The 251,461-nt window shown below is 41.3% G+C and overlaps 15 protein-coding genes across 22 annotated transcripts; 7 read left to right on the forward strand and 8 right to left on the reverse strand.

Annotated features, from left to right (window-relative positions):
- Window positions 1-2,657: 2,657 nt before the first annotated feature.
- taok2b (TAO kinase 2b) lies at window positions 2,658-35,791 on the reverse strand (the record flags this gene model as incomplete). 2 transcript variants are annotated; one of them, XM_080048613.1, is made up of 21 exons in its annotated part: window positions 35,276-35,791; window positions 34,829-34,860; window positions 32,470-32,610; window positions 30,494-30,565; window positions 30,290-30,391; window positions 25,683-25,728; window positions 25,468-25,564; window positions 25,080-25,193; window positions 20,527-20,618; window positions 20,282-20,375; window positions 19,868-19,949; window positions 17,437-17,604; window positions 15,495-15,701; window positions 14,766-14,977; window positions 13,306-13,483; window positions 13,044-13,172; window positions 12,542-12,745; window positions 11,791-12,030; window positions 6,010-6,222; window positions 4,304-4,486; window positions 2,658-3,614 (listed from the first exon to the last, which is right to left on the reverse strand). In XM_080048613.1, exons 2-21 carry the CDS (start codon window positions 34,847-34,849, stop codon window positions 2,658-2,660), a joined length of 3,552 nt encoding a protein of 1,183 aa, XP_079904739.1. In that variant the 5' UTR covers window positions 34,850-34,860; window positions 35,276-35,791. The 2 variants fall into 2 exon arrangements, with proteins under 2 accessions (XP_079904739.1, XP_079904738.1); XM_080048612.1 differs by lacking the exons at window positions 2,658-3,614; window positions 4,304-4,486; window positions 6,010-6,222 and having other exon boundaries at window positions 7,169-12,030.
- A 3,192-nt stretch (window positions 35,792-38,983) lies between these two features.
- cabp5a (calcium binding protein 5a) lies at window positions 38,984-40,441 on the forward strand (the record flags this gene model as incomplete). The annotated part of the gene is made up of 6 exons (XM_080048693.1): window positions 38,984-39,031; window positions 39,393-39,423; window positions 39,580-39,723; window positions 39,894-40,003; window positions 40,168-40,315; window positions 40,413-40,441. 6 exons carry the CDS (start codon window positions 38,984-38,986, stop codon window positions 40,439-40,441), a joined length of 510 nt encoding a protein of 169 aa, XP_079904819.1.
- A 3,650-nt stretch (window positions 40,442-44,091) lies between these two features.
- On the forward strand, window positions 44,092-48,695 carry nif3l1 (NIF3 NGG1 interacting factor 3-like 1). Of its 3 annotated transcripts, none has more exons than XM_080048763.1 (7): window positions 44,092-44,200; window positions 44,834-45,411; window positions 45,624-45,780; window positions 46,534-46,657; window positions 46,845-46,983; window positions 47,139-47,219; window positions 47,345-48,695. In XM_080048763.1, exons 2-7 carry the CDS (start codon window positions 44,844-44,846, stop codon window positions 47,527-47,529), a joined length of 1,254 nt encoding a protein of 417 aa, XP_079904889.1. In that variant the 5' UTR covers window positions 44,092-44,200; window positions 44,834-44,843; the 3' UTR covers window positions 47,530-48,695. The 3 variants fall into 3 exon arrangements, with proteins under 3 accessions (XP_079904889.1, XP_079904891.1, XP_079904890.1); XM_080048765.1 differs by having other exon boundaries at window positions 44,095-44,121; XM_080048764.1 differs by having other exon boundaries at window positions 44,103-44,127.
- Window positions 48,696-51,780: 3,085 nt separating this feature from the next.
- On the forward strand, window positions 51,781-56,808 carry tbx6 (T-box transcription factor 6; the record flags this gene model as incomplete). Its single annotated transcript, XM_080048489.1, has 8 exons — window positions 51,781-51,850; window positions 53,257-53,470; window positions 53,644-53,911; window positions 54,025-54,168; window positions 54,287-54,357; window positions 54,459-54,508; window positions 54,642-54,921; window positions 55,569-56,808. 8 exons carry the CDS (start codon window positions 51,781-51,783, stop codon window positions 56,806-56,808), a joined length of 2,337 nt encoding a protein of 778 aa, XP_079904615.1.
- Window positions 56,809-63,296: 6,488 nt separating this feature from the next.
- prodh2 (proline dehydrogenase 2) lies at window positions 63,297-69,111 on the forward strand (the record flags this gene model as incomplete). The annotated part of the gene is made up of 10 exons (XM_080049399.1): window positions 63,297-63,524; window positions 63,770-63,960; window positions 64,114-64,240; window positions 64,994-65,065; window positions 65,202-65,282; window positions 65,437-65,580; window positions 66,758-66,924; window positions 67,123-67,233; window positions 68,510-68,598; window positions 68,936-69,111. The coding sequence occupies 10 exons, from the start codon at window positions 63,297-63,299 to the stop codon at window positions 69,109-69,111; spliced, it is 1,386 nt and encodes a 461-aa protein (XP_079905525.1).
- Window positions 69,112-71,015: 1,904 nt separating this feature from the next.
- eif3c (eukaryotic translation initiation factor 3, subunit C) lies at window positions 71,016-81,657 on the reverse strand. Of its 3 annotated transcripts, XM_080049527.1 has the most exons (25): window positions 81,518-81,657; window positions 80,509-80,626; window positions 80,357-80,422; window positions 80,069-80,258; window positions 79,811-79,936; window positions 79,438-79,489; window positions 79,029-79,153; window positions 78,803-78,930; window positions 77,267-77,405; window positions 77,064-77,167; window positions 76,446-76,587; window positions 76,205-76,330; window positions 75,847-75,940; window positions 75,511-75,698; window positions 75,038-75,262; window positions 74,760-74,951; window positions 74,281-74,452; window positions 74,035-74,194; window positions 73,683-73,748; window positions 73,348-73,435; window positions 73,061-73,226; window positions 72,765-72,809; window positions 72,317-72,352; window positions 71,609-71,731; window positions 71,016-71,533 (listed from the first exon to the last, which is right to left on the reverse strand). In XM_080049527.1, exons 2-25 carry the CDS (start codon window positions 80,604-80,606, stop codon window positions 71,322-71,324), a joined length of 3,063 nt encoding a protein of 1,020 aa, XP_079905653.1. In that variant the 5' UTR covers window positions 80,607-80,626; window positions 81,518-81,657; the 3' UTR covers window positions 71,016-71,321. The 3 variants fall into 3 exon arrangements, with proteins under 3 accessions (XP_079905653.1, XP_079905652.1, XP_079905651.1); XM_080049526.1 differs by having other exon boundaries at window positions 71,016-71,731; window positions 72,323-72,352; XM_080049525.1 differs by having other exon boundaries at window positions 71,016-71,731.
- Window positions 81,658-85,801: 4,144 nt separating this feature from the next.
- On the reverse strand, window positions 85,802-94,484 carry LOC307266640 (uncharacterized protein). Its single transcript, XM_080048709.1, has 9 exons — window positions 94,347-94,484; window positions 91,107-93,489; window positions 90,849-90,891; window positions 90,579-90,725; window positions 88,804-88,896; window positions 88,480-88,599; window positions 88,212-88,328; window positions 87,770-87,841; window positions 85,802-85,893 (listed from the first exon to the last, which is right to left on the reverse strand). Exons 2-9 carry the CDS (start codon window positions 93,366-93,368, stop codon window positions 85,856-85,858), a joined length of 2,892 nt encoding a protein of 963 aa, XP_079904835.1. The 5' UTR covers window positions 93,369-93,489; window positions 94,347-94,484; the 3' UTR covers window positions 85,802-85,855.
- Window positions 94,485-110,601: 16,117 nt separating this feature from the next.
- LOC307266466 (uncharacterized protein) lies at window positions 110,602-116,472 on the reverse strand. Its single transcript, XM_080048496.1, has 6 exons — window positions 116,217-116,472; window positions 111,508-115,044; window positions 111,215-111,410; window positions 111,041-111,120; window positions 110,862-110,959; window positions 110,602-110,763 (listed from the first exon to the last, which is right to left on the reverse strand). The coding sequence occupies exons 1-6, from the start codon at window positions 116,268-116,270 to the stop codon at window positions 110,703-110,705; spliced, it is 4,026 nt and encodes a 1,341-aa protein (XP_079904622.1). The 5' UTR covers window positions 116,271-116,472; the 3' UTR covers window positions 110,602-110,702.
- A 20,161-nt stretch (window positions 116,473-136,633) lies between these two features.
- aldoab (aldolase a, fructose-bisphosphate, b) lies at window positions 136,634-140,470 on the reverse strand. The gene is made up of 7 exons (XM_080048651.1): window positions 140,405-140,470; window positions 139,007-139,123; window positions 138,485-138,751; window positions 138,237-138,397; window positions 137,635-137,893; window positions 137,232-137,431; window positions 136,634-137,061 (listed from the first exon to the last, which is right to left on the reverse strand). The coding sequence occupies exons 2-7, from the start codon at window positions 139,116-139,118 to the stop codon at window positions 136,969-136,971; spliced, it is 1,092 nt and encodes a 363-aa protein (XP_079904777.1). The 5' UTR covers window positions 139,119-139,123; window positions 140,405-140,470; the 3' UTR covers window positions 136,634-136,968.
- Window positions 140,471-143,053: 2,583 nt separating this feature from the next.
- Window positions 143,054-156,879, forward strand: LOC307267215 (integrin alpha-M-like). The gene is made up of 30 exons (XM_080049474.1): window positions 143,054-143,211; window positions 144,249-144,351; window positions 144,469-144,566; window positions 145,168-145,238; window positions 145,418-145,532; window positions 147,016-147,143; window positions 147,391-147,533; window positions 148,415-148,565; window positions 148,792-148,942; window positions 149,069-149,142; window positions 149,285-149,402; window positions 150,106-150,242; window positions 150,338-150,484; window positions 150,578-150,793; window positions 150,893-151,026; window positions 151,298-151,440; window positions 151,528-151,682; window positions 151,897-152,022; window positions 152,278-152,351; window positions 152,755-152,896; window positions 152,995-153,093; window positions 153,175-153,254; window positions 153,356-153,442; window positions 153,541-153,610; window positions 153,716-153,814; window positions 153,963-154,043; window positions 155,428-155,538; window positions 155,672-155,785; window positions 155,866-155,976; window positions 156,091-156,879. Exons 1-30 carry the CDS (start codon window positions 143,178-143,180, stop codon window positions 156,187-156,189), a joined length of 3,411 nt encoding a protein of 1,136 aa, XP_079905600.1. The 5' UTR covers window positions 143,054-143,177; the 3' UTR covers window positions 156,190-156,879.
- A 2,333-nt stretch (window positions 156,880-159,212) lies between these two features.
- On the reverse strand, window positions 159,213-203,893 carry LOC307266469 (uncharacterized protein; the record flags this gene model as incomplete). The annotated part of the gene is made up of 117 exons (XM_080048500.1): window positions 159,213-159,220; window positions 159,592-159,857; window positions 159,948-160,119; window positions 163,708-163,972; window positions 164,061-164,206; window positions 164,315-164,583; window positions 164,689-164,851; window positions 164,992-165,331; window positions 165,420-165,565; window positions 165,674-165,942; window positions 166,048-166,210; window positions 166,351-166,690; window positions 166,779-166,924; window positions 167,033-167,301; window positions 167,407-167,569; window positions 167,710-168,049; window positions 168,138-168,283; window positions 168,392-168,660; window positions 168,766-168,928; window positions 169,069-169,408; window positions 169,497-169,642; window positions 169,751-170,019; window positions 170,125-170,287; window positions 170,428-170,767; window positions 170,856-171,001; window positions 171,110-171,378; window positions 171,484-171,646; window positions 171,787-172,126; window positions 172,215-172,360; window positions 172,469-172,737; window positions 172,843-173,005; window positions 173,146-173,485; window positions 173,574-173,719; window positions 173,828-174,096; window positions 174,202-174,364; window positions 174,505-174,844; window positions 174,933-175,078; window positions 175,187-175,455; window positions 175,561-175,723; window positions 175,864-176,203; window positions 176,292-176,437; window positions 176,546-176,814; window positions 176,920-177,082; window positions 177,223-177,562; window positions 177,651-177,796; window positions 177,905-178,173; window positions 178,279-178,441; window positions 178,582-178,921; window positions 179,010-179,155; window positions 179,264-179,532; window positions 179,638-179,800; window positions 179,941-180,280; window positions 180,369-180,514; window positions 180,623-180,891; window positions 180,997-181,159; window positions 181,300-181,639; window positions 181,728-181,873; window positions 181,982-182,250; window positions 182,356-182,518; window positions 182,659-182,998; window positions 183,087-183,232; window positions 183,341-183,609; window positions 183,715-183,877; window positions 184,018-184,357; window positions 184,446-184,591; window positions 184,700-184,968; window positions 185,074-185,236; window positions 185,377-185,716; window positions 185,805-185,950; window positions 186,059-186,327; window positions 186,433-186,595; window positions 186,736-187,075; window positions 187,164-187,309; window positions 187,418-187,686; window positions 187,792-187,954; window positions 188,095-188,434; window positions 188,523-188,668; window positions 188,777-189,045; window positions 189,152-189,314; window positions 189,455-189,794; window positions 189,883-190,028; window positions 190,137-190,405; window positions 190,512-190,674; window positions 190,815-191,154; window positions 191,243-191,388; window positions 191,497-191,765; window positions 191,871-192,033; window positions 192,174-192,513; window positions 192,602-192,747; window positions 192,856-193,124; window positions 193,231-193,393; window positions 193,534-193,873; window positions 193,962-194,107; window positions 194,216-194,484; window positions 194,590-194,752; window positions 194,893-195,232; window positions 195,321-195,466; window positions 195,575-195,843; window positions 195,949-196,111; window positions 196,252-196,591; window positions 196,680-196,825; window positions 196,934-197,202; window positions 197,309-197,471; window positions 197,612-197,951; window positions 198,040-198,185; window positions 198,294-198,562; window positions 198,668-198,830; window positions 198,971-199,310; window positions 199,399-199,544; window positions 199,653-199,921; window positions 200,502-200,664; window positions 200,806-201,145; window positions 201,234-201,379; window positions 201,488-201,750; window positions 201,856-202,018; window positions 202,192-202,212; window positions 203,839-203,893. The coding sequence occupies 117 exons, from the start codon at window positions 203,891-203,893 to the stop codon at window positions 159,213-159,215; spliced, it is 26,145 nt and encodes an 8,714-aa protein (XP_079904626.1).
- An 11,178-nt stretch (window positions 203,894-215,071) lies between these two features.
- vkorc1 (vitamin K epoxide reductase complex, subunit 1) lies at window positions 215,072-216,699 on the reverse strand. Its single transcript, XM_080049117.1, has 3 exons — window positions 216,464-216,699; window positions 216,032-216,141; window positions 215,072-215,773 (listed from the first exon to the last, which is right to left on the reverse strand). The coding sequence occupies exons 1-3, from the start codon at window positions 216,631-216,633 to the stop codon at window positions 215,562-215,564; spliced, it is 492 nt and encodes a 163-aa protein (XP_079905243.1). The 5' UTR covers window positions 216,634-216,699; the 3' UTR covers window positions 215,072-215,561.
- Window positions 216,700-218,044: 1,345 nt separating this feature from the next.
- mapk7 (mitogen-activated protein kinase 7) lies at window positions 218,045-229,071 on the forward strand. Of its 2 annotated transcripts, none has more exons than XM_080049113.1 (7): window positions 218,045-218,145; window positions 219,551-219,831; window positions 219,994-220,159; window positions 221,110-222,671; window positions 225,733-226,805; window positions 227,028-227,158; window positions 228,920-229,071. In XM_080049113.1, the coding sequence occupies exons 2-7, from the start codon at window positions 219,555-219,557 to the stop codon at window positions 229,065-229,067; spliced, it is 3,357 nt and encodes a 1,118-aa protein (XP_079905239.1). In that variant the 5' UTR covers window positions 218,045-218,145; window positions 219,551-219,554; the 3' UTR covers window positions 229,068-229,071. The 2 variants fall into 2 exon arrangements, with proteins under 2 accessions (XP_079905239.1, XP_079905240.1); XM_080049114.1 differs by lacking the exon at window positions 218,045-218,145 and adding an exon at window positions 218,225-218,293.
- Window positions 229,072-229,672: 601 nt separating this feature from the next.
- Window positions 229,673-234,468, reverse strand: LOC307266970 (serine protease 33). Of its 2 annotated transcripts, XM_080049116.1 has the most exons (7): window positions 234,341-234,468; window positions 234,147-234,194; window positions 233,836-233,957; window positions 233,534-233,610; window positions 232,869-233,140; window positions 232,019-232,179; window positions 229,673-229,928 (listed from the first exon to the last, which is right to left on the reverse strand). In XM_080049116.1, exons 2-7 carry the CDS (start codon window positions 234,190-234,192, stop codon window positions 229,674-229,676), a joined length of 933 nt encoding a protein of 310 aa, XP_079905242.1. In that variant the 5' UTR covers window positions 234,193-234,194; window positions 234,341-234,468; the 3' UTR covers window position 229,673. The 2 variants fall into 2 exon arrangements, with proteins under 2 accessions (XP_079905242.1, XP_079905241.1); XM_080049115.1 differs by having other exon boundaries at window positions 234,147-234,466.
- A 5,680-nt stretch (window positions 234,469-240,148) lies between these two features.
- Window positions 240,149-244,851, forward strand: pax10 (paired box 10; the record flags this gene model as incomplete). The annotated part of the gene is made up of 7 exons (XM_080049296.1): window positions 240,149-240,254; window positions 240,481-240,678; window positions 242,566-242,648; window positions 242,736-242,892; window positions 243,359-243,432; window positions 244,520-244,652; window positions 244,751-244,851. 7 exons carry the CDS (start codon window positions 240,149-240,151, stop codon window positions 244,849-244,851), a joined length of 852 nt encoding a protein of 283 aa, XP_079905422.1.
- Window positions 244,852-251,461: the final 6,610 nt, after the last annotated feature.

A 251,461-nucleotide genomic window follows, 5' to 3' on the forward strand; every position in this document is an offset into this window, starting at 1 on the left:
GACAATGGACCAAACAAATAGCTTACTTACTGGTTTCAGCTTTTAATAATAAAGTCTTCTGAGTAAAATACATCAAATCAAGACAAGTTTGTGTTAATATCAATTTATTATCTTTTTTAAATGACAATTTTTTTTCAAAGCACCCCATTTATTTTCCAATACATGTGTCAAGAAGATACCCTTCTTCCCTCTCCTCCCCGAGCTTGGAGTTGCTTGACTTGAATATTTAATAAGGATTTTGACTGCATCCCTTCCCATCCCAACCCCAAACCCAGCCATTCGAAAACTCTGCAAAACACAGGTGAGCCTGCGTTGCTTCTTCGTCTTCATCTTTCATTCGGGGCGTGACACTGAGAAAACGAGATTCCTCCCTGCCCCTAGCCACCACCTCCCACACTGACAACTAACCCGTCTAAAAGCACTACCACATTGATCCCCACCCCACCCAACCCCTTCCCAACACAAAGGCCATCCCGGAAACCCCGCCAGTCTTCACTTTATATAAGGAGTTTTATGCATGCACTGAGATTTCCAACCAAGCATAAAGTAGTAGGTTATACAGGGGAATTGTCTTGAGCTGGTGTTTCTTGAGTCATACAAACAGCAGGGTGATTATCTTTGTTTTTCTCCAATAATAATAATCAAAAAACATACAACAAATAACAGTCCAGTTATTACTGATGCCAGCCCACAAAAGGGGAGATGGAGCCTTCAGAGGCATCAGAAAACACTGATTGGTGTCTTTAAATGTGAGGGACGGGCTTCTGCGGTCACTGCTACCGTGAGGGTGCACCTTCACAGCAGCTCAGTCGACGCCTGTCCGCTCACTATCACTACCTCTTCTTCTCCACACAATTCCAGCTTGTTTTGCCGTTTCTTCCCCGCTCTTCCTTTGAGAGGCTAAATGTGTTAAAACATATTCCCTAAACCGTAAACAAATAAATAAAATGTAAAAAATACAACAACCAGCATTTACATTCCAGTGCCCAATTGTAAAATCTTTTTTTTTTCTCTTATGAGAGTCCAGAGGAGGTCAGAGTTCATGTGAATTGTACGAGGTGCTTTTCAAATATTACCTCTGTTTTTGTCTTTAAAAAAAAGAAAGAAATGTAACAATATAATCAAGACTTTTACCGCTCGACACACACACACACACACACACACACAATTAACAATTATTAATAACAATCCCTTATTAATAATCATTAATACCTTGAACACAAACCATACCTGACAATGCAATGTTTTTTATCATCTATTTTTACACAGTCAAAAGTGGGGGGGCCTTTTTCCTCCTCGCAAGAAAAACCGTGAACATGATTACAACAATTACATCAGAATGAGTTATTATGGTAATATCGACACCTATAGAAAATGCGGTTGGAGTCGTCGCTCTAAATCTTGAATTTAATACTCATTTGAATATATCAAAATTACTATCATGATCTGTGTTACTCTATAAAACCAATGAGCTGTGTTTTGCCTTTTAATATTCCCATAAATATGTACAGAAGAGATCAAAATGTGGGACAAGTGATCTGAAATGCCAGTGACACTCGGACTGGTACGGTACATTTCAAATGTGTTTGGTCATGTTTACAAATGTTCTTCTTGTACATCTATCTCATGCATTGGAGTGACTCCCGAAGACACCTATGTCGTTAAGATACTCTTTATGTCATGGATGCTGGAAAGCCTTTTTGCTGTTGTTGTTTTTCTTCTTTTGGATTTGTACATGTCCACAAAAATGTTTCCTCCTCATCCCAGCTGCACTTTTAGATGTCTCAGGCCTTTACAAACATTCTGTGTATTCGTGTTTTGAAATCATCTTGCAGTCATCAAATAAAAACTTTGATGGCACGACATCCCTTAAAGAACCCCTTAAAGGCATTGGTGACGTTCCAAGCAACTTTTTTTGTGTTTTGTTTGTTAAATACACTTAATACAAAAAAATCAACAAAAGATCAACTGTTGTAAATTAATAACAAGTGTTTTTAAACCCCCTAGTTCTCGGCAGGAAACCGGAGACCAAATTATCTCATATTTTGTGATTCTTCCCCCTTTTACCCTTTCCGGAGCAGAAGTTTACGAGTGCTTGCTAGATATATCCGGACACTACTGACTACGTACAAGTACATACACAATGCAAAAAGGAACCGCATAATTTTTTCTTATTTCTTCCCTCTCGTCCTCTCACTTTCTCCATTCCGGCGTAGAACATCATAGAAGAAGACATGGCTGCCGCCCGAGGAGGGAAAAAAAGGCAAAATATCCCTTCTTTCACACTTACTATCTCACGTTTATACAGGCGATAACTAAGATAAAAATATTCAACACAAACATCCACTATTTTTTTTGTATCTACTATCACCTGAACCCAGTGGTATTATAGGTGCTTACATTCCTCCCTCCCTCTTTTGTACCTGTGAGAATGGGAGAAAGCCTCTCTTCCCACCCTGAGTCTAAAGAAGCAGGGATCAGCTCAATAAAAGCAGTTTGTCCTCCCTTTGCCTCCGGCCTTGACGGAAAAGGGTGATATCCCATAATCCTCAGTCCAAGAACAAGGCAAAGGTGGCAAGCTGAGAGTATTGAGATGCAACCCTGTGATAGCTACCTTCCTAAATCAACCCCCAGCTCTTCATAGTGTCAACCCCCGTCTAAGAGTAGGAGATGTGGGAGCCATTAGAGATGTGCGAAGTGACCGAGGTGCTTCGGCTCAGGACGCCGTCGCTGCCCGCGGCTCCTCCGGGCCCCCCGCCGGACGCCGTCCTCCTGAGAGGCTGGGGGCTGTTCCTCAGGGCCATGAGGCCAGGGGCGCCGCGTACCGCCAGCCCCCCACCTCCATAGATCCCCCCCTGGGAGGAGGAGGAGGTGGAGGAGGAAGAGGAGGACGGGCCGGAGATGGAGGGAGGTGCGGGCGGCGGGGGAGGCAACATGGCCAGAGACTGGGAGGAGGAGCGCGAGGGCAGGTGGTGGGAGAAGGGCATGGGGTGAGGGTGGGCCAGGTCTCCGCCGGAGCCCCGCACCCCGGCCCACTCACGCTCCTTCTCGCGCTCCCTGTCACGGTCTCGGTCGCGCTCCCTCTCGCGATAGAGCTGTGGCGTGCTCTGGTGGTGGTAGTGCTGCGGCAGGTGGTGGCGCTGGTGGTGCGAGGAGGAGGACGAGGAGGAGGAGGAAGAGGAGGCCGAGGAGCGGGAGGAGTGGTGCGCCTCCCTGCTGTCGCGGCCCAGGCCCAGGAGCATGCCCAGGCCGTGGGAGGAGGAGGACGACGACTCGCTCCTACGCTCACTCTGACCGCTGCTGCTCCCGATGCCGCTGCTAGCGCTGCTGCTGCTGTTGTGGCTGCGGCGGGAGTGATGCTGCTGCTGTGGGGGCGGGGCCTGCGGGTGCATGCCGTGGATCCAGTGGCCGGCGGAGCGGGAGGCGGGGGGCGGCGCGTTGGGGTAGCCCTGCATGGGGTAGGCCTCGCTGGGGATGCCCGACAGCGCCATGTTGCTGAAGCCCAGACGCAAACTCTCTGAGTCAAAGGACTCGATCTCGCTGGCCTGTCGCTCCAGGAGGGTGCGGATGCGGTCAGAGCGCTCGTTCTGCAGGGACAGCATCTCTTCCTCGATCTGAAGAGGAAAACATGAAGACACGTTTTCCTTCATTTCCTAGCATCATTGAAAGGTGTTCAAATGTTAACCTAATGCAAAAGGTCAAGGTTTTGGTTTTGCAAATGTTAAAGACTGTGGAAACTTAATTCTCACCACACGTTAGAGGCTTTTCTTTTGCAGATGGAGTTGAACAAGTGTATAAAATGTGAAACAAATGTGATATGATCGAAAGCCCTGGGGCACATACCTTGTGCTCAAGTTTTTTTCAGTTTTTTTTACGAGAAGTAATGGAAAGGAGCTTGTGGACAAAAATGCCAGTGACACTCTGACGGGTACGGTACATTTCAAATGTGTTAGGTCATGTTTACAAATGTTCTTCTTGTACATCCTATCTCATGCATTGGAGTGACTCCCAAAGACACCTATGTCGTTAAGATACTCTTTATGTCATGGATGCTGGAAAGCCTTTTTGGATCCTTTTTAAAATCATCTTTAATGGTACTACTACTTTTCAAAAAGTCATATCTGAGCTAACGCTGCTATAGCTAACATCAGCACTCCACTGTTATCTTACCTTGGAAATGAATTACACCCAGTTTGCAAACATCTCTGCTGCTCTTAACTGGATTACTTAAAACTTACTGGGGGATTTTACTACATTTTAAGGAGCTTTGCTTTGATAGAAGTGATTGCCAAAGGCGTCTAACCCTCTGCTCCAGCAAGGCGCGGCGGATGGAGACCCTCTGCTCCAGGTCCTTGACCTCCCTGTCGTGCTGTGTGTCCGTGTGGATCTTGATCTTGCTCTGGTAGGCGTTGAGCAGCTCCAGCTCCTGCTGCAGTTGCATCCGCAGCACCTTGTACTCCGCCTCCTGGGTCTCATCCAATCGCAGCTAAGAGATTGAAAAATAGATGGAGTGTTGTGAAATACGGATTTGGCTTGATTGTACGGCTAACAAATTAGTGTTGAGGGTAGAAGAGGAAAGCTTGACAGACATGAAGAAAAGAGGAGAGGATCAGGGGTGTGAGCTGCAGATTGGGTGGTGTTTGATTGTTTGTTTGCCTCCATGTGCTGTATTCTGTAGGGACAACATATTTTCTATGATATTGACTTTTCAGATATCATTTCAAAAAGTTTTAATGTAAAAAAAAAAAATGTTGCCTAAATAAATCAGTATAATATGACGAAATGTAGCTCAACAGATTTGACCTATTTGATGATGCCTATTTCACAGTGCCCATCCAGACAGCAGATCAAATCAAAAGTGTTTCTATATTTAAACATATCATTTTTTTCTGACCTCAAGATTGACATTAATCAGTAAGTGGGAAACCTTCCCAAAGAGACTTTAACCAAAGCATGAGGAGATGTGCGGACCAACAAGGGCAGCAGGGATTTGGCTTACCGGGCTTACGTGGCATGCTGCCATGTGAGGTAATTAAAGCAACACAGAGTTATGTCACCGACAGTTCTGTCATATCCTAGCCTCTTCCTGTTATGTTTTATGAATTTTAAAAGCCTGGGATTTGTGTGTTTAAGAGGCCTACGCTTAGATGAGTTTAAAAGATTAGCCATAAGGGACTCTACAAAAATTACTGACCTATTTAAAAAACTGAATCTCCCAAGCAGTGGTGGATACTGAAATACATTTACTAGTACTATGCTTATGTACACATTTTAAATACTTTACTTTGGTATTCTTTCAGTACATTTTCATGAAAAAAGGAAAATATTTCATCGACCCAGCATCTCAAATGTGGAGATTCACTGGCTTTTAATTTTTTGGGGGGATAATTTAATTTGTGAATGGAGGAAAAAATATACTTATCTCAGGCTGCTGCAATCTTCATGTTAAAGTGTGATGTCCATCTTTATCATAGGTTATGTAAGGTGAAGTGAATGATTGGAAAGATAACGTAGGTGCTTAAAGGGGAACTCCACATGAAATCTGATAAACTGCCCCATATGACATCACTTGAGGCACTTTATAGTGGTTTGAGTTTGAAGACTACTGTTTGAAAATAAAAAACATCTGTCCCCTAAATAGTTTTTGACTAGGAAATGTGTTGAAAAATAAAAAATAAAACTTTGATTATTTTTCTTTTGAACTGTCCATCGGGAGTAATCTTTTTAGGATAAAACAGTGTGTGTGTGTGTCTTATTATATGACCGAATATGAGGTTAATCTCCTAGACATTCAGAGGATAGGATATTTTGGAGGACGACTTGGGACAGGGTTTGTAATAGCAGGTGAAACAGGAAGATAGACAACGTTTGGTACTACACTGGGTGTAGGTGGACTTAAACACTGAGGGCCTGGTAGGAGTCTTGTTGGGACACAGGCAGGGAGTCCTCTCGGGCTCGGCTAGTGGTGGTGCGAGTGTGAAGTGAACAACGTCTTCTTGCCTTACTCACAGCCTGTGTGGACAGCATATCATTGATGGAGTGGTCATACTGCTCGGCCAGGATGGCAAGCTTACGAGTCTGCTCGTCCTTCAACCGCTTCAGCACGGCCTTGTGGTCCGACTTGGGCGTGTTCTCCAGCAGGTGGTTGCGCAGCGCTTTGTACTGGCGGGTTTGGATCTTACAGGTGTCCTGGAACTGCCGCTTAATCTGTAGCTCTTTGGACTGGAGGAGAGAGAAGAGAGATAGAGGCAGCTGGGCTAAAGTGCTCCTGTGCTTTTGTAAATGGACTTCGTAGAACACAGAAAAATAAAAAATTGATGACAGAATTGATGGCTGATGACAAAAAAACATGTACATTATAAGCAATCACAGATTTTAAAAATATAAATACCTGTCAGGTGTTGAATCTTTGCCAGCGACACCATCACGGCCAAGCTGACAAGGCTTTATAACTCACACACTCTCAATCAGCCTTTTTTGTTTGTACATGCGTTCTAATAATATATGTGCTTTATGAAAGGCCTGAAAAGTGAAATGCATTCAAGCATAAATGCTTCTTCAAGGTCTGCTTTGTATTTACACCAGCTGCTTAATTATTATTATTATTATTATATAGTATAGTATTTTCAGTGTAAATGCACAATCTAAAGAAATGATAAAGCATGCTTGATTTCTGTGTCTATTTAATGCTCACAATCATGAAAACAATGTTAATTTGACTGAAGCAATGAATTCATATTTTGTTTTTTCTTTAAACTGGTCACTTGTGGACATTATAAAGGTTCTGAAAGGTTGATATGTAAGAGTATTTGGGGGCTCATTGGAGCCTCAAATGAGTAACAGGATCGTTTAAATTAAATAAAAAATTGTGATTTAGCATATACGACATGGATTCAATTAATACCCCACTTTGGAGCCCTATGAATGACTATATATACACATCAGTTAACGGTTTTAACTGTATTTGATCAGAAATAGCAGGACCTTAGGTGGGTGCTTGACAAAGGAAAACATGAGAACAGATCAAATGTGTGATGATACAGGAGGAATGATGAAGAACAAAATGGTGGAAGGATCTTTCTGTACAGGGGATCAAACAAAAGAACAAACATGCTAATAATGGAAATGGAAATCATAAAAACAAACAAGACAATGATTTTCACACAAAATAATTTATTTTTTTTGTGTAAAGAAAAATCTGGAAGTATGACAAAATATTTCTCTATGCTTGCGAGCCACACAGCCATACAGTACGCCGACACTCATGCAGCTAAAATGAGAATAAAAAGGACAACAGAATGACTGCTGAACACAATGCAGTACTAGTCTTAAAAATACTGCAAACATTTAAAAAAGAACTTAAATAAAATAAAAAACTCAGGGTGATATAACTCAAGACGGTGTCACAACAAAACAGAGTACAAACATGTAAACATACACAGAGGAACAGGAAATAACTGATACTGGAACACAAATGCAAAAACAATGGCCAATAAGTTACATTCAAATAAAAACAATATGGTGAAATGTATTTTTTTTTAACCTAGTCCTCCCAAATGCAGATCACTCAAAAGATTGTCCTATATTTTTGATCCGTCTGGTTTAAATACAGTTAAGATTTGAGCTTTTCTACTTGGTAATTTTCCTCCATGCGAATGGCTCAAATGTTTAAGTCACATGGGTGCATTTTACTCATCTTAACCACATTTTCTTTGCAAATATGCAAACATTTGAAAAAATCCTTATGAATATTACAGCTGCACATTTTCACCTACATTTGGTTCATTTGGACTTCCTTCAATTAAATGTACACATCAGAGCATTTTTGGTATTTACGTTTGCAAGAGCATGAGATAATAGCTGTCGACTTTCTTTTTGGTCCGACTGAAACGATCAACTGATTGGCTGATTGAAAAATTCATCGTTTCAGTTACTATTCAAGTAAAAAATAATGAAATGACAAATCCAGCTTTTCACATCAGAGGATCAGGTGCCATATTTTTAATGTAACCTAAATATCTTATAATGAATAAGTTATTGCAAGACCACATTAGGCTTTAAGGCATTTTTTCACTGTTTTTTGACATTTCCTCTAAATGTTTAATCTACAATATCATAAGCAAATTAATTAGGGCTGTCAAGCGATTAAAAAAATTAATCTAATTAATTACAGGCTCCGTGATTAATTAATCTAAATTAATTGCACACTTATATGGCACTTTTATGCCTGTTTATAAACAACTGTAGGCCTATAGGCTACCGTTCGTCTCTCTCTCTCTCTCTCTCTCTCTCTCTCTCTCTCCGTCTCTCGTAACTTCTGTCTCCTCCCCTCAGCCAGGCTTCTACATTAAATATATTAAGGAACTACTAGCGCCGAAAGAAAAAAAACACAAAAAAACAAGCAGGCTAAATGACGCACAAACACACAAAGGAGGAAAAAAGACAGGCATATGCTAGGAAGAGTGAGAGGGGGCGGGTGTTCCGTTGAGACGATCGCAACTAGCAAACAAAAGTGAGACACGAGGAAGATTGAGAGATAGGCCTACTGTTTTGAACCTACATTGTTAATTAGGCACCCACTAAATCAATAATGCACAGACACTGCGAGAATAACATAAAACGTATTCCTACCTTCATGCTTATTTGCCCTCGGCCCCTTTCCCCTGCTTCTTTCTTTACTCTTTAATCCCGTGCGGGCCGTGTCCGCAAGATACAGGTGCAGCTCCGCTATCATCTCACCTCTTTTGCACCGGGTCAAAGGGCAATATAGAAGTGCGATTAATCTGCGTTAATTTTTTTAATCGCGTTAATTTTTCTGTGATTAATTAATCGAAATTAACGCGTTAATTTGACAGCCCTAAAATTAATCATTAATGACAATAATCATGAGTTGCAGCCCTAAACTGACGTTATCTTAACCCTACATTTGGTATATTTCTTAAATGTTCTTTCTGGATTATCTTCTCTTCATATGATTGTGAACTTCTTATTCTTCACGTTCAGTAGTTGCATCAATCTTTGGACTTATTTAATGATTGCATGTCTCAAAAGATTGTCTATATGGCTTCAGATAAATTAAGCTACATTGAAGTATCAAATAGGCTTTTATTATACCATAATATCCTGCTTTCTTAGGTTTCCACTATAAATCTAGGATATGCCACTTCACAAGAGACTTAACATCTGTGCAAAACAGTAACTAGGCACTCAACTGGTGTAAATGTATGATTATAAAAGGGCAAATTATTTATATATAATTAAATGTTTACATGGTAAATCATAAAAAGATTATTGCATAAAGCGCAATAAAAACAGCATATATACCTATAGTAATATAATATAATATCCAATGATGTCTTGGCATGGAATAATTAACTGGATAGGCTTAATCTTCCAGCTAAAAGGCCTCAAACCTTATTGTTTGAAGTCCTACAAAGTGAGACGTCCGGCCAACGGTTTTCCACTTTGACTTCTAAACATAGAAACTACATTTCAGAGTGATATCAGATATCCTACAGTGGTCCCTGGTATTTCTGCTCAGCCGTTTATTGCACTTTTATACTGACTGAGAGCTAGTGTTCAGGGTGACGTTAGTGATATTATTTTTTGTATTTTTCACAGTATTCAGCTTTTGGAAGTGAAATTATAGCCACAAAGCTACTCAACACTGTAATGTTTGTTCTAAGCACTGAGGTAACAGTGCACTCTATAGAATAAGACCACTATAGAGGGAAAACAAAAGATTGCACAAAAACGGTCTTAAAAATAACCATAAGAATATTTGTCTTACAAATTAAGAGCAAAATAATAAAATTAAAGAAACTTAAAAGGAACTTTTACAAAAAGCACAATAATGTAATGTTCAAACTTCACTGGGTTTGGTACAGTAATGGTTTGGTTCTATGCCTAAGTTCGCAGAGCCAACTGTTTCAACAGTACGTGTGTGCCCCCATGTTTGGACGTGCTTCAACAGCCAAAATCATTTTCAGCCTATGCACCTTGATGTGCTGATGTACGCAGGGTAAAATAAGTCTCCTCTTTCAGAAAATGTGACCAAAAACCAGTTTGGGAATTAAGTAATGAGAGACAAACGTGTGGGCACAAAAAAAACAAAAAAAAACACAAACAATGGCTGATCAATGGAACGCATAATCAACCAGCACACGTATTCCTTCAAATTGTCTTTCACTCTTCTCATCTCCAAGGCCGAATTTTCCCCCTGAGTAACCTTCCGGATGCAGTGCGTCTTAACCTACACTCCCACCTCGCATCCTCACGAAACATCCTCTCCCTCTCTTCCCTCCTCTTCCTTTCCCTCTCTCTCTCCCTCCTCTCCCTCTGTTTCCTCTCTCTCACCTCTCTGGGCAGCAGTATAGGCAACCTGCTCGGGCTCTCCCTTTTCAAGATGCCCACAATTTGCAATTTGGTACGGACATTGAGCGGCAGCTTTTTAAGAAGAGGTCTGGCTAGGTGTAACACTATGGAGTTAGCCAAGTCCGCCAGGACCCCCAGGGGTCGTCTACTGAAACGCTTCACCCAGAGAAGACCCTTGGCCAGGGGAGAGATACTACGGCGGCGAGCTTGATACTCTAAAGGCAAGCTCTTAAGGGGGACCGGGATTTTAGACTGGCGCCCACCCCAATTGCGCCCTGCTTTAGGAAACATCTCATAGAGGTTTCGCTCAGCCATACCACCAAGGACCGACTGGCACATGGCAAACAGAGGTCTAGGCAAGCGGAAAAGGACACGCATGTAGAGGCGGTTGACTTTGCGGGGTGCGTGCTGGAGGAAGTCGCGGGCCGGCCTGACAACCAGCACCACCACCAGGTAGAGAGAGAGGAAAAGAGAGGGAGAGCTGAGGAAGGAGGCTGAGATCAGAATCATGGGGATATAATAAATCCCCAAACTGAAGGAGAGTCCCAAACTGAAGAGGCCGCTGGCCCAGAGGCTGAGTGACAGATAGGAGGAGAGAGACAGGGAGCAGCAGGAACGAAGGAAGAGGTACGAGAAGAAGAGCGCTAAGAAGGCCAGCTCGGCAGAGAGAAGTACCGAGGCCACAGAGGGCAGAGGGGGGGATCGACGGAGGGAGAGGAGAAAGATGGAGAGAAGCATCAGAGTGAGGTTGGAGGGCTGGGCAGCAGCAGAGAGGGAGAGGAGGAGGCAGATGGCGTGAGAGAACAGAGAAGGGAAAGATGTCTGGGCGGGGGCAGGGGGTGAGGTGGGTAAAGGGTCCAGCTCCTCTGCAGCATCGGGGAAGTAAAACTCAGACAGCTCATCGATGTCTCGCTCGCGGAGCCGCCTCTTTTCTGAGGACAGCGATAACATGAGCTCTGACGGACAACCATCTGCCACGCCCCTGCCCTCTTCCTCCTCATCTTCATCAGTGTCTACATGCGCAGCTCTACCGTGGTCGTCCTCAAACTCCCACTGCACCCCCTCTACTTCCCTCAGCTCTGTCCCTTCCTCAACGTTTTCCCACTTCTCCTTCTCATCTTCTCTGACATCATCTCCCTTCACCCTATTGTCGTCTTCCCCCTCCTCTTTCCTTTCAGCCACAGGGACAGTCTCACTCTCGCCCTCCACCTCCTCATCTCTTGGCTCCAGTGGCGCTCCATCAAGCTCATCCTGACCCTCACACGCCTCCTTAGCTACCACCACCTTGCCCTCCTGTTCTAACTGGCCATCCGTCTTGTCCTCCACCTCTACGCCTACATCTACCCCCCCCGGCCGCTCTGTAGGCTGGCCCTCGCCCTGCTCTGGGGACCCCTGGCTCTGGCCGCTCTCACTCACTTTGAGGCTCTTGGGCTGCTGGCGGACCTCCACGGCGTGTTTCTGACGCAGCTCCTGCTCGCGCCTCTTGTTGTACTCCATCTGGTTGGTGAGCTCCGTCTGGTGCTGCGTGCGGATCAGCTCGGCCCGCGTGTGCTGCACCAAGCCCAGCTGGCGGAACTCCAGCTCCTGGGTGGACTCGTGGTGACGGAGGAGCATGGCGCACTCCAGGTCCTTCAGAGTCTGCTTCTTGTTCAGATCCTCCAAAGTAAAAAATAAATAAATATGATAATGAGACAGGAAGGATATTCTACATTTTTGGATAGATTTTTCTACAAACCTATGTTTCAGTTAAGTGACGAGCTGAGTTGATTATGTTTGTTAAAGTATAGTGTAACATAGCGAAATGCTTATTCCTATTAGCGAGTAAATGGGGTTTTCGATTATATGTTAGCATTGCCAAATGGTTGTAGCAGTTATTCTCAATATGCAGAAAGATATTCTGTCTTTAATGACTAAATGCAATCATCGCAATGACGTCAATGCAGCCTGATTGGAGGTGGTGCGCAGCTAGACGCAGTAAAATAGGTGATGGAAATGCAAATGAGCACCGCACGGTTTGACTCGGCACAGCCAAAAGTGCAAGTGGAAAAGACCCATTATAATGACTGAAAGTAAATCCTACTGGACAACTGGCTACTTAAAATATGTAATTGGCAGTATTTAACTGTAGATCCATCTTTGACGTGCCACTCAAATTTTAAAAGTGTACCTCTCTTAGCAGATCCTGCTCCAGGTTGTGCCGTGCCAGCAGCATCTTCCTCTTGTACTGGCGACACTGCAGCTCATAGTACTGCCTCTGCCGTCGCAGCAGGCCAGCCTCTTCCTCTGCCTGCAGCTGCTGCAGACATTCCTTCTGATGCACCAACCACTCTTGTTTCTCCCGCTTTGGTGTTGACTGGTTCTCATTCAGTTCCTTGAGGGGAGACATATCCAGTGTTCAGTAGTGTATAGTTCAGTGCTTAGGTACAGTAGTGTTAGCTGAAAAGGCATTATAACCAAGCTGAAAGATCAATGCTGTTTATGTAGTGTAAATGTGATGCAGGTTTCATTTATGTTGCAGGGTAGAACTGAAAAGAACATGAAAGTTAAATTTTTATTGAATTGAACTGGATCACAAAACAGGAACTGTGTTTTATAATGGTATATCTTACACAAATACTTTAGTGGGATTAAGCGGTCCGGTGACATAATGTGACTAAAGCTAAAAGCACCTCTTTGAGCTGCTCCTTGCGTTGGCGATACTGCCGTTTCTGGGACTCCAACAGGCTTGTCAACTCCTTCTTCTGCTGGGCCAGTATGTGCTGCTGGAACTTCTTTTCCTCAGCCAGGACTCCCTTAGTCTGTGGGAAAAAGAACTGCCGACCTCACACCTCGGTTTAAACCATGCGCTTCCTGACTTCCTAGTCTAGTTTCACTCCCCCCCCCCCCCTTACTCGTACTCATGTGTCCCTCACTCCTCCTCCATTAGCTCACCTCCTTGTCCAGTATAACCATGTGCTTCTTGGAGAGTTTTTCTCCCTCCATGGAGAAGCTGTTCCTCTGGTTCTCCAGCTCTTTGTCCAGTCTCAGCTGGTGTTCATCCATCTCTGACTTCAGCTTGTTCTCCAGGCCCATCAGCTGCTTCTGGTGCTGCCGCCGCATTCGCTTGTACCTGTGGGGAGACACGGGCGGGAGGTTAGCTGGAAGGAAGTCAGTCCCAGGAACACTGAGGGCGCACTCACACTAGGCAAGTTTGCCTGTACAGTGCTCCAGCACCATTGCCCCCCCTCCCCACTCCCCCACTGGCATGTGCTCACACTGCTCCTGGCCTGGGCACGATTGCCCTTCCCTACGTCACCGTGTGCGTTTGGGATTTGGAGCATAGTCTACTTGTAGGCTATACGACTATTTGTGAATATTTTCATCCGGACAAATTTGCATCAAATATTCCACTTCCACATTAGACCAAAGAGAATCCTTACGCAATATATATTTCTTAAAATGTAGCCTTGACGTAATGGGTCGCGGTGGACAGTCTCATATAAATGTACAGCGCGCTGTTTATTATTAATATAATGGCCCGTCATCAGACCATACGTACTGGATGGTTTTATACACATCGATTGCTCCATCAAGTAATCCAAGTCAGAACTTTTTGTATGGGCAGAGAGCGATATTTTAAGTGTATCTTTATAAAGTTTCTGATTAAACGTAAGTGTAGGCTACTGTTTCCTTATCACCGGACCGCCGAGTTCCGCTGTGTGTTGTTTTGGGTTCGTCTCCACAGCCGTGCGTAAAGACAGCATTATAACAGCTGACGGGAGGAAAAAGAAAAAAATCATCTGACGAACGTGAGTAAACACTGCGGGCCTTAAGGCAGCGGTCAAGAAAAACCTTTTTGCTTTGCTTTCTGCTGCTCTCACCTTTTTAGCTCTCCCTCTTTTGTTAGCCCACACCTAGGCCTACACACACATTTTATGTTCAAGTCCAAGTGGTGGGCAATTCTGGTGCCGACTAGTAAGGCCGTGGACGTTTAACCGACTATGCATCCTTACTAAATTCGCCTGTGCGCTTGCTTGTGCGCGTGTCATCTCATTAGCATCTGTACCGTGCCCGCGCACACCTCTCCCAATCGTGCCGTGGCCGAGGAAGTGTTCCGTGCTGGAGTATGGATGCCGTGCTCACACTAGCCAGAAAATCTAGACTTTAGGGGCAAACGTGCTAGGGCACGAACAGATGGCCTAGTGTGAGTGCGCCCTGACACTACTTGCCTGGCTTTTTTTTCCTACCCATGACAATTTTCTTTGCTCTCTTTGAAGTTCAAATGTTACAGCTGTCTGTTTTATTTAAAGTTTTATATGTTAGGCAGCGGGATTAGGAGTTTTACAAATTTTTACAAATAGTTGATTGATCTTCCTTTTATAGCCATATTTGCATGTATATCAATAGTTTACCCAGACATCTGCTCTCTCAGGGCTGAGCCCTGCTCATGTTCCTGGATCTGACGGGTGACGAGCGAGGCCGTCCTGATGGTGGCAAAATGGTCTCTGCCTCTGCGACGCCTCCCTCCTCCTCTTTCTCTTTCTCCGCCTCCACCAGCGGAAGAAGCTTCCCGGACTAAGTCAACCTCTGGCTGATACGGGTCATCGTAGATGTTGTCATGGCTCTACATAGTGCAGACACAGGATAGGGATTTTCAATTGACTTGTCTTCTAACTCTGTCATCTTAGTACTTAAGAGTCCGCCAAAACTTGATCTCTGGCAGTTGGTCTGGTGAGCTTGCTGCAATGCTTCCTGGTCATGTTAATGACACGTCTACTGTGCATTTGCGGCCCTAAACTGGGGCTGCTATTACCTTCCATTTCCTACAGGTGGAGTTTGCATGTGATAAACTGCTGTGGTCCATCTGCAGCCAATACATAGTTTAACAGTTTATCCCAGTCTAGTATTTAAGTAAGAGAACATGCTTAAAACGACTTAACCTTTATGTCTATTTATTTTTAAAGTAAAAGTTGACTTAATCATAGGAAACATTTTTATAGAAAGGGATACTTTTCTTTATCTTAACGTAAGATTATTTCAATTACGATATATAAGTCTGTCAAATGTGTCAAAGTGCGGGTTGGGAGGGTCAACATACACACACACCCCCCACCCACAGACAGTTAGGCATAAAGACTGACCAGGGGCTTGTGCAGAACAGAGCTGTTGGAGGTGACCGTGTGCTCTCCCTCCTGCATCATGGCCATCTCTCCGCTGTCATCAGAGCCGTCTGCCAGGCTGTTGACCGAGCTGCTCTGGGAGCTAGCGCTGATTGACATGGATGGCAGAGAGTGGGAGCTCTCCATGCTGTTGACTGTGCCGGTGCGCAACATATACTGCTCCACATCCTGGTGGAGAGGAAAGCAGTAGGATGTGTAGTTCAGTTCTAAAAACATTTATTAAAACGCGTGTGGGGAAAGACAACACTTCAAGAGTGGTGATAGGGGTTTCTTTACTTCATAGGGGGATGGTAGCTGTGGTAAAAGTGGTTTGTTTATCAGTTTATAGTGAACATAAAAAGGCTTATTCTATGAAAACCTTTCTGAGCAGACAGAGTAAAATATGAAACATGTTAACAGCGAGACATACTCTAGAAAAGAAAAGCACCGCATTCTCTGGATTCCTTCATTTCCTTTTTGGAGGGGGAACAACCAACTGGAATTAAATGTTGATGGAAACAAAGGCTTTTGTATGGAGAGGAAGGGGTCATAAGTTCACAATGTATATTGAGAAGAACATTACAAAGGCAGGATGGATGCTAAAACCAGCTGGCTGTGATATATACTTCTTCCACTGCAGTTTGAGAGTTTGTCTTTAAGGCAGCTACTGCTAGTACTTTATTATTTTGTTTAAATAGAAACCTTCTTTATTTGGAGTTACTCCAGGGGCTTGGTTTTGAAGAGTGAGTGATATTTTCCAATGTTATATTTACAATAATCGATGTAATCAACAAATGATGACTACACACAGTCTTTTCAAATGTGTTTTTAAATAAAATTTTCCATATCATAACCAAATATTCATTTAATCAACTTACAGTTGTGAAAAAGAGGTGAGTCAAAGTGAGTAGTTTATGGCTGTAATTTGAATGCGTCAGAGATTTAATCTACACTTGCGTTAATATATCGAATTGGACCCTTAATACTTCCCTGCTTAAAGGGTAACTGCACCCCCTGTTTGAGCTACTGCACGATTTTGAAAAATGCTTTCAGACCATGGATTCTGAATTCCGTTTGAGAACCATTGTTTTTAAACATTCCGACATCAGCCGGCCGACTTTCGGGAGGGAGGGGGCGCGCGGTGTCTGTGAAGGAGGGGGCTAGCTGCTAGTAGCTGTCACTCAGGAAGATCTGAATGACATGACTTCATGGAAATATCGAGTGACACAAAGTCTAACGGCACTATCGCTACACAGTGAGCTCATATATGCCACACAGATAGGTCGTCTGAGGTGGAGGACTTTCTTATTCTAAATTGTTGGCGGGTGTTTCTATCGTAGTGTTAGGAGACCGAGTAGCGCAAGTGAACGAGCGGCAGTGTGTGTGTGTGTGTGTGTGTGTGTGTGTGTGTGTGTGTGTGAGCGAGGAGAGCGAGCGGTAGCGTGTGTCAATAAAGTGAAACAATGAACGAGTCCGGGTCTGTGTGTGTGTGAGCGCAAGCGAGATATTGCAGACACACTGTCGGTAGAAGTGAAGGGTGTTAACCCCCGAAATAACATCCTTGGAGGGACAGTATAACAGTAGACGCTTATGGACCAGCCATGGACCTGTGAAGAGCGTGCCTGGCTTTGCGGCGACGTGATGACGTACATGGGGTCAAAAAAGTCCCATGTACGTCATTTTTCGAATCCGAAGAAAAAAGTTTTTTTCAAATCTTAGTAAAGTTCTAAAATGATTTACAATACAAAACATTTCTTAAATTGCCGATATTTAACATATTGCAATTTTTTTCAGTATTAACACCAGCATATATGTGTTCCTTAACAACATAGTGATTTAATTCAGCTTATATCTCAAAAAACAAGTAAAAGGGTGCAGTTACACTTTAATGACCCTCATGTCTCCTGCGACAGCCCATTCTTACCTCTTCCTCATCACCTCCTTCTGGTGCAGGGCCATTGTGTGCCTCATGGAAGAGGATTTTCTTCATTTTCCGGTACTGAAGGTTGTCCAGCTCGCGGACAGCATCCTTGGTGCGTGAGATCAGGTCCATCACTGCTGTCACGGGACGCTCTCTGCATAGGAAATGGTGCTGGGTGGATGAAAGGGAGAGAGAAATAGATAAGAGATGGGGAGAACAACTCAATAGACACAGGAGTCTGAAAGCAATGCAACATGTATAACGCCAACAACATTTTGATGGAAGGTTTTTATTTAAATAGATAAGCTGGGGCCACTATGGATTTTTTTGTGCGTTTACACTTATTTGGGTTGACCAAATCAGAATATACTGGGACAATTAGTCCTTATTAAGCATATGGCCATCATTGTTGGCACATACAGTCATATGAAAAAGTTTGGGAACCCCTCTCAGCCGGCATTATAATTGACTCTGCTTTCACAAAAAAAATATAAAAGTGGTATGTCTTTAATTTACCAGGAACAGTTAAGTACTGGGATGTTTTCCAAACAAAGATTTTTTGAAAAGCAGTATTTGGTTGTATGAAATAAAATAAAATGTGAAAAACTGGCTGTGCAAAAATATGGGTACCTTGTGGTTTTGTTGATTTTAATGCCTGTAACAGCATGTAAAACGGATGACTTTAAACACAAAGTTGGTTGGATTATGTTGTTAAGCCTTGAACCTCATATAATTGTCTGTTTAATCATGAGAAAATGTATTTTAGGTGCCTAAACGCAAGTTGCACTTCTCTTTGACTCTCTGCTGAAGTGAGACAGAATGGGATCATCAAAGCAGCTCCCAAAAGATCTGAAAAACAAAGATTGTTCATTGTCATGGTTTAGGGGAAGGCTACAAGAAGCTTTCCCAAAGGTTTCAATTGTCAATTTCGACTGTAGGGAACGTTGTCAGGAAATGGAAGGACACAGGCATAGTGGCAGTTAAACCCAGGCATGGCAGACCAAGAAAAAAACAGGAGCGGCATAGGTGGAGGATTGTGAGAATGCTTGCACACAACCCACAGATCACCTCCAAAGACCTGCAAGAACATCTGGCTGCATATGGTGCATCTGTACATCGTTCAACAATTCAGCACAATTTGCACCAAAACATCTGCTTTTTATAAAGACCAAATAACTTAATTTTTGTCTCATCAGTCCAAAGCATTTTCTTCCAATATGAAGCTGGCTTGTCTAAATGAGCTTTTGCATACTCCATGCAACTGTATCTGTGGCGTGGGCGCAGAAAGGGCTTCCTTCTCATCACCCGGCCATACAGATGTTTTGGTGCAAATTGCACTGAATTGTAGAACCATGTACAGATACACCATCTGCAGCCAGATGTTCTTGCAGGTCTTTGGAGGTGATCTGTGGGTTGTGTGCAACCATTCTCACAATCCGCCGCATATGCCGCTCTTGTACTTTTCTTGGTCTGCTAGACCTGGGTTTAACTGCAACTGTGCCTGTGTCCTTCCATTCCCTGACAACGTTCCTTACAGTAGAAATTGACAATTGAAACCTTTGGGATAGCTTCTTGTAGCCTTCCCCTAAACCATGACAATGAATAATCTTTGTTTTTAAGATCTTTTGGGAGCTGTTTTGATGATCCCATTCTGTCTCACTTCAGCAGAGAGTCAAAGAGAAGTGCAACTTGCATTTAGGCACCTAAAATAAATTTTCTCATGATTAAACAGACAATTATATGAGGTTCAAGGCTTAACAACATAATCCAACCAACTTTGTGTTTAAAATCATCAGTTTTACATGCTGTTAAAGGCATTAAAATCAACAAAACCACAAGGGTACCCATATTTTTGCACAGCCAGTTTTTCACATTTTATTTTATTTCATACAACCAAATACTGCTTTTCAAAAAATCTTTGTTTGGAAAACATCCCAGTACTTAGCTGTTCCTGGTAAATTAAAGACATAACACTTTTATATTTTTTTTGTGAAAGCAGAGTCAATTATAATGCCGGCTGAGAGGGGTTCCCAAACTTTTTCATATGATTGTAAGTGGCATATTAACTTAACTACTCTGCATATACTTTCCGAGGATGGTCGTCTATCACACCAATGCTTCCCAATGACATCCCCCCTCATCGTTTCCTTTTGATATTTCCCTTTGATGTTCAAGTGCAAACCACATCATTTGTTTACCAAACAGCAAAAGGCTGACCTGCTTGTTATGCCAGCGAACACTTGAGCCAACAGTAAGAGCAAATGTGGCAACTACCTTAGTATTTATTCAAAACTTAACAGCTGGTTGCAGCTGGTTTCAAAGGAGCACTTCATGTCGCTTTAAATGTTCTCTTGCTTGATCATAAAGACAATCTCTAACAGTTCCCTGCCTGCCTTCAAATACAACATCAAACTATTCTTTGGACGCTGTGTACCTTCAGCAGCACATCAGAGGTAGGTCTGTCCTGGGCGATCTTCTGCAAACAGGAGTCCACAAAATTGCGGAAGTAATCCGACCTGAGAATGATAAAAACGTCATTATGGAAACAATTGCGATGAATTGTGATGTATAAAAGCAGTTTGATAGTGTTCCAACAGTAACATAAATCCATTCATTCAGGTGGACTACTTTTTTCAAAATAAACTTTTAACTTTTTTATTTATTTTCTTATTGTTGTTGTAGTTAATGAACGGATTTCACACAGAATTTGGCTTAAGACCCTTTTAAATGGGCCTATTCTGACAGCACACTGGGGCATGACACAAGCTTCACACAGGAGGTTGTGTGGGTTCTGTCAATATTGAACAGGAATGATAAAACTGCGTCTTTATATTACACCATCTCTTACCAGTGATTCGACTGCAACACGGGGCTCTCATTCTGGGCGATGTGGTATAAGGCACTCATAGCATTCATGTTGAACAGAGGAGGCTTCCTTTCCGCTAGAGAATGGCGAAGAACGACATAAGAGTGACGGAGACAGTGAAAGAACAAGAAAAACATGAAAAAAAAGGGAAAATGTTGGATGCTTTCAGCTTCATGCACACACAATAACCACACACACTTTTGGACTATTTTAAGACGGTCTCTTACCCAGCTCTATGGCGGTAATGCCAAGTGACCACACATCCACCTTCCCATCGTACTGACCCTCGTCCATGGCCAGGATTACCTCGGGTGCCATCCTGCATGGGAGATACAAAAAAGCAATCCATTTCAGGCTCTTCTCCTTTGATCCTGGGCCAACAGCTAACACTCGCTCATGTCCTTTGAATGAATTTGAATCCGACTTTTCCAAGAGTACCTATTTGCAGACCCATGGAGAAACGGACCTCCACCGGAAACACGATGGGGCCACACCCCGAACTCATTTCATTGGTCAGAATTGTAACCTACTCTGAGTTTGTTTTCACTTTACGCTGCAGCTCCGACTGAAGAAAGAGTGTCACTGCCACAACGCGATCCTGTACAGTTTAAAGCAAAATCACTCCATCGGGAGGTTTTTATCATTTCCTGATGATTTTACGTTTGATCGATCATTTATCTGATCAGTAGCATAGTTCTCAGCCCTCGTGCCCTTCATATGCGGCCACCTTACACATTGTGAACATGCTCTACATTCAGATTAATGAACCTATTGTAGCGTACGCAACGTGCGGATATGGCACAGGCTCCATGAAGAATAAAAAAATAATATATATATGTATATATATCAGGGTTTTTCCTGCATTCAAAAAATGTTGGCGCCCGCCAAAGGAATTTTAGCGCCCGCCAAAGGAAAATCCTCAGCGCCAAAGTGTTTTTTTTTTTTATATATATAGATAAATAAATAAAAATCTACTTTAAACGGCTCCAAATGTGTTTCCATTTCCGCGCCATTCCAGTCATATTACTTGCAATCTCAGTTGTAAAAAAATAAATCAGGTCGGGGATAATCGTTATTAAACTATCATTGTTCCGCTCGCCGGGGCATGCAGGCTTATAAATGCAGCAAACCCTTTCAGCCGTGAGCTCCGCTCGGCCCCTCCCTCACCTGAGTTTAGCTATCGGCTCGTCCAGAGTGAGGGAGATGTTGCGCATTGCCGGGTGTTTTGAAAAACTTCTAGATGACGAGAATAAAGGTAAAACTAATTGTGTTGTCTGAAAACACTTCAGACTCACAACAGACTAAACTAATGTGCAAGATTTGTCACACGCGAGTAACGTGACATACGCGACCGAGAGAGAGAGACAGAGAGAGAGAAAGAAAAGTGATATAGCCTACGACCTGATCTGCACCTCTAAACATCCCGACCAATTTGTTTATTCACTTTAAGTCGAGTCATAGTGGTCTATGACCAAGCAATCAATGAATAAAAACACAGGAAGTTTAAAGCTCATTGACTCCTGCCACCACAACTGTCAACACTACAATGCAACTGCCTATCCAGCCAGCTCCATGACATAAATAAATCATGCCCTTACATTCAATGCTAGCAAAAGACGTGCCCTATCAACACCATTTACAACTGGTTATTTTTATTTTGACATATTTTTTTTAAATTATTAAAAATATGTTTCACTTATTTAGCCTATTTCTATTCTCCCTGTTTTCAGTTCAATTAGGCCTTTGTTTAAAGTCCAAAGTCATGGTGTTATTAGAAAAAAACCTTGTTAAAAGTAAAATAAATGCATAATGTTCTTAAATCAATGATTAACTGTCTTTAATAATCGTGATAACACAATGTGATTACTCAAAATAATCATGATTATGATTTTTTCATAATCGAGCAGCCCTACCTTCTTCCATGGTTTAGATCAATTAGAAACAATTAAAGTATTAGGCCTAAATAGGTAGGCCTAGTCATTATTAGTATTTTGACTTCATATATAGGTTGTTTATTGTGATTTCATAAGCGTCAGTGAGCTCCATGGTAACACAGTGATTGACAGGCTGACTGAAATGCTCTTGAGCTGGACAGAAACTCCCCTCTCCCAACCCAACACCCCTCTTAAAATACACAAACCGTTTGCCTTTACTGTCGCGACCCCAAAAAAAGTCGGTCGCGTACTGACCCCCCAAAGGCCCATTCTGAGCCAGGAAAAACCCTGTATATATGATTTTTTTATTTTTTTCAGAATTGATTCAAATCGGCCGAATTGATTCGCGGGCCAGATCAAAACGTGTCGCGGGCCATGTGGTGTAGAGTGTGTCAGGGAGGGACCAAAGAGAACAAGTAGAGCGGTTGAGGTATTTGGATTCTAATTTTTATCCCAACTGCCATTTTCTCCCCAAATCCTCCACCCCAGCTTTAAGCCATGAATTGATGAACTAGCATTAAAGAAACAATGTCAGTTTTCCAAAGGGCTTTAAATAGGCCAATCTATGTGGCTAAATAGCATGCTAATATTGATGTTTGATTGTGTTAAGTGTGTAAGGATGAATGCTAACATTATCTGGTTATGTGTTATGTAGCTAACGTTAGCTAGCTACTGATAGCCCATCTCTTTTCTTTCCAGTGGTGGCTTTGCATTTCATTACCGATGTAAACAGTCATAAATAGTTTACACCGGTGCTGGGTCATGATTCCTAAAAAAAATTATATTCCATATAGGGCTGGCCCGAATTATTCGAATATCCGAGGAGTATTCGGAGCTCAATTCAGTATTCGGGATATTAGTTTTTTTTTTTTTTTTTGCAAAGGTAGCTCAAACTGCAGTATATTTTGTCAGCAAATACTATTTGGATATACAAGTTATAAAACAATTGTAAAATACAAATTAGACGTTCATTTAAAATATATTATCAAATTATTTGAACTTTGACCTAGTTGGCCGGTGCCCTTTCAAAGCACAACCGTTGATATCAGCTGTAGTAGGCTACGTGATGTTACAAGAGCGAGGTAAACTAAAAGCGGTACCAAGCGCAGGAGGGAGAGAGAGATGGAGGAAGAATAGATTGTGTTCTTGATAACTCTATAGGCTACCACAACATTAGCGCAATTTCGGAAGGAAATGTAATGCTTGACGTAATGCTAACGTTAGCTTAGTTCAGCTGTTTGTTTACATTCAGCCATGCTATTCAGCCATTATCAACCGTGACTTGCTTGCATCATGGGAATAGGCAGTCAATAATGGATATAATATGGACACAAAAGACTATCAATATTGGATCTTTGTATGGATTTATAAATCGCCGAAAGGATGCACGTTCCTGGATGAATTGATAAGCTCCTGTATGGGTTACGATGGCGCGGAGGACAGCTGATTTGGAATGGAAAAACAGCTGTTTGCCTCCACGGGGAAAAAGTAAGGAACTCCGACTTTACTACTGTTCGAAAGTTATTAAAGCATCAACAAACTACGCAGCTTGCTGTCTCGGCTCACACACTCGGTTTCAGTGAGTACATGCATTATTAATGTTGGTTTGATGGTGTGTTTTTCTGGAACGAATATCCGAATATTCGCTCGGAAAAACCAACGAATACTCGAAGCCTGAAAAATGGCATTGGGGCCAGCCCTAATTCCATAATAGCTCTATCTCAGTGAACCTGAATGTGTTATTCTCCTTCACAGAAAAAAAAATACATTTCCACTAAATCGATTCTAGAAAAGGCACAGATCGGTGGATTTTTATCCACCAGAATACAGCAAATTAAGTGTTAAGTTCAAAATGTTTCTGGGGTACATTTTACCTATAAAATGTACCCCCAAACAAAACAAAACCTAGCCTGTATGCCCTGTACGCAGGTTGTTTTACAATATATTCATATTTTTCATAGGTATGTTGTTTTCACTTTTTGGATTAAAAAGAAAGCATGTCGGTAACGTACATGTCTGGCCCTTAGTGTGATTAACATATCGTAGAGTGGCCCTTTGTGAAAATGTTGACACCCTTCGTCTAATTGATATTTCCTACATTCAAACGGCATCAGTGCAGCACATATTCTTATATTCCAAGCATGGCCCAAATAAATCATGTTCACAGCTTGACTGCTGTGCATTATAGCGGTGATGAATGCAATCTTAATAATGAGAGAATAAACCAAGGTGAACCAAAACATCTCAAAAATAGCTTAGGGGCTACTAGGGTTAAACTTGTTTAAGAGTCAGCATCAATTATCCTATCTATAGTAATACACAAGACTCCTTGACTCCTTGAATGGGATTTAAGTGCATATTCTCCTCCCAAAGTGCACCAGATTCATGCATTCAAATTTAAAGAGTACAAAAAACTTTCGGCGGGACCACACAACCGCTCCTGAAGAAAATTCTGCGGGAAACACTGAAGTGCAGCTAGCACGATGAGTGTTTCTTTCTGGGCGCAATGGTATTAAACCACACTAGCTGTTACCACAGTAACCATAACTGTCTACGAATCAGCCAGGAGTGAACTCCTGAGGGTTACAACTTTATAAACAGCTTACAAGTGGATTAGTATGATACTTGAACCTAGTTAGTGTAGCTTGAGAATATCAGGAGGGTGAATGACATTTAAATATAAGAGGGGTCTTTTTTTTCAATAAGGTCTGTTTGGCAATGCTGATAAGTACTGACATGGGCAAGGTGCAAGCTTTGCTGGATCATAATTTGGTGTAGAAGTAAGTGTTCTCAAGCCATCTTCTAATGACGAGGGTGACACTGTAATACCATGTGTGATGTCTTACCAGTAAGGTGTTCCCACGAAGGAGTTGGCAGGGGCGACGATGGAGGCAGAGCCAAAGTCTCCCAGTTTGACTGTGCCTGGCTCCGTCAGCAATATGTTTCCTGCCTTCACGTCCCTGAGAAAGAGAGAAATGATCAGATAAGAGAAAAGCACTGGTCAGGGAAATCGTGAGAAAGACAAAGAGAGAGAAAAAGTATATAGTTAGGGGCCGGGGGAGCAGCAAGTTGAATCAAAACGTGTGGCTGCACGGAGCATGAGCACAGCCACCGTTGCATAAGCCGATCTGAGGCGGCACAGTTTGTGCTTTCTCCCCTGTATTTGTTTTGCCTCTTGTGCGAAGTGTGGGCGAGGAGAACAGAATAGATGGTGAGAAAAAGAACGGGGGCTACCTGTGAATCATGTTGTGAGAGTGAAGATACGCCAATCCCTGCAATGCACCATGGGTTATGGCAGCGATTTCCACTTCCTGGAGGGGTTTCTTGTGAACTGGGAGAAGAGAGATAATAGGGGATATCAGACATTGTTTAGGTAAACAACTGACATATATCATTTACTCGTTAGGGCGTCATAATTACTCATCCGTCTTTTTTTCTTTCCTACTCACCTTCTAAGAGGTCTGAGGCTGAGCCCAAGCAGTACTCCATCACAAGCTAGGAGAGACAGAGGGAGTGTTAGGCTGCACGCTATTTTAGGGAGACGAATGCAGGATCACACATGACATTAAGGACTTATTCTACATGACCCAATAAAGAGAGATTTTTTTGGACAGGAGGTATTTTTTCCCTGAGAGTTCAGCATAGTGTGTAAGTGAGAGAGCTGATTGATTCATGGGATGATGCAAAGCCAGCAATAGGTCAAACACAGTATCTGTGGCAACTGCAACTTATGTACCAATCATAGACAAAATAAGGAAGTCAACCATTTTTTTTTTTTTTTTTTTTTAAACCTTTTATTTATACAGGTAAATCCCATTGAGACCGAAGACTCTTTTTCAAGGGAGACCTGTTCCCATTCCCACGTTACCATTCACACACACATTCATACACCGATAGCAGGCTAACTATCGAACATTCACACGAGGCAAGGTGGGTGAAGTGTCTTGCCCAAGGACACAACAACCATGACACAAGTGGCAGGGCGGGGATCGAACCTCCAACCCTTTGATCATCAGCCGACTAGGGGTGTAACGATCCATCGATATAGATCGATCCATCGATTGATTGGCGAATGATACAACTGAATCGATACAACGCCCAAAAATCGATACAAATCGATGTATTAGGCCTATATGCTTTTATTTTGACAATCTCCTTGCGCGGGTGCTTCTGACACTATTTCCGCCCGCGCGAAGCCGCTCCCAGCGCTTATTCGTTCAACTGTTAAATGGTTAAAGCAGCCACAGCAAGCAGTAGTGTCGGCGGGATGATGGCTGGTTTAAGTTTAGCTAGTAGCATTTCCGCGAATTCGAGCAACCGAGATTCCGAGGATATTTTCTCCCCTCTCGGGAAAAAATCTGCTGTGTGGAAATTCTTCGGATTTCGAAGAAAAGATGGGGCAACGGACAAGTCACATGCTGTGTGTAAAAAGTGCCAGTCTGAAATTAAATATTCAGGAAACACCACCAACTTGTCCTTCCACCTCCTGAGGAAACACGGTATCGAAGGAAGCAAGGAAGAAAGCAGCTCGGCGTCGTCAACGTCAACAACCCTGACCAGTATTTTTCCACAGAAGCTGAACCACAAGTCCAACCGAGCGATGAGCATCACAGGTGCCATTTCATATTTCATATGTAAAGACATGAGACCGTACAGCGTCGTCGAGAACGCCGGCTTTCGTGAGCTAGTTAATACTCTGGAACCGAAATACACCATCCCATCCCGGCAGTTTTTCAGTGAAACTTGCATTCCAGAGCTGTACGCGCAAGTCAAAGAGGCCGTTAAAAGTGAGCTGATGACAGCGAACCGAGTCGCGCTGACTACAGACGGCTGGACCTCATGTACTACCGAAGCCTATGTCACTGTGACCAGCCACCACATCGACACCGACTGGCAGCTGAAGAATTTTGTCCTTCAGACTCGGGTTCTAAATGACTCACACACGGGGGCAAATCTTGCTGCAGTGTTGAGAGAGGCATGTGTAGAGTGGAATATCTGTGACCTAAAAACTGCACTTGTCACGGATAACGCCAGTAACATGACGGTAGCCGGAGCAGAGGCAAACATGTCATCACACATCAAGTGTTTCGGCCACACGATTAATTTGGCCACACAAAGAGGCCTGAAATGTGTCGGCGCATCTCGTCTTTTGGGCCGAGTGAGGCGAGTCGTCACTTTTTTTCACCGGAGCACGGTAGCAACGGCACTGCTAAAGGAAAAGCAAGGGTTGCTTGGACTACCACAACACAAGCTAAAACAAGACGTAAGCACACGCTGGAATAGCTCATTTGATATGCTAGAGCGATTTTTGGAGCAGCAGGCTGCTGTGTGTGCTTCACTCCTGGACAGGAAACTCAGGAAAGGGGCAAATGACATCCACACACTCAGTGAAAATGACATCACTGCCGCAGAAGACATCGTGAAGCTCCTTGGACCTGTCAAAACCGCCACCACAATAATGTGTGACGAGAAGCAACCCACTCTGTCGGTCATTGCTCCACTCAGAGCAAAGTTGCTGCTCCACTACAGTATCACAGAAGAAGACTCTGCTTTACTTAGAGAGATGAAGGAAACAATGGCCAGGGAGCTAGCACAGCGCTACGAGGATGTGCTGCGGGTGCTCCACACTGCATCTGCTTTGGATGCAAGGTTCAAGACTCTGCCCTTTATCAGTGAGGAGGAGAGAGAAGCGGCCTTCCAGAGCATCACATATGAGGCTTCAGAGCTGTGGAACCAGAAGGTAAGCTAATATTTTTTCTCTATTATGCTTATGTTTGGATGATGCACTTAAATGAAACATGTATTCATAAATCTAGACTGTTTCTTATTGTTGAAATGCTTTGTGTGTGTGTGTGTGTGTGTCTGTCTGTCTGTCTGTCTCTGTGTATGTGTCTGTCTGCCTCTATGTGTGCATGTTTGTTTGTGTGTGTGTGTGTGTGTGTGTCTCTCTGTGTATGTGTGTGTGTGTATGTCTGTGTGTCTGTCTCTGTGTCTCTCTGTGTGTGTGTGTGTGTGTGTGTGTGTGTGTGTGTGTGTGTGTGTGTGTGTGTGTGTGTGTGTGTGTATGTGTGTGTGTGTGTGTGTGTGTGACTGTAAGCGACAAAGGGGTTCATGCTGGGGCCATTTGTTATATTATAGTCATATTTAATCATAATTAAAGGGTCACTATGCAGTTTCAGAGGAGGGTGATTTGTTTGATAATCAATGTGTGTGTGTGTGTGTGTGTCATCTACAGAATGACAGTGTGACAAATATGGAGGAGAACATACTTCCTCCTGCTGAGCAAACTGATGATGATGACTCTGAGCCTGATTTGGAGCCTGACTTGGAGCCAACCCCTGGGACATCCCAGGCTCAAGAAAAAGGTGTGTGTGTGTGACGTGTGTTTTTCCTTCTGGTGAAAAGTGTGATTGACTTAGTGTTACATATGAATGAGTTTATCCATAATCAGCTAGCTGATAAGTGTTAGGAGTGCATGAAAGATAGATTTTTTTCTTCTGAATTAATTTAGTCTTCTGTCCTGTTCTGTGTCATTTTAGAATATGTTCCAGCTCCCAAAAAGTCCAAGGCATTTCAAGACCTCTTTGGCGATACGTTCAGCACTGCAGAACCAACGCAGAAGACCTCCAGAGACCTAGCCCGTGCAGAAGTTGCTAAGTACAAAGAGACTGCCCCTTTGCCCCTGCAAGGTAATGTTTTGGAGTGGTGGAAAACACACCAGACCGAGTTCCCTCTCCTGGCAAACCTTGCCAAAACCTACCTCTGCATTCCTGGTACTAGTGTACCTTCAGAGCGTGTTTTCAGCACTGCTGGAGACATTGTCCGTTCTGAACGCAGTGTTTTGTCTCCTGAGCATGTCGACCAGTTGGTTTTTTTAAAGAAAAACCTCCCAAAGGACACTGGAGGACATATTTGACTCTTGTAGAGAAGAGAAATCCACTTTTACTGACAATGTGAAATGGTTACAAATACATTTGCTTTGTTCTGAAAGGGAATTGTCTGTATTAAAAATTCAAGATCATCACAGGCTCTTTAAGTTCAGCCATAAAAATGTTTTTGCACTTAAATGCAAAGTGGAACTTTATTCTTTGTATTAAAATAGATGTGTTTGTTTTAAAATATCTGGAAGAGCACAGAAATAAAATGATGAAATTATAATGAAGTTGTTTTCTGTGAGTTGATGGGAATGTAACAGGTTGTACTTGTGTTAAATGGGCATATCGTCTTATATCGATCGCAGGCCCCTGAATCGTATCGAAATCGTATCGCAGCAGATTTTAAATATCGGAGAATATCGTATCGTTGTCCAATGAATCGATGTAATATCGTATCGTGATGAAAGCAGCGATTTACACTCCTACAGCCGACCCGCTCTACCAACTGAGCCACAGTCGCTCCAAACCATTAGTATCGATATTAAGACAAGGGGTCGACATTTCTTGTTGTTTGTTATTAGGGCAGTGTATTGGCAAGGGCATCATGATACGATGACATATCGCCATACATTGAGATATGATGTATATTGTGATATATTGCAGTCTTCGCCTTGTATTTGGAAGGGACCGCTCTAAATGTTGTCATCTGTGTCACCCATGCTGCCTACAGCTTTCACTCTGCCAAAACACCGGGAATGACACCCAGCAATTCGAGGCAACAAGCCATACTGCGACAACTATGAGTTGAGTTGAGTTGTAATTCAAAACAGGTAAAAACTCACTCTTCAAAATATATATATATAAATATACATGGAGTTGGAAAACGATACAGATATCAGGAAAATAAATATCAAGATATATTGTCGTATGGATTTTTTTTAGCACAGCCCTATTTGCTATCATGCAGCTACAAATACAAAAAACCCTTTAATCTACCCTTGGACTACTTTTTAAAATCACTGATTTGTCTCATTGGGACCACCAAGTAACAGCATTGACATACTGAGAATCACCTCCCGTACAGACAACATAATGCCTTTCATGTGGTGTACGGAACTGCCGTAGATTTGTGTCCAATTCACAGTTGGGATTTCATCCACGTCTAAACAGTACACACTCACCCATGCTGTGTGCTCTCTCAGGTAGCAGCCGCGGTACTCAACAGTGTTGGGGTGGCGCAGCTTCTGGAGGAACTTCACTTCCTTGACGATATCTTGCCATTTCTGGATCATTAAACAGAGCCACAGACAATTGATGAGAAAACTTGACTTATAAACTGATGTCACATTAATGAATGATGAAGGATCAGAGTTACCAGACCTTACCTCATTGGACTGTTTGCCACTATAGGACATCTTCTTGATGGCCACCACCTCATTTGTGCGAATGTCATGGGCCTAATGTAAAATAGAAATATTATGAATGACAGAAATTACATTTATTTATTTAAATCACATTTGTAAACTTCATTTGTGTGGCAGCTTTCATACAACACAATGCAGTTCGAGGTGCTTTAGGTTAAAAACATAAAGACAAGAAAAGCAGTCTGCTCCCATTCTCTTTAAACAGTAGTAGTTGCTTTATACTGTATATCTGAGAGCAGACACGTGAGAACTCTATGATTAATTGCACCCAACAAAGAAATCCCTATTTTATAAAACAAGGATTTCTGATGAGCCTCCTTTGCGTCCTCTCTCCTCCCGTCGATGCCTTCATCCATGACTAGCTCCTTTTCACCCTTCATTAAACAGGCCTTTCCATCCACCACTTGTCCTTTGTCCTCGACACATACCGTGCCTTTACCCTGTTTTTCCTCTCCCGATGCCTTTCATCTCCAGCTGATTTTGTTTGTTGACAACACAATACTCAGCGTCACCACCTCCCCTCCTGTAACATACACACCAATTCTAACCCACAACACCACTATTATATTCAGATATCTCAATGATGGGAACTCAAATCATAATGATGCGGAAAAACCTACCGTGTGGCAAAAACCTGAAATAGCTTGAGCTAATGCAACTGACCAAACCAATAGATTTTTAAAGTATAACGATTTGCAATATTACTTTCGTAAAAAAAAATACTTGTATTAGTTTCTATTTGTCTAAAGAGCAACTGAGCAGGATGACAGTCAAAGCCATAATTGAAAGTTTGGCCGTAGAGTTTGTGAGCTTTTGTGACAAAAAATAATAATTAAAAAAATCGTATCAGCAAGGTGTTGCTGCTAAATAACTGATGAGACCTTAAAATACATGTTTGTTCAACATTTCTCAGTCACTAAATCCACTCTCCTTGTGAATTAGGGATGGCCATTTAGAATTTTTTCTTTAACCGGTTAACCACAAGAATTAACGGTTATTAACCGGTTAACCATAAAGATTTAATGTAGCCTATTTATAGTGAAATACATGAAACATTATAGCAGGGCTCCCAACCTTTTTTTGTTCCAAAGACCTGCATATTAATTTAACATACATGTTGACATTCACACGGCACATTGTCTGATGTGAGAAGAGGTCTAGTATGTGAATGTAGGAGCAGAAAGTGAAATAAGTGACTGAAAAGGGACATTTACACAGGCTTAGGGGATGAGTAGCCTACCGAAACCTGGTGCTAAGTAGTGCTGAGCACGGGGCAACATTTTGAAAGGCCGTAGTATTGATAAGCTCCGACGTTATCAGTACTGCATAACGGTACTTTACGCTTTTGTTTATGACGGATTTTCGCTATTGGTCCTCGCACACAAACATGGCAGACCTGTCTGTGCAGGGGCACTCACAGCCTGTCTGTCACTCTCTCACACTCACTGAGACGGTGATAGATGCAGGACAGCATCCACCTCAAGAAGGCTAATGCTAGCGCTATGTTAAGCTAGCGGGAGCCCACGCTGTTAATTAAATTATACAAACACATGGCAGGGGAGTGTTGTGACCATAAGTTGTGACTAGCTATCTTTCTGGGAGCGTACCATGGACCTATTATAAAGTTGAGAGTAGCCTACACGACTCTTTTCATTCTTTACCGACAGTTGGCATTCTTACATCCGGTTTAGCGATATCAAAATAAGAGTCTGGATTTGAGAGAAATTAAGATTATTTCATTTTGTTTAACCTTTAGTATTAACCGGTTAAAGATCTTCTTAACAGTTAACGGTTAACCATTTAACCATGGACATCCCTATTATGAATGAATACTTTATTGTCATTGCACATGTCACAAGTACAGAGCAACAAATTATCATTTAATTACCATATAATGAAGTTGAATGTAATTCTGAATCAAAATTTCAGTAACTCACAAAGTACACTGCTCCGAAGCTCCCATGGCCGATCTCCCTAAGGTCGGTGAAGAGCTTCTCAGGATCTTCCCTGAAGAACAGCTCCGCCACATCCGGGTCCTTCAGGTTCCCGGCCCGCACACTCGACGGCATGGCCAGCGCCTGGTGAGCATGGGCGAGACACACACACACGGTGAGCTTCTGTTTTTTTTAGGGATAACAAACACTTGTGTTGAAAACGTTAACCACTGAGAACAACATGGACCCAGACTTCCATCAAAAGTGTGTGTCGCTCTTTATCTGCATTCAAACTGTCCGCAAGAATGCAAATCTGTGATGGCTGATATGAATGGAAAATATCATAGCGCTTATAAGATTCAAATTACCATTCTTCCACCCGTCGGGAATACAAGGCTGAACAATAGTGGCAAAACTTACATTGCTGTATTGTTTATTTTTTTTTACAATTAATATTGCAATATTCTAAATGTGTTAATTACCACCATTTCACCAGATACAAAGAGATATGAGACATAAATCTGTCTTACTTTATTATCTTTGAGCCTTTTTGTCCACCAGCAATCTTTATTAAAGGCCTACTTCACCGGTTTGAATATGAAGGTGTATTGAATTCTGAGATCCTATGTAGTATAAATGTGCGAAAAAAATTGAAATCGGTTCATCCTAGCCTGAGAAAAGGCAGAAAGAGTTTATATTTCTATATTTCCTATATTTCTCTTTCTGTGATGTCACGAGAAAGAGAAATATAGGGTTAAAAAAAAACTTACTTTGTAAATATTACTGTGATGTCACAGTAAAAGACATCACAGTAATATTTACAAAGTACGTTTTTTTTAACCCTATATTTCTCTTTCTGTGATGTCACGAGAAAGAGAAATATAGGGTTAAAAAAAACACTCTGTCTTTTCTCAGGCTAGGATGAACCGATTTTAATTTTTTTTGCACATTTATACTACATAGGATCTCAGAATTCAATACACCTTCATATTCAAACCGGTGAAGTAGGCCTTTAATGGTTTCCTTCATCTTCCCCATTCATGAGAAATTGGGATAACACAAAATGCTTTACATTTCGAGATTGTATTCTTAACAATTATCTGATCCTTCATTGGCCGACACTATTGACTGTATGGCCAGCACAGTTAGGTGTGTGCTCTATGCAAGTATAAGTGTGTGTGTGTATGTGTGTGTGTGTCTAGGAAACAGATGAAGAAAATACAATAAATGTGGTTTATTAAACTTTTATCGAGCAGTTAAATCTTTAGTTTAGACAGTATACCATGGCTGGTCTGATTGGAATTATTTGCAATGTGAAAACTGTACATGCATAAACAGCAATGTTGATGCTTAAATACAACTTTGTGAAAATCATGGTTGCGAATCCATCAGGAAATTGATAATCCAGTACAGAAAATAGCCCGACAGATACTGGATTTCTGAGGCTCATACTGATACTACTCTTTAGTCTAGTTATGGAAATACAGCCAACGCAGTGGAGTTCACGAGAGGATAAAGCACTGAGGGCCAATTCTGTCATACATATGTGTCTTGAAACTCAGACCAGCCAATGATATGATGACTGAATTGTTCAGTATTACCAGTAAAACACTTCCTATAGGATCATGTGATGTCACTGAGAATATAAACTCAGAGAAAAGAACATGGGATATCGACATAAATAAATGCAGACATATCTCCAATTGGTAGTTTTTTTCCATTTACTTTGCATTTGAAAACATTTACAGAATCTAAAATATTAAGGGGTTATTAATTATATACTGCAATTATCATTACAGATACTACACACCACATACATAAAATCAGATCAATTCACTCGTAGCCACAGCCTTTTTCTAAACCCATTTTAGAGGGTAATCAGATAAAAAGATTTGTTGTTGAAAACAAATAACAAGCAGTACACTTATTATTCTGTTTCACTGTCTGTGACACCGGATCAGATTGTATGTGAAATGTCTGTTAAGATAACAGCCAAGCATATCATGGAATATATCATGGGACTTTTGGGGAGTTTTCTTTAAAAGGGCTAATGTGGAAAATGAACACATGCTCTATATATAAAAGTTTCAGTAATTTAAAAACTGTGCCTTTGTGTCAGTATTTTTTCTTAACAATTCAAAATGAGTGTGCATCAGGTCAAACGTTAATTTCATGTATTTTATTTATTTTTTGCTACTGTGAAAGAGGAAGCCAGTAGTTCCCTTTGAGAAATGGTAAGTTCTTTAAATCATGCAGCCAAGCCTAAAGCCAGCTCTCAGTTTGTATTATGAGAAGCCATACATGTCAATCATGTGGTTCCATCCTAGATTGCATATTTATATCCATGGATTGCAACTCATACCTTTGTTGCAAAATGTTCCATCCTGGAGAACCCTGGGCATATTTTGAAGAAAAAACATAACAAAATCAAATTCATATTGTCTTTGGCTGGTGAGACAGAGCAGTGATTATGTAGATAGGCGTTTGCCACAAGCATCATGCAGCTGCAGCATCTCAGCTGAGCCAAGCTAGATGAGGGTGTTTTGCACTTGGCTGGTCAATTAGGCTATCTTTGCTCATGCTCGCCAAACAAATGCATGACATATATTCAACAGTAGACAACAACAACTCCAAAAGACAGGCTGGGTGTTCAGTCCACAGGCCAATAACAATCCTTCATGTCAAAACGTCTCTTATATGTAAATATTAAAGCTGGTTAATTGCACTGGCTGTTCTTTTCCAGTGCGAGCACAGACACAGAGATCCACTCTGCTGCTTTAGTGCGCTGAATGATTTATAACAGTCTTACCGTGGCTTTTGGCATCCACTGTAGCTAGCCCTAGAGCTAGCTAACCGGCCTGGATGGAAAATATTGGTCTCGCTCCCCCTTTATCCCTCGACACTGTTGTCTATTCAACACGAACACATCGCATTCTGTCTGCCGATGCTTTCGCTCAAACTCCTCTCCATCCCGGTGCTCCCGGACAATCGGACAGCCAGCACGTCCGCGCGACTGGACATCGGTAAAGCACCAGTAAATTGTGACAGCTGTAGCGTAGTGACGGCTACCAGCTGAACAAGCCAGTCAGCTAGCAGCTGAGAAAAACCAAAAGGGGCTAGCTCTACAGCGGGTGTTAGCAACCCCGCTAACTAAATAACGTGACGCCAGGAGCCGCTTTCAACGGGAGGCCGGTAGGTTAATTCCCGCGGGTCCGCTCCGTGCACCGCCTCGCGCTGTCATTACGTTAGTGTTGTCGGGCGGATTTCACCTCCTAGTCGTGTTATCCCCATTTTGCTTGACTCCCATCCGTTTTTTTTTGTTCAGGACTTCATGATGGCGGAGCGGGGCGGGAGCCGAAAGGAAACCGGAAGTGTTCTTCTTCGACGCTTCGGTGGCATGCGCGCTGCAACGACGCCCCCTTGTGGCCGAGGATGTCCGGCAAAACCATAGACCTACTGTATAAAGAAACACCTATCCATGTAAAACACCAACATGGTAAAGTAAAATCAACAATTAGTTTTCTTTGTAAACAGACATTATGAGTATGAAAGACATTTACACAAAAACTGTTTCTCATTATCAAAGACAGATGTAACAATTGTTATTTAATTCGGGGTTTCTCATTTGCATAGGCCTATGTCACAATGTGATGTTCAGTAGGAGGAGTCCTGGTAAAAAACAATAAACAGTTAGGCTATGGAAGAATAATTTGGATTATTTACTGAGGTAAAATAGGTTATTTAATTATTTGAAATACTCATAGTCCTGCATTTATAAAGTCACGTTATCAGCTAGATGTACCAAAAATAAAATGCCTCTAAGAAAAGCAAAATAGTGCTCAGTGTATCATTGTATTAGCCTATGTATTATTTTAATGGCTTATTATTACTGACACGATAACGTGTAGTTAGTTTTTTTAATGTTGTGGCTGGTCAGTGGTCAAGATGGATGTAAATTAAACTGATTTATATTGTTATAATAAAGCAGAATGTTAATAAGATGATCATATGTAAACTATGCACCAAAAAAATAGAAACGTGCCATTGTAAAACATTTTTTTTAAAGCAAAAAAGGGTTATATTTTAAATCTTCACCACGACTATGTGAAATACCTTGCAAATGCAATTTTCTATCAAATGTCTCGGCCACCCATCCATTTTAATAACCAATTTTTATGTTGTAATGTATAGAATCACATACACACACACCCACACACATATGGTTTGTTTGGCCCATGTTTTGGCCCTCATAATCCACTCATCATAATCTCTGGGTTGTGCACTTTTGTCTGAAACACCGCATACACAAAACACACAGAGTACAACCGGACGTCTTTCCTCTATATATGTTACTATCTAAATATCTTTCTCTGTTGCTATTGAAGTCTGTAGGAGTTTTTTTAATCCACAGTTAATCATAGAAAATCACAATCGCAATAGGATATTTATGGGTCAAACCAGTTCAAAGTCATGACTGCTTGTATCTGTGCTTCGATGCTGCAATGGCATTTAATCCTTTAACTAATCCCCCTAAAGATTGTGTTTTTCATTCTCCCTAAAGCTCTAAACTCCCTGTAATTTATTTTATTACCAAAAATCAAACCTGTGTATCTTTAACCTTGTAGCCCTCCCATCTCATCTGGGCTTTCATTTATTTGTTCCTCTCCCTCCTTACATATGCCCTCCACGCCACAGGTATTTCTACACAGCTGCGGGTGCCACCTTGCATAACCCCCTCACTCAGCCGGTCCACTGCCACCAGGAAGGGAGGAAACAAAAGAAAATAAAAAAGTTTCTAGTTTCTGCTGCAGGGCCCGTCGGATTATGCCTTTAATGCCAACCGATTTAGGATGAATTTACATAACAGGGAAGCAGGCAGAGGGGATAGGGTCAGCCGAGAGGACGCAAAGTCTGTCACGCTATAAACTTGGTCAGTTAATTCAGATTTGTGAAGTGAAGATTGCCCCCGGGGCTCTAATCCGGACATTGTCATTGGGGTATTGCATAGAAGAAATAATCCTTATTTTCCAATTTAACCAACACTAATTCAGATTATCACACGTTGGGATTCTATCTGTAATTGCCCTGGGACTCTTTAATAAATCCAAAAAATCTGTTTTCCTGTAAAGTCTCTGAAAACAATAGGTCGAAACCACAGACTGGTGATACAAATAAGCCTCTTTTGTCACTGTAAGATTTTTTACAGGAAAAAGAAAGCTTAGTATTCTGGGTTTTCACTAACATGTTAAACCTATCTAATGTCCAGCTATATTTGTCCAAAAAACTCACTGGAAGAAACGTTACATTAACAAGAGACAAAATAAGGACTTTGGTAACTAATGTTCAACTAACTGTGCTGAGAATACTCCCGTGATGCAGGAGAGGTAGAAGATATACATTCTGTAGGTAAGCAATATAGGAAATATCGAAAAATGTATTTAACATAATGCGTCAAGAAAATCAAGTGGACTAAAAACCACTGAGTGATAATACAAAATTCGAGGAACACATGGATTAATTTGGATTCTTTTTTATATGTTGTGAATAATCATCTGTGAGGTTTCACTAAAATAAATTATGCTTCTTGAACTTTTACTTTGATATCAATAAGTTGATCAATAGAAAATGAATATATGAAGTATCAGACTAAAAATTAATTACAGAAATGCGACTGACTCTAATCGTTGATCAAAAATAATTATTGATTACAGCCCTAGTTCTTTTATTGAGTAATGTACTCTGTACCCTTTGTACAGTGTTGCTGTACAGAGCTGCAGCAAACTGGACAACAACTACTGCAATTAATTCACAGCAAACAAAACAGGAATTGTAACATGCAACCCTGTGAACTAAAAGTATCCTATTTCCTCTGTCAGCTGCAGATGGTTCAGATGGCAGTATAATTTACAATATGATGTCAACACCTCCAGCTGGAAGCCGGGCGGCATCTCTCTGTGGCTTGCACTGCTGACTCCTCCCCGCAGGAGCACAACCCTGGATGCAGCCCCGCCCCCCCCCCAACCCACCTCATACAACCTCCCAGCATCCCTGCAGGCTGGGCATACAGGGACCTGGCTGAGGAGATACAGAGACAGACACTGCGAAGACCATCAGGACACAGAGGGCAGACAGAGGGCTCCTTGCACTGCGCAGCACAGCAGCTGAAGCGCCAGGGTACCGTAATATGTGAATTGCTGATGAGAAGAAATCACCACAAGACGGTGAGTACAAATACCCACAGTGTGATACTTTCATTTTTAGTATTCATCTCATGATTCAATGGTCCATTACCCTTTAAAGTAAATCATGCAAATGTTTCGATGAAGTGATCGGTTTAAATTATTGCAGAATATTGCAGTTTTTAATGTAGCAGTACCATCAAAATGTAGTTTTCAGAATGCTTACTTGTGCAAAATGTTCTCATAATGTCAGAAAAATGAGGACACACAATTTAGACTTCATTTGTCAATGAATTCATAACTCTCCCTGATCACACGCTGTTTTTCCTTTTGCAGAAATGAGTTTTGGGGCAGCGTGCATTTTCCTGCGCGGCGGAAAAAATATTGTGAGTACAGCAGTCATCGCCTTTGCTTGTTCGTGATTTGATTTGTGCTGGAATTTGCAAACTGTTATGAACGCTGGATTGGATTATAACCCAAAAGATAAAGGGATAATGTGAAAGGATGAAGACTTTTCTTGATTGAGTTATTAAGCTGGCCCATATTTAGCCCACCTGCCAGAACAGGCAAATACTACACATTAAAGGACAGTTTAATCTCTATGCTTTGGGTGCCATTTAATTAAACATTCAACACCGAATTATGTTCTTCATGTCATTGCATATAGCTTTGTATTACAGGGTTCAGGGTTTGTTATGAATGTTGGTTCTACACAGGACCTAATACTTGATTGTATTTCTCTTGCAGGCAAGGGAACTGGCTGACGATGAGATTGAAGGTAAGTTAAATTCCCACCATGGAAACCTTTGCCTCACGTTTGGAGATTAAAAGATCAAACTGATTGTTTTGACCTGCACAATTCACAATATATCATTTATCTATCTTACACCTTAACTACCTGACTGACTGAGCATTTTGCTGCAAACCCCTGCAGAGCTGCGTGAAGCCTTCAATGAGTTTGACAAAGACAAGGATGGGCTGATCAGCTGTAAGGACCTAGGGAATCTGATGAGGACGATGGGCTACATGCCCACGGAGATGGAGCTGATCGAGCTGGGCCAAAACATCAACATGAACCGTGAGTTGAAAGTAAAAATACAGACAGAAAATGCAGAATGTTTACAGTCACAACGGGATTCTGTGACGCAGAGCTCTCGGATATGCAAATGGAGCTGTGTCAGTACCAGAACGAGTACTGGATGTTTTTCAATTTCTGCATCTCGTCCTTTAATTTCTCCCTCCAACCAGTTGGCGGAAAAGTCGACTTTGAGGACTTTGTGGAACTGATGGCTCCCAAGCTTCTGGCAGAAACGTCTGGGATGATTGGTGTGAAGGAGCTGAAAGATGCCTTTAAAGAGGTTAGAGTCACCCGTTTTCCTCAAACTCTGCAGGCAATGAGAACTTAATGTTTTATAAAAATGCAGCAGCTATGCAACGTACCCAACTCAATTTCTTTGATGTTGAACAGCTTAACAGTGCACTGAACTAATTTTTTTAAATGTTATGTTATTTCTCCCGTTAGTTCGACATGGACGGAGATGGATCGATCACGACAGAGGAGCTGCGGGCAGCTATGACCAAGCTGATGGGAGAGCACATGAAGCAGAGGGAAATCGATGCTATAGTGAAAGAAGCAGATGACAATGGAGACGGCACAGTAGACTTTGAAGGTATAGGCCTACTTAAAGAACTGTCTTTCCGCTGCAATGACTTAAACACACATAAAAACAACATGAAACTGATTGAACACTTCTTCTCCCGTTGCAGAGTTCGTCAGAATGATGTCCAATCAATGACAGCTGATGATAGCGTCAAAAAACTACGGACCTTCTTCAGTATCAATACTGTCTTTCTATTGAGCTTTTTGACTTATCGACTTGTTCACAACAAGAACAAATCATTTTAACATTCAAATAAAAGTGTTGTGAGAACAGTTGAGCAATATCAAGTCCCTCTCAGATAGACTTTTACATCTATGCAAAGACCCTCGATCATGTCCTGAGACTTTTTTTATATAAATGTGTGACTATTGAAGAGTATGTTAACAAATGGCACTTTATTGATGTTGATGATTGTTGGATGTTGGTTTATTGTGTGCACAGGAAGTTGTCTTGGATTGTGTTTGTTGAACTGACTGGAATTTGCTAATGGACTATATTTATTCTTGATTGAATTATTCTGACAGTATTTCATATTTCATATCACTGAAACAATGTCGTAAGGCAAAGACACCAAGTTATCGAGCTAAGCTACTCCTATGTATACAGTAGTCTGGTTACCTGTACAGCATTTATCCCGAGCTTGTTTTACTCTGTGCTGTAACATGTTCAACTACATCATCCATTTATTAAAGTTAGATCCTGGTACCAGGTGTTTTCCAGATGCAAAATAAAACACATCTAATTACATGTAAACTTTGCACAAGATTTTTGATTCAAATGAACGCAACATGATTCCTGTGTGACGCCTGAAAAGAAGCCAGGGATACCGGGTGGGAATTATTCAGCAATTAGTCCGCATGAATTTGACTTTTGGCTTCGTCACATGTGTGACGAAAGACTAAAGCTGCTCTGACAAAAAATATCTGTTATGGCACTTTGTAACTTAATCCAACTCAGCAGGACTGCAATAGTAATACACAACTATACTAATAAATCAACGTTATATTTTGTGGACCAAAGGACGGATTTAGAGGATGGATCAAAAACATTATCGATGCTGCTGTGCTGTTGGTAGAAATGTTGACCCGATGTTGGAAGGATGTCAGGATCAAGAAACTGTGTTTCCAAAAGATGAACAGGCCACTGATTTTATAAGATTGCAGCACATGAATCATAATCTTGAAAATTCTGACATCATTATTATGACATACATGACAAATTAAGTCCAAAAAATACAGGGAGTGGAGCAATTAAATTATCTGTACAAGTTGATAATATTCTTTGGAAATTTTGGACACTGATGTAAAATAGAGGGAAAGGTTTATGGATATTGACCTTAACTGAATATGAAAAAACATCAGAATCATCAGAGCATTGTTACCGTCAGGATGTGACCTAGAAAAGCCGCTTGTGCAAATTTCAACAAACAACACAGCATAAAAAGTATTACCGTATACCTGAATTGTCCCCAGAATTTCCACTGATTTGACACAAAGGGCCCTGTAACGCAGGTGGTCTCCTCTTGTGGTTTATCTAAAGTGCTGTGTCAAACTGACATAAAGCCAGCACAGTGGAGGTCAAACCTGTGGTTTTTTTTTGTTTTTTTTTGGGCATTTTTATACTTTATTTGATAGTGCTGAGAGACAGAGGTGAAATGGGGCAGAGAGGGGAATGACATGCAGAGGACAACCGCGGGCTGGAATTGAACCTGGGTCTGCTGCTGGGCCCGGCCCGGGGGGAGGGGGGACGCCCTACCAACTGAGCTAAGGGCGCCCCTCAAACACCTGTGTTAACGGATTTCAGCGATGTGGATGAGGATGCACTGTGGTCACAGAAGCCAGACAGATGTTATTGCGTGACGAACCGGAAAGATCTTCGAATGGACGGACAGATGGGGCCCAAGGGCTTATAGGACCAATTAACAAAAGTGAAAAACACAGGCCTAATAAGTAAACACACATCTGTTAACGGACAACAGATTGAATGCAAGAGTTATCTGTACAAAAGTACGTAACAGAAATGATATGTGTGATTTTGTTTTTGTTTGTTCTACCTGTAACTGTTTTAATTAGGCTATATTGTACTTTGACCCATTTTAATTGCTGCCACTTCTCACCACTGTGTAAATGTTTCAATTGTGTTTTTTTTCTTCTCTTCACCTGTTGTTGTGTATTTGATGTATTTGCATTGAATATTGTGTATGTATTGTTGTTTTTCCTTTGAATTTGTTTGAACTCGACGTCATTGTAAATGAGGGTCACCCCTCAATTGGTCTCTCGAGGATAAAAAAAAGTTAAATGAAATGAAAATGTTTTTGGGGGGTGTTGTAAATAACGTAATATTTGGGCAGCCAGTCAGAGTGAAGGTAAAAGAGATTATTAATATGCCAATGTGTGTGTTTTAAGGATGAATGATGGGTGGCAGAGCGGGTGAGATTGAGGGGTGATGGATGAGTCTAAGGGAAGAATCATATGATGTAATGCTTGCTGGCTGGCCTCTGCCCTGATCCGTCCCTGATCCCACAAACATCCAGCATAGGCCTTTATTTTGTTAATCCACAGTAATCTCCATCTCGGCCTCCCTATTCCGAGGGAGCCACTCTGCCCTGCAGCTCCACGTAATGCACTTTTCTTTTTTTGCCCTCATCTTCCCAACGCGATAACCCTTGTGCTCTGTTTTTGTTTTGTGGATTTCATTTGTTTTTTTCCTAAATTCCCAGTAATCCTTCTGAGAAATGGCGCATGCACCCTGGGTATCTACAGATCAGACAACATGGGTCTCTGAGATTTATTACAGTTTATCAAAATCACCCAGTCCTCTCCTGTTTATATATATCTGTGAATTTGTTTGATAACTTATAGCACATATTATTAACAATAAGGTTGTGTAATACCAACAGCAGTCTAAAGTTTGCTTCTGGTTCAACCTGTTTTTCAATACATGAGCTGAAACCTTCTTTTAGAATATGATAATATAATGAAAATGTTTCTCAGTACTGACTCTGGGGGCAGGACACATCAGTTGAGGGAATGATGACATTTTGTGTGTTTGTGCATCACTGATATACTAAACAAAAAGCTAAGTAAGTTGCTACAGCTTCATTTGATTAAAATTCATCATCTCAAGTTTTATTATCAAAATTTGAATGTTACTGTAAAAGTAATGCATTATTATAATGTATACTGTAAAGTATTTTTTTTCAGGTTTTGAATCATTCCACTTTTACTCTGTAATTCTGGGTTTCAACAGTCTAAGGACTAAAGCAGAAAATAAATATATAGATATTGATATTGTTCCTGCCAAACATGATAATCAGTTCCGCCATAGACATTCACTTTCTGCATTTCTGGCAACGTGACCAAAATCAGAATTCAGGTTTAGTTTGTATATCAGTTTAAATTGGGTTGTAAAGTTTTAAATGTAGACTTTAAATGCTGTTTTCCAAGCTACTATGATAATGGAATCAAATATCGTAGGGTAAGAGTAGCCTACTTTCTCCCTATCGTAGGCATACAGTAGCCTATAATAAAATAGACTACAGTATGCCTACTAAATTACCTATATGGCTAATAGATTGTGCTATTTTTTTAGTGTAACCTTGACTAATTAATCCTCCATTAGGTCAACAACTGCTGATATCTAACTAGAACAAAAACATTTCATTTGGCTTTCCGCCAGCGTTTTTGCAATACAACCTAAAACCACATAATTTCCGCGTTGCTAATAATATAATAAAGTTCACTTACGCATACATTTCAGCAGACCAATCAAAACAGAAACGGAAGGCGGAGAGGGACATTCGGCAGGGCTCTCCAGTAAGGGTAGGCTTTCTCTCACTTCTGGAGAAATGTCTGCAGCAACAGAGCGACACTATCTTCTGGAGTGAAAGGCATAGTATGTTGAACTCACTCGTCGTGCGTGCACAGTCGAATATGTTGGTGCAGTGTTTTTGATTATAGCGGCGTTTCTTCCGTATGAATAAGCAACTAATGTTGGCTAACCAGCTAGCTGTCCGGTTAGCTGCATGCTGCCAGTTGCTGTCACAGGTCTCAACTCATAGTTGCTGCCAGGTCATGTTAATTCCATAATATCCATTGAGGATACAGCATATTATTCACAAGGAACAACAATTCACTATTTTTAAGTCTTCAAAAAAGTGTCTATCGTTAGATTACATACTGGGATAATAACATACATTAGAAAGTTGTTTGTAGCAACACATAGCCTATCCTACAACCTGAACATTATAATATTAACTGCTCAACAAAAAATAGCTTTGTCATTAAATATTATTCAATTTAAGGTTATATGAAATAGAAGAAAAACATGTAGGCCTACCTCGTAGTTTAAAAGCCAAAATCTGTGAATATTACATTGCATTTCCTAATAATTAATAAATCAATTAATCGTTTCATGGGGATATGAATTTGATTTGGGGTGTCTTCAGTATAAAAAGGCAACTTAAAGGTGTTTGGTGCAATTCACACGTCCTTCTTCTTTAGCTATTCTGTTTTTGTGTCCACACAGGTCTCCACTGATGTTGAATGGATGTAGAAACCTCTCTTGGTCAGTTTTTTCACTCGCCCGTAGCAGACTTTGCTTGACCTCACAGGCTACTCTCTACTCCTCCACCTGTACACCTCCATCCATCCCTCCATCTCTCCCTTCCCTGACCTCAGTCCCTCTAAACTCATCCGTTCGCTTCCCCTCCACCCGCTGCCCCTCTCAACCCGCTCAGCATTCAGTCAAGATGGAGCTGAAGGAATTCCTGCAGGTGTTGGAGCAACTTGCTCCTCTGTCTCTGGCTGAGTCGTGGGACAACGTAGGCCTGCTGGTGGAGCCAAGCAAACCTCGGCCCGTCAAAAGTGTCCTGCTAACCAACGACCTCACAGATGCCGTCATGGAGGAAGCGGAGGCTATGAGCTGTGACCTCATCGTCTCGTATCACCCTCCGTTGTTTCGGCCAATCAAGCGCCTGGTTCAGAAAGACTGGAAGCAGCGATTGGCCATCCGGGCTTTGGAGGCGGGTATGGCCATATTCTCTCCTCACACTTCGTGGGACAGTGTTAAAGGAGGGGTGAACGACTGGCTGGTCGGGGGCCTTGGTAAGACGTCTTTCTATGTGGAAAATGTGTCCCACTCACCTATGGCACTTGCATATTTAATGAAGGTTCAGGCTAAAACGTGAGGACAGGTGACACTGACCCAGGGGTCATCTACGTATTCTGATCAAAATTCCTCTATCCTGGCCCCTGGGTGTTTTCCTTTTTTGTCTGGTTGTTTTTTTCCATGTCTGGTGTCTGTCTCTATCCCTCAGGGAGCGGTCAGGTGTCCGTGCTGAGTCAGGCCCTCAGTGGAGCATCCCACAGTCACAAACTGGAATTTGTGGTTAAGAGCACAGAGGAGCTCAACGCCGTTATGGATGCACTGAAAACTTGTGACAGTGAAACAACCCTGCAGCATTCAGTCAACAGGTCCAGTTCACATTTGCATAATAGGCCAATACGATAAGCATATTCAAGCACATGTGTGTTTCATTAGTGCTTAATATCTTGACTTTAATAAATTACCATTTATGGTTGTCGCACATTGCATGTATTAGCCATTTATACTACAAGTACAGAGTGCTTTACATATTTGTGCAGAGTTATTACAAATCATACAATACGTTTGACATTGATTCACTTAAGTCATTCAATTGCCCTTTACTGTAATATCCTTAATTTCAGTATAGCATGACATTTATTTGAAGAAAATCTGAGACTTCCACAATGAATCTAACACAGTAATGTTTCAGTCTGTTTGTCAGAACTTTCACTGTCAGTTTGCTACTGTACTAAGAAACATCCAATGTTTTAGATTTTCAAGCCGCTTAGCTTGTAAAAGTAATGCTCTTGGCAGTTTACTTCCATGCCCTGGATATCAAAGCTTCCAGCAATAGCCAGACACACAGACTCAGCTCTCAGCTCCATTAGCACAAGCTGGTTACATAACTTTGACCACAAACTCATGGGTAAAAAGCATACTTATATATATTATCGCAAGTTTCTAGTCAGAATGGAGACTTTGACAAAATACTGAAAAGAACAGAAACATGTTATTGGAACATAGTCAGTTGTGTGATGTAAGGCACACAAAAACTGTAGGTGAGAGGTTTAACTAGTAGTCGGGCACTAAGCTTTATTGCCCTTGTGAATAATAGTCTCTTTCCCCACTGAACTGAACAGACCAGACAGCGGTGGGATCCATGTCAGCGTAACATGCAGTGACTCAGCGCTGACCCCCAGTGTCCACATGCTCTTAAGACACAATGTGGGAGCATCATCCCTCAACATCCTGAAATTAGAAAAGGTGTGGCACAAAGACATCACTGTTAGTTGATGAACTGGAGAAAGTTGAGACATGTGGGAAAGGCCATGTTGTTAAGATTACCATACAAATGTAATAACAATGAGGGAAACAAGTATGTTAGAAAGAAACATTTCAAAAAAAGTAGTGGTTAATATACTGATAACTGTCCAACTTTCACTCCCTGCAGCACCCTCTCCCAGGCCATGGCCAAGGGCGACTTAGTGTTTTAGACCAGCCAGTAACTGTGGAGACAGCCATCCAGAAAATGAAGTCCCACTTGGGTTTGACTCATCTCCGTTTGGCTCTGGGATGGGGGCGGACGCTTGGTAATTAGCCCTTTTGCTGGTAAAATAAAAGTACATAAACATGTAAACAATGTGTAGGATGTGAGCACTCACCGATTAGCCCAGCAGAATGAACAAATCGGCATGTTCCACATATGAAATCATTATAAGCAAGTCATCATTGTGGTATCTTTCAGAGTCCTCTGTGCGCACTGCGGCTGTGTGTGCTGGATCTGGAGCCTCAGTACTGAATGTCAAGGCAGACCTCTACATCACAGGTAGAGGTTTTGAAAAAAGTCCTATTTTGCTCCTGTTTAAAACAAGCTGTATATGAATGATATTGTTTGTTTCACTGCTAGGCATTGTTGGGCCCACTGATGTTACTGTAATGTCCTTTATTCAGGTGAGATGTCCCACCATGAAGTGCTAGATGCCGTGGCGAAGGGAACCAGCGTCATCCTCAGTGACCACAGCAACAGTGAGAGAGGTTTCCTGGCTGTCATCAGGGAGCGGCTGGCTGTGCGTGTTCCTGAGAGCGTATCAGTGGTGGTGTCAAAGGCTGACAGAGACCCTCTGGAGGTGGTGTGACTGACTTCAGGCTACAGCTGCACCATTTGCTCTGCTGGGGAGATTCTCACGGTTTTGACTGGATAAAATTGACAATATTACAAAAGCATTCTAATGGTGCAAGTCAAACAGATGTGTCTGATATCACTTCCCTAAAAAAAATTTAAATAAATGTTTTCCAAGATATCTAGAGACAACAATTAGCACATTATTTAAGTATGTTTGTGCCTCATGTAATTATGAAATATGTTGTATTTCTCTCCAGGTCTTAATAAAACAATTCTGCTTGATCACAGAAATGCATGTTATGTGTGTTAGACGAGAAAAAAATATCCTTAGGCCACTTGCATCTGTTATATGCAGAGGATCTATTAATGGACGACATGATTAATGTTTTAATCATAATTAAATGACAGAGAAATTCCCCATCCATTACTTTTCCCCAACAGAGAGTGCACACCGGAGCAAAAACAAACAAAAAACACTAATCCCTATCATACTAAAGGCTTGCTGTTCCTTTGCTGTGAACACGCACGAGGAAATCGGACAAGCTCCTCCTATACAACATTGCACCAAATCCAAGCCCAAAATGAAAATGCCTTTCATGATATCTTATTTATTCTTTATAAAAACCTTTTTTTTCCCCAATGACCTGACCTTTAGACCCTCGGCGAGCAAACAAAGGTGGATACCAAACCACTTAGCACATGCATGTCAAAGAGTAGGTGGTAATACATATTGCAACCTTCTAACAATCCTCATCATTGATTCTGTTGGTAGCAGCACCCTGCAAAACACCTGTCGGCGCGTAAACACATTAAGAGACATTACACACACCTCACTGCCCCCATCAAGGTAATGGCCTTTATCTCAGCGTGGTGTTCACACCTCTACTTCCTCCCAGTCCACACTCTTTTATCCCCCAACACACATACATACGTACACAAATGGAGAAGGAAAACAGCAACTACAACAACATTACTTGACTGCTGTAGAATGACTCCAGCTGTCACTCTTTTTATTGGCAGAGATGTCAGATATATTTCGGTCCTCACATGATTATGCTCCCTGAAATCATTCAGAAAAAGGGAAAGACACTAGAGCTTAACCCTTTTTATGTTGAAACGGCTCTACTCGTGAGAGCCTCTATGGTCTGTTGACATGTCCTCCAAAAAGCATCAGTTCCATTGCCAGTTTGTGCATAAATAAAATGTCTATTATAAGGGTTTTACTGTGTCTGTTGTCACCTCAAGGAATTTAAATTGAAGCCACAAAAGCGGAATGGAAAAGCTGTTGACAGCAGCTGCTAAATGAACTGCTACAAAATAATAAAGTTCACTACCTGTCAAATTCTTTTTATTTATTTTTTCATCACAAAACAGTTTTGCAGTTATACATTTTCTTAAATTTCACTCACATTTTGCACTATGGCATTTAGTACATTTACTGAATATATTGCACTTAAACCTGCAGTGTGTAGAATTCTGTGTTTTATTTCCTAGCAGACTTTGTAGAAAATAATTATAATATCCATAAGTACGTTTAATTTAGTGCATAATAGCTGAATTTCTTTTTTAGAATTATATATTTTTCCCTTAGAAAGGGTCTCATATATGTCCATATTTCTCCATACCTTGGACCAAGGCATGAGCGCCGCCATGTTGGAAGCGTCATGGTTGGAATGTCATCAGGTGCATTGTTTAGAATTTAGAATTGTTCTTGTCCTTGAAGGCCACTGTAGCTTCTGTTGTTATTCAAAAGGGGTGGGGTTACCCAGGGAGCGTTGCATTCTAGAACTTTCTAGAACTTTCTTGATGATGTCATATTACACGCTGCACCTTTAAAGGGACACTGTAATATGACATCACCAAGAAAGTTCAAGAAAGTTCTAGAATGCAACGCTCCCTGGGTAACCCCAACCCTTTTTAATAATAACAGAAGCTACAGTGGCCTTCAAGGACAAGAACAATTCAAAATTTTAAACAATGCACCTGATGACATTCCAAAAACATGGATGCCTCCATAAGACTTGCCTGCTCAATGTACAAAATGTAATATTAATATTTGTAATTCTCCGCTCAGGAGGATAATTCAGATTATTGGCAGAGGTGATTTTACACCAATGAGGACATATTTATGAATGAGGATATTGATTTTAGCTAATAAATTACTTTTGGATTAATTTTGGGTTTTATTTCCTAGGAGATTTTGTAGAAAGTAATTATAATATCCATAAGTACATTTAATTTAGTGCATAATAGCTGAAAAAAAAAGTTTGAATAATTTCTTTCCCCCTTAGAAAGGGTCTCATATATCTCCATATTTCTGCATATTTTGGACCAAGGCCTAGTGCCGCCATCTTGTAAGTGTCATAGTTGAAATGTCATCAGGTGCATTGTTTAAAATTTAGAATTGTTCTTGTCCTTGAAGGCCACTGTAGCTTCTGTTATTATTCCAAAGGGTTGGGGTTACCCAGGGAGTATTGCATTCTAGAACTTTGTAGAACTTTCTTGATGATGTCATATTGCACACTGCACCTTCAAAATGTTACACAGTGTCCCTTCAAGTACAATGTCACATTTTCTATTAAGCTACTTTGGTCTTCTACTCATTTCAGTATTTTTATGAGCAGATAATACTGTATGATGAAATTCATTTACAGTATGTAAAATAATTAAAATAAGCCCCCCCCCCCCCATCCACTGGCTACAACATTTAATATAAATTTGTTATCTTCACCCAAAAATATAATAAAAATTTATAAAAAAAAAATAGTAGCTACATTTAGTACACAAATAATAAATTTAGCTTATAATACTAATGTACTTCATATATATACATTTTGATTGCCACTCCTTGCCATGGAGTATTCTCACATTGTAGTTCATTTTCATTAGTGCAGTGAATACTTAACACAACTCATATGTTTAACTAACTGACTTTCTGATGCTACCAACAGAGGTTTGTCTGTGTGGTCTGTATTGTGTGTTTTATTGTGTTTTAACTAGAACTCCTGACTGCTCAGCCTCACTATACAGCAGAATTTCGCATTGAATCAATTCAACAACTCTAGTGGCAAATATTCCAGGAAACGCTTGTTTTGAATCAGCCTTAACTCTTAGCTCATACCTGAATTCAAACTTGTGGCATAAACTTCTAGACGCTGATGTTCACGTTGTGGCCAAATTGCAGCCATGAGCCAAACTGTCTTCCTCTGCCACCTTCATGGCCTGACTCCCCGCTGAGAAAAGCCTAACAGGCAGACTGCTGAGAGGAAGAAACATGTCATCAAGTCGTCAAACAGCCACAGGGGACCTGTCAGTAAACAACTGGATTTATAAGAGGCCTTTGACTATTGGAGAGCATTTCAGAAGAATAATTCAATGAATCACTTAATTTTGAAAATAAGATGTCAAAGGGCAGTTGTCTGTTTTAAACCCTACATGTCATTCTCTGACTAAATGCTGTCAAACAAATAAATAAATGAAAGATAAGTAAGAATAAGGGATTCTTTAGAGCATGCTTTTCTAACATGTAGAAAAACAAGAAGACGTATTCTGATCCTTTACTCAAACAAAAGTAACAACAGATTACAGAAGTCTTGCAATGAAATCTTTGATTATCAAAATAAAAGCACTTACATATTGCATTATTCAATTGTGAATGCGTTAAAAGTGCAAATAACATTTTGATGACGCTGGTCAAGGTAGAGGTCAATTTGAACTACTTGATTAAAGTTAAGGGGTTGTTGAGGAGGCTGATTTTTGGTTGTCAATGTTATATTATTTCTCGAGCTGTAAGATATTTGAAATTAAGTAAAAAGGTAGCCTCTGAAATGCAGTAAAAAAGACTTGGTGTATAAACAACCCAAAACAGTACCTTTTGTGAAATTGCTTCTCCTGTATACTGAATCACATACATTTTCCTGAAGTAAATGCTATTTAAAAAAATAAATCACCTCTTGAAATGAATAGTGTTGTTTGTGTTTGTGGAGCAGGAACAGAAGGGTAGATGGGGGCGTAGTGTGGAGAGATAGGGAGGCAAATGAAGAGCTGTGTTGAGGAGAAAAAAGGGGGTCCATTTGGCCTCAAGTGTGAAGCTCCACACACCTATTTAACAGAGCAAGTCAGCACCGAGGGCATTTGTGGCAAAGCACAGCAGAGGATTAGGAGCAGAAGTCAGGAAAGAAGAGCTGATGGAGTGAGATTTCACTTTGAAGCAGCTAAAGAGGACAAGTTAACAGGACAGACACAGACGAGAGAAGAAGAAAAAATGCTGAGCGTGGAGATGTATCCCAGTTTGGCTCTGGGGCCGCAGAGGATCGGAGACTGCTTTTACAGAGGTGAGAGGGACTGTGTTTATTTTTACGTGCGTGTAAGAAAGGGACCTCAACCTCCATGCAGCATCGAGTTGACTCGTATGTCATTGAAAGGCTTTCAAATTAATTTGGCCTCAAATGTTTACTTAAACTTTAACAGTATAAGTTTATTGCCTGCTAAATGTGACTGTAATATGTTTTTATGTTAACACATGCAGGTACTCAACCAAAATACTTGCACCAAACTTCCCTTTACAGTTTTTTTCGATCGCTAAACCACAGTGGGCACAACTGGAGCGACAAGTGCAAAACTCTAACAACAGTATGCAGAGCAGCGGTTCATTCGGGCCAAACTCTAGCTCGTTTTTCATTGATAAAACACAATTTTCAAAACTCTACACACCTATCTCATGGCTTAACCACAAACTGTACAACACTGTGGATTTCCAGCACTTTTTTTCAAACGCTAACACACTACTGCCACAACTGTAAACCACACATTCAAAACAGAATGATAGTGCATTTCAAACACTGCAGATTGCAATTTCAACTGAAACACTAAGAAGGTGTCTGGTTTTAGACTGGTTAGTGAACATATACAGTATAAAGGGAAAACTCAAAAATATATATTTCTTTGTAAATGGACCAATGAAGACAGGTTGTTGGAGGGAGAAGAGTGGCAGTGAGAGTGTGGATGTGTGGAGGAAGACAGAGCTGTAATGTCTGATGAAATACAGTAAGGGCTACACTGATATACCCTGTTGTGAATCATGGTCTCTCATTGAGAGAGGCAGGGTTGAGAGTGCAACCCAATCTGCAAAATACGTAATACTGTAATACAAATTTTCCAGCAAACAAACAGCTTAGAGTTGCATCCTTACAGTAAATGACAACATTACAGGATAGATTTCTGTATTACAATTACAGAATATTTACACAGATACATACTACATTTGGAAATGTTTTTAATAAAATATACAAAATGTGTATCTATTGAAGCAAACTTCTGATTTTCATTTCTTTTTGTTTTCCTAAAAAAACTGGTATGTTATAAAATAAACAATTTCATGTGAAAGAATTTCACCCTTTCATCAAAGAAAATATTACGTAATTTGTGTGAAATAACTAAAATTATTCAAACTGTAAATATTAAAAGTTTGTAATTTATGTATTGGGGTTTGATGCTAGTGTTTGTACTCTGAGCATATTCTGACTGACAGTGTGTGTTATCTCAGTGAGGACAATTCATAGTGTTTGCTGCACTGAGCCTATTTTGCAGGTGAAGTGAACTGTTCAGCTCCAGTGACTGTTGGTAGTGCAGACTGTAGTTAGAGTTTTGCACATTGAGCTACAGTTGTGCCCACTGTGGGTTAGCAATCGAAAAAAACTGTAATTCATCCATTTCATCTTGGATATTTGTGTTTCCACAGACCGACAGGCTGCGGCCCACATGCCCCTGTTCCCTCCCGCCTGCAACATGGCGGCCAAAGGCTTGCCCCAGAGACTGCTGGCCCCTTCCCCAGTCTCCAACCAACCGGCCTCCAAGACGCCGCAGGAGCAGGTGAAGATGGAGCTGGAGAACGCGTCTCTATGGAAGCAGTTCAGCTCGGTGGGCACAGAGATGATCATCACTAAGAAGGGCAGGTGAGGGAACACCAATGCGTCAACCTTTGACCCCACCCTCTTTCTTTATGTTAACTTTAAAACCTCCTATACATACCATGCAGTGAAAGTCTTCTCCAATCTTCCTTCAACTTACGACCCACTTCAAATATGATATATACTTCAAAGTGGGCTAACTTGTGTCATTCTTTTAGACGGATGTTTCCCGGGCTGAGGTTAAAGCTTTCAGGCCTGAACCCTTCTGTGCGATACATTCTCCTCCTGGACATGATCCCGGCAGACAACTCCCGCTACCGTTTCCAAGGTGGTGGCTGGCAGGCTGTGGGCGGGGCAGAGGCAAAGCTACCCGACCGGGTTTTCATCCACCCAGACTCACCTGCCACGGGTGCTCACTGGCAGAGCCGCACCATCTCCTTTCACTACGCCAAGCTCACCAATAACACACTGGATACACAGGGACACGTGAGTGCCGCAGAGTGAACAACTTGGCAAATGCACAGAAACAGAAAAACCCTAATACTGGTTGTCTCTATGGTGCAATTTTTTACTTCAATGTCCTTCTTCTTTGTTTCCAGATAATCCTGCACTCCCTGCATCGCTACCAGCCCAGAGTTCACCTCATTGAAGCCAGAGACGTTCTAATGTGGGGTGGAGGGCAGCACTCCTTCGTTTTCCCAGAGACCCAGTTCATCACAGTCACAGCCTACCAGAACAACAAGGTACCGTATCATTTAATTTAATATATTTTATTCTCACATATGCAAAATGACATGCAATGAGAGCATGTATTTGACACTTCCGACTGTAAAGATTTTTTCCCGCTGTTGTTCTTTTCAGATCACAGAGCTGAAGATCAACGCCAACCCCTTCGCTAAAGGCTTCAGAGAGAACGGAATGAACAGCAAAAAGTAATTCACAACTAATGCCTGACCAGAAACGCACACATACAGATACAAATACCTCAAATCCATGCAAAATCTAAACTCCGGGTTTTTTTCTCTCCTTGCAGACAAAGAGATGCAAGACAGAAGCGCAAAATTTCAGACACCTTGGATATTGGTAAGTGGGAGAACCAGCAGACTTAAGCCTTCGTTATCATGTGTACAGTATTGTGATAAAACTGCTACTTCCTACATCACCTGCGATTGCCTGATCCTAAAATACCTCAATTTTTTCTTTCCGTCCGTCTCAGTAAGCTGTGATCCATGCGATTCTACAGAGCTTCTATCGCAGACCATTACCACCGGCGTAGACTTGCAGGCCCTCGCGCTGGCCTCTTTGCCCCCGCTACCTAATCCCTCCTGTGGGTTCAGACCAGAGGAGGCTTCCTATCAAGAGACGCTGGTCCCACAGCAGCCGCTAGACCTCGGCCAGGCCTTCATGGCATCCCAGATGTCTAATATCGGCATCTCCATGGACAACGGGATGCAGGATACAGCGGGAAGTGAGGTGGCCAACAGCATGATTGAAAGGTAGGTGTACATCTAAATGTTAAAAATCACCTATCATTCAAAATGCACTCAATTGTTCGACATTTATATTGGTCCCAGGGGTGTCTAGAGACTCCCAAAGTATATACTGTATAAAAAAAATACAGTTTGTTCTCCAACTCCACCTTTCTGAAAACCTGTGTTCAAACAGCAGTCCGATTTTTCTGCCCGTTATGACCTCATATGAAGAAAAGCCACACCCCTCCCATTTCCAACCTAGTTTAGCACTATCTCCACCCGGATACCCCTGAATCTAAGTGGCAGTTAGATTCAAACCGGCACTTAGATTTTGACAGAGGCTGAAAAGAGTAGATTTAGCAATGGCAATGTGAGAAATATAAAGGGTTTGTTGGACACTACACCATGAAATCAGTTTAAAGTAGAAAGCCAAATTACAATTTTGAACCTGAAAATGAGAAGAATATGTGTCCTTTAAATTTAGTTATTTATTTAATACAGGGACAGTGCATATTATCAAACATTTCTGTCAATATGCCAGAATTAACCAGAAGGCTAAATGAATACTTAGACAGGCATTAATATGTCAGAAAAACTAAAAAAATAAGTAAATTTGATGGGTATTACAAGTCTTTTCAGCACTAAATATCTATCTTTTTTTCCCTCCACAGATCTGACTCTATGGGTGAACAACCTTACACCTCCGCCTTCCCTTCTTCTCAGGCAAACTCCTCCCCTTTCCCCTCAGCTCCTCTTTCTCAGTCGACCTTGTCATTCTCCTCCCTCCCCATCCCCGACTCCTCAGACACATCCGATCCCCCCATCCATTCTATTGACTATCCCTCCATTCTCTCCTCTTCTCCCACTCTTTCCTCCACCACCACCACTCCCTCACTGCAGCAGACCTCCTTCACCTTCCCCACTCCCCCTCATTCCAGCTCCTCCTCGCCACAGCCAAACCTTTCCTCCTCCCCTTCTGCCAACACCTATCACACCATTCCAGAAACAATCAGCCCACATACATCTACAGATGCCCCTTTTTCCGCCCCACCTTCCACATGTAATTTGGATCTGCAGGCCCAAATATCAGCTCACTCTATGCTCGCCCAACCCAATCAGCCATCCGATACCAGCGTAAATAATTCGTCCAGCTTCCAAAGCTCAGCAGCATTTATCTATCCAAATATCCTACCTCCACATCCTGAACCTTCGCCGGTTCCCGCGCAGACTCTCCCCAACCAATACCACCACCCACCTGCTCCGAGTATGCCATGCTCCCTATCCAGTCATGGTGCCCCCACGTCTTTTGCCTTCACCTCTGTCCCTCCACACATGCAAAATATGTCGTTTGCCAATGTGTCTCCCAGCTCTGCCCACCATGCCTTGCACTTCCCGAATCTGAGCCACCAAGCCCAAGCTCCTTCCCTTGCTGCTGCCTTCCCACCCTCCTCCTTCACTCACTCATCCTCCGCCCTCCCTCACCCTTCTTTCCAGCCCTCCTCTTGCATGTCCGTCTCCTCTTCTTATCAGCAGTCAGCCACCCCTGCTTCCTCCCTGCCACAGACAGCTCATCATCAAAACCTGCACAATCCCACCTCCACCTCCTCATACCCTCCTGTTGAAATAGGCGCCATCCCTCAGTTTAACCACGCTGCCCCCTATCGCCCAGAGATGGTACTGCACCACCCATCTCTTATCCCTCAGCTGGATCCATCACTTAACTCCAGTCTCTCCTCCACAACCCCTCCCCAAGCCCTCTACCAGGCCTTCCCTTCCTACCCGCTCAGGCTGTGTCAGGACCCTCACTCGTCCCTCTCCCTCCCGTTCAGGCATCTGTATAGACAGCACCAGCATGGACACGCTCACCCCCAGGGGTCCTACCTGGATGTGAGCACCAGAGCTGTGTATTAAAATTGTAACGGAAATGTTGATTTGATGTTTTGGCTTGATAGCGCTTTTAGTTTTTTTCCCCTCAATGTGTAGCTTTAATTAGAGTTGCCCAATGTAGCCTTCAAGTTTGTGCTTGTGTGTGCAGGTGTGTGTGTGTGTGTATGTCATCCATGGTGTCATCCCAAGAATTTAACTGATGAACAGTTGCATGAAATTGATACAATTTGTAAATACCAGTTGAAGATTTTCTTTTAAAATATCCATTCCAGAGTGAAAAATAAAATAAAAATCTAAATCTACACATTTTTGATTCTGTTCCTTTTAACTGAAACATTGAACATGCTTAAAGTGACAGAGGAATTAAAAATGGGGGTTCTTCTTTACGCTATAGCGTCTAGAGCTCTGGATTAGCCTACCTGTCGAACACAATCACTTAAAAAGACAGTTTGATATTTAGAGTAATATACTGATAAATGTTGTGCGAAGAGTTAGATGAGAAGATTGATACCTCATGTTGGCTATATGAAACTAGCTCTTGGATGTGGTTAGCTTAGCGTTGCATTTAGACTGTTAACAGTAGGGAACAGCTAGCCTGTCCAAAGGTAACAAAATCCCCCTACAACACCTCTTAACCTGAGTACTTGACATGTTAGATCTCGTTTGCTTAATTTGTAAATAAAAGTAAAAACGACAAGCAATATACCTTTGGGGGGTTGTGTGCAGCGCTATTATTTTTTAGATAGTCTTACCCCAAATTCTTAATTTTATTAAGCTACATTTTTTATTTTTTAGTAGCAGCTCACAAACATGGTACCTCTATAGTAGGCTATGTATTTATACTGTATATGCCACAAGTGTTGCTAGCACTAACTTTGGTATACTGAAATTTATGATGTCTCATGAAAAAGACCAAAGGGTTTCCCATAGCCTACCGGCATGTGAGGTGTTAGTGCTCCACAGACAGATCTTTGCACAACAGTTTCTGCCCCGGTTTCACAGCTAGCAAAATGTTTGACCCTCTAAATGCTAATAATTAGGGCTGTCAAGCGATTAAAAAAAATAATCTAATTAATTACAGGCTCTGTGATTAATTAATCTAAATTAATCGCATACTTTTATGACGCTTTTATACCTGTTTATAAACAGCTGTATAGCCTGTTACAGTTTGTTTCTCTCTCTCGCTCTCTCTCTCTCTCCGTCTCTCGTAACTTCTGTCTCCACAACAGACAGACAGCGCTGCACTGCCACAGATGCTTATGCCGATTCATTCACCATCGTCGTACTCATAGGCAAAAATATTGAGAGACACGCACACACACGCACGCGCGCGCACACACACACACACGTTTACGCGGACGACGAGACAGCTAGCAAACAAAATTGAGACACGGGGAGAAAGATTGAGAGATACTGTTTTGAACCTAGCCTACATTGTTGCACCCACTAATAGTCCAGGCAAAATAGCGTTTTTCAACAGACAAATTGTAAAAGAATTTTTTTCAGCTCAGATAATTTCTATGAGGTGTCCAGAACAACATACTAAAAGTCCTAAGAAATCCTAGTTGAGGAAATATGTTTAATTCTCATCAATCCGAGATGTGTGCCAATAAGGCGAGACACCAATAAATCCCAATAGGGCTATTTTTTTCCTTTAGTCCTATCAAAATGAAACTTTACACAATGAAAGTATCCATGATAATTAACATTTTTTGTATTGCAAGTTTCTTTGAAAATTAATTGTAATATGCAAATGAGCTATACACTAATCGTACACGCCCAAAATAAACCCAAATAGGCTTAATTTTTTCCTTTACTCCTACCACAATAAAACTTTACATAGTAAAAGTATACTAGAAAAGTCACTTTTTTTGTATTACAAGTTGCTTTTTAAATGCATTTGAATATGCACATGAGCTCCACACTTATTGAATATCCAATCATCCTATGCCAATGGGTGATGGCGATGCTGTTTTTAGACTGGCCTCTAACCTGAAAAACTGCCTGGCTTACCTGCCAGGGGTATAACAGGTGCCTCTCATGAATTAGATTAACCCCTCCCTTAGCTAGTGTAATTTTTTACTTTTTTCAGTGCCATTCCCTTTCCTATGCCAAATAGACGAGACTGAAATGGCATGGATAGAGGAGATTGTCACACACCTTGGGACCAAGTAACTCCTTTGTCTACTTTATGCACCATACAGTGCTGCTTGAAAGTATGTGAACCCCTTGAGCCTTTATGAATTGTATTTATCAATACCAGTATTTTTTATATGAAATAACAGATTTTTGTTTATCAATTAAACATTTTTCTTTTCCAGAAATCAATTGTTAAAACAGATTTTAAAAAATGATTTGCCAACTTTTGTATGTGAAAAAGTTTGTGAACCCTGAGCTGCATTGGTAATCAGGTGGGCCAAATTTGTGATGAAATGGACCAATGTTATAAAGAAATTGGGTGGCACTAGATAAAACAGAGATCAAACCAGGTCAGTGTAGGCCCACCAAAGTGAACCCATACAGATCAGACTTGCCAAAAGGGAAAGACAATCTCAGAGGATCTCAGGAAGAGAGATGTGATGTTGCACATTTGTCTGGGGACAGCTATCAATTAATTTATTTGGTTCTTGTGCCATAAACAGCTTGTGTGCATTAAGATCAGCATGATGAAACAAGAGTACTAGCAAGTCTGTGTCCTCACCTACTGAGACTGTGTCTTTTGTTCTGGCAGAGGCAATGGCAGTTTGGACAATGAGCACATCTGCATCGTGCTTTGTATGGTTTGTGATACACCATTTTTTGTCTTACAAGTTTCTTTGAAAATGAATTGTAATATGCAAATGAGCTATACACTTATCAAATATAGGCTACCCAAATTATATCCGCATAGGCTTAATTTGAACCTTTACTCCTACCACATTAAAACTTTACACAATGAAAGTCTACATGAAAAGTAAAACATTTGTATTAGAAGTTAACTTATAATGGTCAAGGCTTTCCAGAAGGGGTTGGTCGAACGTCAGAACAGGGGTCACATCATACTGCAGAGCTTGAGTTGCCACAAACCTCAATGTTGAGTATATGCAGGATTCATCACTGGGATCAAGATCAATCATTGGAAGGAATGTTACTGAAGCTCTCCCAGGGTGTTCATCTAGAAGATGCAGGATCTGCATCATACCAGACCATGATGGCCTTTGAGAGTGAAATAGTAGGGATGTCTTCCACAAAACATCCAGCTGTGATGTTTTGTTATCTGCTGGCAACAGAGCCAGTGGCTGATACACAATAGGTTCACGTATAGGAGGAATCATAAAGTACTGAATGTGTATGCGACCAACTGCAGCAATATCTGCAACAGTCACTTGGATCTTTAAAAGAAAAAATGAAGCCTATGCGAATATATTTTGGGTAGCCTATATTTGATTAGAGTATAGCTAATTTGCATATTAAAATACATTTTCAAAGATAAAAATGGAATATCACAAACCATGCAAAGCACGATGCAGATGTGCTCATTGTCCAAACTGCTATTGCCTCTGCCAGAACAAAAGACACAGTCTCAGTAGGTGATGACACAGACTTGTCAGAACTCTTGTTGCATCATGCTGATCTGAATGCACAGGAGCCGTTTATGGCACAAGAACCAAAGAAAGCAACAAAAACAAGACGGATATGGTGCATAAAGTAGACAAAGGAGTTACTTGGTCCCAAGGTGTGTGACAATCTCTTCTTTCTCCATGCCATTTCAGGCTGTGATTCTACGTCTCGTCTATTTGGCATAGGAAAGGGAATGGCACTAGCCTGGAAATCCAGACCTGCCACTAGGCGCTGGCAAGTTAAATGTGCTGCGCCTGTTGGTCTGGGCACTCTCCATTGAAGCTCATTAAATATGTCAAGAAATCCTGAGCTACATTTCAATTGGTTCTATCTGATATGGGCGGGCCAGAGCCCTATGTATGGTGCTCTGGGGCGGACGTAAACGGATGACGACAGTGCGCCGTCGAAGCCGTGATAGTAAACATCAAAGATAGCTGCGGATATGTTGTTTGAGTTTGAGACTGCTTTGGCCTCGACCCTTTACAATTTGGAAGACGGCACTCAATCTTTCATTAGCAAGTAAGAGGAATATTCTGTTTTGCAGACGACCACGGCAAAAGTTAAATTTAACAGTTAATCCCGCTGTTCGCTAAATGAACGGGGCTTAATACGGCACATTGTTCATTGCTCTGATTGGTTGTAGTGCTATCAAATTGCGTGCAGTGGCATTTGAAGAGACAAATCTAATTCATGAGAGGCACCCCTGGCAGGTAAGCCAGGCAGTTTTTCAGGTTTGAGGCCAGTCTAAAAGCAGCATTGCCATCACCCATTGGCAGTAGGATGATTGGATATTCAATAAGTGTGGAGCTGATGTGCATATTCAAATTCATTTAAAAAGAAACTTGTAATACAAAAAAAGTGACTTTTCAAGTATACTTTTACTATGTAAAGTTTTATTGTGGTAGGAGTAAAGGAAAAAATTAAGCCTATTTGGGTTTATTTTGGGCATGTACGATTAGTGTATAGCTCATTTGCATATTAAAATTCATTTTCAAAGAAACTTGTAATACAATTTTTTTTTATTTTCATGGATACTTTCATTGTGTAAAGTTTCATTTTGATAGGACTAAGGGAAAAAAATAGCCCTATTGGGATTTATTGGTGTTTCGCCTTATTGGCACACATCTCGGATTGATGAGAATTAAACATATTTCCTCAACTAGGATTTCTTAGGACTTTTAGTATGTTGTTCTGGACACCTCATAGAAATTATCTGAGCTGAAAAAAATTCTTTTACAATTTGTCTGTTTTTTGGCCCAAAAATGGGTTACTTTGCCTGGCCTATAAATCAATAATGCACAGACACTGGCTGCGGAGAATAAAGTAAGATGTCTTCCTACATTCATGCTTATTAAACCGTCTATAGAGCCCTCGGCCCACTGCTTCTCTCTTTACTTTTCTCCCTTTCACCCGCGCGGGCTGTGTCTGCTTCAGGTGCAGCTCGGTGCAGCTACGCACCACTTTTGCACCGGGTCAAAGGGCATTATAGAAGTGCGATTAATCTGCGTTAATTTTTTTAATCGCGTTAATTTTTCTGTGATTAATTAATCAAAATTAACGCGTTAATTTGACAGCCCTACTAATAATATAATGGGGTACCATATTGGAACCAGTTGCTATAAGGAAGACAAAGTTCAGTTTGTCTTTCAACGCTACTAGCAACACAACATTTTCAGAGTTTGGTTTTAATAAGGATTAAACAAATAAGATATAGTGTCTAATTATATCTAATAAAACAGCTCACAGCTTTTCTAAATCTGTTAGCCTCTGAGAGGCTGTTTTGAGTCTTTAAGCGGCAGCCTCAATCTTCTCATCTAACTGTCGGCAAGAAAGAGAACTGATTTTCCCTAAATGTCAAAATGTTCCTTTAAACTGCAAGGTAACATCTAGACTAAAAGTTAGTCTCTCTGACCTCTCTCCACCACTGTACCATTTCTTGATATAATAAAGACTATCTAAATGAAATAAAGACCTTTTCACAGAATATTAGCCACTTCAAGTTCAGTTCCTGGGTCACAGAGATAATTTTCTATTACAGACTCTATTGGTTATTCTAACAAATTACTAATATAATAATTGCTTGAAAAGCAGCAGAATTAATCAAAAGGTTATTTTTCATATGCTCCTTGATAGATCTTACAATGTCACTCTAAAAACACAATATAAAATTACAATTCAGTTGTTAGCATGCACAAAAATAAGGAAAAGAGAATAGTAATGCTAGTAAAGAAAAACGATAGAAAAAAAACATACCAAGCAATAAAATTGGGAAAATAATAATGTTAGGAACTTGTGTTTATGGGAATTTTATAGCTTGCACAAAATAGTAACAGTCCTTATTGCAAAATCTCCGGCATATGGCGTTTATGAGCAAATTTACTTTTTCATTCTTGTCAACAACAAAAAAGTTTGGAATGTCCTTTTGGTTGATGCCCACCCGAGGGGACCCTTATGGGTTGAGGCCAAGGTTCAACTCTGTGTAACCGAATGTCCAAGCCACTTATTAACCAGTGAGTCAGCTGAAAGATGATGAATCTTACTGGTCCAAAAACAAACCCTCAAATCGCACCTGCTTAGCTGTTGATCATTTAAAGTCTTCTGAGTGTCACTTTTAGCACGGAAGGTAAGGTGCTTATACCGTGTCATTTTTTGGGCATTTTTAGTGCTATTTTCAGAGACGTTTGTTGCTTTAGGGGTGGCTTCACAGAAACCTTATTCAAACTTCCCGGAACATTGTACTTATTGATCTTCTCTTCTGGCATGAGAGGACATAATTTCTTCCTGAGCTGACCCCTCAGGCTCCAAAAAAGTCTCTCCTCTGTGAACACAAAATAATTTTAAAAGGAAGTTTTTATTTTTTTTTACTAATACTTTCAATCATCGAGACTCCAACTAGAATCTTTTCTGGGACGATGTTGTGCTCTCGTAAGTTTCCCTCGCTCCCTCGCCTCTTGTCGCTGAGGCTACTGGGTACCGCAGCCTCCAAGACAGTGGCGGTCAAGCAGCCTGATATTCTCTCAGCGACTCTGACCTTTGAGGATCCCAGAGCATTCAGGGTGAAAAGTTTGGGCGAGCTGCTCCGAGCTCTTGGCATCTTCAACCTCTGCTCCTTCCCTGTGCTGGTTAACAACTCTGGGAAGGTAAGGCTTGAGTCTGACACCCATAATGATTATTCTGAGGAAAAGGAGATGAATAAGACTGATGAGTGACTGATTGAAGAAAGACTTGAGAGAGCTCTTATTCTCTTCTTGCTCAATATCTTCCACTTCTTTTTAATAGGTGTTAATAAGGTATTGACCATGTACAATCCCAAGGAAGGATTATAGCCTCATGATCTCCATTAATCACCTGTCTGCTTCCCATTCTTCTTTTATTCCACTCTCAGCTGATGTCGTTAGCCCGCACCCTCCTGGGGAGAAGGGGGTTCTCCTTGATGCTTCGGCCCACTGTGTATGCCCAGTTTGTGGCCGGAGAGAAAGAGAGTGAGATCTCTCAGTCCATGGAGAAGATGAGCTCGCTGGGACTGAGGCCCATGCTAGCAGTACCCATTGAGGAGTACCTTGGAGAAAGCACTGGGTACAACACATTTGTTGGTATCTTGGACATGTTGCACCACAGCTCCACTGGAAACACACATCTCCATGCTGCTATCACACCATATGACGCTCTCACATGTTGAAAAGTGGAAAGTACATTCATGCCTTTTGTTGTGCTTTGTGTCTCCACCAGAGAGAAGAGATATGATGATAACATGGAGGCCATGTTAGAATGCGTGCGAATGTCCCACAGCAATGCCTGGAGCAAAGACCCAATGATGCAGCTCAAGATCACAGCCCTGCTTAGTCCTGAGCTGTGTGTAAGGCATTCAGAATGTTTTTAGGACATTTAGTAAAATTCTCCTTCTTTAAGCTATAGTGCGTAACTTCTTTCGCCCCAATGAGGAATTCTAAGTAATTACACTGTTGATGCTTCGACATGAGGTAAGCCTTAGGTTATCACACATGGATTTTATACCTTCTGCTGTATGTCGAGGTATATTTATTGGAGCGCTTCTTGGGACTCTTCTAAGAAATACTGAGAGAGCTTTGTTGAGCTAAAAGACTTGATCAACTTTGTGTCAACTTGTTTGGCGATGGCTTGAATGTTACCAACATTCACTTATATGAAAAAAGTTATGCACTAAAAAAGCTTATCATACTTAAAAAGCTATTTTAACTTTATGTATCCAGGACTTTTACTTGTAATGGAGTATTTCCACAGAGTGATATTAGTACTTTTTACTTAATTAAGGGATCTTCTTCCACCACTGTAAAAAACAATGGCAATTGCCAAGATTTTATTTAAGTTTCCAGAGCATTTTGGTCACAAGTTAAGCCATTTGTGAAATGTTCCCTTTTTTTCAACACACAGCATAGTGGACCTGGGCCGCCCAGTCACTGAATATAGTTCAAATACGTGGGAAAAAAAGATAAAAGCACACATTTCTAGTGTTTGGTTTGTCCACAGCCGTTCATGTTCCCCTGTCCCAGCGTCTATCCTTCTCTTTTGATTCAGTGTTAAAATTGTGTCTTTCATCTCACAGATGAGTATGTGCTGCTTTTATCTTTAGGTGAAACTCACAACCCTCATTGCAAAACAACCGTATGATCTGAATCTCCTTGTCAGAGCAATGGATGGAGAGGTACGTCTTGCAAGCAACCAGATAACACTGTTTGTCACATGTCCTCTTTTTCCCCAGTTCATATACGTATATACATTCACAGAGTCTATAAGGATGATTGTGTTCAATGACCTTTGTCTGAAACTGCCTCTTACAGCAAATCAGCTTCCCAGGTTTAGATGTAAGTGAAGTTGCCCATTTCCTCTGTGGCCTGCAGAGACTCAACCAAATAGCAGAGGTACTGAAGTGATATTATTTTAGAATTATGAATCAGTACATTGCATCTTAAAAATTCAATGTGAACATTTATTTTAAGCTCCAAGACTTCACCATGTTTCAGTTTTTAGTTCATAAAAAAATTCATTTTCATAAAGATTGATTGTTTTGTTTAGGCAAGTGTGAACAAAGTCCGCATCCTGGTTGATGCAGAGTACACCTACATGAATCCCGCCATGTCTCTAGTCACGATGGCGTTGATGAAAAAGTTTAACAAAGATGGCACCTGGATTTGGAACACATATCAGTGTTACCTGAAGGTAAATATCTTCATGTATAATTTGTTACAAATATCATAACATTCATAGTATTTCAATGAATACCCTAAATGGTAAATGTACTTGACTTATATAGCGCTTTTAAACCGATTTTCTCAGCCCCGAAGCGCTTTAAAATTCTTACCACATTCACACACACACTCATACACCGATGGCAGTAACTGCCATGCAAGGCACCCTCTGAACCATCGGGAGTAATTTGGGGTTCAGTGTCTTTCCCAGGGACACTTCAACATGTGGCGGGTAGGCGGGGGATCGAACCTTCGACCCTGCACTCCAGAGGACGATCTCCCTACCCACTGCGCCACTGCCGCCCACCGTAGGTTAAAAAGACCAAGTAAGCAGTTACCATGGGTCCTACAGCTTAATGCAAGTTAAATTAAAGACTTTTTTAATGCCCCTTGAAAGGAAATTTAAGACCAACAACACAATCAACACAAAAGGAAAATGTAATTGTCACGTCGTTCAGAAACAACAGTAACTGCTTTCAGCTGTTCATCTGTTCAACTAACAGAATGATCTGAATATGTATCTGTATTCGGATGTGAAGCCGGCAGTGGGCGGGGCTTATGTCTAAATAGTTTGTTGTTGCAATTATTGTCTCTTCAGAGCTTAAAATTGATTTAATATTGGCATACCATTCATTATGATATATATTTCTACCTCATACTGTACTTTTCATCTGTTTCTCTCTCTCATTATAAGTTATATGAACTGTCTGAGCCCCACTAGCCCTTTGACTGGGGGACATTGAACATTCAGAATCTGAAACAGAACAGTATACATCACAGTAATTCATTAACTTTGTCCGTTTTATTTATTTATTCATGTCTTTCTCCCTTTTAATTTTTAACTTAACTAAGTTTTATGATCTATCAATCTATTTTCCCATTTTATTTCCCTCTTCTCTCTCTTTCCATCTCTTTTTTAATTTCTAACTTGGTTCAATGAATAATGACTTTGGACTAGGAAACAGCGCTTTAGTAACCTACAAGTGATCAACGCACAAAAACAAAACTTTTTTTCAGCAAATCTCCTATTATAAACAGATTGTATGAACTAAACAGTTGAAGTGTTTGCAGTTTGTGGAACCCTGGGTACTGTATTTTGCTCAAAGGGGACTTTATCAAATACACCCCTGTCCACCTGTGTCTCTCAGGAGTCCAGGTCTCTCCTGTTAGAAGCCCTGAGTCTCTCCAAGGCTGAGGGTTTCTGTCTGGGGGTGAAGCTGGTACGAGGAGCCTACATGGACAAAGAGAGGAAGCTGGCAGAAAACGAAGGCCGTCTGGACCCTGTCCACCAGTGCTGGGAGGACACCAATGTCAGGTGGGCAGGAGATAGTGATGATCGGTCAAACCACATGGAACTGAATCCAAAACTCGACTGGATTAAAACAAATTTAAATCTAGATTTAAGAAATTGTTTTGTAGGGGGATTAAGACTGTTACACATTGTAAACTTGGCCTTCTACAGCTCATTTCTGAAAGTGACCTCATTTCATCTGTTTTCTTGTGTTTTTTGCAGTTATAACAGCTCACTGGACGTAATGCTAGAGGACATATCCCAGGAACCTGAGCGCTACAGAATCATAGTAGCCACTCACAACGAAGAGTCAGTGAGACGAGCCGCCAAAAGGTAATATCGTTAGAAACTTTGTTTATGACCACAGGTCGCAAGAATCGCACAGAAATTTGAATGTTATGGGATGCCAAGTACCAGTGATATCCTACCCCTTTCACCTTAGAGCCAGTAAAACTAAATATTTTCAGCACAGACTAATATTTTTCCTTTTAAAAATATATTTAAGAGTCTCGAAAAAAGTGAAATTTTCAATTCTGGGTGAGGGAAGGATGAGGGAGAACTTCACTTCTGTTAAAGGGGAACTCCCATGATTTTATTTTCAGCAAAATCTGTTTACAGGTTAGTATCTTGTTGCTACTGTCCAAGGCCTTGACGGACCAGGATTTAAAACGTCTGCATCAGGAGGCAAAATTAATCAACGAAAAATGCTGCTGTCCTGAGCAGCAGAGCGTACAAAATTAAGGAATATATTTACGAGGTCAGATAAAATTTTATTCCATTAAATTTTATTTGACCTCATCTGTCGGAATAAAATCTGTTGTACAAAGATAATTGATTTGCAGACAGTTATGAGAGCAGGATCGATATAGATATGTGAATAATTTGAATAAACTGAACCTATCGTCTCGTAACAGGTAGGGTTTTTTTTTCTTTCCTCGTAACATGTAGAGGTAGCAAGTTGACAAGTTTTCTAGTTTGCTTTCTGACAGTTTGCAAGCTATATTTAAACTTTTCATTCAACAAAATTGTATAAAATAAAAAGAAACATGCAAGGGGAAAGTGGCAGTGAACAGTAAAGGTAAAATATAGTGTTAGTATAGTGTGACTAAATATCGTCGCCAACGAACCTTTATCATGTGACAGAAACGAGACGAGATGCAACATAAATGGTGGTCATGTGACGAAAACTATAGGCCTAATCAAATATAGAATGCAATATTGTTGACGAATAAAAAAGGGACTAAAGCGGTTTACAAAAATAAAAATAAGATATTATTACTAATATTATTAGTTTTATTATTATTGTCTAAAACTAGACTTAAATGTCACCATGATAAAAATTGTCATGGATAATTCTGACAAAAATATGACTATAATACTCGGACTTTTAGTTGACTGAAACTATTTGTGACTAAGACTAGTAACTAAAATGACAGTTTGACACAAAAACTAGACTAAAACTCAAATTAAAACAGGCCGCCAAAAACAACATTAACAGGTTGAATCTTCGAGAGCTATGATAAACGGTTACACAGTCCATTGAGTCCAACAAGTCCAGGTTGGGCACTACTGTTGTAAATGACCTAGCTGTTGTGTGTATCATCTTCAGGATGGAAGAGCTGGGGATTGAAAAAGATGGAGGCTCAGTGTGTTTCGGCCAGCTATTGGGCATGTGTGACCACGTTTCCCTCACTCTGGGTGAGCTGTGCCTCAACTGGTTCTCTTTACATTTACATTATGTGCCAGAGTACTGTGTCTTATTCAACAAAAGCTTCACCTGACATATAGCCTAGCTGTAGTAAGCATTGAATCTGTGAGTTGTGGGACAGCATTCCTGACCACCTCATCTCTCTTTATTTTAACTGCTATGTGCAAGACGTAAATGATGAGTGGAGCTATACAGAAGGAAAGCACTGCATTTCCCTTATTCTAATTCTGGTTTTAGGGGTGTAGGCTTACGTGAGTGGGAAGTAGTTATGAAAAAAGTAGGTAGGCTTCAACCATGTCCTCATGTTGTCTCTCTTCTTCCCTCCAGCTAAGGAGGGTTATACCGTATATAAGTCAGTGCCGTATGGCTCAGTGGATGACACGCTACCCTACCTGGTGCGTCGGGCCCAGGAGAATCGCACCGTGCTGCAGGGAATCCGCAAAGAGAGGGACCTACTGAGGCAAGAGCTCTACAGGAGAATCCGCCTGAGGGGAGGCAGCTGATAAACCTCCCCTCCCCTTCTGCGAAGACAGAGGCAAAACTGAGGTCACTGCTGTGTGCAAGTTAGCCTTTAACTCTGCTACTGAAGCATTGAACACTCTCATAGTAAGATTCCCAATTAATGGGTGGTGAAGGGAATGTAAATTAAAGGTCCACTAACATCTACAAATCAATTTACATATTGCATTTGGCTGAATGGGTAGCAGCAGCAGCGATGTAACTTGAAAAATAAACTTTGTCCGACTTTGTCCTTTGGCTGAAACCTGTAGCCTAGTAGATTTATTTTTTCTGAAAAGGAATCGGGTTGGATTTTTCAGCGATAAACCAAATGATGTGACTTTTCTGTGAGGACCAGAGAATGTTCCACATACTAACAGGAGAAGAAGAAGCTCAAACGGCTAACGACAACAGCCGGAATGGTAATGTCCAAATCATAACGTTAGTCAAAGTAGGCTAATATGCATAAACTAAATAGTGCAACAAAACTTACCTCATCCATCATTATAACCAGTCATTCACACTGTCTTGTGTATCAGTTTTGGCCGGATGCTTGCTCACGCTAATGCAGTGAGAGCATGCATTTCAGGCTGCTCACTTTACTGCCACTGGCACCAAAAGAAATTCTAAAAGTTCCATAGTGCCCGTTTAAAGGTTCAGTAGCCTATGCAAAATATGGTACTTTTAGCTAACTTCCTGTCAGTTAGCAGTCCCCTCCATCGTCCCTACCTCAGATCTGTTAGTGCGATAAAACATGATAAAAACCATCAAAACAGACATTGTGAAGGATTTTTACATGCACCACCATTGTAGGCGCATAAACACTCACCCCTCTGTCGCTCTCTGCGCGTGCACCGGTAGTGAGACGGTGAGACGTGCCGGTTTGTAACTTTCTCTCTTCTGATTGGATATCAGGTTGTGGGATACCCGAAAAGTTTATTTGACGATTACATGCAGAGCGGGTGACGGAGAGACCTGTGTTATGAAATGCGGACACTATATACGTGATCACTGTATGAATATAGAGCGATTTAACACGTATTTAAATATATATAATGTATATAAATATATGGCTCACTTCACCTTTAAGCATGAAACTTGCTAAAGTAGCTTTAATACAAATTAGTCAGAATTGGAAACTGAAGTGCAACAGTTTTGTGAAGTTCATTAAAACAATATTTCATAATTAAAATACTTTATTTCCCCAAAAATAAACTAGCAATCTTGAAATAACTGCATTTATTGTGGCACTAAAGACATACTTGCAAAAACTGCCATTCTTGTCTCCTGTAAAGCTAGCCAAGAAGTTCACCCTTCAACTTTTTTGCAAGTATTTTTAATATCGATGAATAAAAGGCGACCTCACTGCCAGTTAGTTAAAGAGAATCCGTGTTGTTTTACGTCTGGCCACAGAGTATTTAGGTTCAGCACTTTTCTTGAGAGCCTCTTCATTGATTTCTGTGTTCCTAGCTTCCCCTTCTATCCACACACGACCTATTTATGAGAAGCCATGTGCCAGCTAAGTGCCTGTTTGTATTCTGCCTCAACACCCCGATGAAGGCTCTTTCTTATACTCAGGAGACAAAGAATGCCTTGAATTTTTAACTGATGCAGATCAAAACATGTTTTTTAATAAAGCAGAGCCTAAAACCATGTTCCTTTAGTTTGTATCTTTATTGAAGTTCTGAAAAATATTAGTCGAAATTGATTCACTTGTCCCCTATACCAAGTATGAGGATTTGAGTTAATCGGAATTATAATCCGTATAAACACAGAGACATTAAAATTATGGAAGACCTAATTTAGGGTTTAGTGTGGAGGATCAATTTAGCAATTTTGCTTTGTACTTTGGTTTTATTATCTTTGTATTGAGTTGATATTAAAACAAATAAAACAAAGAATTTCCAAACACTGTTTAGTATAGTTTATTGGTTAATTGTAATTCAACAATATCTGCCGTGTTTGACACCTGACTGTACTGCTACAAGCCAGACACACTGCAATGCATTTCTTATACAATATTCTACTAGCAATACAAATTGAGATGGGCTTGTACTCTGATAACCTTCAGCTGTTTCAAAATCAGTGGGAAGTAGTTTTGAGTCAAATGACAGAACGGCAAACAGCAGAGTGGCGTGCACAGAAACCCAGGTTGTTGTGGTGGAATGAAGACTTAGTTCAGACAGCGAGAATGAAACTCCACACGTTGCAAAGCTTAGTAGTTGCTTTGGTTTTGATTTCTGTAGCCGCCTCGATAGCCACCCTGGTAGCCTCCACCCTGGTATCCTCCTCCTCCTCCTCTTCCTCCTCCTCCTCCTCCCTGGTGGTCTTTCTGGTGGTCTCGCTGGTAGCCCCCCTGGTGGTACCCTCCTCCTCCTCCTCCCTGGTACCCTCCACCCTGGTGATCTCTCTGGTGGTACCCTCCTCCTCCACCCTGATACCCTCCTCCACCCTGGTACCCTCCTCCTCCCTGGTACCCTCCTCCTCCCTGGTATCCTCCACCTCCCTGGTACCCTCCACCTCCCTGGTACCCTCCTCCACCTCCCTGGTGATCCCTCTGATGGTAGCCGCCCTGGTAGCCTCTCTGGTAGCCGCCCTGTTTCCCCTGGTAACCATCTTTCTGATCTGTTAACATGCAAAGAGGAAAATGCGATTTACCTGCGAGAATCCTAAAGGCAGCACTTCATCAAGTGAAAAAATTGCTTATCAAGCGTTTATTAACCCTCTGAGACCCACGGGACGGCACACCCGCGATCCCAAACACCATGGCATCTTTAGAGCATCATATCTTCAAGACGTTTTGAGATAAAGAGATTGTTTTTTTGCCAGCAAACGAGAGAAAGAGATCGAAACAGCAAGCCAAAGTGCAGCAGTGTGAAACGTTCATTCACCATCGCAACTGATGTGAGCAAGTAACCGCAGGAATGCATGAAGTATGCGCTTATAAGTTGCAAAGAAAGTAAAAAGAAAAACGCCCGTAGACACTGCCTTAAAGAATGAGCATAACTCCTGAACTGCAGAAGCTAGAAACTTTTGTTAACATCTAGAAGATCTCTGTGCAATTTAATTCATTTAGCTTTTCTTTCATTATAATGGCTCACAGTTTTTTTCTCAATTAAATACATCTTAACATTTTAATTCTTATTTTTTTGGTTACATGTTCAAATATTCCATTATATAGTGAATAAAAGATTAAATTGATTGACATACAATTACCTGATGATGTTCCTCTTTTGGATTGGAAACCTTGATGATAGTGTAAAAAATGACAATTTTATCAAATAAAATATAGCATAACTGAATGTTAGAATGGTGGGTCTCCAAGGGTTAACAAACGTATTTTTCCTTTTTCATGTGAACTGTTTGCAAACACATAAATGTCTTCTAGGAAAGACTGTCTGAAAAGACATGTTAACAATATCAAAATTAGTCTTGCGGAACAAATTTAAAACACCAAACTTATACTGTTCAAGCTAAACAACCCTTATCTGTAACCTAACATTGCTATGCATTACAGTTAGTTACTGATTAATGGCAAACATCGCAGTAGGCAACATAGTTAGAAGCGGCAATGAATAAACAGCTTCTGCTTGGGAAGGTCACCATGTGGCCAGAAATTGTTTTTGTATCCAAAGTGTAACAGTGTGGCATAACATACCTCCTCTCTGGTAGTTTTGCTTTTGTTGGTAGCCACCTTTCTGATCTGTAATGCAAAAAACCACCAGTTATTTGATGTTAGTGCTGAAAGGCACTATTCAACCTTTGACAGCAAGGAGAGCATTAGAGGTGTTAAAGGAAAAGGAACAGATAGAGCAATCATAGCTTTGGAGAAATGCTTTAATGTAACCTATTGTCACCTATAGAAAAAACAAGGTGGATTGTGAACAACATGCAAATATAAGGGGGGAAAAAAGGAAAAGAAAAAGCAGACCGAAGCCTTTTATCTAAACTCACCTCTGTTGAAGTAGCCTCCATAGACACCCTGTTTGAGGTCAAAGACACGCTCGTTATTCTCCACCAAGTTGCCCAGTTTCTCAGCCAGCTGCAGAGCCATGTTTTGCAGGGACGTGGGCTCTGTGCGGTGCATCACCACAGTCTGTGTTGGCTGGTCGAGTGACGCCTGTAGGCAAGAGGAGTGAGGAAAATAAGATTTGTACATGTAATGATGCACCAGGACATTGTGTTGCGTCTGCACCGATACAAAAGCCACTCTGACAGAACAGAGAAGAAAATAAACCTACCATCAGCTCCTCGTTGATGATCATCTTGCTGATGATGCTATGAACTGTGGGTATCTCCAACTCAAACATCTCAGACAGCGTCTGCATGCTGCAGGACAGACAAACATTTTAATAATTGTAACCCCATTGAGATAAAAAGAGGTTAAGCTTTGCTGGATCTTGCTTCTGTGATTTACATTAAAAGTAGTGGCTGGGCGACATCCGAGACTGTCTTTTCTGATTTGAGTGTATACGAACTAAGGCTTCAGTTGAAAGCCATCGGTCATGAATCTTTAGCAGATGCTCTGAGCTCAAGCTTTAGTAGCCACAGACTCCAGCACTGTTAAATTTCTTACCTGATGGAGTCATATACACTGCTGTAAGTGAACAGATAAGTCCTCAGTGACTCCTCTTGGATCTTTCTAAAAAGGGAAACACAATTCATCAAAATATTATTACACAGGAGCACAATCGGTCCATAACTGTAATTATTAATAATTGAATAGCTGGATTAAATCACAGCACGATCTAAAATTATCATCTGGATGTCTACCTTTAAATAAATTGATAATAAGCAAACAAACTTTTATACCTATTACTATTATACGATATATAATATTCATACTGTGTGTGTGTACACACACACTTGCATACACACACACAATATAACTTTTACAACAGCGACACCTAATAATGGCAGATGCTAACCTCACAAGCATCTCGCGTACTCGCGTCGTCTCAGGAAACAGGTCCCAGACCTTACTGTTCATCTTCTCATTGATGATGAATGAGTGGCAGGTGCGCCAGTCTCCCATCTTCATGGCCTTGCTGGCCGCCACCACATGTTCCCTCATGCTCTCTGGGGGTCCTGGAGGACAGAGAGAGGGGTACGGTTATCCTCTATGGATTCTCTCTGGATTAGACATGCCGGTGTGAAGCTGACATGTTACGTACCAAGCAGTGGCTGTCTCTCTCCCACCCTGAGCTGGTGGTGGAACTGCTTGCTGATCATCCTGCGGCGGGCATCAAACTCATGGGCTGCCATGTAGGGAATTTCCAGCAGCATGGCCGAGACCAGGTACACACACTCCAACAGCTCCAGGTTGATGTGCATGTGGAACGGCACCTGTGAGGGAGATCAGAGCAATGTTACGATAATCTTGCCAGGTTCCTTACAACACAGTATGTTCTTTATGTTTACCAAATGCTAAGAAGACAATATTTACACTACCCCAAGAGCCATGACTAACATGTAGTTATACAGCCCAAAACAACTCATGTGAACATCATTTTAAAGAGGAGCCCAACCAATATGGTTCTCAGGTCCACAGTCATATCAAACATTAGTTTATCAGCAAAGCTACATAAGACGTTATCAACCATAAACACTAGGATGATCTTGGACATTAGTTTACTGCTTATGTATGACTTACTTGTCTTCTCTTTTCAATCTTCTCCTGCTCGGCGTTCCTCTCCTGCATGTTCCTCATGAGCAAACCCTGACCCAGGAGCTCCTTGGCACGGCCAGAGGATTGGATGTCCAACAGGGCATTGTGGGCATCTTTAATCATGCCCTGTCTAAATGCGCAAATGCCAAGCTGGACCATAGTTCTGTTGTACAGGATCTAGACAAGGGAGAGAAAATAGGTCATTAGAATTAATTTATGGTGTATGTTGTTCTATCGAGTAGGCTTGTTATCCTTCTTCTCACCTGTACAGGCGGGTCAGCGTGCTGGATGTTGTCCTGCAGGTGGCTCATCAGCATGAGGTCACGGGCTTGGTACCAGCGTGAGTGCAGAGCGTGGTGGTAGATGTGGGAGAGGATGGCGCAGGTACGGATACGGTCGGTGCGATCCTTGGCGTAGATGAACTTGCAGAGACGGTCCATGATGACAGCGCTGTCCTCCCCCTCGCTCTCCTCTTGGTCCTGTTCAGACTGAACAGCAGACGACTCAGCACATCACACTCAATAATAAAATTCAAAGAGACGGCGGCATAGCTCATGGCAAGACTGTATTATACACTTAAACACACACTCATCCAGATACACTTCCACTTTATGGCCTACTTGGCTCTGTCATACTTAAAATCTATTGTATAGATCACACTTTTTCTTGCTATTATAGTACCGTAATGTGTATTTCTCTCTCACTTAGGCCGTACCATCCTGGTGATTTTTCTCACCTTGGTTTCTCCCTGGAGGCCTAAGCTGCGCCTGTGGGCCTTGTAGTCAAACTTGTAGTAGGTGTGCATGATTCTGCGCAGGTAAATGCGGCAGACCTCCTCCGTGCTGCCTTTGGTCTCCATGTAGTCGAGCAACCGGTCAATGATACCACAGACTCTTCCCTCGTCCTTCAGATTGTCAACATATTCTGGAGAAAAAAAGAGAAGACAAAAATGAGCCAAAGCGAAGAGCTGCAACTCGAAAATGATTCAGCCACACATGGGGGATTCTTGTAACATTTCACATTTAAAATGATAATACCAAAATGATTGAGTCCATTTTTTGGTATAGCTCACCTTGCGAGTGGGGATCAGTGTTCTGCATGATCTTGGTAAACTCTTCATCCATCCTCTCTACCAGCGTTAAGATACATCCACGCACCCTATATGGCTGACAAACACATGATAAAACAAGGAGTATTTATATTTCTAGCAATAGTTCAACTATTTCGATGTAATCATAAGACAAATAAATGATTATGTTTGAATAAAAATAAATAATGCAGACAATATATAGCATACAACACAGATGATACAAAAACATAAAAACATTGTTGCAGAGACTTTTTACAGTGATCTACCATATGCCAGGATAAGTCGCAATCCAAAAATACCATAACTGTACAACAAAAGCAGAAAAGAGAAGATGGGATACCTGGTCTGAGGTGATCAGATTCTCGCTGTCCTCTGCGATGTTCTCCCCGATGAAGATGTTGTCGTTATCGAAGAGGATGTTCAGCAGCTCATCTATACAGTCCAGACACTTCTTCCACATATCAGGCTAAAGGAGGAAACAAGCTGAATGATTCAATTTGAAATATCAGGATCAGAGTCCTGTTTACCGTTAAACTGCCTACAACACAAATTGTAACATTTCGAAAAACAGTGACTAGTACCTTCATGAAGGCTGCCAAGTTGGGGTTGTAGTCATACAAGGAGGCAATGATGTTGAACTTAATCTTGACCGAGATACCTTCGCCCAAGTTATTCTCAACAGTAATGGCAGCCAGCGCATGAAGCAGTTCAATCTGGGCGGCTCTGTAATAGAAAGAAAAGAGAGGAAGAAGTGGTAAATCACAGAAAGGGCTATACATATCTAAAATAAAAGTGATTGTATCTTTGAATGTAGCATACAATATATGATAAAACAGGTAAGGAGATTGCTGAGGGCATTGGTTATTCTTTACTCGATTTAACTGGTTCATTAGGACTGTAGTTTTTATTACATACTTTTTAATTTAATATTCTATAGTATAATGTTTAATCTCTTTAAGATATTTTCTGCTCAGATTAACATTATTTCAAGTCCTGCATGTGAAAAGCCTTATGCAATCTACAAATCAAAATTTAAATGTTGTGGGTGTAAATAAGATAATTAATTTGCAGTTGCTTTACCAAGAATGTTTCTCTATGCATCTTGTTTATTGCATTGCAAATGCATTATTAATTTAAAAGATTATTATTAATATGTGCGGCCATAAAGTGAAGCTTTAGCATATTCTATGCTGTGTTACCTGTCCGTGCCCTTTTTGCCTCTTGCTTGCAGGATCTCATTCAGCTTCTTCACCACCACCGGGACGTTGATCTCTGTGCCCTTAGCGAACATCTTGGGCTTTTCCTGATAGATTGAAGACACCACAAAAGATCTTTAATATTGCAAAACATAACAGTAGATAATCTGCCATGGCTTTTATCACCATCTCTCCTGTATCTTTACCATTGGTGCGCCTCCTTTCACTTTCTCCCAGCCTCCCTCGCCCTCCTCTCCTCCCTCCTCCTCAGCCTCCTCTTCAGGTCGGTCCTTCTTCTTTGTCTTCTTCTTCTTCCCGACGTGCTCTTTGCCGGACTTCTCAGCCCTGAGGACAGACACACAGTAGACAGTGGTAAGCATACACAATACTGTAAAGAGGAAAAGGTAAATTGCTTGTTTCTTTGGACATCTTGCTAGGGCTGCAACGTATTAGTTTTATTTATTTATCACATGCCAATACAACATTCTCATTTCTATGTCACTCGTGTGTGTATATATGTAATATGTAATATATATATATATATATATATATATATATATATATATATATATATATATATATATATATATATATATATATATATATACACATATATACACACACAGGGCTGTACAGTGCGACAGTTTTGATCGCATTTGCTACTGAAATTGATCACGTGCGATGATGAATACAAGTCCAGTCGCACCAGTGCTAATGAGCAGATGCTGTCTCTTTGAAACACAGAGGAGCTATGCTCAACACTGCTTAGAGGGCTCTACATTAACACTCGCCAAATGCGGGTGAATGTAGTCTTAAGCGAGTAAGTTATTAAGTCTACCCGCCTCCACTTTGGCTGGTGAAAGATGGGTGCTCGGGATCTGTGCTCGTGCGGCGATTATAGCGTCTAACTTCACCAACGGTTAAAAACAGGAAGGAGACGGCTCTTTACATTAACGCAGTCAAGTTAGCGCGTGTGCAAACAGAACATTTCCTGTGCGCCTTCACAATAAAGGTCTGTTACTAGCCAAATGAGTTTATTTTTATTTTGAAGCAAGTAAGAACAGGAAGTTAGCACTTCACAGCCCTGCAGTGCTCTAGCTTGAAAAGTAACTACTTCAGCTGCAGAGAGCGGTCAACAGTAGTACATTTAAACAAAGATTGACAACCTATTTAACTTGGCCTAAATTGTATAAATATGTTTACTAATTTATTTAATAGGCTATATGTTCAATGTTTTAAAGTTTGGTTTTCATTAAAAGAATTAAATGTTCTAAAAATGTTTGTTATTATAAGCCTAATATAATAATGATATGTTTTATATAAAAAATATATAGATAAAGACATTATTTGTATAGTTCTATGGGGGGAAATAATTCTGAATGAGCAAAAAAATTGCCATTGTCAGGTTAGACTCTTTTGTCTAAATTGCAATCAGTGCACCCCTATTCATTTTTCTACAATTATTACTATACACTAGGATATCATATTCATTGAGAATCTCAAATAAAGCCAAGATAAATGCAAGGGTTAGGGTCATGCAAATTTTTGATCATACTTTGTGTGCTACCAAATTTATTTTAGTGCTATTGAATTATGTTGCTTGCTAGCACCAGTGCTACCACTTTAAAAAATAAGCGTACAGCCCTGAGATAAAAATAAATATATAAATATATATATATATATAGTTCAAAAACTGTTCTGCTGTAAACCAAAAAAAAAAAAGTGTGGAGGGGTTCACTCACTTCTTAAGGAAGGCCACAGCCAGGGAGGCGCTCACTCCCTCGCCGCCTTCATCCGAACTCTCACTGTCACTGTCTACACTGTCTGATCCCCAGTCTTCATCGTCTTCATCACTTGAAGAGGATTCATCCTGTCAAGAGGGACCGCTCCAGCACATTAGCTCAGGTGTCCCCTCACATAGCAGTTTATGAATACAGGAATAAAGTATATGGCATGCTGGCAACTTACCCCGGATCCCTTGGCAGGCTTGAGGAACTTGCTGGCCTCTGATGTAGCCTCTGGCTTTTTCTTTAAAAAGGCCTTGGCTGACACTCCATCATCACTTCCCTCTTCGTCGCTATCAGAAGACGAGCCTTGTGGAAGAAAAAATTAGGATGAATTTTTGAGATGATGCTAGAAGTTATTAAAAACAGTAAAACAAATTAAGTCTTAAGGTTCACACAGAATCTTCAAGCTATTGTGTGGCACATATTTGTAGATAATACAATAATGTACATGTGCTAAGCCATCAAACATTTCTGTATGCTCAAAATAACTTTCCCATCAAATTTGATGTTAGGATGAACAATTGCTTGTTTAGCTTGACTTTCACATTTTATGGAAATCTTGTGATTTAACATACAAACAGCAAGCTTACCAGAATCCCCAGGCTCCTTCTCCTCCTCTTCATCAGCAGACTCCTGTGGGTTCTAATGGGGGAGGGGGGGTGGGGGAGAGAGAGAGAGAAAACATTAAGATAACATTGTTTTACCTCTCTGCATCAACACTGCTCAGACACACATTCCCACATAGAAGCTGACCACTGCAGCTGTACTTGGATATGTCGGCTACACTGGTGTTTATATGGTGGTAATGTGGAAGGAGCAAAAGCTCCTCTTTTACTAATCACACACAGATCCATGTTACACACCGAAACAGACTTAAACTAACGACTAAGATCTCTTCACCAGACACTTTTCTGTACATTTTGAGACATGCGACCACCACTCAGAGAAAGCTTTAAGATTTACCTCTTTGTATGCCGCTATTTCTGTTTCGTAATCTCTGTTGTACTTGCGTATCTTCTGACGCAGTGTACTGAGGGCTTTAGCGTTGTTTTTGTTCATCTTCTTCTTACCCTCTTTGTCCTCCCAAAGCTGGAAAGAAAATATTGTTCATTATTTGTACTGCACTTGAAAAGCAAAACAGACCTTAAAAATTATACCATTAGCATACATTGTTCTTTGCAGATACAGCCAAAAGAAATAGTTATAAACTTGGGTACTGACCTGGTTCAAGTACTCTTCCAGGTCGGCCAGAAGACGGATATAGAAAGAGGGAACACCCTCTTTGTCCACTATAGTCTTGCTTTTGAGAAAGGCTCGACATAACTGCTCAAACTCCTCGAGGCATTTGGACATGTCACGAATCTTCATAGCATTGCGGATAGTCTTGATGAGGTTGGTCAACTCCTCAAACCTAGGATAAAGAAACGAATGCATTAAAAACAAAACTCGATAAAACAATTGTGCACAGTTTTTAGGGTGTTGTGCTTAGAAAAAAGATACACCACCAACCTTTTGTCTTTGGCGCTGCGCACCACTCTCTTAGTGTCCTCCTCATCATCACTAAGAAGCAGCGACCTGTGAAAACAATAAGGATGTGTTCAATTAACACAAAAAGCAGAATTGAATTCCTAATGATGGGATTTATTTGAAGTTGTACTGACTGCTTGAAATTTCCCCCTGGTGCTTTTGTAATGAGCTCATCGGCAGATGTAGACTCCTCTGACTCGCTGTCAGACCCGGTGGCAAAGAAACGAGACATTGCTGTAGGGAGCTGTCAATCTGTGAAGACAAAGTAAAGGATGTGAGGATTGATATTAAAAGACTAACGTTTAAATCTGCATAATATGAAATTAAAGACAGTTGAGCCTCCAATTATGAATCAGCTGGAAAATAACTTAACTTCATCAATGTCATCCTTGTACAGGAAAAACTTAACTGATCCGATTCGGTTTAAAAAGGGAGGAAGGAAAAGTAACTAGTGCAGGAAACTGGAAAATATAATTCCAGGTGGTTAATGGAATAAGACAGATACGTACTAGTACAGTATGTTGCTACATAGAACAGGGCGCAAATTAGATTGAAGAAGTCATGTCAGGCTATTATTCGGATAACTAACGTTATCTTCACTGTCACTATGCCACAACCAGCCGATAGGAAACAGTTCCATACTTGCAGGCGGCAGCAGTGCAGATTGTATGTGCCTTATCCCAACATGTTCATTGTTTGAACGTTGATTCAGCATAACGAGACAAGCTATTAGTGACTGCTGCAGTTTTCCAGAGTGAAGTCAATCAAGCTGCGTACAGACGCTAGTAATGTTACGTTAGCAACCCGCAACCTTCATTCAGCTAACGCTCTATAGCTTTGACAGATGGATACAATTGTCAATGAAACTGGACAACAAACCTTAGTTACACCGATAAGTCTAGCACGTTGTTTTTTCAAAAATCTAAATTATTTTGACACGCACCACAGTCTAATATTTAAAAAGCTAACACTGATGTATATCTCAAAATACATCGCAACCACTAACGTGGCGCGGTGTTGTTGCTAAGCTAACGCTAGCAGCAAGCGAGCGCAGGGCCTCCCCGCATGTGTAGCCGGTAATCTCACGTCGCTACAGCGCACATTAATCACACCGAGTTAAATAAAAAACGGAGGCAGACTCACCTACGTCCTTTTGAAAGTTATTTTGTGGTGTGTCTGTCCACTTTGAATCGTTATAAAATCCAGTTTTGCTGTTGAGCGGCCACAAATAAAGGCGTGCGAGAGCCTAGCCGGGCACTTGGGTCAGGAAAGGAAGTGAGCGTTAAACCGACAAAAATAAGAGCAGATACACACTTGCAACAGAGGGAGGCCCCCGGGAGAGGCTGCCACCCAGCGGGGAGAAATTTAAGTCCAACCGATGATAAAACCATTAATTTGTTATGAGGGATCATAATAAAGACAGATTTGTATCAGACAATACTAAAATACAAAGCACATTAACTCTTTAGATATTATATATCTTCACAGCATATTTATTTCAAATATCTCAGATACATGCAATAATCGGTTTTAGAGTAAGAAGCTGTCCATAATGTCCTCAAAGTAACATCAACATGGCTATACAATTGTATTGCATATAAATACACTTTGTTATTCACAATGCCAGGGGTTCTAGCCACATTACAGACAAAGCTTTATCATTTCCTTTCACGTTTTTTCAGGTTAGATGACGACTAATTTAGAGCATTGTGTGATACAAGTTAATTATCCTATCAATTTCAGTGGTTTAAGCCCATTTTGTGGCCTTGTGGAGTTTTTCCTTTGACCATGACCAGATTTTCAATAATGTAATAACAGGTCAACCACAGCCAGTATTCTACACGGAACAGCTTCATAACGTTATAATATTAGGCACACTTGCACCGCTAAGGTGCGTAAAATGGACATTTCATTGAAATAGCTATAAAAAATAGTATAGCCTACATTATATTTTTACTTTTTCTTTTCCCATACATCTGACCTAACTATTGATATAAAATACTTATACATTTTCAAATATTTTAACCCTTTGAATGCCAGGTTTTGGTGATGATGCCATCGTATTTTAGATGAAAAAAACTGAAAAAGTCAATTATTTTCAATATACTACTTGCAAACAAATTTTTTTTGTTGAATTATCTTTTTTTTCCAACTTTTTTTTTGCCAATTATTTTCCCCTACATCTGACCTAACTATTGATATATAAAACATTCATGAATTGTTTAAGATGCTAACCCTTTAAATGCCAGGTTATGACAGGATACCACCATGTTTTAGATGGAAAAAGCTGAAAATATTAATTATTTTCAGTATACTACATGCAAACTCTATTTTTTTGTGTTGAATTATTAGGCTTGGGATATGTCAATCATTAGCAGCAACACTGATTTTCAGGCATTATTATTTGTTGTACAGTGTAATAAACTGACACCCGTACCGATATACGTAAAATGGACTTTCAAAGAGGTAGCTATAAAAAATATTATACGTCGATAATTTTCCAACATTTTTAGGCTTAATTTTTAAACCAACATCAGTACTAATCATAAATTGAATTTCGGTGTTAGGAAAATAACCTCATCTGCAGTCCATCTACATTTGCCACTCTTTTTTTGAACAGTGAATAGTGAACCAGCCAGGAACAGTGAAACAGGAACATCATTGGCTTAATAAAATTCGCAAAAAAAGTGTGTATGAGAGAGAGACTGTGCCTGTGTGTGTGTTGGGGGAGGGGGTATATATGTTTGTGTGTCCATGACATTATGAGCAAAAGGCTAGTGGTTTTCAAGTGGCACGGTTTTCATTCACTATGTTCCATGTGTAGTGTTTCATGCAGAAGTTCCATTAATGCGTAACAGGTGGGTCCCTGTACTATTCCAGTGGCAGCAGGAGTATATCGCTGTGTATGGGTGTTGGTAGGGCCCAGTGAATTCTCCACTTCTGAAAGTCAGAGGACACATCCCAGCTCTCTAAGGAGGATTCAGACACAGGAAGGTATTCCTCTCCGGCAGTGTCTGTGTCAGATTCCTATTGCTCGCTATCAGAATCAGACTCCATCACTATTTCCAAAGCTTCATGCACTTCTTGTGTAAAGGCTCCCTCCATATTGCCAGGTAAGAAATAACTAGTTCCAGTTGCTTTGTATAAACTCTGGCTTCAATCGCAGCTGTGTAAACAGCTCAACAACTTGTTATGTGTCTCTGACGGCTGCACCTTTGATGTGATTGAAGATGACCCATGTTTTCATTTATTTGAAGCAGTGCATGCTTGTGTGTATGGACCTCAGGTAGGTGTGTGTGCTGTGCATTTATACAAAGTAAACTTTAGAGGGATTTAGAACTTCTGCATAAAAAAATAGACATGGAACAGAGTGAATGAAAACAGTGGCACTTGAAAACCACTAGCCTTTTGCTCATAATGTCATGGATACACACACACACCCACATACTCCTCAGGGTTAAAGCTAAAGGGAGAGGGAGGGGGGAATTGTGACAATGCCATCTAATGGAAATAGGATGTTTTTTCTCCATATGCCAAATATGGTCATAATGACGTAATATGGTGGAGAGTAGTAAAAATTATCAATTTCAAAGTAGAAGCCCAGATTGACACCCAGATATAAGAAAAGGCATGAATTATGCTTTAATGGCAGTGAGTTGAAAAAAGGCTGTTTGTGGGTGTCAATCAGAGCCGGCCCGAGGCATAAGCGAACTAAGCGGTCGCTTAGGGCCCCCGACCGCCAGGGGGGCCCCCTCAAAAATTTTTTTTTTTTTTTTTTTTTTTTTTAGTTTTTGTGTTTGATATTAACATCATATTATGCAAATGTGAGTTAACATACAAAAAAAAATAATAAAATGTTTTGGTCTAGATAATTAATAGCCTAAAAATGTAATCAGTTCATCTGGGAGGTAATCCGAAATTATCTGATCATGTCACGTTCACATCCATGCACAGTGTGTATTGAGTTTATTTAAAAACAATTGGAAATGGGGCTGCCCTCAGTTGCCCATGCACTGTGTATAGTCTATAGCCTATTTCAGCCTCGTCTGTGGAAAAAAAGATACAGTAGCTGGACAACAGAGTTCTTCTGCTTCGTTCCTCTCACTGAATTTAAATGCATTCATTATATTACAGAGAAATATGTCCCGTAAAAGAAAAAGAGCTCCAAGCCCAACCCAGAGGGCCCTCCATAATATTTAATTTTATATTAATATTTGTATGGAAAATCCATGTGTCCTTCAATAGCTTCTAATTCATCTGACCCAGTGTATCCAAATTATTTGTTCACACAAAATTTCTCAGATTTAGCCTCTTAATTTTTCTCTCAAAGTGCACCAGATTCATAGCCTGGAAATCCTGACCCTGATATCTTGAACGATAGAGGGTCTGGCGACGATCAATAGTAATTTCCAACTCTAGGGGCGGCTCCTACTCGTGCATTTCAAATGCCACTGCACGCAGTTGGATAGCACTACAACCAATCAGTGCGATGCACAAGTGACGTAAGCCCCGTTCGTTTAGCGAACAGCTGTTAAACTGTTCAATTAAACGTTTGCCGTTGTCGGTCGGCAAAACAGAACATTCCACTTACTTGCTAGTGAAAGCTATGAGTCCCGTCTTCCAATTCGTTAAGGGTCGAGGCCAAAGCAGTCTCAAACTCACACAACATATCCGCAGCCATCTTTGATGTTTACTATCACAGCTTCGACGTCGCATGCACGTCACTGTCGTCATCCGGTTACGTCCTCCCCAGAGCACCATATAAAGGGCTCTGGCGCGCCCATATTAGATAGAACCAATTGAAACGTTATACCAGATTTCTGGTATTCTTGATAAGCTTCAACGGAGGGTGTCCAGACCAACACGCGCAGCAAATTTAATTTGCCTGCGCCTAGTGGCAGGTCTGGGAATGCCAGGCTACCAGATTCATGCATTTCACTTTAAAAAGGTTAAAAAAATCTCCCGGGGGGGTATACCCCCGGACCCCCCTAGGAGGGTCGGAATCTCGGCTGTCTAACATTTTCGCACAGCTGCACAGTGGAGGCACTCGCGGAAAACACTGGGTGTGTGAATGATATTGAGCAAAGATCTATAGTTTCAGCAGCACTAATATTGGAGAGGGGCCCCCTAATCATATTTCGCTTAGGGCCCCCTGAAGGCTTGGGCCGGCTCTGGTGTCAATGGACATTTGATGGACCTTAGCAGTCTGAATGTAACTCTTGTTTGTATAAAGTGTATTTTAGCCTTATTGTAAGAGCTGAGCTGGAAATAACATCATGTAAAAATACACTTTCTTACCAGATTTCATGCAATTTGCTTGAAAACAGCCAAAACTATCCAAAAAAATAAATAAATTAAATGTCCGTAAAATGGACCAACAAGAGGGTTAAATAAAGTAAAGCAGTATTTAAATGTAGATACCTTTATTGATTAAAAACAAGAACATGTCAAATGTGCAGATCAAAAGTTAAATTATAATTTTCAGCATTCCTCCTCTTTTTGGCAGTACTTCAGGAGCTCTGTAAAAAAAGAAAAAAAAAAGCATTAATGACACAAATCAACTTGTACAGTACAACAACACTACTGAACCACATTCAAGCCCACCTATAGGTTGTACATACTGTCACCGATCACCGAACTACAGTGCTGCTTGAAAGTATGTGAACCCCATGAGGCTTTGGTATTTTATTTTAACCATTATTAATTCATTTTTATCAATACCAGTATTTTTTATATGAAATAACAGATGTTTGTTAATCAATTCAAAAAAAAATTCCCTCCAGAGATCAATTGTTAAAACGGACAAAACAAATGATTTGCCAACTTTTGTATGTGCAAAAGTTTGTGAACCCTGAGCTGCATTGCTTAAATCGCGCAGGTAAACACAATCACGTTGGCCAAATTGAGTGATGAAATGGACCAATGTAATGAGAGATCTTTAGGGACGAAATTGGGTGGCATTAGATAAAACGGATATAAAACCAGGTCAGTTTAGGCCCACCAAAGTGAACCCATTCAGGTCAGACATGCCAAGAGTAAAGGAAATCTCAGAGGATCTCAGGAAAAGAGTTGTGACGTTTCAAATTTTTCAGCTATAAATTGATTTAAAAAAATTCGAGCTCCATCGATCCAACATGAGGCAAATCATCTACAAATGGAGAGCTTAAAGAGTGACTTAACATCTGCCTAGAAGTGGACTTCCTTCAAAAATATCCACAAGCGCCACAAGAGTGATTTTTTAGTTAAAAGCCAACCAAAACATTACATGTAGCGATTTGCAGTCCTCTCTTGTCCGCATTTGGGACAAATGTGCATGGTTCCACAATAAGAAGAAAACTCAGTCAACATAGCTTTCATGGGAGGGTTGCTGAAGAAGCCTCTGCTCTCAAAAAAAGAACAAAATTGCTTGTCACAACTTTGCCAGAGTGCACCTGGAGATACCTGCAGTCTTCTGGAAGTCTATTATGTGGACAGATTAGTCCAAAATGTAACTGTTTAGTCATAACCAAAACCGCCATGTTTGGGCTAAAATGCAACTCTGCCTGCCACCAAGAGAACCTTCACCAAGTGAAGAAAGGTGGTGGCAAATGGTCTGCAAATCTCCAGATGTAATGTTTGGATCGGCCTTTGCCAGAAAAATCACTTTTCTTGTGGCACTTGTGGCTATTTTTGAAGGAAGTCCACTTCTAGGCAGATGTTTAGTCACTCTCAAAGCTCTCCATTTGTAGCTGATTTGCCTCAAGGTGGACCGATGGAGCTCAAACTTTTTTTAAATTAATTTATAGCTGTCCCCGGACAAATGTGCAACATCACAACTCTATTCCTAAGATCCTCTGAGATTTTCTTTCCCTTTTAGGTGGCTGACCTGTATGGGTTCACATTGGTGAGCCCAAACTGACCTGGTTTGATCTTCGTTTTATCTAGTGCCGCCCAATTTCTTCCCTAAAGATCTCTCATTACATTGGTCCATTTGATCACTCAATTCAATTTGGCCCACCTGATTGTGTTTACCTGCTCGATTTAAGCAACACAGCTCAGGGTTCACAAACTTTTGCACATACAAAAGTTGGCAAATCATTTGTTTTATCTGTTTTAACAAATGATTTTCAGAAAATATATTTTTTTTAATTTATTAACACACATCTGTTATTTCATATAAAAAATACTGGTATAGATAAAAATGAATGATTAATGGTTAAACAAAAAAAAGATCCAAAATTCTCAAGGGGTTCACATACTTTCGAGCAGCAATGTATTTGATGATGGGTAAGGAGGACAATGAAATAACACCTGAGGTTTTGCAAAAAAGCCCCAACATGTTTCTTTAATTACATAACATTTCATAAATCATTTGAAATAGATGCATTAAGATGAAACCACAGTAATGAGTCCTACCTTCTTTCAGTCTCAAAATTTCTTCAGATCTCATTTTGAGTTGCTGGTTAAGGATGAGACAGTTGGCACAATCTGCAATACATTTTGAATTTGTGAGGACAAGGTCTCTGTCCTTTCTGTACCATTTTCATATTTATCTATACAAGATTTGTGAGGGAAACTACCTGATTTATAACTTCCCTATATTACTCCTGCTTCCTCTATCGCTATATGGTTAAGGTGGTGCTAATGCAGTTAGTTATAAATTCAGAGATACCCGTTTGAAATGAGTAAAACTAGTCCGTACAATACATTTTGGTAACTTTAATTGTGTGCCATGACCATTATGATCACTAGTAAAAGCTATACAAAACACTTTGTAATATACAGATGGTCCGCCTAAACATTTAATTAAACTAGACCCTCAGGTGATTACTTCAGTGTCTCAGCATTCCTAGCTTACCATGGCATTGGCGTTTAGCTGGCAAGCCTCTATTGCTGTTTGCAGGCTGTTTGAGGGCTCGGACTCTGCTGACGGCAACATCTGCCGATTGAGCAGTACTGGTTGGCACTGCAGCACCTGTAAGCATGTGAGAAAGAGCAAGTAATTAACTTACGAGAAGTCACCAAACTCACTAAACCACAAAAGCCTGTCCTCCAGAAACACAAACTAACACAGCGAGTCACATTCCTGCTCAACTGTAGAACAGAACACTACAATCCACACACACCAACACTTTGGGCTTTAGCTGGCAAAGCTCTCAGACTGCTTGTGGGCCGTTTAAGGATTCTGGCTCCGTTTGTAGCATCAGATGTTGTGGCATCGGCATTAACGGTTGGTAAGGTAGCATCTGAAAAGGATCAGATAAAAATGTGGGGCAAGTAAGTTGTGCCTATTTGGCAAGCTCAGAAAAACCCAGTTTAAGAACAGCGTTTTCATATAACTTGTCGTACAGTTTTAGTTGCAAGTACTGTCAGTTAGCTTTTGTGCAAACATCAACCATGCGGTGCTAAAACATGCTTCAAAATAATAAATGTATGATAGCATCATTTACCCATTTTCTTCCTCTTTGCTGCAACCGGCAATGATTCACCTCTGCCTAACGGGTGTTTCTTTCCTTGCGAAATCTTTGTCAGAGGGTTAGCCGCTGTTTGCAAACAAAAGCTATATTTAAATAATTAGCATGTCACACAAGACAGATACAGTCCCCTACAAAAGTATCAGATTTACCGAAATGCACAAAATGAAGTGTTCGAACCTCAAATTTTTCTGGGGGACAACCCCCAGACCCCCGCTTTTAATGTGTGTTCCCCAATGTTGAAATGAGACCTAGCCCTTCATTTATTACTTTAAATGTGTTAATTACACAGTATTGGATGCTGACCAATACATGTAAACTGTAAAGACGCAAAGACGCTGGCCATTGAAATTATTTCAGTTTTATAATTTTTTTTCCTTCGGCGGCCCTCGGTCCAATGTTGGGTTCCTAAATTGGCCCTCAGCTATCAAAAGTTTAGAACCCCTGCTCTATAGGGTTTAAGTCTGGAGATTGACTTGGCCAGTCTAAAACCTTCCATTTCTTGCCCCTGATGAACTCCTTTGTTGTTTTTTGCAGTTTTTCTGGATCATTATCTGCTGCATGATGAAGGATCTTCCAATCAGTTTGGTTGCATCTTGCTTTAAATTGGCAGACAACATGTTTCTGTAGACTTATTTTACTGCTGCCATCATGTGTTACTGTGTTGTTGTCAAGATGAACCTTTAACAAAGTGATGGAAAGGCTAACGTTTGGAGAAAGAAAGGATCTGCTCATGACCCCAAACATACAGGCTCATCTGTGAAACACGGTGGAGGCAAAGTCATGGCTTGGGCTTGCATGGCTTCTTCTCGGATGGGCTCATTATTCTTCATTGATGATGTAACACATGATGGCAACAGCAAAATTAACTCTAAGTCTACAGAAACATGTTGTCCTCCAATTTAAGAAAATATGCAACCAAACTGATTAGAAGATCCTCCATCATGCAGCAAGATAATGACCCAAAACACAACAAAGGAATTAATCAGGGGAAGGAAGTGGAAGGTTTTAGACTGGCCAAGTCAATCTCCAGACTTAAACCCTTTAGAGCATGCATTTTACCTGCTAAAGAGGAGACTTAAGAGAGTAACCCCCTAAAACAAACAACAACTGAAAGAGGCTGCGGTGAAAGCCTGGAAAAGCATCACAAAAGAAGAATGCAAAAGTTTGGTGATGTCAATGGGTCACAGGCTTGATGCAGGTATTGCAAGCAAAGGATTAGGGACAAAATATTACGTTTTATTCACTTTAATTTATTTAAAGTCTATCTGTTCCAATACTTTTGCTCGCCTAAAAATGTGGTGTTCCTTTTCAAATAATGCTATTTTCTCCTTTGTGTATCAGATCCAGATGTAAATACCTGGAAATGAAAGCTGAAATGTTGAGCTATTGTCTCATATTCATCTTTTGGTGTCAAACCCAAATATTTCCAGTCTACAGCAAAAATAAAGGAATTGACCTCACCGTTCCGATACTTTTGGAGCGGACTGTAAATGTATGCTTAATTTTCCCAGTGAAGAGAAGCACCTCAAACAGGCACCAAGTATGTGTGACTTCAAGGCATGCTCAGCGATTGTAATCCAGAACACTTTGTCAAAATCAGCTAATATCTACTCACCATCAGCTACCTGTCCATCATGTGTGAACACTGACAAAAAGTTGGGTGTTAACAGCGATGTAAGATCGCTTGCCCTACCCTTAATATCAGAATAAACAGCCAAGGCATACAGTCTGAAAACTATATGGGGTACCTGTAGGTCCAGAGAGTTTGTCAGTGATAGAAGCAGCTGGGGTGCTTCTTGCTAATGGTGGCCTGAGACCCGATGCAGCTCTCTGGATGCCGGACGGCATGCCAATCTTCTGCAATTTCCGCAAACCGGAACAGGGCGGCTTTGATTCTAATGCCAGCACAGAGGGACACACTGTGAGTACAGGATACTGTGCTTACACACATCTGTCATTCAGGGGGCATTATACAATTCAAATTGATGATGAAAAATAATAAAAAACACATTATCCACCTTTTGTAGCACGTAAGTTGTAGCGGCCTGATGTTTCTGTGGTCTAAAATACACAAGAACAGAGGTTGTCATCAATAAAAGCAGTCAATGCTTGTGCTAAGCTAACTGTTCTCATTCATAAAATAAATAAGATTAACAGATCAATCAAACCAATAAGGGTAACTGAGTTAATTTCCGAACTTTAAAACAGAAGGTGCAGTCAATTAGAATTAGAAAAGAAACAGACAAGTCAAGACAAGTTCAACATTCAAGTCTTACCACATTAGTTGCATCGGAAGCAGCAGTATCTCTCAAAGCGTCGGCTTGGGTTCTTTGTCTCGTCATCTTGGCCGGGGTCGATTTCAGCGGCTCAAACCTTCCTGGCCGTGCAGAGACTGGCTTGTACTTCAGAAGCAGGGTCGTGGCTTTCGGAGGCGGCAAACGGGCCTTAGCAGCGGGTTGTGTCAAGAAAGTTTTTCGGTCAGAGATGATGTTATTTGGGATGCCCGATGCCATCTGACCGCCATCTGTTGTACTGGGACCATCCCCATAGAGCTTCTTCTGTGCCCCTGCATTTGTGCCCTCCACCCGTCCATCTTTGAAGCTAATCATTTTAGAGGTGGGCATTGGAGTGGAAGTCAGAGAAGGGTCCCCCCCTAGATCTAAGGTGTCATCCAGATTGAAAGTGTTTGCTTTGTTGTTGTTCCCCGTGTCCATGTTTTCCAACAGACCGTCCGTCAAAGGCAGACCTGACTGTGAAAGATCCTTATTCACATGTCCATCAGCTCTGTAGGGCATTTCTACAGCTGGATTTGCTTCAAACGTGCTCTCACTGGGTTCTATACTAACTGTTGACCCATTCTTTTTTGACAGTTCATGTGGCTGGACTTGATAATTGTCTTCTGTGGGGCTACTCGTTACATTGCAGACTTTAGGAGGAGAGGGCTTGTCGATAGTATTCTGGTGAATGTCATTTGAACTACTTTCCGACAAAGTTATTGTGCCATTCTGTGCAGGAGGAAGTTTGGTATCAAAAGTGTCATTCTGTAGGGGACCGGTAGGAGCATCAGCTTCCTTTAAATTAGCATTGCCACTGGATTCTTGAAGAGAAAGCTGATCGAAAGTGGCGTTCTGCACGTCACATGAACCACCTGCCTTTAGCGCTAAGCTACTTTGATTGGTAACAGGGGAAGTCTCAGTGGTAATATTGGAGACAGAAGTAGTCAGATCTTCATTCTCACCCTCTACTTTGGGGGTGCCTACATTAGAAGGGAGAAGATCTAGTGTGTTATTCTGAGGACAGGATATTTGAGCAGTATAGTTCAAAAGGCCAGGGGTGCTGAGATTGGAGTTTTGGTTGACGTTAAAAGTGCCATTCACAGACACAGCTGTTTTGGGGCTCGGTAATGTCACGTTAAGTATCTCTTCAGTATTGGAGGTCACCACAGGTTCATCAGGCTCCTGCGATGAACGACCACTGTTCTCTGAAACACTGCCAATAGAAATATCACGAGTAGCCTCTAAGGAAGCTTTCGTTGCGTTTTCCCCTGCACACACATTCGATGGTTCACTGAAGGAGCTCACATGGGTGCCATTACCATCGAGAGTACTTGACAGCGATTCACCTTGGATGACGTCCCGTGTGCCAGGCTCTGGCTCAATCGGTTCACTGAGCTCTGAGTGAGGCACGTCGTTTTTCAAACTCTTCTCTGGCGAAAGATCCTGCATGACCGTCATGTAGGAAAGCTCCCCTCTTGGTGACGATTCTGAATCACGTGTTATATCGAGGAGGGTAATTTCTGGGAAGTAGGGAAGCCAGCGCTGAGGATTATACATGCTGTCAGGGGGGTCAATCATCTGGGCACTGGGGTCCATACTAGCCGTTGTCCAATTAAGTTTTGACAGTTCTTGAAGGTGGAATTCAGAATTGTTCTCTTTAGCAGTCAAGTGGGAGGGCTGAAGAGTGCTGTGCACAGAGCTAGCCGACGCCGTTACAGGTGTAGCAGGCACGCTGTCAGGAAAAGCGGAATCATTTTGAGTCCTGTGCATCGTGGAGTCACATGTTACATCAAATAGAGTAATTTCTGGCAAGGTTTCGTCCTCCAGCAAGCGCACAGGAGCATTCATGTCACCAAATGGACGCCCAGAATGGCTACTGGAGAAATCTGTATAACTAGTGGCAACAGTCGGATGAGACTTGTTCCCATGTTTTAAAGCCTCTGGAGTTGGACTTGTATTGCCAATGTTCAAGATTTTTATTATTGGTGTTAGAGCGGACTGTAGACCAAAGATCCGTGACTTTGCCTCGACTCTATCATTGCTGTTTGTTTGAGTTGGGGTGGATGAGTCGGAGGTATCAGCGAGTGACACTTTTTCTGAGCCTGTCTGCAGGGAAGAATTTCCTACCACATCTCCAACTTGTGCCTTGAGCTTTGAAGTCCCAGCTTCAGCAACGGCTCTGGGTGGAATATTTTCACGACATTCATCATCCTCGGAATTTACCTGAATACACAAGGTTTGCACGGTTGTCTCATTGGCCATGCTATACGATTTTGATTTTCCTTACAAGCATGAATAGTTTTTTATGTTATAAGAGACAGTCAGACCTCTTAACACCTTTTTCCTCTCCAAAGTGCCTCCTCAAATGCTCTTTCCGTGCAGCCTGGGGATGATAAAATTGAATAAATATTAAAAAAAAATGTACTCTCACATTGTTAGATCATGTTATTAGTAAGCACACATTATTATGCAACAATTATTGCCAGCTCAAAATGTCAATCAAAATGTCTTTCAATGGATTTTGAAGTACTAACTTACAAATAAATACACATTTAAAACTAATTAGTTTAAACCTGCAGTGTGTAGAATTTTGGGTTTTATTTCCTAGCAGACTTTGCAGAAAGTAATTATAATATCCAAAAGTACATTTAATTTATTGCATAATAGCTGAAAAAAAACGTTTTGAATTATTTTTTGTCCCTTAGAAAGGGTCTCATATATCTCCATATTTCTGCATACTTTGGACCAAGGCCTAGTGCCGCCATCTTGAAAGTGTCATAGTTGGAATGTCATCAGGTGCATTGTTTAAAATTAATGTTCTTGTCCTTGAAGGCCACTGTAGCTTCTGTTATTATTCGAAAGGGTTGGGGTTACCCAGGGAGCGTTGCATTCTAGAACTTTCTTGATGATGTCATATTACACACTGCACCTTTAAAACATAACTTCCTGAATAGTAAGTTAAACCAAACCAGTGGGTACAAAATCACAACAAGGCCCACTGATCCGTGTCATCCACTCCTGTCATGGTGGTCATATTAGAACACATTTAACGTTAACGTTACATAGATAGAATAGCATCGCAGCTTCAGCCGGCAGAGAAGAACCACATACTGCGCAGGTAACTCGTAAATGAGTTTAACAAAACAAAAAAACAAAAAAAGACCGATGTTTATAGTAGAGACGGTCGCTCATGTTAGCTTGGGAACGTTAGTCGGTAAAACATAAACACCGTTGACTTACCGATTTGATTGGCTTTTCCTGATAGAGATTTATAACTTTAAATCGTTTTTGACACTCGAGTACACGAGACAAATCCGCTGACGTCCATTTAGGTGAAACCCATGGACCTATGCCTCAACCACTGGAGCGCAGTTCTGTTTCAAAAGTCTGCATTTCTCAAACATATGGGATGATTCCAACCAATCACAAATTGAGGTTTCTTCTTCGTGTGCTTTACAGTGAGTGCGTGGTAGAGGTAACACTGCCATCTAGTGTCCCCAAAAAAAACAATACCCCTATGTCAGCCTGATATCCTACAGCAGGGGTCACCAACCTTTTTGAACCTGAGGGCTACTTCATGGGTATTGAGTCATTCGAAGGGCACCCAGTTTGATACACTCTTCTGAAATAACAAATTTGCTCAGTTTGCCTTTAGTTATATATTATTATTAATGATTAATGATATTCATATATGTGAAGACACTGATCATGTTAATGATTTCTCACAATAATTATCAACAATGACTTAAAAAAGGTGGGAAACAGATTATTACACTATTTTTATAACAGGCCTGCGGGCACCTCATATGCTCCTTGCGGGCTACCTGGTTCCCGCGGGCACTGTGTTGGTGACCCCTGTCCTACAGTAATTCACACATTTTAGCTTCACACAGTATAATTGCAAAGCTCTTTTCCTTTTCAATATAGAATCGCACATCCTTTTCATATATGCTGTACATGTTCAATTTATATTCTTTAACTTTCCGTAACCATAGGGTCTTTATTTATGTTTCTATGTTTGTGTTTCTTGTGTCGGACCACAGCAAATTCCTTGTATGTATGAATGTAACAGAAATATTCCATGATTATAATTAAATCTAATCTAATATTAAAACTAATATGCAGATATAAATACAAATAGCCACTTAAAACTATTTATGAATTTAATAATTTACCTGGATTATAAAGTGTCATATTTCAGTGTGTTTGTTATATGTAGCAAAGCACTTTGCAAATACTGCACATCAAAAACTAAAATTATTAGTTTGATTAATCGTCATAATATAAATACATCACAAGTTCACCACCCGACCAGATGTCCGTTGGAGAGTTTGGACTGACATGTCTCTCAGGAACAATCAAGTCGTTCTTGAGGCTCAATGTGGCTCAACACCTTATGAAGGTGTTTCCTTTCATTTTCATCCATCTGTAGGACTAATGTCAAACTGAGATTTTTCATGTTTTCCACGAGTCTATTTCATTATCATCAACACCTGTAGGCCAACAACTGTAGAAAATACTTATCACTATCAAGTTTTGCATCATCTTTCCTCACTAATAAGTCTAGTTCAAACATAGAGGTGTTAAACAATTTCCTCATTCTTTGTCAATTTCTTGCTTTTTTATTATGCTAAGCAGATGAGATTAATATAAGCATTGTTGCCTCTTTTGTTCTAGTCTTGCGTTCAATGTTTTGTTCACTGGAGGGTATTATGAATGTGTGCTAAAAACAAACTGCAATACTTTACCTTTTACTTTTTGTAAGAGAAAATATCACCTTTTTCTGTTAAACTTTATTTCAAAAGTGAAACACAGGGCACATTATTACAGTAATTGTCATGGTAAACAATGCATCACTGTATTCATTGATAAATACACCAAAATAAAGCATTCAAATATTCACATACAGCATTACGAATCATCTCACTCTTTGGTCGTTTTCTTGAGTTTGGTCTTCAGCTCAGACATAAGTGGATTTCCAAACCTAAAGAAACATGAAAAAACAAAGAATCAGAAAATGTCTAATTACAAGATGTCTCTTTTGTTCTGAGGGTAATAACATATCCTGTGCTCTGCATTTTACCCTGGACGTCCTGGTGGCATCCATTTATGTTTGGGTTGTGCTTCATCTTGTTTGGGAGTCTCACTTTTCTCCTCTGGCTTTGTCTCTGGTTCCTGTTGCTATTGTGACATTGTATTACTATACATACCTCAACAAAATTGGTGTTAAAAACATAATTAATCATATTATTTTACTGGTACCTTTGACTGGTTGTCAGGGCTATTTTCGTCCCTCACCGCCCGCTGTGTCTTTCTTAAAACAGCTAATCCTGCACCAAGCCCTGAAGAAAAACGTGACAGATTATTTAAAAGTGAAGAAAAATAAATGGACATCACACAAGGTAGTGGTTATTTCATGTGTAGTAAGTGGCTTACCAGGCAGTTTTATTCCACTGCCCAAGCCTCCTACGGGCACACCGGCGGGGACTTTGACTGGTGGATGTATAGCAGGTGTGGGATCCAGTGAGGGCATATTTAGCAGGGAGCGGGGATCTTTAGGTGACCTCACAAGAGGGTTTTTAACAGAAATTCGTGACTTTTGAGCAGTAAAGTCGAGCGCAGATTCATCCACCTGCGGGTACAAAAACAAGTGATTGCACGCCATCTTTGTAGGCTATCAATATTGTATACTGTTTTATGGTTCAAAAAGTAATTTCAAAAAATTATACCTCAATCTCATCTTCAGACTTTTTCCGCGGCTGTTCTGCCACCTCAGCCCTGTCTAGCCCAGGTAACGTATCATCTTGTGGACTAGATTGTGTAGATCCATTTCCTCCCTCTGACGAAACTTCTGAGCCACTTCTAGACCGTGCTGGTTCAGTGTGCTGGATTTCATCTGGAGACTCAGGTGCTTTTACCTCAAGAGGCTGATCTTCAATTTTTAATTTCTTAGCGCTAATTTCTCTCAGTGACTTCACATCCTCTTCTTTACTTTCCTCCCAGTTAATTGTCCTTTCTACGTCCTCAGCAGCAATATATTTCTGTGATCCAGTATCTTTCTCTGTTTTTCCTTCTTGTGATCCATCCGAATCCTGATTTACAAGTCTGACCTCTCCTGAATTGGGGTGAAATCCTGCCTCATTGATAGATTCCTCCTTCTGCAGACACGATAGCCTTGTCCCAGCCTTTTCCTCCATAGGTATATCCTGAGATCCAGACAGAGGTTGTCGTATAATCAATTCAGACAAGTCTGCTGATTCCAACACATTATCCAAAATGTCATATATGCCTTCTATTGACCTTATGCTAGTGGATTTCAGGAGCTGCGTTTCACTGTTTTGGGTGCGCCATTCACAGAGAGATTGTTCTGAAAATCCAGATTCTGCTGTCGATGAAGACATCTTTGTGTCACTCACTGATTCAGAACCCTCTGTTTCCATGAGCTGCCCTTTATCCTTCTCCATCAGAAATGATGAGATTTCATCTTGATCTTCGTTTGAAGGCTCTCTCTCCATGTCTGTTTGTGATCCAAGGTCAGGCAGTTCTTTTTGTTTTCCGGTGTCCTCTGCCATTGTCTGTATCCAAAGATCAAGGATGTCTTCCTCAATCACATCTTGGCGTTCGCTGATTGGATCTTCAGCAGAACTTCCCTCTGATTCTGTCAAATGCTGTGTTAATGTTTTAGATAGGTCTTTTGGCTTGGACTCGGTTGTTATGGATTCATCAGCTGCTTCAGCGTCTGGGACTTGATTAACCATCTCCACTGCTCTATCTAACTCAGAATCCACAATCAAAGCACACTCCATTTTGTTCCTGACTGTGGATTGCTCCGCAGCAGTTCTCACCACTTGCAGATCTAAAATTTCCATCTCGTTATTGTCTTCTGCTGCTGCCTCCTCCTCAGCTTCAACACCTGGCGCTTCCATACTCATCCTCGAATCTTGCATTTCTACAGTGCCATGTTCAGGTAACTTGGACTCAGGCTCATCGTTCTGTTTCAGGAATTCAAAATCGGCAATCCCTTTTAGTAAACTTGTTTTCCTGCTGCTGTTTCGCTCAGAGTTTGTGGCATCTACCAACACCTGAAAGAAGCTTGTCTCCGTCATACCATGCACTTCGGCCTCAAGGAATTCTAAAGTTTCATCAGCTGCCACCTCCTCTGCTCTTTCAGCTCCTGTCATCTCACGGACATCACCTTTCGTTGTCTTATACATCTCATCTGTTGAGCGAACACAGGAAGGTATTCCTCTCCTGCAGTGTCTGTGTCAGATTCCTATTGCTCGCTATCAGAATCAGACTCCATCACTGTTTCCAAAGCTTCATGCACTTCTTGTGTAAAGGCTCCCTCCATATTGCCAGGTAAGAAATAACTACAGTGGCTTGCAAAAGTATTCATACCCCTTGACATTTTCTACATTTTGTCACGTTACAACCACATACGTACATTAATTTGATTGGGATTTGATGTGATACACCAACACAAAGTGGCGCATCATTGTGAAGTGGAATGAAAATTAAACGTGGTTTAAAAAAAAAATTCTAAATAAAAAACTGAAAAGTGTAGCGTGCAAAAGTATTCATCCCCCCTGAGTCAATGCTTTGTAGAACCACCTATCGCTGCAATTACAGCTGCAAATCTATTGGAGTATTTCTCTACCAGCTTTGCACATCTACAGACTAATATTTATTGCCCATTCTTCTTTGCAAAATAGCTCGAACTACAGATTCAGCATCAGATTGGATGGAGAGTCTGTCAACAGCAATATTCAAGTCTTTCTAAATAGCTTTTAGGTCTGGACTTTGACTGAGCCATTCTAACACATGCCTATGCTTTGATTTAAACCATTCTATTGTAAAGCTGGCTGTATGTTTAGGGTAGTTGTCCTTCTGGAAGGTGAACCTACACCCAGTCTCAAGTCTTTTGCAGACTCTAACAGGTTTTCTGCCCTGTATTTGGCTCCATCCATCTTCCCATCAACTCTAACCAGCTTCCCTGTACCTGCTGAAGAAAAGCATCCCCATAGCATGATGCTGCCACCACCATGTTTCATGGTGGGGATGGTGTGTATAGGGTGATGTGAAGTGTTAGTTTTCCACCACGCATTGCATTTTGCATTAAGGCCAACAACTTAAATTTTGGTCTCTTCTGACCAGATCACCTTCCTCCAACCCTTGCCAAAAGCCATGCATAGTCAGATGAGACCAAACGTGAAGTTTTTGGCCTGAATGCAAAATGCAATGTGTGGCGGAAACTAACACTACAAACCACCCTATAAACACCCTCACCACAGTGAAACATGGTGGTGGCAGCATCATGCTGTTGCGGTGCTTTTCTTCAGCAGGTACAGGGAAGCTGGTTAGAGTTGATGGGAAGATGGATGGAGCCAAATACAGGGCAGAAAACCTGTTAGAGTCTGAAAAAGACTTGAGACTGGGGCAGAGGTTCACCTTCCAGAAGGAAAACTACCCTAAACATACAACCAGATCTACTATGAAGTGGTTTAAATCAAAGCATAGTGTGCTTGAATGGCCCAGTCAAAGTCCAGACCTAAAATCAATTGAGAAAGACTTGACAATTGCTGTTGACAGACACTCTCCATCCAATCTGATGCTGAATCTGAACCTTGAGCTATTTTGCAAAGAAGAATGGACAAAATATATCAGTCTGTATATGTACAAAGCTGGTAGAGAAATACTCCAATAGATTTGCAGCTGTAATGGCAGCGATAGGTGGTTCTACAAAGCATTGACTCACGGGGGCTGAATACTTTTGCACGCCATACTTCACAATGATGCGCCACTTTGTGTTGGTGTATCACATAAAATCCCAATAAAATAAATGTACGTATGTGGTTGTAACGTGACAATAATAACAATAAAAAACCGTGTTTGTTTATTCGGATATATGGAAGAAAAAATATAACAGGAAAATGTTTCAAAGTTCTCAAGAGCGATGTTTAATGTAGTGATATCACAGAACAGGTGATGCAAGCAATTTTGACAGGACAAAAAAAATTGAAGTTCTCTCTCTACAGCAGAGTCTTTTAACATATCTTGACAATGTTTATTGATTGGTTGAACTCGTTGCCATGCGTTTTCTCTGACCAATCCTGACCTCGTCGTCTTTTCCCGAAAAGTGAAACTATGCTCCTAACCTTGGCTATTTACTTCTTATCTATGATAATTGGGATGAGTCAGGTCTGTACCATCCACCAAACTTTCTTCTAAGGCCTGAGACTTTCCTCCTTTCTCCACTCCCTGCTCTGTACTGAAATGAGAACATTTAGGTCACGTTATAATTGTATTTGATTATTAGTTGAGTATATAAGAGTAATGTAATATTAATGGGGGGGCATAATATCATACAAAATAGAGTTATTTTTCTAACAACAAAATGTGGAACATTTCAAGGGGTATGAATACTTTTGCAAGCCACTGTAGTTCCACAGGTTGCTTTGTATAAACTCTGGCTTCAATCGCAGCTGTGTTAACAGCTCAACAACTTGTTATGTGTCTCTGACGGCTGCACCTTTGATGTGATTGAAGATGACCCATGTTTTCATTTATTTGAAGCAGTGCATGCTTGTGTGTATGGACCTCAGGTATGTGTGTGTGCTGTGCATTTATACAAAGTAAACTTTAGAGGGATTTAGAACTTCTGCATGAAAAAATAGACATGGAACAGAGTGAATGAAAACAGTGGCACTTGAAAACCACTAGCCTTTTGCTCATAATGTCATAGATAACACACACACACTCCTCAGGTTTAAAGCTAAAGGGAGAGGGAGGGGGAATTGTGACAATGCCATCTAATGGAAATAGCATGTTTTTTCTCCATATGCCAAATATGGTCATAATGACGCAATATGGTGGAGAGTAGTAAAAATTATCAATTTCAAGGTAGAAGCCCAGATTGACACCCAGTCAGATATAAGAAAATGCATGAATTATGCTTTAATGGCAGCGAGTTGAAAAAAGGCTGTTTGTGGGTGTCAATGGACGTTTTATGGACCTTAGCAGTCTGAATGTAACTCTTGTTTGTATAAAGTGTATTTTAGCCTTATTGTAAGAGCTGAGCTGGAAATAACATCATGTAAAAATACACTTTTACCAGATTTCATGCCATTTGCATGAAAACAACCAAAATTATCAAAAAAAAAAAGGAAAATTAAATGTCCATAAAATGGACCAACAGGCCCAGAGGGTTAAATAAAGTAAAGCAGTATTTAAATGTAGATACCTTTATTGATTAAAAACAAGAACATCAAACATGTACAGATCAAAAGTTAAATTATTATTTTCAGCATTCCTCCTCTTTTTGGCAGTACTTCAGGAGCTCTGTAAAAAAAGAAAAAAAAGCATCAATGACACAAATCAACTTGTACAGTACAACAACACTACTGAACCACATTCAAGCCCACCTATAGGTTGTACATACTGTCACCGATCACTGAACTACAGTGCTGCTTGAAAGTATGTGAACCCCATGAGGCTTTGGGATTTTTTTATTTTAACCATTATTAATTCATTTTTATCAATACCAGTATTTTTTATATGAAATAACAGATGTTTGTTTATCAATTAAAAAAAAAATCTCCAGAAATCAATTGTTAAAACAGACAAAACAAATGATTTGCCAACTTTTGTATGTGCAAAAGTTTGTGAACCCTGAGCTGCATTGCTTAAATCGCGCAGGTAAACACAATCACGTTGGCCAAATTGAGTGATGAAATGGACCAATGTAATGAGAGATCTTTAGGGACGAAATTGGGTGGCATTAGATAAAACAGATATAAAACCAGGTCAGTTTAGGCCCACCAAAGTGAACCCATTCAGGTCAGACATGCCAAGAGTAAAGGAAATCTCAGAGGATCTCAGGAATAGAGTTGTGATGTTTCAAATTTGTCCGGGACAGCTATAAATTGATTTTAAAAAATTCGAGCTCCATCGATTCAACATGAGGCAAATCATCTACAAATGGAGAGCTTAAAGAGTGACTTAACATCTGCCTAGAAGTGGACTTCCTTCAAAAATATCCACAAGCGCCACAAGAAAAGTGATTTTTCAGTGATTTGCAGACCTCTCTTGTAGCATTTGGGACAGATGTGCATGGTTCCACAATAAGAAGAAAACTCAGTCAACATAGCTTTCATAGGAGGGTTGCTGAAGAAGCCTCTGCTCTCAAAAGAACAAAACTGCTCGTCACAACTTTGCCAGAGTGCACCTGGAGATACCTGCAGTCTTCTGGAAGTCTATTCTGTGGACAGATTAGTCCAAAATTGAACTGTTTGGTCATAACCAAAACCACCATGTTTGGGCTAAAATGCAACTCTGCCTGCCACCAAGAGAACCTTCTACCAAGTGAAGAACGGTGGTGGCAAATGGTCTGCAAATCTCCAGGTGTAATGTTTGGATCGGCCTTTACCAGAAAAATCACTTTTCTTGTGGCACTTGTGGCTATTTTTGAAGGAAGTCCACTTCTAGGCAGATGTTCAGTCACTCTCAAAGCTCTCCATTTGTAGCTGATTTGCCTCAAGGTGGACCGATGGAGCTCAAACTTTTTTTTTAATTAATTTATAGCAGTCCCCGGACAAATGTGCAACATCACAACTCTATTCCTAAGATCCTCTGAGATTTTCTTTCCCTTTTAGGTGGCTGACCTGTATGGGTTCACTTTGGTGAGCCCAAAATGACCTGGTTTGATCTTCGTTTTATCTAGTGCCGCCCAATTTCTTCCCTAAAGATCTCTCATTACATTGGTCCATTTGATCACTCAATTTGGCCCACCTGATTGCGTTTACCTGATCGATTTAAGCAATGCAGTTCAGGGTTCACAAACTTTTGCACATACAAAAGTTGGCAAATCATTTGTTTTAACAATTGATTTTCAGAAAAGAAAAATGTTGAATTTATTAACAAACATCTGTTATTTCATATAAAAAAATACTGATATAGATAAATTAATGATTAATGGTTAAACTAAAAAAAGATCCAAAATTCTCAAGGGGTTCACATACTTTCGAGCAGCAATGTATTTGATGATGGGTAAGGAGGACAATGAAATAACACCTGAGGTTTTGCAAAAAAGCCCCAACATGTTTCTTTAATTACATAACATTTCATAAATCATTTGAAATAGATGCATTAAGATGAAACCACAGTAATGAGTCCTACCTTCTTTCAGTCTCATAATTTCTTCAGATCTGATTTTGAGTTGCTGGTTAAGGATGAGACAGTTGGCACAATCTGCAATACATTTTGAATTTGTGAGGACAAGGTCTCTGTCCTTTCTGTACCATTTTCATATTTATCTATACAAGATTTGTGAGGGAAACTACCTGATTTATAACTTCCCTATATTACTCCTGCTTCCTCTATCGCTATATGGTTAAGGTGGTGCTAATGCAGTTAGTTATAATTCAGAGATACCCGTTTACCAACGGTAAAGCTTACCATGGCATTGGCGTTTAGCTGGCAAGCCTCTATTGCTTTTTGCAGGCTGTTTGAGGGCTTGGACTCTGCTGACGGCAACATCTGCCGATTGAGCAGTACTGGTTGGCACTGCAGCACCTGTAAGCATGTGACAAAGAGCAAGTAATTAACTTACAAGAAGTCACCAAACTCACTAAACCACAAAAGGGTTAGCCGCTGTTTGCAAACAAAAGCTATATTTAAATAATTAGCATGTCACACAAGACAGATACATGTATGCTTCATTTTCCCAGTGAAGAGAAGCACCTCATACCATGGCATTGGCGTTTAGCTGGCAAGCCTCTATTGCTTTTTGCAGGCTGTTTGAGGGCTCGGACTCTGCTGACGGCAACATCTGCCGATTGAGCAGTACTGGTTGGCACTGCAGCACCTGTAAGCATGTGACAAAGAGCAAGTAATTAACTTACGAGAAGTCACCAAAATCACTAAACCACAAAAGGGTTAGCTGCTGTTTGCAAACAAAAGCTATATTTAAATAATTAGCATGTCACACAAGACAGATACATGTATGCTTCATTTTCCCAGTGAAGAGAAGCACCTCAAACAGGCACCAAGTATGTGTGACTTCAAGGCATGCTCAGCGATTGTAATCCAGAACACTTTGTCAAAATCAGCTAATATCTACTCACCATCAGCTATCTGTCCATCATGTGTGAACACTGACAAAAAGTTGGGCGTTAACAGCGATGTAAGATCGCTTGCCCTACCCTTAATATCAGAATAAACAGCCAAGGCATACAGTCTGAAAACTATATGGGGTACCTGTAGGTCCAGAGAGTTTGTCAGTGATAGAAGCAGCTGGGGTGATGCTTCTTGCTAATGGCGGCCTGAGACCCGATGCAGCTCTCTGGATGCCGGACGGCATGCCAATCTTCTGCAATTTCCGCAAACCGGAACAGGGCGGCTTTGATTCTAATGCCAGCACAGAGGGACACACTGTGAGTACAGGATACTGTGCTTACACACATCTGTCATTCAGGGGGCATTATACAATTCAAATTGATGATGAAAAATAATAAAAAACACATTATCCACCTTTTGTAGCACGTAAGTTGTAGCGGCCTGATGTTTCTGTGGTCTAAAATACACAAGAACAGAGGTTTTCATCAATATAAGCAGTCAATGCTTGTGCTAAGCTAACTGTTCTCATTCATAAAATAAATAAGATTAACAGATCAATCTAACCAATAAGGGTAACTGAGTTAATTTCCGAACTTTAAAACAGAAGGTGCAGTCAATATTTTTAGTACGTAGAGAATTAGAAAAGAAACGGACAAGTCAAGACAAGTTCAACATTCAAGTCTTACCACATTAGTTGCATCGGAAGCAGCAGTATCTCTCAAAGCGTCGGCTTGGGTTCTTTGTCTCGTCATCGTGGCCGGGGTCGATTTCAGCGACTCAAACCTTCCTGGCCGTGCAGAGACTGGCTTGTACTTCAGAAGCAGGGTTGTGGCTTTCGGAGGCGGCAAACGGGCCTTAGCAGCGGGTTGTGTCAAGAAAGGTTTTCGGTCACAGACGATGTTATTTGGGATGCCCGATGCCATCTGACCACCATCTGTTGTACTGGGACCATGCCCATAGAGCTTCTTCTGTGCCCCTGCATTTGTGCCCTCCACCCGTCCATCTTTGAAGCCGAGCATTTCACAGGTGGGCATTGGAGTGGAAGTCAGAGAAGGCTCCCCCCTTAGATCTAAGGTGTCATCCAGATTGAAAGTGTTTGCTTTGTTGTTGTTCACCGTGTCCATGCTTTGATGGCCCATGTTTTCCGAAAGACCGTCCGTCAAAGGCAGACCTGACTGTGAAAGATCCTTATTCTCGTGTCCATCAGCTCTGTAGGGCATTTCTACAGCTGGATTTGCTTCAAGCGTGCTCTCACTGGGTTCTATACTAACTGTTGACCCATTCTTTTTTGACAGTTCATGTGGCTGGACTTGATAATTGCCTTCTGTGGGGCTACTCGTTACATTGCAGACTTTAGGAGGAGAGGGCTTGTCGATAGTATTCTGGTGAATGTCATTTGAACTACTTTCCGACAAAGTTATTGTGCCATTCTGTGCAGGAGGAAGTTTGGTATCAAAAGTGTCATTCTGTAGGGGACCGGTAGGAGCATCAGCTTCCTTTAAATTAGCATTGCCACTGGATTCTTGAAGAGAAAGCTGATCGAAAGTGGCGTTCTGCACGTCACATGAACCACCTGCCTTTAGCGCTAAGCTACTTTGATTGGTAACAGGGGAAGTCTCAGTGGTAATATTGGAGACAGAAGTAGTCAGATCTTCATTCTCACCCTCTACTTTGGGGGTGCCTACATTAGAAGGGAGAAGATCTAGTGTGTTATTCTGAGGACAGGATATTTGAGCAGTATAGTTCAAAAGGCCAGGGGTGCTGAGATTGGAGTTTTGGTTGACGTTAAAAGTGCCATTCACAGACACAGCTGTTTTGGGGCTCGGTAATGTCACGTTAAGTATCTCTTCAGTATTGGAGGTCACCACAGGTTCATCAGGCTCCTGCGATGAACGACCACTGTTCTCTGAAACACTGCCAATAGAAATATCACGAGTAGCCTCTAAGGAAGCTTTCGTTGCGTTTTCCCCTGCACACACATTCGATGGTTCACTGAAGGACCTCACATGGGTGCCATTGCCATCGAGAGTACTTGACAGCGATTCACCTTGGATGACGTCCCGTGTGCCAGGCTCTGGCTCAATCGGTTCACTGAGCTCTGAGTGAGGCACGTCGTTTTTCAAACTCTTCTCTGGCGAAAGATCCTGCATGACCGTCATGTAGGAAAGCTCCCCTCTTGGTGACGATTCTGAATCACGTGTTATATCGAGGAGGGTAATTTCTGGGGAGTAGGGAAGCCAGCGCAGAGGATTATACATGCTGTCAGGGGGGTGAAGGTGGAATTCAGAATTGTTCTCTTTAGCAGTCAAGTGGGAGGGCTGAAGAGTGCTGTGCACAGAGCTAGCCGACGCCGTTACAGGTGTAGCAGGCACGCTGTCAGGAAAAGCGGAATCATTTTGAGTCCTGTGCATCGTGGAGTCACATGATACATCAAATAGAGTAATTTCTGGCAAGGTTTCGTCCTCCAGCAAGCGCACAGGAGCATTCATGTCACCAAATGGAAGCCCAGAATGGCTACTGGAGAAATCTGTATAACTAGTGGCAACAGTCAGATGAGACTTGTTCCCATGTTTTAAAGCCTCTGGAGTTGGACTTGTATTGCCAATGTTCAAGATTTTTATTATTGGTGTTAGAGCAGACTGTAGACCAAAGATCCATGACTTTGCCTTGATTCTATCATTGCTGTTTGTTTGAGTTGGGGTGGATGAGTCGTAGGTATCAGCGAGTGACACTTTTTCTGAGCCTGTCTGCAGGGAAGAATTTCCTACCACATCTCCAACTTGTGCCTTGAGCTTTGAAGTCCCAGCTTCAGCAACGGCTCTGGGTGGAATATTTTCACGACATTCATCATCCTCGGAATTTACCTGAATACACAAGGTTTGCACGGTTGTCTCATTGGCCATGCTATACGATTTCGATTTTCCTTACAAGCATGAATAGTTTTTTATGTTGTAAGGGATGGCCACAATAGTCAGACCTCTTAACACCTTTTTCCTCTCCAAAGTGCCACCTCAAATGCTCTTTCCGTGCAGCCTGGGATGATAAAATGGAATAAATATTTAAAAAAATTGTACTCTCACATTGTTAGATCATGTTATTAGTAAGCACACATTATTATGCAACAATTATTGCCAGCTCAGAAATCAAAATGGCTTTCAGTGGATTTTGAAGCACTAACTTAGAAATAAATACACATTTAAAACTATTTAGTTTAAAACATAACTTCATGAATTACCTAGGGGGCAAAACCCCTTTTTTTTTTTTTTTTAAAACAGACATGGAGCGTTGTAAAAGGTTTTTCACCAGAAATGATATCCAGGACCTTCCAGGATCCCAACCTGGGTGGACAACCTGGTCAACTAGCTGCTGGAAAGCAACAGGGGGCCGACATAGAGCAAATCAGAACCACTGTTTAAGCGAATGGGGGTGGGCTAATAGGGATTTTTTAAAACTCATAGATATCATTATGAAACTTTGCAAGTTGATTACTGACATTAAAACAGCAACTTTTTGTATTACAGTATTTTCCAAAAAGTTTGAATAAATATGAAAAATCATCAATATCTTACTAATGATGCTTACATTTGCATATCTGCAAAGCCCCAAAATCTAGATGTTGGACAAAAGCAGAGTCAATTTGTTTTTAAATTTTGAAAACAAAACAAGTGTCCAACTGCCTGAAGCTTTTCCTAATCACAGTTAAAATTTGATCAATAACCCATAGAAAATACATTTTTTACACAGTTTTTTCCAAGGGAAAGTCTAGCCGTTTCCTAAAATACCAGCTGGAGACTCCAAAAGGACACTTTTGGTCCATGGCACATGAAATGTAACTGTAAAAAATTGATTTTCTATGGGTTACTGATCACATTTGAACTGTGATTAGGAAAGGCTTCAGGCAGTTGGACACTTGTTTTGTTTTCAAAATTTAAAAACAAATTGACTTTGTTTTCTTCCAACATCTAGATGTTGGGGCTTTGCAGATATGCAAATGCATCATTAGTAAGATATTGATGATTTTTCATATTTATTTAAACTTTTTGTAAAATACTGTAATACAAAAAGTTTTTTTTTATGTCAGTAATCAACTGGCAAAGTTTCATAATGATAGCTATAAGTTCAAAAAATTCCCCATTAGCCCATCCCCATTCACCGCCATTCACTTAAAAGTGGTTCCGATTTGCTACGTCGGCCCGCTGTATCTTTCCAGCAGCTAGTTGACCAGGTTGTCCACCCAGGTTGTGATCGTGGAAGGTCCTAGATGTCATTTTTGGTGAACAACCTTTTACAACGCTCCATGTCCATAAAATCACTTTGCCCCCTGGGTAAATAGTAAGTTAAGCCAAACAAGTGGGTGCAAAATCACAACAAGGACCACTGATCCGTGTCAACCACTCCTGTCATGGTGGTCATATTAGAAAACATTTAACGTTAACGTTACATAGATAGAATAGCATCGCAGCTTCAGCCGGCAGAGAAGAAGCATATACTGCGCAGGTAACACATACGAATGAGTTTAACAAAACAAACAAAAAAAGACCGATGTTTACAGTAGAGACAATCGCTCATGTTAGCTTTGGAACGTTAGTCGGTAAAACATAAACACCGTTGACTTACCAATTTGGAACGCCGTTCTGTTTCAAAAGTCAGCATTCCTCAAACCTTTTCTTTTTGTCCATGCCTCAAACATATTGGATGATTCCAACCAATCACAACTTGAGGTTTCTTCTTCGTGTGCTTCACAGTACGCAGTAGAGGTAACACTGCATCTAGTGTCCCCAATAAAAACAATCCCCCTATGTCAGCCTGACATCCTACAGCAAGGCTATTCAATTAGTTTTGAATGGGGGCCGGTTGGTGGAAATTATCCAAAATGAGGGGCCAGAAAAAAATGCCTAAAATTGATGAGCATCACATCAATAGCTACATATACTGTAAAACACTACAACGACATAGGAGTGCATTTGTCTTTATTTTATCAAATAGAGTTCACCGGCTTATAAAAAAAAACCCTATTTGATTAACATAGGCTGCCTGTTGTTTAAGTGTTTAACAATCTTATTAGTTCAGGAAAACACAATAGGTTAACTCTTCAACAGCTTATCAAAATACATAGAAATAAATGTACTCTAAGTGCAACAGCTTATCAAAATACAGGTAGGCCTAGGTTTACTAAGAGTGCAACAGCATATCAAAAAACATAGAAATAAATGTAGGCTACTCTAAGTGCAACACCTTACAGTGTTCCCCCCCAAAATATGTTTGTCAAGGGGTCACTGTCCAGGGTCATGGGAGGCGCGGCGTGCCGAAAACTTTGGCTGTATTTTGCTCAAAGATGCCAATGCACAGTACAGAAACTGCTTATTTGAATACAAAAAAACTACAGACACTGACTTTACAGTTGTGCAATTTTGTTTGCTATGTGAAGGTACAAATTTTGTGCAAACATGCAAAGTTCTACTGGTGCAATATTATGCAGGCACACTAAATACAAATAATGGACCATACACTTACACTGCGGTACAATCGCGCACGCAAAGCTGCATAAACAGAGCAGCTGATAGAGAAACACTTGGAGACACATGTGCACATTTATTTACTGCAGATCGCGGCCTTTCACGCAGTTATGACCATGCAAAAGCACACATCACACGTGCTAGTACATTAATTGTGCACCACTAAAAAAAAAAACCTGGGGTCGGTCTGTAGTCAAGGCTGGCGGCCCGCGTGCCGCCTATTGAATAGCCCTGTCCTACAGTAATTCACACATTTTAGCTTCACACAGTATAATTGCAAAGCTCTTTTCCTTTTCAATATAGAATTGCACATCCTTTTCATATTATTATACTGTACATGTTCAATTTATAGTCTTTGACTTTCCTTAACCATAGGGCCTTTACTTATGTTTCTATGTTTGTGTTTCTTGTGTGGGACCACAGCAAATTCCTTGTATGTATGAAGGTGTTTCCTTTCATTTTCATCCATCTGTAGGACTAATGTCAAACTGAGATTTTTCACGTTTTCCATGAGTCTATTTCATTATCATCAACACCTGTAGGCCAACAACTGTAGAAAATACTTATCACTATCAAGTTTTGCATCATCTTTCCTCACTAATAAGTCTAGTTCAAACATAGAGGTGTCAAACAATTTCCTCATTCTTTGTCAATTTCTTGCTTTTTTATTATGCTAAGCAGATGAGATTAATATAAGCATTGTTGCCTCTTTTGTTCTAGTCTTGCGTTCAATGTCTTGTTCACTGGAGGGTATTATGAATGTGTGCTAAAAACAAAACTGCAATACTTTACCTTTTACTTTTTGTAAGAGAAAATATCACCTTTTTCTGTTAAACTTTATTACAAAAGTGAAACACAGGGCACATTATTACAGTAATTGTCATGGTAAACAATGCATCACTGTATTCATTGATAAATACACCAAAATAAAGCATTCAAATATTCACATACAGCATTACGAATCATCTCACTCTTTGGTCGTTTTTTTGAGTTTGGTCTTCAGCTCAGACATAAGTGGATTTCCAAACCTAAAGAAACATGAAAAAACAAAGAATCAGAAAATGTCTAATTACAAGATGTCTCTTTTGTTCTGAGGGTAATAACATATCCTGTGCTCTGCATTTACCCTGGACGTCCTGGTGGCATCCATTTATGTTTGGGTTGTGCTTCATCTTGTTTGGGAGTCTCACTTTTCTCCTCTGGCTTTGTCTCTGGTTCCTGTTGCTATTGTGACATTGTATTACTATACATACCTCAACAAAATTGGTGTTAAAAACATAATTAATCATATTATTTTACTGGTACCTTTGACTGGTTGTCAGGGCTATTTTCGTCCCTCACCGCCCGCTGTATCTTTCTTAAAACAGCTAATCCTGCACCAAGCCCTGAAGAAAAACGTGACAGATTATTTAAAAGTGAAGAAAAATAACTGGACATCACTCAAGGTAGTGGTTATTTCATGTGTAGTAAGTGGCTTACCAGGCAGTTTTATTCCAATGCCCAAGCCTCCTAAGGGCACACCGGCGGGGACTTTGACTGGTGGATGTATAGCAGGTGTGGGATCCAGTGAGGGCATATTTAGCAGGGAGCGGGGATCTTTAGGTGGCCTCACAAGAGGGTTTTTAACCGAAATTCGTGACTTTTGAGCAGTAAAATCGAGCGCAGATTCATCCACCTGCGGGTACAAAAACAAGTGATTGCACGCCATCTTTGTAGGCTATCAATATTGTATACTGTTTTATGGTTGAATAAGTAATTTCAAAAAATTATACCTCAATCTCATCTTCAGACTTTTTCCGCGGCTGTTCTGCCACCTCAGCCCTGTCTAGCCCAGGTAACGTATCATCTTGTGGACTAGATTGTGTAGATCCATTTCCTCCCTCTGACGAAACTTCTGAGCCACTTCTAGACCGTGCTGGTTCAGTGTGCTGGATTTCATCTGGAGACTCAGGTGCTTTTACCTCAAGAGGCTGATCTTCAATTTTTAATTTCTTAGCGCTTATTTCTCTCAGTGACTTCACATCCTCTTCTTTACTTTCCTCCCAGTTAATTGTCCTTTCTACGTCCTCAGCAGCAATATATTTCTGTGATCCAGTATCTTTCTCTGTTTTTCCTTCTTGTGATCCATCCGAATCCTGATTTACAAGTCTGACCTCTCCTGAATTGGGGTGAAATCCTGCCTCATTGATAGATTCCTCCTCCTGCAGACACGATAGCCTTGTCTCAGCCTTTTCCTCCATAGGTATATCCTGAGCTCCAGACAGAGGTTGTCGTATAATCAATTCAGACAAGTCTGCTGATTCCAACACATTATCCAAAATGTCATATATGCCTTCTATTGACCTTATGGTAGTGGATTTCAGGAGCTGCGTTTCACTGTTTTGGGTGCGCCATTCACAGAGAGATTGTTCTGAAAATCCAGATTCTGCTGTCGATGAAGACATCTTTGTGTCACTCACTGATTCAGAACCCTCTGTTTCCATGAGCTGCCATTTATCCTTCTCCATCAGAAATGATGAGATTTCATCTTGATCTTCGTTTGAAGGCTCTCTCTCCATGTCTGTTTGTGATCCAAGGTCAGGCAGTTCTTTTTGTTTTCCGGTGTCCTCTGCCATTGTCTGTATCCAAAGATCAAGGATGTCTTCCTCAATCACATCTTGGCGTTCGCTGATTGGATCTTCAGCAGAACTTCCCTCTGATTCTGTCAAATGCTGTGTTAATGTTTTAGATACGTCTTTTGGCTTGGACTCGGTTGTTATGGATTCATCAGCTGCTTCAGCGTCTGGGACTTGATTAACCATCTCCACTGCTCTATCTAACTCAGAGTCCACAATCAAAGCACACTCCATTTTGTTCCTGACTGTGGTTTGCTCCGCTGCAGTTCTCACCACTTGCAGATCTAAAATTTCCATCTCGTTATTGTCTTCTGCTGCTGCCTCCTCCTCAGCTTCAACACCTGGCGCTTCCATACTCATCCTCGAATCTTGCATTTCTACTGTGCCATGTTCAGGTAACTTGGACTCAGGCTCATCGTTCCGTTTCAGGAATTCAAAATCGGCAATCCCTTTTAGTAAACTTGTTTTCCTGCTGCTGTTTCGCTCAGAGTTTGTGGCATCTACCAACACCTGAAAGAAGCTTGTCTCCGTCATACCATGCACTTCGGCCTCAAGGAATTCTAAAGTTTCATCAGCTGCCACCTCCTCTGCTCTTACAGCTCCTGTCATCTCACGGACATCACCTTTCGTTGTCTTATACATCTCATCTGTTGAGCGAATGTCAGACTCGAACTCCTCTGCCGATTGTTCGATCTCCGCCATCATTGAGTCAATCAATAAAGTTCCTTCCTCTTCCACAAATAATAGTCCAGGTTCTTGTATTATTTTCTCAGCAAGTGGTTTCTCTGTTTCTTGTGGCGATTCAGCATTGACCATATCAAAGTCTTTCTTAAAATCTTCTGTGTTTTCTTGTTCCTCTTCCATTTGCTCCCTCACCAATAAATAGTCAGTCCCAGTGCTGTTTTGAAGGCTCTCCAGCTTTTTGCTCTCCACCCCTTCTTGTAATTGGGTGGTCTGCTGGATTTCCTCGGAATCTCCTTCTTCCAGGAACCTTTGTGTTGTATTTTCATCCGGTTGTGACTCATTGTTGTATTCAGGAACTCCCTCCTGGGTTTCCTCACATGTTGGATAATTGCGCTCCTGCAACACAACGGCCCGGCCTTCACATATCCTGAGGGGAATTTTTTTAAACTCTGTACTCTTTTCCTGTCCGGTCCCACTTTCAAGTTTTACTGCAACAGAGGTGGCTGTACATGCTATTGCCATGTAACTTTCTTTGCTGCCTTCTTCACTGGAAGGCCTCTCCCCCCCCGCTTGACCTTTATCAAAAAATGTATCATCTACTGAAGCTTCAATTTTTTCATTGGTCGCTGTGCCGTGGCGCTCAGTTTCAACATCATCGGCCTCTGTTGTTTCGGCTTGCACTTCAGGGTCCTTAGCCACATCCTCTTTCTCACCATCTGTGTATTCAGCTGTGTGCATTTCTGTTTTAGCAATTTGCAGGTTTACTTCGCTGCACTTGACATGCTCATTTAAAATGTCACCTTCTTCTTGACCGTCTTCGGTCACATTTTCGATGTGGTCCTCCTGCTCTGGCACTTCATCTATTGTCTGGTTGTTTGCAGCCTCATTCCCATACTCCTCTTCAATGACAGCACCCTGCTCCATCTCATTCTTGGTGCTCTCTTCGTCCTCAGCTTTATCACTCCTATGAGCCATCATAAGCTCTTGTCCAGCAATAATGAGCTCTTCCTCTGGCACACTGCCACTTTTGTCGTGTTGGGAATTTTGTAATTCAAAGTGCAGAGCGGTAAAGCCAGTGTCTTCCTCTATAACTCTGTTGTCACCTGAGAACTCCTCCCTTTTTAAGGACTGATTTTCAACCTCCCTTTCTCCCTTGTCAGGCTTGTTTACGTTTTCAGAGGCCAGCTTTAACTCACCATCACCGTTTTCTACTTCCTCATGGGCCATCACAGCTGTATCTGTATCTTTCCTCTGCACCCTTGACTCTTCTATGTGCATGCCACTCTCCTCCTCTAGACTCAAATGTGCGCACGATTTCATCCCAATGCCTTCTGCCTCCAATTGTTGTTCTTCATGGTGCATTTCATCGTCTTCTTCCTTCACTTGGGTCTTTGCAACGGTGTCGTACATTTTTTCACAATCATCCGATGCCAAGACCCTCTTAGTCTCCTCCTGAGCACCAGCTTTTCTTTGGCTTCCCTCTCCATCTTCTGTCATCATCAAATCACCTATAAGTCCTAGTGACCTTGTGTTCACACGCTCTTCATACTCATCATTCTCCTTTGTCTCATTTTGTCCTCCAGTGTACAACCTGACCTGATCTCTGTTGTCTCCTTGTGTGTCTTCTTTTGCTCTCTTATCTTTAGCGAAGAGCAGTTCTGCATCATAATTTCCTGCTTGGCTAAGCTTTTCCTCCTCAGTGCCCTCACCTTCCTCCGATGGTTTGCTTAGCTGGGTTTTGGACCGCAGACTTACTTCATCAGGAATCAAGTCGATTTTATTGGTGCAAGACTCCCAGGCCACAACTGTCTGAGGAAAGTTGAGCAGAGAAGGTGTCTGAAGAGGCTGTTCCTCATAGACTCCGGTTGCGCTTTCGTCACCATCTGCAACATGCCCACGGTAAGCAGGCTCACTGTCAACTGCTGATTCTTGGAGGGAGTCTTGGTCATTGCTAACGATGTTAGCTGGCTCAGCCCTGAATAATCTGTTCACAGCTCCACTTATATAGCCCTGAAAAGGAGATGGAGGCAAGGGAAGGAAAGGGAGACTTTGACTTAGTTATGTTACTGATTTATCGACATTTGTTCTCTGTACTCTCACATTTCTTCGATCATGTGTTTTGGGGATGAAGCCAATGTAAATACATCAGTCTTTATAGCCTAGCCTATACATTTGGTCTGAGGCTATGTATATGGTTGTGGAAAGGTTCCCTAGTTTCAGTTATAGCATACAAGGTTATTTTTCACAATAGCGTCCTTCCAGATTTCAACAACAGTTAGGAGGAAGGCCCTTTCCTGTTTCAACATGACAATGCCCACATACACAAAGCGAGGCCCATAAATGGCTCTCGTGAAAGATGTTGAGAGGCCGGCTCATAGCTCCAACCACAACCAACTTTGAGGTGAATCGGTGTAACTAAGTGCTGGGCAGACATCACTGTGAAATTAAGCACTAATTATAGGGAAAATGTTTGATGTTCAAAACCATCCAAAGGAAGATTCCAAATATGAGCTGCTCTCTTTAACATACACATACTGCATTTGTCTACAGGCAAGTCTGCCTCTGTGAAAAATAAACTTCCTAGCGATCAGTGGAATGATTAAAAAATATTTTCATGGTTAAAAATAATCTGCAACCAATCTAACCGTAGCCAGATTTAAAATGTTAATGTTGAATGCCAGTCACATAGTGGTGTAATGTTTGGGTGTGGACATTAACTTTTTACACAGTAATGCACATTTAAAACATCATAATGTACATTTAAAATATAAAACAATCTGATATCTCTTTTTCAGAGATATCAATAGTCTATTCAGTGTGTGTGTGTGTGTGTGTGTGTGTGTGTGTGTGTGTGTGTGTGTGTGTGTGTGTGTGTGTGTGTGTGTGTGTGTGTGTGTGTGTGTGTGTGTGTGTGTGCTTGTGTTTGTAAGAGAGAGCAATATAGCCTACATAAAACACAAAAACGTGTAGGGGGAGCGGGGAAAAGAGAGGGTATACAGGCTACTAGAGAGAGAGAGAGAGAGAGAGAGAGAGAGAGAGAGAGAGAGAGAGAGAGAGAGAGAGAGAGAGAGAGAGAGAGAGAGAAGCACAGACTCGGGGACTTAGTGTTTTTACATCCACATAACAATTGAAGCGGTTGGTTATCTTATTACAGTTTGGCTCTAAGTGATGCAGCGGCTCACCCAAACTGTCCAGAAAGTCCTCTCCGCCCTGGAAACAGGACCGTCGGGCTCCATCTTCAAACTTCCTCCTCTTTTTGTCTCTGACCGTCGGACTTAATTTCGCTCTGGATGTTATGATAAACCACACCGGACCCGTCACTTTCCCTATTCAATGTGCCAGAAACTCGAATCGCAAACTCTGATCCCAACACTTGTGCACAATGCCGCTGGTTGTCAGGGTTTAGTTCCTCGTACAGCCATATGTCCGTTGTGTTGTTATGAGGAAGAGGGTGATTAACACAGCTGAGAAGCCGATGCATCAAAGCCTACGTGATGGAGAGTTTGCGGACATGCGCGAGAGCCTCCGATAAATCCGACAAGTGTGCGTGATAGTTTGAATTGATGTGTGATACGGATGTTTGAAAATAGACGCGGTCACCCACAGCATTGGTTAGTGCAGATCCCACAAGTTACTTACAAGCATGGTTGAACAAAATGTTCAACGTTGTGTTGTTCTCGCTGAAGTGCCCTCAATTATGAGTCAATTAAACCCTAAATATATCAGTGAAAACCATTGAACATGATTGACATAAGACAGACTGAGGCAGTGGACTGTGTGCACGGGGAGGGGGATTTCCAAACTTGCACTTTATGGTCATATAAGGGACATTTGAGTGGCTCATGTGCCCCTATGGTGTGACCTTATGGCTTAAATGAAACTTTTCTTTCTACCATAGGGCACACTAGTATCAGTCCCTAATTTTTTTTCTTATATCTAAGTTTTGAGGGACGTTTGTAAGGTTGTGTGTGTAGGCCTACCTAATTCAGCCAACACTAATTTTCACTTTCATCATGCACACACACACACACACACTTTCATCATGCACACACACACACACGCACACACACACACACACACACACACACACACACACACACACACACACACACACACACACACACACACACACACACACACACACACACACACACACACACACACACACACACACACACACACACACACACACACACACACACACACACACACACACACACACACACACACACACACACACACACACACACACACACACACACACACACACACACACACGTTGGGCTTATTTTTTTTCTTTTTTGTTTGTTGCAATGCTCCTTTAAGAGTCTGTGCAAGCCACTGGACTGAGGAACTAGTCAGTATTTAGGGCTTGGTTTACTAATGATCGCATGCACCCAGACAACACTTCAATTGTAAGAATGTGAGACTGTATTTTCATGAAAGTTGAGTAGCTGTATATGGCTTTTATTGATAAAGTTAAATGGTCAAAAGTACAGTGTATGCAATAGTTGTGAAAGTTAGAATACAAAAAAACTGATTTTCTAACAAGGAATGAAAACTTTATTTATCTATTTACAACATGCTTATTTCCAGTTGTTGATACAGCCCTGCTAGCCAATGTACAACGTACTTGTTGTATAGAAGAGGAAACAAAATCTTGATTATTCAGTTAAAAAAAAGAAAGGCAGAAGTGTATTGCGAAAATGAGAACTTATTTCAGTGGTTGATCAACAACAGATACCGTAACACTCAACAGAAGAGAACAACTTTGCATGTAAAAATGGTTTGGATAATATTTTCTGATGTAGATCTAGAAAACAATAATCGAACTGACTGGATTGTTCCTGTAAAATTATTTGCACAAAAATATAAACATTTGTAAAAACATAATGGAGTTGTGGAAAAAAGTAATTGATGACAGATTAAGAATATAAGGTAATAAATAAAGACCAAAACTGTTGGAAACAAAACCACACTTACTGATCACATCAAAGACAGTTGGATAACCTAAAAGCATGAGGTTATCATTTACTATAGAGACATAAGATATATTATATGAGATGTATGAAATAGAAATAGAAAGGATTCTTGCACACATCAGGGTTTTCATGCAGAGGACATTTCCTCATTGGGCTCTGAAAGAGAGGAAATGAGAATGAGTTAAGAACATTTGGTTGCCACATTGGTATTCTTTTACTCAAGCATTAAGTTTCATGCTTATGCTCACAGTATTTATGCACTACTTTTAAACCTAATCTCTGGAACCACAGGACTGAATGGTTAGTAGCATCTTACCTGTCCAGGTTCGATAAACAGGAAACTTGAGTGACGGGTGTGTGAGCTCCACGCAGACTCTAAAAAGTGCTTTTTCGTTTTCTCTGGGACCCCTCCCCAAGTTGACTCTGTTGATGTGCAGCGCGCCTGGCTCTTCCTCTCTTTCTTTGTCACTGTCCTCATCCGCCTCTGACCTTGTTTCCTCATCCTCCTCAATGTTGTTATTCTCCCCATCCACTTTTTCATCTATGTATTGTATTCCTTCTGCGTCAGGGTCCGTGACAGCAGCTCTTGTTTCTGTAAAGCAACACCAACAACAAATGAAGACAGCACCAACACTCATACAGTGTTGTAGCCAGAAATTAAAGTTTTAACTTAGTATATCTGTAAACATTTATTATTAAAGGAATATAATGCACATTATATTTTAGATCTCAAGTTAGATGCTATACCCACGTCTTTTGAACCCCAAGCCCACAGTATTAAAAAAAGAAGAATCACATGTTAAGCTTCTTAACACAATTGTTTTCACAGACTGAAACCAAAACATCATAAAGAAGTCTCCCCTAACATTTTTAACAACAGTCGTGGGGCTAGGATGCCTGGGATTTGTAGTTGAATGCTAGAAAAAGAAATGACTAAGAGAAAAAATAGTGGAACAAAGGGTACATAGGAAAATGTCTCTAAAACAAGAAGTATGTGAATATATTTATTTATGACAAGTACTTATTGCATGTCCATTCTTCCGTCTCTGCAGCTGTTTGCCTGTCTGGCTCGGCGGGCCGCTGGACCTCTCCAGGGCGCACACACTCTTCAGCTCCCGCTGTCCATCGTCTCCTATCTCCTCTGTCTCGTTGGACACCAGCGGTGAAAGAGTGGCTCCTCCCGCCGCCCAGAGTAATTTGACCTTAGGGTGACCTCCCTTTAACAGGAGGGAGAAGACACCGACCCCTTCACTGCTCCAACAGACAGACAGCGACGGAGGGATGGAGGGAGCGACTAAAGGAATACAAGCAGAAATGTAAGTGAATGAAAAAAAGACAGATAAATTGTGATGTTTTTTTTCAGATAGTGTGGGAATGTCCGCAACGTTACACTCTAAAGATCAAGTTGTTGACAGTAAAAGAGCCTACAATGATTCATACCAACGTCAACATTTCTCCAGCGTCTCTCAATAGGCTCGAGTAGGGAACAGTGCTCCACCCTACAAATAATCCCTCCTCCTCTATCCTTTTTCTCCTGATTTGTGGCCCTTCTCTTCAGGATGGCTGTGGCCTTGAAGAGCCTGGGATGAGTCTGCATGGGGCCCCACATCTCTCCTCCCTCCACCACCTCCTCCTCTCTGTCATCCCTCTCTCCTTGCCCAAGCTTCAGCCAGGTGACTGATACGTTCGAGGGGTAGAAATCTGTGATCTCACAGCCCAGCGTAAAAGTCTGATCCCGGGAAGAGGTGGAGTGAATGATTTCGGACACACATGGACTCCTTAGGAAGCCTGTTTGTGGATAAATAGGATAGTTAACCTGTATTTTCCCATCCATAATAAAACAAATAATAAAAAAGATTAGATTTAATGTGCATTCTTCTCGTCTGTCTTACCTATGGTCTCGCGGGTGACCGGCTGCTTCAGGGCAATGTGGTGGACACTCACCCACACTTTAGTGCCTCCTTTTTCCACTTCACTCCGGGGCAGTTTGCACTGGCTGGAGGCTGAGAAGAAGCCTTCAGAATTGGGTCGAGGGGAGGAGGAGGCCTGGGAGGCAACAGGGCTCAGCTCACTCCCCTGGCAGAACCAGCGGAAGGTAATGACGTCTGGATGGAAATGGGATGCCCGGACAGTCAGACTGATGACATCTGGAAAAGAAGAATTTGCAGGGATGTAGCCGCTCATGTCAATTAGTGTTTTTGCGCATATTAATATACAGAAACATTTTAACCTTACCAGAATCATTTGGTGCCTCTGTAAGCTGGATCTCGGAAACCTCTGGTGCAGCTTAAAGATAAAGTTAACCAAAATTTCCATTATTGAAAAAGTAAAAAATCCAAGAAAAGTACAGGTAAAGAGAGTAAGAATAAAACTTTTTCTTACACAGAATTGTAAACTTCTCAGACACCCTCTCCGTCACGATCTTATCTTTGCCCGCGTAGGACACCTGGCACTTAAACACAGCGCCCTTGTGGAATGAAATCTGGGGGATGAAGGTGAGCGAGGAGGTAAGCTGTTGAGTGCCACTCCCTGATGATTGCAGAGGCCCCTGAGTGTGCAGCTTGTAGTAGCCCATCTCCCCTCTGGAGGGCAGCAAAGGACCTTTCTCTGACACTGGGGAGGTGAGAGTTAGACCGTAGGGCAGATGGATGGTGGTTAACGGGTTAGAGAGGCAGTTAAATTTAGCTTTGGAGGTTCCTGTGTATGTTTGACGATGTAAATTGTTAGCGGAATTAGGTGTAAAAGAGAAAACATGGTATGTTTTAGGAGCAGTTGCAACACAAATGAAATATATTCCAAGTGCCATCATTCACTTAAATCTGTTGATATAAAATCAATCCAATCACATTATATTCTATTTATTTAACATCTGGTTGCATCCCCTTTTATCTCCCCTTGAGTTGATTTACAGGAATATTTTGAAAGGTTCAAGTTAGATGAAGAGCTCTATACCACTCACATACTGTATACTGTAGTACATGTAATGCAAATGGAGTTACCACCACCAGCGCTTAAGCTTAGCTTTGTTTAGCACAAAGATTGAACACGGGGGAAAACAGCTGACTTTAAAACTAGCGGTGGCTGGTATTACATCTACGTTGGCTACCATCTCTACCATTGTGTCCTTGAGCAAGGCACTCCTCCCCAAAACTGCTCCAGGGGCGATGTACTATGGCTGACCCTGCGCTAGAACCGCCTCAGAAGTGGGAAACTTGAGAGGGGATATGCAAAAAGACTCATTTCAATGTGCCCTATGTACAATTGAAGTAAATGGCATATATCTTCTCATCAAATTCTTGGCAAGACAGTGAATTTACCAAAAATGTTGAATGTCAGGAAATATCCAACCCTTCTGAAAGTAATCATAGAATCACTGTATAGCCTGTTCCAACTTTTAATTAAGCTAAAATGACAAGTAAGTGAAATATTTAAAACTGAGAAATGTTGTTTATGGCTACTGCACTCCATCAAATGAAAATATCCTACATGTCTGTAGATACAATTGGTAACTCTTTGTGAACTTTGTCATCTCCCCATAGAATTAAAAGTCACTGTGACCTGTGAGTTATCAACAACATTTGGTAGCACACAGTGTGAGTTGGCGATTACTGACCAGTGAGGGATTCACCAGTAACAGCCGGTTATGTGGATGTGTGCAAGCTCTCCTACCTGTTAGGGAAGTGTCGGTGATAGGGGTGTTATTGAGGAACCATGCGGTCTGGACCCGGTCCACCCTCCTGCCCTCAATGCTCACTGTCACCCTGCCCTTATGTCCCACAATCACACGTGGAGGGAGGATGATCCCCGATACATTCAGGGACTTCTGCTTCTCTGAGAGAGGGGAGACATAAAGGAGATGACAGAAAGTGGGAAAAATGGGGAGGGTGGTAATTATTGTGCAATAATCAGAATCAGCTTTATTGACTAGAACAATCTTTGAAACAGTTCTTGGCTTTGGGTCACAAACTACTATGGTCACAAATGGACAAGGCGTCACCACTGCCTTTGTTGGAAGGGGTAGGGGTTTCCGCAGGGGGGGGGGGTGGGGTGTTGGGCCGTACTCACCGTCCCTTCTCCTCCAAGAGAAGCCAAAGCAGAGCAGGAAGACAAGCACGATAGAAATACACATCATAGCCACAGATGCTTTTGCGGCTTTAGTCAACACCGGAGCCTCGTCTGCAGGAGAAACAGAACCGGAAATTAAGGAAAGGTGTGGCAATGACAAAGCATGAATAAACAAGACGATCAAGTAGGAAAATATTTGTGCAATGATCTCCAACAATAGCAAAACAACAACTTGTTTGGTTTATTTTGAAGTTATCAGAGCTGGTTGCAAACCTGTTCCTGATGTCAAAAGGTGGCAACCATAATTGCAGTTTCTCAAATCTCTTATCATATTTGAAGTTCTTACCGCGTGGATCCAGTTCCTCTAGGTACGCTGAGCCATGGACTGGTTGCACTACACCGGGCTGATTGACTGCACAATCCACCTTCCCACCTCGCTCTCTCTGCTCAGGGCTCAAAGTATAATAGCGTCTGGTTCTGTAGGTCCCATCTGGGTTCTGCTCATTGGCAGGGGTCTCGGGGAGGTCAGTGCCATTTTGAAGCCAGGACACAGACACTTCCTCTGGGTAGAAACTCTCCACATCACAGTAAAGAGTAAGAGGATTGCCGTTGGAGCGTATGGGCACAACAGAAAGTGTAACAGAAGGGAGGTCTGTAGAGAGAGAAGAAACTATATCACGGTCTGATTGGAATTATAAGCCGTTGCCAAAAAAGTTTGCATCGCGTAACGACGGAAGGAAGAAGCTATTCTAGGTTTACGGGGGAAGAAAAAATGTGTCATTGAGTGATGTATGGGCTTTTCTTTGTTGTTGTCACTCACAGGTGATATTGAGTTGGAAATCCAACTCTTGATAGCTGCCGTTGTGTGACACTTTGCAGCCAAAGGTCACATTCTGGTCCTCGGGGGTTGGCCAAATGGTCCGGTTGCCCACTGCCATGTAGTATCCATCTGGAGTCTGTTCACCTTCATCCTGGTAGGGAGGATACATCACTTGTCCATCTCTGGTCCAGGAGAAAAAGACAGGAGGAGGGTAGAAACCATCTGCCCGGCATTTGAGCTGGCTCTGTGTTTCCAACACCACCCACTGCTGAGGGATGGAAAGAGTCGGGGGAGCTGGAAAGGGGAGAAGTAGATGATATTGAGGCAAACATGAGAGAAAAAAAAGCCTTTGTTCAGCTTTGTTTCTTCTTTTATGTTCACAAATGTTTATCTCGACAACTGAACGAAAGACATACCAAGGATACCAAATGTAATGTTACTGGACTGCAGAATAGTGGAGTTGTAGCTGACGGTGCATTCATACACCCCCTGCAGGTCGAGACTGGCCCTGAGGATGGTCAGTGAAAAGTCCCCATTGACAAAATGTCTGGTGTCCCAACTGAAGCCTTTCTTTATTCGCACCGCTTCTTCTCTGAGCGAGGCAACGTCAGAGCTGTTACTTATCCAGCTGGCTGCGATGAGAGACGGGTCTATTTTGTCCCCCTTCACAGAGAGAGGGAAGGTCACGTTGCAGGGGAGGGTTGCGTTTGTGTTTGGGCTGCCCTGTATTTCGGTTGGAGACACTGTAAGCAGAGAAAGGAAGTTTAGATGGTGAGAAAATGACTGGACATAATCTATTGATGGATGATCCTTGCGCAGAAGGGTCTGTGAGATTATTAATGAAATTTTGTCGACCTTTGGTCAAATTTAGCTTCGATATTGGATGATAAAGATGTCTGAACTTATAGGCTACTAAATTATGAATTGAAAATATATTACGGTCAAACTAAGGCGGTCTAAATGTTTATAGCCTATTTGAGTAAATAACATATTCAAGATGTCAAGCTCAATTTAAATTCTGGTTATTTATAGCATACATTACACAGTCACAGTCATTATGTGATGACACAATATTTCTCCTACAAATAATAAAAAATGCAACACAACTGTAATAAAACCCACCTTTGTTCAGTTAAACACACTCACAACTGTTGCAAACCACAGTATTACTTGATATGGTGTGACCAGTGTTAGCTAATGTTAGCAAACCTAAACAAAAAAAACTTTATAACTGACATCGATGAGTTAGTTAGCTGACTTTAGGACAATGACTACAGATAAACAGATACATATGTGTCACCAAAAAATACAACAGCAACAACAGACAAAGTAGCCTACTATTTGCCCAAGCTGATACATTGTAGGAATGTATCAGCTTGGGCCAATTGTACTTTTCAAGTTTGTTGTATTATGAGGAATCAACCTGAATGCACAGTGATACAGCGTTTTATGAAATGTTCCACCTCACATTCTTTCTTTTCACCTCAAATCGTAAATCAATGTTCTCAGTATACCTCCTTGAATCGGTGTAAATAGAAAGCCTTTCAGTCAGGTCCGGCCACCCAATCAGCTTAATTAGTAACTAGTACAATAAATACTTGCCGGAAAGTTAAGAGCCACGCAATGGAAAGCTTTCTTTAGTGTGAAGTGTTTATGCTGCACCGCTTGTCAAGTGTGATAAATAGGCAGATCATAGCAGGTTGACAGGAAGGAAAAGAACAAGAGTTTTAAGAGAAATTAGCCTACTAATGCGCAGTACTTTGGTGGGGTGTCATTATTGACGACATTGGTACATCTAGTGCAAATCATTTAAGAGTTAACATCCTACTGATCCACCAACAAAGCAACGAAGCACTAAGGAGCAAAAAGAGATCTTTTTAATTAGAATATACTCATATACTTTTCACAGATTGTAACCATGGTGATTATCCTCCTTGAATCTCCAAGAAATGATAATAAGGGTAAGGTACACAGAGTAGTGAGCCATGTAAACAGTGTTCCATGTTTTGAAATAGTTACTGGAGGTGCAGCCCTAAATAAGTGCATGTGAATATTATTGGACCTAGGGGCTGCCAGCATGGACTAGAAATATTTTCTACTGCATGAAGGAAGGATCACGTTGCAAAAGGATATCATATTGTTACATTGTACATTTAGCCTATTAGACATGCATTCTGAATCTGAATAATTACCAGATTGGCAATGTTTTGGATAATTGAGTCTGAATCAAACACCCGCAGAAATCCGAGCACTTCATTACATTAATGCTGGGTTTACACTACACGACTTTTCACGCGATTTGACAATCGCAGACAATCTTCCAATGTCTGACTGAAATCACGGGAGTCGTGCTGGAGTTGTGGCGCGCGCACACGTAATCTCAGTCGTTTGGTGTAGGCCTATGGTGGTCTTCTGACCCGGTTTCAGCCAGTCGTCTTCCCGTTCCAACATTATCAAACAGGTTTGATATTATCGTAGTAGTCTAGGGGTTGGCTCAAGCGAAATGACGTAAACACTGTCACACTCTCGCATGCACCAAGCACGACACAGGAGGAGCGGCATTAGTCGCGACCTGTGTCCGCCTGTTAAGGCACTTATTTCGGATACTTTTTCATAGAAGCCTCGGTGACAGCCGCGCAACCTGAACACTCTACCGTCAAATACAGGGTTAGGAGTTAAAGTTATTGGGGGATGAGATCAGCAAATAAAGCTGGTCAAATAACTAAAGGAAGTCCCCCACTCGGAATATTGAATTAACTTGTTTTTAATTAAATAATCACAATCGCGTTTGCGGAAATGATATTAATCTCAAAAGGAATCTAGTTGTAGTCTTGCAATATGAGACCCCTGTCTTTTCAAAATCTCACTCTGTGACTGAAAACTAATGACTAGTTGTCTTCAGGTGTGAGTTGATTGTCTTTAGATGTAAGAGGGTTTCAATCTTCAGTCTTTTCAAAGTATTTTAAAAGTCCTCTGGCATGCGAAAAATGCCAGTCCTAGTCCTAGTATAGAAAGCATAGTAAAATCACACTGCACACATAATTCTCCAAAACTGGTCATAACATACATTCTGAAGATTAACACAAATCCACACTAAATAATGCTGACACCGACATGAGTGAATGTGACTAACCTACGCCACCTACCCTTTCACACAGATTTATCTGAAAAGAATGTAAACCGCAGTCCAAGTCAAGGTTAGATAGCTCAGAATCACTATTTCCAATTTCACCTTGTCAGCTCAGACATTGTCATTAGGTGAAGCAATGACAATGCTGCCTTTTTAATGACACAATAGACTGACAACTACTCACCATGTTTTATGAGAGTCAGGAGGACAACAGAGACGAGGACTTTACCCCGCATGGTCAGACTTTTCTTGAGACCAAGTTCTTATCATCAGGCCCTTTCGCTGTCTTATATAGAGCTGCCAGGTGACAGTGGGCGGGTTTGTCCTGCCCGATGGGGAAATAAGAAATATTGTCCCAGGGCCTCAGAGGAGTGAAAGGAGGCCCTTGATATGTGTGTATCCTCTTAAATAAGCAGGCCTGAGAGGACCGATGGAGCAAGAAAGAGAAGGGGGAGATGTGCAGGGAGACACAAGTGGGCAAACTTAACATTCAGACGGGCCTCTTGCCAAGGTTTTGGGGCTACTTTACATTGGTGCAGTGTTGCCACGAACAAACAGAGAGGGTTATCCTGCTGAGCTGTGGGCAAACACTCAGGCAAGACCACAAACCTTTTTTTTTTCAAATCTGGGGAAAAGTAAGCATGGTGTTAAATTTGTGGAAGAGGATAAAACAAGGAAGATGGTTATTTTCTTCCCTGCTGTACAAGGCTGTCTTTCTTTCCAGTCAGCTCCATCTGATTAAAGTTAATATTTAGCCACATCAAGTGCTCGATGTTTAAAGGAAAAGGTGTTGTCTGTTTAACCCCCCCCCCCCAATTGAATATTCATTAACCCGATCAGTTGTTTAAATTGTTTGACTTTGACACTTCAATTGTTCCTAACAAACAATCAGTCAGTGAGAATGTGCATTTCTTATTTGGAGATCACACAGGGTATCTGTGTCCCAGAGCTGAAGTGTTGTCTCCGACGGCTTTTCCTTTCTCTTGTTCCCTCTCGGCTTTAGAAAAGAAAAGTGAGATGTAAATTGATAAATGTGTTTCATTTGGCTGTTTGTGTTTGAGTACTATGTGCTTGCTCATGGCTCTCCTCTTTCTCTCTGACACTTTATTCCTTTCATCGGTTGAAAGATTGAGTGGCCTTCAGGAAGGTCTAAACAAGAGCAGGGACTCCAGGGCATGATGGAGGACACTGGAATAAAATAATTTATATCAGGGTCAAAATGCAGATGTAGCTATTGTTACGTCCCCTAAGTGGTCTAGGGGTAAGGGAAGTAACATACCAGATCAAAAAGAAAAAATAGGAGTTAGGTGGTCAAAAGTAACGGTGTTTATTGCAAACTCAAGCCCTTTCGTCAGGGAGACCCACAGGCCAACAACACAAACCAAAAAGGGTTCCCTGTCTTCAAACAAAAGGGTTCTTTCTAAAAGTAAATAAAAATACAAATGCTCACCTCCCTAGCCACAATCAAAAACAGGAGAAAAAGGGGGATAAACAAAATGGTAGGCCTCCCCTACATGGCTTCCTGCCTCAACACAGATTTGGATTTACAAAACAGAACTGCTAAGCAGTTGACAGCAACGATACAACCAGGTAGCAGACCGCAGCACATCGAGCTGGTAGCAGAGCAGAGAAAGACCGCAACTGCCCTGCAGCTCCTCTTTTAAGCATGTAGTCCCTTGATTAGGTCTCCAGGTGTGTCTAGTTTAGGAGCAGCTGAGGTAGTGGAGCAGAGGAGGATGGAGTAGCATACACAAGAGCATGGGAATGTAACAATAATTAATTAATAACCATTATTTGTTTGTATTGTTGATAATTAAGCTTACTTAAAAAAAAATCCTATCCTTATTTATCCTTTTTTTAATTTTTTTTTGTCCTAGCCTTTTGTTTTAATCTTGATGGTTATGGCTTGGTGCTCATGGAATAAAAAAAACAGTAGCTCTAGTATAAGAATATTACATACAACCAATCAAGGAGAGGATTTGTGGTACAGAGATGTCGGCCTTCTGAAAGGTATGTTTATTCTAGATGAATTTCATTTTATGTGTGGTAAATCTGGAATATATGAAAGTTTCACTATTTGTAATAAATTACAGACAGAAATGAACTTTTCAGTGATATTCAAATTTTTCTAGATATTCCTGTGTGAATATATAAAGAAAATGGTTGTAGACAATATTATTATATTGATATATATTTTTAGATAAATATTTGCCATTAATTACCTTTATTTTTGTTTGTATGGTTGATAATAATTCTATTATTTTTTTATAATTTATTTATTTATTTTTGTCATCAGTATTTTTGTTTCTTTTTATGGTTGATAATTAATTTTTACTTTTATCTACTGGAGTCTGCCGCCATGACATTTACGAGTTGTGTGTTCATATATCTTGAAACAAAAATATCTATGCCATGGACCAAACCTGTGCAAAATGTAATAAATATGTTAAGATTTTTTTTTTTTTTACTGTATATAACTAAGATAAGCATGTGCTGTACATTTTGTTATGTTTACATTGTCAAGGTGAACTAGGCTGCAGGGTTACACACAATGCAAAAATTAGTGTGATAATGCTCAGTATAAAATGTGTTTGAAATGTGCAGTATCTGGTATTTATGTTAAGTTCACTTAAAACAAAAGACTTACAACTGCAAGGAGAGTGATTGTTGTGGTTTGAATCTACAAGAAACAACTTTCAGTCCCAAGGATATGTTGCTCCTACATTACCTTTTATAGTAACATGGATTTAACAAAGTTTCGAAACACAGAAATGAATAGTTTCTACAAAAAAGGCAGTTTTTATTATTATCTAAAATTGTATTTATTGGAAATAAAAAAAAAGCTCACATGAGTAAAGTGACCACGCTAGTGCTAGTATTAGCACAATGTTTGGAAAATGGGGGAAACTGGCTCTATCCCAAATAATAAAATCCTCATGATGTCTTTAGTTTTTTAATGACTTAAAGCTATGATCCCTAGTGCGTAACGTTTGCATAAATGAATGTTGGTTATATTAAATTCATTGCATAACAACTTGACAAAAAGTTGATTAAATGATCAGCTCCACAAAACTCAGTATGGCAGTCTTTACAAACTGCTTTTGCAAGATGAGGAGAGCAGAGGTCAAACTACTTTTGTCAATTTCAGTGAGGAGGCAGTTCAGCCCAAACTAGGGGGTTTTAGTTTTTAATCACCCAGTTAAAAACATATGACATAACAACTTTATGCCCTCATCACATAGGCTAAATGACATGCATGATCATGTTAAAAACTGCAAACGCAATTATGATTATTTAATCTTAAAAAAGTGAATTAAATTTTCAGAGCGGGGGAATCCTATAATCTTGCTTATAGTCAAATAATCGTCAATTATCAAGCTATTTACTTCCTGCTTGTTGTTTTTTCCTAAACCACACAAAGGGGCAAATATAGTTTTTCTTCTTGAGTTGGCATAAGGATTTATATCTACCTTAGTCATAACATTAAAGAGATTGATTAAATACTTGAGCAGTAAAATTGCATGACTCAATGGTCGACTAGCTGGTATAAATATCAGCCTATTATAAAAAAATGTTTAAACCAACTCAAGGTTGTAATCAGTCTCCTTAGTTTGAGTGACTGAGGTAGACATACATTCTATTGTCAACTCAAGAAGAAAGCATATAAAATTGGTTTGGCCACTTTGTGTGGTGTGGGAAAAAGTGTGCCAATGTAGCAATTGAGAATATGGATCAACAAGCAATAAAAAAATGGCTTGATTTGACGATTATTCGACTACAGGCAAGAGTCGACCAATCAGATTCAACTTTGTACATATTTAGTCGCGGACAGCACTACTACACAATATTTCATCAGTTCAATACTTTTACTGTACACAATACTAATTATTACATTGCTGTTTCAGTATTATTGATACAGTGCCACATGTATTCATAAATTCTTTCTGATATCAATATTTTACATAATGTATAACATGTTTCATTGACATATAGTTATTTCCAGTACTTACAATGTAACACTTTTCTGATGTCAGTATTGTACATATTGCATTTCTAATATACTCCAGTTATTTCCAGGACTTACTTTGTACATATTGTATAACGATGTTCATACTTACTTCTTATTCTTATATTATTATTATATTGTTAGATTTGTATTGTTGGTCAAACCTTAAGCACATATTCTTTACATTTGTTTATTTTCTTTAATGGAGCCAATCATTTGTTAATGAGCATTTCTTTATTTACTTAAAGCTTTATATATGCCTTACAACACATTTGTGATATGTTAAAATAGCAGTTATTAATCATTTACAATCATTATATTACTGTTTTGTAAAGTATTGGTTCATCATCATCTAATGACTTATATATGACTAACAAATGACCTGTGCACCCCTTATAAATGAACATTATAATAAATTGTTACCCAAAGGTTGATTTCCTTGTTCTAACATAAAAAGGAGACGCCTAGAAAAAGGCCCAGTTGTATTCCTTCCTGTTGCTTTAGCTTGAGACTAAGATAGAATCTGCAATTTCGTCTTTCAACACATCCCTCCCAAGAATGTAATAATGTCTACCTTTCGCTGACAGTGGGTCAAAGAAAAATGTCCTGGTTCATATTTTGGAAGTGTATATTAAGAGAACGTGAAGAGCTACAATTAACTCCACAACTCACCTAAAATATAGACTAACACGACTGCAATTAATGAATTCAAATGGAAGATTTGTTTTTATTTCATTGTCATTTATTACAGCAAAGCAAAGTGTACTGTTCTGGAACTAATTTGTTGCACCAACAGCTGCTCGTTGAGAACAGAAATGTATGAGACAATCCGTGACAGAAGTGTGAAAACACAACTTGTTGTTGTGATATCAGCATTAAATATAAACAAAATATTTATAAATGCTGCACAGTTGTGTTTGGGTGTACAGCCATGTCATGCATTAGAAGGAGTTAGAGGAGGCAGCTGGTACAATAGTGCCACCTTGTGTCTGTAGTTACGGTACAGTATATCTTCTTATTAATTGATGCGATTAAAACACACACATTAAGATATATAGATGTAAGTAACATTTTCTTTATTTCTCATCCCCGCAGGATCAAAGGCTCAGGGTGAGCACAGTTGGGCTTAATTTATTCTATGTTAATGCTGTAGAGATGCAATGTAACAACAAATACCATGGGAAACTGTGACTAAACTCAGCTACAAATGAACACATGAAACTGACTAACTGTACTGCACAGTTACTGACACAAAGTTTTCCATGCTCTGTCAGACTGTGGAGTATCATCATCTCGGAACGCAAGGGTAGTGGGTGGAGAGAATGCCACTGCTGGGTCATGGCCCTGGCAGGTCAGCATGCATTACTCCTTCTATGGGCCTCATCGACACATCTGTGGTGGGACCCTTATCAGTGCCCAGTGGGTACTCACTGCAGCCCATTGCGCCAGATTGTAAGAGAAACTCTTCACTTCATGTTTCATTTCCTGTGCTCACATTTTTCTTGCAAACATCAGAATCATTCACTGATAAATAGAATTATTTGAAAACTTTTAAAGACGCAACACAATAACTACCTGAACCCAAGATGGATTGATCACAAAAAAAACTGTTATGTGGACTAGACAATAACTAACTAGTCCAGCAAAATTGTACAACAGAGCACCTGCATGTATCGCCTTATCAAGCACCACATTTTGCACAGACAGACCTCTAAACCCTGGCAAATTAGGTCCTACCAGCCTGTAAAGAATGTGGACTAGAAAAAGTTCACCAGAGGCATGGTTCAGGTCAGCTCAGGTCCTTTTTTTTAGGAAACAGGAAAAGCCTAGCCTGGCTCCGCCCGCCCGCCTACTTCCGGCCAAATTTTATTTTCCCTTCAGTAGTCAGTCTGGGTGTACAGCCCATTTCCCAGTTTTGCCGGAGATTCGACAGCCGGTCCAATCAGCGAACAGAGCGAGTGGCTGAGAATGATGACGTCGAAGTCGCGCTCCAGTTTCAGTTGCCAGAAGCCGGCTCATGACACACGTGACGACCAAACGTTATGCGATTGGTTGGCTAATCCAGAGTGGCACTGGGCAGATCCAATAGTTTTAAACTTTAACAGACACCCGCCTCCATGAGTGAACGTTTGCCAATTACAGCACTGTCAGACCTTCTGTACAAATGAAATGAAGTACGATGGTCTGGTAGCACCAGGCTAGGAAAAGCCTATGCTTTAGGTCAGATTTTTACTTTTATTGTTTGTTTGTTTTTTTCGTTTTACTGAATTGAAGATTGGACATTGGGTTAGATCAGGGGTGTCCAAACTACGGCCCGCGGGCCCAACTGCGGCCCGCGGCCCGCTTTTTATTGGCCCGCGGCCGTTTTTAAAAATATAATGTGAAATGGTAGATGGTAGAAATCCAGACCCTGATATCTTCAACGATAGAGGGTCTGGCCACGATCAATAGTAATTTCCAACTCAAGGGGCGGCTCCTACTCGTGCATTTCAAATGCCACTGCACGCAGTTGGATAGCACTACAACCAATCAGAGCGATGCACAAGGTGACGTAAGCCCCTTTCGTTTAGCGAACAGCTGTTAAACTGTTAAATTAAACGTTTGTCATTGTCGGTCGGCAAAACAGAACATTCCACTTACTTGCTAATGAAAGATTTGAGTGCCGTCTTCCAAATCGTTAAGGGTCGAGGCCAAAGCAGTCTCAAACTCACACAACATATCCGCAGCCATCTTTGATGTTTACTATCACGGCTTCGACGTCGCATGCACGTCACTGTCGTCATCCGGTTACGTCCTCCCCAGAGTACCATATAAAGGGCTCTGGCGCGCCCATATTAGATAGAACCAATTGAAACCATAGCCAGATTTCTGGTCTTCTTGATAAAGCTTCAACGGAGCGTGTCCAGACCAACACTAAACACGCGCACTCGCGCAGCAAATTTGAAATGGCCCTTTTTTGCATTTCTTAGTTAACCCACTAGTGCAGGGGTGTCAAAACTGATTGATTGGCCCATGGCACATTTTAAAAATGTAATGTATTAATGTAATTCATCTGACACAGTGTCTCCATTTTTATTCATACAAAATTCTTCAGATTTAGCCTCTTAATTTCCCTCTCAAAGTGCACCAGATTCATGCATTTCACTTTAAAAACTTAAACAAATCTCACGGGGGGGCATACCCCCGGACCCCCCTACGAGGGTCGGGATCCCGACTGGCTACTATTTTCACCCTGGACATTGAACACAAAAAAGGAAAACACTGGGTGTATCAATGGCATTTAACAAGAGAGGGGATGTGTCTGTTTAATGTGCAAGAAAAGTGTTGCCGTGAAGAAGGATTACAATTGACGAAGACACTATGAAACTAAACATCAGAGCAGCTACATGTCCTGATAAATTTGTTATTTTTGCAAAGTGGCCCGGCCCTTCGTAGATTTTTCTGTATGTGGCCCTCAGTGAAAAAAGTTTGGACACCCCTGGGTTAGATACACCTCAAGTCTAATTTATTTTAAAACCCAGCCACACTGCAATTATAGCAACACTGTAGCAAACTAGAACTCAGTGTTCCCCACCAAGTATCTGCCTTCATCAACACAGACTTTTAAGTACAGTATATTCACTGACAATTTGTTTAATTTTTACTTTATATATACTTTTTTTTTTAACCTCAGACGGTCTAGTAGTGCATGGACTCTCTTCTTTGGAAAAGAGACTCAGGCCGGTCCTAATGTTCATGAGGTGAACCACACTGTGTGCCAGGTAATTGTTCCTCCTAACTACAACAACCACACTTCATTCAACAATGACATTGCCCTAATGAAGCTTTGCAGCCCTGACACTTTCACTAACTACATCAGACCTGTCTGCCTGGAAAGTAATTCCAGTCAGTTCCACAACTCCACCTCCTGCTGGTCCACTGGCTGGGGAAGACTTGGTGAGGATGGTGAGTATGCCGTCAGGCTTTTCTTCGAGCACCATTATAAAGTCAAAGCTTTAAGACTGAAGTGACTAACTTTTTCATGTAAATTCATGTCCGTTAGATTCAAGCCATTGCCAAATAAATTGACACAAAATTGATTAAGTCTATCTGCTCCACAAAACGCTCTCTGGATTTTTCAGTATAGCAGTATAAGCTGATAAAAATTATACCTATTAAAAATCAACATGCATTGTCCCTGTGAGCAACTTAACATTGGGATTTAGCACAAAGTACTGCTTTACCAGGGACTCCAAGAAGATTTTCTCTTGCATAGCCTGAATAAGAACATCATCGATTAACAAAGACATTTGACGAGAACAAATTTAGGCCAAGTGATTTATTTCCAGTCAACAAAGTTCTACTGGAGTAGTGAAGAAACCATGTTTAGATCAAAAGACAGGGAGAAAAACACAAATACCCCCTAACACAGAAATGGAAGGAATGGAGTGTCTTCTGATCTCCTACTCTGTCTCCCACAGTGTCCCTGCCAGCCTTGCACTCACTGCAAGAGGTTCATATTCCTGTCATTGGAAGAAAACAGTGCACTTGCAAATACATCCCGATTGCAGCTGCTACCATCACTGATTAAATGATTTGTACAGGGCAAGAGAACAAAGGAACATGCAAGGTTATTACTGATCATTTATGAATAAACCTTATTTTATTTTATAGTCGAATATTCATTTCTTACAGTTTACTCAGGCTTGCGGTTAAAATACTTTCTCTCATCTCATATCAATTTCAGCACCGCAATGTAACCTTATTATATTTGCTATTAAAGTGATATTGTCAGTAAGAATGTGCTTGGCAAACCTACTCCAGTCTCAGCAGAATTAATTAATTGTTTTCGTTATGTCTTTTCTTTTTTCAGGGTGGACCTTTGCAATGCAAATAAGGCTCAGTGTGGATGCAGGCTGGCATTACCACTTTTGGAGTATCTTGTACCCAGGCTGATATTCCTGAAGTCTATGGTTTGGATCATGGCTCATGTGGCTGGGGCGAATGTTAGTTTTGTGACATTCGCCTCTAAAGGTAACGACCCAGACAGCAACTTTATGTGCCATATAACAGACTCAGAAAATACAACCACAAGGTCTCCTGCTGCAACAACCACAAGCACTGCCGTGGCAACTGAGTTCACATTAGCCATCACCTTAGTGAAACTGTTCCTGCTCACTTTAGCCCTATAGCAGTTTGGCACCAACAACTTTTCACCTTCATTTTGATGTGATGATTTACGTTTGTATTTTAAATATACGTTTTTGTTTTTAACCGAGATTCAGATTATACTTATGTTTTACATCATGGTGATTGTAGCTGAGCTTGATTGATTAAAGTGCAACCACGATGTAGCTTTTCAATCACATAGTATTAACTAAATAATAAAACATATTTGTTATTTTTGCTCTATCTATCATTAAAATACACTTTAGATCTGATCAACTAAAGAAAATAAATTAATTAAGTCTGATTTATTAGCCTACTGCTGGTATTAGTTTCACTGCTAGGTAAATTATTTGGCATTGTGTTCACTGGTGAAAATACAACTACAAAACAAAGTCTACTGATGTAAGAACATTTAAATAGCGGCACAACATGCCTTCTTACATCATAAATGTGACACTTGGTCCAAAGTTTTGAATTATTGATAAATCAATGTATAATACACCTTTGAATGTTGTAGCAGGACCATATGGTATGATGGCTCACTATGTTAAGATGTTATAGTGTCATACTTAATTACTTTTCACATCTTCATAACATGAACATATAGGATTGTTAAAATGTTAATGTTTGTTGACCTCAGGCGTAATTCATAAAACCTTTTTTTCTTTCTGAAATATTCGTTGGCTACTAATTGGTTTACATGTTGTATGAAGATAGATACTCTGATAATGGCTTAGGAATCCACATGAAGGCCTTTTCAATCCAATGAGAGCTGCTTAAGTTTGACAGATTCCTACTGTTTGAGTGGACCTATTTGTGATGGTGTATCAGACATCTAGTGGAGCCAAGGACTTCGTAGGCAGTGTATAATTGACAAGCATGATGTATTAATTTAGCATGTTATGACAGTTTGATCAAGCAACTGTAGCATATATAAAGTGGATGGCACTTTTTGTCATACAGTTAACATCAGCATTTTTAGCTTGCTAACTTTCAGAATAAACTAGCTAACATTAAGTGTTGGACAAGTGGAAATTTTAACCTGTGTTATGTCTAAAATTTCACATCAATCCATTAAATAGTTTTACCAACAACCTGGCCAACTGACACTGCTATGGACAACGGGTGATATGGCTCCACAGTTGTTTTCTTATCAGACAATGCACTTTAAGAAAACAATTATGTGGGCTAGCTATTCAGTTAAGCATCTCAGGAATATTTTTTGATTTCAGTTTGAAAACATCATACTGTAATGGGAAGTATAATTGTTATTGAGAATCAACCCTTAAATATATTCATTACGAAAAAAAGTAGCCTACTGATTTCCTTTTTGTTGGTCTAATGCTATCACAGTATTATATGCTATGGCTTCAGCGTATTCATGCTGATAGCATGACATTTTAGAATAATGATGTGCAAAGAATCAAAAAAGAAAGTAAAGCAACATGTCAGGGTAAATACTTTATTCCATAGCGTCGGTATGGATCATATACTCTCTTGGTGGAATCATGCCAAGGAAAATAGTATTAGTTGTTTAAAAACAGTATGGGAATCTTCACTAGAAAAAAGTTGTAAAAATGAAGGGAATGGAGGCAGATCAGGATCCCCCAACTGCAGGAAGAAACCCAAAAGAAAGTTTTCTTCAATCTTTTCTGTTTTGTCTTTCTACCAAGATGCTGTGAAAGTGCTATTAGGCCGTGCCTAAGAGGACATGCCTTTTCCATGGTGCTGTAATTGTGGTGGTAAGAAGGTGGAAAGGGATTTGAATTGGGAATGTCCATGCTTAGTAGGCGTGGTTAGCCACAAACAGTGACTCTCCACCAGCAGTGCTGGCTCCAGCGGGTACATATTTTCCCTGGCAGGCAAGGTTGTTAGCCTAGGAGGCAAAAAGGACAGCATTATTGATTGCACAGCACACAACCTAATTTTGATGCTTACAGTACAGTGTATTGAACAAAACCCTACCACAGAATATGTGAAACACATCACTAGATGTTGACTTACATTTATTTATAATAACATTTCTCTATTTACACGTAGGCTTACCTGAGCTCTCTTGAGGAACTCTTCTTGGCATGCCTTGCCATTCTCGGGCTTGCCACCCCACGCTTTGAGGGCAGAGGCCTGCAGGGCACGGCCGTATGAGAAGGTCAGGGCCCAGGGCCTGTGCAGAGGGCACTGGTTCATGGCGTTCAGGTTGATGGAAGCATCCTCCTCACTCTGGCCACCGGACAGGAAGGTAATGCCTAATAGATAGATAGATAGACACTTTATTGATCCCTTGGGAGTGTTCCTTCAGGGAAATTCAAAACTTAATTACTAAGACTAATTACTAAGAATTCAATGTTTTATGGAAATAAGCAAGGTTTTAAAAAATGCTTGTTTCTGCAAAAATGTCAAACTTTTGAATGTCAGTGAGAGAGTAGGCTTTCGTGTGCATCCAGCTCACCAGGGACTGCAGGGGGCACGGTGCGGCGCAGGGCGGTAACAGTTGCCATGGCGATCTCCTGGTTGCTGTACTTGTGGGAGCAGGAGTGTCCGGCGGTAACCATGTTGGGCTTGAGCAGGGTGCCCTCCAGGTAGACGTGGTGGTCGGACAGTGCCTTGTACATGGCAGCCAGGACCTTCTCTGTAACATACTGGCAGCGCTTCAGGTCGTGGTCACCGTCAGGGAGGATCTCAGGCTCGACGATGGGGACGATGCCGTGCTGAGGAAGGCAGAGACACAAACAATCAAAAGGAAGTAAGTGACATATTTAAATTAGAGTCTTGTGGAACTAAAACTAGCACTGACGCTGCGTTTGTTCCTGTATGGAGCTTTTTAGAGTGTTGACAAGTTCTTTGATGTGATTAGGTTGGTATTTGAACTGACATTACTACGTTTTAAATAGAAACTAAAGCCAAACAACACAGACTAATGAAAGGACATGTTTCTTAACTGAACTGAACATATTTCCATAGATCTTTCCTTGCCATAAAACCTGTAGAATTACGTTAAAAAAACAGTCAAGACTCCACAATGATTTCAGCACGTATCTTGATGTGTCTTACCATCTGGCAGATGCTGGCATAGCGGGCCAGGACATTGGCGTTCTCAATGATGGCCAGTCTAGAGGGAGTGGTGGGGGTGATCTTCAACACACAGCGCCACTTGGCGAAATCAGCACCATCCTTCTTGTACTGGGCCATGCGCTCATACAGACCATCGAGACCTGTGAGTACACCGGATAAGTTAGACTAAGGTATTAAAAGGTGTTGGCACATCCCTCTCCTTGTGTCTGTATCTGTTGTACGCTCACCCTGGGTGGTTGTCTCGCCGTTGGTTCCGGCCAGGGGGACAACACCTTTGTCGACCTTGATGCCTACCACCATGCCTCTCTCTTTCAGGTACTGGGTGAAGACCTTGCCATCATTGGTCTTCTGGTACATGGTCTCGTGGAAGAGGATGACGCCACCAATGCAGGGGGTCATGCGCTCATCAGCGGTGAAGAGGAGCTGGCGGTACAGCCTCCTGTTCTCCTCAGTGTTCTCAGCATTGATGCTCTGGAAGCGCTTGGCCACGCTGCCTATAGAGGTTGGGGAGACATGAGACAGATGAAGACAGGATCCTTTTTTGGTGTGCTTGTGTGTTTGTGAGAGCACAAAATGTCCACTTTGTTGCTGAGAAATGTACATTTTATCACTGTGACACTGTGTTCATAATTTTTTTCCCACACAGTCTTTAAATTAAAATGTTTCAAAAAGGCAATCCAATGTGACTGTCTAGGGAGTATTGTTTTTGTTTCATTAAAAAGTATATACATTTTCTTGAAATGCATTACCAGTAGACTCGTCTGCGGCGAGGATTCCCTTGCCCTTAGCGACGATCTTCAGAGCAATATCACTGAGCTCCTTCTTCTGCTCAGGAGTGAGGAAGGGGTATGCGTGAGGCATCCTGACTATAGTAAGGGAGAGGAGGAAGACAAAAGGGGGAGACAATTAGGTCATATTTTCTCTCAAAGGTAAGACACAGGGTGAGAATTATGCATAGGTGCAAGGGTAAAAGTGCAACTCAGAGCTCAATTTGCAGGAGTTGTGGTTCCTCTCATAAATACGTGAGAAACTGCCTGATGAAAGAAGGTCAACACTTTTGTCTCAGTGTGTGAAGGAAGTGGTGAAACCGTTTCACTAGAGGCCTGACTGTATGGTTTGCCATTTTCCTGTCTGCTTAGCGTCTGTCATTTTTAAAACATCAGACTGTGTGACTGCGGTTGTTGCAGCTGTAGCTGATTCAGTTCCATAAAGCACTATGCAGAGTTATGCAACAGTCCCCGGGCACAATATGCATCGGCACAGGGGGATCCAGTGTCATCCCTCCACCCTCCTCTACCCCGCCCTTTACATATCTGACCACCCCTTGAAAAAAATCACGACAGGCGCGTGCATGACCTATTCCATTTTCTACTCTCTTATCCCTGACCTTTCCCTTCCCCCGTGACTGCTCCCTTCCCTCCCCATTCCTCCTCTATGTTCTATCCCACTCCTCCTATCACACACCCCTCCCCCTCTCCCCCTGTCTGTGCCTCCACTGGCAATAGGCAGAACTAAATATAAACAGTCTACAGCTGTAAAGCAATGAAAGCCCCATGGCTTGACCAAAAGGCATAAAGTGAGCAGCTCTGCACCACACTGTTTCCTAAGTCAGTGAGCTGCACACTACAGGAATATTAATTACCACACAGCTTGGATAAATTTAGACGGCTTTAAATAAGAGTGCTGGTCAATCCACTGAGTCACCACGGGCTGCTCAGAAACAAAGCAGTGGAAACTTTGCATCAGATAAGGGAGACTGTAGCAGCGACTAGTGATGCAATGAAGTGAAAAGTGTGAACTGCTGTGTTGTTTTACAATACAGTAAGCGAAAGTATCAAGTGCTGTTTCAAGAAAGTCAAGTGCAAGTGAAGCAATTCATTTGTGAATAGTGAAAATGTTATTTAAAACATTGAGATACTTCAGTTAGATGAAAGTAGGAGAACTGTAATTGTAATGCGACAGCCACACTCTAGATGTACCAGTAACTTTTTTTAGCTATACGAATAGACAAACCATTGCATTTCTCTTGTGTAGAAAAAAGTCATGTGCATCATGCTTTACAAAATAAAGCTATATTCACAAGAAGCCAATTAAAGTAATGCATTGATCTCATAGTCCAATCCTATGTTATCTTTTTATTTATTTACCTTTGAGGTTTGGAGGAGAGCTGAGAGAGAAGAGAGAGGGGTAGAAGATCCTGCTTTCGTCTGCGACAAACTTCAAGCTGGCTGGCCCTTGTATTTATCCTCCCATTGTGACCCCTCACATTTCGGCTGCCCGGCTATAAAAAGAACTGTACGCAACCAGAGATGGCCCGTGACATTCAGAGACTAGACCTAGAGTAAAATGGTGGTGGGGAGCCAGCGAAAGGGCAAAGAGTCTCTCAGTGAATGGCAGAGAAAGCGATGGAGTTGTGGGGACATTTAGGGAGGGACGTATATGGGACTACATAAGTGAAAATGTGGTTCAAAGGAATAAGGGTAGATGGGTTAGAACATTTTACCCTGAAAATACTTGTTAAATATGGGCATGGTCGATTTGGACTCACTATGAAGTCAGTGATCCTTACATCCTCCCTAAACAAAATGATGCGCCGTTAAAGCAAGCTCATCCCTGCACCCTTACATCCTATATTTGGACTTTCACTATAATGAATAAATTAATGGATTTCATACGCCATTCAATCGAGTTAGTTTAAAATTTGCTGTCTCAACTGAGGAGAGCATCTCAGCACCCAGAGGTCATTTGAAAGGGCATGTGGAGAAAGATGACTTTGGAATACACACACACACACACACACACACACACACACACACACACACACACACACACACACACACACACACACACACACACACACACACACACACACACACACACACACACACACACACACACACACACACACAGTCACTCACACACACAGAGGATTGGAGAGCATGTGACAAAATTGCAAACCTGCCCTTAGAAATCCAATCCTGACACAGCAACACAGTGCGCTGATCCCTGACCTTTTCTCGACCTTTCCCGATCGCCTTTGCTCGGCACAGGGGGCAAATGGGAAACTTAGTAGAGGTAGTCAAGTTACAATATTAAGCACGAAAACATCATATCTGATTCGCTTGCTCACTCAGATAGGTCACGCATGAAACTAAAGTCACGCATTTGCTAAAGATGTGAAGTTTGTGTTGGGCACAACTTGACAACAGTGAGAAGTAGGAGGAAATAGGTGCACTTCCTGAACAGAGGATGTGGGCTGTATGAGTCAACATGCAAGGTTGTGACAAGCAACAGGGTCCTTTTTTGTTCTTTTAAAAAAAATCATTTTCGCATCTAGCGTGGAGGCAGGGTTCAGAAATAAATGTTTTTTAGTTAGTCATGATGAAGTAATGCCGAATAATGCTGAGACAGCAGTGAGCTTTTGATGAGGCAGAGAGCTTGTATTTTTTATACAACATAATTATACAAAATCTCTATCCAATGTCCTGAATTTCTTCCTCCATGTGTGGATGGCACATTTAAGAGCATAAAGTTGATGGTTTAAAATTCACAGTAGGAACTGCCACAGAACTCCTGTAATAATGGATTATATTTCAAAACCATATATGAATGGCATAAAATCATCGGACATTGAGTCACTGAAATACTACTCTGCCAACTCACTCAAAGTGACTGCCTCTTACAATTGGCACATTGTCAATTTATTTGGAAAACAGATGGGATAAGTGCAGAGGAAGTTAAGTAAAAAAGGAGAAATGGATGTAATAAGAAAATTAGGCAATCGTGATACGTTAATAGTAGCATTAGGTTTTATTCAATCATACAGCAAGGATCTCCGCGGAGAGGCCACTAATACAATCACATGTTAGTATGTTGCAAGAGTGAGCCCCGTTTCGTTGGAGAGAGGGATACTTAAGCACATTGCTTCTAGACAGGCAGACAGACTAATTGTACATAACTTAACCATAGGAGGAGTTTGAGCCTAGGACAATAGAAGAAAAGACAGAGTAATTGTGCATAAGTTAACCATAGGCGTGGCTGTCCGAGTGGTCTGTTGGGTCATAGAGTTACAAACAACATGCAATATATCCAATTACACTTATAAGTCTATATAAAACAATGGTTAAGTAAGCATTCCAATATCTGAGTCCAGAGATATATCATATGCAAAATATGCTACCACATGGACCTTGTTTATTTTGGGTTTGCTATTAATGATGGAGGCTTGTCTGAACAGTACTTCAGTCAGATGTGTTCATGGCATGACAACTCCCCCCTTCCAGACTGTTCTCTGGAGGATACAAGAGACACGAACACCATGCTGATAGGAAAAAGGAACCTCACTAGCATATGTAAAGGAAGGCGGGCAGATTGTAGTGGCACCCCATTCTGATGATATCAATTTAACGGTTTGAGTTAAGTAAAATAGGGTCTGAAAGCCCACTTCCTTGAGCACAACACCTACTAACAATAGCAATTGTTAAGGTTAGGTTTTGTTTTGTTAAATATGATCTTACTCCTTATTTATCATCCTTGCATCCCAATTAGCACCAGTGACCACTAGATATGTCTGTTTAGTTTCTGACTTTCTTTGACAAAGGAGAGCTTTAGTAATCGGATCATGACAAAACATAACGTGTTGAGCAATGTTTGCCATCAAGCGACAACAGGGTGCATATTTTAACACCACAGAAAGTGTTACTGTGTCGTGACCCCACCTACATATGAGTTCCTCTTTCTGGTAGCCTTAGCTTTGAGTTCCCTTGTGATTTCTGCATTTTGCTTTCAACATCTCAGTCATCACAGTTTAAGGAATATAGTTAAGTTAAGTTAAGTAGTTAATGCATAATAGCTTCCAAATAAATTAGAATGAAAGCCAAGAATATATAACATTTTTAGTATTTACATAGGAGTGATACGATGGACTGGATAATTACTACAGTTTTCTTTTCAGGTAAGACAAGTTTATAGCTCGTTATTTTGTCTTCCATTGTTTTAGAAATAGTATAAAAGTGTAATTTCATAAAAAAAGAGAGAAAAAAAAAGTGTAATTTCATGTAATTACTTTTTATTTCATTTACAACATAAATCATATTATATATCATGCTGGAGTCACGGTTACTTATTATCATCAAGTATTGTTTGCTTTATCTAAAAAAACAACTATGGCAACAAAAAAAACATTGTGACAATATAAAACTGTTGAGATGACTAATTCCACATTTGTATTTTAACTTCTAAAAACAATTTGGTGAAACATAGCTCCACCAACAGACGTCTAAAGTCTTTATTTTTTAATAGTAGAAAAGGTTTTTGATCGATTGTTGAAGAACATGTCATGTATGGGAATACTAGGGCTCTGCACTATTACAAGTCAAGTGTAAATATTGTCAAAGGAAAGCATTGAGTTTGAGTCATTAACATTGAATTATGCCTATTTAAATGTATTAACTACTTTTATTAGGCTACTTATTCAGTCAAACAGTTTGTGACCGATACCACTTAAAGAACTCGTATCGTGGCCATATAAGGCGAAAAGTAAGGCTTAAATTCCGCAAAGAATAAGGAAGAAAGAAAAAAAACACTCAATGTCAGGAAATCCCATATGAGAGCCAATAAAGAGGATTCACCACTAGTTCATCTCATAGGGCTAAGTATGATTGGCAAAATTAAAATCAAAGTATAACAAGTTAAATTTCTCACAGTTCAGAAAAATGTCCCATGCAACTGTTATCCTATCTTTTATGTTACTAATGTTTACTAATGCATCTATATGAATATTTGTTCAGTACTATGTTCAAAATGAGAAATTTTTTGACTTTGGCTCTCCCTAGTGGTCTTATCAAGAAAGACAACATGGCACACCTTAGTCTACTCTGCCACACCCTATTATTCCCATCAAACTAAAACACAATGTGACCAAAATATAGTTTTAAAGTTGTCATGATCACATTAACAAAATGCAGTGGTTCTGTCTTCTTTATCCATCAGTGTTAAACAATGCACTTTGTTTTAATATCGACCCTGTGGCTTGGAAGTCCCTGAGCAAACCTGCAGCCGGCTTTGGGTACCAGGTGGTGCAGAGACGGTCAGGGTAAGTCAAAGCATGTATACCTTTTTTTCTAGAACAAATTGTAGGATTACATTTCCTACACTGTGCTCGCCAGATAGACTATTTCACATCTTCGCCTGTTTTTTTTAATTTACTCAGCTTGCTGGTCAGCGCTCCTCTTGAGCAATATTCACCAACAGGAAGGGGCCAGATATATAAATGCACTACCGCATCCTGCACAGAGCTATCAGTTCCACGTAAGCAACTTCCCATTTCCAAATGCTGCATGTGGATATAAGCATTAAACTCAAATGATGAAGGGGGATTTCAAAAGCTGATGAGCATTAGTTATGGATTGTAAAGAGTTTTTCAAACCCTGATAGATTTGTATATTTCTAGAAAGATACTGAGATAGGGTTTCTTGTTGATTGATGTTGACTAAAAACATAAAATAATATTAATTTTAATTTTCCTTTATTATCCTCGAAAGATCAATTGAGGGGTGACCCTCTTTTACAATGACGTTGAGTCAATTACAGATACACAATATACAATGAAAATGAAACTACACAACAAGCTTACAAAGAGACAACAACAATTAAAACATTTAGGTCAATTGAATAAAGCAGAACAATAGCCTCATTAAAACAGTTACAAGTGGATGGGGCTGATTCAAAATAATAAGTTTAAATTGGTTAACAGTTATAAGTGTATTTATTTTAATTTGATGTTGTTCCAGGAGTCAGGGGCACTGTTGCTAAAAGCAGTTTTACCAAGGTCAGACCAGTCGCTGAAACTGTTGTCATGTTCTTATCACTATGTATCTCGAGATGTAACTGAGGGATGTTCTCATTGCAGTGCCAGCTTCTGCGGTCAACTTGTCCCTTGGTTTGACAATGACAAATGATCCCGTCACACAAAAGACTTTGGTGAGCTGATAAAACTGCAAAGATTCATTCTAGATTGTTTATATCAATGCAGAGGTCAGCAAATAATATGTCTTTGTCTTTGTCTTTCAACAAGTTAAATCATTTTCTCAATGCTTCAAATTCCTCCAATGCACAGAAAATAACTTATTCTATACTAATCAAGACTTAACACTTTTTAGGCATGCGGCCCTACTATCCCAAAGGACTGCAGAAGTATCACCATGTACAACGGATTATGCTTTGAGATACTCAGTACCAATCAATTTGGAAGTCAAACGCCTTCTTCTCTGGAAGGTTAATTTTTTGTTGTTTTTTTCACAATCATAAAAGCAGACATCAAATCATTCCACTGATAAAGGAAGTGGTTGAATAGGTCTGATAATATTCGAATGTCACTACACACGTGTCAGTTCACACACACAACCCAACATGCATACTGGTAGAAATCAGACCATCAGATTAGGTGCATTACAGTTTTTTACGATTGCTAAACCACAGTGGGCACAACTGGAACGACAAGTGCAAAACTCTAACAACAGTATGCAGAGCAGCGGTTCATTCGGACCAAACTGTAGCTCGTTTTAGCTCGTTTTTCATTGCTTATACACAACTTTCAAAACTCTACACACCTATCTCATGGCTTAACCACAGCCTGCACAACACTGTGGATTTCCAGCACTTTTTTCAAATGCTAACACACTGCTGCCACAACTATAAACCACACTTTCAAAACAGAATGAATCCCTTTCAAACACTGCGGATTGCAATTTCAACTGAAAAACTAAGATGTCTTGTTTAGACTTGTTAGTGAACATATATACAGTATAAAGGGAAAGCTCAAAAAAATATATTTTTTTGGAAATGGACCCAGGAAGACAGGTTGTTGGAGGTAGAAGAGTGGCAGTGAGAGTGTGGATGTGTGGAGGAAGACCTAGAAGACATAGAGCTGTAATGTCTGATAAAATACAGTAAGGGCAACACTGATAGACCCTGTTGTGAATCATGGTCTCTCATTGAGAGAGGCAGGGTTGAGAGTGCAACCCAATCTGCAAAAATCTAAAGTTGCATCTGTAATACGACTTTTCCAGCAAACAAACAGCTTAGAGTTGCATTCTTACAGTAAATGACAACATTACAGGAATTGATTTCTGTATTACAATTTTAGAATATTCACACAGATAAATACTACATTTGGAAATGTTTTCAATAAAGTATACAAAATGTGTATCTATTGAAGCAAACTTCTGATTTTCATTTCTTTTTGTTTTCCTAAAAAAAATGGTATGTTATAAAATAAACAATTTCATGTGAAAGAATTTCACCCTTTCATCAAAGAAAATATTATGTAATTTGTGTGAAATAACTCATATTATTCAAACTGTAAAGATTAAAAGTTTGTAATTTGTGCATGGGGTTTGATGCTAGTGTTTGTACTCTGAGCAGGTTCTGAGTGACAGTGTGTTATCTCAATGAGGCTGGTTCATAGTGTTTGCTGCACTGAGCCTATTTTGCAGGTGAAGTGAACTGTTCAGCTCCAATGACTGTTGGTAGTGCAGACTGTAGTTAGAGTTTTGCACATTGAGCTACAGTTGTGCCCACTGTGGTTTAGCGAAAAAACTGTAACGCAAGGGGCTTGTCTGTAGTGATAAGCACAACAGTGCACCTGCGCAATGGAATAAGCAGACATACCAATATGTGATGTTAACAAATACAATGAAAAATTTCAACTTACTTTACTTTAGAAGAAATTACAAAAACTGCTCATCTTTTTTGACAGAGTGTGGGACTCAAGCCGACATTGCATTTCTGTTGGATGGCTCAGGCAGCGTTGGTCATTTCGATTTTCTAACAATGAAGACATTTGTGAAAAATTTGGTCAAATCATTCCTGGGAAAGGATGTAAAGGTAGGATTGTGTTCATGCTTGAAACATAGCTAATGACTCAAAAAAGCTAAAAATATTCAAATAAAACCGTCGAGAAAACTTTTTGGATAGAAGCAATGCATACAGAATTTATAATTATCTTTGCCAAATCTCATTCCCTTAATTGTCCCCAAGGCATAAATGTTTAATTTTTATTTGATAATTTGACAGTTGAATACATATTTCTGTATTGGTACATGTTGACATCTCATTTCTTCTTTTTTTGCAGTTTGCCATTGCCCAGTTTGCCACAGAGTCCACCATCCATTATCATTTTGATACATTTAGTGTTAAAATGTTGGAAACTCAAATTAATGGAATACAACAGTTAAACCAAGCGACATACACAGCTGCTGCCATCAAACATGTTGTGTAAGTGCCTTCACGATGTTTGTCCATGCAAAACTTTACCTCAAGATAATTTAATGTACAGACAGGAAGTGAACAATAAGATTTTCTTAGATTCGAACACATTATAGATGCTTCAAATTGTGATATGATATTATTCAGGTATATATTTTGAAGTGACTAGAACAATTTTTTTCACTCAATTGTTTTACATACTAAAAGATATCTAAAAAAATCCGAAATGACAATGTATTTTGGTGTAAAAATTACAGTAGTTTAATTACGGAGTATTTTGTCCTGACAGTTAAAAAAGATGTCAACTATTACAATAAGCCAGATTGTAATAATTGGACACTGGCATTAATTGGATACTTACAGTAATACCATTATCACTTCACTTCCTGAAATGTACAGTTTTGTCAAACCTCCTTCATTGTAAAACAGGGTATACAGTAATTAACCATGCCGCATATTATTTGCCTGATATTCTGATATTTTTACCTCCACTATATAAATGTAATTTTTTGGTGTTCAAGGCATTGATAAAAATAATTTAAAAACAATTGACAGTAACATCTGATTCTAGAATTCTGTGTATCTCATAAATCAGAATCAGAATCCCTTTTATTACATCTTATTTTACAGTACACAAGAGTAAAATTCTTAGGCTTGGTTCCTCAACATTCAGAGAAATCTGAGAGATGAACATGAGATGAACATGTTAACTCATGTATAAATAACACCAAAATTAGCTGCTTTGGCTGCATTACACTAAAGATAGGCAAGCAAATTGTCTTTGTAACTTGGGTGATCAGCCTTACAGTTATTTTTCTAACTTTAATTAACATTTTTAACACATTTGTGTGCAAGAACATGTATTGAAACCAGATCCTTTTTTTTGACAGTGAAGACGTTTTCTCTCCATATCGAGGTTCCAGGTCAAATGTAAAGAAGGTTTTGATAGTTATTACAGATGGAGAATCTCATGACCGCAGTAGTTTGCCATCATCAATAGAGTTGGCAAACAGAAAAAACATTGTTCGATTCGCTATTGGGGTAAGTATTTATCTAGTTGAAAATGTAGGATTTTACTGTTGCACTGTTAGAAAGACATACAGCACAAAGAAGCTATCGTAAACTCACTTTTTGTGTGTGAATGACTAATTTAAGATTTTTAAAAAAATCAAGTCGATAATAAGAAAGGAGTTGGTATATTACATTCAAACATGAAAATCGGTTTTCTTAGTTCAACACCTCCAACAATTTTTCTCAACATCCCTAGGTGGGACGGGCATTTTCCCAATACAGCGCTAAACAGGAACTGAATATGATTGCATCTTCCCCGCCAGCAAACCATGTGTTTGAGGTGCAGGGCTTTGGAGCGCTTGACGCGATTAGACAGAATTTGCAGGACAAAATCTTCTCTATTGAAGGTACAAATTTAAACTTTCCATAACTGCTTCCAAATGATTTTTACATGTGAAAATATGATTGTAACCATAGTATCACACTGCATCGATACAGTTGCATGTTCAATCATGTTGCTTTTGCTGTTACAGGATCTCAAACAGGTGGAGATACACTTAAAATGGAAATGTCTCAAGAGGGATTCAGTGCAGCTTATGCACCTGGGGTAATGACAATCACCAAACATTCACTGGACTAAATGGTTTTAGAAACACAGTTGTACACACACTTACACATGTTAAATGTTTGATGCATTTAGTCTTTTCTTTGGCTGATGTAATGTGGCAAACAAACTTTCTGAATTGCAGGGGATACAGCTTGGCATGGTTGGTGCCAACCAGTGGAAGGGAGGATACATGCAATACAAAAGCAACAGCAAGAAGACCTCATTTGAGCCGAATAATATGAAGCCTGACAGTTATCTAGGTAGGAGTATGACATTTATAACTGACTGACACATATATGTGTGATCATATACAGTATGTGCACCGCATTACTGCTGTCATTCCTCCCACCTTTTGGAATCACATGGATTTTACATAAAAATTTGGAAAAGTGACAGGAGAAGGCAAGAAAATAGGAATAAGGAGTCAAAAGTTTGAAGGAGTCTATGCAAGCATCTTAGTGTGTGTTTGATGTCACGTGAAATAGTTTTGAAAAAGAAAAGGATCCATCTTGTTTTTCAAAAAGAAGAAAAAGACTACACCAAAGTTACAGTTAAAGAGACATTAAGGACAATTCAAATTAACAAATATAACACCCACCACTGAGCCTATCAGTAGATGGAATGGACAATATCAACATATACTGGAAGTGCAGATAATTTAGAAATGTGCAAAACAATCATCAATATCTACAATCAAGGTTGTAGAAAATCATATCTCCAAAACGCACTAGAAGGCGTATTTAAGGAATATTGGGTAAGGGCTGGCTCAAAGCAATGTTTTCTTTCCTCCATTATTAATATTTGCTGAAATGTGTCATTTTCAACTCTGTTTCTTGAACAGCTCACATTAAGGTTTTGGTACCTGACCATAACACAATCAGTAATACTGTATGTTAACATTGTGTGCACAGTTAGCCAAACCTTTGGATATTTCCACATTTCGTCTTGACTCTTGAATTCCAGGTTACTCCATGGCAGTTGCTAATACAAGACGAAACTCATTGACAATCCTTGGTGCTCCAAGATATGAACACAGAGGAGTTGTGATAGTAGTGGACACAAATAAGCATATGCAAACGATTGACCCTTTTCGCTGGCAGGTGGGTGTTTACAATTATGATGAATAGTTAAAAAAAACTGTAGTTTCTTTCTATATAATGCAAATCATTCCCGTTTTCATTTGTTGCTTTTACAGTTTCAAAGTGGTGAATATTTTGGCGCAGAGGTTTGTGCCATGGATTTAGATAGTGACACCTACACTGACTTAATACTGATATCTGCCCCTATGTACGTGGAAGCCGATAGAGAGGGAAGAGTTTACGTCTGCAGCTTAATTGGTTCGGTAAATTACTTTTACCCATCAGCATTAAATGCGTCTTTTTGTTTATTTTAAATGACCACGCATACATTGACTCTATTCTTTTTTTGTCACCAGAGAGTCGAGTGTCACCTAGACTCTCCAACAATACTGAAAGGGGATGCATCAGACAAAGGAAGGTTCGGGTCTTCTCTTGCTGTACTGCCAGATCTTAACACAGATGGTCTCAGAGATTTGGCCATCGGAGCACCTTTAGAGAATGACGGTCAAGGCAGCATCTACATATTCCACGGCGAGGGAGGAGGGAGAGGAATCAACAGGGCTTACTCACAGGTGAGCAAGATCAAACAAACAACACAGACAATTTTCACAGATTTTAACATATCTAGTATGGCTTTATTTAATCAATTCTAATAATATTCAAACACACAGAGAATTGCTGGCCCTAAGGTCAAGTCAGGATTGAAGTTCTTTGGCATGTCTATCAGCCAGTCATCTTTTGACCTCAGTGAGGACGGATTGCCGGACTTAGCAGTGGGTTCTCAAGGCACAGTTGTCTTACTCAGGTAGGATGTTCCCTTCATACATTGCATTTGTAACCCTAATGGTCAATCATTAAAGTTGTCAGCAAACCATGATACTTACATGTAAATAGATTGTAGTTTTGCAATTAGCAGAGATCAAATAAAAAAAGTACTCATTAAGACCGAATTGTACGTCCATAACAGATTGTATAACGTTGCTTAGCTGTGCCATTTGTCAGTTTAGTTTTCTAATGTTTTACTTCAAAAAGCCAAAATCTGACCATGTGTATTTTCCTGCTCTTTCCATTTTCAGATCAAAGCCTATAGTAATGGTAGAAACTACAGTGACATTCAGCCCAAACCAAATCTCCACTCAAAACTCAGACTGTACAAAGCCACTTGAGAACACAGCTCGAATCTGCTTTACCATGACAAGACACTCTACAATACAGTCAGGTTCCTGATTCTCCACTATCCATCCATTACGATACTTGTATTTGTGTACATGAGCGACCTTTGAAATAAAACCCTTATCTCTTCTAGCTCAAGCAAGGATAAACTATACTTTCACACTTGATGCGTTCCGCAAGGCCCCAAATAGCCGGGCTTACATCCGTGAAAAACAACGAGAGAAGACTAGTTCATTACAGGCTGATTTACTCGGACAAAGATGTGACACAGTGACATTCTTTGTTGAGGTGAGTTTTTAGACATACAGGGCATTAAAATCAGGTAGGCTGTGACCTTTTGTAAAACATAAAAATAAACTACTTTAACCCATGAAAGTTCAATGTGAAGAACCAGGGCCTCTCACACCAAAATAAAACATGTTAGATGTCCATGTTATGTCAAAGAGTCCAACCCTCATAACATTGACAAACAGTGTTTTACAATAGTGCACTTTTCTTGCAGGCCTGTCCTGAAGATTCTCTCAATCCACTTACCAATGAACTCAAGTTCACCTTTGAAGGTTTGCCTTCTAACAAAGGCCTCAGCCCGAGTCTTGCCCAGCAGGCTCAGACAACGTCAGTTTATCCTGTAAGTAATATTTAAAACACTTGCCAACACTTCTCAAATGTCATCTCCATTGTCTGTCCGAATAATAACTGAACAACTAAGCCTATTCTTTGTGAGGCAAAGAAAAACAGCTTCACTTTTGGCACTTTTTGTGAATGTGTTTAAAAGTTTCCACATAAATAAAACGTACCTTTTCATGTTAGCTGTATAGGGTAAGCTAAGCATCTTTGCTCTTGTTCTTAACTAAAGTGTTTTACTTAATACTCTCGTCAACAGTTGGATTTCGAGATCAACTGCGGCGCTGATAACAAGTGTGTAGATAACCTGAAAGTGGATTTCAATTTTACAGAGTGAGTTACAAAAGCCTTACTCGAGTGTGTGGTCACATGAACACTTTTCACTTTTCTGCATGTGCTAAGACTTTGCACAATGAAATTAATCAGCATACTCTTTTATTTCTATTATTTCAGTTTGAAGGGATCAGCATGAATATTTGAGCTATGCATTATATATCACATGATGTATTTAGTATTGTTGTACTTGCTGGAACCCAAAATCAATTTGTGTAATGTTTTTTGCCATCAGTCAACCACTTTGGTTCCAACTGAAATATCCTATCAACTACTAATTGTATTGCAATGAATGTCTGTACAAAATACATTCGCAGATGTTAGCAAACTAAACTAAGATGGTAGAAATGGCAAACCTACATGGTAACATGCTGGCATTATCATTTGCCCCATATTCTGTCAGATCTCTGGAGGTTAAGGTGGGCATTGATGAACTGTTGAACGTCACCGTCTCAGTGGAGAACAGCGAGGAAAACTCCTACAACAGCCGTGTCATTCTCACATACCCGGCCGGACTCTCCTATAGGAAGTTTTCGATTCTACAGGTCAGGCATCAGGGGTCAAGTGTGTTTCACTTACAGTTATCTCGAGTCAGCTGCTCTGTCGTTGATGTGTGCTTTTGTATATTTTCATTGGTTTTTAGGGAAGAATTGAGTGCAACTCGTTTGACAGGGAAGATGTTTTATCGAGGGGAAAGACCGAATGCACTATAGACAAGCCTATTTTGAAGAGCAACACTAAGGTTTGTTCTTTGTGCACATGGCTCTTCTCACTGCTGTCTTGCAACAAAGAGTCAGCAATCTGCTCTCTCTTGTCATTTTAGGCTGTGTTCACTGTCTCCTATGGGATCGAAACCAACAGTCAACTTGACAGGAAGATTGTTGTCACTGCAAATGCTACCAGGTTTGGTTCAGCTGCCTGCCTTTAAGCACACCAACAATGTACTGTATGTGCAACTGTCTTATGAATCTTTGTAGAAATACGTAATTTCACCTCTCTTTTAGTGGGAATCAGGAGCACTCCATCTCAAGTCAGCTCTACAAAATCAAAGGAATTGATGTTAAATACAGCATTTTTGTTACAATTGAAAGGTCTGTCATATTCTTCGTGAAACAGTTTAAAACGTCACAGTCATTTTAGGTTGACATTCTATCACCTAATATTATTAAAATATGTTATATGTCTATAGCACCCTCAGCTACAACAATTTCAGTTTCGGAAATAATAATCTGCAGAAACCAGTCCAACAATCAATTACGGTAAAACATCTTTTCATATTGTAGGACCAGCAATTGTTTTAAAGGCCATTGACACTAATGTTAGTCCATCTAATACCTACCAACCTTTTCTTTTTTCTCCTTCAGATTACAAATGATATCAGAGCCCTGAATTTCACTGTGTTGATCAGGGTGCCTGTAAAGCTTGGTGCTAAAGACATCTGGGTGGATGCGAGCAGTTTGCAGGTAATATACAGTATGTGGGAAATTGTAGTTACTGAAATCCAAAATGTAGGTGCTTTTGTGCAACTGCAGCCTTTGCCGGAGGGATGGATGTGGATGGGAACAACATCTTTGTGCTTCATTAAACCAACATGAACCGGCTCTATTTCAGATTCCTGACTGCCAAAGAAACACAGACGAGGAACCTTCTGACACAGATTTTGTTGGTCAGATACAAAAAAACAAGTTAGTGGTAAGTTTTCCTCTACCATCTTTTAGTTAGAATTTAACCTAATTTATTTTTAGAAATGTACGTTATTACACTGCATTATACATAGAACCCTCTGGATTCCGGTATGATGGTGCTTTATTGTATTGTATTGTTGATTGTTGATAGTTTTTTTCGATCGCTAAACCACAGTGGGCACAACTGTAGCTCAATGTGCAAAACTCTAACTACAGTCTGCACTACCAACAGTCATTGGAGCTGAACAGTTCACTTCACCTGCAAAACAGGTTCAGTGCAGCAAACACTATGAACCAGCCTCATTGAGATAACACACACTGTCACTCAGAACCTGCTCAGAGTACAAACACTAGCATCAAACCCCAATACACAAATTACAAACTTTTAATCTTTACAGTTTGAATAATTTGAGTTATTTCACACAAATTACATAATATTTTCTTTGATGAAAGGGTGAAATAATTTCACATGAAATTGTTTATTTTATAACATACCAGTTTTTTTAGGAAAACTAAAATAAATGAAAATCAGAAGTTTGCTTCAATAGATACATTTTGTATATTTTATTGAAAACATTTCCAAATGTAGTATTTATCTGTGTAAATATTCTATAATTGTAATACAGAAATAAATTCCTGTAATGTTGTCATTTACTGTAAGGATGCAACTCTAAGCTGTTTGTTTGCTGGAAAATTCGTATTACAGATGCAACTTTAGATTTTTGCAGATTGGGTTGCAATCTCAACCCTGCCTCTCTCTATGCAGACCATGATTCACAACAGGGTCTATCAGTGTTGCCCTTACTGTATTTCATCAGACATTACAGCTCTATGTCCACACATCCACACTCTCACTGCCACTCTTCTACCTCCAACAACCTGTCTTCCTTGGTCCATTTCCAAAAAAATATTTCCTAATAATTCCCTTTATACTGTATATATGTTCACTAACAAGTCTAAAACAAGACATCTTAGTGTTTCAGTTGAAATTGCAATCCACAGTGTTTGAAAGGCATTCATTCTGTTTTGAATGTGTGGTTTACAGTTGTGGCAGCAGTGTGTTAGCATTTGAAAAAAGTGCTGGAAATCCACATTGTTGTGCAGGCTGTGGTTAAGCCATGAGATAGGTGTGTAGAGTTTTGAAAATTGTGTTTAAGCAATGAAAAACGAGCTACAGTTTGGTCCGAATGAACCGCTGCTCTGCATACTGTTGTTAGAGTTTTGCACTTGTCGTTCCAGTTGTGCCCACTGTGGTTTAGCAATCGTAAAAAACTGTATTGCTTTGAGTGCAAAGATCAGTCAATCCTGTTTCTTTTTTTTTAAATCAAACTGGAGGTTGCAGGCCTGATTACAGCTCTCTCTGCTTTCTGCCTTCTTTTAATCACCAACAGGACTGCTCGGTAGCAAGGTGCAGAGTGTTCAAGTGCAATAGGTTCATGGGAAGACTGGAGAGTATAAAGTACGAAATCTCCGCCAACCTCAGCTCTGGATGGATTGAGCAGGTAAATGCATATTCAACAAATTAATTCATGGATTATTGTGGGGAAATATATCTTAAGGAAAATATTTTTTTTCGCACAAAATAAAACACCAAAGGCAAGTTCCTCATCCACCTCCCCTCTCTTTCTGAAACAGATTGGACTTCAAACTGCCAAATTCCTCTTGATCAGCACAGCCAGTCTGGAGTACGACAGAAACCAGTACATCTTCTTTTCAACGGGGTCTAATAACAACCCTCCTGTTCGCAAGGTGATTACGCATTTTTTTTCACTTCTTTGAGTTTTAAGAGAGCTTCAATTTGACCCACATACTGTCACTTATTTGCTTAGATTGAGGCGGAGGTAGAAGTTTACCCTGAACCAGACTTCACCAAAGAGATTGTTGGAGGATCCCTGGGAGGGTTAGCCCTACTGATTTTACTCACCGCCGGTCTGTATAAGGTAAGACACCTTACATACACTGCAATAGTTTATTGGCATTATGGGAACATTTTCAGTCAATTATTATGCATGTTTTTACATTTATATATAACTTTCTTTGTTTTGGACTCTCAGGCTGGATTTTTCAAAAGTAAATACAAGGATATGATAAATGATGAAGCAGGACAAGAAGGAGACCCAGGGGCTGAAGGAGATGCCCCCGCACTGGAATAAACAACCATTCATATTGTTGATGCCCAGTTCCAGTTCGCTTATAGCTTTAGCTGTCTAGGGGCACCTCACCAAAGAAACGACTAAACTGCTCCAACATCAAAAGCTGTAAACTATAATAGGTTCATGTGTACCATTACTCAGAGTTAAGTCTAAAATGGTAAATGTTTAAAGTCTTTCCATGATCGGGAATGTACATTATTTGTTTGGAACAAATATCTGCGCCCCACTTTTGCCAATTATTTAAACTAAAGCTTGGCTGTGGCTGTGAAATCCATGCCTGGCACGGCCCGCCTACCAACTTCTGCTCAATTTTAATTTCCCTTCCGTAGTCAATCTGGGTCCGCGGTATATTTGCAGGTTTTTCTCAGCCAGTTTTTTTGCTCACAATTTTCGATATCAGAGGTTCCCAAAATGGGAGTTGGGACCTTGAGACCTTATTGCTGTATACAAATAATTGGCACATAATAATTCGTCAGAACATTGCGCCTTGAGCCCTTGACCATCTAGCTTGTTTCCTTTGCAGTCCATGGTTGTGTTCTATTGTAGTTCGTCACATTTTTTTTACTGTAAAACTGCTGAAATACAACAGTGCATGCTTAAGCTGCTTACAAGAGCAAAATACCTGTATTTATTACAACTTTATTGACAATGTGAATTGCTTTGTTTAAGAATAAATGTTTAAATGTGCAATGTATTCTGAATTGATGTAAAAAGACATTCATTGTATGCTTCACCAACATTTATTACATATATGTTATTTAAATGACACTCACATTTGTCAATTTAGGGTACAACGACTTCAAACCTGACTCATCATCACATTTAATATTGAAAGGCAACAGAGGTATAATTGAAGAGAGAAAAAATAACATGAAAATAGTCCTTAATTTAAATGGAAACAGAGAAATACATTTTGAAAAAAGACATTTCCCTGTACAAACTATTTTTAGATCATAGTACTGAAAAAAAGATTTGTTCTAATAAAAATGTAAACTTCTTTGGTATACAGTCATATGAAAAAGTTTGGGACCCCCTTCTAATTTTGGGGATTTTTGTTAATCATTAGCTGGGATTTCAAAGAAGCAAATTCCTTTACATATATGACATACCTTAGGTAAACAGAAGCAATTCAGCGGTGTCATTTTGTTTATTGGAATAATAGAAAATATGCAATAAGCATCATAACAAAATTTGGTGCATAAATTTGGGCACCCCAAAAGAAAAATGTCATCAGTACTTAGTTGAGCCTCCTTTTGCAAAAATAACAGCCTCTAGACGCCTCTAGTAGCCTGTGATGAGTGTTTGGATCCTGGATGTAGGTATTTTTAACATTCTTACATACTAAAGCAATCCAGTTCAGTTAAATGTGATGGCTGCCGAGCATGGAAAGCCTGCTTCAAATCATCCCATAGATTGTCGATGATATTCAAGTCATTGGACTGCGACGGCCATATCAGAACATTGTACTTTTTCCTCTGCAGTAATTTGAACTGTGTTAAGGGTCATTGTCTTGTTGGAATATCCAACCCCTGCGCAACTTCAATTTTGTGACTGATGCTTGAACATTATCCTGAATAATCTGTTGAAACTGGGTTGAATTCATCCGACTATCCACTTTAACCAGGGCCCCAGTCCCTGAAGTGGCCACAGCATGATTGAACCTCCACCAAATTTGAAAGTAAGTAGCAGGTGTTTTACTTGGAATGCAGTTTTCTCCTTTCGCCACGTAAAGCACTTTTTATAATGACCAAATAACTTATTTTTTGTCTCATCAGTCCAAAGCATTTTCTTCCAATATGAATCTGACTTGTCTAAATGAGCTTTAGCATACTCCAAGCAACTGTATCTGTGGCGTGGGCGCAGAAAGGGCTTCCTTCTCATCACCCGGCCATACAGATGTTTTGGTGCAAATTGCACTGAATTGTTGAACCATGTACAGATACACCATCTGCAGCCAGATGTTCTTGCAGGTCTTTGGAGGTGATCTGTGGGTTGTGTGCAACCATTCTCACAATCCGCCGCATATGCCGCTCTTGTACTTTTCTTGGTCTGCTAGACCTGGGTTTAACTGCAACTGTGCCTGTGTCCTTCCATTCCCTGACAACATTCCTTACAGTAGAAATTGACAATTGAAACCTTTGGGAAAGCTTCTTGTAGCCTTCCCCTAAACCATGACAATGAATAATCTTTGTTTTTAAGATCTTTTGGGAGCTGTTTTGATGATCCCATTCTGTCTCACTTCTGCAGAGAGTCAAAGAGAAGTGCAACTTGCATTTAGGCACCTAAAATACCTTTTCTCATGATTAAACAGACCTTTATATGAGGTTCAAGGCTTAACAACATAATCCAACCAATTTTGTGTTTAAAGTCCTCAGTTTTACATGCTGTTACATGCATTAAAATCAGCAAAACCACAAGGGTTCCCATATTTTTGCACAGCCAGTTTTTCACATTTTATTTAATTTCATAAAACTAAATACTGCTTTTCAAAAAATCTTTGTTTGGAAAACATCCCAGTACTTAGCTGTTCCTGGTAAATGAAAGACATACCACTTTTATCTTTTTTGTGTGAAAGCAGAGTCAATTATAATGCCAGCTGAGAGGGGTTCCCAAACTTTTTCATATGACTGTATTTATTTGTTTGACCTGAGTTGGTTTCCACGGGGGGGGGGGGGGGGGGGGGGGCTTGAGAAGAGTGTTCAAAGCTGCCAGTCATCTTGACTGTTACGTGCAATTATGAACTACTTCAACCCCCCCTGCGACAGTAGAACTAACATCATAACAAAAGAAACATTGAGGTAATGGGGAGAGCGATAGAGAGGAATAAGGATATTAGGACACCCGGTGCATTTCCTGTTGCTGCAAGAGACAGCATGTCGCCAAGTGTCTCCTTAAAGAAGGACCCGAATCTTGAGGTTCTGGCAAAGACCTGAACATCAACACGGACAGATTTACTTTCACTCATTGATACAACTGCCATCTGGAACCAAGATGAGTTTGACTTGCACAGCAGAGGACTGCCCTCATCCCCCTACAAATACAAAAATTAAGGAGTCAATATCAGTGAGGTCTTGACCCTCCCATCCCTTGAAATGTGCCATAATGACAAGTGAATCAGGTTTAGGAAAACTTTATTTTACCTGTTGAAGGTCCATAGTATAAGTGCAAATGTTCTCAGCGTCGGAAACACTCCCACAGCTTGCAACTTGAGTTTCCAGGTCTCGAAGATCTGAGCCGGCTTCACCGATGCCAAGAAAAATCGCATTTGCCAAAATGAATACAAGGAGTCTTCCATCTATGCATTTTATACTGTATTTTCATTATGTAAAGCTACCTTTAATGATCTACAGGATCTACTGAAATTACACTAGCAACAAACACAAAAGCTTGATAAACACTTACCTCTGTTCTTGTTCCCCTTCTCCCAGCCTGCCACCCAGCATCGGCTTCCAATGGGTAAAGTTTTGGCATCGCTAATGTCAATACACACAGGCTGGATATTTTCTCTGAAACTGACTTTTTTGTCAAGCTGCAGCAGTGCGATGTTGGAACCTGTCATTTTGCTCACTGTAATGTTAACAACGCCCAGAGACATCTCAAACTTTTCAGAGCCATTCACACGTTGATGGCCAAGAAACACACTCCACTCACTGACATTTGGATTGGAGCTGTCGGGAGGATAAAGGGTACCTTTTGTATTATTGCACTCCTCAGTGACCAATTCATTAATAATGACTGCAAATCACTTATATACTTACGTAGAGAAGCATTGGGCAGAAGTGAGGACAAAGATGTCCGCAATGAGGGTTCCACCACAGGTGAAGACCCCGTTTTTGTGGAGACTAACCATCCAAGGCCACGTTCCTTCAGGTACAACACCGCTGTCACCAACAGCACGACTGTTCCTTGGAACTTTGCCACACACGGACCCTTAAAGAGAAATTTTAATATTGAAAATTAGGACATTTCTGCCTCATTGGCACAAGGAGTTTCAGCTTCTCCCATCTGAATGCAACAATTCTTGCATTGTGTTTTCATTCATTGATTTTTAGATAATTTTATTTGGTTTTTACTTTTCTATACTGGTCATTTTTAAGTGTTTTAATTGGTATTAATCCATCCCCAACCACAGCGGGTTCAACCAGCATCCAATGCGGAAGTGACACAAATTGCAGTTCACCAAGTGGCCACTAAGGGCAGGTTTCAAAAAAGAGCAATTTTTCATTGACTCACTAAATATGCCGTGTTCACAGCAGTATAAAACCTATTTAAGGCCTGGTACAAAAAAACATTCTTGTCATGACTCATGACTATCATACCAATTCTAGTTTGTATGTTTAGTTCATATTTCCATGACAACACTGAAGGGGGTGAATTTTTTTCTAGCAGGCTAATTTTTATTCGATTGGAGGTTAAAATGTATGAATAATTAGGGGCACGGTCTCTTGAGTGACAGCTAGTCGCCCGCTGGCCCTCACCTTGCCCGGAGGTATATGTCAGCTAGATGGGTGTATCTCCCTCCCCCCGCCGTCACATCAATCCCCTTTTTCGGTAAGAGGAAACGAGGCGGAGTAAAAATCTGACAAGATGGCCACGTGCGTAGGCCAGGACTACTGGATGCTGTTGGAATAACCGAGGTCAGCCCGGATGCTACATCCATTTTATAAACTATCTATGGTATTCATCAGCGTTGGTTTAACAACTTGATTAGCACTGGAGCATTTCAATTGTTTTATTTATGTTATTGTATGTTATGGTGTTTGAAACTGTGTGTAACACCCAGCACTTTTCAACAAATGTACCTACGTGTACAAATAAAATAACCTGAACCTGATTTAAATTGTAGGGGAGAACGAGGTAATGTGAGACATCGGGTAATGTGAGACACCCCCTCTATCTAAGCAACAGAACCCATTTTTAGTCATGTGAGCATTATGTTTTCAAGCCCCTCCCATTTCCCCTTGGCGATGAAGTAGATGACCTCATGGTGCTGTTTTAAGCATGTTTTTTTCACAAAAATTTATTTTTTGCATGTACAAGTACATTTTCTTGCTGTCAACTTAATCAACTGTTGTGCCAAAGCAAATGGATTCAGGTAGAAAAACTTCTATTATACAAGTTGATACCAACATATGAAACCATGTGATGATGCTAACTGAAGATTAGCCTGAATTGCTAAGAGAGGTACTTTTTTCTCAAATTGTGGTGGTGGGGTAAAGTGAGACAAATGCTGTGGGGTAAAATGAGAGAGTGTCTGTGCCCTCTTTTAATGAATCCATTATATTTAAGGTAGCAAGGAAACTAGTTTGAATAGAGACAATGTGGGCCGGAGGAGAAAATCTTCATTTTTGCATAGGGAACCATTGGTTTAGGCGCGTTACACGCGGTTAGGTGCGGTAGCCGCATTTTTACGCGCCTGCCGTGCCTAACGCACCTACGCTTGAAGTTAAAACATTTGAACTTTTACGCTCCAACACGTCACGCTTAGCCGCGATAGCCAATCAGCTTGGAGAATGACTCAACGTCACGGTCCTCGGCACGGTCGGTGGACAGTGTACACACAGTGGCTGAGAAACACCGAAGAGGAACATTTATTTGCGGGCGGCCGTTGCTGTATGACAGCTGCTCGAGGTTAGAAGAAGTGGGGAAAGTGAGCCAGGAGAATGGGCTTCCTGGTTAATTGAGTAAATATGTGCTTTAGCCAAAAAAAACAAGTTAGCGCCGGTCGGATAGCATTAGTTAACTCACCCGGTTGTGTGCGGCTAGTACCTCCATATTATGAACCCAAACATGACGGTTAAGTCCGGTGAACTTTCACGACAAGTACAGCAAAGCACCGGTGTTTATATTTACATCAGCCACGGTCCCTTGTCACAGCCAGGTAGGGGAATGAAGGCTACTTGCCTTTATTTTGTACCGCCGTGCACACAATGCTGCTGTATGTGTTTTGTATGTTGCTGCCTTGCTGTTTACGTGCATTTCCGAGCGGCGTTAATATGCAATGCTGTTTTAATACTAGGCTATTTGTGCTGTTCAGCTGCTGTTTATTTGTCTTTTGGCACACGTGTTGGCCATGTTGTCGTTGTTGTTTTTGTGCGGACATGCATGCTGTTGTGTCGGGTCTGATCGCAGCCATGGTTGATTAGGGGAATAAATATATATGGAGTGAGACTAGGCTCATCTACCTGCGTAGGCGCGTTGAACCATTTTTGTGACACAAAATGATCAAGCGGCAGATTAGGCGCGTTAGGCGCGGTAGCCTACGTGCGTACCGCGTTTGGTGTGGCCGCACCTTTAGTAATATATCTTTATTCAATGAATGATCCCAATAAAACTAATGCAGAAAAATATTAATCAAAGACTCAGACTGGTTCTGATTGTCCTTTGCTCTGACCCCAATACACTATCTGGATCTTAAGCCCAGATCAGACCAAATATTTGCCTCGCAACGACTTGCAACGAGACGGTTTTAGAAAGTCGCGGGGGAGAAGTCGCAGAAGTTTAAACTGTTTGTTGCTGCGCGCTGCAAGCCGTTGCAAGGAGTCGCAGAAGATTCAACATGTCAAATTACAAGGTCCAGTTTTAGAACGTCCAGGCCAGCTCGTTGCAAGAAGTTGCAGTTGTGTCTCGTTGCGAGGCGAATCTTTGGTCTGAACTGGGCTTAAGGATCCTTTGTTCTGACCCCCAGACTGTGTTTTAATCTGACTGGTTCTGTCTGTCATTTGAATGTTCATTAAAACATTGAGAATCATATGTTGTATTTGATGACTTTACTTTCAAGTGTTTAGAAAAAAAAGTGCTTAAAGCTAGGGTATATGATTTCTGATTGGTTTAAGTTAACATGAGCTGACACTTTGACCAATCAGAGTGAGGCTCCGATTCTCTGTTGTTATTGGCTGTTGAGACTGTCCATTCACTTTGGCACGACTTTGTTGGTGTTGTAGAGCATTTCAGGGAGGGACAAAAGAGAACAAGTGGAGCGGTTGAGGTATTTGGATTCAAATCTCTATCCCAACTGCCATTTTCTCCCTAAATCCTCCCCCGCAGCTGTAATTGACAAAACCCTGTGATTCTGTTTCTAATACGAAATTTTTTCTGGAATATGTGGTTTTCAAGCTGGCTGTTAGGATTCTAACTGTTACAACATGTGTTGTTATGGAAGTTTCAAAGTGGAAAAAGTAAGTGGATCAGTTTACCCCCTTGATTTCTCTGGTCAAAGTGAGACACAAGACAACTTTTTTTTAAACAATCATATTTTCACTGCCCTTCGTCCTGAATATATTCTGATAATATCCATTGCTAGGAAACATTCTGAATTAAGAGGAAATGTGTACATTTGACGGATAAATCATTTTAGCTCGCTGAGAGGGGAGCAAATGTAAAACGTGCCTCACTTTAACCCACTCTGCCCTACTGCATTTTTAATTCTAACAGAGAAACATTTGACTTTGTTATTATTTTCTAAACACTCACGCGCAGGACTGGTTACAGTGTCGGTAGTTGTACTTGTTGTTGTACTTGGTTTGGTCGTTGGAGAAGTCGTTGGGGGAGGTTCCAAACCAGGACATGTGTAGATGCTGTCAGAATCTAGCCCACCTGAGGTGAATGTTACAAAGCCTGGTTTATCAGAGCTGATGTGGGAGTCGATCCAGGACTCGTAGTGGGACACTCTGGAGTAGACTCCCGGGAGATTGGGCCGAGCACAGCCTAAACCAAAGCTCACGACTCCAGACTGGACCCACACCAGGCCCTGTTGGATCACCATTGGACCTCCTGAGTCACCCTGAGGAGATGGATAGGACACGTCTGAAGTAATAAGATAATGCTAAACACATTTGACCAAAACAGATAAATTAAATATGGCATCTTACCTGACATGAGTCTTTGCCTCCTGCTAAAACACCAGCACAGATCATGTTGTCTGTGACTGTACCGACTCCATTAAGACAGTTACACTGCCTGTTCCCAAGAACTGGCACCTCCACTTCTTGAAGAGATTCTGGGAAGGGTAATGACTCTGAGGGTGCAACAAGAAGAGATACAATGCACACATCCATTGAATGTTTATTGGACTAAAAAAGCTTGACGTTCAACATAAATATTCTTAAGCAGGAAGCAGACTCACCTCCCTCCCGGACTGCGCCCCAGCCAGTGACCCAGCTATCAGTACCATTGTTGAACACACTGTCAGTGGCTGCCAGACACACAGGTCTGATGTAGTCTGTGAATTCCACTGGTGAGGAGAGTCTGAGCAGAGCAATGTCATTGTTGCTAGTGTCGCTATCATAGTTTGGATGCAAAACTATACTGGAAACAGTTTTGGATACTTCGTTTGGGTTTTGGCCTTGCAGGTTCTGACGACCAAGAGAAACCTGCCATCTGTTTGTATTTGAACTAAAGCGGAAATAAAATAACACACAGTTTTTAATATTAAACTTGCACCAATAGTTCAACCATATAATGACACTGTAAATACTTGATTATCTTGCAGTTGCCCACCTGGAGAAGCAGTGAGCGGCAGACATCACCCACTCTCTGTTGATGAGGGAACCACCACAAACATGGCCGCCAAATCTCTGCAGACTAACCTGCCAGGGCCAACTTCCAACTGGAGCGTCTTCACCTCCAACTATCCTGGTGTTCAGCGGAGTGACGCCGCACACTGCAAAACATTTTTTTGCAATAAGTGGATCTTACATTCACCATAATGACACACACACAAAAACACACAATAATAGAATGTATTGGAACAACAAAAAGCTAGGGGATGGCTTAAAATACTGAGGTAGACAAGATACTTACATTCAGCACTGGATATGGTCAATGCTGGAACTGTGGTTTTAGATACTGGATCTATAATTATGTCTGGGCCTGCAGTGCCACTACTAGTAGTAGTAGTTATAAGAGGAGGTGGCAGACCAGGACAGGTAAAGCTGTTGTCAGAATCCAGCCCACCAGATGTGAATGTTACAAATCCAGGTTGGTCAGAGCTGATGTAGGAGTTGATCCAGGATTGGTAACGGGACACTCTGGAGTAGACTCCTGGCAGATTGGGCCTTGCACAGCCAAAACCAAAGCTCACAACTCCTGACTGGACCCACACCAGGCCCTGCTGGATCACCATTGGACCTCCTGAGTCACCCTGAGGAGATGGAGAAGACATGTCTGAGGAAATAAGATAATGCTAAACACATTTGACCACATCAGAGGAATTAAATATGGCACCTTACCTGACATGAGTCTTTGCCTCCTGCTAGAACACCAGCACAGATCATGTTATCTGTGACTGTGCCGACTCCATTGAGACAGTTACACTGTCTGTTTCCAAGAACTGGCACCTCCACTTCTTGAAGAGTTTCAGGGAAGGGTAATGACTCTGAGGGGGCAACAAGAAGAGAGGCAATTCACATACCCACCTGCTGTTTATTGGACACAAAAAAGCTGAACATTAACAAAACTATTCATAAGGAGCAAGCAGACTCACCTCCCTCCTGGACTGCTCCCCAGCCAGTGATCCAGCTATCAGTACCATTGTTGAACACACTGTCACTGGCTGCCAGACACACAGGTCTGATGTAGTCTGTGAATTCCACTGGTGAGGAGAGTCTGAGCAGAGCAATGTCATTGTTGCTGGTGTCGCTATCATAGCTTGGATGCAAAACAATTCTGGAAACAGTTTTGGATACTTCGTTTGGGTTTTGGCCTTGCAGGTTCTGACGCCCAAGAGAAACCTGCCATCTGTTTGTATTTGAACTGAAGCGGAAATCAAAAAACACACAGTTTTTAATATTGAACTTGCACCAATAGTTAAACCATAGAATGACACTGTAAATACTTGATTATCTTGCAGTTGCCCACCTGGAAAAGCAGTGAGCGGCAGACATCACCCACTCTCTGTTGATGAGGGAACCACCACAAACATGGCCGCCAAATCTCTGCAGACTAACCTGCCAGGGCCAACTTCCAGCTGGAGCGTCTTCACCTCCAACTATCCTGGTGTTCAGCGGAGTGACGCCACACACTGCAAAACATTTTTTTGCAATAAGTGGATCTTACATTCACCACAATGACACACACACAAAAACACACAATAATAGAATGTATTGGAACAACAAAAAGCTAGGAGATGGCTTAAAATACTGAGGTAGCCAAGATACTTACATTCAGCACTGGATATGGTCAACGCTGGAACTGTGGTTTTAGATACTGGATCTATAATTATGTCTGGGCCTGCAGTGCCACTACTAGTAGTAGTAGTTATAAGAGGAGGTGGCAGACCAGGACAGGTAAAGCTGTTGTCAGAATCCAGCCCACCAGATGTGAATGTTACAAATCCAGGTTGGTCAGAGCTGATGTAGGAGTTGATCCAGGATTGGTAACGGGACACTCTGGAGTAGACTCCTGGCAGATTGGGCCTTGCACAGCCAAAACCAAAGCTCACAACTCCTGACTGGACCCACACCAGGCCCTGCTGGATCACCATTGGACCTCCTGAGTCACCCTGAGGAGATGGAGAAGACATGTCTGAGGAAATAAGATAATGCTAAACACATTTGACCACATCAGAGGAATTAAATATGGCACCTTACCTGACATGAGTCTTTGCCTCCTGCTAGAACACCAGCACAGATCATGTTATCTGTGACTGTGCCGACTCCATTGAGACAGTTACACTGTCTGTTTCCAAGAACTGGCACCTCCACTTCTTGAAGAGTTTCAGGGAAGGGTAATGACTCTGAGGGGGCAACAAGAAGAGAGGCAATTCACATACCCACCTGCTGTTTATTGGACACAAAAAAGCTGAACATTAACAAAACTATTCATCAGGAGCAAGCAGACTCACCTCCTTCCTGGACTGCACCCCAGCCAGTGACCCAGCTATCAGTACCATTGTTGAACACACTGTCACTGGCTGCCAGACACACAGGTCTGATGTAGTCTGTGAATTCCACTGGTGAGGAGAGTCTGAGCAGAGCAATGTCATTGTTGCTGGTGTCGCTATCATAGCTTGGATGCAAAACAATTCTGGAAACAGTTTTGGATACTTCGTTTGGGTTTTGGCCTTGCAGGTTCTGACGCCCAAGAGAAACCTGCCATCTGTTTGTATTTGAACTGAAGCGGAAATCAAAAAACACACAGTTTTTAATATTGAACTTGCACCAATAGTTAAACCATAGAATGACACTGTAAATACTTGATTATCTTGCAGTTGCCCACCTGGAAAAGCAGTGAGCGGCAGACATCACCCACTCTCTGTTGATGAGGGAACCACCACAAACATGGCCGCCAAATCTCTGCAGACTAACCTGCCAGGGCCAACTTCCAGCTGGAGCGTCTTCACCTCCAACTATCCTGGTGTTCAGCGGAGTGACGCCACACACTGCAAAACATTTTTTTGCAATAAGTGGATCTTACATTCACCACAATGACACACACACAAAAACACACAATAATAGAATGTATTGGAACAACAAAAAGCTAGGAGATGGCTTAAAATACTGAGGTAGCCAAGATACTTACATTCAGCACTGGATATGGTCAACGCTGGAACTGTGGTTTTAGATACTGGATCTATAATTATGTCTGGGCCTGCAGTGCCACTACTAGTAGTAGTAGTTATAAGAGGAGGTGGCAGACCAGGACAGGTAAAGCTGTTGTCAGAATCCAGCCCACCAGATGTGAATGTTACAAATCCAGGTTGGTCAGAGCTGATGTAGGAGTTGATCCAGGATTGGTAACGGGACACTCTGGAGTAGACTCCAGGCAGATTGGGCCTTGCACAGCCAAAACCAAAGCTCACAACTCCTGACTGGACCCACACCAGGCCCTGCTGGATCACCATTGGACCTCCTGAGTCACCCTGAGGAGATGGAGAAGACATGTCTGAGGAAATAAGATAATGCTAAACACATTTGACCACATCAGAGGAATTAAATATGGCACCTTACCTGACATGAGTCTTTGCCTCCTGCTAGAACACCAGCACAGATCATGTTATCTGTGACTGTGCCGACTCCATTGAGACAGTTACACTGTCTGTTTCCAAGAACTGGCACCTCCACTTCTTGAAGAGTTTCAGGGAAGGGTAATGACTCTGAGGGGGCAACAAGAAGAGAGGCAATTCACATACCCACCTGCTGTTTATTGGACACAAAAAAGCTGAACATTAACAAAACTATTCATAAGGAGCAAGCAGACTCACCTCCCTCCTGGACTGCTCCCCAGCCAGTGACCCAGCTATCAGTACCATTGTTGAACACACTGTCACTGGCTGCCAGACACACAGGTCTGATGTAGTCTGTGAATTCCACTGGTGAGGAGAGTCTGAGCAGAGCAATGTCATTGTTGCTGGTGTCGCTATCATAGCTTGGATGCAAAACAATTCTGGAAACAGTTTTGGATACTTCGTTTGGGTTTTGGCCTTGCAGGTTCTGACGCCCAAGAGAAACCTGCCATCTGTTTGTATTTGAACTGAAGCGGAAATCAAAAAACACACAGTTTTTAATATTGAACTTGCACCAATAGTTAAACCATAGAATGACACTGTAAATACTTGATTATCTTGCAGTTGCCCACCTGGAAAAGCAGTGAGCGGCAGACATCACCCACTCTCTGTTGATGAGGGAACCACCACAAACATGGCCGCCAAATCTCTGCAGACTAACCTGCCAGGGCCAACTTCCAGCTGGAGCGTCTTCACCTCCAACTATCCTGGTGTTCAGCGGAGTGACGCCACACACTGCAAAACATTTTTTTGCAATAAGTGGATCTTACATTCACCACAATGACACACACACAAAAACACACAATAATAGAATGTATTGGAACAACAAAAAGCTAGGAGATGGCTTAAAATACTGAGGTAGCCAAGATACTTACATTCAGCACTGGATATGGTCAACGCTGGAACTGTGGTTTTAGATACTGGATCTATAATTATGTCTGGGCCTGCAGTGCCACTACTAGTAGTAGTAGTTATAAGAGGAGGTGGCAGACCAGGACAGGTAAAGCTGTTGTCAGAATCCAGCCCACCAGATGTGAATGTTACAAATCCAGGTTGGTCAGAGCTGATGTAGGAGTTGATCCAGGATTGGTAACGGGACACTCTGGAGTAGACTCCTGGCAGATTGGGCCTTGCACAGCCAAAACCAAAGCTCACAACTCCTGACTGGACCCACACCAGGCCCTGCTGGATCACCATTGGACCTCCTGAGTCACCCTGAGGAGATGGAGAAGACATGTCTGAGGAAATAAGATAATGCTAAACACATTTGACCACATCAGAGGAATTAAATATGGCACCTTACCTGACATGAGTCTTTGCCTCCTGCTAGAACACCAGCACAGATCATGTTATCTGTGACTGTGCCGACTCCATTGAGACAGTTACACTGTCTGTTTCCAAGAACTGGCACCTCCACTTCTTGAAGAGTTTCAGGGAAGGGTAATGACTCTGAGGGGGCAACAAGAAGAGAGGCAATTCACATACCCACCTGCTGTTTATTGGACACAAAAAAGCTGAACATTAACAAAACTATTCATCAGGAGCAAGCAGACTCACCTCCTTCCTGGACTGCACCCCAGCCAGTGACCCAGCTATCAGTACCATTGTTGAACACACTGTCACTGGCTGCCAGACACACAGGTCTGATGTAGTCTGTGAATTCCACTGGTGAGGAGAGTCTGAGCAGAGCAATGTCATTGTTGCTGGTGTCGCTATCATAGCTTGGATGCAAAACAATTCTGGAAACAGTTTTGGATACTTCGTTTGGGTTTTGGCCTTGCAGGTTCTGACGCCCAAGAGAAACCTGCCATCTGTTTGTATTTGAACTGAAGCGGAAATCAAAAAACACACAGTTTTTAATATTGAACTTGCACCAATAGTTAAACCATAGAATGACACTGTAAATACTTGATTATCTTGCAGTTGCCCACCTGGAGAAGCAGTGAGCGGCAGACATCACCCACTCTCTGTTGATGAGGGAACCACCACAAACATGGCCGCCAAATCTCTGCAGACTAACCTGCCAGGGCCAACTTCCAGCTGGAGCGTCTTCACCTCCAACTATCCTGGTGTTCAGCGGAGTGACGCCACACACTGCAAAACATTTTTTTGCAATAAGTGGATCTTACATTCACCACAATGACACACACACAAAAACACACAATAATAGAATGTATTGGAACAACAAAAAGCTAGGAGATGGCTTAAAATACTGAGGTAGCCAAGATACTTACATTCAGCACTGGATATGGTCAACGCTGGAACTGTGGTTTTAGATACTGGATCTATAATTATGTCTGGGCCTGCAGTGCCACTACTAGTAGTAGTAGTTATAAGAGGAGGTGGCAGACCAGGACAGGTAAAGCTGTTGTCAGAATCCAGCCCACCAGATGTGAATGTTACAAATCCAGGTTGGTCAGAGCTGATGTAGGAGTTGATCCAGGATTGGTAACGGGACACTCTGGAGTAGACTCCTGGCAGATTGGGCCTTGCACAGCCAAAACCAAAGCTCACAACTCCTGACTGGACCCACACCAAGCCCTGCTGGATCACCATTGGACCTCCTGAGTCACCCTGAGGAGATGGAGAAGACATGTCTGAGGAAATAAGATAATGCTAAACACATTTGACCACATCAGAGGAATTAAATATGGCACCTTACCTGACATGAGTCTTTGCCTCCTGCTAGAACACCAGCACAGATCATGTTATCTGTGACTGTGCCGACTCCATTGAGACAGTTACACTGTCTGTTTCCAAGAACTGGCACCTCCACTTCTTGAAGAGTTTCAGGGAAGGGTAATGACTCTGAGGGGGCAACAAGAAGAGAGGCAATTCACATACCCACCTGCTGTTTATTGGACACAAAAAAGCTGAACATTAACAAAACTATTCATAAGGAGCAAGCAGACTCACCTCCCTCCTGGACTGCTCCCCAGCCAGTGACCCAGCTATCAGTACCATTGTTGAACACACTGTCACTGGCTGCCAGACACACAGGTCTGATGTAGTCTGTGAATTCCACTGGTGAGGAGAGTCTGAGCAGAGCAATGTCATTGTTGCTGGTGTCGCTATCATAGCTTGGATGCAAAACAATTCTGGAAACAGTTTTGGATACTTCGTTTGGGTTTTGGCCTTGCAGGTTCTGACGCCCAAGAGAAACCTGCCATCTGTTTGTATTTGAACTGAAGCGGAAATCAAAAAACACACAGTTTTTAATATTGAACTTGCACCAATAGTTAAACCATAGAATGACACTGTAAATACTTGATTATCTTGCAGTTGCCCACCTGGAAAAGCAGTGAGCGGCAGACATCACCCACTCTCTGTTGATGAGGGAACCACCACAAACATGGCCGCCAAATCTCTGCAGACTAACCTGCCAGGGCCAACTTCCAGCTGGAGCGTCTTCACCTCCAACTATCCTGGTGTTCAGCGGAGTGACGCCACACACTGCAAAACATTTTTTTGCAATAAGTGGATCTTACATTCACCACAATGACACACACACAAAAACACACAATAATAGAATGTATTGGAACAACAAAAAGCTAGGAGATGGCTTAAAATACTGAGGTAGCCAAGATACTTACATTCAGCACTGGATATGGTCAACGCTGGAACTGTGGTTTTAGATACTGGATCTATAATTATGTCTGGGCCTGCAGTGCCACTACTAGTAGTAGTAGTTATAAGAGGAGGTGGCAGACCAGGACAGGTAAAGCTGTTGTCAGAATCCAGCCCACCAGATGTGAATGTTACAAATCCAGGTTGGTCAGAGCTGATGTAGGAGTTGATCCAGGATTGGTAACGGGACACTCTGGAGTAGACTCCTGGCAGATTGGGCCTTGCACAGCCAAAACCAAAGCTCACAACTCCTGACTGGACCCACACCAGGCCCTGCTGGATCACCATTGGACCTCCTGAGTCACCCTGAGGAGATGGAGAAGACATGTCTGAGGAAATAAGATAATGCTAAACACATTTGACCACATCAGAGGAATTAAATATGGCACCTTACCTGACATGAGTCTTTGCCTCCTGCTAGAACACCAGCACAGATCATGTTATCTGTGACTGTGCCGACTCCATTGAGACAGTTACACTGTCTGTTTCCAAGAACTGGCACCTCCACTTCTTGAAGAGTTTCAGGGAAGGGTAATGACTCTGAGGGGGCAACAAGAAGAGAGGCAATTCACATACCCACCTGCTGTTTATTGGACACAAAAAAGCTGAACATTAACAAAACTATTCATCAGGAGCAAGCAGACTCACCTCCTTCCTGGACTGCACCCCAGCCAGTGACCCAGCTATCAGTACCATTGTTGAACACACTGTCACTGGCTGCCAGACACACAGGTCTGATGTAGTCTGTGAATTCCACTGGTGAGGAGAGTCTGAGCAGAGCAATGTCATTGTTGCTGGTGTCGCTATCATAGCTTGGATGCAAAACAATTCTGGAAACAGTTTTGGATACTTCGTTTGGGTTTTGGCCTTGCAGGTTCTGACGCCCAAGAGAAACCTGCCATCTGTTTGTATTTGAACTGAAGCGGAAATCAAAAAACACACAGTTTTTAATATTGAACTTGCACCAATAGTTAAACCATAGAATGACACTGTAAATACTTGATTATCTTGCAGTTGCCCACCTGGAAAAGCAGTGAGCGGCAGACATCACCCACTCTCTGTTGATGAGGGAACCACCACAAACATGGCCGCCAAATCTCTGCAGACTAACCTGCCAGGGCCAACTTCCAGCTGGAGCGTCTTCACCTCCAACTATCCTGGTGTTCAGCGGAGTGACGCCACACACTGCAAAACATTTTTTTGCAATAAGTGGATCTTACATTCACCACAATGACACACACACAAAAACACACAATAATAGAATGTATTGGAACAACAAAAAGCTAGGAGATGGCTTAAAATACTGAGGTAGCCAAGATACTTACATTCAGCACTGGATATGGTCAACGCTGGAACTGTGGTTTTAGATACTGGATCTATAATTATGTCTGGGCCTGCAGTGCCACTACTAGTAGTAGTAGTTATAAGAGGAGGTGGCAGACCAGGACAGGTAAAGCTGTTGTCAGAATCCAGCCCACCAGATGTGAATGTTACAAATCCAGGTTGGTCAGAGCTGATGTAGGAGTTGATCCAGGATTGGTAACGGGACACTCTGGAGTAGACTCCTGGCAGATTGGGCCTTGCACAGCCAAAACCAAAGCTCACAACTCCTGACTGGACCCACACCAGGCCCTGCTGGATCACCATTGGACCTCCTGAGTCACCCTGAGGAGATGGAGAAGACATGTCTGAGGAAATAAGATAATGCTAAACACATTTGACCACATCAGAGGAATTAAATATGGCACCTTACCTGACATGAGTCTTTGCCTCCTGCTAGAACACCAGCACAGATCATGTTATCTGTGACTGTGCCGACTCCATTGAGACAGTTACACTGTCTGTTTCCAAGAACTGGCACCTCCACTTCTTGAAGAGTTTCAGGGAAGGGTAATGACTCTGAGGGGGCAACAAGAAGAGAGGCAATTCACATACCCACCTGCTGTTTATTGGACACAAAAAAGCTGAACATTAACAAAACTATTCATAAGGAGCAAGCAGACTCACCTCCCTCCTGGACTGCTCCCCAGCCAGTGACCCAGCTATCAGTACCATTGTTGAACACACTGTCACTGGCTGCCAGACACACAGGTCTGATGTAGTCTGTGAATTCCACTGGTGAGGAGAGTCTGAGCAGAGCAATGTCATTGTTGCTGGTGTCGCTATCATAGCTTGGATGCAAAACAATTCTGGAAACAGTTTTGGATACTTCGTTTGGGTTTTGGCCTTGCAGGTTCTGACGCCCAAGAGAAACCTGCCATCTGTTTGTATTTGAACTGAAGCGGAAATCAAAAAACACACAGTTTTTAATATTGAACTTGCACCAATAGTTAAACCATAGAATGACACTGTAAATACTTGATTATCTTGCAGTTGCCCACCTGGAAAAGCAGTGAGCGGCAGACATCACCCACTCTCTGTTGATGAGGGAACCACCACAAACATGGCCGCCAAATCTCTGCAGACTAACCTGCCAGGGCCAACTTCCAGCTGGAGCGTCTTCACCTCCAACTATCCTGGTGTTCAGCGGAGTGACGCCACACACTGCAAAACATTTTTTTGCAATAAGTGGATCTTACATTCACCACAATGACACACACACAAAAACACACAATAATAGAATGTATTGGAACAACAAAAAGCTAGGAGATGGCTTAAAATACTGAGGTAGCCAAGATACTTACATTCAGCACTGGATATGGTCAACGCTGGAACTGTGGTTTTAGATACTGGATCTATAATTATGTCTGGGCCTGCAGTGCCACTACTAGTAGTAGTAGTTATAAGAGGAGGTGGCAGACCAGGACAGGTAAAGCTGTTGTCAGAATCCAGCCCACCAGATGTGAATGTTACAAATCCAGGTTGGTCAGAGCTGATGTAGGAGTTGATCCAGGATTGGTAACGGGACACTCTGGAGTAGACTCCTGGCAGATTGGGCCTTGCACAGCCAAAACCAAAGCTCACAACTCCTGACTGGACCCACACCAGGCCCTGCTGGATCACCATTGGACCTCCTGAGTCACCCTGAGGAGATGGAGAAGACATGTCTGAGGAAATAAGATAATGCTAAACACATTTGACCACATCAGAGGAATTAAATATGGCACCTTACCTGACATGAGTCTTTGCCTCCTGCTAGAACACCAGCACAGATCATGTTATCTGTGACTGTGCCGACTCCATTGAGACAGTTACACTGTCTGTTTCCAAGAACTGGCACCTCCACTTCTTGAAGAGTTTCAGGGAAGGGTAATGACTCTGAGGGGGCAACAAGAAGAGAGGCAATTCACATACCCACCTGCTGTTTATTGGACACAAAAAAGCTGAACATTAACAAAACTATTCATAAGGAGCAAGCAGACTCACCTCCCTCCTGGACTGCTCCCCAGCCAGTGACCCAGCTATCAGTACCATTGTTGAACACACTGTCACTGGCTGCCAGACACACAGGTCTGATGTAGTCTGTGAATTCCACTGGTGAGGAGAGTCTGAGCAGAGCAATGTCATTGTTGCTGGTGTCGCTATCATAGCTTGGATGCAAAACAATTCTGGAAACAGTTTTGGATACTTCGTTTGGGTTTTGGCCTTGCAGGTTCTGACGCCCAAGAGAAACCTGCCATCTGTTTGTATTTGAACTGAAGCGGAAATCAAAAAACACACAGTTTTTAATATTGAACTTGCACCAATAGTTAAACCATAGAATGACACTGTAAATACTTGATTATCTTGCAGTTGCCCACCTGGAAAAGCAGTGAGCGGCAGACATCACCCACTCTCTGTTGATGAGGGAACCACCACAAACATGGCCGCCAAATCTCTGCAGACTAACCTGCCAGGGCCAACTTCCAGCTGGAGCGTCTTCACCTCCAACTATCCTGGTGTTCAGCGGAGTGACGCCACACACTGCAAAACATTTTTTTGCAATAAGTGGATCTTACATTCACCACAATGACACACACACAAAAACACACAATAATAGAATGTATTGGAACAACAAAAAGCTAGGAGATGGCTTAAAATACTGAGGTAGCCAAGATACTTACATTCAGCACTGGATATGGTCAACGCTGGAACTGTGGTTTTAGATACTGGATCTATAATTATGTCTGGGCCTGCAGTGCCACTACTAGTAGTAGTAGTTATAAGAGGAGGTGGCAGACCAGGACAGGTAAAGCTGTTGTCAGAATCCAGCCCACCAGATGTGAATGTTACAAATCCAGGTTGGTCAGAGCTGATGTAGGAGTTGATCCAGGATTGGTAACGGGACACTCTGGAGTAGACTCCTGGCAGATTGGGCCTTGCACAGCCAAAACCAAAGCTCACAACTCCTGACTGGACCCACACCAGGCCCTGCTGGATCACCATTGGACCTCCTGAGTCACCCTGAGGAGATGGAGAAGACATGTCTGAGGAAATAAGATAATGCTAAACACATTTGACCACATCAGAGGAATTAAATATGGCACCTTACCTGACATGAGTCTTTGCCTCCTGCTAGAACACCAGCACAGATCATGTTATCTGTGACTGTGCCGACTCCATTGAGACAGTTACACTGTCTGTTTCCAAGAACTGGCACCTCCACTTCTTGAAGAGTTTCAGGGAAGGGTAATGACTCTGAGGGGGCAACAAGAAGAGAGGCAATTCACATACCCACCTGCTGTTTATTGGACACAAAAAAGCTGAACATTAACAAAACTATTCATCAGGAGCAAGCAGACTCACCTCCTTCCTGGACTGCACCCCAGCCAGTGACCCAGCTATCAGTACCATTGTTGAACACACTGTCACTGGCTGCCAGACACACAGGTCTGATGTAGTCTGTGAATTCCACTGGTGAGGAGAGTCTGAGCAGAGCAATGTCATTGTTGCTGGTGTCGCTATCATAGCTTGGATGCAAAACAATTCTGGAAACAGTTTTGGATACTTCGTTTGGGTTTTGGCCTTGCAGGTTCTGACGCCCAAGAGAAACCTGCCATCTGTTTGTATTTGAACTGAAGCGGAAATCAAAAAACACACAGTTTTTAATATTGAACTTGCACCAATAGTTAAACCATAGAATGACACTGTAAATACTTGATTATCTTGCAGTTGCCCACCTGGAAAAGCAGTGAGCGGCAGACATCACCCACTCTCTGTTGATGAGGGAACCACCACAAACATGGCCGCCAAATCTCTGCAGACTAACCTGCCAGGGCCAACTTCCAGCTGGAGCGTCTTCACCTCCAACTATCCTGGTGTTCAGCGGAGTGACGCCACACACTGCAAAACATTTTTTTGCAATAAGTGGATCTTACATTCACCACAATGACACACACACAAAAACACACAATAATAGAATGTATTGGAACAACAAAAAGCTAGGAGATGGCTTAAAATACTGAGGTAGCCAAGATACTTACATTCAGCACTGGATATGGTCAACGCTGGAACTGTGGTTTTAGATACTGGATCTATAATTATGTCTGGGCCTGCAGTGCCACTACTAGTAGTAGTAGTTATAAGAGGAGGTGGCAGACCAGGACAGGTAAAGCTGTTGTCAGAATCCAGCCCACCAGATGTGAATGTTACAAATCCAGGTTGGTCAGAGCTGATGTAGGAGTTGATCCAGGATTGGTAACGGGACACTCTGGAGTAGACTCCTGGCAGATTGGGCCTTGCACAGCCAAAACCAAAGCTCACAACTCCTGACTGGACCCACACCAGGCCCTGCTGGATCACCATTGGACCTCCTGAGTCACCCTGAGGAGATGGAGAAGACATGTCTGAGGAAATAAGATAATGCTAAACACATTTGACCACATCAGAGGAATTAAATATGGCACCTTACCTGACATGAGTCTTTGCCTCCTGCTAGAACACCAGCACAGATCATGTTATCTGTGACTGTGCCGACTCCATTGAGACAGTTACACTGTCTGTTTCCAAGAACTGGCACCTCCACTTCTTGAAGAGTTTCAGGGAAGGGTAATGACTCTGAGGGGGCAACAAGAAGAGAGGCAATTCACATACCCACCTGCTGTTTATTGGACACAAAAAAGCTGAACATTAACAAAACTATTCATCAGGAGCAAGCAGACTCACCTCCTTCCTGGACTGCACCCCAGCCAGTGACCCAGCTATCAGTACCATTGTTGAACACACTGTCACTGGCTGCCAGACACACAGGTCTGATGTAGTCTGTGAATTCCACTGGTGAGGAGAGTCTGAGCAGAGCAATGTCATTGTTGCTGGTGTCGCTATCATAGCTTGGATGCAAAACAATTCTGGAAACAGTTTTGGATACTTCGTTTGGGTTTTGGCCTTGCAGGTTCTGACGCCCAAGAGAAACCTGCCATCTGTTTGTATTTGAACTGAAGCGGAAATCAAAAAACACACAGTTTTTAATATTGAACTTGCACCAATAGTTAAACCATAGAATGACACTGTAAATACTTGATTATCTTGCAGTTGCCCACCTGGAAAAGCAGTGAGCGGCAGACATCACCCACTCTCTGTTGATGAGGGAACCACCACAAACATGGCCGCCAAATCTCTGCAGACTAACCTGCCAGGGCCAACTTCCAGCTGGAGCGTCTTCACCTCCAACTATCCTGGTGTTCAGCGGAGTGACGCCACACACTGCAAAACATTTTTTTGCAATAAGTGGATCTTACATTCACCACAATGACACACACACAAAAACACACAATAATAGAATGTATTGGAACAACAAAAAGCTAGGAGATGGCTTAAAATACTGAGGTAGCCAAGACACTTACATTCAGCACTGGATATGGTCAACGCTGGAACTGTGGTTTTAGATACTGGATCTATAATTATGTCTGGGCCTGCAGTGCCACTACTAGTAGTAGTAGTTATAAGAGGAGGTGGCAGACCAGGACAGGTAAAGCTGTTGTCAGAATCCAGCCCACCAGATGTGAATGTTACAAATCCAGGTTGGTCAGAGCTGATGTAGGAGTTGATCCAGGATTGGTAACGGGACACTCTGGAGTAGACTCCTGGCAGATTGGGCCTTGCACAGCCAAAACCAAAGCTCACAACTCCTGACTGGACCCACACCAGGCCCTGCTGGATCACCATTGGACCTCCTGAGTCACCCTGAGGAGATGGAGAAGACATGTCTGAGGAAATAAGATAATGCTAAACACATTTGACCACATCAGAGGAATTAAATATGGCACCTTACCTGACATGAGTCTTTGCCTCCTGCTAGAACACCAGCACAGATCATGTTATCTGTGACTGTGCCGACTCCATTGAGACAGTTACACTGTCTGTTTCCAAGAACTGGCACCTCCACTTCTTGAAGAGTTTCAGGGAAGGGTAATGACTCTGAGGGGGCAACAAGAAGAGAGGCAATTCACATACCCACCTGCTGTTTATTGGACACAAAAAAGCTGAACATTAACAAAACTATTCATCAGGAGCAAGCAGACTCACCTCCTTCCTGGACTGCACCCCAGCCAGTGACCCAGCTATCAGTACCATTGTTGAACACACTGTCACTGGCTGCCAGACACACAGGTCTGATGTAGTCTGTGAATTCCACTGGTGAGGAGAGTCTGAGCAGAGCAATGTCATTGTTGCTGGTGTCGCTATCATAGCTTGGATGCAAAACAATTCTGGAAACAGTTTTGGATACTTCGTTTGGGTTTTGGCCTTGCAGGTTCTGACGCCCAAGAGAAACCTGCCATCTGTTTGTATTTGAACTGAAGCGGAAATCAAAAAACACACAGTTTTTAATATTGAACTTGCACCAATAGTTAAACCATAGAATGACACTGTAAATACTTGATTATCTTGCAGTTGCCCACCTGGAAAAGCAGTGAGCGGCAGACATCACCCACTCTCTGTTGATGAGGGAACCACCACAAACATGGCCGCCAAATCTCTGCAGACTAACCTGCCAGGGCCAACTTCCAGCTGGAGCGTCTTCACCTCCAACTATCCTGGTGTTCAGCGGAGTGACGCCACACACTGCAAAACATTTTTTTGCAATAAGTGGATCTTACATTCACCACAATGACACACACACAAAAACACACAATAATAGAATGTATTGGAACAACAAAAAGCTAGGAGATGGCTTAAAATACTGAGGTAGCCAAGATACTTACATTCAGCACTGGATATGGTCAACGCTGGAACTGTGGTTTTAGATACTGGATCTATAATTATGTCTGGGCCTGCAGTGCCACTACTAGTAGTAGTAGTTATAAGAGGAGGTGGCAGACCAGGACAGGTAAAGCTGTTGTCAGAATCCAGCCCACCAGATGTGAATGTTACAAATCCAGGTTGGTCAGAGCTGATGTAGGAGTTGATCCAGGATTGGTAACGGGACACTCTGGAGTAGACTCCTGGCAGATTGGGCCTTGCACAGCCAAAACCAAAGCTCACAACTCCTGACTGGACCCACACCAGGCCCTGCTGGATCACCATTGGACCTCCTGAGTCACCCTGAGGAGATGGAGAAGACATGTCTGAGGAAATAAGATAATGCTAAACACATTTGACCACATCAGAGGAATTAAATATGGCACCTTACCTGACATGAGTCTTTGCCTCCTGCTAGAACACCAGCACAGATCATGTTATCTGTGACTGTGCCGACTCCATTGAGACAGTTACACTGTCTGTTTCCAAGAACTGGCACCTCCACTTCTTGAAGAGTTTCAGGGAAGGGTAATGACTCTGAGGGGGCAACAAGAAGAGAGGCAATTCACATACCCACCTGCTGTTTATTGGACACAAAAAAGCTGAACATTAACAAAACTATTCATCAGGAGTAAGCAGACTCACCTCCTTCCTGGACTGCACCCCAGCCAGTGACCCAGCTATCAGTACCATTGTTGAACACACTGTCACTGGCTGCCAGACACACAGGTCTGATGTAGTCTGTGAATTCCACTGGTGAGGAGAGTCTGAGCAGAGCAATGTCATTGTTGCTGGTGTCGCTATCATAGCTTGGATGCAAAACAATTCTGGAAACAGTTTTGGATACTTCGTTTGGGTTTTGGCCTTGCAGGTTCTGACGCCCAAGAGAAACCTGCCATCTGTTTGTATTTGAACTGAAGCGGAAATCAAAAAACACACAGTTTTTAATATTGAACTTGCACCAATAGTTAAACCATAGAATGACACTGTAAATACTTGATTATCTTGCAGTTGCCCACCTGGAGAAGCAGTGAGCGGCAGACATCACCCACTCTCTGTTGATGAGGGAACCACCACAAACATGGCCGCCAAATCTCTGCAGACTAACCTGCCAGGGCCAACTTCCAGCTGGAGCGTCTTCACCTCCAACTATCCTGGTGTTCAGCGGAGTGACGCCACACACTGCAAAACATTTTTTTGCAATAAGTGGATCTTACATTCACCACAATGACACACACACAAAAACACACAATAATAGAATGTATTGGAACAACAAAAAGCTAGGAGATGGCTTAAAATACTGAGGTAGCCAAGATACTTACATTCAGCACTGGATATGGTCAACGCTGGAACTGTGGTTTTAGATACTGGATCTATAATTATGTCTGGGCCTGCAGTGCCACTACTAGTAGTAGTAGTTATAAGAGGAGGTGGCAGACCAGGACAGGTAAAGCTGTTGTCAGAATCCAGCCCACCAGATGTGAATGTTACAAATCCAGGTTGGTCAGAGCTGATGTAGGAGTTGATCCAGGATTGGTAACGGGACACTCTGGAGTAGACTCCTGGCAGATTGGGCCTTGCACAGCCAAAACCAAAGCTCACAACTCCTGACTGGACCCACACCAGGCCCTGCTGGATCACCATTGGACCTCCTGAGTCACCCTGAGGAGATGGAGAAGACATGTCTGAGGAAATAAGATAATGCTAAACACATTTGACCACATCAGAGGAATTAAATATGGCACCTTACCTGACATGAGTCTTTGCCTCCTGCTAGAACACCAGCACAGATCATGTTATCTGTGACTGTGCCGACTCCATTGAGACAGTTACACTGTCTGTTTCCAAGAACTGGCACCTCCACTTCTTGAAGAGTTTCAGGGAAGGGTAATGACTCTGAGGGGGCAACAAGAAGAGAGGCAATTCACATACCCACCTGCTGTTTATTGGACACAAAAAAGCTGAACATTAACAAAACTATTCATAAGGAGCAAGCAGACTCACCTCCCTCCTGGACTGCTCCCCAGCCAGTGACCCAGCTATCAGTACCATTGTTGAACACACTGTCACTGGCTGCCAGACACACAGGTCTGATGTAGTCTGTGAATTCCACTGGTGAGGAGAGTCTGAGCAGAGCAATGTCATTGTTGCTGGTGTCGCTATCATAGCTTGGATGCAAAACAATTCTGGAAACAGTTTTGGATACTTCGTTTGGGTTTTGGCCTTGCAGGTTCTGACGCCCAAGAGAAACCTGCCATCTGTTTGTATTTGAACTGAAGCGGAAATCAAAAAACACACAGTTTTTAATATTGAACTTGCACCAATAGTTAAACCATAGAATGACACTGTAAATACTTGATTATCTTGCAGTTGCCCACCTGGAAAAGCAGTGAGCGGCAGACATCACCCACTCTCTGTTGATGAGGGAACCACCACAAACATGGCCGCCAAATCTCTGCAGACTAACCTGCCAGGGCCAACTTCCAGCTGGAGCGTCTTCACCTCCAACTATCCTGGTGTTCAGCGGAGTGACGCCACACACTGCAAAACATTTTTTTGCAATAAGTGGATCTTACATTCACCACAATGACACACACACAAAAACACACAATAATAGAATGTATTGGAACAACAAAAAGCTAGGAGATGGCTTAAAATACTGAGGTAGCCAAGATACTTACATTCAGCACTGGATATGGTCAACGCTGGAACTGTGGTTTTAGATACTGGATCTATAATTATGTCTGGGCCTGCAGTGCCACTACTAGTAGTAGTAGTTATAAGAGGAGGTGGCAGACCAGGACAGGTAAAGCTGTTGTCAGAATCCAGCCCACCAGATGTGAATGTTACAAATCCAGGTTGGTCAGAGCTGATGTAGGAGTTGATCCAGGATTGGTAACGGGACACTCTGGAGTAGACTCCTGGCAGATTGGGCCTTGCACAGCCAAAACCAAAGCTCACAACTCCTGACTGGACCCACACCAGGCCCTGCTGGATCACCATTGGACCTCCTGAGTCACCCTGAGGAGATGGAGAAGACATGTCTGAGGAAATAAGATAATGCTAAACACATTTGACCACATCAGAGGAATTAAATATGGCACCTTACCTGACATGAGTCTTTGCCTCCTGCTAGAACACCAGCACAGATCATGTTATCTGTGACTGTGCCGACTCCATTGAGACAGTTACACTGTCTGTTTCCAAGAACTGGCACCTCCACTTCTTGAAGAGTTTCAGGGAAGGGTAATGACTCTGAGGGGGCAACAAGAAGAGAGGCAATTCACATACCCACCTGCTGTTTATTGGACACAAAAAAGCTGAACATTAACAAAACTATTCATCAGGAGCAAGCAGACTCACCTCCTTCCTGGACTGCACCCCAGCCAGTGACCCAGCTATCAGTACCATTGTTGAACACACTGTCACTGGCTGCCAGACACACAGGTCTGATGTAGTCTGTGAATTCCACTGGTGAGGAGAGTCTGAGCAGAGCAATGTCATTGTTGCTGGTGTCGCTATCATAGCTTGGATGCAAAACAATTCTGGAAACAGTTTTGGATACTTCGTTTGGGTTTTGGCCTTGCAGGTTCTGACGCCCAAGAGAAACCTGCCATCTGTTTGTATTTGAACTGAAGCGGAAATCAAAAAACACACAGTTTTTAATATTGAACTTGCACCAATAGTTAAACCATAGAATGACACTGTAAATACTTGATTATCTTGCAGTTGCCCACCTGGAGAAGCAGTGAGCGGCAGACATCACCCACTCTCTGTTGATGAGGGAACCACCACAAACATGGCCGCCAAATCTCTGCAGACTAACCTGCCAGGGCCAACTTCCAGCTGGAGCGTCTTCACCTCCAACTATCCTGGTGTTCAGCGGAGTGACGCCACACACTGCAAAACATTTTTTTGCAATAAGTGGATCTTACATTCACCACAATGACACACACACAAAAACACACAATAATAGAATGTATTGGAACAACAAAAAGCTAGGAGATGGCTTAAAATACTGAGGTAGCCAAGACACTTACATTCAGCACTGGATATGGTCAACGCTGGAACTGTGGTTTTAGATACTGGATCTATAATTATGTCTGGGCCTGCAGTGCCACTACTAGTAGTAGTAGTTATAAGAGGAGGTGGCAGACCAGGACAGGTAAAGCTGTTGTCAGAATCCAGCCCACCAGATGTGAATGTTACAAATCCAGGTTGGTCAGAGCTGATGTAGGAGTTGATCCAGGATTGGTAACGGGACACTCTGGAGTAGACTCCTGGCAGATTGGGCCTTGCACAGCCAAAACCAAAGCTCACAACTCCTGACTGGACCCACACCAGGCCCTGCTGGATCACCATTGGACCTCCTGAGTCACCCTGAGGAGATGGAGAAGACATGTCTGAGGAAATAAGATAATGCTAAACACATTTGACCACATCAGAGGAATTAAATATGGCACCTTACCTGACATGAGTCTTTGCCTCCTGCTAGAACACCAGCACAGATCATGTTATCTGTGACTGTGCCGACTCCATTGAGACAGTTACACTGTCTGTTTCCAAGAACTGGCACCTCCACTTCTTGAAGAGTTTCAGGGAAGGGTAATGACTCTGAGGGGGCAACAAGAAGAGAGGCAATTCACATACCCACCTGCTGTTTATTGGACACAAAAAAGCTGAACATTAACAAAACTATTCATCAGGAGCAAGCAGACTCACCTCCCTCCTGGACTGCTCCCCAGCCAGTGACCCAGCTATCAGTACCATTGTTGAACACACTGTCACTGGCTGCCAGACACACAGGTCTGATGTAGTCTGTGAATTCCACTGGTGAGGAGAGTCTGAGCAGAGCAATGTCATTGTTGCTGGTGTCGCTATCATAGCTTGGATGCAAAACAATTCTGGAAACAGTTTTGGATACTTCGTTTGGGTTTTGGCCTTGCAGGTTCTGACGCCCAAGAGAAACCTGCCATCTGTTTGTATTTGAACTGAAGCGGAAATCAAAAAACACACAGTTTTTAATATTGAACTTGCACCAATAGTTAAACCATAGAATGACACTGTAAATACTTGATTATCTTGCAGTTGCCCACCTGGAAAAGCAGTGAGCGGCAGACATCACCCACTCTCTGTTGATGAGGGAACCACCACAAACATGGCCGCCAAATCTCTGCAGACTAACCTGCCAGGGCCAACTTCCAGCTGGAGCGTCTTCACCTCCAACTATCCTGGTGTTCAGCGGAGTGACGCCACACACTGCAAAACATTTTTTTGCAATAAGTGGATCTTACATTCACCACAATGACACACACACAAAAACACACAATAATAGAATGTATTGGAACAACAAAAAGCTAGGAGATGGCTTAAAATACTGAGGTAGCCAAGATACTTACATTCAGCACTGGATATGGTCAACGCTGGAACTGTGGTTTTAGATACTGGATCTATAATTATGTCTGGGCCTGCAGTGCCACTACTAGTAGTAGTAGTTATAAGAGGAGGTGGCAGACCAGGACAGGTAAAGCTGTTGTCAGAATCCAGCCCACCAGATGTGAATGTTACAAATCCAGGTTGGTCAGAGCTGATGTAGGAGTTGATCCAGGATTGGTAACGGGACACTCTGGAGTAGACTCCTGGCAGATTGGGCCTTGCACAGCCAAAACCAAAGCTCACAACTCCTGACTGGACCCACACCAGGCCCTGCTGGATCACCATTGGACCTCCTGAGTCACCCTGAGGAGATGGAGAAGACATGTCTGAGGAAATAAGATAATGCTAAACACATTTGACCACATCAGAGGAATTAAATATGGCACCTTACCTGACATGAGTCTTTGCCTCCTGCTAGAACACCAGCACAGATCATGTTATCTGTGACTGTGCCGACTCCATTGAGACAGTTACACTGTCTGTTTCCAAGAACTGGCACCTCCACTTCTTGAAGAGTTTCAGGGAAGGGTAATGACTCTGAGGGGGCAACAAGAAGAGAGGCAATTCACATACCCACCTGCTGTTTATTGGACACAAAAAAGCTGAACATTAACAAAACTATTCATCAGGAGCAAGCAGACTCACCTCCTTCCTGGACTGCACCCCAGCCAGTGACCCAGCTATCAGTACCATTGTTGAACACACTGTCACTGGCTGCCAGACACACAGGTCTGATGTAGTCTGTGAATTCCACTGGTGAGGAGAGTCTGAGCAGAGCAATGTCATTGTTGCTGGTGTCGCTATCATAGCTTGGATGCAAAACAATTCTGGAAACAGTTTTGGATACTTCGTTTGGGTTTTGGCCTTGCAGGTTCTGACGCCCAAGAGAAACCTGCCATCTGTTTGTATTTGAACTGAAGCGGAAATCAAAAAACACACAGTTTTTAATATTGAACTTGCACCAATAGTTAAACCATAGAATGACACTGTAAATACTTGATTATCTTGCAGTTGCCCACCTGGAAAAGCAGTGAGCGGCAGACATCACCCACTCTCTGTTGATGAGGGAACCACCACAAACATGGCCGCCAAATCTCTGCAGACTAACCTGCCAGGGCCAACTTCCAGCTGGAGCGTCTTCACCTCCAACTATCCTGGTGTTCAGCGGAGTGACGCCACACACTGCAAAACATTTTTTTGCAATAAGTGGATCTTACATTCACCACAATGACACACACACAAAAACACACAATAATAGAATGTATTGGAACAACAAAAAGCTAGGAGATGGCTTAAAATACTGAGGTAGCCAAGATACTTACATTCAGCACTGGATATGGTCAACGCTGGAACTGTGGTTTTAGATACTGGATCTATAATTATGTCTGGGCCTGCAGTGCCACTACTAGTAGTAGTAGTTATAAGAGGAGGTGGCAGACCAGGACAGGTAAAGCTGTTGTCAGAATCCAGCCCACCAGATGTGAATGTTACAAATCCAGGTTGGTCAGAGCTGATGTAGGAGTTGATCCAGGATTGGTAACGGGACACTCTGGAGTAGACTCCTGGCAGATTGGGCCTTGCACAGCCAAAACCAAAGCTCACAACTCCTGACTGGACCCACACCAGGCCCTGCTGGATCACCATTGGACCTCCTGAGTCACCCTGAGGAGATGGAGAAGACATGTCTGAGGAAATAAGATAATGCTAAACACATTTGACCACATCAGAGGAATTAAATATGGCACCTTACCTGACATGAGTCTTTGCCTCCTGCTAGAACACCAGCACAGATCATGTTATCTGTGACTGTGCCGACTCCATTGAGACAGTTACACTGTCTGTTTCCAAGAACTGGCACCTCCACTTCTTGAAGAGTTTCAGGGAAGGGTAATGACTCTGAGGGGGCAACAAGAAGAGAGGCAATTCACATACCCACCTGCTGTTTATTGGACACAAAAAAGCTGAACATTAACAAAACTATTCATCAGGAGCAAGCAGACTCACCTCCCTCCTGGACTGCTCCCCAGCCAGTGACCCAGCTATCAGTACCATTGTTGAACACACTGTCACTGGCTGCCAGACACACAGGTCTGATGTAGTCTGTGAATTCCACTGGTGAGGAGAGTCTGAGCAGAGCAATGTCATTGTTGCTGGTGTCGCTATCATAGCTTGGATGCAAAACAATTCTGGAAACAGTTTTGGATACTTCGTTTGGGTTTTGGCCTTGCAGGTTCTGACGCCCAAGAGAAACCTGCCATCTGTTTGTATTTGAACTGAAGCGGAAATCAAAAAACACACAGTTTTTAATATTGAACTTGCACCAATAGTTAAACCATAGAATGACACTGTAAATACTTGATTATCTTGCAGTTGCCCACCTGGAAAAGCAGTGAGCGGCAGACATCACCCACTCTCTGTTGATGAGGGAACCACCACAAACATGGCCGCCAAATCTCTGCAGACTAACCTGCCAGGGCCAACTTCCAGCTGGAGCGTCTTCACCTCCAACTATCCTGGTGTTCAGCGGAGTGACGCCACACACTGCAAAACATTTTTTTGCAATAAGTGGATCTTACATTCACCACAATGACACACACACAAAAACACACAATAATAGAATGTATTGGAACAACAAAAAGCTAGGAGATGGCTTAAAATACTGAGGTAGCCAAGACACTTACATTCAGCACTGGATATGGTCAACGCTGGAACTGTGGTTTTAGATACTGGATCTATAATTATGTCTGGGCCTGCAGTGCCACTACTAGTAGTAGTAGTTATAAGAGGAGGTGGCAGACCAGGACAGGTAAAGCTGTTGTCAGAATCCAGCCCACCAGATGTGAATGTTACAAATCCAGGTTGGTCAGAGCTGATGTAGGAGTTGATCCAGGATTGGTAACGGGACACTCTGGAGTAGACTCCTGGCAGATTGGGCCTTGCACAGCCAAAACCAAAGCTCACAACTCCTGACTGGACCCACACCAGGCCCTGCTGGATCACCATTGGACCTCCTGAGTCACCCTGAGGAGATGGAGAAGACATGTCTGAGGAAATAAGATAATGCTAAACACATTTGACCACATCAGAGGAATTAAATATGGCACCTTACCTGACATGAGTCTTTGCCTCCTGCTAGAACACCAGCACAGATCATGTTATCTGTGACTGTGCCGACTCCATTGAGACAGTTACACTGTCTGTTTCCAAGAACTGGCACCTCCACTTCTTGAAGAGTTTCAGGGAAGGGTAATGACTCTGAGGGGGCAACAAGAAGAGAGGCAATTCACATACCCACCTGCTGTTTATTGGACACAAAAAAGCTGAACATTAACAAAACTATTCATCAGGAGCAAGCAGACTCACCTCCCTCCTGGACTGCTCCCCAGCCAGTGACCCAGCTATCAGTACCATTGTTGAACACACTGTCACTGGCTGCCAGACACACAGGTCTGATGTAGTCTGTGAATTCCACTGGTGAGGAGAGTCTGAGCAGAGCAATGTCATTGTTGCTGGTGTCGCTATCATAGCTTGGATGCAAAACAATTCTGGAAACAGTTTTGGATACTTCGTTTGGGTTTTGGCCTTGCAGGTTCTGACGCCCAAGAGAAACCTGCCATCTGTTTGTATTTGAACTGAAGCGGAAATACAAAAAACACACAGTTTTTAATATTGAACTTGCACCAATAGTTAAACCATAGAATGACACTGTAAATACTTGATTATCTTGCAGTTGCCCACCTGGAAAAGCAGTGAGCGGCAGACATCACCCACTCTCTGTTGATGAGGGAACCACCACAAACATGGCCGCCAAATCTCTGCAGACTAACCTGCCAGGGCCAACTTCCAGCTGGAGCGTCTTCACCTCCAACTATCCTGGTGTTCAGCGGAGTGACGCCACACACTGCAAAACATTTTTTTGCAATAAGTGGATCTTACATTCACCACAATGACACACACACAAAAACACACAATAATAGAATGTATTGGAACAACAAAAAGCTAGGAGATGGCTTAAAATACTGAGGTAGCCAAGATACTTACATTCAGCACTGGATATGGTCAACGCTGGAACTGTGGTTTTAGATACTGGATCTATAATTATGTCTGGGCCTGCAGTGCCACTACTAGTAGTAGTAGTTATAAGAGGAGATGGCAGACCAGGACAGGTAAAGCTGTTGTCAGAATCCAGCCCACCAGATGTGAATGTTACAAATCCAGGTTGGTCAGAGCTGATGTAGGAGTTGATCCAGGATTGGTAACGGGACACTCTGGAGTAGACTCCTGGCAGATTGGGCCTTGCACAGCCAAAACCAAAGCTCACAACTCCTGACTGGACCCACACCAGGCCCTGCTGGATCACCATTGGACCTCCTGAGTCACCCTGAGGAGATGGAGAAGACATGTCTGAGGAAATAAGATAATGCTAAACACATTTGACCACATCAGAGGAATTAAATATGGCACCTTACCTGACATGAGTCTTTGCCTCCTGCTAGAACACCAGCACAGATCATGTTATCTGTGACTGTGCCGACTCCATTGAGACAGTTACACTGTCTGTTTCCAAGAACTGGCACCTCCACTTCTTGAAGAGTTTCAGGGAAGGGTAATGACTCTGAGGGGGCAACAAGAAGAGAGGCAATTCACATACCCACCTGCTGTTTATTGGACACAAAAAAGCTGAACATTAACAAAACTATTCATCAGGAGCAAGCAGACTCACCTCCCTCCTGGACTGCTCCCCAGCCAGTGACCCAGCTATCAGTACCATTGTTGAACACACTGTCACTGGCTGCCAGACACACAGGTCTGATGTAGTCTGTGAATTCCACTGGTGAGGAGAGTCTGAGCAGAGCAATGTCATTGTTGCTGGTGTCGCTATCATAGCTTGGATGCAAAACAATTCTGGAAACAGTTTTGGATACTTCGTTTGGGTTTTGGCCTTGCAGGTTCTGACGCCCAAGAGAAACCTGCCATCTGTTTGTATTTGAACTGAAGCGGAAATACAAAAAACACACAGTTTTTAATATTGAACTTGCACCAATAGTTAAACCATAGAATGACACTGTAAATACTTGATTATCTTGCAGTTGCCCACCTGGAAAAGCAGTGAGCGGCAGACATCACCCACTCTCTGTTGATGAGGGAACCACCACAAACATGGCCGCCAAATCTCTGCAGACTAACCTGCCAGGGCCAACTTCCAGCTGGAGCGTCTTCACCTCCAACTATCCTGGTGTTCAGCGGAGTGACGCCACACACTGCAAAACATTTTTTTGCAATAAGTGGATCTTACATTCACCACAATGACACACACACAAAAACACACAATAATAGAATGTATTGGAACAACAAAAAGCGAGGAGATGGCTCAAAATACTGAGGTAGCCAAGATACTTACATTCAGCACTGGATATGGTCAACGCTGGAACTGTGGTTTTAGATACTGGATCTATAATTATGTCTGGGCCTGCAGTGCCACTACTAGTAGTAGTAGTTATAAGAGGAGGTGGCAGACCAGGACAGGTAAAGCTGTTGTCAGAATCCAGCCCACCAGATGTGAATGTTACAAATCCAGGTTGGTCAGAGCTGATGTAGGAGTTGATCCAGGATTGGTAACGGGACACTCTGGAGTAGACTCCTGGCAGATTGGGCCTTGCACAGCCAAAACCAAAGCTCACAACTCCTGACTGGACCCACACCAGGCCCTGCTGGATCACCATTGGACCTCCTGAGTCACCCTGAGGAGATGGAGAAGACATGTCTGAGGAAATAAGATAATGCTAAACACATTTGACCACATCAGAGGAATTAAATATGGCACCTTACCTGACATGAGTCTTTGCCTCCTGCTAGAACACCAGCACAGATCATGTTATCTGTGACTGTGCCGACTCCATTGAGACAGTTACACTGTCTGTTTCCAAGAACTGGCACCTCCACTTCTTGAAGAGTTTCAGGGAAGGGTAATGACTCTGAGGGGGCAACAAGAAGAGAGGCAATTCACATACCCACCTGCTGTTTATTGGACACAAAAAAGCTGAACATTAACAAAACTATTCATAAGGAGCAAGCAGACTCACCTCCCTCCTGGACTGCTCCCCAGCCAGTGACCCAGCTATCAGTACCATTGTTGAACACACTGTCACTGGCTGCCAGACACACAGGTCTGATGTAGTCTGTGAATTCCACTGGTGAGGAGAGTCTGAGCAGAGCAATGTCATTGTTGCTGGTGTCGCTATCATAGCTTGGATGCAAAACAATTCTAGAAACAGTTTTGGATACTTCGTTTGGGTTTTGGCCTTGCAGGTTCTGACGCCCAAGAGAAACCTGCCATCTGTTTGTATTTGAACTGAAGCGGAAATCAAAAAACACACAGTTTTTAATATTGAACTTGCACCAATAGTTAAACCATAGAATGACACTGTAAATACTTGATTATCTTGCAGTTGCCCACCTGGAGAAGCAGTGAGCGGCAGACATCACCCACTCTCTGTTGATGAGGGAACCACCACAAACATGGCCGCCAAATCTCTGCAGACTAACCTGCCAGGGCCAACTTCCAGCTGGAGCGTCTTCACCTCCAACTATCCTGGTGTTCAGCGGAGTGACGCCGCACACTGCAAAACATTTTTTTGCAATAAGTGGATCTTACATTCACCACAATGACACACACACAAAAACACACAATAATAGAATGTATTGGAACAACAAAAAGCTAGGAGATGGCTTAAAATACTGAGGTAGCCAAGATACTTACATTCAGCACTGGATATGGTCAACGCTGGAACTGTGGTTTTAGATACTGGATCTATAATTATGTCTGGGCCTGCAGTGCCACTACTAGTAGTAGTAGTTATAAGAGGAGGTGGCAGACCAGGACAGGTAAAGCTGTTGTCAGAATCCAGCCCACCAGATGTGAATGTTACAAATCCAGGTTGGTCAGAGCTGATGTAGGAGTTGATCCAGGATTGGTAACGGGACACTCTGGAGTAGACTCCTGGCAGATTGGGCCTTGCACAGCCAAAACCAAAGCTCACAACTCCTGACTGGACCCACACCAGGCCCTGCTGGATCACCATTGGACCTCCTGAGTCACCCTGAGGAGATGGAGAAGACATGTCTGAGGAAATAAGATAATGCTAAACACATTTGACCACATCAGAGGAATTAAATATGGCACCTTACCTGACATGAGTCTTTGCCTCCTGCTAGAACACCAGCACAGATCATGTTATCTGTGACTGTGCCGACTCCATTGAGACAGTTACACTGTCTGTTTCCAAGAACTGGCACCTCCACTTCTTGAAGAGTTTCAGGGAAGGGTAATGACTCTGAGGGGGCAACAAGAAGAGAGGCAATTCACATACCCACCTGCTGTTTATTGGACACAAAAAAGCTGAACATTAACAAAACTATTCATAAGGAGCAAGCAGACTCACCTCCCTCCTGGACTGCTCCCCAGCCAGTGACCCAGCTATCAGTACCATTGTTGAACACACTGTCACTGGCTGCCAGACACACAGGTCTGATGTAGTCTGTGAATTCCACTGGTGAGGAGAGTCTGAGCAGAGCAATGTCATTGTTGCTGGTGTCGCTATCATAGCTTGGATGCAAAACAATTCTGGAAACAGTTTTGGATACTTCGTTTGGGTTTTGGCCTTGCAGGTTCTGACGCCCAAGAGAAACCTGCCATCTGTTTGTATTTGAACTGAAGCGGAAATACAAAAAACACACAGTTTTTAATATTGAACTTGCACCAATAGTTAAACCATAGAATGACACTGTAAATACTTGATTATCTTGCAGTTGCCCACCTGGAAAAGCAGTGAGCGGCAGACATCACCCACTCTCTGTTGATGAGGGAACCACCACAAACATGGCCGCCAAATCTCTGCAGACTAACCTGCCAGGGCCAACTTCCAGCTGGAGCGTCTTCACCTCCAACTATCCTGGTGTTCAGCGGAGTGACGCCACACACTGCAAAACATTTTTTTGCAATAAGTGGATCTTACATTCACCACAATGACACACACACAAAAACACACAATAATAGAATGTATTGGAACAACAAAAAGCTAGGAGATGGCTTAAAATACTGAGGTAGCCAAGATACTTACATTCAGCACTGGATATGGTCAACGCTGGAACTGTGGTTTTAGATACTGGATCTATAATTATGTCTGGGCCTGCAGTGCCACTACTAGTAGTAGTAGTTATAAGAGGAGGTGGCAGACCAGGACAGGTAAAGCTTTTGTCAGAATCCAGCCCACCAGATGTGAATGTTACAAATCCAGGTTGGTCAGAGCTGATGTAGGAGTTGATCCAGGATTGGTAACGGGACACTCTGGAGTAGACTCCTGGCAGATTGGGCCTTGCACAGCCAAAACCAAAGCTCACAACTCCTGACTGGACCCACACCAGGCCCTGCTGGATCACCATTGGACCTCCTGAGTCACCCTGAGGAGATGGAGAAGACATGTCTGAGGAAATAAGATAATGCTAAACACATTTGAACACATCAGAGGAATTAAATATGGCACCTTACCTGACATGAGTCTTTGCCTCCTGCTAGAACACCAGCACAGATCATGTTATCTGTGACTGTGCCGACTCCATTGAGACAGTTACACTGTCTGTTTCCAAGAACTGGCACCTCCACTTCTTGAAGAGTTTCAGGGAAGGGTAATGACTCTGAGGGGGCAACAAGAAGAGAGGCAATTCACATACCCACCTGCTGTTTATTGGACACAAAAAAGCTGAACATTAACAAAACTATTCATCAGGAGCAAGCAGACTCACCTCCCTCCTGGACTGCTCCCCAGCCAGTGACCCAGCTATCAGTACCATTGTTGAACACACTGTCACTGGCTGCCAGACACACAGGTCTGATGTAGTCTGTGAATTCCACTGGTGAGGAGAGTCTGAGCAGAGCAATGTCATTGTTCCTGGTGTCGCTATCATAGCTTGGATGCAAAACAATTCTGGAAACAGTTTTGGATACTTCGTTTGGGTTTTGGCCTTGCAGGTTCTGACGCCCAAGAGAAACCTGCCATCTGTTTGTATTTGAACTGAAGCGGAAATCAAAAAACACACAGTTTTTAATATTGAACTTGCACCAATAGTTAAACCATAGAATGACACTGTAAATACTTGATTATCTTGCAGTTGCCCACCTGGAAAAGCAGTGAGCGGCAGACATCACCCACTCTCTGTTGATGAGGGAACCACCACAAACATGGCCGCCAAATCTCTGCAGACTAACCTGCCAGGGCCAACTTCCAGCTGGAGCGTCTTCACCTCCAACTATCCTGGTGTTCAGCGGAGTGACGCCACACACTGCAAAACATTTTTTTGCAATAAGTGGATCTTACATTCACCACAATGACACACACACAAAAACACACAATAATAGAATGTATTGGAACAACAAAAAGCTAGGAGATGGCTTAAAATACTGAGGTAGCCAATATACTTACATTCAGCACTGGATATGGTCAACGCTGGAACTGTGGTTTTAGATACTGGATCTATAATTATGTCTGGGCCTGCAGTGCCACTACTAGTAGTAGTAGTTATAAGAGGAGGTGGCAGACCAGGACAGGTAAAGCTGTTGTCAGAATCCAGCCCACCAGATGTGAATGTTACAAATCCAGGTTGGTCAGAGCTGATGTAGGAGTTGATCCAGGATTGGTAACGGGACACTCTGGAGTAGACTCCTGGCAGATTGGGCCTTGCACAGCCAAAACCAAAGCTCACAACTCCTGACTGGACCCACACCAGGCCCTGCTGGATCACCATTGGACCTCCTGAGTCACCCTGAGGAGATGGAGAAGACATGTCTGAGGAAATAAGATAATGCTAAACACATTTGACCACATCAGAGGAATTAAATATGGCACCTTACCTGACATGAGTCTTTGCCTCCTGCTAGAACACCAGCACAGATCATGTTATCTGTGACTGTGCCGACTCCATTGAGACAGTTACACTGTCTGTGTCCAAGAACTGGCACCTCCACTTCTTGAAGAGTTTCAGGGAAGGGTAATGACTCTGAGGGGGCAACAAGAAGAGAGGCAATTCACATACCCACCTGCTGTTTATTGGACACAAAAAAGCTGAACATTAACAAAACTATTCATAAGGAGCAAGCAGACTCACCTCCCTCCTGGACTGCTCCCCAGCCAGTGACCCAGCTATCAGTACCATTGTTGAACACACTGTCACTGGCTGCCAGACACACAGGTCTGATGTAGTCTGTGAATTCCACTGGTGAGGAGAGTCTGAGCAGAGCAATGTCATTGTTGCTGGTGTCGCTATCATAGCTTGGATGCAAAACAATTCTAGAAACAGTTTTGGATACTTCGTTTGGGTTTTGGCCTTGCAGGTTCTGACGCCCAAGAGAAACCTGCCATCTGTTTGTATTTGAACTGAAGCGGAAATCAAAAAACACACAGTTTTTAATATTGAACTTGCACCAATAGTTAAACCATAGAATGACACTGTAAATACTTGATTATCTTGCAGTTGCCCACCTGGAGAAGCAGTGAGCGGCAGACATCACCCACTCTCTGTTGATGAGGGAACCACCACAAACATGGCCGCCAAATCTCTGCAGACTAACCTGCCAGGGCCAACTTCCAGCTGGAGCGTCTTCACCTCCAACTATCCTGGTGTTCAGCGGAGTGACGCCGCACACTGCAAAACATTTTTTTGCAATAAGTGGATCTTACATTCACCACAATGACACACACACAAAAACACACAATAATAGAATGTATTGGAACAACAAAAAGCTAGGAGATGGCTTAAAATACTGAGGTAGCCAAGATACTTACATTCAGCACTGGATATGGTCAACGCTGGAACTGTGGTTTTAGATACTGGATCTATAATTATGTCTGGGCCTGCAGTGCCACTACTAGTAGTAGTAGTTATAAGAGGAGGTGGCAGACCAGGACAGGTAAAGCTGTTGTCAGAATCCAGCCCACCAGATGTGAATGTTACAAATCCAGGTTGGTCAGAGCTGATGTAGGAGTTGATCCAGGATTGGTAACGGGACACTCTGGAGTAGACTCCTGGCAGATTGGGCCTTGCACAGCCAAAACCAAAGCTCACAACTCCTGACTGGACCCACACCAGGCCCTGCTGGATCACCATTGGACCTCCTGAGTCACCCTGAGGAGATGGAGAAGACATGTCTGAGGAAATAAGATAATGCTAAACACATTTGACCACATCAGAGGAATTAAATATGGCACCTTACCTGACATGAGTCTTTGCCTCCTGCTAGAACACCAGCACAGATCATGTTATCTGTGACTGTGCCGACTCCATTGAGACAGTTACACTGTCTGTTTCCAAGAACTGGCACCTCCACTTCTTGAAGAGTTTCAGGGAAGGGTAATGACTCTGAGGGGGCAACAAGAAGAGAGGCAATTCACATACCCACCTGCTGTTTATTGGACACAAAAAAGCTGAACATTAACAAAACTATTCATAAGGAGCAAGCAGACTCACCTCCCTCCTGGACTGCTCCCCAGCCAGTGACCCAGCTATCAGTACCATTGTTGAACACACTGTCACTGGCTGCCAGACACACAGGTCTGATGTAGTCTGTGAATTCCACTGGTGAGGAGAGTCTGAGCAGAGCAATGTCATTGTTGCTGGTGTCGCTATCATAGCTTGGATGCAAAACAATTCTGGAAACAGTTTTGGATACTTCGTTTGGGTTTTGGCCTTGCAGGTTCTGACGCCCAAGAGAAACCTGCCATCTGTTTGTATTTGAACTGAAGCGGAAATACAAAAAACACACAGTTTTTAATATTGAACTTGCACCAATAGTTAAACCATAGAATGACACTGTAAATACTTGATTATCTTGCAGTTGCCCACCTGGAAAAGCAGTGAGCGGCAGACATCACCCACTCTCTGTTGATGAGGGAACCACCACAAACATGGCCGCCAAATCTCTGCAGACTAACCTGCCAGGGCCAACTTCCAGCTGGAGCGTCTTCACCTCCAACTATCCTGGTGTTCAGCGGAGTGACGCCACACACTGCAAAACATTTTTTTGCAATAAGTGGATCTTACATTCACCACAATGACACACACACAAAAACACACAATAATAGAATGTATTGGAACAACAAAAAGCTAGGAGATGGCTTAAAATACTGAGGTAGCCAAGATACTTACATTCAGCACTGGATATGGTCAACGCTGGAACTGTGGTTTTAGATACTGGATCTATAATTATGTCTGGGCCTGCAGTGCCACTACTAGTAGTAGTAGTTATAAGAGGAGGTGGCAGACCAGGACAGGTAAAGCTTTTGTCAGAATCCAGCCCACCAGATGTGAATGTTACAAATCCAGGTTGGTCAGAGCTGATGTAGGAGTTGATCCAGGATTGGTAACGGGACACTCTGGAGTAGACTCCTGGCAGATTGGGCCTTGCACAGCCAAAACCAAAGCTCACAACTCCTGACTGGACCCACACCAGGCCCTGCTGGATCACCATTGGACCTCCTGAGTCACCCTGAGGAGATGGAGAAGACATGTCTGAGGAAATAAGATAATGCTAAACACATTTGAACACATCAGAAGAATTAAATATGGCACCTTACCTGACATGAGTCTTTGCCTCCTGCTAGAACACCAGCACAGATCATGTTATCTGTGACTGTGCCGACTCCATTGAGACAGTTACACTGTCTGTTTCCAAGAACTGGCACCTCCACTTCTTGAAGAGTTTCAGGGAAGGGTAATGACTCTGAGGGGGCAACAAGAAGAGAGGCAATTCACATACCCACCTGCTGTTTATTGGACACAAAAAAGCTGAACATTAACAAAACTATTCATCAGGAGCAAGCAGACTCACCTCCCTCCTGGACTGCTCCCCAGCCAGTGACCCAGCTATCAGTACCATTGTTGAACACACTGTCACTGGCTGCCAGACACACAGGTCTGATGTAGTCTGTGAATTCCACTGGTGAGGAGAGTCTGAGCAGAGCAATGTCATTGTTGCTGGTGTCGCTATCATAGCTTGGATGCAAAACAATTCTGGAAACAGTTTTGGATACTTCGTTTGGGTTTTGGCCTTGCAGGTTCTGACGCCCAAGAGAAACCTGCCATCTGTTTGTATTTGAACTGAAGCGGAAATCAAAAAACACACAGTTTTTAATATTGAACTTGCACCAATAGTTAAACCATAGAATGACACTGTAAATACTTGATTATCTTGCAGTTGCCCACCTGGAAAAGCAGTGAGCGGCAGACATCACCCACTCTCTGTTGATGAGGGAACCACCACAAACATGGCCGCCAAATCTCTGCAGACTAACCTGCCAGGGCCAACTTCCAGCTGGAGCGTCTTCACCTCCAACTATCCTGGTGTTCAGCGGAGTGACGCCACACACTGCAAAACATTTTTTTGCAATAAGTGGATCTTACATTCACCACAATGACACACACACAAAAACACACAATAATAGAATGTATTGGAACAACAAAAAGCTAGGAGATGGCTTAAAATACTGAGGTAGCCAAGATACTTACATTCAGCACTGGATATGGTCAACGCTGGAACTGTGGTTTTAGATACTGGATCTATAATTATGTCTGGGCCTGCAGTGCCACTACTAGTAGTAGTAGTTATAAGAGGAGGTGGCAGACCAGGACAGGTAAAGCTGTTGTCAGAATCCAGCCCACCAGATGTGAATGTTACAAATCCAGGTTGGTCAGAGCTGATGTAGGAGTTGATCCAGGATTGGTAACGGGACACTCTGGAGTAGACTCCTGGCAGATTGGGCCTTGCACAGCCAAAACCAAAGCTCACAACTCCTGACTGGACCCACACCAGGCCCTGCTGGATCACCATTGGACCTCCTGAGTCACCCTGAGGAGATGGAGAAGACATGTCTGAGGAAATAAGATAATGCTAAACACATTTGACCACATCAGAGGAATTAAATATGGCACCTTACCTGACATGAGTCTTTGCCTCCTGCTAGAACACCAGCACAGATCATGTTATCTGTGACTGTGCCGACTCCATTGAGACAGTTACACTGTCTGTTTCCAAGAACTGGCACCTCCACTTCTTGAAGAGTTTCAGGGAAGGGTAATGACTCTGAGGGGGCAACAAGAAGAGAGGCAATTCACATACCCACCTGCTGTTTATTGGACACAAAAAAGCTGAACATTAACAAAACTATTCATAAGGAGCATGCAGACTCACCTCCCTCCTGGACTGCTCCCCAGCCAGTGACCCAGCTATCAGTACCATTGTTGAACACACTGTCACTGGCTGCCAGACACACAGGTCTGATGTAGTCTGTGAATTCCACTGGTGAGGAGAGTCTGAGCAGAGCAATGTCATTGTTGCTGGTGTCGCTATCATAGCTTGGATGCAAAACAATTCTGGAAACAGTTTTGGATACTTCGTTTGGGTTTTGGCCTTGCAGGTTCTGACGCCCAAGAGAAACCTGCCATCTGTTTGTATTTGAACTGAAGCGGAAATCAAAAAACACATAGTTTTTTATTTAGAACTTGCACCAATAGTTCAACAATAGAATGACACTCAGTGCGTTTCCATGGCACAACTAGATTGGATTATCACATATATCGAACAAGACACACGAACGGACCGTGTCACTTGTCTGAGTATACATGGCCTTTCAGAAATCGGATAAATGTCCGATGCATGGCTGTCTCCACTATGCTAGGTGGCGCTGTAGCCCTTTCAACCATGCTTTCAACAAGTGGTTTTAGAGCCACGTCCGGTTCCGTCAATAACCCATGGTGTATCACGCGCAGGCACACAAGCACAGAACGAGAAGTCCGATATGCGATATCCGATCCCTGTATACATGCAGAGAGAAAGCCGACAATGAACGAATTATCTAGGTGTTCTTATCCGACTTCTCTTGTCCGTTATTGTGCCGATTTGTGTCCGAAGTAGATCGGATAAAGGTGTTTACATGCAGTTTAAAAGTCCTGTTGAGGTCTTATTCGTTTAGTTATCCGATTATAAGTCTGCATGTAAACGCACTGACTGTAAATACTTGATTATCTTGCAGTTGCCCACCTGGAGAAGCAGTGAGCTGCAGACATCACCCACTCTCTGTTGATGAGGGAACCACCACAAACATGGCCGCCAAATCTCTGCAGACTAACCTGCCAGGGCCAATGTCCAGCTGGAGCGTTTTCACCTCCAACTATCTTGGTGTTCAGGGGAGTGACGCCACACACTGCAAAAAATTTTTTTTGCAATAAGTGGATCTTACATTCACCACAATGACACACACACAAAAACACACAATAATAGAATGTATTGGAACAACAAAAAGCAAGGGGATGGCTTAAAATACTGAGGTAGCCAAGATACTTACATTCAGCACTGGATATGGTCAATGCTGGAACTGTGGTTTTAGATACTGGATCTATAATTATGTCTGGGCCTGCAGTGCCACTACTAGTAGTAGTAGTTATAAGAGGAGGTGGCAGACCAGGACAGGTAAAGCTGTTGTCAGAATCCAGCCCACCAGATGTGAATGTTATAAATCCAGGTTGATCAGAGCTGATGTAAGAGTTGATCCAGGATTGGTAACGGGACACTCTAGAGTAGACTCCTGGCAGATTGGGCCTTGCACAGCCAAAACCAAAGCTCACAATTCCTGACTGGACCCACACCAGGCCCTGCTGGATCACCATTGGACCCCCTGAGTCACCCTGAGGAGATGGAGAGGACATGTCTGAGGAAATCAGATAATGCTAAACACATTTGAACACATCAGAGGAATTAAATATGGCACCTTACCTGACATGAGTCTTTGCCTCCTGCTAGAACACCAGCACAGATCATGTTATCTGTGACTGTGCCGACTCCATTGAGACAGTTACACTGTCTGTTTCCAAGAACTGGCACCTCCACTTCTTGAAGAGTTTTAGGGAAGGGTAATGACTCTGAGGGGGCAACAATAGGAGAGGCAATTAACATACCCACCTGCTGTTTATTGGACACAAAAAAGCTGAACATTAACAAAACTATTCATCAGGAGCAAGCAGACTCACCCTTCTCCTGGACTGCACCCCAGCCAGTGACCCAGCTATCAGTACCATTGTTGAACACACTGTCACTGGCTGCCAGACACACAGGTCTGATGTAGTCTGTGAATTCCACTGGTGAGGAGAGTCTGAGCAGAGCAATGTCATTGTTGCTGGTTTCGCAGTCTGGATGCAAAACAATTCTGGCAACAGTTTTGGAAACTTCATTTGGGTTTTGGCCTTGCAGGTTCTGACGACCAAGAGAAACCTGCCATCCGTTTGTATTTGAACTGAAGCGGAAATCAAATAACACATTGTTTTTTATTAAGAACTTGCACCAATAGTAAAACCATAGAATGACACTGTAAATAATTGATTATCTTGCAGTTGCCCACCTGGAGAAGCAGTGAGAGGCAGACATCACCCACTCTCTGTTGATGAGGGAACCACCACAAACATGGCCGCCAAATCTCTGCAGACTAACCTGCCAGGGCCAACTTCCAGTAGGAGCATCTTCACCTCCAACTATCCTGCTGTTCAGCGGAGTGATGCCACACACTGCAAACAAATGTGTTGCAACAGCTGAATCTTAAATCACTTCACTGAGACACACACGCACACACACACACACAAACACACACACACACGCACGCACACCAATCATACAGGTTGACATTTTTAAACAATATTTACCTAGAAATTTAAACAGATATTACATGTATTCAACTCACCATCAAGCTGAGCATGTGATCCTGGGAAGGAGACAACACAAATTGGTTTATCATATCAATCTGAATGCTGTGGTCTATTTCCTGGCTAACGCCCCAAAGAATAGAAACAGAATATGTTCCTTTTGTTCATACAAAAAGAGAGTGTTCTTCCCTGTTTGTGTACCATTTTCCCACATGTTCCCCTTTAAAGGCTTAAGTATTCATAATTTCTTAAATAGAGGTAAAAGAAATAGTAGAACAATAAATGTAGTTTTGCTTTGAATATCAGTTATAACCAAATACTGTTTGGTACCAGGAATACTATTGATTTTCTCAGCAAAATGTATTCAGTCATCTACTGTTCTAGATGTCTTTACAGTCAAAGTTTTCAATTTTAATATTTTTTTCTAAAGAATCCCATACGTCATTATATTTTGTATATATACAGTAGGCTATATACACACAGGTATCTGATATGATCATATAATGCACTATATATGATATACAGGGATGAATATAATTTGCAATTAACCGATTGAAATATGATTCGTACTCAAGCATGGGTGTCAGGTAAAATGTTGTTTCATATTCTCAATTTGTTGAGAATTTGTCTTCATTTTTTGTTGGCTTTAATTTGTACATTTTGAACCAGTAGGCTACTCTGTCCCCATGATTTTATCTGAATTAACTTTTTTTTAAATAAAGTAACTTTACCATCTATTTTATTTATTATACAGAAGCAGCTAAACAAGCAGCGTCTATGAGTCTATGAGTGCTCTGCATGTAATCGGCAAACAAACTTATTGGAGGATCCCAAAATTGTTATCCAATCACAAGAGAGAACGCTACAAACTGACACCCCTCTCACTGCCGGTGGACGCCAGAGCAACAGATGGGTGAATGTTTATGCGCCTACAATGGCGGAGCAGGTAAAAATCCTTCCCAATGTCTGTTTTGATGGTTTTTATCATGTTTTATCACACTTGTGGATCTGAGATGATGCTAGATAACTCGCTGCTTGAAGACCGCAGTGCATTAATGTGGTATAGGGACGAGTGAGGGGACTGCTAACTGCAGTATCTGACAGGAAGTTAGCTAAAAGAACCATTTCGCTTACAGCACCTTTAATATAAATCTTCATGAAATGTAAGAGCATATACAAATCCATTTCAAGCCACTTACATTCAGCAGTTTAATATAAAAGTACATTTCCACAGATAAAAATGTATCTAATTATTTTTATCATTTCTTGGTAAACATAAAATTATAAAAAATGTATGCTAAACAAACAAACAAACAAACAAAATAACACCAAAATACATTAAGATGACAACTTTGTTTTTGTTTGATTGTTTTTTTTGTGTTTTTAACGTATGTATGTAATGTTGTGGATCTGCGTGATCGAAATAAACTAAACTAAACTAAACTAAACTAAACTAAACTAAACTAAACTAAACTAAACTAAACTAAACTAAACTAATGTGTAAAAGGTACACAACATCAACATTACAATGCAGTTGACCTTCACAAGCCCAAATCAGAAAGCCCCAAAGTCACATTCATGTCCAGGTAGAAATATGTGGATTTTTTTTTCATATGTCTGTAGGTCTACTTCAGTATAATAAAATATTAAGCCAGAATATGCTGTGCAACCTAAGATTGACTTACCTGCAGTAAATAGACTCGCCAGAGTAAATATGCAGATACTCTTCCATGAAGCCATCGCGTTACTGCCCAGTTCATGTTTGTCACTCTTTTTATACTCGGTTTGACATGTCACCTGCCTCCACCTGCCACCCCACATAATTTCAAACAAGAAAAACTTCCTTCTTGAATCTTTGTATTTCTTTCTGGAGGGGGGGGGGGGGGGAGGGTGAGATCCAGCACTCTGCTCTTGCTCAGCATCACCATTACTTTTAGGGGGAAACGGGGAACTAATAGCAGCAATACAATAATGATATTTGATACATACAGACACAAACAGGTTTGAAGCTACTGTCCTGTGTGCCATTTAACTGTAAGAATCAAAAAGTGGGGTGAGGATAGTTGGCTACACAAATCGACTAAAATAAAGGGTAGTATTAACTATCTTTAAGAAACTTGATGAAAAGTGGCTTTTATGACAGAGAACTGCCCAATGTACTGTCTGTTTAGAATTCAATACATGCGCATTGTAGCATTATTTATTGAGACTGGCCCTCACTTCCTTTGTGTCCCTGTCAAAGGCATGGTCAGATCAGTCACATATGAGACTTTTGCATATCCGGAATGGGAGATTGCAAATGACTAACATGCCTCACGGTTGAGAAACATCTAGCAGTGGAACATTTTGACAAGATGTAACAAAGGTGTCTGTTGACACTGTTTGGGTGACAATTGCGGTTTTCAGCACCTTACCTTACCATATACAAATACAGTAAATAGAGAGGTATTTCAGAGACAAACCCCCTTTTGGTTATGTCACTGGTGTCGGGCAGACAAGCTTTTATCATGATAATGTGACAGGATGTAATAATCAGGCTACTTCCTATAGGCATTCATCACTTGTGAAAAATACATAAATACTGTAGCCTATGTTTCTTATGCTGCTAAACAGATTAAATGGCATCGTTTTACAGCATGATGTCAATTGATTGGATTTTTAATTCAAGTGTTTATCTTGGTTGATGAGTAATGCAAATAATTCTGTTCTCCACTCACAACTTTAGCCACCTGCATCATTCATCATTCACAGATACACTTAACTAATATTTTCTTCGGCTCCTGTACTCAGTCAATTAATTAATTAGTCTACAAAAAGTAAATAACTCAAAACAATCTCAACAAAGGGACGGAAGTCAACCAGAGTGACATGGTGTACGTAACAATTCATGTTATGAATGTGACGCATTACCACCCATCCATCATTTTCCGTGTGAAAATATGTAGTTTGACAGTAAGGAGAAAGACCTTTTCAAATGCAGTTCTATAACATTTCAAAACAACACATTGTGTGGTTTGCTTGATTAATTATACAATTTTTCTTTGTGAAACCTGGATAAACTAAGAGGTCACAACAGGACCAAATAATGACCTCCTTAATCAATCAGTACAAATAAAATTGTTTAATACTCCACAAGTCAAGCCTCCAGTTACAGAAAAAAATGCACAAGTTATATAAATATCAAGATCTATAAGACAGCTACTACTACTGTCACTAATACATATAATTAGTTGAGAGCTGCTTGCTGAATCATATTATTATTGTTATATTCCTGGAACCATTACATGGTCAAATACACCTGAGGAGAGCCATCAAACTGCAGTTATAGTTTAGCAACATTTTAATTATTGCAGTAGGCTTCATTAATTATATCAGTCTTTGTAAGAGAGCAGCAACACAAAAAATTAAGCTCAACCTTTTTTCTTGTGCAAATAGGAGAATTGGCGCATAGAGCTAAAAACTATAGGTTTGGGTGCTGGTCCAAATCATCTGTATTAGTGTATAGGCTAATGTACTGCGGTGATAAGTGTCTACGCTCAGCGCCGTCGTATAGGGGGGGGGGGGGGGTAATGACAATTATAAGGGCCCACAGCCTGCTAGGGCCCACACACAGCCCCCAGTAGCCAGTATGAAAAAATGCATACACTGAACTAATATATATTCATACCAATGAATCCGAATTAAAACAAAGCCACAAGTCATACAATATTCTAATTTTAATAATTTCAATAACAATTGGCCCCTTCTTAAATAATGGTTTGGTCCACCCGCCCCCACCCTCGCGTCTCTGAAGAATCTGCCAGGCGCCAGCTCCTCGCTGCGCTGTGTCTCAAAGCCGGTGCAATACACAAACACAAGCATGCACTAGCAGTGCATCACTCACGGCGCCGCGGACGAGCGTTTCGGTTAAATACGCTAATAAAGTTCGGACCAGAATTGACGTGAATTACGCTGGTTGTTACTGAAAGTAAGTGAAATAAAACAAAAGTTATAAAGCCCAACATTGTCCAATGAGTAGGCTTCACATGTTCAACCTGCATTCAACGTGAACACGGGATATTTGATTCTGTTAGGCCTATAGGTCCAGAGAAGCACACTAACTGAGCAGTTAACTAGCTAATAAAAATGAGGCTGTCAATCATCTAATCGTTCAGCTTAGTTTGCCACACTGCCACGAATCATAAAATAATGCATAGCCTGCTGACTGAGACTAGTGTAGCAGACCCTCCTCCCTATAGCAGTGACATACAGACAGAGAGGAGAGAAGGAATACTGAACCATGTTTTCAAATTCTTTTGAACTTTCCTCAGTAGGCCTATTCTGATGTCAGAAATAGATTATGATTTAATCTATTGTGACATTATTGAGTTTATTTAAAAAAATGTGGATGCCCTCTCAGTTGCCCATGCACTGTGTATAGTCTAGCTAGCCTATTTCAGCCTCATATGTGAAAAAAAAAGATAGCTGGACAACGGTTCTTCATGTAAAGTTAACGTTCCTTTAAAGAAAAGAAAATAATATTGAAAGATTACAACTTTGTGGATGTTTATTTGCATGATATTCTATGTTATATTAATATGTTTATGGTAAAAAAAATACATGTGTCTTTCTTCAATAGCTTCTTATTCATCTGACTCAATGTATCCAAATTATTCCAAAAATAAGTAGGCCTAGTAAACAGAAAAAAGTTGTTCACACAAAATTCCTCAGATTTAGCCTCTAAGGGTGTATTCACACATGCCGTGTTTAGTTCGGTTGAAACGAACTCAGGTGCACTTCCGCCTTCGGTGCGCATCTTAAAGACATGTGTGAATCTGGTGTGAATACAGTAATCGCACTCGGGGGCGGACCAAACAAACGCTCCGAGACCCAGCTGAAGAGGTGGTCTCGATGCGCTTCAAAACGCACTCTGCTGCTGTTCGTTTGTGGTGTGAATTTGGCCGGACTCGATCCGACCCAATTGCAGGAAGCACTGCGCCTTTTCTTTTTTAATAAATCGCCATCAGATTCACATTATGGGAAAGTGTTGTTGTCGCCATTGTTAGGAAGATTAGTTGTGGTTTGACCTGGAGCCCCGAGCGTAAATATTGCATTTGATAATGACGCATACACATGCTGATATAGCGGCCTTAGCTATGTTTCAACCCATTCAATTGAATGGGGCCCCGCCCTCTGGGGGGCCCCCAAGCCCCCCCTAAAAAAAATTAAAAAAGATGTTTTTTTTTTTTTTTGATAAATAATTCTTGAGCAGGCTACCGGGCCCTAGGCCTCATAGTAACTTTTCATGTTGCATTGTCAAAGAGCTCAGTCACTCATGTCAATAACAGGGTCCAAAAAGGAATAAGCCTAAATATAAGGAAATAAATCATCATGGGCCCCTCAACTAGTAGGGGGAGAAATACAAAAGCATAAGAAAACAGCATTAGTAGCTCTGTCCAAGGGGCTTCATGATGAGCCTTTAGGGCCCCCACACACATACAGGAATACGATTTCTATGTGTAAATTCTATGCTGTTCATAAAAAGTAGCTATCCACCCTGTATCTGTTGAAATGAGTCTCTCCATCATAGAACATGAGTCTGCAGACCAATCTACTGTACTGTTTTTACAGTAGCAGAGTAAAGAGTGCTGCCTGATTAAGAACAATCTGAAAAATAATGTTCCTGCTGCATCTCAGGATTTGATATAGCCTCTAAATGTTCCCCTCAAAGTGCACCAGATTGATGCATTTTTAATTCAAAAGGCACACATTTTCTTCCGGGGGGGATGCCCCCGGACCCCCCAACAAGGACCAGGGTCCCTCCCACAGTATCCCTAAATCCTGTGAGAAAAACTGACTTCATTAATATGTTTTTACCATTAATTGTATATGTGCTGAAAAGTCAGTGTACCTGACTGGATAGGTAGTGTAGTGTATTAACTTCTTAAAGCACATTTCTGTAGACTGGCTGAAAGGCCTAACAGTTTACCAACCCCCATTTCATAGGAATGTGTAAGTTGGCGATGAGTCCTGAGCTTCTGTAAATCACCTTATTTCTGTTTAAGTTAAACCAGACACTTGAATGACTGTTTTATAGGTTTGAGTTAACATTGGCCGGATTCGGGCCTTTCCCAGCCATTAGGAAAGAGGTGATAATATACGGCCACTGTCCAAAACTGTTGGTGTTACTGGTCAAGCCCAGACTTCAGGCCGCCAGGCCGGACAGTGTCTCTGTCAATCTATTCCACAGATGTTTCGGAGGGATGATTGCACAATAGTTAAAACCCACCAATTAGACAAAGAGTGTCGTCTTTGACGACCAATCAGTTTACGTGAACCCTGGGATAAGAGAGCCTGCAGAGCAGCATTCAGGGGGCTTTTTACGTTTGACCAGGATCAGTCTTGTACCTTCCTCTGTTTCAATTTGGCTAAACTACTCTGACTTTTATTTGGCTTCGTTTACTGCAGTATGAGATTTGTTGTGTTAAATAAATTAAGCTGTTCCTGAAAGCCTCCTCAAACCTGCGTCAGCTGTCAACTTCTTTCATCACGCCACACCACCACCAGAACCCAGAAACTACAGTAGGAGTGGGGGGGCCCTTTAAGAGTCTGCACCCAGTGGCCCATCATCTCATAAAACTCTACAATCTGTTTTCTTTTTGCGGGAAGCATGCACAAGCATGCACAAGAAATATGTATTAAAAAAATAAAAAATAAAAATAATTAAGATTTTTTTTTTCAAGAAAATACAAAAAAAGTGGGGGGCCCCACACTAGGTCTTGAATGGGGCCCCCCAGATCGTTAAGGCCGCCCCTGCTGTTATGTTCAGCGATCAGATGTAGGCCTTTCACACCAAAATGAACCAAGAGTCAGTTCCAGGCTGGTGTTGGGGTCAGTTCAAAACTGGTTACAGCCTTATCCCAGTTATGAACCGGTTGGTTTCACATCGACCGGAGACAGCCATGGAGCCGGCAAGAGAGCAACGTCATGACGTCACTGTAAACGTGTGTGTACGTCACCCGACGCCGCTGCTCTTGTGGCTAACGCTAAAGCTACCGCTAGCTTTAAGCACAACAACAGCGGCGAATACGTCTTATTTTTACACTTGTTGGCTCTCGCTTTGCTTTCTTAAGCAAACAGGACCCATACAGCGTATTCTCGCCGGTCAATTTGATCGCTACGTTCGGTAATTATGTTATGTTTACGTCTCGTAGTAGCGGTGTTTTTAAATATGGCGGGCATGAGGTTTGAGTTGCTCTGGTTGGTCAGGATAATCCCTCCCCCAACCGTTCGCGCAAGCAGTTCTTATCAAACCCTGCTCAATCCTGGGGTATGAGTTCCCCCGGTTTTTACGGCCCGGAGCAGGCTCTCTGGCGGTGTGAAACCAAAACACTGGCTCTAACTCCGAACAAGCCCAGAACTAGCTCCGATTTTGCGGCGGTGTGAAAGGCCTAATGGAGAGGAGAGTCTCCCGTAGCCTACAGTGCCAACAGGTTCACGCTGCGCTTTGCATGAAGTGTGTGTTTTTATTGTTCTTCCCAACGGGACCGTCAATACTGTCCCCGTGTCAGTTTGGAGCTGAACTGCGCCGAACTGACACCAAGCTGATACACAGCTTAATCAGCTGTGTCAGTTTGAGCTTATTCTTCTCGCGAGCCGCGCGTCCAGCAGCAAAAATACAGTAACAATTATGTTTCACATCGTAGGCTACAAGCCACATAACGTGGCATTGACATAGGGCTACATATTATAACCATATGAAACAACAATAATTTTATGTTTTTCTTCTTTATTTATAGGCTAGATGTAGGCCTTTTTATTATTTTTAACCCCATATTATATCAATGATAAATTCGCAGTTTTTACTTCGTTCTTCCTGCTTCTCTCCACCCCAGAATGTCTGTCCAATTAATGAATGACCTCAGATCACGTGTGGTTTTGCCTCGTTATGCTGGTTCACTTGCAAAAGGGGCAATATGAAAGTGGACCACACCAAAAAATAAATTCTAAATTCTATTTGGTCTGGACCAAAGCAAGTGAACTAACGGACTTCCATGTGTGAATACACCCTTAATTTTCCTCTCAAAGTGCACCAGATTCATGCATTTCACTTTAAAAAGGTAAAAAAAAATCTCCCGGGGGGGCATACCCCCAGACCCCCCTAGGAGAGTCGGGATCTCGGCTGGCTACTATTTTCACCCAGCTGGACATCGGAGGCACTAGCGAAAAACACTGCTGCTCCTTTCACCGCATGTCTGTTACCCGTTGGAGTGCCCGCATAGTGGCCGTTAAAAACAGTTGCAAATCACTTACAATCACTCGTAGAATAAGACAACAATTAATACATAATTTACATAATAATACTCTGACTTGTTAAGTCATTAATTGTAAAAAAGGAAACAAATTGGGTGTATTACACCAGGCACCATCAAGAACACTGAAAAACAATAAAATTGAAGGTGTCAATGAATGGGGTAGAGGGGCCCACACCGATATTCTTTCAGGGGGCCCAGAATTCCTAGCAATGGCCCTGTCTACGCTGCAGAGTGGATCATGACTCACTCAAGGAAGTGTGGAGAACTACCAAGTGCGGAGGTAAACTATGTGAGAGAACAAGATAAGGAACAAAAAAACAATTTGAGGCATTGTGATGTTGAGCAACAAGCTTAAAAGAAGCTATAATTAGACAAACATATCAGTTTGGTTGTGTCTGAGTCTTTGTGTATTTTCTTTGCAAAGTCCCATCTGTCTGCACTGTAAGTCAAGTGGTTTGAGGAACAATGACGAGAGCTGCTGAAACCTTTGTTTTAGGGCACCATGTAACCTTTACCTATACAGGCAGTCTTTTAAAGAGTAGCTTGTGAAACTCTGGTAGCACGCACTCCGTTGAGTATTTAAACATTTTTGTAATGTCAGTTTGCTAACAGGACTTCATGTGACCTTCAATTTCCTGTAATAAGAGCTGGGCCATTTTCTTTCTTTAAAAAAGCACACACTTTATCTTTAGCTATTTCTAAATTCAATTGTGATAAGTGATATCTAAATTCAATTGTTTGATAAGTGCAAAGGTGTTTTACTGGTTCCTTTTCCCGTCATCAGCAGTGTTTATCTGCAATTTGATAAGAATATTTTGCAAGTATAAAGAGTCCCGTTTCCCAGGTCAAAAATGTAATTTCCTTCTTTATTTTTATTTTTTTCAAATCAGGATGGTGTATCAGCCAACTAACAATGCACTGTTACTACACTACTGTACTCTGTACATAGTTCCCAGTAAATGTAGATACAATTGCGGCCAAATTGGGATGTTTTCCCAAACTACTGATGCATTGACTGATACTGAGGAAGTACAAAGTTAAATATACAGGTCCTTCTCATATAATTAGCATATTGTGATAAAGTTCAATATTTTCTGTAATGTACTGATAAACATTAGACTTTCATATATTTTAGATTCATTACACACAACTGAAGTAGTTCAAGCCTTTTATTGTTTTAATATTGATGATTTTGGAAAAAAAGTGAAGAAAAACCAAAAATCCCTATCTCAAAAAATTTGCATATTTCATCCGACCAATAAAAGAAAAGTGTTTTTAATACAAAAAAGTCAACCTTCAAATAATTATGTTCAGTTATGCACTCAATACTTGGTCGGGAATCCTTTCGCAGAAATTACTGCTTCAATGCGGCGTGGCATGGAGGCAATCAGCCTGTGGCACTGCTGAGGTGTTATGGAGGCCCAGGATGCTTCGATAGTGGCCTTAAGCTCATCCACAGTGTTGGGTCTGGTGTCTCTCAACTTCCTCTTCACAATATCCCACAGATTCTCTATAGGGTTCAGGTCAGGAGAGTTGGCAGGCCAATTGAGCACAGTAATACCATGGTCAGTAAACCATTTACCAGTGGTTTTGGCACTGTGAGCAGGTGCCAGGTCTTGTTGAAAAATGAAATCTTCATCTCCATAAAGCATTTCAGCAGATGGAAGCATGAAGTGCTCCAAAATCTCCTGATAGCTAGCTGCATTGCCTTTGATAAAACACAGTGGACCAACACCAGCAGCTGACATGGCACCCCAGACCATCACTGACTGTGGGTACTTGACACTGGACTTCAGGCATTTTGGCATTTCCTTCTCCCCAGTCTTCCTCCAGACTCTGGCACCTTGATTTCCGAATGACATGCAAAATTTGCTTTCATCCGAAAAAAGTACTTTGGACCACTGAGCAACAGTCCAGTGCTGCTTCTCTGTAGCCCAGGACAGGCGCTTCTGCCGCTGTTTCTGGTTCAAAAGTGGCTTGACCTGGGGAATGCGGCACCTGTAGCCCATTTCCTGCACACGCCTGTGCACGGTGGCTCTGGATGTTTCTACTCCAGACTCAGTCCACTGCTTCCGCAGGTCCCCCAAGGTCTGGAATCGGCCCTTCTCCACAATCCTCCTCAGGGTCCGGTCACCTCTTCTGGTTGTGCAGCGTTTTCTGCCACACTTTTTCCTTCCCAGACTTCCCACTGAGGTGCCTTGATACAGCACTCTGGGAACAGCCTATTCGCTCAGAAATGTCTTTCTGTGTCTTACCCTCATGCTTGAGGGTGTCAATGATGGCCTTCTGGACAGCAGTCAGGTCGGCAGTCTTACCCATGATTGCGGTTTTGAGTAATGAACCAGGCTGGGAGTTTTTAAAAGCCTCAGGAATCTTTTGCAGGTGTTTAGAGTTGATTCAGATGATTAGGTTAAGAGCTCGTTTAGAGTACCTTTTCATGATATGCTAATTTTTTGAGATAGGAATTTGGGGTTTTCAAGAGCTGTATGCCAAAATCATCAGTATTAAAACAACAAAAGACCTGAAATATTTCAGTTGGTGCGCAATGAATCTAAAATATATGAAAGTTCAATTATTATCATTACATTATGGAAAATAATCAACTTCATCACAATATGCTAATTATATGAGAAGGACCTGTATATCGATGACAGAGGAGGAAATACCAAAAATAACAATTGTAGTAGATATAACCTTTTCTATGAATGTATAATGAGCTCAAGGTTCTCATTTTCATTCAAACCATAAAAACTGTCAACTTTCAATCTTTATACTGATATTTAACACTTAAGTAGGAGACAGACAGTCAACCTTCCCTGACTTCTATCTGTCTGGCACTGCACTCAGTGTGTGCAGTGAAATTACATACTTGGGCCATATTATGTCTAATGACCTGTCTGATGACGAGGATATCTATAGGCAGCGTCGGAAGCTGTATGCACAAGCGAACATGTTCTGCCGTAAGTTTAGTATGTGCTCTGTACCTGTCAAAATCTCACTCTTTAGAGCAGGGGTGTCCAAACTACGGCCCGCGGCCCGCTTTTTATTGGCCCGCGGCCGATTTTAAAAATATAATGTAATATGGCCCTTTGAAAAAAAAAATATATATATATATATATATATATATATTTTTTTTTTGCATTTCTTAGTTAACCCACTAGTGCAGGGGTGTCAAACACTGATTGATTGGCCCGTGGCACATTTTAAAAATATAATGTAATATGGCGCTTTTAATTTTTAAATTATTTAAATGCACTCATTATATTACAGAGAAATATGTCCCATAAAAGAAAAAGAGCAACAAGCCCATCCCAGAGGACCCTGCATAATATTTTATTTTAAATTAATATTATTATGGAAAATCTGTGTCCTTCTCCAATAGCTTCTAATTCATCTGACACGGTGTCTCCATTTTTTTTCATACAAAATTCTTCAGATTTAGCCTCTTAATTTCCCTCTCAAAGTGCACCAGATTCATGCATTTCACTTTAAAAGCTTTAAAAAATCTCCCGGGGGGGCATACCCCCGGACCACCCTAGGAGGGTCGGGACCTCGGCTGGATACTATTTTCACCCTGCTGGACATTGGACGCAAAGGCAGAAAACACTGGGTGTATCATTGGCATATAAACAAGAGGGGAAATGTGTCTGGTTAATGTGCAAGGAAAGTGTTGCCGTGAATGTCCTGATAAATGTGTTATTTTTGCAAAGTGGCCCGGCCCTTCGTAGATTTTTCTGTATGTGGCCCTCAGTGAAAAAAGTTTGGACACCCCTGCTTTAGAGCGTATTGTACGCCGCTGTACAAGAAGCTCCAGTGCAAGCCAAATGTTTGTAAGTGTTGGGGTCCCTACCTGCTCTGCTGTGTTACGTGGCCTGATGTATGTTTATGTGTAGGGCATCTGAGTCTGAAAATAACTTAATTGCAGTTTTGGCTAACCCTCTATGCAGTTCGGTCAGATTTTCTTCCAGACTGTGGAACCATTGGCGATCATGTCTGTATGCTTGGCACTGAATATTGTGAAAGGCTGTGTATTTTTTACTCTGTGTTTGTGTATTTGTTTATGTTGTTTGTGTTGATATGGATCCCCCTGGGTCTGAAATAAAGAATTATATATATATATATTAAATACATCCGTTGTGCTCAGGAGCGGGTTTTGCAGTTTTGTTTTTGTTTCAATCTTAAACACTTCCTGTTTACGTGGCCAAGTGTCCTGAACTGAGCAACTGAACCAATTGCTCCTGAAAGCCAGCTGAGCACCTTAAAACAATTTGCATTATTCCATTAGGTTTATGTTTGGCTTACATTACATTTGTTGATGTTTTTGTGTGTGTGTGGAGAGGGGGGGGGGGGGGGGGACTAGGCTGTGTTAACTGGTATGTATACAAAGGGTATGTAGCCTAACAAAGGGGACCACCGTAGCTAGCAACATACCTGTTTACAGAGCCTTGGCTGTGTATTAACACAATTTTTATTCATTTTTTATCATTCTACTCAATCCTACACAATTTTACACTTATTTATTTTTTAAAGAAAGGATGACTGCACATATTCCTTTTTAGAAATACTTTCTATTGTAAAAACAAATTTCATAAAAAAAATCATATTCTATGACTTTTTTCCATGTTGATAGTTATTGTACTGTATGTTTATTGTATGCACCATCAGACTATGAACAATCCTTTCTGTGTTTGAACATACAGTACTTGGCAATAAACCTGATTCTGATACACGATAATCCTGGGCATTTAGCCTCATCTACTGGATCGATTGAGTAAAGGCATGCCTTTGTATCGCTTTACCACATTGTTGTTATTTATTTATATATAGGATTTATGTTGACATCACAAGCTGGGTCTTAATCTCACAAGACAAAAATTATGTAATCAGCAGCATCACAAATGCACATGCATACATAAAAATTAAAACTGCGTTATCAAGTCGCAAAAAATAAAATATGAGGTGCATTTCCAATCCTGTTTCTCTGAGAAGTCTTGACAGGTGTTCACAATGCAGCCATACTGTGGGGTGAGAATTTAATTTCCATATCCAGTGCAGAGCACAGTGTTTTAAATGAAAATAGTAAAAATGGTGTTGAATTTTGCAAGTAACACTTTCTATCTAGCCTTTTCCTTTATTCCTTGCAATGCTCTCTTTCGTTGCAGGTTGGTGAAGAGGAGAGCAAAGTTGATGATGTATGTTGACACGCAGACCATGCAGAAATCCCCCAGAACAAAGGCGAGAATGAATGCGAGATAGAGAGAGCCTGCCACAGACACCCAGGAAGAGAAAACCAAAAACAGTGCTGCGTTTTTGGACAGAGACAGTGCTGCAGAAAAAGAAAATCACAAAAAACACAAACAAACACAGATGAGCTCAGTTCAATCAATAGGCTACCAGACATTACACATGCAATATCTGAGAAATATAATGTTTTAACTCATTATCATATTACGATGTTGTTATATTTATTTGAAATGCAGGCCCAGACATAATTCACTGACAAGCTTGATTTCAAAGACTGTATATTTTGCCTAAAAACAAAAAGCACTGCTCTGTAATTTACAGAAGAGAATGACAGACTAACCGAGGCCCATCTGAAGAGTGTAAAATATGATGCCAAGCACACTGTTGGGCTGGTTCAGATGGCTATCTTCAGCTGCAAAGTACTGGACCAAGCCAAAACCTCGTCCCCATCTGCCAAACAACAGAGAAAACACATTATTGATGGGAAAATGAAAATATAGTCTATATAGCCTACCATGGTTTATAACGCATGTCATTTTCAGGGAATCAATTTTAAACGTGTTAGTGTCCGTGTGTATAGTAACTGATGTGTGAAGCAATGCAGAGGATTTTAAAACGTGGCAATGAACGGGGGTGGGTGGGTCGGACGGACGTGAAACACAAATGATACAACTGTCGCCAAAGTAGAGCATGGGGATTCTGCACAAATCAAGCAGGCACGAGATGGTGGGATAAAAACAACAAAAACGAGGACTGAAAGCTGCAAACATACCTGGAGGAAAACACTTTGGAGCAGCTCACAGACTCCCCCAGGTCGCACATCGCCCTATAATCTGGGTTTCTCTCTCGGGACAGCTCGACGTGGAGCGCATAAACGGACAAAAACAAACCGAAAACGCAGAGAAATGTTTGCGCTTTCCTCTCCCATTTCGGAAATGCCATAATAATTTATGACAATTATTTAAATATTTGTGGAATTTCCCGAGTTAGTTTCCTTTCAAACTTCTATTCCCTAAACCCTCCTTATAGTGGCCAAAAGTGCAACGTGTGGTTAAAAGTCAGGTCCTCTCTTTTGATTGGTCAGGTGGATTTTGTCAGTGCCTCTGATTGGACAAGCGAGCACAGATGTTGGAGCAGCCTGGGGGAGTGTATTTTGTAATGGTGGGCTATTTACTGTGGACTTCAGTCTGTCTGGCGCACCACTGCAGCCTTTTTTGCATCACACTGGAGCCTATGTGCCCTGTAGGCCTACATTGTTCCGTCTGCTGCCTGAACACAGCACTATGATGGATAAGAGCTGGAAGAAATAGCCTACTTAGTTTTAAAAGTAGTAGGCTAATAGGCTACTCCATTTCATTCTCCAAGTAAAAGTGTTCGATGTAGGCTAGGCTACAGAAGTGTAGTAGCCTATCAAATTATTGTCCAATGTCCCAACCTTATTGAGTTGTTATGTTAGTTTATGTGCTCACATGACACATGCCTTTATTCCCAAATACAGTTGTACATAGAACCAAACTGCCATTTTGACATGAAATTGGGAATTTAAAACATATAGCAGAGTAGGCCTATCATATTTTGAAGAATATCGCATATTTTGGAATTGAGTTGAGCTGTAGGCCTAACCAGTAGCTCAGTACCTAGTGAAATATAAGTAGGCCTATTCTCAGTAAAGTAAAATATTAATACTCGAGTAAGAAGTAGGCTACAAGTAGGCCTATCTTTAAAAAAGTAAACATATAGGTCACTGTTATGAATTTATTTATTCATGCTTTCAAACACTCCTTTGAGTATTTCTTCATGCTTTCAAACACTCCTTTGACTAGGCTGTGTAGGCCTGTTATCTATCTATCTATCTATCTATCTATCTATCTATCTATCTATCTATCTATCTATCTATCTATCTATCTATCTATCTATCTATCTATCTATCTATCTATCTATCTATCTATCTATCTATCTATCTCTCTCAATCAGTCTGTCTGTCTATCTGGCCTATCCAACCAGTGTTATGACAAAGGAAGCTCCGTCTATTGTTATCCAAAGTAGGCTATGGCTATTGGTTGTAGTAGCCTATTTGTTCTACATAGGTATTGTTGTAATTTACTAGCTTCTTGTTAATTTTATTCGTGCACATAGGCCTAAGAACCTTAAGGGCAGGTTATTGTGTCCCAAATGCGGCCTCTACTGAAATAGGCCAATTGATTTCTGGAAAACCGCGTCACCACCAAAAAGACCATAGGCCTACTGTCTGCACTAATGTCCCGCCTCGCAGCACTTTCTCAGATTTTATTGGATAACCTTTCGGACGTCGCCTAATCTCATTGGTCCACACACAAAGCACTCTAACCCAACGCGGAACTGTACGAGGAAGCTGCGGACAAAAACAAGATATAGCCGTTCTACTACGGGGTTTAAAAACACAATGTAACACGGATGCTGTGTTTGACTCACAAGGTGAAAGTCTCTTCCGTTATTTAAAAGGGTTTGTCTATGTTGTCCCGGTTGGTCAAATAAACCGAGATTGTCAGGATTTATCTGGTTACCTCCATAGAAAGCCTGAGCTTCAGGTAACTAGCCGACGCCCCTGCGTCAAAAAAAGTGGGTAAGGCTGAGTCTTTATCATTTAGTTAGTTCATTTGAACCTCCTCTGTATGACAACAATTGGCGGGATCTTAAAGACTCCACGTAGATTACTTCTGTGTTTGTCTATTATAAGATGCTGTTCTAACCAGTTGTGACCTAGAGACTTCTTTGGGCTGAGAGCTACAGTTTTTGGCCACCTGACCTGATGTTTATCTGGGCAGCGCGATGGTCATGCCTAGTTTCTGTCTGGTCAGCTTATTTTATGAAGCACAATCAGCATATCAGCATTTACACAACCTCTGTTTAGTCAATGTTGTGAGTGAGCGATTGGTAAATCATGAATCCTGTAAGGTCTGATCTGTCTGTGGTGTAGCTTACCTAATGACCTAAATGACCACTGACCTTTTTTTTTGTTCGCTCCTTGTGCCCATGGGTTCTGGCATGAGGAAAGCCTTTTCTGTGAACTTACTACATTTTTTTAAAAGCATTGAATACATAAATCTAAAAATAATGTCTCTAACCAATCTTTCAGAAGTCTTATAAAAGGGGAACCATTGAACAAGCAGGTTCATCCTCTGTTGCCTCTATGTATATCTATCTACTGTATGGCATGTTGTTGACAGAGATATATGTTGTTGTATACCTGCAAACCTTTTTTATAAGATTTAGAAAACATAAAAAAAAAATCTTTCACAAGTCTTATAAAAGCAAAGTCATGGGGAGTAGGACTTTTTTTTTTAAACTGCAGTTTAAAAACCTCAAATTAAGGAATTGGTAGCATCCTTTTAGCCAATATATATATATAATTTACTAATGCCTCCCCCCTTCAGTGGCATGCAGATCAGTAGTGTCATGTTGCAACATTGAAGTGAAACAGTATTATTTCTGACATTCAGCAAATTAAAAATAACCCAACGTGTCATTTTTCTCTACAATTTTGATAAATTTAAAAGTAGCCTTAAATTCCTTTTTAAGTGGCATTAAAGTCTTAAATCCAATTTACCTCAAGCTGTCGAAACCCTGTACACCTAGATCATTGTAAATTGGCAGATTTCCACTTACATTTCCTGTTTGGTCTTTCTGACCAACAGTCTAAAACCTAAAGATATTGAATTTAGTATAATATAGGATGAAGAAAATCTACAAAAAATACTAAAATTTGACAAGCTTGAAACATTTAGTTTGGCATTGATCAATCCTGCGAAAGAAAATGTTCTGTCGATAAACAACTTTTTACCTCTTACTTACTTTCCTTTCTTTGATTGTTGATTGATAGAACAATGTCAACTAAGGTGGGCAGAGACGATAAAAATGGTCAACCTGTGTCCATGTCGCCGGAAAGAATGGCAACCGACAGAAGCAGAGAAAACCAGCACCAGCATGCGAATGAGGCAACAGGAGGCACCACAGACACCAGCACAACAGCAAAAAACTTGGCTTTGCTTAAAGCGCACTCTCTGGATGTGAAGTTTGATGTGGGAGAGGAGTATGATGTTATAGAAACAATTGGTACGGGTGCCTACGGCGTTGTTTCATCGGCTAGGAGAAGGGACAACGGTAAGGCTGATGTGATGAACAAATCACACATCACTCATTTTCTGTGCCTGGTAATACTCCATGTTGAATGTGGAAATTATTCAGTTAATATTTTCCTTCAAACTCAGTTATACACACCGACCTTCTGTGTTTATTTCTCTGGGTCTTATTTACATTTCACAGGCCAGCAGGTGGCGATAAAGAAGATTTCTAATGCTTTTGAAGTGGTGACAAATGCCAAACGCACATTGAGAGAGCTGAAGATTCTCAAGCACTTCAAACATGACAACATTATCGCCATCAAAGACATCCTGCAGCCCAACCTTCCCCACTCAGCCTTCAAGTCTGTGTAAGTGTACTCGCTTTATTTTCATTGCGGCTTTGGTGGCAAGTTACTCATGCACAAGGTTTCTCCTCAGGCTAAAAATATGAAGAAGTCTTTAAGTTTCATTGATTAAGTAAATATCTGGACATTTTGGGGACCTAGATGAAAAATGTATGTTTAACCTTCAAGTGTAATTTAAAGACCTTGCAAAATCTCGAAAATATTGATTTACATTTAACACTATTTTATCAGTTGCAATGAGTAACATCTTTCAGTTGTAACTTAAAGGTGCTGTAAGCGGAATGTAATCTTTTAGCAAACTTCCTGTCAGTTACTGCAGTTAGCAGTCCCCTCGCTCGTCCCTACGTCACCACATTAATGCACTGCGGTCTTCAAGCAGCAAGTTATCTAGCATCATCTCAGATCCATAAGTGTGATAAAACATGATAAAAACCATCAAAACAGACATTGGGAAGGATTTTTACCTGCTCCGCCATTGTAGGCGCATACACATTCACCCATCTGTTGCTCTGGCGTGCACCGGCAGTGAGACCATGGAGTGTATATACTATATCAGTGAGACGAGTGCTGGTTTGTAGCGTTCTCTCTTCTGATTGGATAACATTTTTGGGATACTACAATAAGTTTATTTGCGATTACATGCAAAGCAGCTGACTGAGAGATCGGCTTTATGAAACGCGCATATTATGTAAGTGATCACTGTATGAATAAAGAGCGATTTAACACTTATATTAACATAAATAAACTGCTTACTTCACCTTTAAAATAGAAATGGAGTTTTTTTTTCTGATGCTAATTATTAGGGTGAAGGTGCATTTTAGGACTACTACTACTAGAATATTTTTACAATTCAGCTAGTCAGTAAATCAGGAAGACTTTGGTTCTGATTGATCAATGAGAAGTTTGTAAACTGTTGAGAGCTCATCTCAGTTTTCCCCTTCATATTTATGCAGGTACGTGGTGCTGGACCTCATGGAGAGTGACTTGCATCAGATCATACACTCTGCTCAGACTCTAACCTCAGAGCACACACGCTACTTTCTGTACCAGCTCCTTCGTGGCCTTAAGTATGTGCACTCTGCCAATGTCATCCACCGTGACCTTAAACCCTCCAACCTGTTGGTGAACGAGAACTGTGAGCTGAAGATAGGTGACTTTGGCATGGCGAGGGGTCTAAGTTCCCACCCGGAAGAGTCTCATTCCTTCATGACTGAATATGTGGCAACTCGATGGTACCGGGCTCCTGAACTCCTGTTGTCTCTAAATCATTATAGTTTGGCCATTGACTTGTGGTCTGTGGGGTGCATCTTTGCAGAAATGTTGGGGCGTAAGCAGATTTTTCCTGGGAAGAACTACGTCCATCAGCTCCAGCTCATTTTGTCTGTGTTGGGCACTCCTCCCGAGGGGCTGATTGGTGCTATTAGGGCTGACAGAGTGCGCTCCTATGTTCAGAGTCTTCAATCCAGGTCTGCTGTGCCTTTGGCAAAACTGTACCCACAAGCCGAACCCCAGGCTTTGAATCTTTTGGCAGTCATGTTGAACTTTGACCCTCGTGAGAGAATCTGCGTGACACAAGCGCTGGAGCATCCTTACCTGGCCAAGTACCACGACCAAGAAGATGAGCCAATTTGCGTGCCTGCTTTTGACTTTGAATTTGACAAACTTCAAATGAATAAGGAGCAAATTAAAGAGGCGATTCTGATAGAGATCCAGGACTTTCATCAAAACAAACAGATCTCTCGTCAACGACTGCAGTTCAAGCCCTTGTCTAGGGCAAACGGCCGAGCTGCAGCACAAAGCAGTCACCAGTGTAATGCTCAGCCATCCACTGCTAACCTGAGCAAATCAACACTGGTTCCAATCGCACAGTTGGCACAACACCCACAAGCAGCACAGATACAGCAGCAACAAATGAGGGAAGTGAAATCTCAACAGCTACAAGACCACACATCAGCTGAAGGAAACCACACATTTACAAATCAGTTGCAGAACTTTAGTAAGCCTGCGTCCATTTTAGAAATTGCCTCGCCTCAAGTGACCCATGACTTGCGTCTCCTCTCTAAAAGCGAAAGTGGCCCAGTTGATGTGGACATGCCCAGTGCCAACTCAGACAGTGGTCATCCAGAGACTATAGATCTCACAACACCTGTGTCTAGTCAGGACACTCCCTCAGAACCGATGAGAGACAGCGAGGTACAAGAGCAGCTAAACAGCAGTCAGGCCACTCTGACTCAGCCCACCCAGAGCCAGTCCATGACCCAGGCGCCCACCACCATTCCTGCAACGCAAGCACAGACCATGACAGTGCTACCCAACACTGTGCCTTCCCTTTCCCTTTCTGCGGCACAGGCCCAGTCGCTGTCTCAGTCCCTCTCACAGTCACTGTCCAAGAATCCCAGGCCTCTGCCAGGTGCAGGAGAAGGAACCAGAAAAGAAGGAGCTATTTCAGAGGATACTAAAGCTGCACTTAAAGCTGCTTTATTGAAATCAGCTCTAAGAAATAAAGCCAGGGGTGGTAAGTTCATTAATTTTGTCCCACATGACTCGTATACAGTGCTGCTTGACAGTGTGTGAACCCCTTGAGCATTTTGGAATTGTATTCAGTTTAACTATTATTAATTAATTTTTTATCAATACCAGCATTTTTTATTTGAAATAACAGATGTTTGTTTATCATTTCAACATTTTTCTTTTCTGGAAATCAATTGTTAAAACAGATCAAACAAATGATTTGCCAACTTTTGTATGTGCAAAAGTTTGTGAACCCTGAGCTACAATCAGGTGGGCCAAATTGAGTGATGAAATGGACCAATATAATGAGATATCTTTAGGGAAGAAATTGGGCGGCACTAGATAAAACAGAGATCAAACCAGGTCAGTTTAGGCACACACCAAAGTGAACCCATACATGTCAGAGATGCCAAAAGGGAAAGAAAATCTCAGAGGATCTCAGTAATAGAGTTGTGATGTTGCACATTTGTCTGGGGACAGCTATCAATTAATACAAAAAAAGTTTGAGCTCCATCGGTCCACAGTGAGGCAAATCATCTACAAATGGAGAGCTTTAAGAGTGACTGAACATCTGCCTAGAAGTGGACTTCCTTTAAAAATATCCACAAGCGCCACAAGAAAAGTGATTTTTCTGGTAAAGGCCAACCCAAGCATTACATCTGGAGATTTGCAGAGCATTAACCACCACCATTCTTCACTTGGGAGAAGGTTCTTTTGGTGGTAGGCAGAGTTGCGTTTTTGCCCAAACATGGCGGTTTTGACCAAAAAGTAAAATTTTGGACTAATCTGTCCACAGAATAGACTTCCAGAAAACTTTAGGTATCTCCAGGTTATCTCTGGCACAGTTGTGACAAGCAGTTTTGTTCTTTTTTGAGACAACTTTTATTGTGGTGCTTGTGGATATTTTTGAAGGAAGTCCACTTCTAGGCAGATGTTCAGTCACTCTCAAAGCTCTCCATCTGTAGATTTTTTTGACTCACGGTGGACCGATGGAGTTCAAACCTTTTTTAAATTAATTGATAGCTGTCCCCGGGCAAATGTGCAACATCACAACTCTATTCCTTAGATCCTCTGAGATTTTCTTTCCCTTTTGGCATGTCTGACCTGTATGGGTTCACTATGGTGTGCCTAAACTGACCTGGTTTTATCTCTGTTTTATCTAGTGCTGCCCAATTTCTTCCCTAAAGATCTCTCATTACATTTGTCCATTTCATCACTCAATTTGGCCCACCTGATTGTGTTTACCTGCTCGATTTAAGTAACACAGCTCAGGGTTCACAAACTTTTGCACATACAAAAGTTGTCAAATCATTTTTTTTATATCTGTTTTAACAATTGATTTCCGGAAAAGAAAAATGTCGAATTGATAAACAAACATCTGTTATTTCATATAAAAAAAATGGTAATGATAAAAATGAATTAATGTTTAAAATAAATAAAATTCCAAAAGGCTCAAGGGGTTCACATACTTAAGCAGCACTGTAATTGGCATGGCACAATTCTTTATTAGGGCTGAGTATTGGCAAGGACTTCACGATATGATCCCTATGAAGATGGTGATGGGACTAAAAATGTTAAAACAGAGCGAACATAAATGTGGCTGTGTATGATCTGGATGGTCTTAATACATCATATCACATTATATTGATAATTCAAACACATTTTTGTTAAAATATATTTAATTCAAAGCTTTAATTCCAATTCATAACCCGGCAATTAGAGGCAACTAGCCAAACAGTTAAATCTGCAGGATTGGGGGCGCTCGTGGTGTAGTGTTTAGAGCGCCCGCCCATAGAGGCTCAGTAATTACAGTTTTTTTCGATTGCTAACCCACAGTGGGCACAACTGTAGCTCAATGTGCACAACTCTAACTACAGTCTGCACTACCAACATTCACTGGAGCTGAACAGTTCACTTCACCTGCAAAATAGGCTCAGTGCAGCAAACACTATGAATTGTCCTCACTGAGATAACACACACTGTCAGTCAGAATATGCTCAGAGTACAAACACTAGCATCAAACCCCAATACATAAATTACAAACTTTTAATCTTTACTGTTTGAATAATTTGAGTTATTTCACACAAATTACGTAATATTTCCTTTGATGAAAGGGTGAAATTCTTTCACATGAAATCGTTTATTTTATAACATACCAGTTTTTTTAGGAAAACAAAAAGAAATGAAAATCAGAAGTTTGCTTCAATAGATACACATTTTGTATATTGTACTGAAAACATTTCCAAATGTAGTATTTATCTGTGTAAATATTCTATAATTGTAATACAGAAATCTATCCTGTAATGTTGTCATTTACTGTAAGGATGCAACTCTAAGCTGTTTGTTTGCTGAAAAATTATTACAGATGCAACTTTAGATTTTTGCAGATTGGGTTGCACTCTCAACAGATGATTCACAACAGGGTCTATCAGTGTAGCCCTTACTGTATTTCATCAGACATTACAGCTCTATGTCTTCCTCCACACATCCACACTCTCACTGCCACTCTTCTCCCTCCAACAACCTGTCTTCATTGGTCCATTTCCAAAAAAAAATATATTTTTGAGCTTTCCCTTTATACTGTATATATGTTCACTAACAAGTCTAAAACAAGACATCTTAGTGTTTCAGTTGAAATTGTAATCTGCAATGTTTGAAATGCACTATAGGCATTCATCCTGTTTTGAATGTGTGGTTTACAGTTGTGGCAGTAGTGTGTTAGCATTTGAAAAAAAGGGCTGGAAATCCACAGTGTTGTGCAGGTTGTAGTTAAGCCATGAGATAGGTGTGTAGAGTTTTGAAAATTGTGTTTAAGCAATGAAAAACGAGCTAGAGTTTGGCCCGAATGAACCGCTGCTCTGCATACTGTTGTTAGAGTTTTGCACATGTCGCTCCAGTTGTGCCCACTGTGGTTTAGCGATCGAAAAAAACTGTAAAGCATAAGGAGCTAACAATATGATAGACCTCACGAAAAATAGGTATAATGACATATTGACGTATGTTTTTTTTTAACACAGCTCTATTCTTTATATCACAACTATCTGATTTTAATTTCTCCATTGCAGATGGCTGCACCTCTGTTCTGGGCATTGAAGCCGGTGGAGGCGTTTCGTCCTCCCTGTCTTCTGTTCCCGAGTCGCGACGGTCTGTCACGGCCCAGGAGCGTCAACGAGAACGAGAGGAGAAAAGGAGGAAGAGGCAGGAGCGAGCGCGGGAGAGGGAGAGAAAAACCAAGGAAAAGGAGAGAAGAGAGGGAAAGCAGGGCGACTCGCTGGGCGGGGTTTTACTGAGCGACGACGACAAAAGCCTCTTGCAGCGCTGGACAAAGATGATGGACCGCCGCAATGAGAGATCTCAGACCCCTAGTAAAGACGGAGCAAACAATAAGGACTGCAACGTGAACTCGCACCACGGGGTAGCTGTCGGTGATAACACCCAAGGAGCACTGAAGAATAAAACCGACAAGGAGGCCAGGAAGATTCCGCCTCACGAACAGTTAATCTCTCAAGTTAAACCAAACCCTAACCCGGGCATGTTTCAGCCCCCATCCTTAGTTTTCTCCATGAGCCAGAGGAAGCCTCCAGCAGATATAGTTGTTGCTGTAAGCGGAGGGCTAGATATAATGACTGTCACCAGTGGCTTTATTAAGAACAACACGCTCAAACCGCACAGCGAGAGCAATGGACAAAGTGGTTTTAACTGTTTGGGGAATTGGAGCGGGCAGCAATCAGAGGCAAGGCCACCATCACAACCAAACAGAAAGCAGCAGCCTCCTCCATCAAGCTTTCTTCAACCTCAAACCCAGCCCGACCCCCAACCTCAGTCGCGACTGCTTCCTCTGGAGAATTTTTTGACTAAAGCCCAGACACTAACCACCCGAGAGATAAATGGGAACGTGGACATCCGAGGCCAAAATAACTCCAATCCTAACCCCTCGACTGCAAGTGCTGGCCTGATGGAGAAGCTGTGTCCCTCTGCAGGAGAGAAACCCGGGCCACAGACCACAAACCCTCTCTGTGGGGCTTTAGGTGTCCCCTCACAGCCTCATCCCAGTTTAGGATTCACAGACACTGGACAGCAAGGGCCCTCCATTGCCCCGGACATCCATACAGTAACACTGCAGCTCTCTAAGTCCCAGGTTTGTCTGTTATTAATGTACACAGAGATCATTATACCCAGAAAATATGTATGTATTGACATAGTGCTGATGTTGCTTGCTTATAGAAATATTTTCTTCTATATATGAAAACAAAATATATATATATCAGGCTTAAATGTCATACTTTCCTGCTATCCTTGACCTCTTCTTAAGGATACAAAGTTCAGTTGACCCAATGTTTCCTCATGTTTCTCCTGTCAGGTGGAGGATGTTTTACCCCCGGTGTTTTCGGTCACCCCTAAAGGCAGTGGGGCTGGATATGGCGTGGGCTTCGACCTGGATGACCTTCTCAACCAGTCTCTCACTGATCTGCAACACTGTGACCGAGACAGGTATGGTTTAATACTGCTCAAATGAACAAAACCATCCATTCATAATCAGAAAACGTGCCTCTGAGAGTTGTATTAGACCTTGTTCAGCTGTGTGTGCGCTTTGCATTACGCCCTCAGTTGGGAGGTTTTCACGCCAGGTTCATCATAATAGACCCAATAGGATTATTTAACTGAATAATTTTTCTGAAGCTGTGGAAGAGATTTCAGGAGATTTGGATGTCTTTAGCAGAAATATTTATTGAAGCTTGATTGAGGAGAACAGGAGAGCAGCGCAATTGAAACATTGTATTGTCATCCAATTCTGACTCACATCCTGAGGTCAGTGTTTTAACATTGTGCTAGACACAGAAGAATTTACGACATATCTCTGCAATCTCTAAGGTCACCATGGTTGGGCACCACACATATCCAGGTTTTGTGTCTGAGCTGAACTCAGTGAACAATACAACCGTCGCATCTAGGAAGATGAGACTTTATCTGCACAGCTGACCTCAGTGTTCTTACAGGAGACAAAGCTGAACTATTGTCTGTGAGATACAGACACTTAAGACAGGCAAAATGTGTAATATTAATTTGAGCTATTAATATAGACAGGCCAGCTGGTCTAAAAACAAAATTCCCTAACAATGACATTACCATGGCTAATTGGCCATATGTACATTTAAAGCATGATTGGTCGCTATAATGGTTCCTTGTGTGGCAGTAAAAACATCCCTTTTCAAAGCAATGTCAGTTTTAAAAGATGGGGGGAGTTAATATCTTCCAAAGTGTGTCTTTTTAGTAGCAAATACCCGGTATGTCCCAATTGCATATTTATTATTTTATTTAAATACATTTCTGTGGTGTCAGAGATCACATGATTAAAAAAATTCAGTCATTTTTGTTGTACATGCAAGTGCTTTATTACACTTATAATCATTTGTCTGCCAGTTATTTTTTATTAATCAATTTATTTGCAACATGAAAAATGTTGTGTCCTACCAAAAGTTCAAAATCTAATAAGATTCAGTTTATAAATCATACATGACATACAAACATATAAAATAAGTCACATTTGGGAAGCTAGAACCGGTGAAATTATGGCATGTTTCACTGTCACAAAATAACAATTTAATTTTAAAAATAGCTGTGGATTAATTCTATGTTGATCAACTGTTTAAGCTCCATTTGGCTTAAATCTCAACAAAGACAGTGTAATACACAACAGAAATATGACTAAGGTGTCCAAATCAGTAACTAGTATTTTCCACAGCAAGGATATATCAGGTTTATAATGCTCTACAATCATGTTGTTTGAATCCAGGTCAGTATTTCAGAGCCAAGTTGGCTTACTCATGTCAACCCACCATGTCCAAACATCACATCTACGTAAAATTCCATAAATGTAGTGTAATCTGTTGAGTCTCCCAGTCTATTTAACAGTTTCAGTACATGACTATGTCAACAAATGCTGCCTTATAACAAACTTCAGAACACTGGACCCATGATGTTGTGATTTGCAATATTCCCTCTTACTCACTTGAATTAAATTGATGTTTAAAGTGAGTACGCAGAAATGTTTCAGCATATGAATGAGAAAACAGTGTTCTTGTGTCAAACTCTGAACTGGCATCATTCTGCTCAGTGAAGGTCAAACATCCATACATTTGAGTAGGGACGGATACTGCAAAGTTGGCAGCAGACATACGTGTAGTTTTAGTATTTTAAAAACAAAACAAATGGCGACGCTGAATGCTTTTTGTATTATTCCTGTTCCATCAGTTACGACTCGGCCCCCCTCTCAGCCTCCCTCTTATCTGATTGGAGCGAGGTTCACCGCATGACCCCAGCTGATCTGGAATCTCTGCAGCAGGAACTGCAGCTCGGCTCTCCAATGATCCTCTCAGATACCATCCCCCCTGATGCATAACTTTCCTTTCCTCGAGTTCAGAAGACGATCCGTGATTTTGATTTGTATAAATGTTATATTTGTTTTTAGCATGAAAATCTTGACTGAAAACGTATGAATTTAAAGTGTGCCTTTTTCTAATAGGCCTACCACAGACATGCTGCGCTTTTTTAATAAAACAAGAAATCTTTCATTACCCATCTGTGCCTCTGGACACTTAATTAACTTAAAAATGATTAGTTCAGAGTCAACCCTTTTTGTATTTGCAGTTCTAAGTGGATGTATTAAACAGGGATATAAAAGATATACATTTGAACCAGTGCACCTACTTGATTTTAAGTATCAAACACATTTTGAATACAAAATATTTATTTAATTTAGCTTGTAATTCAGGTTTAAAATAAAAATCTATCAAAACAACCTTGGATCAAAAACCATAATGTAAAGTTGTAGTAAGTACTAAGACAATGATATTATTACAGTACATGTTCAGTGGCTAATGTGCATGTCAGATGGTCTAGTTTTACCATTTAGGACAACCTTGGACTTATGTCAAACATTTTTGATTCGCCTCCTTCATTTGGCTTGGTTTTAAGTTCCCCTCCCAGAAATCCAGTTTTCAGTGTCTCAGCCCTGAAGCAGGTACACTAGAGCGGACAGAAAGCTGACCAACACTGATGTCTCCCCACCCCAGTTATGATGAGCTCGACCATACAGCTTGATCTCTGGTACTATGTTGGTGATGAAACTTGAGTAGCTTGACAGTCTGGTATATACACCTGGCTGGTTTGCCTGTGCGCAGCCCACTCCGAAGCTGACCACACCAGCCTGCACCCATGTCCCATTTACCATCTGGCAGACGAGAGGCCCGCCTGAATCACCCTGAAAAAATGACAAAAAAAAACCACACAAAGACACATTCAGGTTTCACCACTGGAAGGTATCAAAGTCACACTCTGGCTGTGTTCGAAAAGCCATACTTGCGTCCTCCCTCCTACATCCTCAACATGTACAGTCCCTTGCAAAAGTATTCATACCCCTTGAAATGTTCCACATTTTGTCACATTAAAACCACACACGTACATTTATTTTATTGTGATTTTATGTGATAGACCAACAAAAAGTGGTGCATCATTGTGAAGTGGAATGAAAATGAAACACGGTTTTAATTTTTTTTTTGAAATAAAAAACTGAAGAATGTGGCGTGCAAAAGTATTCAGCCCCCCCGTAGTCAATACTTTGTAGAACCACCTATCGCTGCAATTACAGCTGCAAATCTATTGGGGTATGTCTCCACCAGCTTTGCCCATCTAGAGACTGATATGTTTGCCCATTCTTCTTTGCAAAATAGCTTGAGCTTCAGATTTAGCATCAGATTGGATGGAGAGCATTTTTCAACAGCAATTTTAAGTCTTTCCAAATATTCTCAATTGTATTAAGGTCTGGACTTTGACTGGGCCATTCTAACACATGACTATGCTTTGATTTGAACCATTCCATAGTAGATCTGGCTGTATGTTTAGGGTATTTAACCTTCTGGAAGGTGAACCTCCACCCCACTCTCAAGTCTTTTGCAGACTCTAACAGGTTTTACGCCCTGTATTTGGCTCCATCCTTCTTCCCATCAAGTGTAACCAGCTTCCCTGTCCCTGCTGAATAAAAGCATCCCCACAGCATGATGCTGCCACCACCATGTTTCACGGTGGGGATGGTGTGTTCAGGGTGATGTGCAGTGTTAGTTTTCCGCCACACATTGCACTTTGCATTAAGGCCAGAACAGAGCACCTTCCTCCAACCCTTGCCGCAAGCCATGCGGGAGACACAGCATAGTCAGATGAGACCAAACTTGAAGTTTTTGGCCTGAATGCAATGTGTAGCGGAAACTAACACTACACATCACCCTGAACATACCATCCCTACTGTGAAACATGGTGGTGGCAGCATCATGCAGTGGAGATGCTTTTCTTCAGCAGGGACAGGGAAGCTGCTCAGAGTTGATGGGAAGATGGATGGAGCCAAATACAGGGCAGAAAACCTGTTAAGAGTCTGCAAAAGACTTGCGAGTGGGGCAGAGGTTCACCTTCCAGAGGGACAACTAGCCTAAAAATACAGCCATATCTACTATGGAATGGTTTAAATCAAAGCATAGTCATGTGTTGGAATGGTCCAGTCAAAGTCCAGACCTAAAAACAATTGAGAATATTGAGAGACTTGTAAATTGCTGGTGACAGACGCTCTGCATCCAATCTGATTCTAAATCTCAAGCTATTTTTAAAAAGAAGAATGGGCAAAAATGTCAGTCTGTAGATGTGCAAAGGTGGTAGAGACATACCACAATAGACTTGGAGCTGTAATTGCAGCGATAGGTGGTTCTACAAAGCATTGACTCAGGGGGCTGAATACTTTTGCACACCACACTTTTCAGTTTTTTATTTATAAAATTTTTTTAAAACCAGGTTTCATTTTCATTCCACTTCACAATGATACGCCACTTTGTGTTTGTCTATCACATAAAATCACAATAAAATAAATGTACGTGTGGTTATAACGTGACAAAATGTGGAACATTTCAAGGGGTATGAATACTTTTGCAAGGCACTGTATATACTCCATACTGTCTACTTAATGATCGAATATGTATGCGAGGTTGGTCGGACCGTTTACACTGAAGTATACAGGAGCAATAAAGAAAAAGCAAATAAAGCAAAAACGTCAATGTCGTTTGAAAAGACGCAATGCATTGTGGGGCGGTTGAGTAGGAAAAGTTTCCTATCAATCCATACATAAAATCTTCCCGGAAGTTAGTACTCATCCGGGCATTTCTCGCCTACACAAAATGAGTACGAGTAGGACGTTAGTATGGCTTTTCGTACACAGCCCATGTCTGTGGACATTAGCTAAAAAAGTAGCTTATTTTGCTCTAGTATTTGTTAATGTTAATGCAGCAGCATCAACAGCTGATCCTACAGTACCTGGCATGCGTCCTTGCCACCTTCCTTGTACCCAGCACAGATCATGTCATAAAGGATGTCCACCTTATCTTTCGGGATGTTCTGGTACATCTCCTCACATTCACTCTGGGAGATGATTGGTACCTGCACTTCCTGGAGAGTCCCTACTCCCGTCAGAGGCACTGATGGAATGTGAGGACATATGGAGGATGAAGAACAAAAGTACTGTTTGACTTCTATAATGAAGCACTTTGGTCCAAGAGACATTTTGAGAAAGACATATTGACTATGTTTTATGCTATTTATAGTTATTTTCCAGTGTTGATACTCTTACTCTCTCTCTTGCTGTTGTTCCTTGTGTTTATTTCCTCAAATATGTAAATAATAACATAAAATCACACCAAGCCAGCACCCACTCACCATGCACATTTTTTTTTATCAAAATGTCACTATACTGAGTCCTGTTATGTTTGGTCTAGTGATTGACTGTTTTCTCTGTTATTTTTTATGTGTGATGTGAGCTGTTGCATAGTAGGACTAAATAAATATGTACTGAAGGCATAAAATCATTTGTAAGTACTGTTAAGTCCTACACTATATGTATGGACTGTATACTATCCAACACCAGCAGGGCCTACACTAAACACCTGGAATCATCTCTTGTTGAAATAGCAACATAGATCATGGCTAAAAGCATTTTTCTCCTCCTTTCAATACATTTTTTTTATTTTACAAGTAGAAAGGGTTATTTGATTAATTGCATTTGAGGGTCCAGGAAAAATTAACAGGCTTTTTGGAGACTTGTGCAACTGCTGGATAAAAGTTATTTGCATGCATGCTAACACGATGTGAAGAATTCAGTGTGCCTCACCTTCCTGTCGGATGTCTCCCCAGCCGGTGACATAGCAGCGCATGCCACTTGGAAACAGGCTGCCAGAGGCTGGCAAACATATGGGGTGGATATAATCGCTCCAAGTTAATGGGCTGGACAACTGCAGTAGCGCCATGTCCTGCCCACTGTGAGGCTCGACGTAACCAGACGGTATCACCACCCGGCCCACCTTTCTCGTCAACTGATGTGAGTTGTAGCCATTCAGCTGGTACCGGCCAGCGTACACGATGTAAGAGCTCAGATCGGACGGACTGAAAGAAGATAGAGGGAACACCGAATGAAACATGCTTCCTTCGAAACCGAGGGGTGGATGTTTGAAATGTGAAACCTCTTAATTTTATATACAAAAAGGTATTGAATTGCTTTATGCCACGCATGTGCTCCATGAAATGGGATTGGCGTTTGCCATATTGTAGGGATCATAGAATCACACGGATGACCAGATTTGTCTGCTTTTTCATTGTCAGAGTTATTTTATTTACTATACCATTCACCTTGAAAATAAACACTTGTTTGAAAGGGCTTTAGCAACATTCCAGTGAAATGAGTCAGATGCCTCAGAATTGAAGTGGCACACCGAGTGGTTGGGTGCTGCTAAGCTGTGAATGCACCTGCTGAGTTTGGTCTGCTGAGAGTTCTCTTACTTGGTGATGCAATGAGCAGCTGATAGGATCCAGTTCTCTGTGATGATGGATCCTCCACAGATATGACGACCGTTTTGCTGGAGGCCAAGGACAAATAAATACATACAAAAAGTGAGTCACCTCAGCTTAACAAGCAAACTCTCTCTCTCTCTCTCTGTGTATCTCTCTCTCTCTCTCTCTCTCTCAGAGGTCAGGTTCATGAACAGGACATGGACTAAACCAAACATATAACCACCCACAGGCAGAATTGATAATATACAAGATTAGATGCCATGGCTGAAGGTCTTGCCGAGGGATCCTACCTGTATAGCCACCTGCCAAGGCCAAGCACCGTCTGAGGCGTCCAACCCTCCCACAATCCTGTTCTCCAATATCGGTGCTCGGCCACATTCTTGGGCGTAGGAAGCCCACATACCTAAATAGGCTACAAATTACATCAATAAGTCATTCGGACTGATGCAACTGAAATTCTCTTCTGACAGTAGGCTATGACAAAAAAAAGTAGGCTACGGTAATTGAATTACGAGTATCACAGGCTATTCTTTGCAGGTGAACAAAGGAACAGAAATGGCGAAGGTAGGGGGAGAACATGGGAAGTACGGCTGATTCTCACCTGTTACGCACCAAAAAATAGCAGCAAAATGCAATTTCGGCGACATTTCTGCAAAGTTCCGCGGTAAAACAAAACAAAAAACTGTTACAACCGTTGCTAAAGTTGGAACAACAAGCCTATAGGCTAAGTTATCTCGGAAAACCCAAACCTCGAAAATCAAGTTTCTTCTTTAAAACCGTTAGGCCTGCATCTACCTTCACTATTCCTCTGTTATGTTGTGATCGAAACTCGAGCAGCGAAGTAGCCTCTGGCCTTTTTCAAAAAAATAATTACATCTTTGAGTGGCAAAAAAGGCTCTTTGTTTAACCGTCGCCAAGACGCCTTCACCGAACCAAATGAGGTGCAGGTAAGCGAAATCCAAAGTAAACGCTATCCTAGATCTTTTCCCGCCCTTCTTATCCACCTGAGCCAATAGAATTAAAGGACTGTAAGCGCAGACCAATCAGATTCTCCTCTTGGCTTGGTCACAGGTACACATGCTTTACTATGGCCCATACAATGTTTTTGTACATTTAGCATTTTAACATTTCATCAGATCAATGGTTCGAGCATTGAAAATAACAATAGGCCTACAATAATGTTCATTAGCCTATTTATCTTAACCCAAACTAATCAGCTGCTTCTAAGTGGCGTTGCTGATTGGGTTATTTATTTACAAAAGCATAGTATGTTTTTAGATATGAATGACATGATGACACCATGTCAGAGGTAGGTTTAAAGATCAATGGAGGTATTCAAATGAAGGGTGAGGGTCGTAGAAACATTGTCTCTTGAGATTTGAATATGTAGTTGTATCTAAATATGTAATCTGTCTGGTTTCTTTCACTTAACGGCAATCATATTTTTGAGCAATTTGTGTCTAACAAATAATGTGTCTAATTTTTTTTACATGATACCTACTAGGCCTTACAGTTTCTCCAAATTAGGATTGAGATTAGGAGCCTGCTCAAACTGCACAGTGTACCAGTGATATTGTTTGGACCAGGAGTGATCCATGTCCTTGGCTCCGGTTGGTTATTAAAAACCAGTTTTACAGGTATATCTGTAAGAGGAGAAGCAACTGGGTTATGGCTGATGATTAACAGAATGCTGGGCGTATATTCTCATCCAAAGGCATGTAGGATTAGGCCATAGGATGAGACACTCAGGTCAAAGGTCAAAAACAGTCCCAAATAAAGAATCTGTGTTTTAATTGGTTATATGTTTTAATGTTATCATTATTAAAGTGTTTTGCCTATGTGAACATTAATATTAACTCATCACATTGTTTTTTAGAGTGTGCCACACATCTGGGCCGTGCTTATCCTATATTTCTTTCACATGGTGCCAAATGTTTGTTCCTTCTGTCCATCTATAAATTTGTCTGTCTGTCTCTCTTTTTCCTTCCTCTCCTCTGTCCCTCCCTCCCTCTCTCCCCCTTCCTGCCCCAGGCAGTGTGTCTAGTTTCACAGAGCAATTGAAGGTGACAGGGACAGAGAGAGAGGGAGAGGGAGGGAGGGACAGAGGGAGGACACATCACAGTATAGCCCGGGGCTACACAACAGTAGAGGAAGAGCGAGAGATGGAGGGACAAAGAGAAAAGAGAGGAGAGGACTCATGAAAGCACTCATAGGGAATTCCATAAACAGGTAATGGGAAAATAAAGTTACACACACGTAGAGTTGAAATGTGTGTGAGAGCATATGTGAGCGCTTCACATATGTGTGTGCCTGCGGGTCAGCTGATATTCACCTTTTTTTCTTCTTTTTTCAACTAACGGTCTCTCTTAGTGTGCGGCCTCTTTCTCTCTGCTCCTCTCACTCATAATATATGAACACATTACAGGATCCAGTCAGTAAGAGCAATTATAATGCTCTCCCGTTTGTTTTTATTTTAACGACTTGATGAATATTTGTCGTGGCATTGTAACCATGGTGACTGCCTCCACTGCCGCCGCCTCCCCCCTGCACTCCCTTCCCTTCCCCTCCCAGCCCGTCCACCACCACTACCCCCCCTCCCAATCCCCCCTTCAGCGCTGAAAAAGCAAGGGATGGCGAGCGAGAGAGGGAGAAAGAGAGGAGAGAGAGGTGACAGGAATGAACTAACAAGATGCACTAAAAAAAATGCATGTCCTGGAGCTACATGAATCTTTGCAGTGAAGCACGCGCCATATCTATCTCTCTCTCTCTCTCTCTCTCTCTCTCTCTCTCTCATGCACACACACACACACACACACACACACACACACACACACACACACACACACACACACACACACACACACATTATTGCACTCAGCACATAGGGATCACATAGGTTAAGCCACATTCCAACAACTGGAACACAATGAGATGCAGCCATGATTTCTGAATAAAGGAAAAACAAAAGATGGACCAGCTAAAAAACAATTGTGGGCTTCCATTTTTTTTATTTTTTATTTTTAAATAAACCCAGTTATTTTTTTAATTAACTTTCACTTGCTTTCTTGATTCACCCCATTACCGTGTGCAAAGCACATATGCCCAAGTAGTCTGTAATCAGTACAATTTTGAGTGATACCATTTTTTTACTACTTCTACTTTATACTTAGTACTTACAGGACATAACATTTCAGAGGGAAATAAATATTGCATTTTTTACTCCACATTTATTTGACTAGACACTTTTTGTAGATCATGATTACACAAAACACACAATGATTTAGTAAACTATTGTAATTGATGAAACATCCGGACATCAGATTAAAAAGCTTCAATGAACTCCACTTCAACCAGTTATACATATTTAAGTTCTGCTCATATGTTATATATAGTATATAACTTATAGTTATTCTGCATTATGAGCATTTTACTGATAATATTTTATATTTTAATTTCATGTAATTTAATATTGAATGCATGAATTTGAATTGTAATGGAGTAATTTAATGTTGTAATATTGGTCATTTTATTCTTTCGCCACTCTTCTTACTCCTTTTTACCTTTGAACTTGTCAAGTCCTTTCCTTTCTCTGAGGCTCGTCTCAGAGGAAAGTAACAGAGAAGGGGGTGGGGTGGGGGGGGGCAGCAGAGAAAGAATAGCAGAGTATGAAAGAGAGAGGGAGCGACAGAGAGAAAGGGAGCGCAAAGTCTTGTCAACCGGAAATAAAACAAGCTGGCACCCTCCCCATCCCCAAGCCCCTGCACCCACCCCAAAGTCACATACTTCCTCTTCACTCTCTCTATCTCTCCCCCTCTGCCTCCATGCTTCCATCTTCCAATCTCTCCCTTCCGCTGCAAAGAGATATATTTAAACCCCCGTTCTACCCTGCTCTTTGACTCTACCATACATACCGTCATACCTGCGTCATTACTTGCACCTCACTTCAGACCCTGTGTGTCTATCGCTGAGGGTTTCTGTATGGCCCTCCTTTTAACCTGCTCTGAGGCCACACAATGCTTTGTTAATTGTCCCATTGCTTTAAGCCTGGTGTGAGTTAGAGCAGGAGAACAATTACCTCTGTTGTCAAGGAACAATACCTAGGGAAACTGTGGTAACTTTACACTTGCAGTATCTTTGAAGCTCACTAGGCCTTAAACACCTGTGTCAGGAATACATAACTCCTTCCACATTAGCATGATGTCAAATAGCTGATTAAGAAATAGAAGCTGAGCCTAAAAAAAGAGCGATTAGTCAAATTGTTTATTAGGTAAGAGACAAAACATTAATCAACTTTTTTGAAGCTTAAACATCGTTTCAATCAAAACATTTTCTGATCCTGGCTTCTGAATTATGGGAATATGCTGCATCCTCCATAAATCAGCATTGTATAACATAATATAATAAAAACAATATATATACTCTATATATTTGTTATTAGTATTATATAATCAAAATGCTTTCATACTATATATTCGACATAAACGTTATAATATAAACCATTAATATTTTAGATCATTTGAGACATCTGTATCACATAAGTACATTAAATTAAGAAAATAAATGAACGTACTAACTTTACCTTGCTGGTTTAAGACATTTTAAAATATTTCTAATGACACAGCCTGTAACAGGATATTTTGATAGATTTGAAAATCATGAATATAATAGTTTCATTTTACTACCTATCAATTCTTCTGATAAATGCTTTTATTACTATTACTGCTTATTAGTTAGCCTGATATTACGATCTCATCATAACAGAGATTTTCTTAAGCTTTAAGATTTTTAGAATTATTATTTTTATGACATAAGATATAAAATAAAACAATACAACCATGTTATTAAACATTAAATCAATTCCCTAATAATCAAATAAATTCACAATAATCTGTTATTTGTGTCTCTGTGTGCAGAGTACAATACAATGGCAGACACGGGAAAGTGTCAATGTTTTAAAAACATCTCTTTTGAGTGTGAAAACTAGGATCAATGATAATGAGTCCTCACTAGAGTGAACATTGAGTTTAATCTAATAATAACATCAGTTGCCTTGTTGCACATGTGTTCGTGTGAGAAAAAAAAATTAACACACTTGACTGCCGATTGTACCCGTCATTTATGTGCAATCTATGGTTAAAATGGAATTCCATCATCTATTTATCATCTACTATACAGTATCTCCATTATCTGTGCTTTATGCTCCACTCTCTCGGCCTCCCCTCCTCCTCTCGCTGGCATTAAGTTCAAACTTGACACTGATGTTGACTCACTTTGTCACCCCTCTGTGGCTCCCTCTCTCTCCCTCTCTCTCTCTCTCTCTCTCTCTTTCTCTCTCTCTCCATCGCTCGGAGGACAAGAGTGCCCGCAGACGCATTTCTCTCCAGAGCCCCCCCTCTCCCTCTTTCACTCTCTCTCACCCTGTCTAACTCTCCCCATCTCTCTCCCACTCTCTTCCTTTACACATACACGGTAGTGTCAACAAAGCTGAAGAACAAGGGACATTTGGGAAATTAAGGTCCACAGAGGAGGAAAGTACTGCACAGGACCCCGTGTCATTTCACCTGGACACTTGGTAAGTTTTGCAAAAAAATTAAAAATAAATCTAGTGCTTTTGTGTGTATCCTTCGGTGCCGGGATCACTTTTTTAACATGGACTTTGGAATTGACGAGGATACTGCCAACACTGCTCATAAAATATTTTTCTAGCATCAAACTGAAAATCGCATGACAAAATTGTTGTTTTCCGCGGGCTGCTTCACTCAAATGAATGCGGTTTGACCTTTGACATTCGTGCCACTGCAGTAGTTTGTGACATTCGCCTCGTTATTGACAAACCTTTGCATCCCATTTCTGATTATCCAAAGTGGACATTTATAAAATTAAAGGAGGAATGTAAGATTAGGTATGAGTAAAGTGGAGAAGTTTTTTCGTCTCAGATTTAAATATATTTAGTCGTGCCGATAATAATGGCTATGGACATATATGAGCACTTATGTATTATACTTAAAGTTAAACATAGGCTTGGTCCGAATGTTTTATGGGAGATCTTGTATACAAATCCACTGGTTGTGTGTGTGTGTGTGTGTGCGATACCAGTTTTTGGGTGTGTTTAAATTTGTGTTTTTTCATGCATGTATTAGTCTGTGTGTGTGTGTGTGTTTGTGTGTGTGTGTGTGCGCGTGCATGTTCAGGCTCTCTAGTCAAAGATGGAGTTAAAAGCAAGTAGCATAATAAATGTCACGGCTTTCAGAGTGGGTTCTAATGTACCTAAGCTCCCAATGGCATACTAGCATACCAATGTATAACACACACACGTTACGACAGCGAGCATGTAACAAACTCTATTTCTGTCTGTCATCATGAGGCTAATTCGCCACAATGCCGACCATGTGTGAACTCATGCGATATGAACCCCTCCTTCTTCTGCTTCTTCTTCTTCTTCTCCCCTTCGCCCCCCCACCGTGTCACCCCGCCTCTCCAGAGGAAGCATTGGAGGAGCCAGGGAAGGGGGGACAGGAGCCGATAGGTGACAGTAAACGTTGGCGGACAAGCACAGGACGGGACTGCTTCATTTCTCTTCATGGTGGTCTGGACACTCGTAGTATGTATGAGAAGTTAACCATGCTGAACCTGCAGAGCGGCTCAAACTGGAGTGGGCCTAACAACTGGTACCATGACCCAACTGGCGTTCAGACGCAACACAGCACAGGTGAGGGGGGGACTTCTTAACATATGGCCGGTACTCGAACATCATCATGTTATCGCAGTAGCTCATTGGCATCTTTAGATGTCTCACCAAGTTCCTGTTAGTCCAAAGCATGAACCTCACACTTTTGTTATTTCTAAAAAATGTAAAAAACAAAATGACGATGCTTCGAGGTAGTAATTTTATATTGACGCTCTCACATCTCTTTTGTCACCTTCCTCCCTGCCAGTGTCTGAAGGCTGTCTGCTGGACACAGAGGGCAGCATGGGGGGAGAGGCGAGGGGAGGAGGGGGCACGGGCCGAGGAGGAGGAGTCCCCGTGGACAGGGACGAGGGCGAGGAGTCTCAGCTGAGGCTGCAGCTCAAGAGGAAGCTGCAGAGGAACAGGACCAGCTTCACACAGGAGCAGATCGAGGCTCTGGAGAAAGGTCAGGGCCACTGAATCACGCACAACACAGCACTCTCTTCCTTGCTTTTATTTCAGCCAATCGCTGCCCTCCATGGGTGCAAGCAAGACCAGAGTGTTTCCATGTCGCAGCTTGACGACACCTATGTTATTACACCCCTTTTTACAGCTTTTTGGTAAATAGACAGAGACATAAATATGTGAAATGAACAACATGGCACGCAAAACATCAGTCTGTTTATCAGGTTTGGTGCCTGTCTGCTGATTTAAGCTACATGAAACACTAGAATTATTTTGACGGGACTTTTATGCATCCCTGCAAGCCGTGCGACCCATGATCACTTCCAGATGCAAATCACCAAGAATCATAACTCCATAAATATATCCACTCCAAATGGCCTCTGGCAGCGAGCACAGCAGAGGTTTGCAAACACATCATTGCTGTGGTTGTATTATGCATTAAGATCTGCGGCCCGTAGTAGCCTGCGCTGAGAGGGATCAGAAAGCCACCCTTGACTGGATATGGCTGCAGTGGACCCTTGAGCTAAATAAGGACGCAATGTCCACTGTGCAGCCGAGTGGAAATGTATCACTGTGGTCACTCCGTGCAAATGACATTAATGAGGTACACTGACCTCAGTGCACGGCCAAGGCACAATAACAATCATGTGTTGACACAGACGCCAATTATAACCAAGCCAATTATAACAATTTGTGAAACCGACTCAAATTATAAAGCCATCGTTGTTGTCTGTTGTCTTTGTGCAATACGGACCTATTAACCATGTGTTACCAGTGAGAACTTTAATTATTTACCAACACTGCTAGTCATTTGATATTATATGCTCAACAACAAATAATAAAACCAATCACCCAATCGACTGCCTTTTCAGATGTAACCAAGTCTGTCTTAAACTGAATATTAAGGTGATTTATTTGTTTTGGTTTCCGTCTCTTGACATTTTATTGGCATGCTGAACTAATTTTAAGCATCAGAAGTGCAGACAGATAAATCTATAAGGAAACGCCTCCATTGCCAGACCTTAAACCTCAGAGTTTATTAGGATGAGTCAGACTGTCAGTTAGAGGGTGAGGCATATTCTCGTTTCGACTTGTCAACAACAAAAATGTCAGCAGTTTGTCAACTAGCAATTAACTGCCACAATGAGAAAATTTAACTCTGATACAGAAAGTCTCACTCACAAAAGTACCAAATATTAACTGCTGCTAAGAAACAACAATGCATGTGAGTGCAAAGTTAAACATTAATCATAACAAGCTAATAAACAAATTAAATTATTGTCTTCCAACTTGCAACACTGAGATATTGAACACTGTTACAAACTCAGACAACTGTTACAGACAACAAAAATTAAAAATTATTTTAAACAACCACTGAGTCACAATCAGATGAAATCAAAGCTTTTGATGATGAGTGGGAATTTAGAGAGAACCTGATTTTCTTTCTGTTTAGTTTCAGTCAGCGTACGTGCTTAGGCAGCATCTCGACTTGAATCCTTTAATTTCTGCGTGTCCCATGATGATAAATAATTCATACAAAGTGCAACAGATAAATATTTCAAATATATGTAAGGATACATCTCGGCTTCCTCCATTTGTATATTCCAATGACAAGGTAATTAGTGACAATGATCTCAAGCCGCCATTGCCTGATAAGCAAGTTAACATCTGTCAAACATAATAACACATAATTATTAGGTGATTGGAAAGTCATTTCATTTTAATATAAAGCTACATTTTCTTTTCATAACGATAGATGCACAAATTAATGCAAAATACATTAACGCTGCACAGCGAGGTGTCATCGGACGAGCTGCTCTGCAGTAGTCCTGTTGCATTCGATAAAGACTCGCATTGTGTGTTTGACATTACTTAATGTCCTCCACAGAGTTTGAAAGGACACATTACCCAGATGTCTTTGCACGGGAGAGATTGGCAAATAAGATTGATCTACCAGAGGCCAGGATACAGGTAACCGAACTCTCTTCATTACAAGTAAAATAAAGACATTGTCTAACATACCCCTTTACATGATTAAGATAACTTTTTGATTGACAGGTGTGGTTCTCGAACCGAAGAGCCAAATGGAGGAGGGAGGAGAAGCTGCGCAATCAAAGGAGGTCAGGGGGCGTGACTTCCTGTTCACAGAGCCAAGCCCCTCTGACCACATCCTTCAACACGTCTGTCTATCATCAGCAGCACGGCAGCAGTTCAGGTACACACCAGGTCACTTTTAGTTATTGTTACTTTCTCTGATTTTGATGTGTGCATGCTTTTTTCCTTAATTTCTCACATTAGAAGTACCCAAAGCAAGGGTTTAAATTTGCCATCTATGATGTATATGTTTTCTGACAGAAATATATAACTAGTTTATAATTAGAAACTCACTCAGTTAACTTGCTTGACATTTTTAGGCAGGCAAAGCATCAGTTTCTCCATTAGAGCACATCTATATTACAACGTTCCCACTGAGAGATGTTTCCAGCACATGCGTGTGTAAATGTGTGAGTGTATGTGTTTGTGTGTGTGTGTGTGTGTGTGTGTGTGTGTGTGTGTGTGTGTGCGTGCGTGCGTGCGTGCGTGTGTGTGTGTGTGTGTGTGTGTGTGTGTGTGTGTGTGTGTGTGTGTGTGTGTGATAGTGTGAGTATGCTTACCATCTCGCTGTGTGTGTCTCTCTCCAGGGTCCATGTTGAGTCAGGCTGAGTCGTCCCTGCCCAGCTACAGCTCCCTGTCCGTCTTCTCATCCGGAGTCCAGGTTGGACATTCATCATTCATCAGCACCTTCCAAACTTTATCGAAGCAGGTCATCGTCACAGGGCATGACCTGTCCAGAGTATGAATCATAGGATAACAAAAAAAGAATAGATAAATTAATAAATACTACTGCAGATTGTTAATGGGAATGCTAATGATTACTCCTTCCACGATTAATAATTAAATAATGAAACTTCTCATTCTCATTAAAACTACTAATAGTAATAAATAGTAATAATTCAAATTTATAGTAATAATACAAACAATACAGAGGAATTAAATGTAACACAGGAAGGAAGCAAATTGGAAAATATGTGAATTATACAGTGTATCAAACAGTACATTTTTTTAAAGAGGCAGAAGCAGCTGTTACAATATACATTTAGAAACGCTTGGATATTTTTCCTTTGTTGGGGACAAAGAGACAGCTTTTATCGTCCACATTTATCAGATTGTGCCAAATGATCGTCCAAGCCAACAGAACAACAGCAGCAGCATGAAAATACACACATATATTGTTTTATTACATGTCTTCCTCTTCTATGAAAAGTCACGCACTAGCTTCAAAACCGGTACAATTGACGAACTGAATCGCCTGCACACCGCGACTCATTAAACTATTTTACTTCTGTGTGCATTGAATAAAATTTATTAATATGGTTCTGGTTTCAGTAATTGTTTCTCCTTTATTTGAATATCCAGCAGCTTCCTCTAACAAAAGCAATAGTAAAAAAAACAAGAATATTAAATAACACGGTATCAATGGAAGAAGAAAAAAAAAGGATAAGCAAAACATTAAGATCAGAAAAAAAAGAGACATCATTTTGCATAATGTAATCCAAAGAATGTGGGCTGCTGCTTCTGCCACAAAACACTACTCTAGCGCCTCCATGTGGTTAAACTGAAACCATGCTGTCACTACTTGCCTTTTACAGTGCAGTACGTGGTGCAGTATGCAGAATGGCTCCTGACAACCTTGAAAAGAGAGTTTTCTTAGATACTATAGTGATTTTTGTTGTTGTTGTTTCAGTACAAAATTTAACCCAAATCCTCTCCCCATTTCCTCCACTCCTTTGCCCCCTTCTCAGTCTCTTGCTCCCCAGTCAACCTCTTCTTACTCCTGCATGTTACCTCCGTCCCCCTCTGCCCCGCGCAGCTTTGACTCGTCAGCGTACTCCTCACCTCATCTGCAGACCCCGTCCTCGGCCAACTCCAACACTGGTGAGTGGGTTGGTTTGAGGGTAACACTTTGTTCATGAAATACACAGAAAAAATTCAAATTGTTTTTTTCCTTCTTCTTCTCCCTCTCTCTTGTTCAGGGCTCATATCGCCTGGAGTTTCCGTGCCGGTCCAGGTTCCAGGAGCCGATCAGCAGGGCATGGGTCATAACCTGGGTCAGTACTGGGCCAGATTACAGTGAGCGACAGACAATCGCTGTCGACACACAAACAAAGAAGAAGGGAAAAAACTGAGAGGGGATGTAACAAAAAAGTGTGGTTTTGAAGGAAGCACAGGACTGAGCTATAGAGGGGGGGAGGGGGAGGGGGCTCAATGAGTTGCAGACCCCCCTGAAATGCATTAAATGTTTACAAATTCAGCCAGGAGCAGCTTTGGTTGCACTTGACGGCACTGTGGTCCCACTGGTATTTGCTTAGTATTATCCTCTTCTTTTTATTTTATATTTTATTTAGATTGTGTGTTTGGGATTAAAAAGAAATCTGAATGATAGAATATGGGTGTAGTTTACACTGTCTGTGGAGATGCCACAAATGACAATGGTTTAAATCGCCCGGTAGTTGAGAATTTGCATTGGACCCTTCCTAAGTTTAAACATATTGTTTTATGTTGAACATTTTGGCTGATAATTATACTGATAGCTTTACAATCCGAAAAACAAAAGACTACAAAAAAACAGGGGAGAAGAAATTACACAAAGCACTGGACGGTGAGAAAAAACTGACAAACTCTACCAAACAGAAATGCTTTACAAGTGATTCAGTGATACTAAGTAAATGCCAGCAGGCGTCTGTATTGTGAAGTGTCACCACAGTTTCTTGTTACTTGAGCAGCTTAATGATATTGTGAAGTCTGTTCCCTAAGCGTAAACTGCGTGAGGCTGTGAAGACTTTAGACTTGCTTATGGCAATCACTTTTACTAAAACTTAAAAACGTACTATGAAAAAGGAGAGGAAATCATGCCTTCCCTGCCAGCAACATTACACGAAGACTGATACTGCATATTTTTGTACAGACATTTGTGTATGATGAAGATAACTGTGGAATATTGTCAGATATTATTGGAGGGAAGAATGTAGCACGTTGTAGACTCAAATCATCCTCAAAGCACAAATCTAATTTGTTAGAATCAAGTGTTGGCGATGCACTGTATCAATACTAGAATCAAATGTCGCCTGACATTTAAATATTAAATATTTACAAGTATCACAGATTTTTTGCCAAAAAGTACAGTGGGTCGATTTTGATTTTTCAATATTCTTTTTGTTGCATTTGTGTGTGCGTGTGTGTGTGTTTTATGTGAGAGTATGAGTACGTTCTTTTTTATCCATCAAAAAAACAGAAGCAATCCCATCTGAAGACTAGCTGTGATACTTGGATTGACAGGGAATCTTTTGTACGTAACTAATGAACATCAGCCGGTGACAATCAAGCATCATAAACACAGCAAACAAGTGAGACGATTGACAATCAAAGCTGGAGGTAGAGGAGATGAAAATGGGAAAGAGAAAAACTGTGACATTATGGCAACACTGTGCATACAATGTAAAATGACATTCTCAACTGTGCATGACCAAAATAAGTCGCTATAGACAATCAGCTATACTTGCAGAAATAAATCGAGTATTGTACAAAACCGCTACTACTGAACTTTTTGCAGGGGTTTTAACCCTCTGCTCACTTTCCTCTGACTATTGGTTTTGTTGATGCATCTCAGTTTAATCTCCTAAGAATTGTCTTACAACTCTTATTTATTTGTCTTTTCACTCGTTCACCAAAGGTCCTCTGTGTTGTTTCTGTTGTCGTTGTGCATTGTGTTAGCACTGTATAGCTACCAAGAGTCAACCCTTTTGTGAAGGCCTTGGATCCCTTTAATGAAAATAAAACTGTGTGTAATGAATATAAAGTCAAAGGTCTTTCTTTTTTATTATATTTAAAGGGGAATTCAATATTATGTGAAAAAGAACCTGTGTTGTTTGTCTATCAATTCCGTAAAGAAAAAACGTAAAGGTAACAAAATGTTAAAATCTTCATTGTAGTGGTGACTGGTGCTGCAGTAACATTAATCAATACACAAAATGCTTTGAGCTAAAAAGATTGATTTATAGTATTATATTTACAGTAAATCACATGACTGCCTTGAAGTGAACATGAAGGAAACTGGCCAACCATTAACAGGGCCGCCTCTGTGCTAATGGCACGACTCACTTGCTTCCCTGGAGGATAGACTGAAATTAAAGAAGGGAGAGGAGGAAGGGGGAAAGCTAACACCAGTGATGCTTTACAGAGACCCAATAACAATACTGGACTCTTAGATCAGATGTGAGATGCTAGCTAGTGCATGTCAGCTTAATGCAGATTCATCAACTTCCTTCAAATGTATTAAAAGTACCTTTTGTTGAACAACAATGGAAAAATAGCTGTCGTTTGAAAAAAGATGTGACGGATAATTGTCATAGAGCCACTGTTTTTTTTCTCCACACAAGGATTATCATGTAAGTGCATGGGTGCCAAATTTAAAAGGAATTCATTTTAATCTATTGAATTATTTTTCAATTGGTGCATAGTGTAATAAAAGATTAAAATGTTACTATAATTTTAATCTAAAAATCAAATTTTTGAATTTGCAGGAAAAAAAACAGATGCGTCCATGCTTAGATTCTAAATTTATAATATGATTTCAATCTAATATTGTCAGAGCTGAAGTCAACTTTACACTAGATTTTACACTATGAAAACATGGCAAAAGTACACTGGACAATTCTTGAGCGACACACCTCCATATTATTCACAGATGACTATGAAAATTACATAAAGTATCTATAGTATGTCATTTAGGAAGGCAAAAAAAAAACTAAATAGAAAGTAAACAAAGTAAAAAAAATTAAATAAGCCAATGCATTCCTGTAAGAGGCCTTCATTAATGACTTAACATCCATAAAAGCAGATGGCTGATCATGAATCTGTGTTTGTTAAGAGATTAGACACAGTTTAGCCCGCTGATTAATATACAATCATATGAAAAAGTTTGGGAACCCCTCTCAGCCGGCATTATAATTGACTCTGCTTTCACAAAAAAAAGATAAAAGTGGTATGTCTTTAATTTACCAGGAACAGCTAAGTACTGGGATGTTTTCCAAACAAAGATTTTTTGAAAAGCAGTATTTGGTTGTATGAAATAAAATAAAATGTGAAAAACTGGCTGTGCAAAAATATGGGTACCCTTATGGTTTTGTTGATTTTAATGCCTCTAACAGCATGTAAAACTGATGACTTTAAACACAAAGTTGGTTGGATTATGTTGTTAAGCCTTGAACCTCATAGAAATGTCTGTTTAATCATGAGAAAATGTATTTTAGGTGCCTAAATGCAAGTTGCACTTCTCTTTGGCTCTCTGCTGAAGTGAAACAGAATGGGATCATCAAAACTGCTCCCAAAATATCTTAAAAACAAAGATTATTCATTATCATGGTTTAGGGGAAGGCTACAAGAAGCTTTCCCAAAGGTTTCAATTGTCAATTTCTACTGTAAGGAACGTTGTCAGGGAATGGAAGAACACAGGCACAGTTGCAGTTAAACCCAGGTCTAGCAGACCAAGAAAAGTACAAGAGCGGCATATGCGGCGGATTGTGAGAATGGTTGCACACAACCCAAAGATCACCTCCAAAGACCTGCAAGAACATCTGGCTGCAGATTGTGTATCTGTACATGGTTCAACAAATCAGTGCAATTTGCACCAAAACATCTGTATGGCCAGGTGATGAGAAGGAAGCCCTTTCTTCGTCCACGCCACAGATACAGTTGCATGGAGTTTGCAAAAGCTCATTTCATGACAAGCCAGCTTCATATTGGAAGAAAATGCTTTGGACTGATGAGACAAAAATTAAGTTATTTGGTCTTTATAAAAAGCAGATGTTTTGGTGCAAATTGCGCTGAATTGTTGAACGATGTACAGATACACAATCTGCAGCCAGATGTTCTTGCAGGTCTTTGGAAGTGATCTGTGGGTTGTGTGCAACCATTCTCACAATCCTCCACCTACGCCGCTCCTGTTTTTTTCTTGGTCTGCTAGACCTGGGTTTAACTGCCACTGTGCCTGTATCCTTCCATTTCCTGACAACGTTCCCTACAGTCGAAATTGACAATTGAAACCTTTGGGAAAGCTTCTTGTAGCCTTCCCCTAAACCATGACAATGAACAATCTTTGTTTTTCAGATCTTTTGGGAGATGTTTTGATGATCCCATTCTGTCTCACTTCAGCAGAGAGTCAAAGAGAAGTGGAACTTGCATTTAGGCACCTAAAATACATTTTCTCATGATTAAACAGACATTTCTATGAGGTTCAAGGCTTAACAACATAATCCAACCAACTTTGTGTTTAAAGTCATCAGTTTTACATGCTGTTACAGGCATTAAAATCAACAAAACCACAAGGGTACCCAAATTTTTGCACAGCCAGTTTTTCACATTTTATTTTATTTCATACAACCAAATACTGCTTTTCAAAAAATCTTTGTTTGGAAAACATCCCAGTACTTAGCTGTTCCTGGTAAATTAAAGACATAGCACTTTTATATTTTTTTTGTGAAAGCAGAGTCAATTATAATGCCGGCTGAGAGGGGTTCCCAAACTTTTTCATATGACTGTAAATTATCATTTTGGAACTTTCCCATCTTCGTATGTAAAGGGCTACATGGAAAATAAGAAATGGCAATCAATTCATGTTTTACAGGCATATTTTGAATAAAACAGTCCGTTTTCTATTTTTTTTAATGAAACAAATAATTAAAAAATTAAATCAAACAGTTGTTTTCGTTTTTCGTGTTTTGATTTCCAAACGGATATGGATTGAACGGAAGGTGCACGGATTGGATTAGTACTACTCTGTAAAGTCAGTAAAGTCACACTCAATTATTAACTATTAATAAAACCATTTGATACAGCATTGAAAATAAGAGATTTCCATTTCCAATATTCTAAATAAAGGTTTACAATCCACCAAAAATCAAAAAGATGTAATATATATATATATATATTCTCCCCTATATATACAGTCATATGAAAAAGTTTGGGAACCCCTCTCAGCCGGCATTATAATTGACTCTGCTTTCACACAAAACAGGTAAAAGTGGTATGTCTTTCATTTACCAGGAACAGCTAAGTACTGGGATGTTTTCCAAACAAAGATTTTTTGAAAAGCAGTATTTAGTTTTATGAAATTAAATAAAATGTGAAAAACTGGCTGTGCAAAAATATGGGAACCCTTGTGGTCTTGCTGATTTTAATGCATGTAACAGCATGTAAAACTGAGGACTTTAAACACAAAATTGGTTGGATTATGTTGTTAAGCCTTGAACCTCATATAAAGGTCTGTTTAATCATGATAAAAGGTATTTTAGGTGCCTAAATGCAAGTTCCACTTCTCTTTGACTCTCTGCAGAAGTGAGACAGAATGCGATCATCAAAACAGCTCCCAAAAGATCTTAAAAACAAAGATTATTCATTGTCATGGTTTAGGGGAAGGCTACAAGAAGCTTTCCCAAAGGTTTCAATTGTCAATTTCTACTGTAAGGAACATTGTCAGGGAATGGAAGGACACAGGCACAGTTGCAGTTAAACCCAGGTCTAGCAGACCAAGAAAAGTACAAGAGCGGCATATGCGGCGGATTGTGAGAATGGTTGCACACAACCCAAAGATCACCTCCAAAGACCTGCAAGAACATCTGGCTGCAGATGGTGTATCTGTACATGGTTCTACAATTCAGTGCAATTTGCACCAAAACATCTGTATGGCCGGGTGATGAGAAGGAAGCCCTTTCTGCGCCCACGCCACAGATACAGTTGCATGGAGTATGCAAAAGCTCATTTAGACAAGCCAGCTTCATATTGGAAGAAAATGCTTTGGACTGATGAGACAAAAATTAAGTTATTTGGTCTTTATAAAAAGCAGATGTTTTGGTGCAAATTGCGCTGAATTGTTGAACGATGTACAGATGCACCATCTGCAGCCAGATGTTCTTGCAGGTCTTTGGAGGTGATCTGTGGGTTGTGTGCAACCATTCTCACAATCCTCCACCTATGCCGCTGCTGTTTTTTTCTTGGTCTGCCATGCCTGGGTTTAACTGCCACTATGCCTGTCCTTCCATTTCCTGACAACGTTCCCTACAGTCGAAATTGACAATTGAAACCTTTGGGAAAGCTTCTTGTAGCCTTCCCCTAAACCATGATAATGAATAATCTTTGTTTTTAAGATATTTTGGGAGCTGTTTTGATGATCCCATTCTGTCTCACTTCAGCAGAGAGTCAAAGAGAAGTGCAACTTTCATTTAGGCACCTAAAATACATTTTCTCATGATTAAACAGACATTTCTATGAGGTTCAAGGCTTAACAACATAATCCAACCAACTTTGTGTTTAAAGTCATCAGTTTTACATGCTGTTAAAGGCATTAAAATCAGCAAGACCACAAGGGTACCCATATTTTTGCACAGCCAGTTTTTCACATTTTATTTTATTTCATAAAACCAAATACTGCTTTTCAAAAAATCTTTGTTTGGAAAACATCCCAGTAGTTAGCTGTTCCTGGTAAATTAAAGACATACCACTTTTATATTTTTTTTGTGAAAGCAGAGTCAATTATAATGCCGGCTGAGAGGGGTTCCCAAACTTTTTCATATGACTGTATATATATAGGGGAGAACGGGGTAATCTGAGCCACTTTTTACATTTGCTCCCCTCTAAGCAAGTTAAAATGAGTTATCACTCAAATGTACACATTTCCCATTAATTCAGGA

This window comes from Ammodytes marinus, assembly GCF_949987685.1.
Source record: "Ammodytes marinus genome assembly, chromosome: 20".
Lineage (NCBI taxonomy): Eukaryota > Metazoa > Chordata > Actinopteri > Uranoscopiformes > Ammodytidae > Ammodytes > Ammodytes marinus.

Bases quoted from the DNA above. Each gene is read 5' to 3' on its own strand.
- nif3l1 (XM_080048763.1), top strand. From the start codon at position 44,844: ATGTTGAATGGATGTAGAAACCTCTCTTGGTCAGTTTTTTCACTCGCC. The intron at 45,781-46,533 runs GTCCAGTTCACA...TGAACTGAACAG, and splicing joins CTGCAGCATTCAGTCAACAG to ACCAGACAGCGGTGGGATCC. The intron at 46,984-47,138 runs GTAATTAGCCCT...GGTATCTTTCAG, and splicing joins GGGATGGGGGCGGACGCTTG to AGTCCTCTGTGCGCACTGCG.
- eif3c (XM_080049525.1), bottom strand. From the start codon at position 80,606: ATGTCTCGTTTCTTTGCCACCGGGTCTGACAGCGAGTCAGAGGAGTCT. The intron at 76,331-76,445 runs GTACTAGTCACT...TTCCTCCTTTAG, and splicing joins ACTTGGCAGCCTTCATGAAG to CCTGATATGTGGAAGAAGTG. The intron at 75,699-75,846 runs GTGAGCTATACC...TTTTTTCTCCAG, and splicing joins CACTGATCCCCACTCGCAAG to AATATGTTGACAATCTGAAG.
- LOC307266640 (XM_080048709.1), bottom strand. From the start codon at position 93,368: ATGGCCAATGAGACAACCGTGCAAACCTTGTGTATTCAGGTAAATTCC. The intron at 87,842-88,211 runs GTAAGCTAGGAA...AATGTATTGCAG, and splicing joins AGCTAAACGCCAATGCCATG to ATTGTGCCAACTGTCTCATC. The intron at 85,894-87,769 runs GTAGGACTCATT...CTTTTTTTACAG, and splicing joins AATTTTGAGACTGAAAGAAG to AGCTCCTGAAGTACTGCCAA.
- LOC307266466 (XM_080048496.1), bottom strand. From the start codon at position 116,270: ATGGAGCCCGACGGTCCTGTTTCCAGGGCGGAGAGGACTTTCTGGACA. The intron at 115,045-116,216 runs GTGAGCCGCTGC...TCTCCTTTTCAG, and splicing joins GGACTTTCTGGACAGTTTGG to GGCTATATAAGTGGAGCTGT. The intron at 110,960-111,040 runs GTACCAGTAAAA...ATGTCACAATAG, and splicing joins GCCCTGACAACCAGTCAAAG to CAACAGGAACCAGAGACAAA.
- aldoab (XM_080048651.1), bottom strand. From the start codon at position 139,118: ATGCCTCACGCATACCCCTTCCTCACTCCTGAGCAGAAGAAGGAGCTC. The intron at 138,398-138,484 runs GTGAGCGTACAA...GTGTACTCACAG, and splicing joins CGGCGAGACAACCACCCAGG to GTCTCGATGGTCTGTATGAG. The intron at 137,062-137,231 runs GTAAGCCTACGT...TTTGCCTCCTAG, and splicing joins AGTTCCTCAAGAGAGCTCAG to GCTAACAACCTTGCCTGCCA.
- LOC307267215 (XM_080049474.1), top strand. From the start codon at position 143,178: ATGGACTGGATAATTACTACAGTTTTCTTTTCAG. The intron at 145,533-147,015 runs GTTAATTTTTTG...CTTTTTTGACAG, and splicing joins AACGCCTTCTTCTCTGGAAG to AGTGTGGGACTCAAGCCGAC. The intron at 151,683-151,896 runs GTGAGTTTTTAG...CTTTTCTTGCAG, and splicing joins CAGTGACATTCTTTGTTGAG to GCCTGTCCTGAAGATTCTCT.
- vkorc1 (XM_080049117.1), bottom strand. From the start codon at position 216,633: ATGGCATTTCCGAAATGGGAGAGGAAAGCGCAAACATTTCTCTGCGTT. The intron at 216,142-216,463 runs GTATGTTTGCAG...GTTGTTTGGCAG, and splicing joins TCCAAAGTGTTTTCCTCCAG to ATGGGGACGAGGTTTTGGCT. The intron at 215,774-216,031 runs GTTAGTCTGTCA...CTTTTTCTGCAG, and splicing joins CACTCTTCAGATGGGCCTCG to CACTGTCTCTGTCCAAAAAC.
- mapk7 (XM_080049113.1), top strand. From the start codon at position 219,555: ATGTCAACTAAGGTGGGCAGAGACGATAAAAATGGTCAACCTGTGTCC. The intron at 219,832-219,993 runs GTAAGGCTGATG...TACATTTCACAG, and splicing joins GGCTAGGAGAAGGGACAACG to GCCAGCAGGTGGCGATAAAG. The intron at 226,806-227,027 runs GTTTGTCTGTTA...TTCTCCTGTCAG, and splicing joins TGCAGCTCTCTAAGTCCCAG to GTGGAGGATGTTTTACCCCC.
- LOC307266970 (XM_080049116.1), bottom strand. From the start codon at position 234,192: ATGTCGCCGAAATTGCATTTTGCTGCTATTTTTTGGTGCGTAACAG. The intron at 233,958-234,146 runs GTGAGAATCAGC...TGTAATTTGTAG, and splicing joins TATTTTTTGGTGCGTAACAG to CCTATTTAGGTATGTGGGCT. The intron at 232,180-232,868 runs GTGAGGCACACT...ACATTCCATCAG, and splicing joins GGGAGACATCCGACAGGAAG to TGCCTCTGACGGGAGTAGGG.